This window comes from Narcine bancroftii, chromosome 5, assembly GCF_036971445.1.
Source record: "Narcine bancroftii isolate sNarBan1 chromosome 5, sNarBan1.hap1, whole genome shotgun sequence".
NCBI classification, from domain to species: domain Eukaryota; kingdom Metazoa; phylum Chordata; class Chondrichthyes; order Torpediniformes; family Narcinidae; genus Narcine; species Narcine bancroftii.
In genome coordinates this window covers 153360856-153649213 of record NC_091473.1, presented here as the reverse complement: position 1 = coordinate 153649213, position 288358 = coordinate 153360856, and the positions used below count along the sequence as shown (strand labels likewise).

Sequence of the window (288358 nt, the reverse complement as noted above, 5' to 3'; positions counted from 1 at the left end):
GATATAAACAAAATAGAGAGAGTACAGAGAATGTTCACCAGAATGTTGACAGGATTTCAAGGTTTGAGTTACAGGGAAAGATTGTGCAGACTAGGGCTTTTTTCTCTGGAGCATAGAAGATTGAAAGGGGATTGATCGAGGTGTTTAAGATTTTAAAAGGGACAGACAGAGTAAACGTGGATAGGCTTTTTCAATTAAGAGTGGGGGAGATTCAAACTAGAGGGCATGGTTTAAGATTGAAAGGGGAAATTATAAGGGGAACAAGAGGGGAAATTTCTTTACGCAGAGGGTGGTGGGGATGTGGAATGAGCTTCCAACAGACGTGGTCGAGGCGGGATCATTGGTTACATTTAAGGAAAGACTGGATAGTTACATGGATATGAGAGGACTGGAGGGGTATGGGACTGGGTGCTGGTCAGTGGGACTAGGAGGGTGGGGATTTGTTTTGGCATGGACTAGTAGGGCCGAACTGTTCTGTAAGTGGTTTATATGGTGGTATGTGAGTGGAGAAACAAAAGGTTGAGAACCACTGCAGTTGTCCTCTAGTATTTGCTGCTGTTGTTCTGGGAAAAGTACTGCCTGTCTACCCTTTCTATGCCTCTCATAATCTTGTAGGCCTCTATTAAGTTCTTTCTCGTACTTCTCGCTCCAAAGAGAAAAGTCCCAGTTCTGCTAACCTTGCCTCATAAAACTTATTTTCCCATCCAGGGACATCTGGTAAAACTCTGCACAATCTCCATACCTTCCACATCCTTCCAATAATGAGGTGACCAGAACTGAACACAATATTCTATGTGTGGTAAGACCACAGGTCTTCAATTCAATCCCATGACTAATGAAAGCCAGCATACCTTAAACTTTCTAACTACTCTCAACCTGTGTAGCAATGTTGAGTGATCTATGGATTTTGACCCCAAGGTTCATCCACACTCTTAAGTAACTGACCATTAACCCTGTACTTAGCCTTCTGGTTGTTCTTCCAAAATGCATCACCTCACACTTATCTGGATTGAACTCTATCTGCCTCTTTTTGCCCAACTCTGCATCCTGTTTATATCATTTTATAACCTACGACAACCTTTTGCATAATCCACAACACTGTCAACCTTCATGTCATCGGCAAACTTACTGACCCCTCCCTCTACTTCCTTATCTAGGACATTTATGAAAAATCACAAAGAGCAGAACAGAACAGATCAGATCTCAGCAGAACTCCATGAGAAACTGACCTCCAGGCAGAATACATTCCATTTACTACTACCTCCTTCTTTCTACAGGCAAGCCAATCTGAATCCACACAACCAAGATTCCATGGACCTTGTGACTTTCTGAATGAGTCTACCATGGGGGACCTTGTCAAATGCCATACTAAAATCCACAAAGACCACATTTACTACCGACCTTCAACAATTTCCTTTTGATACTTCTTCCAAATTAGGCTTGTGAGGCACAACCTGCCTTTTAAGCTAGCTCTCCTGAAAAGACTGCTTCTCCAATTTACCATTCAGCCTTTAACCCTGCACCATTCAATGCACCTATTCCTGCTTTCTCTATTTACCATTGATTCCTTTAGCCAGTGGGACCATACCAAAGCCCCTTTTGAATGTATCTAATGAACTGGCCTCAACACTTTCTGTGAATAATCTAAGTGAAGAAATTTCTCCTCAGTCCAGTCTAAATAACTAAGACCTCCTTGCTTTGGGTTTTCCCAACATCAGGATACTTCTTCCTGCATCTTGACCTACCTGAATTTTATGTCTCCATTCTTCTGTGGCAGCCGTAATGCTTTTCTAAAATCAAGGCTCTGGAATGTGTAGGTGCTTCGAACGGGCTGAGAGGGGAAATGATAGAAGAAGATAAGGTAGTGATGTTCAAGAGACAGACGCCAGGAATGAAGGGATAGAGACCACATGCAGACAGATGGGCTTCGTTTCATTTGGCGTCATGGTTAGCACTGACATAATTGACCAAAGGGCCTGATAATGTGTATCTATGAATCTATCTGGATACATTGCAACTTTCTAGATTCTTACCAACTTGTGTTACCAACAATTTCCAACTTCTGTTAACTCACTCCTTTCTGTCTGTACCAGGCCTAGTCATTTTTGTCTAGTTTTGGATATTGCCCAGGACTATACTCAGTGGGCTTAGAGAGATGATGGGACCTCATAGACAAAAAAAATTAAGAAAAGAATAGATAACCTAGAAGCAAGGAAGTTTTTTTCCACTGCCATGTGATCTAGGGGACATAGTTTTAAGATTTGAGGCAAGAGATTCAAGATAGAGATGAGAGGAACTGCTTCTCCCAGAGACTAGTAAATCTGTAGAATTCTTTGCCCAATCAGTAGAGGCTGTCTCATTAAATGCATTGAAAACACAGATATATAAACTTTTGAATACAGGAATTTAAGGTTATGGTGCTCAGACGGTTAAGTGGAGCTGAATCCACAGAGAAATCAACCAGGATCTTATTGAATGGGGGAGCAGGTTTGATGGCTAGATGGCTGACTCCCACATTTCTTCTGTTCTTAAATCTTGTTCTAAGCCCTGCAAAAAAAAAATGTACAATCTTGCAAAAAACTATAAGAACGATATTACATTTTTATTCTTTTTATTCTTACTAAACTAAATACTATTTTGAAAATATATTAGGGAGCACTGAGATTGAGGCAAGTTACAAGTTAACAAAAATAAATTAAAAATAATAAATGGAGTGTAACATGGGAAAGTCATTGGAAGACGGACAAACAGAACAGGTAGACAGTGACAGATGAGATTTATTATGGAGATGTTACAGTGATCCATATTGTCAGAATGAGAGACAGCGAAAGGACATTTCTAAAGGACGTTCAGGAAAAGAGGGATCTATCTGTGTGTATATTCTTTAAAAGAAGTTATTAAAACATGAGATTCACAGATTCACAAACAGCAGAGTGCCAAAGCAAAGCAGTTGCGTTAATTTTTAATAAAGCACTGGCTCACACCAGCACATGTCATTTCTTAGCCTTTGTTCCATATTAATGCTCCCATATAAAAGGTCTAAAGATTACTGCCCTTGATCTCATGGAGTCTGGAATCAAAAGCAAAGGGAATAAACTGTTGCCTGCATGGAGTTCCAGGTTAGATGTCAGCTTGATATCATGTTCTAATCTGGGCTCTGCCCTGGAGCAAGAAGAGATTAACCTTGCAGTGGGTTCAGTGTTGAAGTTTTATCGTTATAAGAACCAAGAGGCACTGAGAGGGTTTTGAAAGTAGACCCGTTAACCATAGAATACAGAAGCAGGACCGTTCTAGTCTGTGCAGAACCATTTTTCTTTGCCTAGTCCCACTGACCTTCACCCAGATCACAGCACTCCATACCTCTTCCATCCATGTACCTGTCCAAATTCTTCTTCAATGTTAAAACTGAGCCTGCATGCACCTCCACAGCTAGCAGCTTGTTCCACACTCCCACCATTCTCTGTGTGAAGAAGGATGGTTTTTTAAGACGCTGCCTCATGTAGATGTTCTGGATGGACTTAAGTCTGGTGCCTGTGATGTCACAGGCCGAGTTAACAACCTTCTGCAGTTTATTCTTGTCCTTAGAGTTGATGCTTCCATACCAGGCAGTGATGTAACAAGCCAGAATGGTCTCCATGGTACAGCTGTAAAGTTTATGAGAGTCTTCGGTAACATACCAAATCTCCTCAGATACCACACAAAGTATAGCCGCTGATGAGCCTTCTTTGAGATTGCATCAATGTGGAGACTCCAGGACAGATCCTCAGAGATGTTGACACCCAAGAATTTGAAGTTCTTGATGAGGACTTGATCGTGTTCCCCTGACTTCCTCCTGAAGTCTACAATCATCTCCTTGGTTTTTCTGATGTTGAGTGCAACGTTGTTGTTACACCATTCAACGACCTGATCTATATCCCTCTTGTACGCTTCCTCATTGCTGTTTGTGATTCTGCCAACAACTGTGGTGTCATCAGTAAACGTAGATGGCATTGGAATGGTGTCTGGCCACACAGTTGTTGGTGTTCCCCCTCACGTTCTCCCTAAAACTTTCCCCTTTCACCCTTTACCCATGTCCTCTGGTTTGTATCTCACCCACCTTCAGTGGAAAAAGCCGACCTACATTTACTCTGTCTATCCCCCTCATAATTTTAAAAACCTTTATCAAACCTCCCCTCACTCTATGCTCCAGGGAATAAACTCCTAACCTATTTATTAACCTTTCCCTGTAACTCTCTTCCTGAAGTCTGGGCAACATTGTAGTAAATCTTCTCTGCACTATCTTGTTGATATCCTTCCTTTCGTTAGGTGACCAAAATGCACACAATATTCCAAATTTGGCCTCACCAAATGCCTTATTCCATAACATCCCAACTCCTATACTCAATTCTTTGATTTATGAAGGCCAATATGCCAAAGCTCTCTTTACAACCCTATCCACCTGTGAAGCCACTTTCAGGGAATTGTGTATCTGTATTCCCAGGCCCCCCTGTTCTTCTACCGGACTCCTCAGTGCTTGACCATTCATCATGTACATCCTTTCTTGGTTTGTCCTTCCAAAATGCAACACCTAACACTTGTCTGCATTAAATTCCATCTGCATTTTTCAGCCCATTTTACCAGCTGGTCCAGATCCTTCTGCAGCTTTGAAAACCTCCTTTACTGTCCATAATGTCTCCAATCACTTTCCCACATTATCATCCAGATCATTGATATAGATGACAAACAGCAATGGTCCCAGCACTGATCTCTGAGGCACACCACTAGTCACAGGCCAACAACCTGAGAAGGTTATCGAATCCATTTCACTACTTCACTATGAATACCAAGTGTCTGAACCTTCCTGACTAATCTCCAATGTGGGACCTTGTCAAAGGCCTTACTAAAGTCCATGTAGAAAACATCCACAGCCTTTCTTTTGTCAAATTTCCTGGTAACCTTGAAAAAGTCTATAAGATTGGTTAAACACCACCTACCTCACACAAAGACATGTTGACTATCCCAAATCAGTTTCTAGCTATACAAATAATTGTATATCTGATCTCTTTGAACCTTCCAATAAGTTACCTGCAAATGATGCCAGGCTCACCGGCCTATAATTTCCAAGGTTACTTTTGGAGTCTTTTTTAAACAACAGAACAATAATCTCCGGCACTTCACATGTAGCAAAGGACATTTTAAATATTCTGCCAGAGCCCCTGCAATTTCTACACCAGCCTCCCTCAAGGTCCAAGAGACTATCTTGTCAGGCCCTCGGGATTTATCCACCTGTATTTGCTTTAAGGCAAAAAGCATTTCCTCCTCTTTAATCTGTATAACTTCCATGACCTCACTCTTTTCCTTACTTCCCACGACTCTGTGCCCGTTCCCTGATGAATACTGATGAAAAAAAAATTAAGATCTTCCCCCATCTATTTTGGCTCTGAACAAAGCCGACCATTGTGATCTTCAAGGGGACCAATTTTCTCCCTAACTATCCTTTTGCTCTTAATATACCTGTAGAAACATCTAGGATTTTCCTTCACATCGTCTGCCAAAGAAACCTCGTGTCTTCTTTTAACCTCCTGAATTCCTTCTTGAGGTTTTTCCTGCATTTTTATACTCTTCAAGTACCTCATTTGCTCTATGTTGCTTATACCTGTTAGACACCTCTCTCTTCTTCTGAACCAGATCCCCAATATCCCTCCAAAACAATAGAGATAGGATTCTCCTTCTATATTATAGAGATAGGATTCTCCTTCTATATTATAGAGATAGGATTCTCTTTCTATATTATAGAGATAGGATTCTCCTATATTATAGAGAATCTAACCTTGCCTTTAATCCTGACAGGAACATACAAACAATGTACTCTCAAAATTTCACCTCTAAAGTCCTCCCCTTACTTTGTACATCCTTGCTGGAAAACAACTTATCCCAATCCACACATTCTAGATAATTCCTCATTTCCTCAAAATTGGCCTTTCTACAATTTAGAATCTCAACCCGAGGCCCAGACTATCCATCTCCACAATTATCTTGAAACTAATGACATCTCATTGTGCTAGAAACTGTGTGGAAGTGCAGAGTTACAGAGAGATACCAATTGGTACAGACAAAGGCAGCATCTTTTTGCCTTCATTATTCTCTTCTCTCGTCCTGTCAGGGAGGTTCATGAGTGTGAGATCAAGGATAGCTGTCCTTGAATCTGGTGATGCGTGATCTCACACTCATGAACCTTTCTGACAGGACGGGAGAAGACAGTAATGAAGGCAGGCTACAAACAATAGGCCCATATTCATGGTGGTAGGGCAGGATAGAAGATTTACATTTGGGTAGGACCTGAGGAAGGCAAAACTTAGAGAGATACAGGCTGAATGAATGGACATGGATTAAATTAGATTGGACACAGTTGGCATCATGGGCAAAAAAATCCTGTTTTTGTGCTGCAGAATCATAGCTCTAAAATATAGAAGAAGAATCCTATCTCTATAATATAGGAGAATCCTATATCTATAATATAGAAGGAGAATCCTCTCTCTATAAAATAGAAGGAGAATCCTATCTCTATAATATAGAAGGAGAATCCTATCTCTATAATATTGAAGGAGAATCCTCTCTCTATAATATAGAAAGAGAATCCTATCTCTATAATCTAGAAGGAGAGTCCTATCTCTATAATCTAGAAGGAGAATCCTCTCTCTATAAAATAGAAGGAGAATCCTATCTCTATAATATAGAAGGAGAATCCTATCTCTATAATATAGAAGGAGAATCCTCTCTCTATAATATAGAAGGAGAATCCTATCTCTATAATCTAGAAGGAGAGTCCTATCTCTATAATCTAGAAGGAGAATCCTATCTCTATAAAATAGAAGGAGAATCCTATCTCTATAATATAGAAGGAGAGTCCTATCTCTATAATATAGAAGGAGAATCCTCTCTCTATAAAATAGAAGGAGAATCCTATCTCTATAATATAGAAGGAGAATCCTATCTCTATAATATAGAAGGAGAATCCTATCTCTATAATATAGAAGGAGAATCCTCTCTATATAAAATAGAAGGAGAATCCTATCTCTATAACATAGAAGGAGAATCCTATCTCTATAATCTAGAAGGAGAATCCTATCTCTATAATATAGAGGAGAATCCTCTCTCTATAAAATAGAAGGAGAATCCTATCTCTATAATCTAGAAGGAGAATCCTATCTCTATAAAATAGAAGGAGAATCCTCTCTCTATAAAATAGAAGGAGAATCCTATCTCTATAATATAGAAGGAGAATCCTATCTCTATAATATAGAAGGACAATCCTATCTCTATAATATAGGAGAATCCTATCTCTATAATATAGAAGGAGAATCCTATCTCTATAATATAGGAGAATCCTATCTCTATAATATAGAAGGAGTGTCCTATCTCTATAATCTAGAAGGAGAATCCTATCTCTATAATCTAGAAGGAGAGTCCTATCTCTATAATCTAGAAGGAGAATCCTCTCTCTATAAAATAGAAGGAGAATCCTATCTCTATAATATAGAAAGAGAATCCTATCTCTATAATATAGAAGGAGAATCCTCTCTCTATAATATAGAAGGAGAATCCTATCTCTATAATCTAGAAGGAGAGTCCTATCTCTATAATCTAGAAGGAGAATCCTATCTCTATAAAATAGAAGGAGAATCCTATCTCTATAATATAGAAGGAGAGTCCTATCTCTATAATATAGAAGGAGAATCCTCTCTCTATAAAATAGAAGGAGAATCCTATCTCTATAATATAGAAGGAGAATCCTATCTCTATAATATAGAAGGAGAATCCTCTCTATATAAAATAGAAGGAGAATCCTATCTCTATAACATAGAAGGAGAATCCTATCTCTATAACATAGAAGGAGAATCCTATCTCTATAATCTAGAAGGAGAATCCTCTCTCTATAATATAGAAGGAGAATCCTATCTCTATAATCTAGAAGGAGAGTCCTATCTCTATAATCTAGAAGGAGAATCCTCTCTCTATAAAATAGAAGGAGAATCCTATCTCTATAATATAGAAAGAGAATCCTATCTCTATAATATAGAAGGAGAATCCTCTCTCTATAATATAGAAGGAGAATCCTATCTCTATAATCTAGAAGGAGAGTCCTATCTCTATAATCTAGAAGGAGAATCCTATCTCTATAAAATAGAAGGAGAATCCTATCTCTATAATATAGAAGGAGAGTCCTATCTCTATAATATAGAAGGAGAATCCTCTCTCTATAAAATAGGAGAATCCTATCTCTATAATATAGAAGGAGAATCCTATCTCTATAATATAGAAGGAGAATCCTCTCTATATAAAATAGAAGGAGAATCCTATCTCTATAACATAGAAGGAGAATCCTATCTCTATAATCTAGAAGGAGAATCCTATCTCTATAAAATAGAAGGAGAATCCTCTCTCTATAAAATAGAAGGAGAATCCTATCTCTATAATATAGAAGGAGAATCCTATCTCTATAATATAGAAGGAGAATCCTATCTCTATAATATAGGAGAATCCTATCTCTATAATATAGAAGGAGAATCCTATCTCTATAATATAGGAGAATCCTCTCTCTGTAATATAGAAGGAGAGTCCTATCTCTATAATATAGAAGGAGAATCCTGTCTCTATAATATAGAAGGAGAATCCTATCTCTATAATATAGGAGAATCCTCTCTCTATAATATAGAAGGAGAATCCTCTCTCTATAAAATAGAAGGAGAATCCTATCTCTATAATATAGGAGAATCCTCTCTCTATAAAATAGAAGGAGAATCCTATCTCTATAACATAGAAGGAGAATCCTATCTCTATAATATAGAAGGAAAATCCTCTCTCTATAATATAGGAGAATCCTATCTCTATAATCTAGAAGGAGAATCCTATCTCTATAATATAGAAGGAGAATCCTCTCTCTATAAAATAGAAGGAGAATCCTATCTCTATAATATAGAAGGAGAATCCTATTTCTATAATATAGGAGAATCCTATCTCTATAATATAGAAGGAGAATCCTATCTCTATAATATAGAAGGAGAATCCTCTCTCTATAAAATAGAAGGAGAATCCTATCTCTATAATATAGAAGGAGAATCCTATTTCTATAATATAGGAGAATCCTATCTCTATAATTTAGAAGGAGAATCCTATCTCTATAACATAGAAGGAGAATCCTATCTCTATAATATAGAAGGAGTGTCCTATCTCTATAATCTAGAAGGAGAGTCCTATCTCTATAATATAGAAGGAGAATCATATCTCTATAATATAGGAGAATCCTCTCTCTGTAATATAGAAGGAGAGTCCTATCTCTATAATATAGAAGGAGAATCCTGTCTCTATAATATAGAAAGAGAATCCTATCTCTAAAATATAGAAGAAGAATCGTATCTCTATAATATAGGAGAATCCTCTCTCTATAATATAGAAGGAGAATCCTCTCTCTATAAAATAGAAGGAGAATCCTATCTCTATAATATAGAAGGAGAATGCTACTGCTGTATCTGCTTCCACCTCTACCCATTCCGGGTACCCACCAATCTTTTTATAAAAACACCTGCCCTGCACATCTCCCTTAATTCTCTTCCACTTTAAAAGTATTTTGACCAGTGTTGATGCTCTTACCCTGGAGAAAGGATTCTGACTGTCCACCCTATCAATGCTTCTCATGATTTTATAAAGCTCTCTCCGAGCTCCCCGCAGTTTCTGACTCTATAGAGAAAGCAACACAAATTTGTCCAATCTCCCCAGAACTTGTGCCGTCTAAACAGGCCACATCCAGGTAAATCTTTTCTGTACCCTTTCCAAAGTCTCCACACTCTTCCTTTAACAGCATTCTAAGTGCAATCTAATCAACATTTATATATCTTCAACATATTATACTCAGTGCCCCACCCAGTGAAGCCAAGCACACCATACACCTTTACCACCCTATCGACATCTGGCCACTTTCAAGGAGCTGTGCACCTGGACCACCAGATCCTTCTGCTCATCAGTGCTTTTAAGAGTCCTGCCACTAACTATACATTCCCTCTATGTTTGATCTCCCAAAATGCAACATCTCGCACTTGTCCAGATTAAATTACATCTGCCATTTCTCTGCCCATATCTGTTACTGATCTATATCTGGCTGTATTTTTTTATCATTCTCTACACTGTCCACAACTCAATCAATCTTTGTATCATCTGCAAACTTACTAACCAACCCCCTACATTTTCATTTAAATCTTTTACAGTACACAGTATATCGTTGGGGGATCAGAGGTGGAGAAGGTGAGCAAATTTAAGATCTAGGAGTCACTATCTCAGAGGATCTTTCCTGGACCCAACACACCAAAAGCACGCCAGTGCCTCTACTTCCTCAGGAGTTTGCCGAGGTTTGGTATGACACCAGAAACCCTGGCAAATTTCTACAGATGTGTGGTGGAAAGTGTGCTGACTGGCTGCATCCTGGTCTGGTATGGGGACACCAATACACTTGAGTGTAAAGCCAAAAGGTAGTGGACACAGCCCCCAGGATATCACAGGCAAAACCCTCCCCACTATTGAGAATATCTACAGGGACCACTGGCGTCGGAGAGCAGCAGCAATTATCAAGGATCCACACCACCCAGCACACGCTCTGTTCTTCTGCCTTCGGGATAGAGATATCGGTGGCACAAGACTCACACCACCAGGTTCTCCACTATCAGACTCCTCAACAACAAACTCAATCAAGGACTCATTCAAGGACTCTTACTTGTGCACTTTATTGATTCTTTATTCTCTCTCTTGCACAGTTTCTTTACATTAGTTATCTGTTTACATTTCTTTATTTGTTTATAAGTGTACGTTGTGTACAGTTTATTTTGCACTACCAATAGGTAGTAATTCTGCCTCACCTGCAGGAGAAAGAATCAAGGTTGTATGTGATGTCATGTATGTACTCTGTCAATAAATCTGAAATATACCATAAACAACAGGGATCCCAAAATGGATCTCTATGAAATACCAGTGGTCACAGGCCTCCAACCAGAATAATGCCTTTCCACCTCTACCCTCTGACCTCCATGGACTAGCCAATTCTGTATCCATAGAAACATAGGAAATAGGAATGCCATTCAGCCCTTTGAGCCTGCTCCACCATTCAATATAATCATAACTGATCATGTATCTTCAGTATCCTATTCCTGCTTTCTCTCCCTTTAGCCATAAGAGCCACATCCAACTCCCTTTTGAAGATATCTAATGAACTATATTCACCAACTTACTGTGGTTGGGTTATCCACAAGTTTACAACTTTGAATGAAGATGTTTCTCTTCATCTCAGTATGAAATAGCTTCTCCCATTTCCTTCAACTGTGGCCTCTTATTCTCGACTTCCTCAACATAGAGTATATTCCTCCTGCATCTAACCTGTCTAGTCCTGTCAGAATTTTATGTCTCATTCAGATCTCGTAGATTCCAAAGAGTATAACCCTGGTCTATCCCGTCCTTTTTCATCCATCAGTCCTGCCATCCCAATGATCAGTCTGGTGAATCTTATCTGCATCCCTCAATAGCAACAACCAATTCAATTCACTGTGGATCAAGTATGGAAGAACAATACTGTCTCGCACTATCAGTACTGTTATGAGCCCAAAGGACCCCAAAACCCAGCAGCAATAGACATTCACCAAGACAAGTGGCTTTCAAAACAAAAGTTATTTTTAATCAACTTCAAACATAAAAATAGAATCAAACTTTAACTTAACTCTATTCTTATACTATACTCTATTACTAACCCAAATTACCCCCGTCTAATTCTAAGCGCACGTGTATGTAATGTGTGTGTAAATACAAGAAAAGTTCTTTGGTTCACTGTTCAATCTCACTTCTCCTTCTTCCAAGTTCTCTGGTTGCAAGCAATCACCATACTGTGCACAGAATTTAACATGTATAAAGTTCACTAGGCTTGGCGCTTGAAAGATAAATGTTTACCACTCAGGATGGTTCTTGTAGGGTTTGCAGAGACAGATTTGTTGCTCCAGGATTTCCACAACTGAGGTACTACCACTAGTCACTTCAGGGTCTCGCTGATGAAACTTGCCCCATCAGGGTCTTCTAGATGGTAACCTCTTTTTTCAAGCTACCACAGAGTTTTCCCTGGAATGCATTTTTCATTTACTTGTCAGTGTCCCACACACTGATTGACTGAGCTGTTAACTCAATTCTATCTCTTCTCCAACTGAAACTCCAAAGAGAGTAGTGACTCATGTCTTGCAAAGCCCCCACCTTCTCCAGCAAACATCAGGAATTCTTTCTTCTGCTCCATCTGTTGTTATCTTAGGTAAACAATCCAGAATTGACCTTTCTGTGAGCAGAAAGGGTACTGATAGACAGCATGACTCCAGCAAGACAATGGTCAAGCATTTTGTCAGTTCAATTAACACCTACTTGTGAAAGGTGCTTACATTCTCCAGAGATTTTGCAATGTGAATTCTTCGGTCTTTCAAATAAGATCTGTTTTAAAATGTGTGTATGTATGTGACCTACTCTAAATCTTATAAATTCTCGCCAAATATTAATATTGTTACAGTACTATATAGTGTTTAATAGTATTGTTCTACATTTAGCAGTCTATGGAATAACTGAACTTCTTACACAAGCGACCACAAGCGTAGTGGTTCGTGCCATGCAATTACAGCACCAACGACCTGGGTTCAAATCTGGCACTCCCTGCAAAGAGTTTATACATTTCGTCTGTGACCACATGGGTTTCCTCTGAGTTCTCCAGTTTTCTCCACCCTCCAAAAACATGGGGTTTGTAGGTTAAGTTGTGCATTTGGGGCAGCACAGGCTCGTGGGTTCAGATGGATAGAGTCGATGTTTTAGGTCAAAATCCTTCATCAGGACTACATGGACTAACCCCCTGCCTCCACAGATGCTGCTGAACCCACTGAGTTCCTCCAGCAGTTTGCTTTTAGCTACAGAATCCAACATCTGCAATCTCTTGTGTCCAACTATTGTCCTAATATTGCATATTCAAAGTTCAGAACCAGAATTTATTGTCATGAACATATGTCATGAAATTCGTTGTTTTGTGGCAGCATTGCTGTGCATTACAGATTTTAAAATTGATATAAATTACATTAATTAGTGAGAAAAAAGTGAGGAAGTGTCTGTGGTTCCTTGTCCATTCAGAAATCTGATAGCGGAGGGGACAAAGCTGTTTTTATACTGTTGGATGATCACCTGGCTCCTGTACCTCCTTCCTAATGGTAGTGCGAAGAGGGCATGGCCTGAGTGGTGATGACAGAGGCTGCTTTCTTGAGACACCGCCTCTTGTAGATGTCCTTGATGGAATGAAGATTAATGCTGGCTCTGGCCAAGTTCACTGTAGCCTTTTCCTATCCTGTGTGCATTGGCAACTCCATACCACACAGTGAGGCAGCCACTCAGAATGCTCTCAACGGTTCTGTAGTGCGCTGTCGGTCAGAAGCAAACACACAAAACCAAAAGACTGTGCAACAGGCTTTATTCGACGTAAACTTCCACAGAGCCAGCTATGATTCTTTGCTTGGCTTCGCGGACGAAGATTTATGGAGGGGGTAAAAGTCCACGTCAGCTGTGAGTAGTACTGCTGTAAACTCTGAGTGAGTCTTCGAAGGGCCGGCTCAGGCTTATATTCCGGAGGATGATTGACACCCAACCGGGTGGGGCTTGGTCCATTCAGGTTGGCTGATTGACAGCCGGCTAGGTGTTGTCCTGTCCCCCTTACACTCCTGCAGGTTCAGAGGTTGCCCCCTGCAGTAGGCCAGTGGTGGACCACCACTGGTACAACCTATATAAATTTGGAAAAGTCTAAGGTGACATACCACATCTTCTTAAACTAATGAAGTACAGGGACTGGCAAACCTTCTTCATGATTGCACTAACATCATGGTCCTATGATAGATCTTTAGAGATGTTGACATTCAGGAATTTGAAGTCCTTTAACCTTTTCACTGCTGACCTCTTGATGAGGACTGGTTCATGTTCTCCTCCTGAAATGCACAATCAGTTCTTTAGTTTTGCTAATGTTGAGTGCAAGATTGTGTGACTAGCTGATCGCATTTGTGGTTCTACCGACAACCGTGGTGTCCTCGGCAAATTTAGAGATGGCATTTGTATTCTGCTTAGCCACACAGTCATGGGTGTGTAGAATGAGCAGAACGGTGGGCTAAATACACATCCTTGAGGTGCCCCTGTGTTGATTGTCAACGAGGAGGAGATATTGTTACCGATCCGCACTGACTGTGGTCTTCCAATTATGAAGATCCATTTGCAGAGAGGGGTTGCAGAGGCCCAGGTTTTGAAGCCTGCTGACCAGTACTAAGGGGAGAATAGTATTGAAACTGAGCCGTAATTGATGAAAAGCAGCCTGATATACGTATTACTGTTGTCTAAGTGATTCAGATCTGAGCGGAGATCCAATGAGATTGCATCTGCTGTGGAGCATTAGTGGTGGTAGGCAAATTGCAGTGGGTCCAGGTTTGTACTTCGGTATGAGTTCATTCTGGCCGTGACCATCACATTAGATATGAGTGCATTGTCGTCAGATGTTTCAGCCCCTTTTGCATTGCAAGATCCCACAAACTGCAATAGCCTGTTTTAGTGACATTGATTAAAGATGAATATCAGCCTAGACAAAATTCTCCTGCTCAACGATGGGCAGGAAGGGTGAGGAGGTCCTGATAGGAGAGCTTAGAGAATTAGGTGCAGTTGAAGAAGAGGACGTCCAGGGTTGCAATCTCAGGACACGTCCCATTGAGGTGAGAAACACAAATATAATCCTTCTTAACACATGGCTGAAGAGTCAGTGCAGGAGGGAGGGCTTCAGGTTTCTGGATCATTGGGCTCTCTTCCAGGGAAGGTGGAACCTGTTCTGACGGGACAATTTGTATCTGAACTGGAAGGTGACTAACATCCTTGCGAGCAGTTTTGCTGCGGGATGTTTAAACTAGAGAGTCAGAGCAGATAGTAAGGTGAGGGCTCGATGAGAGTCATGCAAAGACTGCAGGAAAGACAGGGTTGTCCAGGAAAGAAATGGTCTCGCATCTGCTTCTTTTTTTATATTTGATTTATTCAACATATATAATGTCAAACATTATAACATATTACATAATAGAATATTAACAAGTATATGTTGAAAATTATAAAAACTATAAAAACTACAAAAAACCCCTAGTAACCCACCTCCTCCCCCCCCCCCAAGCTAATGTAATCCCAAAACTAATATATAAGTTATTTCATAATAAAACGATTACAAATAATTAAATTGGATCACATCAGTTGACACGCAAAGACCTCAAAAACATCATAAAATGTGTATATATTTTTAGGGAAATCTTCACTGATCAAGAAAAAAATTAATAAATTCATAATTTTAATTTCATTATTTTTGCTTACAGACCCCAAATTTGCAAAAATAATAAATATTTATCCCCTAAATTATACATCATTTTTTCTAAAAGAATACAACTTTGAATTTCAACATGCCATTTGTCAAATCTTAATGAATATCGAATTCCCATGTTATAGTGACACATTTCCTTGCTATTACTAAGACCAATTTAACAAACTTTAATTGGGAATCTGACAAAAATAATTTAGGAGAAACACTTTCAAAATTTCTTAACAAAAGCAATTCAGTCACTCTTTATTTTGGGGGAGGGGGAGGGTTGGACTAATTTTAAGTTAGACTATTAATATTGTGTTACAATTAACGGGGGGGGGGGTTATTTTGTGTAGTTTTCTGATGTAATATTGTAATCATACCTTTTTTAATTTTTTTTCTATTTTTCTTTAAATGTAATTCTTTATTGTATTCATGTTATAAAATTTTAAATAAAGTCTTCAAAATAAAAAAAAACAAAAGCTATTTAGGATTTAAATGAAAACTCACTCCTGTTATCCGTTGTAGAAATGTACTAATAGAAACCCAGAAAGGGTTAACCTTTGAACAAGACCAGGAAGAATGAAGAAAAGTTCCAGTTTCTGTTCTTCTCGCATCTGTTTCAATGCGAGGAGTATTGTCAATAAGGCAGATGAGCTGAGAGTGAGGATTGTCCCATGGGTTTAAAACACTATTGCTATTAGTAAGACTTGATTTCAGGAGGGGCAGGATTGGCAGCTCAATATTCCAGGGTTCCATTATTTCAGACAGGATGGAGGGCAAGGGAAGAAAGGAGGAGGTGTACCATGGCTAGTCAGGGAAAATATCACATCTGTGCACTGAGGACTCGTCTACGGAGGTCATATGGGTGGAGCTGAGGAAGGGAAGGGCACAAGCAGACTCATAAGCCTGTATTATAGACTGCCCAATAGTCCAAGAGAATTGGAGCAGCAAATCTGTAAGAAGATAGCAGACCAGTGTAAAAAACAGAAAAGTTGTGAATAGTAGGAAATTTTAACCTTCTGCACATAGACTGGGACTCTCATACGGTAAAAGAACTGGATGGGTTGGAGTTTGTCAGATGTGTACAGGAAAGTTTTCTACATCAATATGGAGAGGGACCAACGAAAGAAGGTGCAAAATATGATCTTTTAGGGAACCAGGCAGGCCAGGTGAAAGAAATATATGCAGGTGAGCATTTTGGGTCCAGTGACCATAATATCATTAGTTTCACGTTAATTATAGAGAAGGATGGGTCTGGTCCTCAAGTTGAGGTTCTGAATTGGAGAAAGGCCAATTTTGAGGAAATGAGGAAGGATCTCGGAAGAGTCAATTGGAATGTTATTTTCTGGCAAGGATGCATCCAGCAGGGGGAAGGACTTCAAGGAAGACATTTTGAGAGAGCAGAGATTGCATGTTCCTGCCATGAATAAGGGCAAAGTTAACAGACAATGGGAACCTTGGTTTTCAAGGTTTATTGGAGAGCTGGTTAAGAAAAGGCAGAGACTATATATGTGGTGTAGGCAACAAGGAGCAAATGAGCTACTTGCTGAGTCTAGAAAATGTAAGAGAATGGTTAAGAAGAAAATTGGGAAGGCAAAAAGCAGACATGAAGGTGCTTTGGCAGATAATGTGAAGGAAAAGTATATTAAAAATAAAAGGATAGTAGGGGACAAAACTGGACCCCTAGAAAATTAGAGTGGTCAACTACGTGAGGAGCCTCGTGAATTGGGGGAGAACTTGAACGCAGGAAACTGGCATAGTGAATAAGGATGGAAAGGAAACAAATAGAAATGTTATAGAACATATGGAGTTCAAGGAGAAGGAGGTACTTGCTACCTTGCAACGAATAAAGGTAGACAAATCCCCTGGACTGGATATGATATTCCCCCCCCCCCCCCCCCCCCCCCCACCACCTTGAGGGAGACAAGTGCTGAAATTGCAAGGTCCCTGGTGGATATGTTCAAAATGTCCATCATGGGGAGGGGCTGGAGGATTGGAGGGTGGCTCATGTTGTCCTGCTGCTTAACAAGGGCTCCAAGAGTAAACCAGGCCAAGTAAAATAGGCCAGTGAGTCTGACATCAATGGTATGTAAATTATTTGAAGGATTTGAGATAGGATATATAAATATTTGGACTGTCATTAGCTGACTAAGGAGAATCAGCATGGATTTGTGCGTGGTAGGTCATGTTTAACAGATCTTGTAGAGTTTTTTGAGGACATTACCAAGAAGGTTGATATTGTTTATTTAGACTTTAGTAAGGCCTTTGACAAGGTTCCACATGAGAGGTTGGTTCAGCAGGTTAGGACACTAGGTCTACATAGAGAGGTTGTAAACTGGATTCGAAATTGGCTTGGTGGAAGAGAACAGAGTGGTGGTGGATGGTTGCTTCTCAGATTGGAGGTTTATGTCGAGTGGTGTGTCTCAGGGATCTGTGTTGGGACCATTATTGTTTACTATCTATATAAATGATCTGGATGATAATGTGGTGAATTGGATCAGCAAGTTTGCTGATTACACTAAGATAGGAGGCGTCGTAGACTGAGGAAGATTTTCAAAGCTGGTATTGGGATCTGGACCAGCTGGGAAATTGGGGCAGTAAAAGGCTGATGGAATTTAATGCAGATAAATGAGATGTTGCACTTTGGAAGAAGAAGACAAGACAAAGGAGCAGAATCAGGCCACTAGGCCCATCAAGTCCATTCCGTAAAACTACACTAAGCTACTCTGCACTCATTCCAATTTCCAGCCTTTTCCCCATATCTCTTGTTGCCCTCACTAATGAGATACTTGTCTATTTCTTGTTTAAGTACTCCCAGTGATTTGGCTTCCACTGCTGTATGCGGCAGTGAGTTTCACAGATCCACGACCTTCTGGCTAAAGAAGTTCTTCCTAATCTCTGTTTTAAATGGATAACTTCTAATTTTCATACTATGACTTCTTGTCCTTGATTCACCCACCAAGGGAAATATCTTACTCGCATCCACCCTATCTAATCCTTTCAAAATATGAAATGCCTCTATGAGATCTCCTCTCATTCTCCTATACTCCAATGAATACAACCCAAGTGCTGCCAAATGTTCCTTGTACGATAGCCCTTGCATTCCAGGAATCATCCTAGTAAATCTCCTCTGCACCCTTTCCAACAACATCACATCCTTTCTAAGATAGGGGGCTCAAAACTGCACATAGTTCTCCAAATGGGGTCTCAACCGGGGCCCCATAGAGCCTCATCAACACTTCTACTCTTGTACAATATTCCTCTCGAAATGAAGGCCAACATAGCATTTGCTTTCTTCACTACCAATCCCACCTGGTCATTAACTTTTAGGTTTCCCTGCACGAGGACCCCCAGGTCCCTTTGCACATCCAAGGACTGAATTTTTACCCCATCCAAATAGTATTCTGCCTGTTTATTTCCACTGTCAAAATGTACAACTGTACATTTCTCAATGTTAAATCTCATCTGCCATATTTTTGCCCAGTCTCCCAATCTGTCTATATCCTTCTGCAACTTTACGGTTTCTACTACACTTCCTACTCCGCCACCTATCTTGGTGTCTTCCGCAAATTTGGCCACAAAATCATTTATACCACAATCCAAATCATTAATATAAATTGTAAACAGCAGCGGCCCCAATACCGACCCCTGCAGATCACCACTAGTTACCGACAGCCATCCAGAACGGGAACCCTTAATTTCAACCCTTTGCTTCCTTCCTATCAGTCACTTTTCTATCCAGTTTAATAACTTCCCTGTAATTCCATGGGCCCTAATCTTATTTAGCAGCCTAATATGCGGCATCTTATCGAAAGCCTTTTGAAAATCCAAATAGACAACATTCACAGCCTCCCCTTTGTCTATCCTATTTGAATCAGGGTAGATCTTACACAGTAAATAGTAGGCCATTGAGGAGCGCAGAGGAGCAAAGAGATCTGGGAATACATATACATTATTCCCTGAAGGTAGTGTCGCATGTGGACAGGGTTGTAAAGAAATTTTTTGGCATCTTAGCCTTTATAAATCAAAGTACTGAGTATAGAAGTTGGATGTTATGTTGAAGTTATTCAAGTCATTGGTGAGGCCACAGTTAGAATATTGTGTGCAGTTCTGGTTGGCCAGCAGCAGGAAAGATGTCAAGTTTGAAAGAGTGCAGAGAAGATTTACTAAGAGGTTGCTGGGTCTTCAGGAATTGAGTTACGAGGAAAGATTAAACAGGTTAGGACTATACTCCTTGGAATAAAGAAGAATGAGGGGAGACTTGACAGAGGTTTATAAGATTATAAGGGGTATAGACAGAGTAGATGTTTCCACTTAGATTGGGGGAGGTAAATACGAGAGGTCATAGCTTTAGGCTGAAAGGGGAGAGGTATAAGGGGAACATTAGAGGTCAGTTGTTCACTCAGAGAATGGTAGGAGTGTGGAATGAGCTGCCATATGATATAGTAATTGCAGATTCAGAATAAATTGGATCAATACATGGATAGGAGCGGTCTGGAGGACTATGGAATGAGAGCAGGTCAGTGGGACTAGCTAGTTTTATTGGTTGGCACAGACTGGAAGGGTCAAATGGCCTGTTTTCCGTGCTGTAATGTTCTATGGTTCTATATATATAGAAGAGGTGAGAGAATAAATGCTTCTGGGTTGGGAAGATGGTAGCACTGAATGATGCTGGACTCCTTCAGAGCTCCTGTAGCCTTGATGTGCTTTTTTACAAAAGGAAGTGAAGAAAATGCATTCCATTCCACATTGCTTGGTTCGCCTGGTATTAATTTTTTATTCCTTTCTCCTTAACGCTGATGTGTTTCCCACAGATGCCTGCAGGCCTGAGGCGACTGGTGGACAGCACACTCCTTGTGTCCCCTTCAAAGTCTTTAATCCTGTCCTGTGGAGAGATAGACCATGCGGGCAAGGAGAAGAAACTGGAGGAGCTTGTGGTGGTAAACATGACTGGACACTACCTGATAAACCTGGGCTACTTGACCAACTGCCCTGCCCTGACAATTTGCATTCTGCCCAGGAATTACATCATGAAAATCGATGCTCTCTCCAACTGTCCACATTTAATCAAGTTGGATCTCCATGGCAACCATGTAAGTGAAGCAGGATGTGTGAGCTCTACATAACAGAGCTGTGGAGGTGGAAATCTGAGCACTGACAATCAGTGTCCTGAACGTTTGATGTTTGCAGCAACAATCCAGCTGTGTCCAATCTACAGAGAGGAGGTCTCGATGCATTGCTTGTGAACCTGGGCTGTCGAGCCTCGTTACGTCCTCTGTTCATCCTAAAGTGCTTGATCAGCGTCCGTGCCTTTCTGCAGTCTGTCACTCCAGTGTGAACAGGAGAGAGAGGCTCCCAGAGACTGCTGTTCACCGCAGGTAGATCAGAGTTAGGCACTGTAGAGCTCGTCGAAAGAATCAAAGACTTGTTGATCCAAACCAAGGCTTTTATTAGCAAAAGACAGGAGCTCTTCACAGGTGGCCGACCAGTCCGGAATGATCCGACCTGGCTAGGGACACAACCCTTTAAGGCCCAAACAGTAGGTGTGGCTTAGCTCTCAGCCAATCGCTGCAGTCTAGATACTGTAACTATATACACTATATACATTGGTGATAGATCTGTACTATCACAGGCACTCATAGGGCTTAAGCCTGGGGTTCCTTCCACTGAAATCCATCATTGGGAATGTTTTGAATGTAGTTCATAGATTTAGTGGGAGTGGAATTGACACTAATTAGTTGTCTTGAATAAAGCTAAAGCTCTTAAAATAGGCATATGACCCATAACTATTACATAGTTTAACATGGAACACTACAACACAGTACAGGCCTCTTGGCCCTCAATGCTGTACCAATCTATATAGTCCTACCAAACTCAAATACTAAACCCTTCCTATCCCGCAAGCTCTCTTTTTCTTCCATCCATGTACCCCTGTCTAAGAATCTCTTAAATGCCCCTAATGTTTCAGCCTCCACCACCACCCCTGGCAAGGCATTCCTGGCCCCCATAACTCTCTGTGTAAAAGACTTACCCTTAAATTTCCCTCCCTTCACTTTGGAGAGATGTCCCCTAGTGTTTGTATTCCTGCCCTGGGAAAAAAAGCGCTGGCTGTCCACCTTATCTATGTTATAGGTGACACTTCCCTCCTAATATGTCACACTTTCAAAACATGTCATCTTCAAGAAACATGAGCCTCAATATCCGAATTGCATCTTATTTATCCAAATAAATCAGACTTTGTAATTGCAGCTGTAAATAGCTTTAATATTTTGTTGATAAAAGCGAATAAACATTTTCATAGCTTCATACTTCACAACAGTGAGTAAAACAAAGCAGATTTTAAATGATACTCAACGTCAAACAAATAGAAATGAATTCAAATGATATTAATTGATTAATAAATAATTAATAATGTTCGATAATGATGAATTCAAAGAAAAGTTTCTTGAGTGCTCACGTCTCTTCAATGGTCATTCCAAGAATGAGAATGAGCTCCTCGTCCGCTCGGATATTATGACATATGATGTCATAGTAACTATGGTAACACTACAAAAACAACAATCTTTCTTAATGGGAAAGTCATAAAATTACCACAAATCACAAACATAAGATTTTAACCTTTACGTGCATCTCAGAATCTTGTGGACCTCTATTAAGCCTCTCATCCTTCTTTGCTCCAAAGAGAAAAGACCCAGCTCGGCTAACCTAGCCTCATAAGACTTATTTTCCAATCCATGTAATATCCTGGTAAATCTCCTCTGCACCCTCCATAGTCTCTACATCCTTCTTATAATGAGTTGACCAGAACTGAATGCAATACTTTAAGTGTGGTCTCGCCAGAGATTTGTAGAGTTGCAACATGACCTCTCTACTCCAGAACTCAATCCTCCTATTAATGAAGCCTAGCATTCCATAGTCCTTCTTAACTATCCTATCAACCTGCTCAGCATCCTTTAGAGATATATGGAATTGGACCCCAAGGTCCCTTTGTTCTTCCTCACTGTTAAGTAACTGACCATTAACCCTGTACTCAGCTTTATGGTTTGATCCTCCAATATGCATCATCTCACACTTATCCAGGTTGAACTCCATCTGCCACTTTTCCATCCAACTCTGCATCCTGTCTATATCCTTTTGTAACCTATGATAACCTTCAGCTCCATCCACAACTCCTCCAACCTTTGTATCATCTGGAAACTTACTGACCCATCCTTCTGCCTCTTCATCCAGGTCATTTTTAAAAATCGCAAAGAGAAGGGGGTCTCAGGACAGATTCCTGCGGAATTCTACTAGTAATCACTGACCTCCAGGGAGAAAACTTTCCATCAACTACTTCTCTCTGCTTTCTACATACAAGCCAATTTTTAATCCACACAGCCAAGATTCCACAGATCCCTGCCTCATGACTATCTGACAAGCCTCTCATGGGGAACCTTGTCAAATACCTGGCTAAAATCCATATAGACTACATCTGCTTCCCAACCCTCATCAATTTCTTACTCCAAGAAGGACGTGATTATGACAAAGGGGGTGCAGAAAAAAATGTGAAACAAGTTGCCTAGACTGGATAGAGTTTCTTCAGTACCTTTATGCATAACACAGAGAAGGCTAATTTTCTTTTTCTAGTTGACAAATTTGTATAATTTGTGTGGCACTGAGGCATCAACTTGTATAATTTATGCAAATGATTGGAATGAAATGAAGGTGTGGCTGTTAATTATGTGGAGAAAAGGTATCAGATTCAGTGGGTTCACAGAAAGACAAGTCTGGACACAAGGGTTTGCAATTTATAGAAGAGCATGGGAAAATTGTAATGGGAAACCGTTAAGCAATACAAAATTACCAATTCACACAGGCGGTGCTGACATTCGCACACTATAAGCAGGGGTAATACACACCCTGCCACATCCCTGATTGTCAGTATTGATCTATAGCAATATTACAGCTCAGCTTACCTGTGACCCTTCATGACATCCACAGTAGCGACCTGGTGTGGAGTGATGTCTGGGGCTATCACCATGAGGCAAAGAGAGTGAAATGTGCTCTGTGCTGGTGATAAATACAGGGCTAATGTGTGTGTCTAGCAAATAATGATAGTGAGTGATTTGAATTAGCCAACAGCAAGGTGTGCACTAATTAGGGGCCAGAAACCAACCTTGACTGACAGGTGATGTGACTTCCGAATACTATAGGGAGGACTCATAATCACCTACAATGCACACATTCCAGGCAGGCAGGGGGGAACCACATTTCCTCCACACACAACATGGTTAAATTCATTGTGAAGAGGACATCAGAAGACAAAAGGAAACCGGAAGTTCATTTAGTGGGCACGTTCTTGCAAATGGAAATTGATGAAAGGATAACGAGATAGCTCATGAACTTAATCAAAAAGAAAAGGAGGTCTATGTAAGGTTCCAGAGCCCTGGAGGAATAGAATGAGTGCAGGATAACGCTCAAGCAGTCCACTAGGAAGGCCAAATGGTGCCATGAGTTGTCCTTGGTGAGAAGAATTAAAGAAAATCTCACAGGACTTTATAATTCCAGTAAAAACAAGAGGATTTTAAGTTTAGAAAAGAGTTGATATTCAATTATTAACTCTAGCATAACATTCCAAGTGTTGTGGGGATCATTTTTGAATTATTATCAGAATCTTTAGATATAATTTATAATCTGAGTTTAGTTGGCTTTTTTCATTTCACTTTTAGGAGTGAAGTTTATTGTTTCTTTCTGCCATGCAGTGTTGGGGGAAGGGGTTTTGATTAACTTTTAATTTTTGGGTTTTTTTGTCTTTGTATTATATTTACTTTTGTAATATTATTATGGATGTGATGTAATATGTTGATTTGTGTAATTTCTTACTTACACTTTGCATTCCACATAAACTATGTATTTTTTTTTACTTATGAAGTCGATAAAAATACTTTAAAAAAATGAAAACAAGAGGATGAGTAGGGGGAGGTTAGGACCAATCAGAGGGGATTTTGCCTGGAGTCAAATGAAGTGGGCAAGGTACTAGATGAGTATTTTGCAGAAGGAAAAGGACATGGAGAGTGGTTGCGACCATCATGAGGAGATAAACTTTTGTATTTAAATGCACACAGCATAAGAAATAAAGTGGTAAAGTTGTAGTACAGTTATACATAAATTTAGATATACAGCACAGTAACAGGCAACTCTGGCCCACAAGTCTGTGACGGCCAATTACACCCAATTAACCTACAACCCCTGGTACATTTTGAATGGTGGGAGGAAATGGGAGCCCCCAGGGAAAATCCATGCAGACACGGAGAGAAGGTAGAAACTCCTTACAGACAGAATAGGATTCAAACCCCAGTCCCAATCACTGGAGTTGTAAAGGCTTTGCACTACCACTATGCCAACTGTGCCACCCTATCATACATAGGCAGGTATGATGTTGTGGCCATCACAGAGTCGTGGTTAAAAATTGGATGTCCAAGGATACACAGTGTATCGAAGATAGGCAGGTAAGCAGATAGGATGGGATGGGCCTGTGGTAAGGAATAATATTAAATCATTAGAAAGAGGTTGCAGAGGAACAGAAGATATAGAATCATTGTGGGTTGAGTTAAGAAATAACAAGGATAAAAAATACAGGTAAATATAGATGCCACAGGTAGTTACGTTCTGGTACACTGGCAGGTATATTCAGAGTCCTGGACCCTAATGAATTTATCTGCACCCAACACAGAAAATGATAAATTCATAATAGATTTTTTTTTAATTGGCTGATGGTCATGGAAATGTACTGGTGGGTGGAAACTTTAATTTCCGTCTGGATCCGGTTCTAGATAGATTGGGAAGGAAATATACTAGGACAAAGGCAGCTAAAGCTACCTTGGGGTTAATGGAGGAGGTGAACTTAATGAATATATGAAGAAAACTTCACCCTAGAGAGAGGGACTATTCCTTCTATTCAAGACAACATGACTCCTGTTCGAGGGTAGATTTATTTTTGTTTTCAGCCCATTTACAGGGTAGGATCATGGAATATAAGGTGAGGCTCTTATCAGATCACTCACCACTTGTATTGTCTATTGATATGCCAGGTAAGAAGGAGACACCCTATAGATGGCACCTTAATACATTGCTGTTAAAAGGTCAGATTTTTGTAATTTTATTCAGATCCAAATAACTACGTTCTGTGAGATCAACTGTAATTCCACTGTAGAAAATTTCTTTTATAGGACATGTTAAAAGCATATTTGAGAGCCTCTAGGATTAAAAAGATTATACAATGGAGGTGGAAGATTTAGAAAAGAAGATTACAGTTTTGGAAAAGAAAGGACTCTGAGGATAAACATAGATGGTTAATTAATAAAAAGCTCAAGTATAATATATACATATACATATAAAATGGAAAACAATGATAACCAGATCTAAACAGAAATACTATGAACTTGGGGAAAGCCCATAAAGTCCTCTCCTGGCAGTTGAAAACAGGACATGCCTCCAGAACAATAAAAATGATTAAGCTAGACTCAGACAGGATCTCTTACAAACCAGAGGTTATAAATGAAGCTTTCAAGCAATTTTATGTTAATTTATAGAAATCTCAATCAGCCCATAAACCAAGTTGCGACCCACCTCACAAAATGGCTGGCAAACACGCCGATCGTGAGGGTCCTGCAGGGACCAATGGCTGTCGTCCCATGTGATCTCCTGCATGGTGGGAAACAGCGGGAATTCCAGCCAGTCGGAGGTCAGTGCTGTGATGACATCACTCCTGTTGTCAGAGGCATGGAGTGAATATAAACAGAATTGGCAGAGCAATAAGTCAGTCTTTGACCTCGAGTCAATTGTTTGTGAGTCATTCTTACACCACACTTCGTGTAGCGTGCACGCTACATTGGTGACCCCGACAGGTTCAACCAACAGTCAAATCCGAAGATGATGGATCAAGCATCTCTCCACACGTCTTTTTCAAGCTGCCAACATTCTTGGCATCGCAGCCACTTATATGATTCGAACAGGACGAAGCCCAGTTCCACCTTTGACAGATCACTGCCAACAAGACCTGCTACTATTACGTAGTGAGCTTGCTCGACCAGGACATGGCAATGAGGGTTGTCAGTTTTCTATGGCAGCTGTGATAGAGTATATAGATATGTTTTTGGGAGATAAATTGGGAAAGGTTTGTTAGAATAGGTTACATACAAACACTTTAAAACAGATCTTATTTGAAATATTGGAGCTCTGCTAATGCTAGACATGTAAGCTCCACAACTTCTGTAAGAGCTTTGGAGAGGGCCCAAGAGACTTCATTAATGGATTGTTGACAAAAAGGCAACAGATGAAAGAGCTTTTCAGACCACCTTCTGTCTGGAGATGTTCTAAGAGGGTCATATGATTTTGCAAGCAGAGAGAGAGAGAGAGAGACACACACACACACACACACACACACACACAGATCACTTGTACACTGTTACAGCCAGTAACAGCAGTTGGAACTGGAACAGGACAAGCTGGCAAGCTTGTGGAAAGCCCCATTTAGAAGATGGGTTTGTAAGTGCTTTGTTCAGCCTGGTAAAAGCCCTTGTGGTTCAGGCAAAAGGAGAGGACTGGCTGTCTAATGTTTCACTTGAAATAAGTTAAACAAAAAGGAACTCTGATGACCTGAAAGAAAGAGGTTATCATCTGGAGAACCCTGAAGGGGCAAGTTTTGTCAGCAAGACAGTGAAGGGGCAGGGTGTCCAGCATACAACAAATCTCTCTGAAAACTGACAAGAACCTTTCTGAGCAGTAACCATTTAACTTTCAAACACCAAAGCCTGGTGAACTTTATAAATGTTAAATTCTGTGCACAGTATAAGAATTGCCTGGAACCAGTGAACTTGGAGGAATGAGAAGTGAAATTGGACTGTGAATCAAAGAACTTTTCTGAACTTACACCCACATTTCATGCACGTGAGCTGAGAATTAGAAGGGGGTTAGTTAAGTCAATAGTGATAAGTTAAAATGTGATTTTGTTTTCATGTTTAAATATAATTAAAAGCAGCTTTTGCTTAAATAACCATTTGTCTTGGCAAATATCTATTGCTGCTGGGTTTTGGGGTCCTCTGGGCTCGTAACAGTTCAGTTATTATTTCAAGGAGAAAGATGAATGATCTCAGGGTAGATAAGTCTCCCAGACCAAATGGATTGCACCCTCATGTCCTGAAAGAATTTGTGGTAGAGATTATGGAGGCTTTGGTAATCAGGAATCAATTGATTCTGGCATAGTCCCTGAAGACTGGAAAATCGCAAATGTCAACCACTATTCAAAAAGAGAGTGAGGCAGCAGAAAGGAAATTATAGACCAGTTAGCTGACGTCAGTGGTTGGGAAGATGTTGGAATTGATTGTAAATGACGAGGTTACAGAGTACTTGGAGACACATGACAGGATAGGCCAAAGCCAGCATGGTTTCCTTAAAGGAAAATCTTTCTTGACAAACCTATTGGAATTCTTTGAGGAAATGATAAGCAGGCTGGATAAGGGAAATGCAGTAGATTTTATGTTTTTAAATTTTAACATTTGACAAGATGTTACATGTGAGGCTTGCAGTTAACTGGAATTCACTGTCTATGTATTGTTCTGATGTCTGGCTCCTCTCCGAACTCCACCCTCACCTACCCCAATATAAACCCTGGTTTTCCCACCTTACCGTAGATTCACCTGAGGGCTATTGTGTCTACTGATTAAAAGCATGTTTGTACTCTTCACTTGTCTCTGAGTGCATTCAGTCATGATACAAAGAAACATTCTCGAGTGGGTAGAGCATTGGCTGATTAGCAGGAAGCAGAGATAGAATATTCTGGTTGGCTGACAGTTCTAGTGGTGTTCCACATGGGTTGGTGTTGGGGGGGGGGGCGCTCCTTTGTATGGATATTAAATTTTTTAAAATTTATTTTGTTTTAAAATTTAGACATACAGCATGGTAAAAGGCCCTTTTGGCCCATAAGGCCGATCCACTCAATTACACCCAATTGATCAACAAACCAAGTATGTTTTGGAGGGTGGGAGGAAACTGGAGTACCTGAAGGAAATTGTAGCCATCATGGGGAGAATGTACAAACTCCTTGCAGACAGCGCCGGTTTCGAACCCAGGTCAGTGGCGCTGTATCAGCATTGCACTAATCTTAAACTGTACTGTTGCAGCAATACTTTTGCACTTTGTCTTTAAGCCTGTGTAGTTTCTTGGGTATTGTAATAAGGAAAGCAGCGGCTGTGCACAGTATGGGTGTCTGTTTGATCACACTTATCCAAGGCTTACTGAGTGCAGTTCATGCTGTCATTTGGAAGATTTTGTGTAAAAGTATCAGACAGAAATAAGCTTTTGTTATCAATTCTTTGTATGTGGTATCTGTGACAGAGTTATCTTGCTAGTTCACAGCAACTGCTTGGGAAACTGTCAGTTTTAACGCCTAGTTCAATTTCTCAAAGCCAATTACAGTTGTAAGGGTTAAAATGACTTTCAAACATATTCTGCAATCTAGCCGGAAAATATTGTTTATGAATTCTGTGAATGTCTCCTAGTAACAGCTAACTTCCAGGTTGTGGCTAGTTTTTGCATGTTTAAGATAAACATTCAGTTTTGAGCTTTCCTTTGTACTGTGAGAACCAGGAAAGCATGGAGACAGTCTGGATAATTCTTTTGACTGTTTTATTGACCATTATAATCATCATTTTAAATCTTATTTTAATTGTTTTGTTATAATTTTAATCATATAAAATTTTAATAAACGGAAAAACTCAACGCAACTTTAGAACGGACTTTTCATTGAACAAGTTGAAAGCAATGATGCTGTAATCTTTCAAAGTGATTATAAAGGAAGATACTTACAACAGTCAAAGATAAAACACTGACCCTCAGTCTGTTCCTTGCATTGGTGGTGGATTCACCTGGTGTTGAGATGGCAATGGCTGTTCCTAACCTCATGGCTTCTGATATATAATGTGCAATCTGAACCAAGAGTACCATTTAAATACGATGAGCTTCTGCCTCCATCATCCTTTAGGCAGTGAGTTCCAGACCCCTATCAGCCTCTGGGAGGAACGAACTCCCCATGTCATCTCAAATTGGATCCATTAAATCTGACCCTCTGAGTTTTTAACGCCACTGAAAGGAACTAAGTCCTACTTAGTCTGTCTCCTTCCTTTATAATTTTCAACAAAGAAGATAAACATCAGTGCAGAAGGATTAGATCATAGAACATTACAGCACAGGACAAGCCCTTCGACCCATGATGTTGTGCCAATCTATATAAACCTTCCCTCCCTCACACCCATAACCCTATATTTTTCCTGTGTGTTCCTCAAAACTATCAGAGGGGTACAGCGAGCAGCATCAGTGAGATAAACAGAATGCGAGACAGTGTCAATGTTATGGTGGCACTAATTGTCTCAATAGGGTATGTCCCGAAACTCTGACAATTTCTCCCACAGATGCTGCTCGACCCACCAAGTTTCACCAGCAGAATTTTTGTTGTTTTAAAGTGAATGTCAACAGCATAAGACATGTGGAATAGTCAGTCATCCTTCAACAGATTCATCGGAGGACTTAGTGAATGATTAAGTAAATGCAGGGTCAAAAGAAATCCTGATAACCCTGAGCATAGATTAATTACCCACCCACCTATGAGCGAGTTGAGTCAGACAGGGAAAAATTACTTGCAACTTATAAATCAGTGTACTGGTTGATGCAGGAGCATCTGTCTTATGTGGGAATACACTTTTTACCAATCCTAACAATGCAAATAAGGTATTTTAAGGTCCAATAGGGGAGGGATAAGTACAGTGAATGATTGGGCACGAGACACATTGATGAGCTCTGGGGGGGGGGGGGGGGGGGTGGGGTCGCAGTCCATCTACCCTGAAAATAGCAACATTGATGGATTAGGTGATAAAGAAGGCATATAATCTGTGACTTCATAGATTGGAGCATAAAATATAAGTGGTCATGTTGCAAGTATATAAAACACTGGGCACTCAGCAGTTAAAGTACTGCGTACAGTTCTGGTGCCACACCACAGGAAGAATTAAATGTACTGTTGCGTGGTTAGCTTGAGAGAACACTGTTGTGACAGTAAACTTGAATTAACGACTGACTTTAGAGAGGGCAGAGAGGATGGGCTAATGGCCATAATCGTTTCAACAGAGAATGACTTTGGTGTAGTAATAACACTGTTTCTGCCCTGCCCTCAGATTACTGAGCTCCCAGATGAGGACTTCTGGTTGGACATGAAGTGCTTGCAAATTCTACACCTGCATGACAACATCATCAGTCACATGAGGAATGTCAAATCCCTTTGTGCCTGCCCACAGCTCACTGTTCTGACCCTTTTCGACACCCCCGTGAGCCTCATGCCAAACTATCGCCAGTTCATTGTCAACAGCATCTGGACGCTCAAAGTACTAGACAACTTTGTCATTGCAGACAAGGAACTCATGGAGGACAATTTGAACAGCTATCAGTTCAGAGCCCTGAGTCATCAGTTCTTTGTTCATCCTCCATTACCTCCACAGGTTGGTCCTACTTGTAGAGGGGAAGAAACAGCTTGATTTGGGGCTGTAAAAGAGAAATACATAGGAAAGGGCGAGGGTCAGATGCATTTTATTGGAGAATGAGGCCAGGCAGGTGGACATCCAGAACTATGAGGTGGAGAGGTAAAGCAGCTGTGACTTGAGTAAAGGAATATGTTTCAGGGGTGACTCCCTTTCCTGGATGAAAATTGAACCTGTTCCCACTGGCCTTTCAAGCAGACTTGAGGCTGACCTGATAGAGGCAGTGAGTTTTACAACATGCACAGAGGCTCTTTACCCCAACTTATCCATGCTGACTAAGTTGCTTACCCAAACTAATCCCATTTACCTGTGTTTGGTCCATATCCCTCTCAATCTCTCCTATCCATGTAGCTGTATAAATGTATTTTAAATGTCTCCCATTTCCTCTGAAAGCTGGTGCCACATGCCCACTACCCTCTGTGTGATAAAGGTGCTCCTCAGGTCCATTTTAAGTCTTGGCTCTTTCACCTTGATGCTTTCTGTTTTTAGACACCCCTCCCCTGGGGAAAGGGCTATGGCTATGACCTGCTGCATGTCATCCTCCCTCAGCCTGTCCTGCCTCCTCTTATAATTTAGCACTGATAAAATAGTCATAATCCTTTCCCCATGTTAGGGGTATCAAATCGAGAGGGCATAGGTTTAAGCTGATAGGAAAGAATATTAAAGGGGAACTGAAGCAGTTTTTTTTACAGAGTACTTGATATCTGGCATTTACTGCAGAAAAGGACCTAAAATGAGCAAATCGGATTGGTGTAGATGGTCAGCATGGATGTGGTGAGCCAAAGGAACCATACTTGTGTTGTACAACTCCATGCCTCACGTATCCTGTCTACTTCCCTTTGCAAGTTCATCCATCCTCTTGGTTTGGATCAGAATTAGATTTAGCCACTGTGAAGTCAGTTCTTTTGACCAAGTCTTGGGAATGAATTTTAGATGGTTGAGGCCCCAGCACTGATCCCAGTAGTGCCACATTGGTCCACTCACTGCAGCCTTTCTGCTAACTCTGTATTTCATTCACAATGACACCTCAATCTCTCTGTACGTCGCACATCGCTGCCTCTCTCGCCACCTTTCCTTTCCTTTTTACCAAAGTGCACGACCACACAACTTCCCACATTTGACTACATTTGCCAAGTATTCACCACTCACTCAGTTTATCTAGATCCTGCTGCGAAATGCAAACATCCTCATTGCAACATGCCCCCCCACCCCCCCCCCCAATTATTTTCATGTCATCAGCAAATTTGTTCAAGAACTGAACCCAGGCAACTCCACTGTTTACGCCTTCCCAGTCTGAAATAGTATTTATTCCAAATCTCTGCCTTCCTTGTGATAGGCAGCCTTCAGTTCATGTTAATCTGTACCGTGCAATATTACACCTTGAGGGACCTTGGGCATTATGGAGGCCAGAAAATATCAAAAGAGATTATTCACCCCATTGGTTCTATTCTCAACCTGACCCTTCCTCCAGCCCTGTGGGTGACAGCTCCATAAGTGTTTAAATCTGTGTCCACCACCCTTCCAGGCAGTGGGTTCTAACTCCCCCCCCTTCCTCTTGGTGGAATGACCTCCGCATCTCTGTCTAATCCTTTCACCAATCACACCCCTTGGTTTTTGATAGCTCTGCTGTGGGGACCAGTCATTTTTGTTACCTCTTCTCATTTTATACATCTTAATTAAATCTCTTCTCAGCCTCCAAAGAAAATTAGCCTGTTCTAACTAAACAGACTGCCAATTTTCCAATCCAGGCAACTCCCTTCTATTCAATCTTCTCTGCAACATTTCTACTGTGATCACATCTTTCCTGCACCATGGTGTCCCAGCCTGTGTGCTCAGGAAGTGTAAATAATTCTTCCTTTTTAATTCACTTTTTTGAACAGTTAAAGATCTGGGTCCATTCCCTGTGGTCCTCCACATACTTTGATGGCTTGGCATTCACCATACACGCCCCTGCCCAGAGCATCACCTGGGGAATATTCCATTGGACAATTTCCTAGCAAATTCCCTTTGGTCTAATTCTTCCTCACTTGCATCCACAAAGCCAGGCCAAAGGCTAATGCATTCAGCAAGCCCAATGTGATGGGTGAACACAATGTTCTTCCTTTAAGATGCTCCAAAACAACTTCCCTCTTTGACCAAGATTCCCAATACCACAGTTGTTGGCCGAGTAAGGAGAAATGCTGAGTCGAATATAGGTTTGTGATCTGGCTGAGTGGTACCAAGGAACTGATTGTTGATTTTAGGAAGAGGAGGTTTCCCAAAGCCTCCACATCTTTGCTGTAATGAGGAGACCAGAATTGCACACAGTGTTCCAAGTGTGGCCTAACCAAAGTTTTGTATAGCTGCCACATAAATACTATTCCGAAGTATCTACCCTACCCTCATCATAAACTACTCCAGTGTCACCAAAAGACCAGACTTCATTGTTGAAAAACCACCTTTTTTCTTTTTTGTGCACTGCTGTAACTGGGAGTATTTATAACATAACATAACATAACATAACATAACAATTACAGCACGGAAACAGGCCATTAGGCACTTCTAGTCCGCAACGAACAAAACACCCCTTTCTAGTCCCACCTCCCTGCACAATGCCCATAACCCTCCATCTTCTTCTCATCCATATACCTGTCCAACCTTTTCTTAAATAATACAATTGACTCCGCCGCCACTATTTCTCACGGAAGATCATTCCACACGGCTACCACTCTCTGAGTAAAGAAGTTCCCCCTCATGTTACCTCTAAACCTCTGCCCCTTAATTCTTAAGTCATGTCCTCTTGTCTTAATCTTTCCTCCTCTTAACGGAAATAGTCTATCCACATCCACTCTGTCTATCCCTTTCATAATCTTAAATACTTCTATCAAATCCCCTCTCAACCTTCTACGCTCCAAAGAATAAAGACCTAATCTGTCCAATCTCTCCCTATACTCTAGATGCTTAAACCCAGGTAACATTCTGGTAAACCTTCTCTGCACTCTCTCCACTCTGTTTATATCCTTCCTATAATTAGGCGACCAGAACTGCACACAGAACTCCAAATTAGGCCGCACCAACATCTTATGCAATCTCAACATCACCTCCCAACTCCTATATTCCATGCAATGATTGATAAAGGCCAGCATACTAAAAGCCTTCTTCACCACCCTATTCACGTGAGTTTCTACCTTCAGGGAACGATGTACCGTTACTCCTAAATCTTTCTGCTCTTCTGTATTCCTCAATGCTCTCCCATTTACCACGTATGTCCTATTCTGATTCTTCTTACCAAAATGAAGCACCTCACAATTATCAGCATTAAATTCCATCTGCCATTTTTCAGCCCACTTTTCTAAGCAGCCCAAATCCCTCTGCAATCCTTGAAAACCTTCTTCATTATCCACTATTCCACCTATCTTAGTATCGTCTGCATATTTTCTAATCCAATTCACCACCCCATCATCTAGATCATTAATGTATATAACGAACAACAATGGGCCCAATACAGATCCTTGAGGCACACCACTGGTCACCGGCCTCCAACCTGACAGAAAATTATCCACTACCACTCTCTGGCCTCTCCCTTTCAGCCAATGTTCAATCCATTTGACTATCTTAAAATTTATACCTAAAGACTGCACCTTCCTAACTAACCTTCCATGTGGTACCTTATCGAAGGCCTTACTGAAGTCCATATAGACAACATCCACTGCGCTACCCTCATCCACATTCCTAGTCACCTCTTCAAAAAATTCAATCAGATTGGTCAAACATGACCTTCCTCCCACAAATCCATGTTGAGTGCTCCTGATCAGACCCTGTCTATCCAGATGTTTATAAGTACTATCTCTAAGAATTTTCTCCATTAATTTACCTACCACAGACGTCAAACTTACAGGCCGATAGTTGCCAGGCTTCCTCCTTGAACCCTTTTTAAATAACGGAACCACATGCGCAATGCGCCAATCCTCCGGCACTATCCCCATATCTAATGACATTTGGAAAATTACCGCCAGAGCCTCTGCTATTTCCTCCTTCACTTCTCTCAATGTCCTGGGGAAGATCCCGTCTGGTCCCGGAGACTTATCCACCTTTATATTCTTCAAAAGCCTTAAAACTACACCTTTTGTAATCTCTATATTCCCCATATTTACCCAATTTGCTTTTTTTTATCTCACATCTCCCAATATCCTTCTCCTTAGTGAATACCAAAGAAAAGAAACTGTTCAATATCTCCCCCATTTCTCTAGGCTCCACACACAGTTTTCCGCTCTGATTTTCTAAGGGACCAATTTTGTCTCTAGCTTTCCTCTTACCATTAACATATTTGTACAACTCTTTTGGATTAGTTTTCACCCTGCTTGCCATAGTTTTCTCGTACCTTCTTTTAGCTTTCCTAATTCCTCTCTTAAGATTCCTCTTACATTCAATGTATCTTTCAAACATCTCCTTAACTCCATGCTTCTTATATCTAATGTACGCCTCCCTTTTTCTTCGAACCAAGTTTCCAATATTCCTTGAAAACCACGGCTCTCTCAAACCTTTTGCCCCTCCTTTTAACCTAACAGGAACATAAAGCTTTTGCACTCTCAAAATCTGATCTTTAAAAGACTTCCATCTCTCTACTACATCCTGCCCATAAAATAAATTGTCCCAATGCACACCCTGCAAGTCCTTTCGCATCTCCTCAAATCTAGCTTTTCCCCAATCAAAAACCTCAATCCTTGGCCCTGATTTCTCTCTTTCCATAATGACATTGAAGCTGATGGCATTATGATCACTGGACCCGAAATGCTCGCCAACACTAACCTCCGTCACTTGACCCATCCCATTTGCCAACAGTAGATCTAACACTGCTCCTTCTCTGGTCGGCACCTCTACATATTGTTGTAAAAAACTATCTTGCACACATTTCACAAACTCTAACCCATCCAGTCCTTTCACAGAATGTGTTTCCCAATCTATATGTGGAAAATTAAAATCTCCCATAATTACAACCCTGTGCTTATCACAAATATCTACTATCTCCCTACAGATTTGCTCCTCTAGGTCTCGGTCCCCTCCGGGTGGTCTATAATACACCCCTACAAGTGTAACCTCTCCTTTCCTACTCCTCAGTTCCACCCAAATAGCCTCCGTGGATGTGCCCTCTAATCTATCCTTCCTAGGCACCGCTGTAATATTTTCCCTGACAAGCAATGCAACCCCACCTCCTCTTGCCCCTCCGACTCTATCACACCTAAAACAACGAAACCCAGGGATATTCAGTTGCCAATCACATCCCTCCTGCAACCATGTCTCACTAATCACTACCACATCATACTTCCAAGTATCAATCCACACCTTCAGCTCATCCACCTTTTTTACAATACTCCTGGCATTAAAATATATGAATTTCAGAGATTTCCCAATTTTTAATCCCTGTTTTCCCTCATCTTTAATATCTTTTAATATCTTTTAAATTTATCACTTCTTTAGAACAATCCAGCACAGTACAGGCCCTTCAGCCCACGATGTTGTGTTGACCTCTGGAAACCTATTCCACAATAATCTAATAATTCTCTCCCTCACATCCATCCTTGCATCCATGTGTCTCTTAGAGTCTTTTGAATATCCCTATCGTACCATCCTCCACCATCTCCCCCACCAATGTATTCCAGGCACCCTTTCTGGAGTTTTTTTTTCACAAGGTACCTGTGTGGTTGCAGCAAGTAAGAATTATGGTGCAGATGTACATTGTACAATATGTAACAATAAACATTACCATTGATTGAAGCAGGTATTTGTTGCTGTATGGCCAAGCCCATGGTTCCAGGCTCTATTGCAGTCAGCCACTGACATTTTGACCTCTCTCTCAGTTCTCAACCTGGTGCAGTGAGATGGAGAATATCAGAAATCTGATGGCCACCATTAACAACATCCTTGCCCATCACTCTCCCGTGCACATCATCCAGCGATGGATCCGTGGCCACCTAACCAGGAAGAAGCTGCGGTATGTCTCCATTCCCATGCAGTCTTGTCTTGCGACCTTTGTTCTGTGGTATCCTGCACTGGTAAAAGAAGACACAACAGATTAAAGGAGGGGAGGGAAAAAGAGAGGGGGAGGGGGAGAGAGAGAGAGAAAGGGGGGGGGGGGCGAAAGGGAGATGGAGAGGGTCAGAGAAGGAATTCCAGTTCTCAGGGTTCAAAGACATGGCCACCAAATTGGGAATAATCAAAGCTGAAATTGGAGGAATGCAAAGGTCATGGTGAAATCCTGAGTTTCCAGTAGATCTTCTCATAACATACAGCTCTTTTCCTTTGTTCTCCCTGCACTCTAGCACAAATAATTCTCTTTTAAATATTCTTTTATTGTAACTCTAGACTCTTGAGATGGTATTGTTAGTATTAGTCTTTGGTTAAAATTATAAGAGAATAAGTGGGCTGGAGGGACATAAACATACATTTACATTTCGCAGACACCACAGACCCATACACACAGAAAGTCAAAGTGTCTGCTACTCCATTGTTGGCTGAAGCTGTGTAAGCAGCCATAAAAACTGAAGTGAAACTAAGACAATATTGTGCTGAGAGATGGCATCTATTGAAACAACCAAGCTCTTCTTTCAATGCTCTGTCTGTGCATTGAAGAAACTTCAAAAGACAGCAATGATGTCATGTCACATGATTAAAGATATTGAGAGACATTTTGAAACCAGAAGGAGGTGCTTGACCATCCTGTAAGTCACACAGGATTGAAAGGCAGTGACAATCCTTTGGAGAAGGAAAGTTGCTTGTGTTCCCCTCATGAAGAGGAGGAACACCGGCAAAGTAATTTTGAAGAAAATAGTCACTTCCAACTGTCTCGTTTAAAGAGAGGACAGTTTCGTTGTGTCCATTGAAATGGTCACTGTTCATTAAGAAAGAGAAATTAATCCCGCATTTGAAACATAACCATTTTTAAATGGTTACTTAATTTAATCCTTGGTTGGGTGTGAAATCAACATGTGAAACAGATTACGAAACCTCCATGCAAAAGAGGGGGATTTGTGGAAAATCATTCTTATGAAGTAGCAATTCTCTGAAAATCCTAACTCTAACCCTAAGACCTTTTGGAAAAGTCCAGTCTACTCAAGGATAGTCAGCATAGCTTTGTGAAGGGAAGGTCATGCTTCATGAGCCTAATTGACCTTTCTGAAGAGTTAACAAAAGAAATTGATGAGGGTAGGGAGGTAGATATGGTCGACATGGATTTTAGTAAAGCATTTGATAAGGTTCCCCACAAGAGACTCATCCAGAAAGTCGTGAGGAATGGGATCAGGGAAGGAGTCACGTGATGGAGTAGTGGCCGGTCGGGGAACTCCAGCCCTCTCCAGAAAAGTTTTAAAAAAACACAGAAAACACAAAGGCACAAACACAAAAATTAAAATAAAGTGAAAGTAAAGGTGGGAAGAAAATGGCAGCGAAGAAAGAAAAGTCGAAAGCAATGGGAAGAAGAGAAGAAGAAAAGACATCGGAAGAAGAAGGTGAAGGCCTTACCTGTCCGAGGAGGCCTGCTGTGGAGAGAGAAGCCCGCTCCCTCAGGTCAGTCAAGGTCCCAAGCTCGGGACTACAAAAATGGCTCGCAGAGCCAAGCAAAAGTGTGCAACTGCGCATGCGCGAGGAGTCGCGCATGCGTGATGCGCAAGACAAAAAAAACACTGACAGGGGGGGGGGGACCAGCTGAGGAGTCGATCTCCACAGCTGAGAATGACAGCCACAGCACAGCAGCAAGAAGAGAACATAGAAAACAATGAGAACAAGAAAGAAGAGAGTAAAAAGAAATCAAAGAAACAACAGATGACCAACCCAGAGGAAGAAGAAGAAGAAGAACACAGAGAAATGGAAGAAGAAGGGAAAGGCAAGACAATGGATATATTTTTTTTAAAGAATATATGGAATCAGTAAAAGAATGGCAATTACAAGAAATTATTGAAATAAAAAGAAGAATTAAAAGGACAGAAGAAAAAATGAATAGATTAGAGATGGACATGACAGATATAGGAAAAAGAGTGGACAAGGTGGAAGAACGAGAAACAGCCGTAGAAATGGAAGTAGAGGACTTAAAAAAGAAATTAGAAGAATCTAATAAAAAAGTTGAAGAGACACAAGAGCTGTTAGCTCAGAAGATAGATATAATGGAAAATTATAATAGAAGAAATAATATAAAGATAGTGGGCCTTAAGGAAGATGAAGAAGGCAAGAATATGAGAGAATTTATAAAAGATTGGATCCCCAGGGTCCTAGGAAGACCAGAATTACAGGAAGAAATGGAAATAGAAAGGACACATAGAACTTTAGCTCCTAAACCACAGCCACAACAAAATCCAAGATCCATTTTAGTAAAATTCCTAAGATATAAAACAAGAGAAAATATATTGGAGAAAGCAATGAAGAAAATAAGAGAAGACAAAAAGCCACTGGAATACAAAGGTCAAAAATTTTTTTTCTATCCAGACATAAGTTTTGAACTCCTGAAAAAGAGAAAGGAGTTTAATACAGCAAAAGCGATCCTATGGAAAAAAGGATATAAATTTATGCTAAAGTACCCAGCGGTACTTAAAATAGTTATTCCAGGGCAGCAAAACAGACTATTCTCGGATCCGGAGGAAGCACGAAAATTTGTAGAACAACTACAAGACAGACAGAGAGATGAAGACATGTAACGAGAGCAAAAATGACCACGAACTATATGTATGTGTGTATATGGGTATATATATATATATGTGTGTGTGTGTGTGTGTGTGTGTGTGTGTGTGTGTGTGTGTGTGTGTGTGTGTATGTATATATGTGTGTAAATGAGTGTATGCGTATTTAAAGGAAAATATATAGAGTATAGATAAGAATTAATAAGGGAAAGAAAGGGAAGAGAGGAAGAAAGGAGGGAATTAAGAGAGTGACCTTTGTTGTATATGAAAATTGGAATCTTTTCTGGGGGGGGCTGAGTGGGGAGGAGTTACGGTCACTGCGAAATCAGTTGACGCTTGCCAGTGAATTCACAAATCCAAGTGGAGAGGGGAGATGTGGTTGCCCGACAAGGGATAAAGGGCAACTCAGGTAGGGGATAGTGGGGGTTAAAGAAATTTTAGATAGGAGAATAAGGGAAATGTTTGATGTTTTAGAAATGTTGTCTTACAAAGTGTTCAAAACAAGAATGCTGAAATGGATAAGAAGGAAAGGTGATGATGAGGAAACAGAAAGGAAATATAAACAAAGTATGAAATGGCTATGTTGAACTATATGACTTTAAATATTAATGGAATACATAACCAAATCAAAAGGAAGAAACTGCTAAATTTACTGAAAAAAGAAAAAATTGATATAGCATTCGTGCAAGAAACACATTTAACTGAAATGGAGCACAAGAAATTAAAGAGAGATTGGATAGGACATGTAACAGCAGCGTCATATAATTCGAAAGCTAGAGGAGTAGCTATATTAATCAGTAAAAATGTACCAATTTCCAGCAGGGAAATATGTAATGATAAAATGTCAGATATATTCGGAGTTTTGGAATTTACTCAATGTATATTCACCTAACGAAGAAGATCAAAAATTTATGCAAGATATTTTTTTGAAGATAGCAGACACGCAAGGGAACATACTAATAGGAGGGGATTTCAACCTTAATTTGGATTCAAAAATGGATAAAACTGGGAAAAAAATTAACAGAAAGAACAAAGTAACCAAATTTATAATTAAATCGATGCAAGAAATGCAACTTTTGGATATATGGAGGAAACCACACCCAAAGGAAAAGGAATATTCATATCATTTGGGTAGACATAAAACATACTCAAGAATAGACCTATTCCTGTTATCAGCTCGCATGCAAGACAGAGTTAGGAAAACAGAATATAAAGCTAGAATATTATCGGACCACTCACCCCTGATATTGACAATAGAGTTAGAGGACATCCCTCCAAGAATGTATAGATGGAGATTAAACTCCATGCTACTTAAAAGGCAGGATTTTAGAGAATTAATTGAAAGACAAATTAAAATATACTTTGAAATAAATACGGAATCAGTGAAAGACAAGTTTATACTATGGGACGCAATGAAAGTGTTCCTCAGAGGGCAAATAATAAGTTACATAACCAAGATGAAGAAGGACTACAATCAGGAAAGAGAGCAGTTGGAAAGGGAAATAGCAAATATAGAAAAAGAATTAGCAATGAAGGAAGACACAACTAAAAGAAGAGTATTGGCAGATAAAAAAATAAAATATGAAACACTACAAACATATAAGGTGGAGAAGAACATAATGAAGACAAAACAGAAATATTATGAACTAGGAGAAAAAACACACAAAATTCTAGCATGGCAGCTTAAGACAGAACAAACTAAGAGAATGGTATTGGCATCAAGGAAAAAAGACAAACAAATCACATATAATCCAACGGAGATTAATGAAAACTTCAGAGAATTCTACGAACAATTATACCAAACTGAAAACGAAGGGAAAGAAGACAAAATAGATGAATTTTTAACTAAAATTGAACTACCAAAATTACAAATAGAGGAACAAAAAAAAATTAACAGAACCATTTGAAATAGTAGAAATACAAGAGATAATTTAAAAAACTACCGAATAATAAAGCACCAGGAGAGGATTGATTCCCAACAGAATTCTATAAAACATTTAAAGATTTATTAATTCCTCCCCTCCTGGAAGTAATCAACCAGATTGATAAAACACAAAGTTTACCAGATTCATGCAAAACAGCAATAATTACAGTAATACCAAAGACAGGTAAAGATCCACTCACACCAGTGTCATATAGACCAATATCTTTACTTAACACAGATTATAAGATAATAGCTAAACTATTAGCAAACAGATTAGCCGACTATGTACCAAAAATAGTAAATCTAGACCAAACTGGATTTATTAAAAAAAGACGAACAACAGACAATATTTGTAAATTTATTAACTTAATTCATGCAGTAGAAGGAAATAAAGCTCCAACAGTAGTGGTGGCTTTAGATGCAGAGAAGGCCTTTGACAGAGTAGAATGGAATTATTTATTCAAAGTACTACAAAAATTCAGTTTACCAGAGAAATATATTAATTGGATTAAAGCATTGAATAAGGGGCCATTGGCGAAAGTGACAGTAAATGGATATATATATCAAAACAATTTAAATTAAGCAGATCAACAAGGCAGGGATGCCCACTATCGCCCTTATTGTTCGCGTTAGCCATAGAACCACTAGCAGAACTGATAAGAACAGAAAATAAAATAAAAGGGATAAAAATAAAAGACAAGAAATATAAAATCAGTTTATTTGCAGATGACGTTATAGTATACTTAACAGAACCAGAAATATCAATAAAAGAATTACATAAGAAATTGAAGGAATATGGAGAAGTGTTGGGATACAAGATTAACGCAAATAAAAATGAAGCAATGCCAATGAATAATGCGGATTTATCAAAATTTAAGAAAGAATCACCAATCAGATGGCAAATGCAAGCAATACAATACCTAGGTATACAAATAAATAAAAACCTCGGCCATCTATATAAACTCAATTATTATCCATTAATGAAAAAATTACAGGATGACTTAGAGCATTGGAAAGACTTACCACTAACACTAATAGGAAGGATAAACTGTATTAAAATGAACATTTTCCCAAGGATACAATACCTATTTCAGGCATTGCCAATGCACTTTATTTTTTAAACTTTATTTAAGATTTTATAACATGAATAACATATAGGATTACATTAAAAAAATTAAGAATAAAATAATAAAATTACAATACAGTATCAGTAATCTAAATAAACTATACCCTCCCCAATAATTATTACACATTAATAACCCAACACAAATTAGTCCAACCCCCCCTTTCCCCCTCAAAATAAAGAGTGAAGAATTAATAAAGTTAATAATATATGTAAGAAAAAAAACCTTCTTACAAAAAAAACTAAAACATAACCGATTAAAATACTAACAAAAAGAAAAGTAATTAATACTAAGATATCAGACTTTAAAAACATATTTAAATCAAACTTAAATGCATATATTTAACAAACGGAGTTAAGATTAAACATATATTTAACTCAAACTTAATATAAAAAATTAGTAAAGTTAGTAACATTATCTATCAAAAATTCTTAAACAATAATCAATTCTTAAAAAAAATTGTAGCATGAAAAAAAAGGATGAAAAAAAACTTTCTCTATAGAGATAAACCTTCACCAAATATCAACTAACTTCACATCTATCATCATATTAGTCACATAAACCACCATCTTAAAACAAAATTCAAACCTCATTAAGCATTCTACAATTCAATTTTAGTACTCTTCCACCATTTTTCCCTTTTACTCTTGAATACCGCATTTGGAAAGCTCCAATACCGCATTTAAATATCCCCAATCATTACGTTAAAATTCAGATATCCAAATAATAAAAACACATCTACTACGAAATCTATATCTTCAACAAATGGAGCATAAACCACAAACAAAATTCAAGCCTCATTAAGAATTATACAATTCAATTTATAACTTTCACCATTATTCCCTTCGTTCTATAACTAAAATAGCAAAATAATATACACAAGAATTACCACTCCTTTCACCTTAATGTTAAAGAAAAAATATAAAAAAAACTTATCCATCCCATTCACATTTAAATTTCAAATATTCCTTATCTACTGAATAAACTTTACAAAAAAAAACACATCAATTTTTAGTTTTTTAAACAAATACTTTCTTATGCTTTTTTTTATAAACAAAAAAAAAAACCCTTCACTCTTTAATCTAATAATGCAAAAAAAAGGAATAAAAAATGGGTAGGAGGTTAAAAATACTCCCTCCCGTCTAAACCGCGCAATGCGGTAACTCCCAAAAAAAAATGGGTGTGAGATAACTCACATGTAGCAGATGACTTTCAGGAAATAGTGCATATCCAGTTCTCTCCCCAACTCTCACTTCATCTTAAACTAACATCATCATTATTTAATATCCCTTTTTTAAAAAAAAACATTAGAAAAAAAAGGGACAACTCTTCTTTTAATCAGGTCCAACTGCCGAGTCACCATTACAACCATTTCTTCTTGGAGCACGACTCTTTTCTTCCATCTCTTGTCTCCTTAGAGATCGCGGCGGACTATGTCTCTGTTGAAACTGAGTAATTGGCAGCTCTTGAGCAAATGCTATAGCTTCCTTTGGAGAATCAAAGAACTTTGGTTGGCAACCATCTTGAAAAACCTTCAAAACAGCTGGATATCTAAAGGTTGCCTTATAACCTTTTTTCCACAACAACTCTTTAGCAGGATTGAATTCCCATCGTTGGAACATAACTTCTTGACTCAAATCCGCATAGAAGAAAACTCGATTATTTTGAATCATCAAGGGTGATTTTCTCTGTTGTGCATTTCTAATAGCCACTCGTAAAATTATTTCTCTGTCGTAATAATTCAAGCAACGAACCAAAACAGGTCTTGGACTTTGACCTGAAATAGGTCTTCTACGCAAGGCTCTGTGAGCACGTTCCAGTATTATACCTTCCGGCAAATGTTCTTGAACCAGCATCTGCGGAATCCATTCAGTAAAAAATTTTCTTGGGTCTGGTCCCTCCATACCTTCCGGCAAACCAATAATCTTTATATTGTTCTGTCTGGATTGGTTTTCCAAATAATTAATCTTTTTCACCAAATTTTTATTTTGAGTTTGTAAGTCTTCGACCATTTTGGTCACATCAAAAACGTGTTCCCGTATTTCGTCTATATCTTCTTCACATGAATTAAATTTATCTTTCACTTCAAGCTTAAAAGCTCCAAACTCAGCCATCTGTTGAGAATGTATTTTCACCAGAGTATTAAACCTAGTACCAAGTTCAGTCATAATCTTGGATAATCCCTGCATTGTATAAGATAATTTAGATTCAAGATTCACAAAAATCTTTTCAATTGGAAGAGATTTTGGCTCAACAGATTCCTGCTTCTTCTGCATAACCAAAGTTCCTTCCCTCATTCTGGTTGCCTTCCTTGTAGTATGACTGCGTGTGGAAACCCCAGCCACAGCCTCTCCAGCAGTGACTGGAGGACGCTGGCCGGGGTTTTCCCCAGTCCATAATGTATTAAGTTCTCCCAGTACATCAAGTTGTATAGGTTCTTCTATTTCAAGAGATGCAGTTTGCAGTGCCACCTCTACAGTCGACAAATGCCTTTGAGTAACTCTTTGTTCTAAAGGCTGTTTGGCGCCCTCTTTAGGGGGCTCTACCGATGTAACATAGAGCTCTACATCCGAACACTGTACCTCTCTCCTGGGATCCATTTCACGCTGAGTCCCGGTGTCTTTCCCGTAGGTAGGCTCCAAAACTTGAACTTTTGGAAAATGTAGTTTTTTGATGATCTGTTGTCGTTTTTTTTTTGCTCTTTTCCACCAATTGTACCATCATAAGTTAAATTAACAGAACTGAAATTATCTAAACTTTTAAAGAATTTTAACGGGCATTTCTAGACAAAACAATAAGATAGAGTCAGGAAAGGACTGGAAGGCACGTCTGATCCTTACGCCATCTTACCACACCCCGCATTGCCAATACACTTGACGGAGAAATTCTTCAAGGAGTTAAAGAAAATAATAAGGAAATTTTTATGGAAAGGGGGGAAACCGAGGATAGCACTAGATAAATAAACAAGGAGGCTTACAACTGCCAAACTTTAAAAATTATTATAGAGCCGCACAATTAAGATACCTATCAGATTTTTATCAAACAAGGGAAAAGCCAGATTGGAGTAGATTAGAACTAGATAAAAGAGGGGAGAAGATACCCGAACATATATTATATAAATGGGATGAAAAATTGGTACAACGTAGGAATTCTCCAGTATTACATCATCTGCTCAATATTTGGAAGAAGATTCATGTAGAAAGGAATAAAACAAACTACCAACTACCAAAACTAATACTGACACAAAATCAGCTAATCCCTTTTACAATAGATAACCTTTCCTTTAGAGAATGGGAGAAAAAAAGGATCAAAAGAATAGAAAATTGCTTTTCAGGAAATAAATTATTATCCTTTGAACAAATGAAGGATAAATATAATATAACTCACGATACAGTGTTGGCATACTACCAACTGAAATTCTACTTGAAGGACAAATTAGGAAGCAGTCTGAGGTTACCAGAGGGAAGTAATTTTGAATATGTGATTACAGACACAATGATAATCAAAAAATTTATAACAAATATGTATATTAAACTGCAAGAAAAGGAGAATGAGGAAACAAACCGTAAACCTAAACAAAAATGGGAACAAGATCTAAACATAAAGATAAAGAATGAAACATGGGAGAAGTTATGCTCTGGAACTATGAGAAATACAATAAATACGAGGTTACGTATGATACAATATAACTGGATACACAGGCTATATATTACACCTCAAAAGTTAAATAAATGGGACCCAACAGTATCTGACAGATGTTTTCGCTGTAAAAAGGAAATGGGAACAACAATTCATGCAATCTGGACATGTGAGAAAGTGAAAAAATTTTGGGAAGAACTAATCCAGATATTAAATAAAATCACAAAAAGTAATATACCAAAAAACCCAGAGATCTTCCTCCTAAGTAACATAAAAAACAAAGAATTTGGACTTGATTTGGATGGTGCACAAAAAAGATTTGTTAGGATAGCCCTAGCTGTAGCAAAAAAATGTATTATGTCAGCCTGGAAATTAGAAGATAACTTGAGAATACAACAATGGTATATAGAAATGAATAAATGTATTCCATTAGAAAAAATAACATATAATTTAAGAAATAATATTACAATATTTGAACAAATATGGGAGCCATACATGAAACACAATAGAGAAAACTTACCGGGGACATCTACCACCTAAAATGACAGAAGGAGAAGGGAATGAAAAGAATTGACTCAATGGAAATTCTTGTTTGTTTTTATTGAGTGACAACATTGTTTGACGGGTTTAATGTATCTTACATTCTGAACTTTAAATGAATGGGAGGGGAGGTAGGGAGGGTGGGATGGGAAGAGGGAGGGGGGGGGGAGAAAACGACACTGTATATATTTGAAAAGGAAAATGTATGTATCTTGATCAATGTGGTTTATAGTGTGAAAGATAAAAAATTATAAAAAAAGGATTGGGATCAGAGGAACCTTGGCTGTGGATAAAATATTGGCTTGTAGGAAGAAAGCAGAGAGTAGTAGTGGAAGGAAAGTATTCTGCCTGCAGGTTGGTGACCAGTGGAGGGGCTGCAGGGATCTGTTCAGCGACCCCCCTGCTCTTTGTGATTTTTATAAATGACCTGGATGAAGAGGAAGAAGTCTGGGTCAGTAAGTCTGCAGATGATATGAAGATTGGAGGAGTTGTGGATGGAGCTGAAGGTTGTTGAAGGTTACAACAGGATAAAGACAGGATGCAGAGTTGGGCAGAAAAGTGGCAGATGGAGTTCAATCCAGATAAGTGTGAGGTGATGCATTTTGGAAGGTCAAACCAGAAGGCTGAGTACAGGGTTAATGGTCGGTTACTTAACAGTGTGGATGAACAGAGGGACTTTGGGGTCCAAATCCATACATCCCTCAAGGTCACCACACAGGTTGAGGAGTCACGTGATGGAGTAGTGGCCGGTCGGGGAACTCCAGCCCTCTCTGGAAAAGTTTTTAAAAAGCATAGAAAACACAAAGGCACAAACACAAAAATTAAAATAAAGTGAAAGTAAAGGTGGGAAGAAAATGGCAGCGAAGAAAGAAAAGTCGAAAGCAATGGGAAGAAGAGAAGAAGAAAAGACATTGGAAGAAGAAGGTGAAGGCCTTACCTGTCCGAGGAGGCCCGCCGTGGAGAGAGAAGCCCATTCCCTCAGGTCAGTCGAAGTTCCGAGCTCGGGACTACAAATATGGCTCGCGGAGCCAAGCAAAAGTGCACAACCGCGCATGCCAAAAAAAACACTGATGGGAGGGGGGACCAGCTGAGGAGTCGATCTCCACAGCTAAGAATGACAGCTACAACACAACAACAAGAAGAAAACATAGAAAACAACGAGAACAAGAAAGAAGAGAGTAAAAATAAATCAAAGAAATAACAGATGACCAACCCAGAGGAAGAAGAAGAAGAAGAAGAACATAGAGAAATGGAAGAAGAAGGGAAGGGCAAGACAATGGATGTTTTTTTTTAAAGAATATATGGAATCAGTAAAAGAATGGCAATTACAAGAATTTAGTGAAATAAAAAGAAGAATTAAAAGTACAGAAGAAAAAATGAATAGATTAGAGATGGTCATGTCAGATATAGGAAAAAGAGTGGACAAATGGAAGTAGAGGACTTAAAAAAGAAATTAGAAGAATCTAATAAAAAAGTTAAAGAGACACAAGAGCTGTTAGCTCATAAGATAGATATAATGGAAAATTATAATAGAATAAATAATATAAAGATAGTGGGCCTTAAGGAAGATGAAGAAGGCAAGAATATGAGAGAATTTATAAAAGATTGGATCCCCAGGGTCCTAGGAAGACCAGAATTACAGGAAGAAATGGAAACAGAAAGGACACATAGAACATTAGCTCCTAAACCACAGCCACAACAAAGACCAAGATGCACTTTAGTAAAATTCCTAAGATATAAAACAAGAGAAAATATATTGGAGAAAGCAATGAAGAAAATAAGAGAAGACAAAAAGCCACTGGAATACAAAGGTCAAAAATTTTTTTTCTATCCAGACATAAGTTTTGAACTCCTGAAGAAGAGAAAGGAGTTTAATACAGCAAAAGTGATCCTATGGAAAAAAGGATATAAATTTATGCTAAAGTACCCAGCGGTACTTAAAATAGTTATTCCAGGGCAGCAAAACAGACTATTCTCGGATCCGGAGGAAGCACGAAAATTTGTAGAACAACTACAAGACAGACAGAGAGATGAAGACATGTAACGAGAGCAAAAATGACCACGAACTATATGTATGTGTGTATATGGGTATATAAATATATATATATTTATATATATATATATATATACATATATATATGTGTGTGTGTGTATGTATATATGTGTGTACATGAGTGTATGCGTATTTAAAGGAAAATATATAGAGTATAGATAAGAATTAATAAGGGAAAGAAAGGGAAGAGAGGAAGTAATGAGGGAATTAAGAGAGTGACCTTTGTTATATATGAAAATTAAAATCTTTTCTGGGGGGGCTGGGTGGGGAGGAGTTACGGTCACTGCGAAATCAGTTGACGCTTGCGAGTGAATTCGCAAATCCAAGTGGAGAGGGGAGATGTGGTTGCCCGACAAGGGATAAAGGGCAACTCAGGAAGGGGAGGGGATAGTGGGGTTAAAGAAATTTTAGATAGGTGAATAAGGGAAATGTTTGATGTTTTAGAAATGTTGTCTTATAAAGTGTTCAAAACAAGAAAGCAGAAATGGATAAGAAGGAAAGGTGATGATGAGGAAACAGAAAGGAAATATAAACAAAGTATGAAATGGCTATGTTGAACTATATGACTTTAAATATTAATGGAATACATAACCAAATCAAAAGGAAGAAACTGCTAAATTTACTGAAAAAAGAAAAAATTGATATAGCATTCGTGCAAGAAACACATTTAACTGAATTGGAGCACAAGAAATTAAAGAGAGATTGGATAGGACATGAAACAGCAGCGTCATATAATTCAAAAGCAAGAGGAGTAGCTATATTAATCAATAAAAATGTGCCAATTAAAATAGAAGAGGAAATAATAGATCCAGCAGGGAGATATGTAATGATAAAATGTCAGATATATTCGGAGTTTTGGAATTTGCTCAATGTATATTCACCTAACGAAGAAGATCAAAAATTTATGCAAGATATTTTTTTTGAAGATAGCAGACACGCAAGGGAACATACTAATAGGAGGGGATTTCAACCTTAATTTGGATTCAAAAATGGATAAAACTGGGAAAAAAATTAACAGAAAGAACAAAGTAACCAAATTTATAATTAAATCGATGCAAGAAATGCAACTTTTGGATATATGGAGGAAACCACACCCAAAGGAAAAGGAATATTCATATCATTCGGGTAGACATAAAACATACTCAAGAATAGACCTATTCCTGTTATCAGCTCGCATGCAAGACAGAGTTAGGAAAACAGAATATAAAGCTAGAATATTATCAGACCACTCACCCCTGATATTGACAATAGAGTTAGAGGACATCCCTCCAAGAATGTATAGATGGAGATTAAACTCCATGCTACTTAAAAGGCAGGATTTTAGAGAATTAATTGAAAGACAAATTAAAATGTACTTTGAAATAAATACGGAATCAGTGAAAGACAAATTTATATTATGGGATGCAATGAAAGCGTTCATCAGAGGGCAAATAATAAGTTACGTAACCAAGATGAAGAAGGACTACAAACAGGAAAGAGAGCAGTTGGAAAGGGAAATAGCAAATATAAAAAAAGAATTAGCAATGAAGGAAGACACAACTAAAAGAAGAGTATTGGCAGATAAAAAAATAAAATATGAAACACTACAAACATATAAGGTGGAGAAGAACATAATGAAGAAAAAACAAAAATATTATGAACTAGGAGAAAAAACACACAAAATTCTAGCATGGCAGCTTAAGACAGAACAAACTAAGAGAATGGTATTGGCATCAAGGAAAAAAGACAAACAAATCACATATAATCCAACGGAGATTAATGAAAACTTCAGAGAATTCTATGAACAATTATACCAAACTGAAAACGAAGGGAAGGAAGACAAAATAGATGAATTTTTAACTAAAATTGAACTACCAAAATTACAAATAGAGGAACAAAAAAAAATTAACAGAACCATTTGAAATAGTAGAAATACAAGAGATAATAAAAAAACTACTGAATAATAAAATACCAGGGGAGGATGGATTCCCAATAGAATTCTATAAAACATTTAAAGATTTATTAATTCCTCCCCTCCTGGAAGTAATCAACCAGATTGATAAAACACAAAGCTTACCAGATTCATGTCTTCTTTGGCTTGGCTTCACGGACGAAGATTTATGGAGGGGGTAAAAAGTCCACGTCAGCTGCAGGCTCGTTTGTGGCTGACAAGTCCGATGCGGGACAGGCAGACACGATTGCAGCGGTTGCAAGGGAAAATTGGTTGGTTGGGGTTGGGTGTTGGGTTTTTCCTCCTTTGCCTTTTGTCAGTGAGGTGGGCTCTGCGGTCTTCTTCAAAGGAGGTTGCTGCCCGCCAAACTGTGAGGCGCCAAGATGCACGGTTTGAGGCGTTATCAGCCCACTGGCGGTGGTCAATGTGGCAGGCACCAAGAGATTTCTTTAGGCAGTCCTTGTACCTTTTCTTTGGTGCACCTCTGTCACGGTGGCCAGTGGAGAGCTCGCCATATAACAGGATCTTGGGAAGGCGATGGTCCTCCATTCTGGAGACGTGACCCATCCAGCGCAGCTGGATCTTCAGCAGCGTGGACTCGATGCTGTCGACCTCTGCCATCTCGAGTACTTCGACGTTAGGGGTGTAAGCGCTCCAATGGATGTTGAGGATGGAGCGGAGACAACGCTGGTGGAAGCGTTCTAGGAGCTGTAGGTGGTGCCGGTAGAGGACCCATGATTCGGAGCCGAACAGGAGTGTGGGTATGACAACGGCTCTGTATACGCTTATCTTTGTGAGGTTTTTCAATTGGTTGTTTTTCCAGACTCTTTTGTGTAGTCTTCCAAAGGCGCTATTTGCCTTGGCGAGTCTGTTGTCTATCTCATTGTCGATCCTTGCATCTGATGAAATGGTGCAGCCGAGATAGGTAAACTGGTTGACCGTTTTGAGTTTTGTGTGCCCGATGGAGATGTGGGGGGGCTGGTAGTCATGGTGGGGAGCTGGCTGATGGAGGACCTCAGTTTTTTCATGTAAAACAGCAATAATTACAGTAATACCAAAGACAGGGAAAGATCAACTCGCACCAGTGTCATATAGACCAATATCTTTACTTAACACAGATTATAAGATAATAGCTAAACTATTAGCAAACAGATTAGCCGACTATGTACCAAAAATAGTAAATGTAGACCAAACTGGATTTGTTAAAAAAAGACGAACAACAGACAATATTTGTAAATCTATTAACTTAATTCATGCAGTAGAAGGAAATAGAGCTCCAACAGTAGCAGTTGCTTAGACGCAGAGAAGGCCTTTGACAGAGTAGAATGGAATTATTTATTCAAAATACTACAAAAATTCAGTTTACCAGAGAAATATATTAATTGGATTAAAGCATTATATAAGGGGCATTGGCAAAAGTGACAGTAAATGGATATATATCAAAACAATTTAACTTAAGCAGATCAACAAGGCAGGGATGCCCACTATCGCCCTTATTGTTCGCGTTAGCCATAGAACCACTAGCAGAACTGATAAGAACAGAAAATAAAATAAAAGGGATAAAAATAAAAGACAAGGAATATAAAATCAGTTTATTTGCAGATGACGTAATAGTATACTTAACAGAACCAGAAATATCAATAAAAGAATTACATAAGAAATTGAAGGAATATGGAGAAGTGTCGGAGTACAAGATTAACGTAAATAAAAGTGAAGCAATGCCAATGAATAATGCGGATTTCTCAAAATTTAAGAAAGAATCACCATTCAGATGGCAAATGCAAGCAATACGATACCTAGGTATACAAATAAATAAAAACCTCGGCCATCTATATAAACTCAATTATTATCCACTAATGAAAAAATTACAGGACGACTTAGAGCATTGGAAAGACTTACCACTAACACTAATAGGAAGGATAAACTATTAAAATGAACATTTTCCCAAGGATACAATACCTATTTCAGGCATTGCCAATACACTTGACGGAGAAATTCTTCAAGGTGTTAAAGAAAATAATAAGGAAATTTTTATGGAAAGGGGGGAAACCGAGGATAGCACTAGATAAATTAACAGAATGGTATAAACAAGGAGGCTTACAACGGCCAAACTTTAAAAATTATTATAGAGCCGCACAATTAAGATACCTATCAGATTTTTATCAAACAAGGGAAAAGCCAAATTGGACTAGATTAAAACTAGATAAAATAAGGGAGAAGATATCCGAACATATATTATATAAATGGGATGAAAAATTGGTACAACGTAGGAATTCTCCAGTATTACATCATCTGCTCAATATTTGGAAGAAGATTCATGTAGAAAGGAATAAAACAAACTACCAACTACCAAAACTAATACTGACGCAAAATCAGCTAATCCCTTTTACAATAGATAACCTTTCCTTTAGAGAATGGGAGAAAAAAGGGATCAAAAGAATAGAAAATTGCTTTTCAGGAAATAAATTATTATCCTTTGAACAAATGAAGGATAAATATAATATAACTCACGATACAGTGTTGGCATACTACCAACTGAAATCCTACTTGAAGGACAAACTGGGAAGCAGTCTGAGGTTACCAGAGGGAAGTAACTTTGAATATGTGATTACAGACACAATGATAATCAAAAAATTTGTAACAAACATGTATATTAAACTGCAAGAAAAGGAGAATGAGGAAACAAACCGTAAACCTAAACAAAAATGGGAAAAAGATCTAAACATAAAGATAAAGAATGAAACATGGGAGAAGTTATGCTCTGGAACTATGACAAATACAATAAACACGAGGTTACGTATGATACAATATAATTGGTTACACAGGCTATATATTACACCTCAAAAGTTAAATAAATGGGACCCAACAGTATCTGACAGATGTTTTCGCTGTAAAAAGGAAATGGGAACAACAATTCATGCAATCTGGACATGTGAGAAAGTGAAAAAATTTTGGGAAGATCTAAACCAGATATTAAATAAAATTACAGAAAACAATATACCAAAAAAACCAGAGATCTTCCTCCTAAGTAACATAAAAAACAAAGAATTTGGACTTGATTTGGATGGTGCACAAAAAAGATTTGTTAGGATAGCCCTAGCTGTAGCAAAAAAATGTATTATGTCAGCCTGGAAATTAGAATATAACTTGAGAATACAACAATGGTATATAGAAATGAATAAATGTATTCCATTAAAAAAAATAACATATCATTTAAGAAATAATATTGCAATATTTGAACAAATTGGGAGCCATACATGAAACACAATAGAGAAAACCTACCGGGGACATCTACCACCTAAAATGACAGAAGGAGAAGGGAATGAAAAGAATTGACTCAGTGGAATTTCTTGTTTATTTTTATTGAGTGACAACATTGTTTGACGGGTTTAATGTATCTTAGATTCTGAACTTTAAATGAATGGGAGCGGAGGTAGGGAGGGTGGGATGGGAAGAGGGAGGGGGGGGAGGAAACGACACTGTATATATTTGAAAAGGAAAATGTATATATCTTGATCAATGTGGGTTTATAGTGTAAAAAATAAAAAATTTTAATAAAAAGGTCACCACATAGGTTGATAGGATAGTTAAGAAGGCCTATGGGATGCTGGGCTTCATTAATAGGGGGATTAAATTCAGGGGCAGAGAGGCCATGGTGCAACTCTACAAAGCTCTGATGAGACCATACTTCAGTTCTGGTCACCTCATTACAGAAATGATGTGAAAGCTATGGAGAGGGTGCAGAGGAAATTTGTCAGAAAGTTGCCTGGATTGGGAAACAAATCTCTTGAGGCAAGGTTAGCAGACTTTCCTCTTTGGACTGTAGAAGGATGAGAGAAGATTTGAAAGAAGTCTATAAGATAGATAGGATGGACAGCCAGCACCTGTTTCCCAGGGCAGGAATAGCAAACACCAGAGGACATGTGTACAAAGTGAAGGAAGGGAAGTTTAGGGGAGACATCAGGGGTAAACTATTTACACAGAGAGTTGTGGGTGCCAAGAATGCATTGGTGGAGGCTGGAACATTAGGGGCATTTTTGAAACTCTGTAGAAGGGCGATTTCACTGAGCTGTTTACTATTCTGAGAGGTCCAGATCTCAGCTGAGATGCTGAACTGGGCTACAGGTTTATGTTCGTTGGTAGGAAGAGAAGGGATGAAGGAATAATGAGGGACTGGGAGCTGAGTCTTTGAAAGGATGTTGGTGGCAGAAGTCGTGGCTGTCACGTGACAGCACCTCTCTACCTAGTCGGTGGACACACCAGCTGGCAATCAAGCTCCTGTTCCACCCCACCTATCAGAATACATCTTGCTGTTGGCCCATGTTAATTACCTGCCCTACACCCTCCAGTCTCCCTGTACTTGACCTCAGGTCATTGGCTGCCATAATTAGATTAGCCTGCCTGGCACTGAGACATTGGCCCCCCAGTCAATCACCTGGCTTGGACTCCCCAGCTTTCCAGCACTGTTAAGATGCCATGTGCCCTTTGTTTGCTCTCTTGCCGTCTTCGAGGGATCCCCTGCTCCCCCCTGGGCTGAGAAAAGTAGGGCTGCACTGGAAAAGCTGCTGGTGAGATAAGGGTACCGTTTAATAGGGGTTGGGAGTGCTAATCAGTATCGCTAGATTAGCACAGAGCCATGTTCGCCCAGAGGCAAGGGATGGTGGGACATAAATTTATTTTTCCCTTGATTGTATGCGTATGTGTACCTTTTTCCCCATGTCCGTTTATTAGCTGTGCATGTGTTTCATTGCCGCTATTATTTTCCCATGCTAACAAATTCTTATTGCCCACCAAGTGCGATTCCCACACTAAGTAATAAAGTGGACACATTTATTCACTGTTATTCCGCTCTTCCCACAGTTGTTGTATATACCTTGTGTGAGTGTATGTGTGCTGTGCATCACCTCATTTTCCCACAGCTTTGCCGTTAGCAAATAAAGCTTTTTGCTATCGAAACCTATGTCCAAATCCTTGCCTTTGAGACCTACCAAACCTGTTTCCTCACTCACAGCACCTTCATTCATGTCGTTGGGCAAGTACTTGTGCTGTGGGCAACCAGGTGTGGGGATTAAACTGAACTTGAACAACAAGATCCTGCAGGCTCCTCTGGGCCACAGTTTTCTACAATGACAGGTTAATGGCATGTCTTCTGGTGGTATACATTCCTGCACTGGAATCTGCTTCTAACTGCATTATTATGAATCCACTCTCAACCTCTGTGCAATACAAACAGAGAATGGTGTCACCACTTCGCACGTCAGACAGCATCTGGAGTGAGGAACACAGGATTTATGTTTCAATTCAATGGCCTTTAATTTCTTCGGAGATTTTGCCTCTGCACGATGTTGCAGTGCATCCACTTTTAAGGAGTATGTTTTTGTAAGGTGAGGGAACAAAAACCTTTTGCACGTGGACTGCTGCAGTTGCAGCCTTCACCGTGCTCATCAGTTTGGGATCCACTATGGGCAATGATGCAGGACCGCACAGTGTGGTAACTTCAGCACCCAACCCCAGAACTGTTGGGAGAGTGGTGCCCCGCAACCACTGACATGCAGACTCCCAAAGGAATGTTACCTGTGGGAAGGAACTACTTCCAAGATCACAGGCATAAAGGAAGAGGGACATTCCAGTGGCTCGAGACCCAGTGTTGGAATGTGGGAGATGAGGCAATTGTGGGCACAGCATGATCCCAGTACTGCACTGCAATGATGTCAGATATTTTAGTGATCGCACTCAGCCCTCCCCCTCCCCCTCCCCCCACCAATTCTGCATTCACCACCCTGGCACCATGATCCCAGATCCCACAATCATTCTCGCCAAGGAGCTGAAAATTGGCTGTCACACAGAGTTAGAATAAGTTTTCAGTTTGGAGTGATGTAACTCGTGGAGCTCCCCAGAGATGGGTTCCTATACAACTCTCAATCAGTGAACTGGGGAAGGCAGCTAAATGTCAGGTTTCCAGGTCTGCTGATTAATCAAAACTAGGTTAAAGGGTGTGTGGAGACGAGGGCATCCTGATCCAGCAACAAGATGTGGGAGAACTCCTCCCCTTGCCCCTTCCCCCCACCCCCCCCCCACGACCTCTGACTCGGCAAATGTGGGGAAGTGTGGGTCAGTAAGGAATCAAGAGACAGATTATTATTTAAATGGAGAGAGTCTGCAGGTGAGTGAAGTCCAGAGGGATCCTCGGGTTCCACATTATGAATCGCACATTTAGTATCAGGTACTTATATTGTGAAGAGGTTGGAGTTTAAGAATAGGGACAGATTGTTCCAGATGTACAAGGTTTTGGTGAGGTCACACCTGGAGTACTGTGCACAGATTTGGTCTCCTAACCTGAAAAAAGGATCTAGTTGCATTTGAGGCATTCAAAAGGAAGGATGTAACTCATGGATCAGGCTAATTACTGTCAGGGAGGGTGTCCTATCAGGGAGGCTGACGAGTTTGAGTCTGTATTCCTGGGAACTTGGAAGAACAGGGGATGACATTATTCAAATGTGTAAAATCCTAAGGGTGCTGAACAGGGTTGAGATGTTTGAGACTCACATTTAAGGGGACGTAACTACAAATTAACGGCTGGCCATTTAAAGCTGAGGTGCATGGGGATTTCTTCTCTCACAGGGAGGTGGATCTCTGGAATTCCCTGCCCTGATGGTGGCGGGTCATTGGATATATCTCAGGTGGAGATAGCATAATATTTGAAGTATTGAGCAATCAAGGATTATGGAGAATTGAAGCCAGTATAGAATGATAATGATAATATTGAATGGGGCAGGCTCTGGGGGAATCCCCCATTCTTTTGAGCTCTTGGTCCTTGTACCTTTCCCCGTCATTCTCTATCCTCTGGTCCTCAACTCTCGCATCGCTGGTCACAGTCTGTCCTGAATCCCCGGTCAGGGTTAGCACCACCTCCTTCAGAATTGCATGTGTGATCACTAGCAGTGAATTCCAGGACCAAGATTGATTTTTGTCTTCCTGAACCAGGATTGCTTCAACCCTCTGTTATCAACCGCCCCTTCCCTGTCGGAGGCAGAGCTGGTTGTGCTCAAGGGGCATCCACGTGCTGGCGGATGGCAGGATGTGGGTGAGTCAGGGTTCCTTCATTTTCTGGGATCTGGGCATTGCTGCAATTCCTAACATTTACTGGGTCCCTGACTTCCCCTTGAGAAGGTGGAGGTGAACCGAGCCCTTGAAGCATTGCAGTCCTTCTGGGGAAGGGGCTCGCATGGTGCTGGTAGAGAAGGAACTCCAGGATTTAGACCCAATGCCAATGAAGGACCCATAACATACTTCACAATCAGGATGGTGCATGACATGGAGGGGCACCTGCCGGAGGTGGTTTTTCCCATGCCTGCTGCCCTTGTCCAAGGTGAATGCCGTGGGTTTGGGACGTGCCCTCCTGTGTGGGAGAAGTTGTAGGCTTGAGAGTTTCTAATGGGGTAGGAAGTGGCATGCATTGTGTAAGTTGGGATGTACTGCAGCACTGTGGTTGGTGGTGGGGAGCAGTGGGTAAGGGGTGCCGATCGGGTCATGTGTTGTTGGAGTTCCACATGTCCAAGCAAGTGTGTGTGTGTGTGTGTGTGTGTGTGTGTGTGTGTGTGTGTGTGTGTGTAGGGAGTAGGCAGGACTATGGTTGGGACTGTGTATCAGTACAAGGTGTAGATCATTAGGTGCAGCTGTGTATTGATACATGTTGAGACTGTATAATGTTACACAGGCATTTGGTGGGATTAGTCACCAAATTATCCAGCATGGAAACAGACCCTTCAGCCCAACTTGTTCATGTTGTCTATCTGAGCTAGTGTTATTTGCCTGTGATGGCCCCATATCCCTCCAAACTTTTCCTATTCATGTATTCAAATCGTTTTAAATATTCCAAAGGCCCTACCACCACTACTTCCTGTGGAAACTTGTCCCCAGACCCTCCCCACTCTGTATAAAGAAGGTGCTCCTCAGGTCTCCTTTAGGTCGATGCCTTCTTGATTTAGACTCCCCTACCCTGGGAAAAAGACTGTGACCACCCTCTTTTACCATGACCTTCATAATGTTATCAATCTCTATGAGGCACCACCCCGCCCCGGCCCCCCCCCCCCCCCGCTTCCATCACTCCATGGAAAACAGTCCCAGCCTAATTTTAAGACCCAGAAACATCCCTTTGAATTTTATTTTATACATACAGCATGGTAACAGGCCATTTCAATCCACGAGTCCATGCCACCCAATTAACCCACAACCCGTGATACATTTTGAACAATGGGAGAAAACCCAGACAGACATGAACGTACAAACTCCTTACAGACAGTGCAGGATTTGAACCTTGGTCCTCATCGCTGGCACTGTAACAGCGTTGCACTAAACGTGCCACCCTGCACTCCTTCCAGCTCAATGACCTAGCTATAGCTGCACACAATACACCAAATGTGGACTCGCCAATACCTTGTGCAGATAGAAATCTTCAGCACAGTACAGTCACTTCAGCCCACAGTGTTGTGTTGACCCATTAACCAACTCTAACAACTGCCTATTGTATTTACACACCTAACCCATTCATCCTTCGTTAAGCAGATTCGTAAACTTATTCTTTCACAGTACTGGCTGGGTCTGTGTTTTGGTGCAGGCTGGGTCTTAGTTTTGGTGCAGGTTGGGTCTTAGTTTTGGTGCAGGTTGGGTCTGTATTTTGGTGCAGACTGGGTCTGTGTTTTGGTGTAGGTGGGTCTGTGTTTTGGTGCAGGCTAGGTCCGTGTTTTGGTGCAGGCTGGATCTGTGTTTTGGTGCAGGGTGCGTATGTGTTTTGGTGCAGGCTGGGTCTGTGTTTTGGTGCAGGGTGAATGTTGAATTGATATAAGGTGGGACTGCACATCAGAATTGGCTGGGTATGTGTGTTGGCGCAGGTTGTGGGGTTGTGCGTCCTGCCTATGTTTCTCTTTACATTTTGATGGATTTACACGTTGGTCAGAACTGCCTTCCCATTGCTTTGTGTGCCCAGTGAACTGCAGATGGAGGGGGACCTCCTGGAATCAGGCCCAATTAGCGGCATTGCTGTGGATTGGGCCCCCAGAATACATTGCTCTGAGACACCGCACAAGGGTGAAGATGCCACTGACGCTGCACGCTTACTCACATAGGTGCAAGAGGACAGCAGCAGGGAGATGGGGGAGTGCAAGGCAGTCCACTTGCACATCGACCTCCACAAACTGCAAGCAGGGGCTCTGGAGGTAGGTGGGTGATTGGGGTGGGGGAAGGGCTGGGTGATTGGGGTAGAGGGTGATTGAGGGGGTGGCTGAATGGGGGAGAAGGGTGATGGAAAGAGGGAGATGGAAGGACGGTGATCGGGCTGGTGGGTGGGTGGGTGATTGTAGGTGGGGGCGAGAGAAATCCTGGGTGGGGAGGGTGATTGGGAGGGAGAATTGGATGTGATCAGAGTGATTAAGGGAGTTGTTTGGGAGGGTTGGATGATAGACAGGAGGGTGATCAGCTTTTTCCTCCCTGTGGCCTCATAAAGTTCAGCCCCCACCTCCAATCACCCCAACCCATATCTCCATTTCATAGTTGTTGTCAGCGTCTCCCCCACCCCCCTCGATCTCTATTCCCTTCCTTGATTTGGGGAATGTCCTGTCACCTTGGGAGGGTGTCTCCTCATATCATGGTGGCCCTCTCTCAGGTGTGTTTTGAATGGGACCCCCATGCTTTTGCTCACAGGTCCTGGAGTATCCGTCCATGTTCTTGTACTGATGTCGAGGGTTCATGGTGCCAAGCTGGCCAGAAGAGGTTTTGTGGATCATGTTGAAGATTATCGTAGGTTACTACAGGATATAGGTAGAATGCAGAGTTGGGTGGAGAAGTGACATGTTATTCATTCCAGATAAGTGTGAAGTGATGCACTTTGGAAGGTTAAGCTTGAATACGGTGTACGTAGTTAATGGCAGGATACTTAACTGTGGAAGAACAGAGAGATTTTTGGGTCCAAGTCCCTAGATCTCTCAAGGTTGCTATGCAAGTTGATAGGGTGGTTAAGGCGAATGGTGTGCTGACCTTCATTAGTTGGGTAAATGAGTTCTAGAGCTGTGACATAATGTTGCAGCTCTATAAAACTCTGGTTAGACCACACTTAGAATATTGCGTTAAGTTCTAGTCACTTCATTATAGATGGTTTAGTGAAGGTGCAAAGATTTACCAGAATGTTGCTTCTAGATAGACACATGAATTTGAAGGGATGGATGGATATCTATCAAATGTTGAGCAAGCTAGGGTTTTTCTCTTTGGAGCAACAAAGGATGGGAGATTATGAGGGCCTTAAATAGGGTGGTCAGCCAACACTTTTTCCCCAGGGCAGCAATAGCTAATATAAGAGGACATCTCCTCGTGAATTAACGTTTAGGGAAGAAGTCAGATTTAGAGAGTGGTGGGTGCCTGGAACCCATGGCTGATGGTGGTGGTCAAGGCTGGTATAACAGGGACATTCAGAAGACCCTGAGATCTCCGATGTCAGGCACATGGACATATGAAAAATAGAGGGTTATGAGTAAGAAGGTAGGGAATGGTTCAATTGATGTCGAGGTTTACGTAGGTCAAAACAACATTGCCTGTACTAATTCTGATTTAGAGTCAACCGTGTCCCATGGTTGTATCTAAGGCCACAATCCTTGGTCTGTTGAGGACCCATTCAATTCTCAACCCACTCAACGGCTGGGATTCTGCCCTTTGCGTTTACTTTGTTCTCAGTAAAGGGAGTTGGAAGAATGTCTCTGTCTGTTTAGGATCGATATGAAGCCAGAGAGATAACATCTGGGATTTACCCCGACATTGCCCATTGGAGTCGGTGGAACTCTCCAAATCTACGAGTTCAGGGAAGCAATGCTTTCAAGCATCGAACCTTTCGACCGCCACGGTTTCACCCCAGCACAGGTAACAGATATTCTACCCTTCTCCTTCCCTCGCACACAAGCACCAATGCAGCTGGCAAGAGTTGGACAAGAATGAAGGCACTCAGCCCTTCAACACCCATGCTAGCCCCTGAAAGAAATCACTGATTAGAACTTGGTTAAATACTGGAGGTCCATTTTGGAGGTTCCATTGGGACCCAGGGCTGTCTTGTCAGCAAGGATGGAAAAACAAACAGATCTCAGGCTTTGTGAGCAGAAGATTGTGGGTGGGGGGGGGGGGGGGGGAGGGCTGGTGAAAGACTGTCCACGTACACATTGACCTCCACAAACTGCAAGTAGGGCACAGAGGGTGGGGCCACAGTGGTCCAGTCAAGACTCTCTTGAACACACTGTCCAAGACAGTGGTGACTTCCTAGAACACACTGCTGCAGGGAACGGTGACTTTCTGGAACACACTGTCAGGGACAGTGGTGACTTCCTAGAACACACTGCTGGAGGGAATGATGACTCTCTGGAACACACTGTCCAAGACAGTGGTGACTTCCTAGAACACACTGCTGCAGGGAATGGTGACTCTCTGGAACACACTGTCGGGGACAGTGGTGACTTCCTAGAACACACTGCTGCAGGGAATGGTGACTCTCTCGAACACACTGTCAGGGACAGTGGGGCAAGCAAAGTTGCTGACAATGTTTAAGATGTCTTGAAGTGAGCACTTGATTCCAGGCAGAGGGGGACTACAGAGAGTTTTGGAGGATGGGATCACAATGGACAAGTTGGGCCGAACAGTAGACATCCACACTGTTCGATTCTACCGTTAATAGTTTACTTTCAACACCCCTGGCCTGATGTGTTGGCTAAGATTGTGTGGTCAAGTGTCCGAGTCTGGACTGTGATCCGTGATCTTTCAACTCAATGGTGTGAACTAAAAGTAAATACACAAAGCTGTGGAAATCAACAGGTCGAACAGTGTACTTTATATAGCAAAGATGCATAACCGATGTTTCGGGCTTGAGCCCTTCATCAAGGTATGGAAAAATGTCAGCAGACACCCAAAATGGTGGTGGGGAGGGGCAGGGGTGGAGCATGGTCCCACAGGCAAAGGGGTAAGAGGTGGATAAAGGAGGGAGGGCACAGCAGCAAACAGGGGGAGGGGAGATGGCTCTGTGAGTGGAGAAGGGGGTGGAGACTTGGAGGAAAGAAAGCAGTGGGAAAGGGAAGGGAGGGAGAACGGGGAGTGGGCTAGCAAAAACTGGAGAAGTTGATGTTAATGGGATCCACTTGGAGTGTGGGCAGACAGAAAATTCGGTGTTGCTCCTCCTTGGTTTCCAAGACCACCCATAAATTGGCAGAGTGACATTAATATTCTGCCTGGGCACTCTCCAGCCAGATGGCATTAGCGTTGACTTCTCTGGTTTCTGCCAGCCCACTCCCCATCCTCCTTCACTTCTCCATCCCTCTACCTCCATTCCTCCAGCTCTCCACCCCTTCCCTCTCCATTCACAGAGCCATCCCTCCTCCCCTTTTGCTGCTGTGCCCTCTCTCCCTTCTACACCTAGTACCTCCTGCCTGGGGGACCAAGCTCCCCCCTCCACCATTTTGTTCAGACACCTGCCTACATTCTTCCATACCTTGAAGGGCTCAAGCCCAAAATGTTCGTTCTGTCTCACAAAGGTCTCTGTTTGACCTGCCAAGTTTCTCCAGCATCATGTTTTTACTTCAACCACGGCGTCTGCAGCACTCTCCTGTTTTACTCAATGCCATGATCCATGGCTATGACTCAGTCAGAGACAGGAGTGTAGATTCCCCTCCCACCACATCATGAGCACCCCAATGAACCAAGTGCAATCTGTGTTGCAGAATTCGTACAGCTGGTCTGAGTGATCTTCAGCAGGGGCAGGTTCCAGACATGGTCCACACACTGAACCTGTGGGAAGGACCAAGATTTTCCCATTACAGTTCACAACTGTTGAATGGCACAAGAAATAAATCTTCACAAATTGTTCCTTTATTTTGTTTGTTTTTCCAAACCCCTGCCTCTTTCACAGGAAAATGTCAGTTTGTGCACAAAACCTGCCCAGGGGATTTTAAAAAATACATACAGCATGGTAACACGCCCTTCCAGCCCACAGCGCCCAAATACCCCAATTAACCTACAACCCCCATACATTTTGAAGGGTGGAAGAAACCCACACAGACACGAGGAGAATGTACAAACTCCTTACAGACAGCACTGGATTGGAACTCCACTCTCTGGTGATATAACATTACACGCTAACCACTACGTTTATACCTGTTATTTGCCCCAGGGCTGATTCAGGTCATGTGTTGATGAGCAAGAAGGGCTCAGGCCTGAATTGCTGGTTATAGTCAGTATCTTTCCCTCCTCTGGACACTGCGAGACCTGCTGGGTTTCTCCAGCATCTCTGTGATTTTACCTCATTCACAGCGTCTGCAGACTTTCGTGTTTCAGAAATATGAAGGTAGTCCTGCTCTGTACTGAATGCTGTGACATCTGGTGTCACAGGGTAAGTGGGCGATGGGTTGTCTGGCAGTAGCTTCAACAATGTAGTACCCCTCCCATCAGCAGATTTAGGAGTGAGCTCAGTGCTGAGGATTTGAAACATTGCACCTGTGAAATATAAAGTGTTCACAATCACTACTCTGGAGACAAAGTCTTGGAGAACAGGTTCAGCTTTATTTCGCGTCTGCAGAGCCGGGTGTCTCTTAGAATCATCACTCTTTTGTACAGTCCCGCGCTCAACATCACCACACCTCCTTATGGTTCCTTCCAATTGGGACTTCAATACTTTACAATCTTCCACTTTCTACTCCCATCCCTGCAGATACCGCACAGTCCCTCCCTCATCATACATCACATGTTAATCAGTCAGTCTCATCGTTGTGGATGTCTAAGTTAATATTCATGCCTTCATTAAGCAAGCGCAATGGTTACTATTGGATACCCTAGGTCAGGGGTGTCAAACTCAAATTCACGGAGGGCCAAAATTAAAAACTTGGAATAAGTCGAGGGCCGAACTAAATATTTATTGAAAATTTTCAACAACATCTGCATGTTTTCTCTTCTTTCAACATATGTAATGTTAAACTTTAGGATATAACTTTAGGAGGATAATGTTACAGGTCAGGAGTAGGTAGCTCAAGTTCACCCTTTGCTTGACCTGAGGGAAACCTATTTGGCCCCTGTGGAGATGTAGTCGGCATTCACAGGCTGTGTCCATTTTGGCCTGCATCAGGACTCAGCATTTCCTGCTCACTCCTCAGGCTCTAGGCCTCTATTCACCCTCGACCCACCATCCCTCTACCTGACCAGTCCTTTACCCAACCTCTACTCACCCCTCACTCCACTCGCTCTGCCTCTACCCACCCCATCCTATACACGCCCCTCTACTGCCTCTCCCCTCAACCTGTTCCTCCCTCTACCCGTCTCTCACCCTCTAATCACCCCTCCCCTACTTGCCCTGCCCCTCCCCTTTTACCTCTTCCCTATCCACCCCTCCTTCTACTCATCCCTCCCTCTAACTGCCCCTCGCACCACCATAACTTTCCCTGCCCATTACTCCTCACCTACACCCTCTGCCCACCCCTGCTTACCCACCCACTCAGGCCCAGCGCGCTGCCGATCAGCCTTTGCGGACAGCCACCATCTCTCTCTTCACGTGCAGAGCCGAACCAGCCGTCCCTGGGGTCCGCGCGGGTGCAAGCGCTGAAGGCCGTGGCGACCGGGAGAAGTGCGCTCGCTTTGTGGAAGGGCCGTCCGGTGCCAGTCGCGCGGGGCTCGCGCTGCCCGGGGGCCGTGCGCAGCCTGCCATGCCCATCGCGCCGACAGGAAATCACAGGCACTCGCCCGTCCGCCGCACTGCTCGACAGGTGGGAGAAGTGACTGGTTGTGCGGGGAGCCTTCCAACCGGCTTGCCGGCTGATGACATCGACAGACTTCTCGTGTTACAATTTCTCGTGTTACAATGGGGAAGGATGTGCAATGAAGGGGGAGGATGGTGGGGGTGACATTACCAAAAAACAGCATCGGCTCTCGCTGCAGGGCGGGCCACCTCTAATACATTTTTGAAATGATCTTGCGGGCCAAATATAATTATATTGCGGGCCAGAGTTTGACATGTGTGCCCTAGGTCATCTTGCCAGTTTAAACCAGATTCCGTTATCCTTAAGGCTTTTGATAAGGGGCCGACTAGCTGGTGGCTAACTATTTTCAAGTTCTAATCTACATATTTTGCATTCCATCACCCTTCACAGAATGGTGCTAGTTTAATCACTCCAGCCATTTTTCACACACCTCTCAACCTGAATGTGAGCTGTGCAGTGAAGAGTGAATGACAGAAGAGTGGGTAAGGACCACAGCCTAGAGTCCTTCTGTCACCAAGCATTGAAGGGCTGAGACTGAGGGAAAGCCCCTCAGAGGAGGAGTAACAGGGTGCCACAGTGGTGGTAATGGTATAAATAGAGAGCGTATGTAAGTGAGGGGACATGATTCTAAGGACATGAAGAGTCTTTGAACAGTTTTCTTTTTTGTAAATTTATTGTGAATAAATCTATTTTTGATTAAAAAGTGACCGACAGAAATCGGCCTCCTCAAAAAGCTCAACACTCCACCTCTAATCATTAACCTGTCACTCCTCAGTCTGCGCCAAGAGGAAAGCAGGTAGTTTTCACTGTGGCTGATGGTTATCACGCAACTTCAGTCCTTCGCCTACGCTCAGCACTACTTGCCACTGTACTTAGGGGAGGTGAGGGTGGGGTTAGAACTTTAAATCTGAACTAGCAACCTTGAATACTTGGAAATAACCATATAACAATTACAGTACAGAAACAGGCCATCTCAGCCTCTCTAATCCGCACCGATTTAAGTGAACTCCACTAGTCCCACCTTCCTACTCCCTGTTCATAACCCTCCAATTCTCTCACATCCATATACTCATCTAACCTCCTTTTAAATGACAAAATTGACCCTGCTCGCAACCACCTCTTCTGGAAGGTCATTTCACTCAGCCACCACTGTCTGAGTGAAGAAGCCCCCTCTCATGTTACTTCTAAAGTTACTCCCTAACCCTTGTTCGGGGAAGAGCCTATTCACATCTACTCTGTCTATTCCCCTCATAATTTTAAATACCTCTATCAAATTCCCCCTCAACCTTCTACGCTCCAATGAATAAAGACCCAGTCTACTCAATTTTTTTTGTATTCTAGATACTGCAATTCAGGCAACATTTTTATAAATCTTCTCTGCACCCTCTCTACCTTATTGATATCCTTCCTATAGTTTGGTGTCCAGAACTGCACATGGTATTCCAAATTTGGCCTCACTAATGCCTTGAACAGTCTCAATATCTGCTCCTATATTCTATGCTTTGACTTATAAAGGCCAGCGTACCAAAAGCCTTCTTCACCACCCTATCTACATGAGAATCCACTTTCAAAGAACAATGAACCGTTATTCCAAGATCCCTCTGCATTCCTCAATGCCCTCCCCTTCACTGCATACGTCGATTTTGGTTATTCTTCCCAAAATGAAGCACCTCACACTTACCTACATTAAACTCCATCGGCCATCTTTCAGCCCACTCTTCTAAGCAGTCCAAATCCTTCTGCGGTTCCCAAAAACCCCCCAACTCCCCCTATTTTTGTATCGTCCACAAATTTACTCACCCAATTTACCACTCCATCATCCAAATCATTAATGTAAATGATGAACAAGGGACCCAACACTGATCTCTGAGGCACACCGCTCGTCACCGGCCTCCATCTTGACAGTTATCTTCCATGACTCTCTGGCGTCTATCACCAACCTTCCACATGGAACCTTATCGAAGGTCTTACTGAAATCCATATAGACAACGTCTTCTGCTCTACCCTCATCAACCTTCCTAGTCACCGCCTCAAAAAATTTAACAAGTTTTGTCAAACATGACCTTCCCCGCACAAACCCATGTTGGGTCCCTGATCAATCCCTGCCCCTCTAGATACTTATACATATTATCTTTAAGAATACTTTCCATTAGTTTACCCACCACCGACGTCAAACTTACTGGCCGATAATTGCTGGGCCAACACCTGGAGCCCTTTTTAAACAGAGAAACCACATTTGCACCGCACCTTTCTCCAGTGACGGTTGAAAAATCACTGTCAGACCCTCCACCATTTCCTCCCTGACTTCCCTCAAGGACCTGGGGAAAATCTCGTCGGGTCCCGGAGACTTATCCACCTTTATATACCTCAGAAGTTCCAACACCCCCTCTTTCCTAATCCTTATGTTTTCCATAATTACCCTTTTTCCTCACTTATCCTACACAATTCCATATCCTTCTCCCGAGTGAATACCAGCGAGAAGAACTAATTCAATATCTTCCCCATCTCATTCAGCTCCACACACAGTTATCCGCTCTGATTCTCCAATGGACCACTCTCCTTTTGCTATTCACAAATTTGTAAAAACCCTTCGGATTTACTTTCACCCTGTTTGCTAGAGCCACCACGTACCTTCTTTTCGCTCTCCTAATTTCCTTCTTAAGCTTTTAACAATCCATGCATCTTCCAAGCATGGTCGAGGGTTCTTTGTTTCCATTCACTTTGCTGCAGTTTGTCAGATTCATGGACAGCATCTTTCCACACTGTTGTCAGATTCCAGACTGGTAAAAGTGGTGTTGCTTTTGCTCTCTATTGTCTGAGATGTCTGTACAATGTGCAAGATGTCTAGGTGAACTCCTCGCAAAACAACTCACTGGAGGTGATCAGTTCAGTGACAGATAGACCAAGAGGCCATCAACCCAAAACAGTAATAGTTTCTCTCTGCGGACACCGACTGGCCGGCCAAGAGTTGATGTTCTTCAAGCTTCCAGTATGTGCAGGTGATTTGCTGTTCTCACACATCAGTGTCACACCTGGGACTGTTCATGGTGATTGAAAGTGCTTCCAATATCCTACCCCTCCCCTTTCCTAATTCCCTCCATTTCCTGTGGAATCGAGTCCCACTGCCCCCTCAGGCAGTGGGCCAAGATCTCAGCAACTGGCTAGTGGAAATGTTCTCCTCCCCTCCCCTCTGATACTAAATAAGTGGAGACAGATGGCAGATACTGGAATCTGGAGCAAACTGAACTCCCCCAGCATTCAGCATCTCTGGAGCACCTTGAAATGTGTGTCTTCACATGACATCCCCCTGCTGCTGGTCTCTTACAGAGGCAATAATGAGCGATCTCCAGTTTCAATTGACACAAACACCCATCCCTGGGTTACAAATACCCACCTCGTGGACATCTTTACTTCCAGCAAACTTCCATTATTAAACTCCAAAGACATGCTTATTCTGACAAGGCAGAACCAGTTTCCCCTCTCTATCCATTTTTAATTATTCATTCTTATCAATCTTTATTTGATGCCATTCATTACAAGATTGTGACAGTATAATCAGGGATTTTACAACTTGGGGACAAAACTCAACTGCTGGAAGCCCATTTGTTACCCAGGGGCAGCCTGGATTTGGGTAGCAGTGGTGCACAAGTCAACACTGCTCCCTCACAGCTCTGGAGACCTGGGTTCAATCCCCAGCTCTGGTGCTGTCTGTGTGGAACTTGCATGTTCTCCTTGTGACCGCGTGGTTATCCCCAGGGACTCCTATTTCCTTCCCTGTCCCCAAGATATGCGGGTTGGTGGGTTAATTAGCTGCTGTGAATTGTCCCCAGTGTGTGGGTGAGGGGGAGGGATCGGCTGTGGGTTGAATAAAATGGGATTTGGTGCAAGTGGTGAGCACAGACTCAGGGGGCCAAAGGGACTGTTCCTGTGTCCATAACATCCCCTACAGGGGATATGGGCATCCAACACAGGATTGGCAGACCTGTACAGCAGATCCCCGTCAGCAGCGTAACCACCTCATTGCCTCTCCACCCTAAGCAGATGCCTGTTTCGAGAGCAGGGCAAGAGGAATCTGGCACCAGCATCCAACAGAAACCACATCACTGCCCTCCTCAGTAGAGATCCAGAAAAGCATGTGCCTCCCTGTCACCATGGGCCCACAACAGACTGGAGGATTTCTGCTCAAGTGTCAGACCAACCACCAGGTTCAGGAACAGCTACTCCCCCTCCACCATCAGACTCCAACAACAAACTCAGTCAGGGACTCATTTAAAGACTCTGACTTGGGCACTTTATTGATTTTGTTATTCTCTCTGTGTTGCACAGTCAGCTTGTTTACATTCATTATCTGTTTACAGTTTTTTATTTGTTTACGTGTGTACGTTAGGTACAGTTTTTTTGCACTACCAATAAGTGGTAATTCTGCCGTGAATCTCAGGGTTGCACGTGATGACATTAAATCTGAAATCTCACTATGTGCAGGGGCACAATGGTTAGTGCTCAAACTAAACCCACTTTGCTTCCCCCCCCCCCCCTAAAAAGAGATTGTCACACATGATCTGGTTCACTCTCCTCATAACACTGAAGGATTATATTGTCAGAATCATCTTGCCCATTGCTCCAGACCCCTTAATTATCTCTTCATGGGCCAGCGCTGCCTTTTCCAGTGGGAATTCAGGCCCCACCACTGGTTTCAGCCAACCCAATTCCATTCCTGCAAGGAGGCTAGCGACCGTCTCCTGCAGATCCTCCTGGGAAGGAAGACCAAGTTAGTTGCTTATATATCAGGGTGTGGAAGAAAGATCAACGTAACCAATGTAGCTTCATCCTGGATGAACTTCCAGAGAATCTTTACCACAGCAATACACTTGACAATCCACAATCCCACAATCCCAAAATCCCCATGCTTTGGCATCTACCCTGGGGTTCCTGCTCCCATACTCCCTTACTGTTTCCCAGGGCTCAGGGCACCATGTTCCCTTTCAATTTACTGGCCTCCCTGGAATGTGCCAATAAAATCAACCGATAATACAGAAAATTAGCCAATCTGGCAACACCACAGTTCTTGGTGTGCCAGATTAACAGAGTTTTAATGCAAAAGTGTTCCAGGGAGCAAATCAAATAGTTTTAGTGGGGAGGGAGGGAGAGAATGAGGGGTTGGATGGAAATCCAGGTCCCAGACTGATGAAGCCCAGCTACTGGAGGCCAATGGGGAGCCAGTGGAGGAACGCAGAGGCTCATGCTGTGGAGTACTGGGATTAAGCAAGTGTCCTGAGAGCCAAATTAATTAAAACTTTCTTTGGAATGCCACATTTCTGAGGGTTATTTATAGTGTGGTTAGAGCAGATGGCTTCCCATTCAGTTTCTCTCTGCCCCTCAGGGGGCCATCCTTACCTGGGTTGCAGAGCCCAGAGCAGCACCAATGATGCTGCTCTCCTTGGCCATAGTATCTCTAGGATTTATCTCAATGGAGCCCCTGCAGCCGACAATCTGCAGACAAAAACATGCTAACTGCAATGCTAATCATTAAATCAACAAAGATCCAGATCAGCTGATCAAATCGAACTCAGATCAGTGTGTAGTGTTCTATTTTGCAAAGTTAAAGCAAGGGCAGGACTTCCAGAGGATCCCAGGGCCCTGAGGTAGGTTGTAGACAGGTACACAGTGAATCCCAGAGCCATGGGGTGTGTGGAAGATAGACATGGGTGCAGGTACACAGTGAGTCTCAGGGCTCTGGGATGTATTGAAGACAAATGGGGGTACGGGTACACAGCGAATCCCAGGGCCATGGGATGCTGAAGACAGACGGGGGTACATAGTTCTCCAAATGCAGACACAGGCATACAGGGTGATGAAGGTGGGTCTTGATACCTTTGATTTCATTGGTCAGTGCAATGGAGAACAAGAGCAGGGACGTTTTGTACAACTGTTGAGGCCACCCTCGGCATATTGTGCACAGGTCTGGTCACCCAGCTATCATTAAGCTGGAATAATTACAGAAAAGATTCACAGGGATGTTCCTGTATCTGGAGGGCTCGAGTTACAAGAGAGGCCGGATGAACTGAAACTGTTCTCCCTGCAGTGTCATGGGCAGGTGGGAAGCCTATGGGAGCTTATAAAATCATGAAGGCCACAGGTAAGGAGAATATTTAGTCTTTTCCCCAGGGTACGAAAGTCGAAAACTTGAGGGCTTGGATTCAAGGTGAGAGAGAAAGAGATCACAGAAGCAACATTTTCCACACAGAAGCTCAGGCTGTCAAAGGAAATAGTACAGGCTGGTACAGTGACACTGGTTAAACGACATTACACAGGTACATGCATAGGAAATGTTTAAAGCAGTGGTTCCCAACTCATACCACCTTAAGCAATCTTTACTAACCATTGAGCTCCTATGGCATAGGAGCTCTGTGGTTAGTAAGGGATTAATTAAGGTGGTATTTAAGTGGGGGAAAAAAGGTTGAGAATCACTGGTTTAAAGGAATACAAGCTGAATGCAGGCAAATCAGACTGGAAATGGATCAGCTCATGATTGAATGGCAGGGTAGACTCAATGGGCTGAATGGCCCATTTCTGCTCCTACGGCTTATGGTCTTGAACGCGGCTGCAAACATTTAAAACTGATAAATAGATCTTAGTTGAGCAGGGGTATGATGGAGATGACAAGGTACGAGGTGTGTACGTCAGCATGCTTCGAGGGGTGCAACGAGTTGTCCTGTAACGAACCAGGGACTAAACACAGCACCAACCCCATATACTCACAATCACACGGCCACCATTCGACAGCAGCTTCAGATCATTGCTCAAGTTGACGTTGGACAACATCTCGATGATCACATTAACTCCACGGCCTCCTGTATAATCCTGCCAGGAAATACGCCCGACTGATCAGCTACCTAATGATGCAGCATCGTAAGAGACACGTTGAGGGTGGTGGTGGTGATCTGGAAGGGGCGCCAGGAAGCTGCACGTGTGTGAAGTAGGCAGCACACAAGCAAGACAGAGTGGGGAGCAGCAACTGCAATAATCCATCATCCTTGTCATTTGAGGCAGGTACAATTACAGCGTTCAGACAGTTGGACAGGTGCAAGGGGAGGAAGCATTTGGATGGATGTGGACTGATCGCTGGCAGATGGGACCAACTCAGCAATGACTGAGTTGGGCTGAATCACCTACTGTTAGATGTTACATTTAACTCCCAATCTTTTAGAACATTACAGCATAAAAACAGGCCCCTTTCGCCCTTCTAGTCTGTGCCGAAACATTATTCTGCCTAGTTCCACTGACCTGCACCCAGTCCATATCCCTCCCATCCATGGACCTGTCCAAATTCTTCTTAAATGTTTAAACTGAGTCCACATTCACTTCAGCTGGCAGCTCGTTCCACACTCCCACCACTCTCTGTGTGAAGAAGTTCCCATTAAACATTTTCCCTTTCACCCTTAACCCATGTTCTCTGGTTTGTATCTCACCCACCCTCAGTGGGAAAAAAAAACCATCTACATTTAATCTGTCTGTCCACCTCATAATTTTAAATACCTCTATGAAATCTCCCTCATTCTTCTACGCTCCAGGGAATAAAGTCCTAACCTGTTTAACCTTTCCCTGCAACTCAGTTCCTGAAGTTCGGGCAACATCCTAGTCAATCTTTTCTGCACTCTTTCTATCTTATTGGTATATTTCCTGTAGTTCAGTGACCAAAACTGCACACAATTCTCCAAATGTGGCCTCACCAATGTCTTATACAACTTTACCATAACATCCCAACTCCTGGACTCAATACTGTGATTTATGAAGGCCAAAAATGTGCCAAAAGCTCTCTTTACACCTGTGACGCTACTTTCAGGGAATAATGTATCTGTATTCCCAGATCCCTCTGTTCTCCCGCACTCCTCAGTGCCCAAACGCTTACAGTGTACGTCCTTTCTTGGTTTGTCCTTCCAAAATGCAACACCTCACACTTGTCTTCAGTAAATTCCATCTGCCATTTCTCAGCCCATTTTTCTAGCTGGTCCAGATGCCTCTGCAGCTTTGAAAACCTTCTTCACTGTTCACAATGTCTCCAATCTTCGTGTCAACTGCAAACTTGCTGATTCAATTCACCATCTTATCATCCAGATTTTATTTCATTTGTTTTTGTTTGAAAACATGCTAATGTAAATCTATTAAACTGAGTAAAGAAGGTACACTTCACTCCCATGCTGTTCCATGTCCCCACCCTTGCTCCAGCTATACACCCCATGTTCACTCCTGATCCCTGCTTCATGTACCTAACTGGGAACGAGTTGCTAAACATCAGGATTTCTGAACAGAGGCCAGATTTCTGTAGTTTCCAGAGTGTTATTTCTTGACTGAGAGAGCTAGCGCAGACACAATGTGCCAAATGGTTCTTTCTGTGCTGTAGTAATCCCACAAGGAATGACAGTAAATACTAGGGGACAGAGTTGCAGCATGTGTTGGCTTGCAGGCAGAGTGAGCCTCCCTTCCCCAATGGCCTTGCTTGGAGCAGGTAAAAATCTGCTGGAGAAACTCAGCAGGTCAAGCAGTGTCCTTTATCGAGCAAAGGTAAAAATACAGAACTGACATTTTGGGCTTGAGCCTGCTGAATATATAAAGGACACTGATCGACCTACTGAAGCCTGAAACGTCGGTTCTGTATTTTCACCTTTGCTCTATAAAGGTCACAGTTTGACCTGCATTGTATTTTTACTTCAACCACGGTGTCTGAAGATTGTCATGTTTTACATTTTACTTGCTTGGAGCAGGTGCCTTGGGAACTTGGCAGTACCCAGATTGGGTTTGAACCCTGACAACCATAGCAGAGGGAAACAACACATTTCAATGGCACATTTTTCAGCCTTGAGACATCCCACGGAACTGAACTGCTGAGAAAACACACATGTTCAGATGCAAAACACACCGAGATCACAGTACCAGTGCAGCAGGTACTGTGATCTTGGCATCGACCCCCCCACCCCCCCCCCACCAACCCCTGTGGTGCTTTCCTCAGGCCACCCTTAGCCTCCCCATAACCCCACAGCCCCTCCTGGCACCCTGGACTGTCCAAGCCCCAGTGTGGAGTTTGAACCAGTAAATGTGACTCGTTAATGAGTAACTCAATAAGTCTGGACCCTGAGCCATGGTTTAGCCAGAGCGAGGCGTGAAGCTTGACTTTGACTCCTCCGTCGGTCATTGCCCTGGCACCAGGCTTTGATCTGGTTGCTCAAACAGTTCTCTGACTGTCCCTCAGATGTGGCTTCAAACAGCTCAGAAGGGAAGGGAGCAGAATCCAAGGTGCAGCAAACAGCACACACCTCTGGGTGTGTGCCTTGTGGGGACGATTACACAGATTGTTAAAAGGAGAGCCAGCAAACATCAACTGCTGGCAGCAAAGCAAAATCAGAATGCAAAACATGGAAAGCTGATCTCACAGGTTCTGATGAGGCATTAACTCTCTACCTCACGGCCGAGAATTACCAATGCCTACAGTGTTTTGCTTTTGGATGAGCGATTAATGAATTTGAAAACATTCCTTCAGACATTCACCAGGAAACCAAGTCACCCCGCACAGTAGGAGGCCATTCAGCCCACTGAGTCCGTACTAACAATCACCCACCCAGAGATCACACTGCTGGACGATCTCAGTGGGCTGGGCAACATGTCAACCATCCCTCTATCCCTTAAAATTTCTGGGTCGACGGGGGGAAAAAAATTAAGGTTTTGTGTAACCATTCAGCCCAATTCTACGTTAATCTCATTTATCATTTTCCCCCTCATCCACTCACTGGGGGGGGGAAGGGGGTAATCAATACACAACCCAGCACATCTGTGGGATATGGAGGAAACTGAAGTCCCCATGGGACTCAGGGAGAACATGCAGACTCCATACAAATAGCACCGGAGGTTACTGGAGCTGGAAAGCTGTGGCACTTCCTGCAATGTTCATCACCTCATTCCCACCCCAAATGCCTTTGTTCAAGATCATATTCCTTCTCAACCGCGACCAAGGAAGAACAGAAATAGGCTGAGCATTTTTAGAGAAGGTTCCGGAAACACACAGCAGGTCTGTTGGCATCTTGAACGTTTCAGGTCATAGTCAAAGAGTGAAACCATATATGAACAAGCCAATCAGCATGTTCTCTCATCCATTCATTTATCCCAACACCGTCACGTCAACCAGAGACAGTTACCATTTTCCTCACCACAGATGTTGCTTGACCTGATTTCCTAGTGTTCTGGTTTTATATCAGGTCTCCAACTTTCGCATTGAGCTTTAAATACCTCTGCCATCTCTCTACCCAGTATGGAGAAGAGCACAAGTGATTCATCTTTCAAACCCCAATGTCCGAGGGTCTGAGTGGGGACGGTCAGTCCTACAGCACGGCATCCCCAATGCCCGAGGGTCTGAGTGGGGACGGTCAGTCCTACAGCACGGCATCCCCAATGCCCGAGGGTCTGAGTGGGGACGGTCAGTCCTACAGCACGGCATCCCCAATGCCCGAGGGTCTGAGTGGGAACGGTCAGTCCTACAGCACGGCATCCCCAATGCCCGAGGGTCTGAGTGGGGACGGTCAGTCCCAAAGCACGGTGCACCCAATGCCCGAGGGTCTGAGTGGGGATGGTCAGTCTACAGGATGGTGTCCCCAGTGTCCGAGGGTCTGAGTGGGGGGAGTCAGTCCCAAAGCACGGCGTCCCCAATGTCCGAGGGTCTGAGTGGGGATGGTCAGTCCTACAGCACGGCATCCCCAATGCCTGAGGGTCTGAGTGGGGATGGTCAGTCCTACAGCACAGCATCCCCAATGTCCGAGGGTCTGAGTGGGGACGGTCAGTCCTACAGCACAGCATCCCCAATGTCCGAGGGTCTGAGTGGGGACGGTCAGTCCTACAGCACAGCGTCCCCAATGTCCGAGGGTCTGAGTGGGGATGGTCAGTCCTACAGCACGGCATCCCCAATGCCCGAGGGTCTGAGTGGGGACGGTCAGTCCTACAGCACAGCATCCCCAATGCCCGAGGGTCTGAGTGGGGACGGTCAGTCCTACAGCACAGCATCCCCAATGTCCGAGGGTCTGAGTGGGGACGGTCAGTCCTACAGCACAGCGTCCCCAATGTCCGAGGGTCTGAGTGGGGATGGTCAGTCCTACAGCACGGCATCCCCAATGCCCGAGGGTCTGAGTGGGGATGGTCAGTCCTACAGCACAGCATCCCCAATGCCCAAGGGTCTGAGTGGGGACGGTCAGACCTACAGCACGGCATCCCCAATGCCCGAGGGTCTGAGTGGGGACGGTCAGTCCCAAAGCACGGTGCACCCAATGCCCGAGGGTCTGAGTGGGGATGGTCAGTCTACAGGATGGTGTCCCCAGTGTCCGAGGGTCTGAGTGGGGAGAGTCAGTCCTACACCACGGCATCCCCAATGCCAAAGCGTCTGAGTGGGGATGGTCAGTCCTACAGAACGGCGTCCTCAATGCCCGAGGTTCTGAGTGGGGACGGTCAGTCCCAAAGCACGGTGCACCCAATGCCCGAGGGTCTGAGTGGGGATGGTCAGTCCCACAGCACGGCGTCCCAGCACGATGATCAGTGCTGCCCAATTTTCCATAGGAAGGAAGCGTCCTATTCAGCCATCACTCTCTGCATGGTTGTGTGTGGGATCTGCACAATTTGCTGCCACATTTTAACAACTGTAGCCACACCTGAACATTATTTGCTCCTGCTTCTCCAACACCTTCAAGGGTCAAGCAGTTTGTATGGTTATTTCTAAGGCATTAAAACTGACTGAAGTCCAGCATTGGATGAGGAAAATACAAATACAGAGAATTATATAGGAGAGGGAAAATTTGTTGAGAAAGATTTGGAAAATTTTTTTAGAGGATAGATCTGTTGAGTTCCAATTGGAATTGGAGAAACTGAGAGTGGAAGAAAGAAAGAAAAACAGAAGGTGGAAGAAGAAAGATAAACAGACAATATGAGGCACACCAAATTGAAAAACAAAGAGAAGAGGCTGAAAATCTGCATATACAAGGCAGAGGAAGTTGAAAAACGGAGGAAATAGGAGTAGCTGAAAAACAGAGGGAGGGTGATGAAAAACAAAGAAAATATGACGGAAAAGAGTGAAAGGGACAGACGGTTTCAGTTAGACAAGTAAAAACTGAGATGGAGAGAAGTAAGAGAATTGAGGCTCTAACTCCTGGGGAGAGGATTTTGCCTAGTAGAGGTAAATCTAGTTCCTCCTTTTGGTGAGGGAGATATAGATACATATTTTCAGCTTTTTGAAAAGATTGCTGAGAGATCAAGATGGCCAAAAGAAAAATGGTTAATGTGGAGCAGACTAGTAAGCCTGAAATTAAGTCTGGGGAGGATGTTAAGAGAAAAGATGAAGGTAAGTTGGGAAAGGACAGAACTTCTAGATTTGTATGTCATTTTTGTAAGAAACTTGGTCACATTATTGCAAATTGAATAGGATTGAAAAAGAGACGAGAAAAGAAGGTTTTACCAGAAGAATGTATTCAGACAGTTAAATTTAAGGAGAGCAGATGTTCCAAACCTGGTAAGGGTGTCATGGGTGTTTTCAATCCCTTTGTGTCAGAGGGCTTGGTTTCAGTAAAGGAGGGAAAATCACTGGTTCCAGTTAAAATTTTTAGAGATACTGGGGCTGTTCAGTCACTGTTGTTGTTAAGTGTTTTAACTCTTGATCAGAGGACTGACACAGGCGAGACAACTTTGATTAAAGGTGAGGTAGAGTCAATATCTCTTCACAACATTGAGCTAAATTCAGAATTAGTTAAAGGACCCGTTGTGGTAGGAGTAATTTCAAAGTGACCCATGCAGGGTGTCTCATTTTTATTAGGGAATGATTTGGCAGAGGATAAAGTTGGATCAGTTTTGAGATTAACTAATCGGCCTAGTAAGGATGAGGTTGAAGAGGATTGTGAGATACATCCTGCATCTACTGTAACAAGGTCTTTGTCTAAGAAAATGATGAGAGCTAAAGAAGATCCAGGTGATAGAGACTTGCCCGGTACTTCTGAAATAGTTTTGAAAGAGCAGGGTAATTGTGAGAGTGAGGATTTCTCTTTGTCAAGGAAAGAGTTAATTCAACAACTGAAAACAGATCCAGATCTTATTGACTTAAGGGGCAAAGCAGTAAGTGAACAGGAGATTAAAGAAAAAGCTTGTGGATTGTTAATGAAACCTTATTATGAGGATAAAGGTAGTGGAGAACAACTTGTATCAGAGGTGTTGGTTGTTGACAGGGTTGAGGAAGTTATGGATCAGAATCTTGTGAGGGTAACCTTAAAGAAACCATGGTTCCTGTGTGTCTGTCCAATGCAGCAATTTTGGAAAATTAGGAGGAAAAGTTAGACCATCTTAAATCACAAAAACAGATGCAGTTGAAAGAATTAATTTTGAAATATATAAATTTTTTTCCTGATGTGCCAAAGGGACATCAGTGATTTACCATGATGTGGATGTGGGAGAAGCAAGTCCCATAAAACATCACCCATACAGAATAAAGAGCCAGAGGATCATGGATCAGGAGGTGGAAAATATGTTGAGGAATGACATTATTAGACCTTCAAACTCAGATTGGTGTTCTCCTTGTATTCTGGGACCGAAACCAGATGGAACTGTTAGGTTCTGTACAGATTACAGGAAGGTTAATTCAGTAACTAAAACAGATGCTTATCCTATTCCAAGAATAGATGACTGTATTGATAAAATTGGAAAAGCTAAATTTCTTACTAAGTTGGATTTGTTGAAGGGTTACTGGTGTGTGCCTTTAACTGAGAGACAGGAATATTTCAGCTTTTGTAACTCCATCCAGTTTATGTTACCTTTTGGTAAAATGCCCCTGCAACATTTCAAAGGATGATTAATTCGGTAATCCAAGGGTTAACACATACAGATGCTTATATTGATGACTTGGTCACAAAGAGTGACATAGGGAGAACATCTAAGGGAACTGGACAAATTGTTTGGAAGATTATCCAAAGCAAACCTAACTGTTAAATTAACAAAAAGTCAATTTGCAAATGCCACTGTAACATACTTGGGTCATGTAGTTGGCCAGGGCAAAGTTGCACCTATTCAAGCTAAGGTGAATGCAATTTCTGAGTTTCCTATTCCCAATGGCAAGAAAGAAGTGAGAAGTTTTTTAGGAATGGCAGGATATTATAGGAAATTTTGCTGAGGTTTCTCTTCCTTTAACCAACCTTTTGAAAAAAGGGGAGAAATTTGTGTGGCTAAAGTTTGTCAGACAGCTTTGGAAAATTTAAAGAGGATGCTATGTTAAAATCTCCTGATTTTGACAGACCATTTTCTTTAGCAGTGGATGCCAGTGAGGGAGCAGCAGGTGCAGTTTTATTATATTCTTGGCAGATAGAAGACAGAGAGTTGGGATAAATGGCTCGTTTTCTGAGTGGCAGGCGGTGACCAGTGGGGTGCCACAGGGATCTGTACTGGGACCCCAGCTGTTCACAATTTTCATTAATGATCTGGATGAAGGGATTGGATGTAATATCTCCAAATTTGCAGATGACACTAAGCGAGGAGGGGTTGTGTGCACGGAAGAGGGGGTCAGGAAGCTCCAGTGTGATTTGGATCAATTGAGGGACTGGGCAGATGCATGGCAAATGCACTACAATGTGGATAAATGTGAGGTTATCCACTTTGGTAATACAAACCGGAGGGCAGATTACTATTTGAATGGCAATAGATTGGGAGATGGGGAAGTGCAGAGAGACCTAGGGGTACTTGTACATCTGTCTCTGAAGGCGAGCATGCAGGTACAGCAGGCGGTTAAAAAGGCAAATAGTATGTTGGCCTTCATATCAAGAGGGTTTGAGTCTAGGAACAAGGATACCTTACTGCAACTGTACAGGGCCTTGGTGAGACCCCACCTGGAGTATTGTGTGCAGTTTTGGTCACCTTATCTCAGGAAGGATGTTCTTGCAATGGAGGGAGTGCAGAGGCAATTCACCAGGCTGATATCTGGAATAGCAGGAATGACTTATGAGGAAAGATTGGGCAAATTGGGATTGTACTCACTGGAGTTGAGAAGATTGAGAGGGGATCTCATAGAGACATAAAATTCTGGCAGGACTGGACAGAATGGATACAGATGGGATGTTTCCAAGGATGGGAAAATCCAGAACCCGGGGCCATGGTTTGAGGATAATAGGCAAACCATTTAGGACCGAGATGAGGAGGAATTTCTTTACCCAGAGGGTGGTGAATCTGTGGAATTCATTGCCACAGAGAGCAGTAGAGGCAGGTTCATTAAATATATTTAAGAGGGAATTAGATCTATTTCTTCAGTATAAGGGTATTAAAGGTTACGGAGAGAAGGGGGGGACAGGGTACTGAACTTTAAGATCAGCCATGATCTCGTTGAATGGCGGAGCAGGCTCGAAGGGTCGAATGACCTACTCCTGCTCCTATCTTCTATGTTTCTATTACAAAAACATAATGAAATTAACCATCCAGTTGCCTATTTTTCAAAAAAAAAAATTCAACGTTCATCAAAGGAACTATTCCACTATTGAGAAAGAACTGTTGTCTATAATATTTGCTCTGCAGAATTTTGATGTACATCTCAGTACCTCTCATGAACCAATTATAATATATACTGACCACAATCCTCTGGTGTTTTTAAATAAAATGAAGAATAAAAACAGAAGATTTTTAAACTGGAGTTTAATATTACAAGAATATAATCTGTAAATTAATATCAGACAGAGGTACAAATAATGTGATAGCAGATTTTCAAGATGTTAAATTGATCAGGTATAGAAATACTCTCAACATTGGGTTACTTTATTGTAATGTAATATATTGTATATATTATATATTGTGTATTGTTATCTCTTTAGTGATTTTAAAGACAGTTTAGTTATAACTGAATTTTAACTCAAATTCCTTAAAAGGGGGAAAAGTGTGACGGAGTATATAGATATGTTTTGGGGAGATAAATTGGGAAGGGTTTGTTAGAGTAGGTCACATACAAACACTAAAACAGATCTTACTTAAAATACTGAAGCTCTTTCCCAAGCTAGGCTTATCAACTCCACAGCTCTTGCAAGAGCTTTGAAGAGTGCTCATGAGACTTCACTAATGAATTGTTGTTTACAAAAGGCAACAGATGAAAGATCTTGTTAGAGCTGCAGACTGTCTGGAAGAGAACTTGTTGTTCTAAGAGGGTCATGTGGTTTTGCAAGCAGAGAGACTCAAATTGGCTTTCTCTCAGAGAAAGCGACAGCGAGAGATCAGTTCTGTAGTGTTACAGTTGGCAACAGTAGCTGGGACAGGAACAGGACAAGCTGACAAGCTTGTGGAAAGCTCCATTTGGAAGACGGCCTAGTCAAAGCCCTTGTGGTTCATGCAAGAGTAGGACTGGCTGTCTAATATTTCACTTGGAATAAGTGAAACAAAAAGGAACTCTGTGGTGACATGAAAGAAAGGTTATCATCTGGAGAACCCTGAAGGGGCAAGTTTCATCAGTAAGACACTGAGGTGGCTGATGGAAGTACATCAGTTGTGGATGTCCTGGAACAACACATCTCTCTCTGAAAACCGACAAGAATCTTCCTGAGTGGTAACCATTTACCTTTCAAGCACCAAAGCCTGGTGAACTTTATCAATGTTAAATTCTCTGCACAGTATAAGAATTGCCTGCAACCAGTGAACTTGGAGGAATGAGAAGTGAGATTGGACTGTGAACCAAAGAACCTTTCTGAACTTACACACACATTACATATACGTGCACTTAGAATTAAAAGGGGGTTAACTTAGGTTAGTTAAATTAAGTTAAAGTTTGATTCTGTTTTCATGTTTAAATATAATTAAAAGCAACTTTTGTTTATGTAACCATTTGTCTTGGTGAATATCTATTGCTGCCTCCCCCGCTGATCCAGAAAAATCAGATAATTTTTAGGCCTGAGAGAGTGGTGAAGGGGCCTGGCAGATTTTTCCCTTCTTATTGCTATCCAACTCTTGAACATATCTTTCTTTTGTTTTCTCTCTTTTTCTAAGGGTTGGGGGGGAGGGAGGTTATTTACAATTATAGTCAACAAGAAGGATCATTAAATACATTGGTTAAATGTTGGATTTATTTTACTGGTTTCACTTGTAAATTTTATAAATAAAATATTCAAACAATAAAGCAAGTTTGCAGATGACACTAAGATTGGAGGCATTGTGGATAGTGAGGAGGGTTTTCAAAGCTTGCAGAGGGATCTGGACCAGGTGGTAAAATGGGCTGAAAAATGGGAGATGGAATTTAATGCAGACAAGTGTGAGGTGTTGCATTTTGGAAGGACAAACCAAGAAAGAAAGTACACTGTAAGCATTCGGGCACTGAGGAGTGTGGGAGAACAGAGGGATCTGGGAATACAGATACATTATTCCCTGAAAGTAGCGTCACAGGTGGATAGGGTTTGGCATATTGGCCTTCATAAATCATAGTATTGAGTACAGGAGTTGGGATGTTATGGTAAAGTTGTATAAGACATTGGTGAGGCCACAGTTGGAGAATTGTGTGCAGTTCTGATCACTGAACTACAGGAAAGATATCAATAAGATAGAAAGAGTGCAGAGAAGATTTATTATGATGTTGCCCGGACTTCAGGAACTGAGTTATAGGGACAGGTTAAACAGGTATGGACTTTATTCCCTGGAGTGTAGAAAAATGAGGGGAGATTTGATCGAGGTATTTAAAATTATGAGGGGGACAGAGAGAGAGTAAATGTAGGTTGGCTTTTTCCACTGAGGGTGGGTGAGATACAAACCAGAGAATATGGGTTAAGGGTGAAAGGGGGAGAGTGGTGGGGGCTCACTTTTAACACTTAAGAAAAATTTGGATGGGTACATGGATGAGAGAGGAATGGAGGGCTATGGACTGGATGCAGGTCAGTGGACTAGGCAAAAAAAAAAGGTTCAGCACAGACTAGTGGGACCAAGGTGCCCTGTTTCTGTGCTGTAATTGTTCTATAGTTGTAAATGTGCTCCCCCTATGAAAAGACAGGCATTTCACTACAACCATGAACCTCTACAAAGCTTCTCCCTCGGTCTCCTATGCTCTAGGGTAGTGATTCTCAACCTTCTGCCCCCCACCCCCCCCTCCCTCACACACCACCTTAAGTAATCCTTGACTCTAGGATCCCATAGGTGCTCTGTGGTTAGGGATTATTTCAGGTGGTAGTTCATGAAATGAACAAAGTTGAGAACCACTGCTTTGGGGAGAAAAGCCCCAGCCTAAACTTGTAACTCAAGTCCCCCAGCCCTGGAAATATCCCAGGAATTGGGGCAGCCTGGGTAGCATTGTGGCAAGTGCAACACTGTTACGGCTCCAGCGATCTGGACCGGGTTTGAATCCCTCATTCTCTGTAAGGAGTTGTACCTTCTCCCAGTGTCTGTGGGGATTTTCCCCAGGGGCTCCGGATTCCTCTCACCGTTCGAAACATATCAGGGGTTGTAGGTTAATTGGGGAGCACAGACTTGTGGGTCGAAATGGCCGGTTACCATGCTGTTTGGCAAAATTTTAAAAATTCTAAATTTAATTATTTTCTAAACTATTTCCAGTTTTATAACATCTTTTCTCCAGATGAAAACTGTTCACAGAACTCCAAGTGCAGTCTCACCGGCATCTTTCAACTGTATTATGATATCCTAACTCCTGTGTGCGATTACCTGATTGATGAGGGCCAGTATGCGTGCAGTGGAGGTTTAGAAGTACTGGGTCGGTACCTTGATTTGATCGGTGTAACCAGCCTCCCTGTGGTTGAAAGCCTTGTGAGCACCATTCTTTTCGACAAGACACATTCCTTCTGCAGTCCCAGCTGTGCCGAGCACCTTCAAGCCTTGAGCTCTGGCGATCTGGCAGGCAGCAATCCCCACCTGCAAGTCAACACATTCATTATCCCTACTCCCATCTTCGTCACTGGCCCACAACCCTGGCTTCCGGCAAGTGCAGAATCCCACACTCATTGCCCCTGTCCCACATTCTCCACTGACCCACGACTCTAGTTCCCGGCAAGCGCAGAATCCCACATTTACTGTTCCAGACTGATTTGACTGGCATTGTTCATGTTTTACTTGTAGATTCAAGTTCAGGAATGCAGCACACAATGACCCCGATAACTAGGGTAGACTGGAGGCATTTTGTCCACCCCTACACCGAACTGGGTGAGAGAATGGTGGAGGCACAAGCCCTTGCAGGCAAGCCAAAACCTTCAGTGGTATCTTTAAATGGCTCCTATCAGCCAGCAAAGGCCTGATGGGTCAAATGGCCTCCAGCTGTGAGGCAACAGAAACCACTTACCCCACCACTGGCTCCGTGAACCAGAACCATCTCCGAAGGCCTCGAACGGGCTCTGGAAACAGAACAAAGTGCAGATGAGAGCCATTGTTATGACTGGATGTGGAGCGAGTGCCTGGAACTGCACTCCCCTGCTGCTCATTCCCCCAGAGTTGACTTCCATCAAAACCACAATAGCAGACATTGGTGAGGTCAAATTGGAGGGGAGATTTGATAAAGGTATTTAAAATTATGAAGGGAATAGACAGAGTAAATGCAGGTCGGCTTTTTCTATTAAGGGTAGGTGAGATACAGACCAGAGGACATGGGTTAAGGGCAAAGGGGGAAAAAAGTTTAGGGGGAGCATGAGGGGGAACTTCCTTCAGAGTGGTGAGAGTGTGGAACAAGCTGAAGTGGTAAATGTGGGCTCAATGTTGACATTTAAGAAAAATTTGGACAGGTATGGTCCCAGAGCAGGTCAGTGGGATAAGATAGAAAAATGTTTCAGCACATACTAGAAGGGCCAAAGGTGCCTGTTTCTGAGTTGCAGTGTTCTCTGGTTCTAAATCAAATTTGGCACTCAAAGTCCGGCACAACTCCTGCAGTGCAGTAGGCCAGATCCATACACAATATTCCAGATGCCATCTGTACAGTTGCAATGTGTTGGGTTCACTCTTGAATTGTTTGCTGTGCCTGCATGTTTACCTCAGTGACGTGAACAAGGACCCCAGGTCTCTGAACACCAGCATCTTTCAAACAATTTCATCTCCCCTGTTTCCCCCACCAGTGACATTTTACTCAAATTTCAGGCTTTTGTCGGAACCCCCCCCAGATTATTTTTCCACCCATTGGCACTGGGTAGTTTTCTCATTGCCAAGAGCTCTGGGGTAGGTTGAGAGAGGCTGGCCATTCCTTGACTGCCAGCACAAAGGAACCGAGTTGGGGACTGCCCACACACCTGGACTTCCTCAAGGTGAAAACAATTCACTTCAGGTTTATGGGTGCTTACTTGTGCAGGAGGGCTCGGTAGGCAGTGAAGTAAGGAGATCCAATGGCTGATCCTTCCTTGTAGGTCAGATTATCCAGCAAAGGGTGGACAGAGTCATCGGAAGCAACTGTATATTCAGCATATCCACCTGTAATCGTTTTGTTTGTAAAAACTCGATCTCCTTTCTCTCAGAAGATAAAAAGGCAATCTATTAATGTTTCACTTCAACCAAATGCTTGTGAACAATTCAACGTGTTGATTATAGAGCTCATCAAAATCATTCGATAGCTTTCATTTCTGTTGACCTTTATGATGGAACAGACTATTTCAACTTGTTGCACCATTTTGTTCTCACAGCTGGTGTTCTGCCCAGTCTCCAACCTAAATAACACCTTCGCACTTATTTTTAAAAAAAATTAAATCAAGGGGATAAACAGTGGATCGACATATATTTGAGTCTCGTCCCGTCAGTCTTCAAAAAGCTTAAATTATATCAGAGAGATAGGACTTCTAGGCACGAGGCCATGTGGACCATCCCCGATCAGTCCTTGTCTCTCCAGATGGATGCAGTCCTATCTCTCAGAATGCCGTCCAAAGTCCTCTTGGCAGTTTGCTATTTTTGCAGAAAAGGGCAGTTATTTGACAAGGAGAAATTAGACAGACGGAGTTCAGAGAAAACAAAACAATGTACCTTCATGTGAACGAGTCCAGTACAAGGGGCCATAGTTTAAAAACATGGAGGACACCCATGTGACACTGAGACCTGCTGAAATTATTTCTGTCAAAGGGTCTTTGGACAGAAGTCAAAGAGAACCAAGAGAGGATTATTGTTAAGGCAAAGCAAAGAGTGTGACAGATTCACGTGAGTGAGAGATATGAGGGGGGAGGCTACCTCCACATCAGCTATGAGCACTGAAAGGAGGAACGGGTCCTCAGGCACAGAGCAGAGAAGGTAACGAGTCTCTCAGTGCCTAAAAATCGGAATCTAATTGGGTAGTGGAACAACATTTGAGGAGTGCAAACAGATGCCACATAAAATCCCTTACATCTGGGAAAGGGATTAAAATCTGAACAAACCTTTTGGCCATTCTAAAATTTGTATTCTCATTTCCATTGCCTTCAGTACCTACACCCCTCCCATCTATCACCCTCTCTGGGCCCATACACTCCTTCCTGTCTCTGTCACCCTTTCCAGTCCCCTACTCCCCTCCCGTTCCCCACATCCCTCACTGTCTCTGTCAGCCTACTCTGGTCCCCACCACTCCCCATGTCTGTCACCTCCTCCAATACCCTACATCTCTTCTTGTCTCTGTAACCCCTCAGGTCCCCCTTCTAGGCTCCTACACCCCTCCCCATCTGTCACCCCCTCCAGTTACCTACACTCCTCCATGTCTCCATCACCCGCTTCAGTCCTCCAATCCCCTGCATCCCTTCCTATCTGCATAACCCACTCCTGTTCCTGCACCCGACCCTGTCGCTGGCTCTGGTCCCCGACACCCCTTCTTATTTGTGTAACCCCCTCTGGTCCCTGACACCCCTGCCCTTCTCTGTAACCCCCTCACACCCCTCCCTATCTCTACTAATGGGTGGGGCTCTGGAAATCTCTCCAAATCTCCCCTTTTCCTACTCTCTTCTCTATTAAGTCTTTAGGCATTTATCCAAACTGGGTTTGATATCAAAATTTAATCTTAACTTGCTGCTTGGAGTCTGTTCTCTCAGCTAAATCAAGTTTTTTTAGACAACTAAATGCTTCCTGCAGAACCTGCATTCTAGAATTGAACTGCCTTTGAGAAGAATTCCCACTGGTGTTTGGATTGTTGAGCAGGGTAGAACCACAGTACACTACAGCACCGAAGAACACCCTTTGGTCCATCAACTGGACTGAGGGTCCATCAACTGGACTGAGGGTCCATCAACTGGACTGAGGGTCCATCAACTGGACTGAGGGTCCATCAACTGGACTGAGGGTCCATCAACTGGACTGAGGGTCCATCAACTGGACTGAGGGTCCATCAACTGGACTGAGGGTCCATCAACTGGACTGAGGGTCCATCAACTGGACTGAGGGTCCATCAACTGGACTGAGGGTCCATCAACTGGACTGAGGGTCCATCAACTGGACTGAGGGTCCATCAACTGGACTGAGGGTCCATCAACTGGACTGAGGGTCCATCAACTGGACTGAGGGTCCATCAACTGGACTGAGGGTCCATCAACTGGACTGAGGGTCCATCAACTGGACTGAGGGTCCATCAACTGGACTGAGGGTCCATCAACTGGACTGAGGGTCCATCAACTGGACTGAGGGTCCATCAACTGGACTGAGGGTCCATCAACTGGACTGAACTATTACTCTGTCCAGTGCCACTGACCTAGACCCAGTCCTCAGCCCTCCATATCTCTCCCTTCCATTTATCTGCCCAATTTTTCTTAAATGTTAAAATTGAGCCTGCATTCATCACACTAGAGCACAGATAACAAGCCATTTGGCCCTTCTAGTCTGTGCTGAAACATTATTCCGCTAGTCCCACTGACCTGTTCCCATTCCATAATCCTCCAGACCTCTCCGATCCATGTATCTATCCAATTTATTCTTAAAACAAGAGTGATCCTGCATTTACCACATCAGATGGCAGCTCGTTCCACACTCCCATCACTGAGCGAAGAAGTTCCCCCTCATGTTCCCCCTAAACTTTTCCCCTTTCACCCTAAAGCCATGTCCTCTTATACAACTTCACCATAACATCCTTTGGCAGGGGGGTGGGGTCGGGGGGGGGAGTGGAAGGGTCAGATGGACGGGGCAGGAGGGTCGGATCGACAGGGCGGGGGGTGGTACGATTTTGGGGGGAGTGTTGGATCGACAGGGGCGGGCAGGATACCATGACTGTCACACATCCACAAAGTACCTTGAGCTTGGTGACACCATTTCCCACTTCTTCCACGACACCGGCCACATCGTTGCCTGGAGTCCATGGCAGCGTGGGCCTCCATGCAAATGTTCCCGAACGCATGTAGGTTTCCACAGGATTCACCCCACACGCATGCACACGGATCAGCACCTATGAGGGCAGATGGTCAGGTTCACAATACTGGCCGTTCTGGATCTGCCACAACAGATCACAGGTTTCCCCATGAAATGACATGTAGACGTGCAGATCCTGTGGGCAGAGCCTCATTGGCTCCGTGGTTCTTCAGCTCACTCTGCCTGTGCTAGCTCTCCAAAGCAATCAGGTGTTCAATGTTCTTACCTGTTTTTAGATTCATCAACTGAATGGTTATTTATAATGCATTGTCTCGTCACCATTGAAGAGCAAGTCCAAACTATCTATCCCACTCTTGATCATGAAATGATAAATCATGAGGAAATCAGACAAGTGAATCCCACAAAGCCAATGGAGAGATGCATGTTCATCACAGGGCAGCAGAGCAGTGCAGCAGGTAGTGCTACTGCTCAGAGCCCCAGAAACCCAGGTTCAATCCTGACCTGCAACGCTGTCTAAATGGAGTTGCCATATTCTCCCTGTGGGGTTCCCCTGGGTGCTCCGGTTTCCTCCCATGTCCCGTGTAGGTCAGTCGGTTTATATACTGCTGCGGATCATCCCCGGGTGGAATGAAGGTGAGACAGAGAGGAAGGCCAGTGGCGAGAGCACGGTGGAGGCTGGTGGGGAACATGGAGTGTGTGGGGGATGGGGAGACCAGCGGGAGGGGTGGAGGTGCGTCGGTGAGGGGTTAAAAAGTACTTCAGTGTATTACCACAGATAGAGGATTGAAATGTTTAGTTAAATCCATGAGATGTAGAAACAGAATTAGGCCACACCTGGAGTGTTGAGAACACCTCATTTTTTGCTCACAAGATTTAGAAGATGACCATTCAGCCCATCAGGTCCAGTCTCCACACCCCTCCTCTTTAAATCCCCAGTGATCCACAACCCTTAGGGTAGAGAATTCCCTTTTTCAGATGTCTGTCCCTATTTTTGTACCTGTCTCCTCATTCAAGTCCCCCCCCCACCCCATTGTGGAAAGGTTTTCACATTGCCCCAGTCATGTCACCTCAGGATCTGATGCTTCCATAAACTCACCCATCATTCTTCCAAACGAGAAAAGAATACAAACCAAATGAAAACCTCTCATGCCATGAATTTGCTTGATTAGTTTCTGTTGGATTTTTTCTGAGGGCTACATATCTAAAACTGAACATAGTCCGTAGTCCACCAGTGCCAGTGTATTGCTTCCACAAGTAGATGTGATCTGTGCACTGATTACCAGGAGTTCAGTGCAAAAACAGGGTCGTCAGCCCACCAAGACATCTGCACCCAAAATGTCTCAGCACTGAATCTGTCCCTTCTCTGCCTCAAGAGCTCGTCCAGACCCTCGTTAAACATTTGGAGCCACCTCTACCTGCCCCTCTGGCAGTGCAGTCCAGACCCTAATCTCCTTTGGAGGAGCAATTCTTTCTCCGATCCACTTTAAATTCCTTTCCTTAAACCTGCACTCATGTCTACGACACACCATCATGGGGGACTCATTTAATCTCCTCTAAGAATTATTTATTACTGAGTTTGCACCTACAACTACATTTGCAGTTTGTTTATTTTTCCATAAGTGCAGAAACAGGGCGCGTAGCCCAGTGTCTGTACTGACCATCAGCCTCATTCACACTGGGGCTACTCCTGTCCCCCCCAGTTTAGTTTACAGTTTCTGGCATAGAGATGAAGCTGGCCCACAGGAAAAGAATTTCAGGTTTGTATGTGATGTTATGTGTGTACTCTTGATGATAAATCTGAATTTTGAAAGATTCTTACCGTCTAGCCTCACACTAACTTTGGTTGCTCACAGTACAAGGATGGAGTGAGTTCAGGCCCAAATTTTACTCACTTCTAATGTTGTCAGCAAGCATAAACTAGAGTACAGTGGCACCCTCCCTTCCATGTTACAACCAGAGATCTCAGCTGAACAGAGGTATCATTTAGTCAAAACGAAACCTTGGCAAACACATCAGCAGTACTGAAGAAATGAACCAACTCACCTGCTTGTCGCTAGGTTTAGGTACAGGAACATCTGATTGCAGTTGGAGGACTGATGGCCCACCGAACTCTGTCACTCGCACAGCTCGCATGAGGGAGGCAGCAGATCTTCCAGAGGCCATGTGCACCTAGCACAGAACAAAGGTGGAAGCACACAGAAGCTAGTCACATTCTCACACGTGCTGAATAGAAGTGTTGGATAGTTGGAGTTAGTCTCACACAGAGGGACACGGGCACACGATTCTGTACCCAACATCAGGCAGACATCGACTCCCAGCCTCCTCGCCGTGAGGAATGTGAATGTATCACGAAGCCGCATGGGGTCCCTCTTATTCTCCACACACATGGCTTAAATGTCCCCAGTGTGTGGGAGAGTGGACAGGAGTGGGTGGGGGGGGGAGGAGAGTGAGCGGGAGCAGGTGGGCAGGAGCGGGAGAGTGGGCGGGATCGGGAGAGTGGGCGGGATCAGGAAGCCATCAGTGGTCACAGACACAGTGGGGGGGGGCCGACGGTCACAGACACAGTGGGGGGGCCGACGGTCACAGACACAGTGGGGGGGCCGACGGTCACAGACACAGTGGGGGGGCCGACGGTCACAGACACAGTGGGGGGGCCGACGGTCACAGACACAGTGGGGGGGCCGACGGTCACAGACACAGTGGGGGGTCATGGATACAGGGGTACCATGTCCCTATTTCATTGCCACATCTCCAGGGTAGTGACGTTCCCTCCAGCAGGAGGTGAAACACAGGATTCTGTGGACACCGACCAGGTGAAGTAAAAAAAACCACAAATGCTGGAGAAACTCAGCAGGTCAAACAGTGCCTTTATGTAGCAAAGGTGAAGATACAGAACCAACTTTTCGGGCTGGAGCCCTTCATCAAGATGTGGGGGAACATGGGAGATGTCAAAACAAAAGGGGGGAGGGGGTGGTGAGGGTGGGAGATGATACGTGAGGGGAGGGGAGGACTGTGGGAGGGGAGTAAGGAGTCTAAGCTAGGTGGAGAGAGAAAGAAAGTAGGAAGTGGAATGACTAGTTAAAAGTTTTGGGGGGGTAGGTGGGGGGAGACAAGCTGATTAGTGGATTGCACTGAACTCAATTTTCAATGTTCAATGCCCTGGGGCTGGAGGGGGCCCTAACAATAAATGAGGTGTTGTTCCTCCAATCTGCAGGTGGTCAGGGTGGGGTAGTGGGAAAGGCTATGGACAGACACGTGAGCTTGAGAGGGTGACTCAGGATTGAAACATTTGGCTACAGGGAAATCGCTTTTGTTGCAGACGGAGAGGAGGTGCTGGGTGAAGCGATCTCCTAATCTGCGACCAGTCTCTTTTTTTTAAATTTTTTATTTTTCACACCATAAACCACATTAACCATGATACATACTTTTTCCTTTTCAAATATATACAGTGCCATTTTCTCCCCCCCCCCCTCCCTCCTCCAATCCCACCCTCCCTACCTCCCCCCTCTCGTCCATTTAAAGTACAAAATCTAGGATATATTAAACCAGTCAAACAATGTTGTCACTCAATAAAAATAAACAAGAAATTCCACTGAGTCAATTCTTTTCATTCCCTTCTCCTTCTGTCATTTTAGGTGGTAGATGTCCCCGGTAGGTTTTCTCTATTGTGTTTCATGTATGGCTCCCATATTTGTTCAAATATTGCAATATTATTTCTTAAATGATATGTTATTTTTTCTAATGGAATACATTTATTCATTTCTATATACCATTGTTGTATTTTCAAATTATCTTCCAATTTCCAGGTTGACATAATACATATTTTTGCTACGGCTAGAGCTATCTTAACAAATCTTTTTTGTGCACCATCCAAATCAAGTCCAAATTCTTTGTCTTTTATGTTACTTAGGAGGAAGATCTCTGGATTCTTTGGTATATTGTTTTCTGTTATTTTAATTAATATCTGGTTTAGATCTTCCCAAAATTTTTCTACTTTCTCACATGTCCAGATTCCATGAATTGTTGTTCCCATTTCTTTTTTACATCGAAAACATCTGTCAGATACTGTTGGGTCCCATTTATTTAACTTTTGAGGTGTAATGTATAGCCTGTGTATCCAGTTATATTGTATCATACGTAACCTCGTATTTATTGTATTTGTCATCGTTCCAGAACATAACTTCTACCATGTTTCCTTTTTTATCTTTATATTTAAATCTTGTTCCCATTTTTGTTTAGTTTTACCATTTGTTTCCTCATTCTCCTTTTCTTGCAGTTTAATATACATATTTGTTATAAATCTTTTGATTATCATTGGATCTGTAATCACATATTCAAAATTAGTTCCCTCTGGTAAACTCAGACTGCTTCCTAATTTGTCCATCAAGTAGGATCTCAGTTGGTAATATGCCAGCTCTGTATCGTGAGTTATATTGTATTTATCTTTCATTTGTTCAAAAGATAATAATCTATTTCCTGAAAAACAAATTTCTATTCTTTTGATCCCTTTTTTCTCCCATTCTCTAAAGGAAAGGTTATCTATTGTAAAAGGGAGTAACTTATTTTGCATCAATATTAGTTTTGGTAATTGATAATTTGTTTTATTTCTTTCTACATGAATCTTCTTCCAAATATTGAGTAGATGATGTAATACTGGAGAACTTCTATATTGTACCAATTTTTCATCCCATTTATATAATATGTGTTCAGGTATCTTTTCCCCTATTTTATCTAGTTCTAATCTAATCCAATCTGGCTTTTCCCTTGTTTGATAAAAATCTGATAGGTATCTTAATTGTGCGGCTCTATAATAATTTTTAAAGTTTGGCAGTTGTAAGCCTCCTTGTTTATACCATTCTGTTAATTTATCTAGTGCTATCCTCGGTTTCCCCCCTTTCCATAAAAATTTCCTTATTATTTTCTTTAACTCCTTGAAGAATTTCTCTGTTAAGCGTAATGGCAATGCCTGAAATAGGTATAATATCCTTGGGAAAATGTTCATTTTAATACAGTTTATCCTTCCTATTAGTGTTAGTGGTAAATCTTTCCAATGCTCTAAATCGTCCTGTAATTTTTTCATTAGTGGATAATAATTGAGTTTATATAGTTGGTCAAGGTTTTTATTTATTTGTATACCTAGGTATCTTATTGCTTGCATTTGCCATCTGAATGGTGATATCTTCTTAAATTTTGAGAAATCCGCATTATTCATTGGCATTGCTTCACTTTTATTTACATTATGCGACCAGTCTCTTCGATGTAGAGAAGGCCACGGAGGGTGAACTGGATGCAGTAAAATTAGCTCTTTGGAGGTACAGGTGAAGAGTTGCTTTTCTGGATTTCTCCATCTCCATCTCAGGAGACAGACTCTCCAATGACATTCATTACAAACCCTCTAACTTCCACAATTACCTGGACTACTTGTCCTCACACCCTGTCCCCTGCAAGGACTCCATCTTTTTCTCTCAATTTCTCCGTCTCCACCGCATCTGCTCCCAAGATCTTCTCGCCCAGAGCCTCTGAAATGTCTGCCTTCTTTCACAAATGTGGCTTCCCCTCCACCACTATTAACTCGGCCCTTACCCCGCATCTCCTTCATTCCCCCACTCATCTGCCCTAGACCCCTGCCCCTAGAAACAATAAATACAGAATCCCCCTCATCCTCACCTACCACCCCACATTATCCACTGGAATTTCTGGAACTTACTACAGGATCCCACCCACATTTTTCCTCCTCTTCCTCCCCTCTCGGCCTTCCGTAGGGACCGCTTCCTCGTGACTCCCTTGTGTACTCTTCCCTCCCCACCCCCTGACACTTATCACTGTGATCGGAGAAGATGTAATACCTGCACCCATACCTCCTCCCTCACCACAGTCTGAGGTCCCAAATATTTCACCTGTACCTCCAAAGAGCTCATTTACTGCATCCAGTCCACCCTTTGTGGCCTTCTCTACATCAGAGAGAGCAGTCACAGATTAGGAGATCACTTCACCCAGCACCTCCTCTCCATCCACAACAAAGGCAACCTCCCTGTAGCCAATCACTTCAATCCTGAGTCACCCTCTCAAGCTCATGTGTCTGTCCATAGCCTTTTCCACTACCCCACCCTGACCACCCGCAGATTGGAGGAACAGCACCTCATTTATCGTCTGGGCCCCCTCCAACCCCAGGGGATGAACATAGAGTTCAGTGCAATCCACTAATCAGCTTGTTTCTCCAACCCCAGGGGATGAACATAGAGTTCAGTGCAATCCACTAATCAGCTTGTTTCTCCTCCCCCCCACCCCTAAAATGGCCATTCCATTTCCTTTCTCTCTCCACCTATTCCCCCGCCCACAGTCCCCCCAATCTATCATCTCCAGCCCTAACTAGTCATTTCACTTCCTACTTCGTTTCTCTGCCCAACCTATCCTCGCCCCCCCATGCTCTCCCACCCTCGCCCCCCATCCTCTCCCACCCTCGCCCCCCCATCCTCTCCCACCCTCGCCCCCCCCATCCTCTCCCCCCCCTCGCCCCCCCATCCTCTCCCCCCCTCGCCCCCCCATCCTCTCCCCCCCTCGCCCCCCCATCCTCTCCCCCCCTCGCCCCCTCCTCTCCCCCCTCGCCCCCCACCCTCGCCCCCCCATCCTCTCCCCCCCTCGCCCCCCCTCCTCTCCCCCCCTCGCCCCCCCTCCTCTCCCCCCCTCGCCCCCCCATCCTCTCCCCCCCTCGCCCCCCCCCATCCTCTCCCCCCCCTCGCCCCCCCATCCTCTCCCCCCCTCGCCTCCCCCCCTCGCCCCCCCCTCGCCTCCCCCCCTCGCCCCCCCATCCTCTCCCCCCCTCGCCCCCCCATCCTCTCCCCCCCTCGCCCCCCCATCCTCTCCCCCCCTCGCCCCCTCCTCTCCCCCCCTCGCCCCCCCTCCTCTCCCCCCCTCGCCCCCCCTCCTCTCCCCCCCTCGCCCCCCTCCGCTCCCCCCTCGCCCCCCCTCCTCTCCCACCCTCGCCCCCCACCCTCGCCCCCCTCCTCACCCACCCTCGCCCCCCTCTCCTCTCCCACCCTCGCCCCCCCTCCTCTCCCACCCTCGCCCCCCTCCTCTCCCACCCTCGCCCCCCTCCGCTCCCACCCTCGCCCCCCCCTCCTCTCCCACCCTCGCCCCCCCTCCTCTCCCACCCTCGCCCCCCCTCCTCTCCCACCCTCGCCCCCCCACCCTCGCCCCCCCTCCTCTCCCACCCTCGCCCCCCCTCCTCTCCCACCCCCCCACCCTCACCCTTGATGAGCCCTTCGGCCCGACTCCGTGCTGTGTGTTCGGTAGCAACTCACCCGTTGCCGCCGCAGCTCAATCTCCCCGGACCCGGCAGCGGTGCCTCAGTCACCTCAAGGCGGGTGGGTCTCCCCGCCAATCATCGCGCCCCGTCCCTGTCCCCGCCAATCATCGCGCCCCGTCCCTGTCCCCGCCAATCATCGCGCCCCGTCCCTGTCCCCGCCAATCATCGCGCCCCGTCCCTGTCCCCGCCAATCATCAAGCCCCGTCCCTGTCCCCGCCAATCATCAAGCCCCGTCCCTCTCTCGGCCAATCATCAAGCCCCACCCTCACTCACACCCCCTTCGCTGCCAATCCCTAGCCCCGCCCATTGGCCATGACCTGACCCTCTCGGTCCGTCATCGCTCCGCCCCGTCTCGGGTGGTTCCACTCTCCCACCAATCACCTCTCTCTGTGTCTCCCTGGGTCCGCCCCTCATCTTCATTCGCTCTCTCCTCCTGCCAATCAGCTCGCCGCTCTACACCTCCTCCAATGACATCTTGCTCCCTGTCACTCCCGCCAATCACTATTGAGCCGCCCAGCTCCGCTTCGCCAATCACAACAAAGTTGAGGGTCACACAGGGTTATTTCCACCAATCGGCACAAGGATCGGGCGAGCCCCGCTCCTCTCTAACCAATCATCGTGCTGTCTGACTCAAGGGTCCCGCCACCGGAACAATGGCCGCTTTTGCCCTGTGGAAGGAACGGCGACTGCGTCTCGGGGACGACCCGAGCAGGAAGGGCCGAGTGGACGAACCCATAGCAGAGCTGTTGCACCTGCTGAACAGCTCGGAGCGGTTCTGTACGACCAGCTCCTGCTCAGGCCGCCTGCTGTTACTAGGGGTGAGAGTAGGGGAGGGGGAGGGTGAGGGTAGGGGAGCGGGGAGGGGGAGGGGATGGTGGGGAGAAAGGGGGGGTTGGGGAGGGGGAGGGGATTACAGGGAGGGGAGGGGGTGGTTGTGGGGCATAGTGGAGGGGGGTTTTGCAGAGGGGTTGGGGTGAGGGAGAGGTTGGAATGGAGGGGAGGGAAGGGGGAGGAGATGAGAGGGGGTAAGAGAAAAGGGGAGATCAATGGGAGGGCTGGTTGGGAGAAGTTTGAGGAAGAGGTTTTGGTGAGAGGAGAGGGTGATGCATAAGGGAATGAGAGGGGAGTGGGCATTGGAGAGTAGAGGGAGAAGGGGAGGGATGGATGGGAGGAGGTGAGGGGGACAGGAGAATAGTGGGGAGGGATGGATGTGAGGGGAAGGAGACCTGTCGAGATTGAAACAGGAAGAATGGAGAGGAAATGTTATGTGGAGAAGAGATGAGAGGGAAGGAAGGTGATTGAGGAGGAGGAGAGGGGTGAAGGACAGATACACAGACTGTCACACCATTGAAGTGTTTCGATGAGCACTGAAACAGCAAGGTGGGGAAGCTTGCGTGCCATGTGCTGGGAGTGTTTTGTGGATGTTTACGCAGTGGGTGGTGTCGATGAGATCATGTTGTTTTGTGCTGCTTGTACTTGACCTTAAGAAAAACTTCTCAACGGAAATTCAAGAGTTGAATCATAAATAGAAAACAGTCTGAGATGGGGGTGGGGAAGAGTCTCTGCCTCCATCACCCACTCAAGCAGTGCATTCCAGATTCTCTCTTTGGTGGGGGGTGGTGGGGGGGAAACTTCCTCAGATCCCCTCTAAATCTTGTGCTCATCATCTACTTACCCATCTCTTCCGCCCCCGTCCCTGCTCTGATTTTTCATTGAGCAGAACAAGGCTGTTTGGCCCACAAAGTCACCGCTGACCATCATTCACTCAACTCCATTGATTCTCCCCACACCCATTTTATTTTCACATTCCCATCAGCTGCCCCCCGCTCCCCCCAGATTCTACCCTTCTCCCTTGGACTAAGGGGGCAGTTTATAGCAGTTCATTAACTGGAAGATTGGGGGAGGTATCTGAAGCATCTGGGGGAAGCCCACAAGGAAAACATGCAAACTCCACAGCAACAGCACCAAGGGTGGGGATTGATCCCAGGTCTCTGTGAGGCAGTCTCTCCACCTGCTGATGCACTCATGATAAATTATGATAATTAGTTTCACGTGTACTGTGATACACTGAAAAGTTTTGTGCTATCCAAGCACGTCAACCAATTCTTAAGTACAGCAAATTGTGGAAAAATAAAACCCAAGTTCAAGACCTAGTGCGAGGCCTGTTCCAGGCTCGGGTTTCATGAGATCAGGCAATCATCCTTAATCTATTTTTGTGACTTCCCTAGGGTTCTGACCAGACTGAAGGACAGAAACAGAATTGCCCCTGGTTGTTTGTGACCCATGACAAGTGTCGGAAGGAAGATGTGGTATGATAACCTTCCCTGTCCTCGCGTGGCCTGGATCCACTTAATTCAAAGGTTCCAAATTCTGAGTTTGTTTGGGGCTATCCTGGGTCACTATTGTAGCTAACCACTACAAATAAACACACACTCAGTGTGGCAGGTTAAGCTTACTCACTTTATTAGGGCTGGAAAGGCTGCTTTTATACTGTTTAAGTTCTCGCGGGTTTTTTGCTGATTGACTGAGTCATCAATATGAATGACCATAGCGGGTGGGAACATCCATGCATATGAATGCCCTTCTTCCCCAGCCTGTTTCTGCTGAGTTAGCTGGGCAGCTTGACCAACACCATTTTAGGGCTGTTGGTCTAATGCTGCCCCAGCTTCTACCCCCGTCGGTTCGTTGTCCTAGGAGTCACTTTAGCGATCTCTGCATCTACTGCTGTGTGATGTGCTGGCCCGATCTCCGCAATTGTGGGCCGCCACATGACCCCGCCGACCCCCAGAACAGGCGTTACTGTCTATAGTGTCCGTAGGTATAGTCCCCAAAGTCTTCTGTGGTCTGCCTCTGCGTCAAGGTGTTGGTGTCTCCACGGGATCTGCTGGGTCTGTTTGGGCAGGCTTGAATCTATCTGTAGTGAAGACCTTTGGTTTACCACCGATTTCCAGCTCGAAGGTGGCTCCATTGTTCCGGATGATTTGAAAGGGACCTTCTGCAGTGGGAAATGGTGGGGTCCTCTGCGTACAAACATGTACTCACAGTCCTTGAGTTCTTTGGGGATGTTGGACTTGGCTTGTCCATGTCTGGAGGGTGGGATCGGAGCCAGGTTACCGACCTTTTCACGCAGCCTGTCCAGGAAGGTGGTTGTCTCCTCCTGCTGTCCTCTGGTCTTTGGAACAAAATCCCTGGGAACCGTGAGTGGGGCTCCATAGACGAGTTCAGCGGAGGAAGAAAGTAGAGAGTAGTAGTGGAAGGAAAGTATTCTGCCTGGAGGTCGGTGGCTAGTGGAGGGGCCGCAGGGATCTGTTCTGGGACCCCTGCTCTTTGTGATTTTTATAAATGACCTGGATGAAGAGGTGGAAGGATTGGTCAGAAAAGTTTGCAGATGATACGAAGATTGGAGGAGTTGTGGATGGAGCTGAAGGTTGTTGAAGGTTATAACAGGATGCAGATTTGGATGGAAAAGTGGCAGATGGATTTCAATCTGGATAAGTGTGGCGTGATGCATTTTGGAAGGACAAACCAGAAGCTGAGTACAGGGTTAATGGTCAATTACTTAAGACTGTGGATGAATAGGGGGACCTTGGGGTCCAAATTCATACATCCCTCAAGTTTGCCGCACAGGTTGATAGGATAGTTAAGAAGGCCTATGGGATGTTGGGTTTCATTAATAGGGAGATTGAGTTCAAGAGTTGAGAGGTCATGTTGCAACTCTACAAATCTCTGGTGAGACCACACTTAGAGTATTGTGTTCATTTCTGGTCACCTCATTATAGGAAAGATGTGGAAGCTATGGAGAGGGTGCAGAGGAGATTTACCAGGATGTTGGCTGGATTGGGAAAGAAGTCTTATGAGGCAAGGTTAGCAGAGCTGGGACTTTTTCTCTTTGGACTGAGAAGGATGAGAGGAGACTTAATGGAGGTCCACAAGATTATGAGAGGCATAGATAGGGTGGACGCCATCACCTGTTTCCTAGGGCAGGATCAATAAACATCAGAGTACAATCCCCTTCCATCTGTTGTCTGGTCATTGTGTCTCCTGCCATTTGAATGGTTTCTTATATAATAAAATTTGACCCCTCTATCGCAGCATCTGTTGTAAAGACAGCTTCAGCTTCGCACATCTCCATGTGATAGGCGTCCCCCACTGCTCCCTCCTCTTCACTGTGTGATGGATATTGGAGGGAAACACGTGTCCAGACATGTTGTTTTGGCACGTGACCTCTGCTTCTCTTTTAGAAAAGCAAAATCCTGCAAATGCTGAAGCACTTGGGGACAGATCAGGGAACATCTGTGGCCTGGGGAAGAGTTCCCATCTCGGTCGACCTCCTTCACTGTCTGGTTTCTGACACTTTACGCTTTTGTGGCCCATAGGTTGCAGGGTTGCAGAAATCTCAAGACAACGCAGTGTTTAAATTTGAACCTTTTGTTCTGCATGTCCAGTGCAGGGAGGTGGAAGGTGCACAACTCCTGGTAAGGAGACATTGGATTGCATTTCCGTCATGCCTCGTGTTTTGGTGTTTCATCGTCTGAGGTGAATAGCAGCTTATCATTGTGTAATGTGGAAATTCCCACGGAAATCTCATAAACTTAATCTTCATTGCTAATTTAGATGACTGATAAATATTGGCCACGAGAATTAGAGAAGCAAATGCTTTGGGAGATAGTTGCAGCATTGAAATTCCTTTATTGTCATGTCATAAAACAGGTGTAATATTACACCAAATCAACTTTAGGCTCCTGCAAGGCAGACAGATTTTCCCCTTTGTCAGAGAAAGAGAAGCAAAAGAGAGTCCCTTCAGAGTCACCGAGTATCTGTGGATTCACCTCCAGCGCTCCTGCAGCTACAGAAACACCTCTTCAAACCATTGGCAACCCGAGCTCCAGATCCGGATTGGTGGTTTTAACTTAACAAATATCGACTTGACTGTGTCAGTGCCAAGGACTGATGCTGTGGAGCCGTGCTCAGGAAACCTTTCACAATGCGTGTAGATGGTCTGACGAGAGAGGGGGCAACATTTGATCTCACCTCGGATCACAAGGCAGGGCAAGAGGGGAGCACTGTGGGGCCACTTCCCAAAATTCTATTAGCTTTAAGTAGTTGTGATCCATGTGGATGACTTTTTCCCCCAAGACCTAAATGGTTAACCCGATTTACATTGGTTGGGAGTTAGTGCAGGGGATAGAAGAGTTGAGAGTGGTGGGTGCATGGATAGCACTGCAAGCAATGCAGGTGGAGGCAGGTTCAGTGGGATCTTTTACAAGACTATTAGATCGAGAACTGAGAAAAATTGAGTTCATTTGTTCACACTTAAATTGGTGATGTAGTGCACAGTGAGGAAGTATAATTAAGTTCACAACAGGATCTGGATTAGATGATGGGCCAAGGTATGGCCATGGAATTTAACTGACCATTGTAATAAGTCAAAAGAGGGAGGTGAATGGTTGGGTCTTGGAGGGTATTGTAGAACAGGAACGTCAAGAGGTACTGGTGCCTCGTTCTTTGAAAGTGGCAACTCAGCTGGACATGGTGATGAGGAGGTGTTTGACACATTGCCCTTCATTGAGGGGGATATAGAATGCAAAAGTTTGGACCTCATGATTCAGCCATGCAAGGTGTTGGTTCTGGTCACCCAGCTGTTGGGAATTGTAAGGGGTGCTGAGGAGATTCACCAGGATGTTGCTGAGACAGGGGGTTGAGTTGTAGGGAGAGGTTGGATAGGCTGGGTCTTTATTTCCTGGAGTGAAGGATGCTGAGGGGTGATCTTGTAGAGGTTTATTATAGGGGAATTGATAAAGTGAATGCTCCCAGTCTTTATCCCAGGGCAGAGTATTCCAGAACTCAGTTTAAGGTAGTGGTTCTCAACCTTCCCTTCCCAGTCATTTCCCACTTTAAGTATTCCCTATGCCATCGGTGCTCTGTGTAAGGGATTGCTTAAGGTGGGATGTGGGTGAAAAGAAAAAGTTTGAAAACCACTGTTTTTATCGTCCCTCATTGACTCGTTATGTGCAGGGTTTCATAACTCCAAAGGAAATGGGCCAATGACAATTTTTCTCAAGCCAAATATTTCAGTAACAATTGGGTCTAGAGCAGTGATTCTCACATCCCACCTTAAGCAATCCCTTACTAATCTCTGAGCACCGATGGTCTAGGGATTACTTAAAGTGGGGTGTGAGTGGAAAGAAAAAGGTTGAGAAACCACTGGTTTAAGGTGAGAGGGGAAATGTTTAAGGAGGACCTGAGGGCCACTTTTTACACTCGGAGAGTGGTCCATATCTGGAATGAGTGGTCAGAGGATGCTACAGAAAGTGGCACAATTTTTATGTTCAAAGGGTGTATTTAAGGCAGAGACTGACAGGTTCTTGATTAGCCAGGGCATCAAAGGTTATGGGGAGAAGGACGGGCAGTGGGGCTGAGTGGGGAAATGGATCAGCTCATGATTGAATGGTGGGGCAGTCTTGATGGGCTGAATGGCCTATTTCTGCTCCAATGTCTTGTGGGCAGATTTCTGGTTAGGAGGGCTTAGAAGGATATGGACCAAATTGTACTAGCCCTGAATGCCAATTTGGTCAGCATGGATGAATTGGGCTGAGGGTCTGTTCTTGCTGTGTGACTCTGGGATGACTCGAGATTCAATTTATTGTCATATAATTAAAAATAATGACATATCACATGAAATTACTTTTGTCTGCTGTAAGGCAGAAAGATTTGCCATCGGCAGAAAAAATCCCCGGCGTCTCTTACAATTAGAGAAAGAGGCAAAAGAAAGTTCCGTCAGAGTCTCTGAGTGTCTGTGGATTTGCCTCCAGCGCTCGCATAGCTGCACAAACTCCTGTTCGATCCATTGGCAACCCGAGCACCAGACCAAACCTCTGATACAATCAGGAGTCCTTCAGCACCTCAACACCCTCTCGCATCCCGGTTCAAAGACCTGGTACCTCTTCAGACAGTCTCAGCAGACCACAGTCTGGTGCGAGTCCCTTAACCCCAGTCTCCAGTAGCCCACAGCCTGCATGACTTCCTCGCCTTGAGTTGCCAACAGCCCACTACCTTGTGGGTCCTTTAGCTACAGAACCTCTCACTGGTCCGCTGCCATGGTCACCATCCCATGGGCTATCTCCTCTGCTTCTCCTTCTCAGATGGGGGTTTTCTCCCTGTTTTCTGGTGCCTTGGGTCAGTCCTCCACTTTCCCAGAGTCTGCAACCCTTCATCGCCACTACCGACCATAGCCACCACCATCTTGAGTCTAAATCGCGCAGTCGTAGGATTTTAAATCAAAATACTGGGGAGGCAGAAGGTACAAACTTTGCACAGACATCAGCAGAGGTTGGTATTGAACCCTGCAAGGGCAGGGTGGTGTCGTTTACACTGTGATTATACTGCTCCAAGAGTAGGTGAAGTCAGTGTGGGGCAGAGATGATTTCTAACTCGTGTGGTATTGGGTTCCAGCATTCTATCGCCATAAACTCTGGCTTCAGGAACTCGGGTATTACAATTGGAAAGAAGGGGAAAATAATGATGGTAAGTTGATCTTGTCTTGGTTCAAGAGTTAATGCTTGATTTTTATACCGCGTTCTCTACAGTTAAAGTTCAACCGATTGGTAACAGGGTGTGCCCAAACTCGTCTTCCCCGATGGGTTCCACGTTAACAATCAGCTGTTGCCTTCACGATTATCACTGTGTGTCTGCACTGCCTGCTTGAACCCCAAGCCACAGCTGCCCCTTCCCCAGGCTTGATGTAGCCCTGAGGGGTTGGGTCCCATCTTGCTGCAGCAGATCCTTTAGTTCAAGACCATTTATTAGCATCTGCAATGGTGTTTCTCTGGACCATGGTGTGCATACATACACTGAACTCACTTGTCAGACGGACAGATAGGAGGTTTGTGGGACGAGATTGGGGATCCAGGTTGGTCTGTTGCCTCCCTGGTGCTAGGGTCCGGGATGTCTCTGATCGAGTTCACAGAATTCTGCAAGGGGAAGGTGAGCAGCCATAAGTCGTGGTCCATGTGGGGACCAATGACTTAGTTAGAAGTGGGGATGAGGACCTGAAACAGGAATACATAGAATTAGGCAGGAAGTTAAAAAAACAAGACCTCTAAGGTAGTAATCTCTGGATTGCTGCCCGTGCCACGCGCTAGAGAGGGTAGAAATAGGAGGATGTGGAGGATGAATGTGTGGCTAAAGAGCTGGTGCAGGGGGCAGGGGATAAGATTTTTGGATCATTGGGATCTCTTCTGGGGAAGGTCGGACCTGTACAAAAGGGACGGACTCCACTTGAACTGGAGGGAGAGCAATATTCTGGCAAGCAGATTTGCTAGAGCTGTGGGGGAGGGTTTAAACTAGTTTGGCAGGGGGGTGGGGAGCAGAGTTTGCGAGCAGTGTCTAGGGTGCATGGCCACCTAGTGAAGAATGATAAAGATAACAAAGGAAGGAAGGAGGTTAAGGTAAAAGGTAGAATAGGGAATATATATGTGAGGGTCATTCTCTGAAATGCATGTATTTTAATGCAAGAAGCATAGTGAACAAGGTAGATGAGCTTAGAGCATGCATTGGCACTGGAATCATAATGTTGTGGCAATTAGTGAGACCTGGTTACAGGACGGGCAGGACTGGCAACTTAATATTCCAGGATACATTTGTTTTAGATGTGATAGAACAGGGGGTAAAAAAGAGGGAGGAGTTGCTCTGCTTGTTAGGGAGAACATTACTGCCATGAGGTGGCAGGATGGTATGGAGGGATCGACCAGTGAGGCTGCTTGGGTGGAATTGAGGGGTGGAGGAGGCATGAGGGTACTAATAGGGGTGTATTATAGACCACCAAATGGGCCAAGGGAATTAGAGGAACAAATTTGTAGGGAGATAACGTATATGTGTGAGAATCATAGGGTAGTGATCATGGGAGATTTTAACTTCCCACACATTGATTGGGATACCCATACAGTAAGAGGGCTGGATGGGCTAGAGTTCGTTAAATGTGTGTGCAAGATAGTTTTCTTAATCAATACGTAGAGGAACCGACTCAGGATGGTGTAATTCTGGATCTCCTGTTAGGGAACGAGATAGGTCAGGAGTCTGAGGTTAATGTTGGAGAACCAATTGGGTCTAGTGATCACAACTCTATTAGTTTTAGGGTAGCTTTAGGGAAGAGCAAAGAAGGGCCTAAAGTTGAGGTTCTGGATTGGAGAAAAGCAAATTTCGAAGGAATGAGAATGGCTTTGGGGAGTATTGAGTGGGACATGATTTTTTCAAGAAAGGATGTAAATGAAAAATGGAGAATATTCAAAGAAGAAATTTTGAGAGTACAGAGTAGATATGTCCCAGTGAGGATCAAAGGAAAGGCTTTAGTAAAGCTTTTGACAAAGTTCCCCACAGAAGGTTAGGAAAAAAAGTGGAGGCATTAGGTATAAATAAGGAGGTAATGCAATGGATTCAGCAATGGTTGGATGGGAGGTGTCAGAGAGTAGTGGTGGAAAATTGTTTGTCCAATTGGAGGCTGGTGATTAGTGGAGTTCCTCAGGGATTGGTCCTGGGTCCACTTTTGTTCGTGAAATATATTAACGATCTGGATGTAGGGGTGGAGAATCTTCATGGATATTTTCTAAAATTGATTTGGTGCGTAGATACCACCAAATACCTGTAAACCTGGAGGATGTGCCCAAGATCGCCATCATAACACCATTCAGCCTCTTCGAATTTCTGAGAATGCCTTCTGGGCTCAAAAATGCTGCTCAAACATTCTAGCAACGGATGGATGCAGTGGGGCATGGCATGGACTTCCTTATCGTATACTTGGAAGACTCCCACAAAGAGCACCTGCAGCATCTGCATTTACTCTGCCGTTATCAACAGGAGTTCAGGCTGTGAACCTTGCCAAGTGCAAATGTGGACAGTCCTCTATCGAGTTCTTGGGACATCAGATCAGCAGCCAGGGTGGAAGCCATCCTCAAATTTGCGAGCCCCAATACCATCAAAGACTCCAGGAATTTGTAGGGATGGTCAATTTCTATTGCTGCTTTCTACCCTCTGCAGCTCATATTATGAAACCTTTCTCTGACCTCATGTCCAACAATGTCAAAGAACTTGAGTGGACAAAGGAGACAATTGTAACATTCCAGCAGACCAAAGACACCCCAGCAAAGGCAACATTGCTTGTCCATCCACCAATGAATGCACCAACTGCCTTGACGATAGACGCATCCAACGCGGTAATAGGCGGGGTCTTGGAACAGTACACCAATGGACAGTCGAAGCCTCTAGCATTTTTTAGTAGGCCTCTCCACCCTCTGGAAACAAAATACAGCACATTCAAAAGGGAACTGAACTGCTGGCGCTGTACCTAGCAGTCAGACAATTCCACTATTTTTTGGAAGGCAGTTTTTACTGACCACGAACCACTAACGTTCACCTTCGTGAAGGCATCAGATCCCTGGTCAGCCTGCCAGCAATGCCACCTATCTTGCATATCTGAGTTTTCAACCAGGATTAAACATATCTCCAATAATAGTAACGTGGTGGCTGATGCCCTGACCTGGTCCTTCGTTCAAGCAGTACGTGCCTTCTCTCCGGGTGTAGACTACATGGTGCTCACCAAAGCTCAGTGACAGAACAACAAATTCCCAGCTTATAAAACTGTTGTCACAAGCTTGCAATTTGAAGATGTAGCCTTTGGGCCACAAGATACCCCTCTTCTGTGTGTTGTTTCTACAGGTCAGCCTTGCCCTATCATCCCTGCTGCGTGGGATCCTACACATGTCAAATGTCTGGATAGTACTGCAGTTTGCAGCGTTCGATGATGGCCTGGGTTTTCTGTTACATGTTTCACGTCCCGATGGGGGAAGCACACGGATCCACCAAGAAACACCGGCCGGAATGTCTATCCCAGACATATAAAAGGCTGTCTCGGTGGCCAGTCGCAGCAGCCATTAGCGATGGCTGGCCTTGGTTTTTCCCTGAAACAGGGAGGTTGGCAGCGGCAAGCTTCTGTACCCCATCGTTGATGGTAGAAACTCCTGGCCGACTGGCAGTCAGACAACGGATTTGATCGACCCTGCTGCCAGTCTAATGTTGGAGTTGCACAGTCCTGCTGTTGTGAGCGGGATCTGGGGACCTGTCCTACGAGTGTCACGCTTTCTTGCTTAGCTCGCCATAATGTCAGTACAAGCTGCGACTCTCTGTGGGCCACTAAAATCCTCATCGTCCAGCAACATGTGGATATCTTCTGGCAACTGCACCAAGAAAGCCTGCTCGAATATGAGGCAGGGCCTATGCCCTTCTGCTAGTGGCAGCATTTCATTCGAGCGTAGAAGGGGTCCTGTCTCCCAAACCATCCAAGTGAAATAAAAGGGCCGCTCGCAGACTCTTGAGTGCCATATACTTGCCCACCTCCAGAAACTCGGCATGCCAGCTCTTGATCCAGGGCCCTTACTACATAGTAGAACTGTGAGGAATTGGATGTTATCTGCCTCAACTGGAATGGGGCTTCTGCATGGTCAAACCATACACGTGGTCGAAGAGTCATGGCATCGAAGAAAAACTTTCAATGTTGGGGTCCAAATATTGTTCGGACCATTGGGGTCATCAATGTAGTGAAGTATTCTATACTGAGCTAACATAGACCATGGTGTACATGTTGTGGAATCCCTGTACACGTTGTCCAGTTGATGTATACACTGGGAAGTTGATTTACACAGTGTGGAGATTAGTGCAAGACTGACACCTCCAGGATTGCATGCAGGGCTTATATACATCACTGCTTCTGTCACATGGACAGGAAGTAACATCATCAGATTAAAAACCTGTGTTGGATGCAGGTCAATCTCCCACGTTTTTCCACAGCATGTCCGCCATTTCAGGAGCCGGTTCGCTTGCTGGTAAGTGGGTCGCCACGTGATAATAATTTACAGAATTTATATAAGCTTAATTATACCCCTCTAATATAAAAAAAGAAAGATTTACAGAATTGGAAAGATCTGCCGATTACATTAGTGGGAAAAGTAAATTGTATAAAAGTGAAGGTAATGGCAAGATTACAATATATTTTTCAATCATTGCCTATTGTACTAACTACAAATTTCTTTAAATTATTATGTGATTGTATAAGACAATTTCTATGGAATAACAAAGTACCAAAAATTGCACTGGAAAAGTAAACATGGGACTATAAATTGGGAGGACTTAGACTCCTCGATTTTAAGAAGTTTTATCTATCAGCACAAACAAGATTTCTATCATCTTTCTTTGAAGAAAACGCCCCCCCCCCCCCTCGTGGATTCGATTAGGACTGAATTTAATAAAAGAGGAGACAACGAAGGACTTGATTTATAAGTGGAATGTCAAGTCAATAACAAAAAAATCGGACAATCCTATATTAATACATATGGCAAGAAATACATGAATGTATCAGGAAAAATGCAGGTGCATTACTGAGGATACTTGTGTAAAAATGCACTACTGCCTATGAATCTGGGCAACAAAATATTGAATTCATGGTTCAACAAAGGAATAAGATATGTTGACTATTGTTATATGGAAGGATCTTATGTCTTTGAAGAGATAATTATGGAGTAGTTAATGGGACTTCTGCTTTCTCTGGTTAGATCGTTCAAATGACCCCAGCTGAAATTAGTGAGATGGAACGGACGATTTGGCTGGGGAACACTCCTAAATTCCTAACAAGGATAGCGGGTGGCCTTCACTGGCTTTATCTTGTGGGCAGTTTCATTGAAATAAGTAATAAACTAACTAAATTCCCAATTTAGTTTGTTAAAATAGCTTTAGCTGTTGCTAGGAAATGTATTGCGATGACTTGGAACTCTGACTCCCGATGGAAGACGGAGATGAACAGTTGTAAGCATCTGGAAAAGAAATCACATACAATCTAAAGAACAAATATATATACTTATCAAAATGTGACAACCATATCTAGACTATGTAGGGGCCCAAATACAAATTTAAAAATTATAAAGATGGTTTTTAAAAAATAATAATAAATGCTATGTTATAAAAATAAGTGACCTCCCCAATGAGGACGTTTTTAACAACCCAACTAAGCCCTGACGATGTATGGTTTTATACTGTAAGGGGGTTTAGTGGTGGTGTGTGGGAAGGGGTTGTTTTGTTTTGTAAGAAAAAGTTATATAATATACTGTGGCGGTCCCTCGCGGTGCCTCACAAAATGAAGGACGAACATGGCGATCCAGCAGGCTGCATGAGGCCCGCAGTGCTGCCCTCCAATTGGCCACAACTAAAGGAGCTGAACTGGCCTATCAAGGAAAACAGATCGCAAATGCACCCATCAGCACTGAGGGGGCTTTGACCACGGCCCTCAGCTTGAGAATAAAAACAGGGCTGTGAGCCCAATAAAGCTCAGTGTTAACTATACTGTGTCGTTCTTTCTGGGAACAGGGTGATCTTTCTGCGCCAACCTGCATACAGCTAGAACCCCTCCTGTGCTACAGGCTCCGCAGAGCCGTAGCTTGTAGCAGCCAGATACAGTATGTAAATTTTAATGTTGATCTGTATATTTTAAAAAAAAAACGAAAATAAAATATTCAACAAAAAGTACATGTATTGCTTGTGAGGTTCAACCACAGTGATCCAAGCTGGCTCTGAAGGACCATTGGTTGTCATCAGGGAAAGGAGTCCTCATGGATCATGTCGTTTTCCCACCCTGGCTCTATTAGTGATTTGTGTGCATTCCACAACGACTGCCTGACTGTCTTTGTTGTTTTCTCTCAATCCCATCTCTAGGCTGTTCGCAGCACCCACTGCCTGGAGGTCCCTCTATGCCATCAAGGGGCAGTGTTGGTGAGTGAAGAGTACATTGATTATCTTGTACAAGTAGCCAATCGCAAAATGGAGGAAAACCAGAGGAGGATAGAAAGGTAGGTCCACAACCCCTTCCAACAATGCGTTTCTCCTGGGTATGCAGGAATGTGATGTGATGTATTTTGGGAGCACCTGGGGCTCAGACATGCACCATGAATGGTGAGGTCCAGGGACTAGAGAGGGGCGGGCAGCTAACTACGAATCCGAAGACCATTGAAGGTGGTAACACGAATAACAGGGTTGAGAAGGTGTGTGGGGTGCTGGTCTATGTACTTTAAAAATTCAGGGAAATGATGCTCCCATTTTCTCTGACATTGACCTGATGTGAGCTTGGTGGGGGACAGTGCAGTTCTACTCGGCACACCGTCGGCAAGATGCGAACGTGCTGGAAAGGGCAGAATTTCTACTTACTGGTCATGTGAACTGGACTCAAGGAAAGATGCATATACAAAAGAGAAATGCAAACAAACTGCAATACAGAAAATAAATATTTAATAATAATGCATAGAGACCTTAAATGAGTCCCTGGTTGAGTTTGTCATTGAGGAGTCTGAGGGTGGAGGGTAGCAGCTGTTCCTGAACTTGGTGGTGCGAGTCTCGTGGCACCGAGACCTCTTTCCTGAGAATAGAGCGTGTGCTGAGTGGTGTGGATCCTTGATGATTGTTGCTGCTCTCTGACAGCAACGTTCCCTATGCATGTTTTCGGTGGTGGGGAGGGTTTTGTGATGGACTGGGCTGTGTTTTTCAATTTTGAGGATAGACTGGGTCTGTTTTCCAGGGGTGGAGGAAGGTAAGAGTGTGATGCAGTAAAATCCCTGGTGTGCAGTCCCTATGGGGATTGTTAGATGCTGGATAAGTATTTTCTGGTTACTTGAGACTTGCTCTTACAATACCTAATTAAAATCAAGGATCAGTTGGCAACTGTTCTCCAAAGGGACCAGAGACATAAGTAATGTATCTTTACTTCATACGGATGCTGCGAGACTGGCTGAGTTCCTCCAGCATCTCTGTGTGCTTTTTGCTCTGCAATGTCGACAGGAATCTTGAGTATTTAAATGCATGAACAGCATTGTAGAAACGAGAGTGTGTCTGGCCATTCGAGCATGCGGGTTCAGAGCGGGTCTGAAATTTGTCCCATTCCCTTCTCTTTCCTCAGCCCTTTTGGCTCTCCCTTGCCCAGTGTCTCCTCTGCTATTGAACCTGTCCAACGTTCAGGCCCTACACCAACGGTGTGCCGGTGCCAACTCCCCTCCTCTCCACCTTCTGATATGTATCTTCATTCTTCTCTCTGACTCAGCATCTCACCCAACCTTGCCACTTGAAGCAGCCCTTCATTTGCATCTTGGCTTCCAGGTTTCACACTCTCCTTCAATCCATCATGGACTCTGCTGACCCTCCTGAGGAGCCTACCGGGAAGACCGTTGAGGATGCGGCCGTCTACATTCGCAGGAGGCGACAGGGAGCTGCCAAGAGGCAGCAGAGACGCCACCAGCCAATGACTCCCAGTGATGGTGACGGTAAAGGAGACCTGCTGCTCTTGATGGATCCTTCGTGATCTCAGCTTGTACCTACGGATTCCGATAGCCCTGGTCTGCTATCGGAATCTCCACTGCATGGCAACCAATAGCCAGATGTAACCTTCCTGCCGCAGCTGGATAACGATCACCACTTCACTGCTGGACTGGGAGTGGGGGTATGGGGAGAGGGTCTGCAAGGGGCCGGATGGGGAGCATGCAGCTGGATGGGGGTTGTCTGGATGGGGGTTGTCTGGATGGGGGTTGTCTGGATGGGGGTTGTCTGGATGGGGGTTGTCTGGATGGGGTGTTGTCTGGATGGGGGTAGGTGTGGGTGGGGGGGAGTGAGTGCAGATGGTTCTGGGTGGGGGGAAAGAGCAGGACGGGGGTGCTGGGGGTTCCTTCCACAGCTGGATAATGATCACCACTTCACTGCTGGGCAGGGAGGAGGCATCTGTGAATACTTTGATACAGTGGGTTTTATCTCTGGCTTCATAATGTTAGCTGGATTATAACGAGCATATTTATTTTGCGAATTGTCTGAAAATGTGGTGAAGGGAATACAAGGTGTAAAGTTCAAACACCGCCTGCGCTGCCTTTGTCTTGTGTTTTTATTTGTCATGAGTGCTACGGAGCTGACAGCGGAGAAAATTAGCAGCTCAAGGAAAGGTCCATAAAACGATCTTCAGGGCTTTCAAAGAGCTGGAACATGTTCAGTGGGCTGAAGGGCCTCCTCTGGTTCAACACCGTTAACTGGTGTGTCTCAACATTAGAGACAAGAGCAGGAGTCGGCTGTCGAGCCTGATCAGCCATTCAGTAAGATCGCGGCTGATCTGCCCTTGGACTCACCTCCACTTCCCTGGCCATTCCCCAACTAGACAAAACTGTCTTAAATATATTTAATGAAGCAGCTTCTGATTCCTTGGCCAGGGATTCCCACAGATTCACTACCCTCTGGGAGAAGCAGTTCCTCCTAATCTCCACCCTAAATCTACCCCCCTGAACCTTCAGGCTATGTCCCCTAGTTCTAGTCTGTGGAACAGATTTCCTGCTTCTATCTATCCCTTTCATAATTTTACATTTCTATAAGATCCCCTCTCATTCTTTGGAACTCCAATGAGTACAGACTATTCTCCTCATAGGCTAGCCCCCTCACTTAAATTTAATTTAAGTCTCTCATCTCTGAAATCAACCTGGTGAACCTCCTCTGCACCACCTCCAAAGCCAGTATATCCTCCAAGGAGACCAGAACTGGACGTAGTTCTCCAGATGTGGCCTGACCTGGGCCTTGAACAGTCGCAGCAGAACCTTCCCGCTCCTAAATTCCATCCCTCCAGAAAGGGCAACATTCCATTTGCCTTCTTGATTACCTGTCGTATCTGCAAGGCAGCCTTTTGTAATTCATGCACAAGCACTCCCAGGTCTCTACATAACAGCATGCTGTGATCTGTCTTCATTGAAACAATAACCTGATCTATTATTTATTTCTCCCAAGCTGGGTGACCTCACACTGTAGTCCATCGGCCAGACCCTTATCCAGTCACTTAACATCTCCATATTTCTCTGCAGAGTCTGCACAATTTGCTTTTCCACTCCATTTAGTGTCTTCTGCAAACTTAGATATGTTACACTCTGTCTCCTCTTCCAGATCGTGAATCTAAATGGTGAACAGTTGCGGGTCCAGCACTGACCCATGCCGCACCCCGCTCACCATTGATTGCCAACCAAAGAAACACCCATTTATCCCAGCTCTCTGCCTTCCATCGATTAACCAATCTTCTATCGTTCCCTATTACCCCCAGCCCCATGCATCTGGCACCTTATCAAACACCTTCTGAAAATCGAAGTACGCAGCATCCACCTCTTCCTCTCTATACACTGCACCCATTATGTCAGCACCATTTGTTTAACAGGACCTTCCCTTCCTGAATCCCTACTGCATCTGTCAGATGGAACCATTTCTATCCAGATGACTTGCTATTCTTTAATGATGGCTGCAATCATTTTCCTGATGACAGATGCCAATTGGCCTATAGTTTCCTGAGGTCTGCCAACCCCCACCACCACCTTTTTTAAAACAGTGCTGTGACATTTGCTGTCTTCCAATCTGCCGGGACCTGTCCAGAGAATTTTGGTAAATTACTACAAATGGATTTGCTATCCTCTGCCATTTCTTTCAGTCCCCTGGGACACATTCCATGGGGCCATGGCACTTGTCTACTTTCAGACCCATCAGTTTTCCCTGCAGTTCCTTTGGGGTGGTAGTGATTGTATCGAGGTTCTCGCCTCCCATTGCATCTCTCTTTGACAGGTTAGACACGTCCTCCACCATGAAGACTGACACAAAAATGTTGTTCAAAGGCTTGGCTGTTTCTGCATTACCCAATATAAGAACATTATAGCACAGTACAGGCCTTTCGGCCCACAATGTTGTGCTGACCTATATAACCCTTCTCAACAATCTAACCCTTTCCCAACCTCATTCCCATAACCCTCTATTTTTTTTCCATCCATGGGCCTGTCTAAGAGTCTCTTCAGTCCCCCCTAATGTTCCAGCCTCCACCACCATCTCTGGCAAGACATTCCAGACCCCCAAAACTCTGTGTTTAAAATACTTACTCCTGATGTCTCCCCTAAACTTCCCTCCCTTCACTTTGTACACGTCCTCTGGTGTTTGCTACTCCTGCCCTGTTCGATCCTGGTCTCCGGTGCTATCTGCGGGGAGTTTGCATGTTCTTCCAGTGACTGTGCCTCCCGTGTCCCAAAGGATGGCAGGTTAGACACACACACTTCCTACGTTTCAGGATACCTTGGCCAACTATGCCACCCAAATCAGATGGAGTAAGTCAGAGCATGTGTGCAGAGGGTAGTGGGGAGTGCTTCACCTCTGACCTCTGCTTGGACATTAGAGGTTCAGTGAGTTCTACATTGCACAGGGGGGAGAGGGTGGACAGAACGAAGGGAATATCTCTGATGGGACGAAGCCAAAGGAAGCTGAATGACTACAGGGGAGAGGTGCTGTTAGAGAGAGCTGGTGAAGGATGTCGTGCCTGGGGAAGCTGTAAAGGAGCTGGAAGGCAGGGGTGGAAATGTCCAGGTGATCAGAAAGCATCAGCACAGGGCCAGGCCCTTCGCCCCACTGTGTCTGTGCAGAACACGGTGCATGGTGTATATCCCTCCGTTCCTCGAATGTTCATGTGTCTCTGTAAGTGCGATTAAACTTTGCTACCGTACCTGCTTCCTCCACTTTCCCAGTAGATCTCCTTTAAACTCCCCTCCCCCCACCTCACCTTAAACCCAACACCCTCCACATCTCCACCCTGAGAAAAAGATTTATAAAACTTTATAAAACCAGCCCCTTGCTGGTCTGCCTTCACCACTCCAGAGGAAACAATCGAAGTGTGTGCCACCTCTCCTTTAAATATAGCTTAGACGGCCTCAGCCAGACAAAGAGAACATGTGGTTCCGACAGTGTAGATCCAAAACTTGTACAGTTTACAAAATGCAATTTAACTAAACTTTTATACACCTGCAACATGACTTGCCAACTGTCAATGACCCCACGATGAAGGTCAGCTTAGTTTATACCCTTTCTCCCACCCTTCCTAGCTGTGAGACTACTATCTGGAATCTACAGACCTGCGCCTCGAGATCTCTCTGCGCATCATTGGTTTTACAGGTCCTGCCGTTAACAGTACAATTGTCTCTCAAACTGCATCCACTCACTATCTTCCTGCGCCTCGAGACCTCTCTGCACGTCATTGGTTTTACAGGCCCTGCTGTTAACAGTACACTTGTCTCTCAAACTGCATCCACTCACTATCGTCATCAACCTCTGGGACATGGGAGGACACCAAAGCCCCCGGGGAAGCCCACGCAATCACAGGGAGAATGTGAAAACTCCACATAGACAGTTCCGGAGGGTGAGATCAAACTGGGGTCTATGGAGCCATGAGTTAGCGGCACTAACCACTGTGCCATATGTGCAGACTGGTCAGTCAGATGTTATTGAAGTTATAAGGCCAAGAGGAAGTGTTAAGAGGAGAGTGCTGCGGCAAGAATCACTCAGTAACCTGACGTTGCAGAATGGATATGCAGAGACGCTGCAAAGGACAAGGCTCTGTGGACGGTTGGGGTGGCCCTCAGTACTGTGCCAGCAATGGCGAGGAGTGGAAGCCTTTTGTAACCACGTTGTCTGGCAACTGTGGGCTTCTCAGGCAGTTTCAGTTGGATTCAGTCAAGATCATCTGATATGTCTGCCTTCTTCCACAAACAGGCTTCCCCTCTACCACCATCAACTTAACCCTCTCCCACATCTCCATTTTCCACACATCTGCCCTGGTCCCCCTCTGCCCCCAGATGTAACAAATACAGGATTCCCCTTATCCTCACCTACCACCCTACCAGCCTTTGTATCCAACACATTATTCTGCAAAATTTCTGCCACCTACAACAGGATCCCACTACCAGATACATCCTTCCCTCTCTGCCTTCTGTAGGGTCCACTCCCTCTGTGACTCCCTGGTCTTTCAAGTGGAGCAACATTTCACTTTGAGTATCCGAGAGAGTGACAGGGATCTCCCAGTGGCTGACTATTTCACTTCTTTGTCACACTCCCATACTCACATGTCTGTTGATGGACTCGTGTATGATCCCACTAAGACCACCCATAAACTGGAACAACACCATTTGATTTTCCGCCTTGGCCCTCTCCAGCCGAATGGCATTAACATCGACCTCCAGTTTCTGCTAACCATTCTCCCTCCCTTCCCTTTCCCCTGTCTCCTTTCCTCCAGCTCTCCCTCTCCACCCCCTTCCCTCTCCATTCACAGACCCATCCCTCCTCCCCGTGTTTGCTGCTGTGCCCTCCCTCCCTTCTCCACCTATTACCTCCTGCCTTTGTGACCAAGCTCCTCCCCCACCCCCCCTTACCCTTTTGTTCGGATGCCTGCCGACACTTTTCCAGACCTTGATGAAGGGCTCAAGCCAGAAATCTTGGTTCTGTACCATTATCTTTGCTACATATTTTCTATTTGACCTGTTGAGTTTCTCCAGCATTGTGGTTTCAGCTTCTCTTACAGACTGGATCCTGCCTTTGCTCACCGCTGACCTGGCAGGTGTGGCTTCTCAAGTCATCTGCAGTGTGAGACTGATGTCCCGGCTGCCAACCCAACCAATTAGGAGCCATGTTTGTTTCTTTCTTCCTGAGAATGGATGTTTTTTCAATGCAAACTTGAGATTTGATGGTCCAGTAACATTCAACAATCCCACCTCTCTTCCCATATCTGTCACAGGAGAGTTGGTGCAGATGATTAGTATCAGAAACGCCTTTCGCTGCATTCACTTTGGTTCCATGGTGTATACACCGCAGAGGCTGCTGGCCGTACACTGCGAACTTTGTTACAGTCGCCCTCTTTAATCTCATTGTTCTTTCTGGCAAAGTCTCCGGAACGAACACAGAAGCAGGCCCTTCGGCCCATCATAGGAACATAGGAAGTAGGAACAGTAGTCGGCCAAAAATGGCCCATCGAGCCTGCTCCGCCACTCAATACGATCATGGACGATCTAATTTATGACCTAACTCCACCTACCTGCCTTCTCCCCATATCCCCTAATTCCTCTATCATGTAAAAATGTATCTACCCGAATTTTAAATATGTTTAATGAGGCAGCCTCCACCACTTCCCTGGATAGAGAATTCCAAACATTCACTACTCTCTGGGAAAAACTATTTTTCCTCATCTCTGTCCTAAATCTACTCCCCCGAATCTTGAGACTGTCCTCTCGTTTTAGTTTCCCCGGCCAGCTCAAAAAACCTTCCTACATCTATCCTATCCATACCTTTCATAATCCTATATGTTTCTATAAGATCTCCTCTCATTCTTCTGAACTCGAGCAAATACAATCCTAGACGATTTAATCTTTCATCGTAAGTCAACCCCTTCATCCCAGGGATCAACCTAGTAAACCTCCTCTGGATTGTCTCCAAAGCCAGTATATCCTTCCTCAAATATGGAGACCAGAACTGGACCCAGTACTCCAGGTGCGGTCTCACCAGTACCTTATACAGTTGCAACATGACCTCCCTGTCCTGAATTCAATTCCTCTAGCGATGAAGGCCAACCCTTTTGCCCATCCACACTGACCTAGTTAGGCTGCACGAGGCCCGTGTCCCATGCCTATAGATGCTCCCTAACCTGCTGAGTCCCTCAGTGTGTGCTCAGGATTCCGGTGTCCGGACTTATTTGTGTTTCCCTGCCTGCCTGAATATCTCTTAAATGTAGGGATTGTCCCTACCACGTCTGACAACGTGTTCCAGATTGGAATTTTGTTCCATCTTCTCTATAGTCGCAGAGCATGGAAACAGGCCTTTCAGCCCAGAGTCCGTGCTCTCCATCACCCATCCATTCATATTGGTCCCGACACTGATCCCACTCTATTCTCCCCACATTCCTATCACCCACATACTGGGGGAGTCATTTACGGTGACCAATTAACCTGGGGGTGAACCCACACAGTCACAGGGAGAATGTGCAGACTTCACACTGACAGCGCTGGAGGAAATGATTGAACCCGGGGCTGTGAGGGCAGCAGTTCTATAACTAGAAGAATCTCCTCCCAGACCCTGGTATGGTGTAGAAGGGAACTTGCCATTAATGGTGACAACAAAGAGTATAAAGGAGGAGGTTTCGGAACACTGGCTGGTCCATAGCTGGGGAACTGAGTGCAGTTCTGGTCACCGCATTACAGGAAGGATGTGACTTCGCTGGGTAGGGTGCAGAGGAGATTCCCCAGAATGCTGCCAGATGTGGAATGTTTCAGTGATGAGGAGAGGGTGGGTTAGTCGTGCTTGGAGTAGATGATGTTGGGATCTGGAACACACTGCTGGAGGGGGAAGGGGGTTGGGATCTGGAACGCGCTGGCGGTGGGGGAAGGGGGTTGGGATCTGGAATGCACACCACAGATTCATCTCCCTCTGGCTGAAGAAACTCCTTATCTCTGTTCCAAAGGGAATTCCTTTTTGTCAAAGGCTGTGCCCTCTGGCTCTGGGCTCTGCCTCCACTGAAAAAGTCTCCACATCCTCTCTCTCCAGCCCTTTCAATATCTGGTATGTTTTCCCCATCATCCTTCTAAACTCCAGCGAGTACAGGCCCAGAGCTGTCTTAAACACGCCTCATACTTTAACCTCTCATCCCCAGGATTATTCTCGTAAACCTCCTCTGGACCCTCTCCAACACCAGCACATCCTTCCTTAGATATGGGGCCCAAAACTGCTCACAATATTCCAACGGTGGTCTGACCAATGCCTTGTAAAACCTCAGCTTTACATCCTTGCTTTTATTTTCTAGTTCTCTTGAAATGAATGCTAATATAGCTTTGTCTCCTATGAATGCCGTGACCAGCTGAGTTCCTCCAGCATTTCTGTGTGTTTTTACTAACATTACATTTATCTTCCTTACTACCGATCAGACTGCCATTTAGCCTTTAGGGAATCTTGCATGAGAACTCCCAATTCCCTTTGGACCTACGCTTTCCGAACTCATTTCTCATTTAGAAATAGGCTATTTCTTTATTCCTTCTGCCAAACTGCATTATCACACAGTTCCCAATGCTGTATTCCATCTGCCATTTCATTCCCCATTACCCCAACTTGTCCGTCCCCCTGCAGACTCGCTGCTTCCTCAACATTCCACGTCCCTCCACCTGTCTTTGTATCATCCACAGACTTGGCCACAAAACCATCAATTCCGTCATCTAAATCATTTACACACATTGGGGAAAGTAGCGGACCCGGCACTGACCCCTGCAGAACATCACTGGCCACCAGCAGCCAGAAAAGGCCCCATTTATTCCCACTCTTCACCTTCCCCCAGTCAGTCCATCTTCTATAGCATATTTAACTGCCTCGTACAGCAAAGGACTTCAGCACAGTTAGTGCAACACCATTACAGCGCTAGCTATTGGGACCAGGATTCGAATCCTGCGCCGTCTGTAAGGAGTTTGTACCTTCTCCCCGTTTCTACATGGGTTTCCTTGGGGGCTTCAGTTTCCTCCCACCATTTGTAACATACTGGGGGTTGTAGGTTAATTAGGTTCAATTGGGCAGCATGGACTTATGGGCTAAAATGGCCCATATTATTGTGCTGTACGTCTGAATTTAACATTTAAATTTTCCTTTGTCTGTCCTGCTCGTTACTTCCTCAAATAACTCCCAAGATATTTGTCAGGCAAGATCTCCCCTGAAGGAAACCATGCTGACCCGTCTATTTTATCTTGTACTTTCAGATGCTCTGAAACCTCATCCTGAACACTGGAGTTTAGAATCGTGCCCAACCACTGAAGTTAGGTGTATAAATTCCTGGCTCTTGCCTCTCTCCCTTCTTAAGGACTGGAGTGACATTTGCAATTTTCCAGTCCTCTGATACCATTCCCGACTCTAGTATTTCCTGAATGATCACCACTAATGTGTTCATTCAGACCCTAGAGAGTGGTTCAACCAGTCTAGGTGACTTACCCACCCTCAGCTTCCCACGCACCTTGTCCTTGAAGCAACGACTCACATTTCTGCCCCAGACTCACCAGTTTCTGGCAGGTTACTGGTGTCTTCCCCAGTGAAGACTGATGCAGAATAGCCATCAGTTCATCTGCCACTTCTTTTACCCCATTTACCACTTCTCCAGCATCATTTTCCAGAGGTCCCATGTCCACTTTTTCCTCGCTTTCACTTTTTATACATTGATAAAACTTTAGGTGCCCCCTTTTATGTTACTGGCTAGCTTACTTTAATATTTCATCTTTTCTGCCCTTATTGCTTTTATAAAGCCTTTTGTTGGCTTTTTAAAGCTTCCCAATCCTCTGGTCTCCCACGAGCTTTTGCAGAACCATGTGGCCTCTCTTTTGATACCATGCTGTCTTTGACTTCCCTTGTCAGCCACAGTTGCCTCGTCCTCATCTTCATTCAGATGAAATGATCTTACAAATTATTCCCCAAACTCCGACCATCTTCGTGGTGTCCCCTTCCCATTGGTGTTGGCCAGCTCCTCTCTCATACCTCTGTAGTTACCCTTACTTAACCACCATACCCACACATCCGATTTTAGCTTCTCCCTTTCAATCTGCAGAGTGAATTCTGTCGTGTGATCACCGCCTCCTGAGGGTTCCTTTACCTTCAGCTCCCGGATCAGATCTGGTTCGTCGCACAGCAGCAGATCCAGAATTGATGTTTCCCTCATGGGCTCGACCACAAGCGGCTCTAAACATTCCACAAATTTCTTCGCTTGGGATCCAGCCAACCTGATTTTCCATGTACATTGAAGCCATCCATGACCATGCTTTCTTATGTTTTCTCAAACTCCTGTTGTAACATCCACCCCACATCCTGACTTCTGTAAGGAGGCCTGCATGTAACTTCCATCAGAATCTTTTTAATCCAGTAACAATGTTACTTCAAACATATGTTTGTCATCCAAAAAAATAATATTTGAAAACATTTGCTTTGCATGATTAAGTCTATGGACCAGGTGCTGGTGACTGGGGTAGTTACAGTGACCATCAGGGATACAATGAGCTGAGGGGCCTGTTTCCCTGGGGATGGCGTTGCCATTACTGAGGCAGTCCTGCCCTGGTGAACCTGTGTGCTGGGAACTGCCTTCCCCTCCTCGGCCAATAGATGGGGCACCTCTCCAACACAGTACAGAGGTGAGACGGTTCCTGGAATTAAACAGTCTACGCATCTGGACAGATGTTCAGGAGCCACAGCTGATAAAACTCCCTCCACATTAGTTCCCATCTTCTTCCCCAGTGATGTGTGAGAAAAGTGCACGTAAACTGGTTTACTGGAGGGGAAACAGGAATTAGGAGCAGGAGTTGGACCAGACCCTCAAAGCTACTCAGTTGTCTAAAATAATCAAGGTTCAAGATACAAATTCCTTTATTGTCATGTAATGCTACAGAACGTGTAATATTACACAAAATTGCCTTCTCACCATTAGTGTCGCCCGGCGCCCCTGTCTGTATGAGAGCAAGAGAGAGTCCCTTCAGAGTCACTGAGTGTCCGTGGCCGTCTCTGTGGATTCACCTCCTGTAGCCGCACAGACTCCTGTTTGATCCATTGACGACCGAGCTCTAGGACCTGAGACCCTTGATAAGCCCTCTTTTGCCCTCAGTACCCTCTCAACTCCTGGCTCCAATACCTGGTTCCCATGAGCTAATCTCCAGCAGCCCAAAGCCCGTGTGGGTCCCCCAACCGCAATTTGACCCTCAGCCGTTGAGCCCCTCACTGGTCCGCCACCCTGGACACCATCCTGTAGGGTTGACTCTGCTTCTCCTTCTCAATGAGGGGTGTTCTCCTTGTTTCTGGTCTGCAGTTCTAACTTTCCTGATCTCCACTTTCCTGCCCTAAATGACGTAATTCTCGATTCCCAAACTGATTGAAAATCAACCTGTCTCAACTCTAACAAGTTCAAAGACTCACCATGTGGGGATGGGGGCCGCTCTGGTCAAGATGGGAAGAAGTTGCAGCAGGTAGTGACTGCAGCTCAGAACATCACCCAAACTTTTCTCTCCTCTACGGACTCTCCATCGACGTCTCCTGCTGCCTGGAAAAGGCAGCCGACGCACTGAGGGATCCATCACACCTCGGATACACTCTCTTCCCCCTCCTCCCATCAGGGAAAAGGTTCAAGAGCGTGAAAGCATGCACCAACAGACTTAAAATACACTTTCTTCCCCACAGCCATCAGGCTCATGAATGAGCCCCACATCAGTGTTCTCCTGCTGCCCTTGCTCGGTGCTGACTAATCTTCCCTTTTATTGTAACCCTGCACTCTAAATTGTGCTCTCTACATGGCTGTATGAATGTGACAGATTTACCTGCTCACAGAAAAACCCTTCTCACTGCACTCTGTACAACGTGACATTAGAAATTAAACTAACCAGCTCTGTGGGAGCCAGGTCTTCCTTTAATAAGCATATGTCCTTATTGAAGCCGGACTTTTTAAATGTGCACGTTATATTAACTTCCATCTCGCAGCCGAGAACATTTATTGTCATAAACAGTGGACAACGCAGAGATACACTGAAATTCTTACTTGCTGCTGAACAGAGAGTCTGTAAAAGAAAAACCAGACTACAATAGAATTCATCATTTGAATTAAAAAGAGACAATAACACAAAAGAGTGAGATACCTGTTTCTAAACAGGGGTCAGGCCCCTCTGTTCCCCTGACTACATCGGAACATAGGAAGTAGGAACAGGAGTAGGCCAAAAATGGCCCATCGAGCCTGCTCTGCCATTCAATAAGATCATGGCTGATCTAATTTATGACCTAACTCCACCTACCTGCCTTCTCCCCATATCCCCTAATTCCTCTATCATGTAAAAATTTATCTAACCAAATTTTAAATATGTTTAATGAGGCACCCTCAACCACTTCCCTGGATAGAGAATTCCAAACATTCACTACTCTCTGGGAAAAACTATTTTTCCTCATCTCTGTCCTAAATCTACTCCCCCGAATCTTGAGACTGTGTCCTCTGGTTTTAGTTTCCCCGGCCAGCTCAAAAAACCTTCCTACATCTATCCTATCCATACCCTTCATAATCCTATATGTTTCTATAAGATCTCCTCTCATTCTTCTGAACTCGAGCGAATACAATCCTAGACGATTTAATCTTTCATCATAAGTCAACCCCTTCATCCCAGGGATCAACCTAGTAAACCTCCTCTGGATTGTCTCCAAAGCCAATATATCCTTCCTAAAATATGGAGACCAGAACTGGACACAGTACTCCAGGTGCGGTCTCACCAGTACCTTATACAGTTGCAACATTACCTCCCTACTCCTGAATTCAATTCCTCTAGCGATGAAGGCCAACATTCCATTTGCCTTCTTAATAACCTGCTGCATCTACAACCTAACTTTTTGCGATTCATGCACAAGCCCTCCCAAGTCCCTCTGCACTACAGCTTGCTGTAGTTTTTCACCCTTTAAATAATATTCAGCTCTTTTATTTTTCTTGCCAAAGTGGATAACTTCACACTTACTAACATTGTACTCCATCTGCCAGACCTTTGCCCACTCATCCAGCTTAACTCTATCCCTCTGCAGACTCTCCACATCCTCATTACAATTTGCTCTTCTACTCAATTTGGTGTCATCGGCAAACTTGGCTCCACCACATTTTGTTCCCTCCTCCAAGTCATCAATGTAAATGATGAACAGTTGTGGGCCTAGCACTGACCCCTGCAGCACCCACTTACCACTCTCTGCCAACCTGAAAAACTCCCATTTATCCCGACTCTCTGCCTCCTGTCAGACAACCAATTTTCGATCTAGGCCAATAGACTTCCACGGACACCACTTCCCTGTAACTTACTGAGAAGTCTCTTGTGCGGCACCTTATCAAACGCTTTCTGGAAATCCAAATACACAATATCAAACTGTTCCCCTCTATCCACCGCACCCATTATATCCTCAAAGAAGCCTAACAAGTTTGTCAAACAAGATCTTCCCTTTCTAAAACCATGCTGCGTCTGCCTATTTCATCTTTAATGACAGCTTCAAGCATTTTTCCAACTACAGACGTCAAGCTAATTGGCCGATAATTTCCAGTCTTCTGCCTACATCCCTTCTTAAAAAGTGGCGTGACATTTGCTGTCTTCCAGTTTGCTGGGACCTGCCCAGAATCCAAGGAATTTTGGTCTATGACCACCAATGCATCAACTATAACTTCTGCCATTTCCTTCAGAACCCTTGGATGCATATCATCAGGACCAGGTGATTTGTCTGGCTTTAGTCCCATTAGTTTCTCCATCACTACTTCCTTTGTAACAACTATTTTATCAAGGCCCTCCCCAACATTCGCATCCTTAACTCCGCACTTGGGCATGCTGGACGTGTCTTCCACCGTGAAGACTGACACAAAATATTTGTTTAATGCCTTGGCTATTTCCTCACTTTTTGCTGCCAGTTTTCCTTTCTCATCCTCCAAGGGTCCTATGTTAACTTTGGCCACCCTCTTCTAGTATTATATATTTATAAAATTTTTTGCTTTCTGTTTTTATATTTTGTGCCAATTGACTTTCATAATCCTTTTTCCCATTTCTTATTACCTACTTTGTAACCCCTTGTTGTCTCTTAAAGTTTTCCCAATCTTCCAGTTTCCCTCTGCTCTTTGCAGCTTTGTACACCTGCGCCTTCAATTTTATGCTCTCCTTTATTTCCTTTGTTAACCACGGTTGATTTTTCCCTCCCTTGCTGCCCTTTTTCCTGACCAGAATATATTTTTGTTGAGCATTACAAAATATTTCTTTGAAAATTTTCCACTGTTCCTCAACTGTTTCATCAATGAGCCTGTGCTCCCAGTCCACTCTGCCCAATTCCTCCCTCATCCTATGGTAGTCACCCCTGTTGAAGCATAATATATTAGTTTTAGATCTAACTATTTCCCCTTCCATCTGAATGAGAAATTCAATCGCTATTTCCCAGATGGTCTCTGAATATTACATCATTTATTCTACCTATCTCATTGCACAACACGAGATCCAGGAGAGCATTTTCTCTTGTGGGTTCCTTAACCTGCTGCTCAAGAAAGCTATCGCGGATGCATTCTATGAAGTCCTCTTCCAGACTCCCACGACCTAGTGGTTCCACCTGTGTCTAAGAGGGGGGCCAGGCCCCTCTGTTCCCTGACTACAAGTGGTTCCACCTGTATCCAAGGAGGGCCAGGCCCCTCTGTTCCCTGACTACAAGTGGTTCCACCTGTATCCAAGGAGGGCCAGGCCCCTCTGTTCCCTGACTACAAGTGGTTCCACCTGTATCCAAGGAGGGCCAGGCCCCTCTGTTCCCTGACTACTAGTAGTTCCACCTGTATCTAAGAGGGGGGCCAGGCTCCTCTGTTCCCTGACTACTAGTGGTTCCTTTTCCACACACTTTGCTACTTTTGTTGTTACTTTTAGTTGGATCCCACGGTGCAGATATAATAGAAGCTACAATTATCACAGCAGGTAGTACCGCTGCCTCCCAATGCCATTGACCCTGGTTCGATCCCAACCTCTGCCGGTCTGGTTTCGTTCCACATCCCACAGATGTGTGGGTTAGTGCCTTAATTGCCCCGGTGTGTGGGTGAAGGGGAGATCCTTTAAATGTAAATGTTTATAATTTAGCCATACAGCATGGTAACAGGCACTTTCGGCCCACGAGTCCGTGCTGCCCAATTACACCCCATTAACCTACACCCCCGGTACATTTCGAATGGTGGGAGGAAACCCAAGCAGACACAGGGAGAACATACAAACTCTTTACAGACAGCGCGGGATTCGAACCCCAATCTTCGAACCCCAATCCTGAATGCTAATGCTGCAAAGGTGTTGCACTAACCGCTACGCCAACTGTACTGCCCTATCTGAGGGAGTTAATAGGAATGTGGAGGTGAGGGCAGAAAGGGGGGGGGGGGGTGAAATAAACTGGGTTCAGTGTGAATGGGCGGTTGATGGTCGGTGCAGACTCGATGAGCTGAAGGGCCTGTATTCGTGCCAGGTGATTTTATTGTCTGGTCGTCATTAAACAGAAGACATTCAAGAACAGACTACATGCATTGAATGTTCTGTTACACATCATATGGTCTGTCCCGCAGCCTCCAGTTTGCTTGAGGTGACATATTTCACCACATTGCCTGTGGGGATATTTGGCCAACATGTGTTTTTTATGATGTATCTGACATTGCTGTGCAAAGCAAATAATTTTTTAGTGTTACATTACCTCTCCACTCACAGCACAAAAACTGCTAAACCCAGTGGTTCTCAACCTTTTCCTTTCCACTCACATCCCACTTTAAGTAATCCCTCTGTCATCGGTGCTCCGTGATTAGTAAGGGATTGCTTAAAGTGGGATGTGAGTGGGGAGGGAAGGTTGAGAATCACTGCTCTAGACCCAATTGTTACCGAAATATTTTGCTTGAGAAAAATTTTCATTGGCCCATTTCCTTTGGAGTTATGAAACCCTGCACATAACAAGTCAATTAGGTACGATGAAAACAGTGGGTCTCAAACTTTTTCTTTCCACCCACATCCCACCTTAAGCAATTCCTTACTAATCACAGAGCACCTATGGCATAGGAATTACTTAAAGTGGGATGTGAGTGGAAAGAAAAGCTTGAAAACCACTGTGCTAAACCTTCCCAGAAAATCCCTAATGGTTGGGGAAGGATCATCTCCTTCCACTCTGGGAACATGCTCTGCACAGATCCTATCCACACTCTCTGCTATCCCGCACTAGAGGTCCACGTACCACCTCCCTTCCCCTCTCCCCGTACTCTCCCAGTACTCTCCCCAGTACATCCCTTCTAGGATAAGGGGCGCAAAACTCCACATAGTTCTCCAAATGAGGTCTCACGCATGCTCCATGAAGCCTCATCAACACCTCTTTACTCTTATACAAGGTTCCTCTTGAAATGAAGGCCAACATAGCATTCACTTTCTCTATCGTTGATCCACCCTGGTGGTTAACCTTTAGGTTTTCCTGTACGAGGACCCCCAGGTCCCTTTGCACTTCTGAATTTTCTCCCCATCCAAATAATAATCTTCCTGTTTTTTTCCTCTTCCAAAATGTCCAACCGTACGTTTCTCCACATTGGATCTCATCTGCCATTTCTTTGCCCACTCTCCTAAGCTGTCCAAGTCTCCCTCAACCTTTAAGTTTCTTCAACACTTCCTACTCCACCACCTATCTTGGTGTCATCTGCAAACTTCGCCACAAAACCATTCAATCCATTATCTAAATCATTAATATACATTGACAAAAGAAGTGGCCCCAACCCCAAGCCCGACCCCGACCCCTGTGAACACCACTAGTATCTGGAAACCAACCAGAACAGGGTCCCTTTATTCCCACCCTTTACTTCCTGCCTATCAGCCAATGCTCCACCCAGTCTAATATCTTTCCTGTAATTCCATGGGCTCTCATCTTGTTAAACAGCCTCTATGTGGCACCTTATCCAAGGCCTTTTGAAAATCCAAATGCACAACATCCACAGCCTCTCCCTTGTCCATCCTATCTGAGATTTTCTCAATAGGTTGGTCCGGCAAGATCTTCCCTTCATGAACCCATGCCGGCCTGGACCTATCACATAGTGCACCTCAAGGTATTTCATAATCTTGTCATTGAGGATCCATCTACTGACATTAGACGACTAGGCCTGTAATTTCTTTATTTCTGCCTCCCTCCTTTCTTAAGCAGCGGAACTACGTTTGTGACCTTCCAATCCTCTGGAATCGATGACATTGATGATGTTGAATGGAACCACAAGAATTCAAGATCATTCAGCCCAATTTGCGCTGATTATTTACCCTGGAAAACCTTGCTTCTGGGCGGACACATGAAATGGCAAGCAAAACTGCGAAAAAACCTCCCCGACTGGAATGTGTCAAGGCAAAGAATGGCTGAGCAATGGTTAGGAAAAATGGCAAGAGTAAGACCCTTGTTTAGCCCTCCCCTCCCACTGGCACCATCCCTCAATAGGTCGGGGGACAAAGAGAGCGATCTGAGGCTCACAATAAGACTCGAAGCCCTAAAAGAGCAGTACTCACAAGGGTACTAAATAATAGTCAGGGAACTAAAATTACTGTCATCAAAGGGAAAGCAGCTGTATTTAACTTGTCTGTCCGAAAATCCAGGCATCCTAATTGGGACTGAATCTTGGCTCGATCCCTCCTCTCCTCCAAATGTTTAGAAAGGAGAGAAACTCGCAAGGAGGTGGTGTTTTTATTGGCAAGAACAATTCTATCCCATGTTTCAAAAGAACCAAGCTGGGCAGTGACTCAAAGCTAATTTGGTGCAAATTTACACTTCATGGACAGGAGGAGCAGATCGGGTGCTTTAACTGCCCATTGGATGCACAGTCCGGGCCTCTCCTACACCTTGACTCAAGCCTCTCCAAAATAATGCCTCATCAAGCTCTCCATTTATCATCTTGGGGGGGGGGGGGTGATTTAGATTGGTCTGACGGCAAACAAAACAAACAAAAAGGTGCTCTCCAAGAAGCTCTGGTTGATCCAATCCAGAATAATCACCTGTTCCAGAAAATCACTTTCCCGACCAGACATGATGATGCAAATGGCACGGAAAACTCCTTAGACTTAATACTAACACATTACTAACATTTAATACATCCAGACTTAATTTTAGAGGTCTCGTCTGGAATTAGTGATCACTTTATCTTCCAAGCAAAGCTGCACAAAGACTAACGATCAGATGTATCATACAACGGTGAAGGCAACAGGAGTCCGAAATTTTCTGAGACGCAACTTCCTTCATTGTTCAACTTCTGTCAAGGAGAAGCTGTTCCTCACCCTCGTCAGACCACTTTTGGAATACACAGTAGCTGCAAGGGACCCAGACACAAACAAACACACTCCTCCTATCGAACAAGTCCAGAGACAGGCAACCTGATTTGTCACAAATACATATGGACGAGAAGCAAGTGTTACAAAGCTCTCAGATTCATTAAAGTGGAGCTCTCTCCAAGACAGATGTGAAGTACACCATCTGACCTGTTTTAAAAAATGCTAAACTGCCAGCTCGATAGAGACAACCAATCCTACACCGAACCCAAGCCGGCTCAGAGCAGACGAGGGCACACAACCCGACTTGTAGCGCCATCTTCCCCCATACAATTAAAACATAGAAACATAGAAGATAGGAGCAGGAGTAGGTCATTCAGCCCTTCAAGCCTGCTCCGCCATTCAATTCGATCATGGCTGATCTTAAAGTTCAGTACCCCGTCCCCGCCTTCTCTCCGTAACCTTTAATACCCTTATACTGAAGAAATAGATCTAATTCCCTCTTAAATATATTTAATGAACCTGCCTCTACTGCCCTCTGTGGCAATGAATTCCACAGATTCACCACCCTCTGGGTAAAGAAATTCCTCCTCATCTCGGTTCTAAATCCTATTATCCTCGAACCATGGCCCCGGGTTCTGGACTCCCCCACCATTGGAAACATCCCTTCTGCATCCATTCTGTCCAGTCCTGCCAGAATTTTATATGTCTCTATGAGATCCCCTCTCAATCTTCTAAACTCCAGGGAGTACAATCCCAATTTGCGCAATCTTTCCTCATAAGTCATTCCTGCCATTCCAGGTATCAGCCTGGTGAATCGCCTCTGCACTCCCTCCATTGCAAGAACTTCCTTCCTTAGATAAGGCGACCAAAACTGCACACAATACTCCAGGTGGGGTCTCACCAAGGCCCTGTACAGCTGCAGTAAGGTATCCTTATTCCAAGACTCAAACCCTCTTAATATGAAGGCCAACATACCATTTGCCTTTTTAACAGCCTGCTGTACCTGCATGCTCGCCTTCAGTGACTGGTGTACAAGAACCCCTAGGTCTCTCTGCACTTCCCCATCTCCCAATCTATTGCCATTCAAATAGTAGTCTGCCCTCCAGTTTGTATTACCAAAGTGGATAACCTTACGTTTATCCACATTGTAGTGCATTTTCCATGTATCTGCCCAGTCCCCCAATTGATCCAAATCACACTGGAGCTTCCTGACCCCCTCTTCAGTGCACACAACCCCTCTGAGCTTAGTGTCATCTGCAAATTTGGAGATATTACATCCAATCCCCTCATCCAGATCATTAATGTAAATTGTGAACAGCTGGGGTCCCAGTACAGATCCCTGTGGCACCCCACTGGTTACCGCCTGCCATTCAGAAAACGAGCCATTTAACCCAACTCTCTGTCTTCTATCTGCCAGCCAGTTCTCAATCCACATCAATACCTTGCCCCCAATCTCATGAGCCTTGATTTTGCATGCCAGTCGTTTATGTGGGACCTTATCGAAGGCCTTTTGGAAGTCCAGGTACACCACATCCACTGGCTCTCCCCATCTATTTTACCCGTCACCATCTCAAAGAATTCCAATAGATTTGTCAAGCACGATTTACCTTTCGTAAATCCATGTTGACTCTGTACGATCCGATTAAAGCATGGAATAATCTTCAGCCAATCACACTCACACAACTGGACCCAGTTACATTTAAGGCAGGTCTTCTTCAAAAATCACCTCCTTAAGCACAACCTCCCCCACCTCCAGTTTAAATTCCATACGGAATATTTAGGAGGGACAAATAACCAAGAACCATGCCAGAGTCTGTTGATTCCTCAAAAATCATTTCCAAAGCCTCCACAATCTCCAAGCACCTCCTGCAGAACTCGTGGGTGCACCTCATTGGGTCAGGGAGACCTTACCTATCTTTAATCCATTCAGCTTATTAACCACTATCTCTCTAGTAATCCTGACTGTACTTAATTCTATTCCCTGAGTCCTCTGACTATCGGGTACATGGCTTTTGTCTTCCTCTTTGAAGACTGACACAAAATACTCATTTAGTTCCTCTGCCATCTCTTTGTCACCCATTATAATTTCTCCAGCATCATTTTCAATCGGCCCTAGATCTACCCATGTCTCTTTTACTCTTCACATATTTAAAAAACTCTTAGTATCCTTTTGTATATTTTATTTCCCAACTTTCTTTCATAATTCAACTTTTATTTTCCTAATGACTTTCTTTGTCCCTTTCTGTAATTTTTTAAAAGTTTCCCACTCCTCTGTTTTCCACTAATTTTTCTTCCTTGTCTGCCCTCCCTTTTGCTTTTATTTTTGCCGTTACCTCTCTTGTAGGAATATCATCCAATTCTGCTCTACTGTCCCTCCATCAAGCTTACTTCTCCTTTACAAATTTGAAACTGAACTGATCGTGTTATGATCACTACTCCCTAAGGCCTCCATTACCTTTAATTCCCAAATCACTTCAGGTTCATTACACATCACCCAATTTAAAACTGCTGATCCCCTAGTGGGCTTATCGACAAGCTGCCCCAAAAACCATCCCGTAGGCATTCTACAAACTCTCTCTCCTGAGATCCCATCCCTTCCTGATTTTCCCAACCCCCTGACGTTTTCTTTCTGACACACACTTTCTATTTCCAGCTGGAACTTGTAGTCCAGCTCCTAGCTGCTGTTTGGGGGTCTGTAAATAGCTGCCAATAGGGTTCTTTTACCCTGGCCATTTCTTAACTAAACCCATACGGATTCTTCCCAATCTGACCCCATGTCCCTCCTTTCTAGTGATTTAATATCATTGCTTCCCATCAGGGCCACCCCACCCCCTCTACCTACTGGCCTATGTTTCCTATACATTGTGTCCCCTTGGGCATTTCACTCCCAATCACATCCATCATTGATCTCGGTGATGGCCAACAATGTCATATCTTTCAATCTGTAGCTGTACAACAAGATCCTCTACTTTATTTACCACCCTATCATCTTCCACCATCACAATCATTTTGTTAAAGTCCTTGATGAAACTGCGCCTAGTGATGCACAAGCCAGAGGCACCCAGTAGGGAAACAGGGTCTTCAGCCCACCAGTTTGTGCTCACCACAGCCACTGGTCCCATTTTGTTCTCACATCCACGTAGAATCTCCACCAATTCTACCCCTCACCTGCACACCAGAGGCAGCTTCTAGCAACTTTGGGATGTGGGAGGAAACCAGACCCCCCTGAGGGAAACCCACACGGTCACAGGGAAGATGTGCAAACTCCACACAGACAGCACTGGAGTTTGGGATTGAACCTGGATCTCCAGCGTGGTTAACATTTTAAGGAAAGATTTTGCTATGAACTTTCATATCTGATATGACCTTTCATATCTCAGGAAGTTCAAGACAGCTTTGTCGTCAATTGTAAATTGTAATTTGTCGTCAATTGTAAATTGGCATAGTGGTTTAGTGCAATGCTGATACAGCACCATTTCATCTGATGCAAGGATCGACAAAGAGATAGACAACAGACTCGCCAAGGCAAATAGCGCCTTTGGAAGACTACACAAAAGAGTCTGGAAAAACAACCACCTGAAGAAACACACAAAGATCAGCGTGGACAGAGCCGTGGTCATACCCACGCTCCTATTCGGCTCCGAATCATGGGTCCTCTACCGTCATCACCTACAGCTCCTAGAATGCTTCCATCAGCGCTGTCTCCGCTCCATCCTCAACATTCATTGGAGTGACTTCATCACCAATATCGAAGTGCTCGAGCTGGCAGAGTCTGCAAGCATTGAATCCACGCTGCTGAAGACCCAACTGCGTTGGGTGGGTCACGTCTCCAGAATGGAGGACCATCGCCTTCCCAAGATCGTGTTCTATGGCGAGCTCTCCACTGGCCACCGTGTCAGAGGTGCACCAAAGAAGAGGTACAAGGACTGCCTAAAGAAATCTCTTGGTGCCTGCCACATTGACCACCGCCAGTGGGCTGATATCGCCTCAAACCGTGCATCTTGGCGCCTCACAGTTTGGTGGGCAGCAACCTCCTTTGAAGAAGACCGCAGAGCCCACCTCACTGACAAAAGACAAAGGAGGAAAAACCCAACACCCAACCCCAACCAACCAATTTTCCCTTGCAACCACTGCAATCGTGTCTGCCTGTCCCGCATCGGACTTGTCAGTCACCAACGAGCCTGCAGCAGACGTGGACATTACCCCTCCATAAATCTTCGTCCGCGAAGCCAAGCCAAAGATACAGCACTAGCAATCGGGACGGGGGTTTGAATCCTGCGCTGTCTGTAAGGGGTTTGTTCTCCCCTTATCTGCGTGGGTTTTCCCAGGGAACCGGTTTCCTCCCACCGTTCAAATTGTGCTGGGGTTATAATTGGCCTGTTACCATGTCTAAATTTAAAAAAAAATTATTTTAATGTTTAAATTGAGATATACAGCACTATAACAGGCCATTTCAGCCTAAGACCCCTTGCCACCCAATTAACCTACAACTCTGGTACGGTTTGAACAGTGGGAGGAAATCAGAGCCCTCAGGGAAAACCCATGCTGACAGGGTAAGAACCTACAAACCCCTTACAGACAGCGCAGGATTCGAACTCTGGTCCCAATCGCTGGTGCTGTAGCAGAGTTGCGCTAACCGCTGCACTAACTGCACTACCCTAGTTTGAAGTTTAGTCCCCATCACAATGTCTGGAATTGGTTTGTGTTCAGCCAGCTCCCACAACCACCATATGATCGGTTCATATAACCATATAACAATATACAGCACAGAACAGGCCAGTTTGGCCCTACGAGTCCATGCCGGAACAAATCCCCACCCTCCTCATCCCACTGACCAGCACCCGGTCCATACCCCTCCAATCCTCTCCCCTCCATGTAATTATCCAGTCTTTCCTTAAATGTAAATAACATCCTTGCTTCAACCACCTCTGCTGGAAGCTTACTCCACATCCCAATCACCCTTTCCGTGAAGAAATTTCCAGTCCCATGAGGTTTTTAAACCCCAGCTGAAGCAGCAGGCAGGCTTTTTTATTTAAAATTAAGATTTATTTAAGATGTTTAAAGGATCTTTATTTAAGATCTCACCGGGAAGCTAACATCTCTGATGGAGCACTTCTCTGATCTCCACTGTGCCCATGAAGGCTTTGTTCTTGACTAAGCCTGGAACCAGGAGAGTTTGACCCACTAAAGGACTAATGTTTTTCTGTCCTGCTCCTACTTCTTATGTCCTTATCCTATACACGTGCGGGTCAGCGAGTTAATTAGCCCCAGTGTGTGGGTGAGGGGGAAAATCTGGGGGTAAGGTGTTGGGAATGTTCAGAGAATAGATTGGGATCAGTGTGACAGCAGTAGCTGATGGTCAGCATAGACTGGCTGGGCTGAAGGGCCTATTTTGTGCTGTATCTCTGTGACTCTTCACCTCCGTGTCATCTTCCCTTCACCTCTCAGCTTCAGGAAGAACAGCCTTGACTTCCTGTGTCTCCCTGCGACTGTCCCAATGCTCCTGGGCAGCCCTTCACGGCCACCAAGCCGAAGCAGAGTTCAACCCTCCAAGAAGCCATAGGGATAGACCAGGGCTGTTCTTCCTTGCCTGACAGAACCCATCAGTCTCCTAACGCCCACCAGCACTGAGTTCACAAGCCCCTCTACAAATCCAGTCATATCCCAAGGAAGAGCTGCTTCATTAATTGAGGCATTTTACTGCAGAGTGCTCCTGTAGATGTGGTGTAGTGTGGGAATATGGGAGACTCCACATGCAGAACCGTGGGCGTGACCTTCACCCACACAGCTCAAGGGCGAGACAGACAGCAAGCACAAGAACTGTTGGTGTGTTTGCTGTGATTGCCTGAATCAATCACAAAGAATTAATTAATCCAGCCACTACTCATGTTTGATTGCATTTATGCACAAGGACCCGAAACAAGAGCAGGAGGCTCTTCGAGTTTGTCCATCCGTTCGTTCACTGTGATCATGGCAGCTCTGTCCCAGGCCTCATCTCCCCTTCTGTGAAAAATCCCCATCATCCACAATCCCCCCAATATCTCAAATATTTATCTCTGACCTCTTTAAATCCCCAGTGATCCACACCCCACACCCCTCTTTAAATCCCCAGTGATCCACTCCCCACAACCCTCCTCTTTAAATCCCCAGTGATCCAGTCTCCACACCCATCCTCTTTAAATCCCCAGTGATCCAGTCTCCACACCCCTCTTCTTTAAATCCACAGTGAATCTTTAGCTGACTGACCACCAGATTTGTTTCGCCAAAATCCTGGAGATGTGTATTGTGACCTCCCTGCTCCTATACTCTGTGTCCTGACTGACACCTTCTTTACCACCCTGTCTACCTGTGTCGCCACTTTCATGGACGAGGTACCTGTACCCCTTTGCCTTTCTGTTCTGTAATGCTCCCCCGGGTCTCACCATTCACTGTATCAGTCCTGCCCGGGTTTAATTCCACAAAATGCAACAGCTGTCGCATGTCTGAGATATTCCTTGGCCCACTTCCCCAGGTGATCGAGATCCTGTAGTAACTTCAAACAACCTTCCTCACTGTCCACCACACCACAGCTTTTGATATCATCCACTGACTCACTGATCACACCATCATATTGTCCTGAATGAGAAAGGAACCACAGACACTGCCTTCCATTGACTTTATCCTGCACTATTTTTTAACTTTATTTTTGTAGTGGTTTATATAAATGTGTGGACTGTGAAGCTGCCGCAAAACAACCAATTTGGTGACTTGGTCATGACAATAAATTCTGAAACTGGTTCTTATCCAAGTTATGAATATAGGTGGCAAACAACAGTGAAGCCAACCCTGAGCCCAGCAGCCAGCACACCGCAGACCAGCAGCCTGAGTAACAGCTGTCCACCACCACCCTGTGGACTGGAACTTTCTCCCATTCGAATCCTTCCTCCACAGAGTATTGTTTCTTTCACAGCTATGGAAGAGGGCAGGTGGGACCAGGAAGATGGGGTTCCTCCGTTCTTCATCCTCTCTGCTCCTAAAGGTGCTGATGACTGGGTGCCAGTCTCTGTGGCCACCCCATTGTTGCACTGTGACCATTCTGGGAGCTTATGCTAGCCTCATTGCACTTGTGAACACCACATGGGAACAAGAGGGCTCTCCCTCCACACGCTGGAACGTAGGAACAGGGAGGCTCTCCCACGCGCTGGAACATGGGAATCGGGGGCTCTCCCTCCATGCACTGGAATGTGGGAATAGGGAGGCTCTCTCTCCACATGCTGGAACATGGGAACAGGGTTAAGAACTTTTCCTCCACAATCTCCATCAGTACCGGAGCACCATAGGGCTGTGTTCTTAGTCCACTGATCCACTCACTTTACACCTTTTGGTTCTTTAGCTCGGTATGACAATAACACCATGTACAAATTTGCCGACGATACCACGGTAGTGGGTTGTATAAAGGAAGGGGCTGAGTCAGCCAACAGGAGGGAGATTGGAAACTTGGCTGAATGGTGTCACCAAACAACAACCTCACACTCAATGTCACCAAAACTAAGGAGCTGATTGTTGATGTCAGGAAGGGAAAACCAGAGGTTTACGATCCAGTGATCATTGGGGATCAGAGGTGGGGAGGGTGAGCACATTTAAGTTCTTGGGAGTCACTATCTCAGACAATCTTTCCTGGCCCAACACAGTAATGGCATCTTGAAGAAAGCTCGTCAGCGCCTCTACTTCCTCAGGAGTTTGTGGAGGTTTGGTATGACACCAGAAACCCTGGCAAATTTCTACAGAGGTGTGGTGGAAAGTGGTGCTGACTGGATGCATCACAGTCTGGTACAGGGACACCAATACCCTTGAGTGTAAAGCCCTGCAAAAGGTAGTGGTCACAGCCCAGGAAATCACAGACAAAAGTCTCCCCACTATTGAGAATATCTACAGGGAACACTGCCGTCATTGGGCAGCAGCAATCAAGGATCCACACCACCCAGCACACACTCTGTTCTCGCTGCTACCATCAGGAAAGGTTTCAGTACCACAAGACTCGCCCCACCAGGTTCAGGAACAGCGGCTCCCCCTCCACCATCAGACTCCTCAACAACAAACTCAATCAGGGACTCATTTAAGGACTCTGACTTTATTATTACACAGTCAATTTGTTTACATTCATTATCTGTTTACAGTTCTTTATTTGTCTACGTGTGTATGTTGCGTACAGTTTTTTTTTGCACTACCAATTAGAGATCATTTTGGCGGGCCCACAGGAAAAAGGAATCTCAGGGTTGTATGTGATGTCATGTATGTACTGACAATAAATTGGAAACTGGCCAGTGAACTTCCCTCTCTTTTGTGCACAAGAACAGGGTGTTCAAGTAAAATACCACAGAGGCTGAAACCTTGAAATAAAAACAGAATTGCTGCAATATTCAGGAACAGCAGGATGTGTAAAGGCCCCTTATCCCTTCCACATTCTCATAGACCATTCAATGTGGTCCGAGTGGATCTGACTGTGACCTGAACTCCATAATCCTGACCAACCCAGTGATCGTATACCCACTTGCTGATCAAGAATCCCTCTCCCTGGCTTTACAAATGCACAAAGACACCCACCGCCCTTCAGAAGGACAAAGCAACTGGATACATTTCTTACACAGAAAGGAGTGGGTAACTGGAATGCATTGCCAGGGATGGTGGTGGAGGCTGATACAAAACGGGCATTGAAAAGACTCTTAGATCAGCAGATGGATGTAAGAAAAATAGAGGGTTATGGGTGTGAGGGAGGGAAGGGTTAGAGCAGTGGTTCTCCACCTTTTTCTTTCCACTCACATCCCACTTTAAGTAATCCCTATGCCACAGGTGCTCTGTGATTAGTAAGGTGGGATGTGAGTGGAAATAAAAAGTTTGAGAACCACTGTTTTCATCGTCCCTCATTGACTCGTTATGTGCACGGTTTCAGAACTCCAAAGGAAATGGGCCAATGACCATTTTTCTCAAGCCAAATATTTCAGTAACAATTGGGTCTAGAGCAGTGATTCTCAACCTTCCCTTCCCACTCACATCCCAGCTTAAACAATCCCTTACTCATCACAGAGCACCGATGACAGAGGGATTGCTTAAAGTGGGATGTGAGTGGAAAGAAAAAGGTTAGATTGTTGTGGGGTAGATTAATATTGATAGGGCACAGCATTGTGGGCTGAAGGACCTGTTCTGTGCTGTACTGTTCTATTCCATTCAGTGAGCATCACATCAGCAGCAGGGAAACTCGTAAACATTCCTTCAGGAAGGATTTATGATCATGTGGTAGGGCAGTGACTGATCGGGGAAGTCACCAAGGTTTAGTGCAGAAGAAGTCCCGCTTCACAACTCTGATGGAGAGTTTTCAGAGATGATCTTTGACGCATCAGTGGGGCCAGGAGAGGTTCTGGAGGATTGGAGGGTTGCGGATATTGTTCCTTTATTCAAGAAAGGGAGTAGAGATAGTCCGTGGAATTATAGACCAGTGAGTCTTATTTCAGTGGTTGTAAAACACAGGATTCTGTGGACACTGTGGTGAAGTGAAAAAACACACAAATGCTGGAGAAACTCAGCACGTCCAACAGGGCCTTTATGTAGCAAAGGTGAAGATACACAAACAACATTTCGGGCTGGAGCCCTTCATCAAGGTGGTTGGTAAGTTGATGGAGAAGATCCTGAGAGACAGGGTATATGAACATTTGGAGAAGTAAAATATGATTAGGAATAGTTAGCATGGCTGTGTTAAGGGCAGGATGTGCCTGACGAGCTTGATTGAATGTTATGAGGATGTGTCTAAACACGTTGATGAAGGAGGAGCAGTAGATGTTGTGTCGATGGATTTCATTGAGGCATTTGATAAGCTACCCCATGCAAGGCTTACTGAGAAAGTAAGGAGCCACGGGATCCATGGGGACATTGCTTCGTGGATCCAGAACTGGCTGCCCACAGAAGGCAAAATGGTAGGTGCATAGAATGGGCTGCTGGCAATTATGTGGAGGTGGATGTGGTTTACATGGACTATAGCACGGTGGTGGACATGGTTTACGTGGACTGTAGCATGAAGGTGGACGTGGTTTACGTGGACTGTGGCACGGGGTGGACATGGTTTACATGGACTATAGCACGGTGGTGGACATGGTTTACGTGGACTGTAGCACGGTGGTGGACGTGGTTTACGTGGACTGTAGCATGAAGGTGGACGTGGTTTACGTGGACTGTGGCACGGGGTGGACGTGGTTTACATGGACTGTGGCACGGTGGTGGACATGGTTTACGTGGACTATAGCACGGTGGTGGACATGGTTTACGTGGACTGTAGCATGAAGGTGGACGTGGTTTACGTGGACTGTGGCACGAGGTGGACATGGTTTACATGGACTGTAGCATGGTGGTGGACGTGGTTTACATGGACTGTGGCACGAGGTGGATGTGGTTTACATGGACTGTAGCACGGTGGTGGATGTGGTTTACGTGGACTGTGGCATGGGATGGACGTGGTTTACATGGACTGTAGCACAGTGGTGGATGTGGTTTATGTGGACTGTGGCACGAGGTGGACATGGTTTACATGGACTGTAGCATGGTGGTGGACGTGGTTTACGTGGACTGTAGCACGGTGATGGACGTGGTTTACGTGGACTGTGGCATGAGGTGGACATGGTTTACATGGACTGTAGCATGGTGGTAGACGTGGTTTACATGGACTGTGGCACGAGGTGGACGTGGTTTACATGGTCTGTAGCACGGTGGTGGATGTGGTTTACGTGGACTGTAGCACGGTGGTGGACGTGGTTTACATGGACTGTGGCACAGGGTGGACATGGTTTACATGGACTGTAACATGGTGGTGGATGTGGTTTACATGGACTGTGGCACGAGGTGGATGTGGTTTACATGGACTGTAGCACGGTGGTGGACGTGGTTTACGCGGACGGATGTGGTTTACGCAGACTGTAGCACGGTGGTGGATGTGGTTTACGTGGACTGTGGCACGGGGTGGACGTGGTTTACATGGACTGTAGCACGGTGGTGGATGTGGTTTATGTGGACTGTGGCACGAGGTGGACATGGTTTACATTGACTGTAGCATGGTGGTGGGCGTGGTTTACGTGGACTGTAGCACGGTGGTGGACGTGGTTTACGTGGACTGTGGCATGAGGTGGACATGGTTTACATGGACTGTAGCATGGTGGTGGACGTGGTTTACGTGGACTGTAGCACGGTGGTGGACGTGGTTTACGTGGACTGTGGCACAGGGTGGACATGGTTTACATGGACTGTAGCATGGTGGTGGATGTGGTTTACATGGACTGTGGCACGAGGTGGATGTGGTTTACATGGACTGTAGCATGGTGGTGGATGTGGTTTACGTGCACTGTAGCACGGTGGTGGATGTGGTTTACGCGGACGGATGTGGTTTACACAGACTGTAGCACGGTGGTGGGTGTGGTTTACACGTACTGTAGCACAGTAGTGGATGTTGTTTATGTGGTCTTTAGCATGGTGGTAGATTTGGTTTACATGGACTGTAACATGGTGGTGGATTTGGTTTACATTAACTGTAGCATGGTGATGGGTGTGGTTCACACGGTCTGTAGCACGGTGGTGGGCGTAGTTTACACGGACTGTGGCATAGTGGTGGGTGTGGTTTACACAGACTGTGGCACGGTGATGGATGTAGTTTACACGGACTGTAGCATGGTGGTAGGTGTTGTTTACATGGACTTTAGCATGGTGTTGGGTGGTTTACCTGGACTGTAACAGAGGTGTGGACGTGGTTTACACGGACTGTAGCACGATGGTGGACCTGGTGTATGTGGACTGTAGCACATTGGTGGACATGGTTTACACAGACTGTATTACAGTGTACATGGACTGTTTCATGGTGATGGACGTGGTTTACACAGACTGTAGCACAGTGGTGGGTGTTGTTTACACGGAGTGTAACATGGTGGTGGATGTGGTTTACATGGACTGTAACACGGGGGTGCATGTGGTGTACGGACTGTAATACGGTGGTGGATGTTGTTTACATGGACTGTAGAACAGTGGTGGATGTGGTTTACATGGACTGTAGAACGGTGGTTGATGTGGTTTACATGGACTGTAACATGGGGGTGGGTGTGGTTTTCCCGGGGTCTCTGACTTCCTCGTACCCTATAAAATAAGCCTTGGATTATAGGTTCATTGGTGTAATTGGATGTACGGGCTCCTATGCTGGAACCATCTGTTTCCGTGCTGTAAGTTTGAACATAGGCTTTGAGAAGATCCCTGAATTGGCTGGTTCAGTGTGTTTGGCTACAAGGAAGGATCTGAGTTAATTCATAAGCTGAATTCCAGGCAGGATTCGTGACAGGAGGCAGAGTGGTGGGGAGGAGGGGGTGTCTCTGACTGGCAGTCTGTGACGAGTGATATACAACAGGGATCGGTGCTGGACGTCCGACTGTGGTGATGTATCGAAGCGACTGTGTTGAGATTGAGCCGGCATGAGTGAGCTGCTGACATCAGCAATGCTGGAGCGGAGCAGAGTCCAGAGGTGAGGGTGCAAGGTGAGAGAAAGAAAAGGGCAATCTGTGTCTGGGAGGAACAGTGGCTCATGCTGTAACCATCCACCCATAGAACACTACTGCACATAAATAGGCTCTTCGGCCCATTAAATCTGTGCAAGCTTTTATTTGGCCTCGTCCCATTGACCTGCACCTCGATCATATCCATCCATACCTTTTCTATCTGAATCCTCCTTCGATATCAAAATGGAGACGGCAGTGTTTCCAGATGTAACCAGTCTGGAAATGCTGATGGTTCGAGATAGTTGAATTAAATATTGAGTCTAGAGGAGTGTAACTTCCCTAAACAAGCTGACGTCAGTCCTTGTAGGGAGAGAGAGGTTAGAGTGGGAGGTGGGTCGGGGGCTTCAGGCAGAGCTCTCCTGCAGGCTGGTTGCAGGTTCTCGGTGAAGCACTTGCATGTCAGCACTCTCTCACCTAGTTTGCCACATAGACCCTCACCAAGAACAGCAGCTGCTCTGAATGGAAGAGATGCTGGGTGGTGGGAAGGGAAGAGGTGGAAGAGCAGTTTCAGTAGTCTTACACCATTGACCTTGACCCCAACGTCCCACCATGTTCGTCAACTACCCACCTATGCACACCCTGGGTCTGCCTTTGCACAATTCTCTCCCCACCTCCCCCATCCCCCCCCCCCAAACCTTGTCACTCTCATCAAAAGCAGACCTCAGTGGGTCAAGCAGCGTCAATGGGGACACGAATAGTTTGTATCTCACTTTTAGCATCCCAATGTCCCTCTGGAGCGAGTTTGCAGTATGTGATGTCTGTGGTTTATGTGGTTTATGCTCCTTTGTTGCAGGGACAGAAAGGCTCCCCCTTTAAGGATCTCCACTGAGCTCACTCCCCCTCCTCTGCCTCAGTTCAAATTAAGACTTCAACAGTTACATCATTGCAATAATCACATCAAATACCTCATGAACGTCTGGCAAACTCCAATCCCCAACCCCCATTCAAAATAAGTATAATTAGTCTTAAAATGGTTATCAAAATTATTATAATGTTTTGTTAAATGAATACTTGTTTAAAAGATCAGAATACGCCAGGTCCTTTAGCAATCAGTGCAAATGCTCAGGTTGCAGAGTGGAGAGCACTTGTACAGCTCCCTCTGATTTCGGTGAAAGGCTGGGGGGAGGAGCAGGTGGAAGAACATTCAATGTATTCTCCAGAGAAATCAAACTCCTTCCTGGAGCTGGGCTTGTTCCATCCCAGCGTATTTGGGAAGGGAAGTTCATTCCAACCTGGAAACATCTATTGAAATGCAGAAAGGGGTCGCTGATATCATAGGAGCAGAAATAGGCCATTCTGCCCATCAAGTCTACCCCTCTATTTAATCATCAGCTGATCCATTTCCCCACTCAGCCCCACTGCCCGGCCTTCTCCCCATAACCTTTGATGCCCTGGCTAATCAAGAACTTATCAATCTCTGCCTTAAATACACCCAAAGACCCAGCCTCCACAATCGCCTGTGGCAACAAATTCCACAGATTCACCCCCCTCCCTGGCTGAAGAAATCCCTCCGTATCTGTTCTATGTGGATGCCCTTCAATCCTGTTGTGCCCTCTTGTCCTCGACTCTCCCACCGTGGCAAACAGCCTTTCTACATCTACTCAGTCCATGCCTTTCAACATTCAAAATGTTTCAGTGAGACCCCCCTCATTCTCCTAAATTCCAACAAGTCCAGGCCAAGAGCTCCTCATGTGATAACCCTTTCATTCCCAGAATCATCCTTGTGAACCTCCTCTGAACCCTCCCCAACGTCAGCATATCCTTTCTTAAATGAGGAGCCCAAACCTGCTCTCAATCCTCCTCATGAGGTCTCTCCAGGGCCTTATAAAGCCTCAACATCACATCCCTGCTCTTAGATTCCATTCCTCTTGAAGTGAACCCCAGTATTGCATTTGCCTTCTTCACCACTGACTCAACCTGCAAGTTTACCTTCAGGCCGTCCTGCACGAGGGCTCCCAGGTCCCTTTGCATCTGGGTATTTTCAATTTTCTCCCTATTTAGTAAACAGTCTGCCTGTTTATTTTATCTACCAAACTGCATGACCATCCACTTTCCGACATTATATTTCATTTGCCACTTCCATGCCCATTCTCCTCATCTGTCCAAGTCCTGCAGCCTCCATGTTTCCTCAACACTTCATGCTCCTCCATCTCCCTTTGTATCATCCATAAATTTGGCCACAAAGCCGTTCAATCCACAATCCAAATCATTAATGTACAACATAAAAAGTGGCCCCAACCTTGACCCCTGTGGACACCACCAGCAAATGGTATTGCAAAGTTTACCCTCTCTGAGGCAGCGCAACTCACCCATGCTGAACCAAAACTGGTGGAAAAATTTTCTTCCAAATTATTGCAGTCACCTAAAAACAGCTTCTCCTCTGATGTTTCTGGGGCACAATTTTGAAGGAGGGTAACTCTGTGGGAGGGGCAGTGCTGTGGGACTGTCACACTGTGGGAGGAGTCACCTTGTGGGAGGGGCGGTGCAGAAGTCCCGGTCTCCACAGCTGGGAAGATGGAGAAAAGTAAATGATTTAACGGCTGAACTGGGATTTGAATGGAAGGAGGTTTTGTGTGTGAGGTGTGGGAGTACTCGGCCAAACCTATTGTTCAGAAGTCCGCTGCTTGTGGGTAAAACTCTGCTCTCTCCAACTACACGGTTCCAGCAATCAGCTGGCAGTTTGCCAGGGTGGGTTTACTCCACTGTGGAACTACTATTTTTCACCTAATTTGCTCGTTGAAGGTTGAACATAGGTGACTCCATGGCCGGTTCATCACTGATTAGCTCAGCAGTCGGTTGATGACTTTTCGACGGTGTCTTGAAGGCCAGGGAGCCTCGGCCTCACCTTCGAGGAGTTCGGGAGGTTTTGGTGTGTTGCCAGAGAGCCAGTTCACAAAGCGGCTGGGGATTTCTGTTAATTGCTCTGTTATCTCACTGTCCAGATAAAGGACTCACATCCAGACTCTCGTTTCTACATAGGGAATACGAGATGTTGGGCTCTGAGGAGTTTGAAGTGGTTTCTACTCAAGTTCTGGCTGCATTTCAGCCCCTACTGATATTTGGGCATCAGGTGCAGAGGAGGGAGGGTCAGTTAAGGGTTGTCCTCATGGGCCTGGTTCTGGGCCTGGCCAGGATGGCCATCCAGGGGTCCAGGCCTCGGGCAGTCAAGGGTTTTGCTCAGGCTGACTGCCTGCCCCTCTGCTGAGGACATCTATGTGGCCGAGTATCCCTGGAGAAGGAGCACTCAGTGCTCACGGGCAATGTGGAGGGTCTCCGGGAATGTTTGGCCCCCCACAAGGATTTGACGGTATTGACAGAGATCGTATAACCATAAAACAATTACAGTACAGAAACAGGCCATATCGGCCCCTCTAGTCTGTATCAATCTAAGTGATCTCCTCTAGTCCCACCTCCATGCACTTTGCCTATAATCCTCCAATCCCCTCCCATCCATATACCTATCCAATTTTTCCTTAAATGACAAAATTGACTTTGCTGCGACTACCCCTTCTGGAAGCTCATTCCACACGGCCACCACTCTCTGAATGAAGATGTTACTTCTAAACTTTTGCCCCCTAACTTATGACCTCTTGTTTGAATCTCACCTACCTCAAAGGAAAGAGCCTGTTCATGTCTACTCTGTCAATCCCCTTTCATAATTTTCTAGTTTGTAACTTCTGTTTTGTGTGAAAAGCCTGAATTTAAATGAATGTAGTACCTGAAACGTTTGGATAAAGAATAGAGAGAGTGCAGAGAAGGTTCACGAGAATGTTGACAGGATTTCAGGGTCTGAGTTCCAGGGAAAGGTTGTGCAGACTGGGGCTTTTTTCTCTGGAGCGTAGAAGATTGAGAGGGGACTTGATAGAGGTGTTTAAGATTTTAAAAGGGACAGACAGAGTAAACGTGGATAGGCTTTTTCAATTAAGAAAGGGGGAGATTCAAACTAGAGAACATGGTTTAAGATTGAAGGGGGAAAATTATAAGGGGAACATGAGGGGAAATTTCTTTATGCAGAGGGTGGTGGGGATGTGGAATGAGCTTCCGGCAGACGTGGTCGAGGCGGGATCATTGGTTACATTTAAGGAAAGACTGGATCGTTACATGGATAGGAGGGGATTAGAGGGGTATGGACCGGGTGCTGGTCAGTGGGACTAGGAGGGTGGGGATTTGCTACGGCATGAACTAGTAGGGCCGAACTGGCCTGTTCTGTGCTGTAAGTGGTTATATGGTTATATGGTTATAATAATAAAGGGGAGATACTGACTTACTGCCAAGAGGGCAAAAACAAGGGGGAGGCACTGAGGGAGGGGGCAATGAGGGAGGGATACTGGGAGGGGGAGGTACTGAGGGAAGGTGTACTGAGGGAATGGGGTACTAGGAGGGGGAGGTACTGAGGAAGGGGGTACTGAGGGGGGTGTCACACTGTGGGAGAGGCAGGACTCGGGGGGTCACACTGTAGGAGGGGCAGAACTGCGTGAACTCTATGGTCGACTAAGAATTTATGGTTTTAAAAATTGGTAAGTGTAAGTGCAGGGGTCACTGAAAAGTCTTGGACCTCATTCTCAGCCCAGCGGTGGTCATTTCTGGAGGGATAAAGAAGAGTTTGCCCTGCAAGGTCTTTGACTGGGCCTGAGGGCTGTGGGAGCCGCAGTGGCTGGCAGATTGCCAAAGCCGTTTCTGGACTTCAGTGGGAGTTGGGTCGTTATCATCGGTAACCCTACTCCCAAACGAGAACTCTCACTCAGGACGACTGGGGGACAGAGATTCCCGACAGCTCCTGGGACACGTGAGGCCAGAGAAGAATCGGGCTGACCCGGAGGCAGACATTCTCCCTGCACTCGAGAAGAACAGCGCTGCAGTTGTCAGTGCACAGACATTCCTTTTTTTTCAAACTTTATTTAAAATATAATAAAAGCATAACATACAGTCTAATAACAATCAAAAATTAATTTTACAGAAATATATATATAAAAAAATAACAACCCAACAACAACAAAAAACCCATCCCACCCATCCACCCCATCAGCCAGCTCCCTTAAGGGAGCCAAAAATGTGAATTATAAAAAAATATTATGTATTAATAGCAATTCAAAGTAGATCTAAATGCAAATATGGAGACCATTTATCAACAAAAGAAGAATAATTATCATGTAAATTCTAAGTAATTTATTCCATAGCAATACAAGGTTTCGATTCATTTTGCCAACGTGCTATATTAATCTCTGCACTATCAGTGAGCTCACCTCACTGACAAAAGGCAAAGGAGGAAAAACCCAACACCCAACCCCAACCAACCAATTTTCCCCTGCAGCCGCTGCAACCGTGTCTGCCTGTCCCGCATCGGACTTGTCAGCCACAAACGAGCCTGCAGCTGACGTGGACATTTACCCCCTCCATAAATCTTCGTCCGCGAAGCCAAGCCAAAGAAGATCTTTCCAGGTTCGAGCTACACATTAACGCGCTACTGAGAGCACTAAACGTACAAAAGCAATTTGAATTTTATCCAGCCCCTTCCCCTCAAAGAAACCATATCACCCAACAAAAAAAATCGTTGGATCTAATGGTAATTTAAAGTTATATAATTTTTCCAACACTATCTTAATTCCTTGCCAAAATGGTCGAACTTTAACACAAGACCAAACAGCATGTAAAAAAGTTCCAGTACATAAAACCACATCTAAAACAAGAATCCAAATTACTAAACCCATATTTTTTCAATTTCTCCGGGGTCAAATATAATTGATGTAGAAAATTATAATTCACCATTAGTCAATCGTACATTAGTCTATTTAATTACATTATCCTGACACATACCCACCCAATCTTCTTCAGGGAAAATAAACACTAAGTCACTTTCCCATTTAAGTTTAGATTTTTCCCAATCTGGTTTATCCATATTATCCTGTAACAAATTGTCCATAACCGAAAAATAACCCTTCTTTGGTACAGAGGAAATCAAAGATTCAAATCTCGTCAGAGTAGATAAATTCATCTCTCTACCATAATTATCTTTTACTAAAGCTCTGAGTTGATAATACACAAACAGAGAATTTACAGATATACCAAATCTTTCCCTCAATTGATTAAAAGAAAGAAATTGTCCCTCTTCAAAACAATCCTGTATTGTCTTTATACCCTTAAAATCCCAACCCTTTAAATGATTGTTAAACATTGAAAAAGGAATAAGCTGATTATTATATAATGGAGTTAAAATTGATAATTTACCTTTTGATCCCCAAACCATGTTTCTTTTAATCCAAATCTTTAACAAATGTTTCAATACTGGCATATTATGTTCCTGTAACAAATTCGAATTCCAACAAAATATAAATTTATGTACCTCAGCCTCAGAAATACATGCTATTTCCACCTGGCCCAGCTAGGGGGTTGATTTAAATCCATCAATCTACTAATAAATTTAAACTGGGCTGCTTCGTAATAATTTTGAAAATGTGGTAACTGAAGTCCACCCAACGTGTATTTCCATGTAAGTTTATGCAATGCCACTTGAGCTAATTTACCCTTCCATAAAATCTCCTGCACTGCCTTATTCAGATCCTGAAAAAAAGCCCTTTGAAAGTAAACAAGGTATTGACTGAAATAAATATTGAATTCAGGGGGAAAATATTCATTTTAATACAATTGACCTGGCCAATCAAAGTTAATGGAAGATCTTTCCATTTAATCAAATCCATTTTAGTATAGGCACATAATTTAACTGATACAATGACTGATAGTTAGCATCTACAAACACACCCAAATATTTAATTTTATTTGTCCACTTTAATTTTGTAATAGTTTTAAATTCAGAATAATCTCCTATTCTGACTGGTAAAAATTCACTCTTATCCCAATTAACTTTATATCCGGATAATTCTCCAAATTTTGACAAACACTCTTGTAACTGCTTCAACAACCGTTTCAATTCTGTCAAATATATCAAAACATCATCTGCAAATAAATTGATCTTATATTCTTCATTCATAACCTTCATTCCTCTAATTTCATCGTTTTGCCTAATAGTCTGAGCCAACGGTTCAATAGCCAACGCAAGTAAGGCTGGTGACAATGGGCAGCCCTGCCGAGTTGAATGAGTCAAGTGCACAGACATTCCTGTGGAAACTCCCACCACACTCCTGGCCTTCATTGCTAGAGGAATTGAATTCAAGAATAGGGAGGTTGTGCTGCAACTGTACAAAGTCCTGGTGAGGCCGCAAGTGGAGAACTGTGTACAGTTCTGGTCTCCATACTTGAGGATAGAGATACTGGCCTTGGAGGCCATCCAGAAGAGGTTCACCAGGTTGATCCCTGAGATGAGGGGGTTGACCTACAAGGAGAGACTAAATCGTCTGGGATTATACTCAGTCAAATTCAGAAGAATGAGAGGAGATCTTATCGAAAGATATAAAATTATGAAAGGGAGAGATAAGGTAGTGGCAGGAAAATTGTTTTCACTGGTAGGTGACACCAGAACTAGGGGACATAGCCTCAAGATTCAGGGAAGTAGATTTAAGACGGAGATGAGGAAAAACTGTTTTTCCCAGAGAGTCGTGAATCTGTAGATTTCTCTACCCAGGGAAGTGGTTAAGGCTTCTTCATTAAATGTATTGAAGGTTCAGTTAGATTTTTACATTAATAAATGAATTGAGGGATATGGGGAAAAGGCAGGTGGGTGGAATTGAGTCAATGATCAAATCAGCCATGATCATATTGAATGGTGGAACAGGCTCGATGGGCTGGAAGGTCTACTTCTGCTCCTATTTCTTATGTTCTGCACTGCTCTTTTGGAGAATGATTGATTGTGGGCTCTGTTGGCGGAAGGATCAGCAGGTGCGATAATTACTGACTGTGAAGGACTTTCATCACAGCTCTACGATGGTGCCCCTTGGACAGTTGCAGCTCCTGGGGCCAACTCCTGCAGAAGCATCTCCCTTCAGATGAATGACTTTGGACAATGACGAACCATGTAATAAATCTCCATCCATCAGTCTGGAAGGTGGTTTAAAAGCTCTGTCTCAGACTCTGGGTTGGGGTTGGGGGGGTAATGTTGCAGTAGATAAAATTCACGAGAAGATTATGTTCTTCTTGCCATCCACTAAAGAGGTGTCCCTGGCCCTGAATAAGGGTCTGTTGGTGAGAGAGCTCTTCATCCCGGTGGAGCCAGTGACAGCTCCTGTGCAGAAGTGGGTCCTGTCTGCCGTATACCCCACGTTCCTTATTTTTTTGAAAACAAAGTATTTCCAAATTCATATACTCTAAATAAGGAGACCAAATTTTAACAAAAAAACAAGTAATTATCATGTAAATTACATGTAATTTTTTCCATAATGATACAAGTTCTCAGTTCATTATGCCAACGTGTTATGTTAATCTCCACATTATCTTTCCAAGTACTAGCTACACATTTTCGTGCTACGGATAACACTAGACGTACAAATGCAATTTGAAATTTATCCAACCCTAGTCCTTTCAAATAAACCATATATCCCAACAAAAAAATCAATGGGTCTAATGGCAATTTAATGTTAAATAATTTTTCCAAAACCAATCTAATTCCTTCCCAAAATGGTTGTACTTTAACACAATACCAGACAGCATGCAAAAAAGTTCCAATACATAATCCAGATCTAAAACAAGAATCCGAATTACTAAACCCATATTTTTTAAATTTCTCTGGAGTCAAATCTAACTGATGCAAAAAATTATAATTAACCATTCCATATTGTACATTTGTCACTTTAGTTACACTACAAGGCACATAGCCTCCCAATTATCTTCAGGAACAAAATAAGTTAAATCACTTTCCCATTTAAGTCTAGATTTCTCCCAATCCGGTTTATCGATTGCATCTTCTAATAATTGGTACGTACCCGAAATATAACCTTTCTTAGGTACAGAAGAAATTAAAGACTCAAATTTCATTGACGTGGGTAAATTCATCTCTTTACCATAATTCTCTTTTATCAAAGAGAATTTACAGAGAATTCACAAACAGAGAATTTACAGATAAATCAAATTTCTCCCTCAGTCGGTTAAAGGAAAGAAACTGTCCCTATTCAAAACAGCCTTGAACTATCTTCTTTCTTTGGCTTGGCTTCGCGGACGAATATTTATGGAGGGGGTAAAATTCCACGTCAGCTGCAGGCTCGTTTGTGGCTGACCAGTCCGATGCGGGACAGGCAGACACGGTTGCAGCGGCTGCAGGGGAAAATTGGTTGGTTGGGGTTGGGTGTTGGGTTTTTCCTCCTTTGCCTTTTGTCAGTGAGGTGGGCTCTGCGGTCTTCTTCAAAGGAGGTTGCTGCCCGCCAAACTGTGAGGCGCCAAGATGCACGGTTTGAGGCGATATCAGCCCACTGGCGGTGGTCAATGTGGCAGGCACCAAGAGATTTCTTTAGGCAGTCCTTGTACCTCTTCTTTGGTTCACCTCTGTCACGGTGGCCAGTGGAGAGCTCGCCATATAACACGATCTTGGGAAGGTGATGGTCCTCCATTCTGGAGACGTGACCCACCCAGCGCAGCTGGATCTTCAGCAGCGTGGACTCGATGCTGTCGACCTCTGCCATCTCGAGTACTTCGACGTTAGGGATGAAAACGCTCCAATGGATGTTGAGGATGGAGCAGAGACAACGCTGGTGGAAGCGTTCTAGGAGCCGTAGGTGATGCCGGTAGAGGACCCATGATTCGGAGCCGAACAGGAGTGTGGGTATGACAATGGCTCTGTATACGCTTATCTTTGTGAGGTTTTTCAGTTGGTTGTTTTTCCAGACTCTTTTGTGTAGTCTTCCAAAGGCGCTATTTGCCTTGGCGAGTCTGTTGTCTATCTCATTGTCGATCCTTGCATCTGATGAAATGGTGCAGCCGAGATAGGTAAACTGGTTGACCGTTTTGAGTTTTGTGTGCCCGATGGAGATGTGGGGGGGCTGGTAGTCATGGTGGGGAGCTGGCTGATGGAGGACCTCAGTTTTCTTCAGGCTGACTTCCAGGCCAAACATTTTGGCAGTTTCCGCAAAGCAGATACCCTTAGAATTCCATCTCTTTAAATGATTATTAAACATTGAACAAGGAATAAGCTGATTATTATTAACAGGGTTTGGATTGATCATTTACCCCTTGATCCTAAAACCATATTTCATTTAGCCCATATCTTTAACAAATGTTTTAGTACTGGCATATTACATTCCCGCAATAAATTCCCATTCCACTCAAATATAAACTGGTGTATTTCAACTTCAGGTATACAAGCCATTTCCACCTTTGCCCAACTCGGAGGTTGGTCCATATTCATCAATCTACTAACAAATTTCAACTGAGCTGCTTCATAATAATTTTGAAAATGAGATAACTGCAATCCACCTAATGCATATTTCCATTTAAGTTTATGCAAAGCTACTCGTGCTAATTTTCCCTTCCATAAAAACTCCCGCACTGCTCTATTCAGATCCCAGAAAAGACCCTTTGAAAGTAAATATGGTATCGACTGAAACAAATATTGAATTTAAGGAAAAATATTCATTTTAATGCAATTTACTCAACCAATTAATGTTAATGGCAGATCTTTCCATTTAGTCAAATCCATTTTAATCCTTTTTAATAAAGGAACATAATTTAATTTATATTGATAATCTGCATTTACTACCACCCCTAAATATTTAATTCTATCTGACCACTTTAATTTTTAATACTTTTATATTCTGAATAATCTCTATCCCCAACTGGCAGCATTTCAATCTTATCCCAATTTACTTTATATCCAGACAACTCCCCAAATTTTAACAAACAATCTTGTAAATATTTCAAAGATTGTTCCGGTTCTGTCAAATATACCAACACATCATCTGCAAACAAATTAATCTTATATTCATCATCCACAATTTTCATTCCTTTAATCTTATTATTCTGTCTTATTGTCTGAGCTAACGGTAGCCAATGCAAATAAGGCTGGTGACAGTGGACAACCTTGTCGAGTTGATTGCATTAATTTAAATGGTAAAGAAATTTGGCCATTTATCACCACCCTAGCAATTGGATTAACCCAACCAATAAAATAAGGGCCAAAATTAAACTTCTCTAGCACCTTAAATAAAAAAATTCCACTCAACCCTATCAAAGGTTTTTTCCGCATCCAGCACAACCACCACTGTCTAAATGCATTGACCAATGTTATCAATCTGAGGATATTATCAGACACATTTCTATTTTTAATAAAACCTGTTTGATCTGTATGTATCAATTGAGGTAAATATTTGGCAAGTCTATTCGCTAACACCTTCACTATAATTTAATAATCTACATTTAATAAGGAAATAGGCCTATACGAAGACACTTTCAACAGGTCCCTATCTTTCTTAGGAACCACAGTAATTATAACACTCAAACAAAATTCTGGTAACAACTGCTTGTCAGTTACTTGCTGCAATACATCTCCAAATACAGAAGATAAATCTTCATAAAATACTTTATAGAATTCAACTGAAAATCCATCATCTCCGGGCGACTTTCCATTCGGCATCTCCTGTATAGCCTCTTTAATCTCAAAATCCGTGAATGGAGCTTCCAATTCTTTAACTTTCTCCTCCCCTAAAACAGGTAAATTTAATTTAGATAAATAAGATTCAATAGAACCAGCGTCCTGCTTTCCCTCAGAAGTATATAATTTCTGGCAAAATGAATAAAACTGGTCATTAATTTCCTGAGGTTTATAGGTAACTGTTTAATTCTTTTTCGCAGCATTAATAGTTCGGGATGTCTGTTCTGTTTTTAACTGCCAAACTAGTACCTTATGAACTCTCTCACCCAATTCATAATAATGTTGCTTAAATTCCTGATGCAGCCCTTCTCCCTCCCCTGCGATCTCTGGGGGAGGTGAAGTCGGTATCACCCTGATGCTGTGTAAGCTCGCACCTGACTATAAGTCACTGTATGGCTTTAAAAGGCTGGTCTTTATGCAGTTGGCGCAGGGTGGGGATGCAGAGGGGCAGTTCCAGGTGGTCTTACAGGGGAATACTTATCCCGTGTACTGGGCCACTAGGTGACCGAGATGCCGTGAATGGAAAGGGTATGGGCACATTCGGGGAGAGTGCCCTAACCAGCGAGCTTCTGCCTCCACCTCGATGGTGTGGGGTGGCACAGCTGGCCCTTCTTCTGCTATATCCCCTCCAGCTGTTCCTCCCCCCGGGGCAGATACCCTTCCTGAGGTGGAGGTGACGGGTATTGGGGAAGAGTGTGGGGCAACGGTGGGGAGGGGTGGACTCCTGCTAAGGGGAGGAAAACACAGGAAAACAAAACACCTCTAGACCCCTCCTCTAGAGGAGCAGGTGCTGATGGTTTCCTCCAGGCCCAACCCAGAGGACCTGATAGTCTCTGGGGGTCAACAGGGGCCTGGGGGAGTTGGGGAGAATGATAGGGTGTCTGAGGCCGAGGATTCCTCAGAGATGGAACTCTCTGTGCCTCAGAAAGTAAGTGGGACAAAGCACAGGAGACACATGTCTGTGGAAGTGGGAACGGGGGAGCATGAGTAAGGGGATTTACCCCCGGTAAAGGCTGCATGCTCAAAGAGTGTCTTTCCAGAGCTAGAGGGTGGCCCTGTGGGGCTGATCTTCCTTCCTTCGGGGCTGCACTTCCCCAGCAAAAATATCCAGAGTCGGTGGGGGATTCTGCTAAGTGGGAGGGAGGGGACCTACCCTCTGGTGTGGCTGCGTACCCAGAGTGCAGGTCGCCCGGTGAAGTAGATAGCCCAGAATCCAGGGGTTACCCGAGGATGGAGGGTCGCCTGGTGGGGTGGTTTCCCATATGGTGGCCTCCATCAAGGTAAGGGGTCCTGTGGTGGGACAGACGGCCCCTGAGTCACCTGTCAGCTCAGTTCATGAGTCACCGACTCATCCTGTGAAGAAGGGGGACCAGAGCATGAAGGCAGGCATGACTCAGACAACACATGTCCTTCATTTGGACTCCAAGAGGGTGTGTGAGTCACCTCTACTGGGAAGTAGTGGTATAGAGGGGGGCACAAGTCCTGCCGTGCCTGGGGTCCTGGATCAAGGGTCATAAAGGCTTACATTGGTCCCTGCATTGTGAACTGGGGTGGACACATCAGCCTGTGGGGCACCTACCTGGAGGAGGACAAGGGCGTCAGGAGCAGTGACGAGGATTCCTTTGACGCAGAGCTGGTGGACCTCTTTGGCCCCAGGTCTGGGTCCATGGCCGTCACTGTGGGGGGAGATGAGGGAGTTCCTGGAGGACACCCAGGGGAGATGGAATAAAAACCAGCTGGTTGCCACCCCCTGGTCGGATCTCCCTGGGATTGCTCGTCCCTCCATAACATCCTCAAAAAGACGGGGAAGGGGTCGGAATTGACGAGGAATCAGCTGTGCAAATTCAAGTCACTCCTGCAGGCCTTGCTGCCTGCAGTTATGGTGATGGGAGACTCTGCAAGGAGCTCTTCTCCCTCTACCTAGGGCTCTGGCGATGCAGGTTCCCCCACCTCAAAGTCCTTAGGGATGGGAGTTTCCTGAAGGAGACCTGCACTGTTCCAGGAGATGAATCTATCTGGCTCCTGGAATGGTGCCGGTGGGTGGGGGGGGGGGGGGGGGGGTTGGGGTGGTGTCTACATGAGTCATCTCAGCTTCACTTGGAGTGGGGAGGCTCTGACCTCCATCCTGAGATCCTGACGGTTCAGGAGCTGGTGCCCAGCCGTCTGCTCCAGCTGGCCGTGTACAAGGACGGCATATGGTTGCACCTGGTCAATGTTTATGCCCCTGAGCCTGGCCTGATGCAGGTGCGCCTTTTCCAAGATGTGTCTGCGCTGCTGGCTTCTATGGGCTAGGGACCATGTTTTTATCCTCAGGGGTGATTTTAACTCGGTCTTGCCGAGCCTCAGTGAGACTGATGAGGGTGCTCGTGGGCTCCTTTGATCTGGTCAATGTTTGATGGAACCACCACCTGGACTCCTGTGCTTACTGGAGGAGGGGAAGACTTGCAGATCGACTGTCCGTATATCTCCAGGGACATGTCTCCCGGGTGTCGGCTGCCTCCACGTGGCCGGAGGCATGCTCGGACCACCGTCTCATCTGGGCGGAGTTCACTGGGTGGGGTCCCTGTATCGGCACTTTAACAACCGGCTGCTGGAGGGCGACTGATTCTGGGATTCGTTCAGCCAGCTGGAGGAGGCAGTGGGAGGAATTCTGCTCCCTGCGGCTGTGGTGGGATGTGGACAAGACCTACATTCGTCTGTTCTCTCAGGAGGGCACCAGGGGCATCAACCTAGGGCTGGAACTCAGAGATTGGGCAGCTAATAACCATACAACCATATTACAATTACAGCATAGAAACACTTTCTTCCATCTAACCTCACTGACCTACACTCAACCCTCCATTCCTTTCCAGTCCTTAAATGCTAATATCGAGCCTGCCTCCACCATCTGGAAGCTGTTCCACACACCCACCACTCTCTGAGTAAAGAAGTCCCCCCTCATGTTTCCTCTAAAACTTTGCCCCCTCGAGAGATGCTTGACTTGGAGTCTCATCTCAGTCTGACCCCTGGGGACCCACCCTCTCCTGTGGCAGAAGCACCGGAGGAAGAAGGACGCATTGGTGCATATGTGAGGTCCCGGATCCAACTACTCCACGATTTGGGCCGCACCTCCCCTTTCTTCTTCTCGCTGGAGAAGAGCTGGGGAATACGGAATCAGATGGTGGAGTTGTTGGCTCCTCCATCACAACTCCGGCAGAAATCCTCCTGGCTGGCTGATCGCTCTTCTTACGGAGACTTGTTCTCACCAGACCCATCAGATGGGGAAGCGTGCAAAGTCCTGTGGGAGGGTCTGCCAGAGGTTGATCTGGAGGCAGTTGGGCAATTGGATGCTCCCCTGACACCGGGTGAACTGTCCTTGGCCCTGAACCAGCACTAGAGCAGCAAGCCCCCTGGCTTGGACGCCATGACTGTAGAGTTCCTCCAGGCTTTTTGGGATGTCCTGGGTGAGGATAATGCACATGCTGTCGTGGACCTGCTGCCGAAGAAGGGAGACCTCTGCCTGTTGAAGAACTGGCGGTCGGTCTCTCCCTGGGCAAGAACTATATGGTCTTCACCCAGGCACTGGCCAACCATCTGGGCTCTGTGCTGGGGCAGATTGTCCTCCCTGTCCAGTCGTGTCCCAGGAGACCGGTACATCAGCAACCTTTCTTCATCACCCTGTTTACATGTGACTCCACTTTCAGGGAATTATGTACCAGAATTCCTAAATCCCTTTGTTCCACTGCACTCCTCGATTGTCAGCCATTTAACGTGTCTGATCTTTGCTGATTAGTCCGACCAAAATGTAGCCCCTCATATTTATCAGTATTAAACTCCATCTGCCATCTTCCAGCCCACCCTTCTAACTGGCCTATGTCCCACTGTATGGTTTGATCACCTTCCTCACTGTCCACAACACCATCAATTCTAGTATCATCTGCATATTTACTAATCCAATTTACCACCCTATCATCCAGAATCAACTCCCAACTGGCTCCAATTAAACAATATCTTTTCTTGGAAAGGTGACGTAAAGCTACAGAGGTTTACAGTGCAAAGTCAGGCCCTTCGGCCCAACTAGTCTGTGTTGACCCAGATGCCATCCTGTGCTTGTCCCATTTACCATATTCCTCCCATGTCCCCTGAAACGTTCATCCATGGACCTTCCCAATCTCTGTTTAACGGTGCGATGGTCGCCACCTCTGCCACCTCCTCTGACAACTCATTCTACACACCAAACTTTGTGTGATAAAGGTGTCCCTCAGCACCCTTCTCCTGAAACATTCATGCTCTCCAGGCATGGTCTCACCCATGCCTTGTACAGTGGCAGTAAGTTTCCCTGCTTCCATGTTCCTACCCTGCACTCACCATGTGTATAATCTGTCCGTGTCTGACATAGGGAGCTGCGTCTCAACAACACTCGACATCCTTCATCCCCAACATGGCAGCTCTGTCAATGGGGGTGTGGGGAGGGTGAGGGTCAAAGGAGGAGGTAGAAGGAGAGAGGTGGAGGAGAGAAAGAGAGGGGAGAAGGGGAGGGGAGAGGAAGTAACGGTTGTGGAGATAAAGGGAGGGTGAAGGGTGAGTGGAGGTGGGAGAGGGGAGGTGTAGGAGAGGGATGGGGAGGGAAAGTGAGGGTTACAGAGGTGACGGGGTCAGGGCAGGAATGGGAGAGGTATGGAGGGAAAGAGGAGAGGAGGTGGTGGAGAAGGGTATTGGAGCAGAAGGAAGGGGGGAAGGGAAGGAGGGGACAGGGAGCAGGGACGGCAGGGATGGGTGGGGAGGAGATGAGGGAAGAGAGAGGATGGGAGAGTTGGGGAGAGGGGAGGGAATGTCTCACTTAAGGAGATCCCACCAGCACCAAGGTGGCAGTGAGGAAAGTTTACCGCAAAGTTTGAGCCAGCCTTCCATCGATTATCTAAATGGAGTTGCAATGGAACAATTTGTCTGCGCGGTGGGAAGCGATGGCTCTGGTGATTGTCGAAAATGACTCCCAATTGCGAGAGAGTCTCACTGGCTGATTGCGAGACAGGGACAGAGGAAGGAGAGAGTGCTGAGAGCTCCTGATTTCACATCCAATCCATTAGCCAACTCAGTGTGACACCAGCCCTCCCTTCCATCTGTGTCAGGTGCCATCAGGCCATGGGCTCAGACCGGGGGGGGCTGTCAGCTCTGTCTTCATGTTATTCAGCTGGATTGTATGCAGAAAAAGATTCAACCTCTCTGCTCCGAGGAGAAACGTCCCAGCCTCTCTTCATTCACACCCACCAGTCCCAGATCTATCTCCCTCTGATAGCACTGGACATTGAAGGTTTTGCTTCCTGAACACTTTTGGGTGTATTTTATGGATTTTGGGCAGCTGATCACGAAAATCACCTTAAAGATTTCTTATCACCTACCATTTTTTAGATATAACCTATTTTTGTGATTTCCTGTCATACTTTAAGTCCTCTTCAACCATTCAAAACCATGAAGTCCAACATATCAGTGAAAATTCCTTTTCTCCATTCGCATTTGGACGTCCCTCCCCTCTGATCCTGGTGCCGTCGGTGACGGACACGGTGACAGGTTTCGCCAGGACATGGCGACCATGGAAAAGCGATTTCGGGGCAACTGGGATCCATCCATACCGGCAACTATTGTTGGACACTGACACAAGAGGCATCAGATGCTGAGTCCAAATGAAAATCAGTGGCAAATACTTTTAGGCCAGTTGAACTAACGCGATGTGTCAGCATCATTTTGTAATTAAACAGACTAAATCCACTAAAGGTTAATGTGATGTTTCTCCATCTTCCTACATGATATGGTAAATCTAAATTATCTTTGTGTCAGCTTAAAATTGTCTATCATAATCCCCATTTTTTTTTAGGAAGCAAACCTTTTGAAACAAATTTGATGTCCGATGAGGAGGAAAGTTTCCGGCAGTCTAGAACCCTCTCTCGATTCTAACTTCTTTTGCTCTCAGAGAATCAACCCCAGCCACTCCACAGAACTCAGAAGCCCTGTTCCTGGTGAGTCCACTCTGGATCCTCTCCAACACCACCATTTCCTTCAGGTAGACCTGGTTGAATCGCCCAACATTATGTGGACTGCATCTCCCACTGCTGCCTTGTCAAGCGATTTAAAATGTTTTTTTAAATTTTGACATACAGCACGGTAACAGGCTATTTCGGCCCATGAACTCATGCCACCCAATTAACCTACATCCCCTGTAGATTTTGAATGGTGGGAGGAAACTGGAGCCCCCAGGGAATACCTACACAGACTCGTGGAGAACATACAGACTTCTCACAGACAGCGCGAGATTCTAACCCCAGTCCCGATCACTGGCGCTGTAACCGCGTTGTGCTAACCGCTACGTTAACTGTGCCACTTACAATGGTGAATGAACAGCAGCTTGGTACACACCCTCAAAGTGATACAGGAATTAAATATCAGATTCAGAATCAGGTTTATTGTCATGAACATGTTCAGATTCAGATTCCAGATTTATTGTCAGAGGACAATACATCAGATATAACCCTGAGATTCTTTTTCCTGTGGGCACAACAGAATTACCATTAATTGGTAGTGCAAAATAAAACTGTACACAACATATACACATAAACAAATGAAAAACTGTAAACAGATAATGAACGTACACAAACTGACTGCAATAGAGAGAATTTAAAAAATTAATAAAATGCCCAAGTAAGAGTCCTTAAACAAGTCCCTGATTGAGTTTGTGGTTGAGGGTTGAGGAATCTGATGGTGGAGGGGGAGCAGCTGTTCCTGGACCTGGTGGGGTGAGTCTTGTGGCACCTACACCTCTTTTCTGATGGCAGCAGCGAGAACAGAGTGTGTGCTGGGTAGTGTGGGTCCTTGATGATCTCTGCTGCTGCTTTGACGACAGTGATCCCTCTCAATGGTGGCGAGAGTTTTGCCTGGGACGTACTGGGCCGTGACCACTAGCTTTTGCAGAGCTTTCCACTCAATGGTATTGGTGTCTCCGTACCAGACCATGATGCAGCCAGTCAACACCTCTGTAGAAATTTGCCAGGGTTTCTGGTGTCACACCAAACCTCTGCAAACTCCTGAGGAAGTAGAGGCGTTGACGTGTTTTCTTTATGATGCCATTAGTGTATTGGGTCCAGGAAAGATCCTCCAAGATAATAGTCAAAAGTATTATGTGTGTAATAGTTGACCCCCTAAATTTTACCCTAAAAATTGGTTCATACAATTCAGCTATTACATGCCTATATGTGCTAGCTGCTGTCAAGCACACTTTGAGATTGCAGTGAAATGGAGACCCCAGGATAGATCTTCTGAAATAACTATATAACAATTACAGTACAGAAACAGGCCATCTCGATCCCTCTGGTCCGAACTGATTTAAGTGATCTCCTCTAGTCCCACCTCCCTCCACTTTTCCCATAACCCTCCAATCCCCTCCCATCCATGTACTCATCCAACTTTTCATTAAATGACAAAATTGACCCTGCTGTAACCACCTCTTCCGGAAGGTCATTCCACTCAGCCACCACTCTCTGAGTGAAGAAGTTCTCTCTGAACGTATGCCCTCTAACTCTTAACTTGTGACCCCTCATTCCAATCTCACCTACCCTCAAGGGGAAGAGCCTATTCACATCTACTCTGTCTATTCCCCTCATAATTTTAAATACTTCTATCAAATCCCCCCTCAACCTTCTACGCTCCAATGAATAAAGACCCAGTCAACTCAATCTTTCTTTGAAATCCAGGCAACATTTTAGTAAATCTTCTCTGCACCCTCTCTACCTTATTGATATCCTTCCTACAATATGGAGACCAGAACTGCACACATAATTCCAAACGGTCTCACCAATGCCTTGAACAGTCTCAACATCACTTCCCAGCTACTATATTCTAAGCTTTGATTTATAAAGGCCAGCCGACTAAAAGCCACCTTCACCACCCTATCCACATGAGATTCCACCGTTGATGAACTGTTTGTTATTCCTAGTGTGGAGTTTGAATGTACTGTGACTGCATGGTTTTCCCCCAGAGGCTCTGGTTTCCTCCCACATCCCACAGACGTGTGGGTCAGTGGGTTAACTGGTTGCTGTAAAAATGACCCCATTGTTGGGTGAGGGATCAAATCTGGGGGGGGAATTGATGGGAATGTGGGTGGAATAAAGAGAACATAGAAATCTACAGCACAGTTCAGGCCCTTCGACCCACAGTGATGTGCCAACCCAATAAACTATCTAACAACTTTCCCACTAAAGAACCCTCCATTTTTCTCAGTTCATATACCTGCCTAATAATCTCTTAAAAGACCCTATGATACCTGCCTTTATCACCGTTGCCTCCACCATTCCATGCCTCCACCACTTTCTGTGTCAAGAACTTTACTTATTCCCAAGATCCTTCAATCTATGCCCCCTCGTGTTAGCGATTTCAACCCAGGGAGAAAGCCTCAGGCCGTCCACGCAATTACTGCCTCTCATCATCTTGTGCACCTCTATCAGGACCCCCCTCACTCTCCGTCACTCCAAGAAAATAAGACAGTTCTCTCAACCAAATGAGATCATTGTCAATGGGTAGTTAAGGGTTGGCACAGGCACACTGGGCCGAAGGGCCTGTGTTTATTCTGTATAACTTTAGACTTTGTATCCATAGTAACGTTCAGTTGTTTGGGGGGGATACCTCCCTTTCCTTATCAATTTCTAGACTCACTTTCACTGAAATCTGAGTCCACTTGGGACCTCACAGTTCTGGCATCGCCTCACTGCATTTCCTTCGATCTAAAACTCTCTGAAACTTCACCCATTAGCCACAGCCAAGACCCCTTTCCTTCTTCAGAGTCTGTGTCCATGGGGTTGGGATCTATTTGTTGAATTGGTTGACTGTCTGTCTTGTAATGTCGCTTCCAACCTACCATCCCCAACTCAATCCTCAGGCCTTAAGAGTTTGTTTTGTTAAAGATGCTGCATTCAGATTGGATGAAACCAGTTCCAATCTTGGTGTAACCTGCTCTGATATTACAACTGTTGGGAGGTGCAACGGGACAAGAGGATGGTCAGGAGTTGTCAGGACATTGACTGGTGTGAAAAAACAGAGGGACTTCAGTGAGGATCTGACCCTTCCTATTTGTGGCCCCAAAAAATCTACTATTTTCCATATATCATGTGTAAAAGTAGATCCTTCCCCCTCCCCTCCATTTTTGGCCCCGGCTGCCCTACTTCTGAGCTCCCAACACCTTTTCCAGGCTCTCACCCTGGCTGCTTGCCTATCTGAACTCCCGACAACCTGACCACACTCTCAGACCTGGGCTCTGTCCTTTGAATGCTACCATTGTACCTGCTTCCACCATCATTCCTCGCAGCCTGTTCTAGGCACCCTCCACTCTCTGGGTGAAATCTTTGTCATTTTAAATGTAGACAAACATCACAGTAACAGGCCCTTTCAGCCCACCAGTCCGTGCCACCCAATATAAGGGTGGGAGGAAACCAGAGCCCCCGAGAAAACCCACGCAGACACGTACAAACTCCTTACAGACAGTGCAGGGTCATTGGTGCTATAATAGCATTGCACTAACTGCTACACTAGCCGCTGCACTAACCACTACACTAACCGCTACACTAACCGTGCTGCCAGTAATAAAGATAATATTTATCACCTCACCTCATTATGGGAAGCTGTGGAGAGGGGGCAGAGGAGATTCACCAGGATGTTGCCCAGATTGGGAAACCAGTCTTATAAGGCAAGGTTAGCAGAGCTGGGGTTTTCTCTTTGGAGCGGAGAAGGATGAGAAGAGACTTGATTGAGGTCCACAAGATTCTGAGAGGCAGAGGAAGGGTGGACGGCCATCACCTGTTTCCCAGGGCAGGATCAGCAAACTCCAGAGGATGTCTGTACAAAGTGAAGGGGGGGAAGTTTAGGGGAGACGTCAGGGGTAAGTTTTTCACACAAGGAGTTGTGGGGGCCTGGAATGCCTTGCCAGGGACAGTGGTGGAGGCTGGAACATTGGGGGCATTTAAGAGACTCTTAGACAGGCACATGGATGGAAGAAAAATAGAGGGTTACGGGGTAGGGAGGATTTAGTACTTTTTTAAAGGAATATATGGGTCAGTGCAACATCGAGGACCTGTACTGTACTGCAGTGTTCTATGTATTAATGGTGGGTGAATTGCCCCCAGAGAGTGGGTGAGGGGGAGAATCCGGGGATGGGTGTAAAGGTGTGGTTGATGGTCACCCCAGACAGAATGGGCGGAAGGCCGTCTGAGACTGCAGGTTGGATCAATGGATGCAGCGTGCCAGGAACTCAGCTGCCTGCTCCCCCGGCATGGTGAAGGGTTAACGGGGAGTTGAGAGGGCTGGAGCCTGCAGTTGTGGCTTGCACTGACACGAAGTGTCTCTCTCCCTGCAGCCTTTCACAGAATCATGCCTCCCACATCAAGCAGCATGTCGTGCCGGGGTAACTGTGTGTCCTGTTCCAGCCACTGCCACTGAATGGGTTTATCAGATTCCCTTCCCTCGCTGTGCAAACAACGTCAAGGAGACAAAAGCTGCTCGGGCGAACCTACGGCAGAAATGTCTGCGAACGCTCAGCTCGGCAGGCAGCATCTGTGGCTGGTGGAGTCAGAGCCGGGAGGGGGGGGTGGGGGGGAGGTACAGGCTGGATAGCAGGGGCACATTGGTTGATGTGTCAAGGGGGGAGGGTGTTGAGCGAGAGGTTGTGAGTCCAGAGGTGGAAGCTAGGGCTCATTAGAGGGACAACACCTCATCTTCCAACTAGATGGCAATAACTTCGACTTCTGTGGCTTTTGTTAAACACCCCCTCTCACTTCTCCCCCCCACTGCCCCGTCACCTTCCCCACCTCTGTCTGCCTTGCCCTCCTTTCCCCTGTCTCCTTTCGCACAGACATGAGAAATTCTCACCTCTCACCAACACCTTTTGTTGGTCTGGACCAGCATCGTCTCTGTTCCTGTTTTACCTGATTTTTGTTCATTCTGCTTCTCCATTGAAGACGGTCTCAGGCCCGAAACGTGTCTCCTATGAACACTGAGAGACCAGCTGGGCTCCTCCAGCACTTCCGTGTGTTTCACTACAATCACAGCGTCTGCAGACTGAGTTCTCACTGAGCCTTGTACCGACTGGGCTGAAGGGCACACGTCCCCACAGCCTGTCTGCTCAGCACAGGCACCAGCTGCTGAATGTCCTGGCACTGGGTTCGCCAGCTGTTTGGAAGGGCACAAACATCTGTCCCCTCCTGTGACCCCCCTCTCACTTGGGATCGAGGGAGGCGCCGGCACCCTGGTTCTGTGGGATCCCCCTCCTCGGGATTCTGGGGGGAGCTGACTGGAGGGAAGAGGGATCTGACCAAAATCCCCCTCTCAGGATGGTACTGACAAGAGGGGCAGGTGGGATCTGAGCCAGGATCTCTTTCTCAGGACCACGGGGATCTGACTGGAGGAGAGGTGAGGAGTCTGGTTACACAAAGCATGCATCTGCTCCCGGTACACGGGCTCACTGGGTAGTCATTAACCATCTTATGTAGTTAATGTCTTCTTTAGTAAGGTTGTTTACTATTGTAGCTGCTGCAAATCAGAATTTTGTACAATGTGTGGGACAATCTACCTCTCACCCACTCCCCACGTTCCAACTCTGGCCAGGATGGGTTGCTGTGTGAGAGCCATCTCCCCAGCTCCCCCTGCGTCCCACCTTCCATCGACAGCACTCCTACCTGGAGGAGGCTGAGTGTTCAGCCAGCTCCTCAGCTGGTGTCTGAGGCCGGGACAGAGTGACCACTCCCTCTGTCCAGCGCTGAGGCTGGCACTGGAAGGAAGTTGCACTTTAAAGGGTGTGAATTGATGGGATATTTTGCCAGGAAGAGAGTCACAGCGGACATCCATTTGCAAGGGTTCGTGTCTGGTTGTGAAAATATTTAGTCTGGGACTGTGTGATGGGACGAAGCCTCTGATCAATGGCAACCGACACTTTCAAGTTCCAAACAATGCCATTATGCTGTCACAGTATCAGAAACCAACCGGATACTGTCTCGGTCAAGGCCCCCCTCGCCATTCCATTCACCCACCCCAGGGTCAATCTGCCAGCATGGAGTCAGAACTGAGGGGGTGTCAACCTGTGGTAGGAGAGTGTCCCCAGGATCTGCAGATGTTGTGCAGATGTAGACAGCCAGCATCTGTTTCCCAGGGCAGGAACAGCCAACACAAGTGGAGGGAGGGAAGTTTAGGGGAGACGTCAGGGGTAAGTTTTTTACACAGGGAGTTGTGGGGGCCTGGAATGCCTTGCCAGGGTGGTGGTGGAGGATGGAACATTAGGGGCATTTAAGAGACTTTTAGACAGACACATGGATAAAGATAAATAGAGGGTTACAGGGTAGGGAGGGTTTAGCCTTTTTATGGGTTAATACAGTATCAAGGGCCGAAGGGTCTGTACTGAGCTGTAGTGTCTATGTTCTGTAACTAAATGTCTTACTGGAGCTTCCTTCATCCACATCCATGACCCAGTCCCTCTCTCATTCTCCTCCTCCTGTCCTCCATTGCCTCAGACTCTCGTTCCAGAGCTCATTCGACTCAGGAGGAGTCTCTCTCCCCCTCCCCCCACCTCCTGCTCTGCCAACCCATTATTCAGGGCACTGATGGAACCCACAGCAGCCCCGCTGACAGAACTGGGCCACTGCCAGCTCAGGTTACGTAAAACACTCAGAGCTGCTGGAGAACTCAGCTGGTCTCGCAGCATCCACAGGAGGTCAAGATTTATCACCAACGTTTCGGGCCTGATCCCGTCCTCAAGAGTTTGAGAGCAGCAGGGAGAGCGGATGGGGAGCAGTGGGAGAGACTCTTACAGAAATCCTTCGAAGAGAGGAGAACTTCTTCAGGGCAGGCATCCCTCGAAGAGATTTGACAGCGGATCAACTGAATGGAGTGAAATATGAAAGTCTGCGATTATAGTAGAAACACAGTCCCTGGTCTTGCATGTGGAAAGGACCCATTGCCTGTACACAGTCCGGTACTACACAGTAAGCATGGACCATCCTGCACCGCAGTGTGACCTTCTGTGGAAGACCACAGTAGGCCAACCTTTATCGCTAGCCTTATCCTCTGCACTCACTGTCGGAACCTTTGGGCACTTATAATAGATAATCCTTTCTGCATCCAGATATCCATTTTCTGGACTCTTAGTTAATCTGTTGTGGCTCTGCTCCCGTCCCACAACTACACCTCCCCATAGCCCAACATTATCCTGCAGTCACTCACCTTCAATAAAAAATCATTGCCCAGATGACACTGGGTTCTGGGATGGAACATCAGCCTCGTCACTGCAACCAGCTGCCTGCAGTTCACTTGTGGAACTGGTCCCCAAACAAAGTCTGTACTTGCATTCAGAAACATGTTCCTCCCACCCCACCCCCCCCACCCCCCACTCCCCATCTGATATCTTTACACTTGGCCACCCTCTGAGCTGGAGAAAGAGATCTGCCTCAGAACTGAGACCAAGCAACTGTTCTAATCAAACCCTCTCTGCTTTGCAATCAATAATGTATTCCCTCTTTTCATTTCCAGTTTCTTTCCCTGAATAAAGGCCCCAGTTGTTTTCTGATTTGTTTGAAGTGTTCCAATCCACCTGAATGAAAGTCATTGCCATTACCAGCAGGATTCTGTTCTGTACAGATGGTTTGGGCACTGTGGTCATGTCACTCACCCTGTATCCCTGTATACCAAAGATCTGGATGATAGAGTTACACAGCAGGGAAACAGACCCTTCAGCCTATCGAATCCGTGCTGACCATCACCCACCCATTTACACAAATCCTACACTGATCCTGTTTTATTCCCATCACCTCCCCCAGATACTCCCCCTCACCCAAACCATATAGGAGGAAGCCAGACCCCCTGAGGGAAATCCACATGGTCACAGGGAGAACATGCACACTCCACACAGATAGCGTTAGATTCGAACTCAGTTCGCTAGTGCTGTAACAGCATTGCACTAACCGCTGTACTAACCATACCACCCTGATACTAATGTGTTGACAACTGAGTTTTTAACTTAAAAGCAAGTTGCCACCAACTGAACCCTTCGACTTAACTAAAAGGATTTGACGAACTCAGGATCTACGACACAACTGTTGACATTGGCCCAAATCCCAAATCTGGCCTGAGTTACAACCGTGGGCAAGTTTCACAGATTGAAGGGGTCACTCGCATACTGCCGTCACACAGTTAACCTTCCTCTTCATGGACAGCCTGTCCAAATTAAAGGTGACTTGTTCCGTGACATTCTCAACAGATGACACTGATACACTCTAAGAGACACACAGTGCGGAGACAGACCCTTCAGCATAACATTCCCACATAGACCATAATGCCAACAACACTTGTCCCACCTGCCTGCGTCCAGCCCATTTCCCTCCAAACCCATCCTAGCCATGGATGCATCTAAATGTTTCCTGAACGTTGCAGTAGTCCCTGCCTCAACCTCCTCTTCTGGCAGCCCGTTCCACACACCCACCACCCTCTGTGTAAAAATGTTACCCTTCAGCTTCCTGTTAAATCTCTCACCCTCACCTTAAACCCACATCCTCTGGCTACTGAACCCCTACGCTAAGCAAAAGTCTCTCTGCCTTCACCCGATCTGTACCTCTCGTGATGTGGTCCACCTCTGTGAGATCACCCCTCATCCTCCTGCACTCCAGGGAATAAAGCCCCGGCCTGCTCCACCTCTCCCTGCAGCTCAGACCCTCGAGTCCTGGCAACATCCTCGTCAACCTTCTCTGCCCCGTCTCTGGCTCTATGACATCTTTCCTGTAGCACAGTGACCAAAACTGACCATGATTCTCCAAATGGGGCTTCACCAGCACCTTATACGCCTGCAACGGGACCTCCCAACTACTGTACTCAGTGATCTGACTGATGAAGGCCAGTACTGAAAGCCTTTTTCACCTCATGGTCAGAATAATCATATCAAAGAAATTACAAAGTCATAAACAAGGTAATTTACAAAAGTATTTAAAGAAAAGAGGTTTCAAGCACGCAGCAGAAGCACACAAGCAGCAAGTGTCCCATCCACCAGCAGAGGAGGTTCCAAAGGACTGACCAAGAACTCGGAAACTCCAGACCCATCTAATCCCCGAGCAGTCCAGGATTTCACATTTCTACAGCACTATGTACTAGTGCTCCTTCATCCCTCTGCTCTACAGCACTCCCCCAGATCCCTCTGCTCCACAACACTCCCCCAGATCCCTCTGCTCCACAACACTCCCCCAGATCCCTCTGCTCCACAACACTCCCCCAGATCCCTCTGCTCCACAACACTCCCCCAGATCCCTCTGCTCCACAACACTCCCCCAGATCCCTCTACTCCAGAACACTCCCCCAGATACCTCTGTTCTACAAGACTACCCCAGATCCCTCTGCTCCACAACACTCCCCCAGATCCCTCTACTCCACAACACTCCCCCAGATCACTCTACTCCACAACACTCCTCCAGATTCCTCTGTTCTACAACACTACCCCAGATCCCTCTGCTCCACAACACTCCCCCAGATCCCTCTACTCCACAACACTCCCCCAGATCCCTCTACTCCACAAAACTCCCCCAGATCCCTCTGATCCACAACACTCCCCCAGATCCCTCTGCTCCACAACACTCCCCCAGATCCCTCTGCTCCACAACACTCCCCCAGATCCCTCTGCTCCACAACACTCCCCCAGATCCCTCTACTCCACAACACTCCCCGAGATCCCTCTACTCCAGAACACTCCCCCAGATACCTCTGTTCTACAAGACTACCCCAGATCCCTCTGCTCCACAACACTCCCCCAGATCCCTCTACTCCACAACACTCCCCCAGATTCCTCTGTTCTACAACACTACCCCAGATCCCTCTGCTCCACAACACTCCCCCAGATCCCTCTACTCCACAACACTCCCCCAGATCACTCTACTCCACAACACTCCTCCAGATTCCTCTGTTCTACAACACTACCCCAGATCCCTCTGCTCCACAACACTCCCCCAGATCCCTCTACTCCACAACACTCCCCCAGATCCCTCTGCTCCACAACACTCCCCCAGATCCCTCTGTTCTACAATACTACCCCAGATCCCTCTGCTCCACAACATTCCCCCAGATCCCTCTGCTCCACAACACTCCCCCAATTCCTCTACTCCACAACACTCCCCCAGGTCACTCTACTCCACAACACTCCCCCAGATCCCTCTGCTCCACAACACTCCCCCAGATCCCTCTGCTCCACAACACTCCCCCAGATCCCTCTACTCCACAACACTCCCCGAGATCACTTTACTCCACAACACTCCCCCAGATCACTCTACTCCACAACACTCCCCCATATCCCTCTGCTCCACAACACTCCCCCAGATCCCTCTGCTCCACAACACTCCCCCAGATCCCTCTACTCCACAACACTCCCCCAGATTCCTCTGTTCTACAACACTACCCCAGATCCCTCTGCTCCACAACACTCCCCCAGATCCCTCTACTCCACAAAACTCCCCCAGATCCCTCTACTCCACAACACTCCCCCAGATTCCTCTGTTCTACAACACTACCCCAGATCCCTCTGCTCCACAACACTCCCCCAGATCCCTCTACTCCACAACACTCCCCCAGATCCCTCTACTCCACAACACCCCCCCAGATTCCTCTGTTCTACAACACTACCCCACATCTCTCTGCTCCTCAACACTCCCCCAGATCCCTCTGATCCACAACCTTCTCCCAGATCCCTCTGCTCCACAACACTCCCCAGATCACTCTACTCCACAACACTACCCAGATCCCTCTGCTCCACAACACTCCCCCAGATCCCTCTACTCCACAACACTCCCCCAGATTCCTCTGTTCTACAACACTACCCCAGATCCCTCTGCTCCACAACACTCCCCCAGATCCCTCTGCTCCACAACACTCCCCCAGATCCCTCTGCTCCACAACACTCCCCCAGATCCCTCTGCTCCACAACACTTCCCCAGATCCCTCTACTCCACAACACTCCCCCAGATCCCTCTACTCCAGAACACTCCCCCAGATACCTCTGTTCTACAACACTACCCCAGATCCCTCTGCTCCACAACACTCCCCCAGATCCCTCTACTCCACAACACTCCCCCAGATCCCTCTACTCCACAACACTCCCCCAGATTCCTCTGTTCTACAACACTACCCCAGATCCCTGTGCTCCACAACACTCCCCCAGATCCCTCTACTCCACAACACTCCCCCAGATCACTCTACTCCACAACACTCCTCCAGATTCCTCTGTTCTACAACACTATCCCAGATCCCTCTGCTCCACAACACTCCCCCAGATCCCTCTACTCCACAACACTCCCCCAGATTCCTCTACTCCACAACAGTCCCCCAGATCCCTCTGCTCCACAACACTCCCCCAGATCCCTCTACTCCACAACACTCCCCCAGATTCCTCTGTTCTACAACACTACCCCAGATCCCTCTGCTCCACAACACTCCCCCGATTCCTCTACTCCACAACACTCCCCCAGATCACTCTACTCCACAACACTCCCCCAGATTCCTCTGCTCCACAACACTCCCCCAGATCCCTCTGCTCCACAACACTCCCCCAGATCCCTCTACTCCACAACACTCCCCCAGATCACTTTACTCCACAACACTCCCCCAGATCACTCTACTCCACAACACTCCCCCATATCCCTCTACTCCACAACACTCCCCCAGATCCCTCTACTCCACAACACTCCCCCAGATTCCTCTGTTCTACAATACTACCCCAGATCCCTCTGCTCCACAACATTCCCCCAGATCCCTCTACTCCACAACACTCCTCCAGATCCCTCTGATCTACATTCCCCCAGATCCCTCTGTTCTACAACACTCCTCCAGATCCCTCTGCTCCACTACACTGCCCCAGATCCTTCTGCTCAATAACACTCCCCCTGATCCTTCTGCTCCACAGCCCTCCCTCAAATCTCTCTGTTCTACAACCCTCCTCAGATCCCCACTGTTTACTTTGTATGTCCTGCCCACATTAGACCCCCAGTAGGCAACACCTCACATTTATCTGTGTTAAATCTCATTAAGGACTCCTCTACCCACCTGCCTGATTAAGATCCTTCTCTAATCTTTGGCAACCCTCTTCATTCTCTACACTTTAGTGACAACCCATGAACTTGCTAATATGCCTTCTACGTTTTAATCTAAATCATTGATATAGATCATTCATATGGGTCCACCACCAAACCCTGCTACAAAAATGCATTTGACTCTTAACTATTCTGGTATCAGTAAATCCCTCCCCCCCCCCCCCCCCCCCCATGACCCGACACCTCGAGATATCGGAGCACTGATGCTTCAAGTGACAAACTAGGATCTGGACACTGGTGCACCTCAGGGCTTGTGTGCTCAGCCTGTTCCTGTTCACGCTACTGACCCACGACTACATCAGCAGATCCAGCTCCAACAGGGTCATTAGGTTTGCAGACGACACGACAGTCATTGGACTCACAAGCAACAACGATGAGTCTCATGACAGAGTAGAGGTGGAAAATCTCATGACATGGTGTGAGAGGAACAGCCTGAGACTCAATGTGGAAGGAGATAGTCGTGGACGTCAGGGGGACCAGGAACAACCATCCTCCACTACACATCAAAAACTCTGTCATGGAGAAAGTGGAGACACCAAATTCCTTGGAGTTCACTTAACCAGTGACCCATCGTGGACATTCAACATCTCCTCACTTGTCAGGAAGGTCCAACAGTGACTTCACTTCCTGAGAAGACTGAAGTGGCCAAGGCAACCGACCTCCAACATTTCAACCTTCTACAGGAGTTCTATTGAGAGCATCCTGACTCGCTGTGTTATAGTGTGAGTATGGTTGCAGAAAAATGGATCGGAGGTCAATCCACAGGGCCATTAGAGTGGCAGAGAGAATCACTTGGGTTTCCCACCATCCCCATCAACATGATCCACCCGGATCATTGTTGGGAGAGCGTGCAAAATCATTGAGGACCCCTTCCACCCTGCACACAGCACCTTTCAGCTGCTCCCATCGGGGAAGGGATACAGGAGGATTAGAGCCAGCCCCACCAGGCTGAGGAACAGCTTCTTCTCACGGGCAGTGAGAATGGTGAATGACCAGAGGAACTGCTCCCACTCACCCTCCGAGACTCTCCTATTCATGAAACAATATTGATTTGTGTAGATGAAATGCTTGTTCTGTTTATATATTGTTTGTCTGTGTGCGTGTGTTATGTCTGGGTGTGTGTCTACATGTTTTTACACCAACTGATGCTGCTCCACACTCTGGAATGCGGTAAGCACTGAGTGGCGATTCAGTTCAGGCAAGATAGGCTGAAAGGTGGCACATATGCACATGTGCACACACCTACCTACCCACCCACCCACACACTCACTCTCACACCCACCCACACACACACTCACTCTCACACCCACCCACACACACACTCACCCACCCACACACTCACCCACCCACCCAAACACACCCACCCAGCCACATACATACACACACACCCACCCACCCAAATACACACCCCCCACCCACCCAAATACACACCCCGCACCCACCCACTGTGTGCTGCGCAGACCCCGCAGTCCTGTCCCCAGCCCACACGTGCCCGTGAACCCCTTTACTGGTCGCCTTGTTCCCTGCCTCACAATGGCCCATGGTGTCAGCAGGGACAGAGAGGAAGCTGCCATGTCCTCCGCCTGGACGTACTTGTGGCAGCAGGTGTTTCTCTGTCGACACAGGATGCCAGGGTGACACCCAGGGCCATTACCGTTCGGACCACGGGCCAAGCGCTGCCTTCAGCAGGGACTGTATCAGCGGATTTCAAAGAGTTTTGTTATTCTCTTCCTTCCCTTCAATGATGCTCAGATCATGAGTTAAACATAAACTAAAAGGGGGAAAGAATTGGGTAAATTGAACTTACTGTCCTGATTAATTCCTGCTCATTGAATCAAAGCCTGTCCTTAGAACCAGAACAAATTTCCCTGTGGCTTTCAACATCCTCACACATTTCCGTACATTGAACGGTAACATTCCCAGGGAGTGATGCGAGGGACACAGAGGGAGAAAGGGAGAGAGAGAGAGAGAGAGAGAGAGAGAGAGAGAGAGAGAGAGAGAAGGGGAGTGGGAGAGGGAGAGAGAGAAAGAAAAGGTGGGAGAAAGGGAGAGAGAAAAAGAGGGAGAGTGGGGGAGGGAGAGAGAGAAAGGGAGGGAGAGTGGGGAGAGAAAGAGAGAAGGAGGGAGAGAGAGAAAGGGAGGGAGAGTGGGGAGGGAAAGAGAGAAGGAGGGAGTGGGAGAGGGAGAGAGAGAAAGAAAAGGTGGGAGAAAGGGAGAGAGAAAAAGAGGGAGAGTGGGGGAGGGAGAGAGAGAGAAAGGGAGGGAGAGTGGGGAGGGAAAGAGAGAAGGAGGGAGTGGGAGAGGGAGAGAGAGAGAAGGGGAGTGGGAGAGGGAGAGAGAGAAAGAAAAGGTGGGAGAAAGGGAGAGAGAAAAAGAGGGAGAGTGGGGGAGGGAGAGAGAGAAAGGGAGGGAGAGTGGGGAGGGAAAGAGAGAAGGAGGGAGTGGGAGAGGGAGAGAGAGAAAAAAAGGTGGGAGAAAGGGAGAGAGAGAGAAAAGGAGGGAGTGGGAGGGAGAGAGAGAGAGAAGGAGGGAGAGAGAGACAGAGAAAAGGAGGGAGAGTGGGGGATAAGGAGGAAGGGCAAAAAAGGGAAAGGGGAGAGAGGGAAAGAGAAGAGAGAATATATATACTGTAGAAATAAGAGAGGTGGAGAGAGAAAGAGAAAAGAGGGGTCAGATAGAGAGAGAGAGAGAGGAGGGAGGGAATGAGAGGGTGGGAGAGAGGAGGGACAGACAGAGGGGGAGAGAGGAGGGGAGGAAAGGGGTCGGACAGAGAAGAGAAGGAGAGGGGCGAGGGCAGCAACATCTGTGCTACACTTGCACTGTTTAAACTGGAGTTTCACAAGCCATCCTGCCCAATTCGCCCACGGCAACCACATGGCAACAGAAAATCCCAATTGCCTGATAAAAATGGCACCATAAAAAAAAGCAAAGGGGGAATTTAAGCAAGAATGGGATCATTCCGGAAATGCTCACAGACTTTAGCCCACGGCAGATGATTCTAGGGCAAGAGCTGAAGGAGAGATTTCGGAGAGAGCTGAGGGGCACTTTTCTCACTCAGAGGGGGTGCCGTATCTGGAAAAGACGAGCAAAGAATGCCAGCTTGGCTAGCAGGGATGAGATGGGCTGAAGGCCCTGTTCTGTGTGAATATCCAGCCCAACATTCGTGCTCTGGGCTGGGGGAGCAGTATTTGGAGAGAGGTGATACTGCGGCGGGGGGCAGTGTTTGCCACCATCCAGGGCGCCCCGTTGACCCCTGTTCCCGTGTGCAGCAACCTCTGGGTCCAACCCTGCTCCCTCTGGTCGGGGCGGTCTTGGTGAAGGGAGGAGAGCAGATCGTGCTGGTTGTCGTGGTCGGTGGTCCCTTCGCCCCTGCAGGGAGGTGTCTCCCCTCGTCCTCTCTCTGCAGCACATCCCATTCCTGCTCCGTCCATTTGCAAAACACAGGAGGAAACAAAGCAAAACCTGCTCCAGGCTGCATCCTGTGTGTGGGAAGCGGACCCAGGGTGCAGGCATCGCGTGTGCCATCAGCCCATGTTCAGGTGGAACGCACGCAAGGCCAGGGACGTGTCCGCACAGTCGATGACAGCCATGGAGTCAAGGCAATTACCCAATGAATGACACCCAGTATCAAACAGGAAACAGCACGCATAACATCGACTTGACCTGCCACTAATGCTCAAAACATCGTTTGTGGCGTTGTTATCTCTTGAATTTGAATGGGTGTTGTTTTGTTTTCTTAATGGAGAGTCCTAATGTCCGGGCTAGTTCACCAGCCGCGGTGGAAGGACTGTTTCCAACGAGCAGGCAGACGTTTCCTTGCAAGCCAGAGAGGGATGTGAAGGAGACTTGAACCAGTGTCAATCCATCCAGTACTCTGCCACAAAAGAACAGAGGTGCCGCAACCATAGAACTGTAGAACACTATAACACAGAAACAGACCTTTCAGCCCATCTCGTATTCTACTGTTCTGCCTGGTCCCACTGACCTGCACCCAGTCCACAGCCCTCCATATCTCTCCCATCCAATTTTTTCTTAAGTAGAACACGACAGCACAGAAAACACGCCGTTTGCCCCCTCTAGTCGGTGCTGGTCATCCTCTTGCTAGTCCCACTGACCTGCTCCCATTCCATAACCCTCCAGACCTCTCCCATCCACGTATCTATCCAATTTATTCTTAAAACTCAAGATCGAGCTCACATTCACCACATTTGAGTTGACAGCTCATTCCACACTCCCACCACTCTCTGAGTGAAGAACTTTCCCCTAATGTTTCCCTAAACCTTTCCCTTTTCCGCTTAAAACTATGACCCCTTGTATTGATCTCCCCCGATCTAAATGTAAAAAGCCTACCCACATCCACTCTGTCTATATCTCTCATAATCATGTAAACCTCTATCAAATCTCCCCTCATACTTCTATGCTCCAAGGAATAAAGTCCTAACCTGTTTAATCTTTTCCTGTAACTCAACTCCTGAAGTCCGGGCAACATCCTAGTAAATCTTCTCTGCACTCTTTCAATCTTCTAGATATCTTTCCTGTAGTTCATTGACCAGAACTGCAGACAATACACATAATATTATTGCGAAGTGTGGAATGAAGACACCCATATGAACAGTCGGTCAAAGACCGATTTATTGCACTGGCCGCTCTCCTCGCTGTTGACGGTGAGAGTGATGTCACAGCAGCACCGATCTCCAACTGGGTGGCATTCCTGCCATTGCTCACTTTCCCGCTGTGTGGGTGGTCACCTGGGATGAAGGCCGCTGACCCCTATGGGGTCTGCATGGTCGCCGCATTTGTCAGCCAGTTAACGGGACCCCACCTACCCCGATCCAGCGATCAAAGTGCTGTTCGCCACTTTCTGTAGCCTACTTCTGCATCGCGGGGGCTGAATGGAGACCGGTTGGCTAATATCCAGATGTGCTGGCTTGAGGCAGTCAATCATGGAGCTGGGTTCCCAGCAAGTTGGCCAGCACTGCCCAGAGTCCCAAAGTGAACTGTGTACCTCTATCAGAGGTCGTATACACCAGGATTCCAAATCTCAACACCCAAATATAAATCAGTGCCATGGAGCAAGTCTCAGTGGTTGTGTCCAGCCAAAGGGACCACTTCTGGCCACCTCATGGAGCAGTCAATCATGGGTGAGGAGATATCTCACCTCGCAGGAGACAGGTAGCGTTCCTACAATATCAATATGGATGTGGCTGAACCTACATCATGCTGGCTGAAACGACTGGGAGGCACCTTGATGTGCGTCTGCACTTTGGACGTCTGGCAGAGCATGCAGGTCTTGGCCCACTGACTGACCTGTTTCCAGAGGTCGTGCAAGACAAACTTACTGGCCACTATTTTAACAGAAGTCTTGTACCACATTGAAGACCTGCTGTCTCCACGCTGCCAGCACAATGGGGCGGGGTTTGCCGGTGGAGACATCGCCGAGGAGTCTCTGGTTGCCAGGATCAATGGTGACATCCTCCAGCCTGAGGATGGACACTGCTGTTCTGTATGCCGGGATCTCAGGGTCTTCCTGCTGTGCCTTGGCTAGGACTGTATAAACTATTCCCTGGGACAGGGCCTGGATGGACATGATCGCGGGGTGGGACAGTGCATCGGCCACCATGATGCGTTGAATGTCCATGGTGAACTCAGACACATGAGAGGCGTCGCTGCTGCCTAGACCATGGGCCCGACACTTTGTGGAAGGTAAAGGTTAACAGTTCATGATCTGTAAAGACCTTGAATTGTCTACCTTCCAGGAAATACCTGAAGTGCCTGACTGTCAGGTTCAGTGCCAATAGTTCACGGTTAAAGGTGCTGTATTTGAGTTTGAGTGGCCGGAGGTACCTGCTAAAGAGGGCCAGGGGCTGCCATTGCCCTTTGATGAATTGTTCCAGTACATCCTGTTACCACTGTGCTGGAGGTGTCCACTGTGAGAGCAGTTGGCACCTCTGGCCTGGGGTGTACCAGAAGGGTGACGTTGGCCAGCGTGTCCGTAGCCGAAGCCTCATTGTCCCAGGTATTATCTTCTCCTTTCACCACCATGAGTGTGAACAGGGGGTGCATGATGTGAACCACTGCTGGTATAAAATGGTGGTAAAAAATTAATCAAACCAGTGAATTCCTTCAACTCCTTCACTGTGCGGGGCTTGGAGAAGCACCAAACAGCCTCTACCTCTTCAACCGCGCCTGTTGATTCTGTGCCCCAGGAAGTCGATCATTTCCAACCCAAAACTGACACTTGGAAGGGTTTATAGTGAGTCCAAATTCCTTTAGCTGGGTGTACAGTCACCTTAGTGGGCCACATGCTCCATGTGATTGGGGCTGGCGATATAAAGTGGGATTTGTTTTGTTTTTTCCTTTCCTGCTTGTGTTTTTTTAGCAAAACCAGCAGTGCAAAAGACAAAAGAATCTGCCAGGAGGCATGTGCACTCCTGTGGAAAAATACATACCAGAAACAGATAAGTATAAATTTAGACATCAATGAAAAAGATATTAAAGTTTGTCAGTATTAATATAAATGGATTGAATGAAAATATTAAAAGAAAACGACCCTTGGCACACCTCAAGGAATTACAGACAGATATAGTGTTTGCAGAGGAAACACATCTCACAAAACAAGAACATGTCACATTGAAGAGAGATTAGGTGGGACAATTAATTTTGTCTTTGAATAACCCCAAGGCAAGGGGTAGCCATTTTAATAGATAAAAATGCTCCAGTGGTGGTGAAGGATGTAGAGATGGATCAGAATGGATGATATATAATAGCACATTGTCAGAATTATTCTGAGGCTTGGACACTGATGAATCGTTATGCACCAAATACAGACGATGAATTATTTATACAAAAGGTCTTCTCAAAATAGCTGGAGGATAAAACAAGATTTTAATTGGAGGAGACTTCAATTTTTGTCCAGACCCCATATTAGATAAATCTACACAGATAGTGACAAAAGCTAAAGTGTCAAAAGCTACATTAGCATTGATGAAAGATTTAAATCTAATAGATGCCTGGAGGTGGTTCTGTCCCCAAGCTAGAGATTACTCCTTTTACTCAAACCCCCATGATTCTTTCACCAGAATTGATTATTTCTTAATGTCAGCACAGTTGGAAAGCAGAATGGTCGATTTGGAATATCTGGCTAGGTTACTATTGGATCATTTGTGTTGGCGATAATGATGCCTAAACTCTAAAGCTGTTGAGAAGTATGGACTTTTGGACGTTTATAAGAGTTGTGTTCGTGGGGGATTTTAATTTTCAAAATATAGATGGGAAACACATTCTGTGAAGGGGCTGGATGGATTAGAATTTGTAAAATGTGTGCAGGATAGTTTTTTGCAGCAATACGTAGAGAAGGAGTAGTGTTGGACCTACTGTTGGGGAATGAAATTGGGCAGGTGACTGAGGTGTGTGTTGGGGAGCACTTCGGATTCAGTGATCATGGATCCATTAGTTTCAACATAATTATGGAAAGGGATATATCTGGTCCAAAGATTAGGATTTTTGAGTGGGGAGGAAGCCAAATATGAAGAAATGAGGAATGGTTTGGACTGATTTGTTTTATGGGAAGGGGGTAGAGGAGAATTGGAAGGCATTTAAAGGTGAGATTTTGAGGGTACAGAAGACTGTTAGGATAAAAGGCAGAACCAAAAGTTCGAGGGAGCTGTTGTTTTCAAGGGATATTTTAAATTTGGTTCAAATAGAAAGGGAGGCCTTCATTAAATATAAGAAACAAGGAGTAAAAGAGGTGATTGGAAAATACATAGATTGTAAAAGGAAGCTTAGGAAAGTGAAAAGAAGGTACACGGTGGCTATAGCAAACAGGGTGAAAATAAATCTGAAGGGTTTTTACAAATTTGTGAATAGCAAAAGGAGAGTGGTCCATTGGAGAATCAGAGCGGATAACTGTGTGTGGAGCTGAATGAGATGGGGAAGATATTGAATGAGTTCTTCTCGTTGGTATTCACTCGGGAGAAGGATATGGAATTGTGTAGGATAAGTGAGGAAGAAGGGTAATTATGGAAAACATAAGGATTAGGAAAGAGGGGGTGTTGGAACTTCTGAGGTATATAAAGGTGGATAAGTCTCCGGGACCCGACGAGATTTTCCCCAGGTCCTTGAGGGAAGTCAGGGAGGAAATGGTGGAGGGTCTGACAGTGATTTTTCAACCGTCACTGGAGAAAGGTGCGGTGCAAATGTGGTTCCTCTGTTTAAAAAGGGCTCCAGGTGTAGGCCCAGCAATTATCGGCCAGTAAGTTTGACGTCGGTGGTGGGTAAACTAATGGAAAGTATTCTTAAAGATAATATGTATAAGTATCTAGAGGGGCAGGGATTGATCAGTGACATCCAACATGGGTTTGTGAGGAGAAGGTCATGTTTGACAAATCTTGTTGAATTTTTTTAAGAGGTGACTAGAAAGGTTGATGAAGGTAGAGCAGTAGATGTGGTCTATTTGGATTTCAGTAAGGCCTTCGATAAGGTTCCACGTGGAAGGTTGGTGAAGGTTCAGGTGCTAAGTATTAATGGTGAGATAGTCAGATGGGTTCAACGGTGGCTAGAAGGTAGATGCCAGAGAGTCATAGTGGATAACTGTCTGTCAGGATGGAGGCCAGTGACGAGCGGTGTGTCTCAGGCATCGGTGTTGGGTCCCTTGTTGTTCATTATTTACATTAATGATTTGAATGATGGAGTGGTAAATTGGGTCAGTAAATATGCGGACGATACAAAAATATGGGGATAGTGAAGATGGTTTTTAGAGACTGCAGGGGGATTTTGTATGCTTAGAAGAGTGGGCTGAAAGGTGGCAAATGCAATTTAATACCGATAAGTATGAAGTTCTTCATTTTGGGAAGAATAATCAAAATGGGACATGTGCAGTGAAGGGGAGGCCATTGATGAATGCAAAGGAACAGCGAGATCTTAGAATTACGGTTCATTGTTCTTTGAAAGTAGAATCTCATGTGGATAGACTGGTGAAGAAGGCTTTTGGTATGCTGGCCTTTATAGAACAAAGCATAGAATATAGGAGTTGGGAAGTGATGTTGAGACTATTCAATACATTGATGAGGCCAAATTTGGGATATTATGTGCAGTTCTGGTCCCCAAATTATAGGAAGGTAGAGAGGGTGCAGAGAAGATTTGCTAAAATGTTGCCTGGATTGCAGTATCTAGATGACAAAAAAAGATTGAGTACACAGTTAAGATCCTTTCTGAGGGAAAAATGGGGCCTGAGGTGGAAGGGTGACTTCAACTGGGAGGTGCTCCCAAATTTATATCTAGAATGTACTTTTTACTTCAAAATGAGAGCCCAAAACCAGGCCTGCAAAGATAAAGGGAGAGGTGAGAGTCGGGACTCTGGAATAACGATCGATGAAAAGTGTTGGTCAGATTTTTGTAGGGAAAGAGTAACGTTGGTGATCAACGCCAGACAATACAATTTCTTCCACCAATTATACCTAACTCCACAAAAATTACATAAAAGAAAACCAAGGATATCAGAAATGTACTTCAGGTGGGGGTCAGAAATTGGTACCTATATACACTCCACATGGACCTGTGTGAAGGTGAGACCTTTTTGGCTTGAATTATCTAACATATTAACTACAATTATGGGAACAGACTTCCCACTGACCTGGAGCTGTGTTTATTGGGAAACCTGGAGGACATGGGCAGAACATTAATAAAATTCTAAATTAAATTTGTAACTATATAACCATACAACCGTTTACAGGCCTTCGAGTCCGCGCCGGTTCATTTGAACAACTCCACTAGTTCCCCCCTCCCACTCTCTGTTCATAACCCTCCAACCCCCTCATATCCATGTACACATACAACCTTCTCTTAAATGACAGAAAGTACCCTGACGCAACTATCTCCTCTGGAAGATCATTCCATTCTGCCACCACTCTCTGAGTGAAGAAGCATCCTCTAAAATTTCTCCTAAAGTTTTGCCCTCTTACCCTTAACTTATGCCCTCTTGTTCCAACCTCTCCTGCCCTCAGGGGAAAGAGTCTATTTACGTCTAGTCTATCTATTCCCTTCATAATTTTAAATATCTCTATCAAATCCTCTCTCAACCGTCTACGTTCAAATGAATAAAGTCCCAGTCTCCTTAATCTTTTTCTGTACTCTAGATGTGTAAGCCAGGCAACATCCTGATAAATCTCTGCACCCTCTCCACCTTATCTATATCCTTCCCATAATTTGGAGACCAGAACAGAACACAATTCTCCAAACCTGGCCTCACCAATGCCTTAAACAGTCACAGCATCACCTCCCAGCTCCCATACCGTATGCCTACTTAACCACCCTGTCTACATGGGAATCCACTTTCAATGTAGATATTGTCTTGTCAGTGGCAAAAAAAAATGTATTGCAATCACCTGGAAGTCTGACGCCACCCCCCCCCCCCCTCATCTCGCGATGGTTCACAGAGATGCACAACTGCGTGTCCATTGAAAGAATAACATACAATTCAAGAAATAATTAGACACTTTTGCCAAAATATAGCAACCTTGGTGCACAGTTATAAGAATAACACACAGCTTTAAAAAGCTAATAAAATGTCGAGACGACAGCAGTGCAGCACCTCAAAGAGTAAAGCAAGATCAGAACACCTGGCGCTGAATTTTCTTTAGTTTTCCTTTTACCAATTTTGTTTTTGGTTCTGTTTTGATTAATTTTGAGATGGGGGAGGAGGGAAATTGTAAGTAAACTGACTATCTGTATTTTTTAACATGAATTTTACTGAAAGAATGTGTAAATATGTTGAAAATTATTGTGTTTTCAAACATGAGATTATGTTAATTTTGAAAAAAATGAAAAATAAAATTTAAAAAGAGGTAATAGAAATAATCCTGGGAATTATAGACCAGTGAGTCTTATGCCAGTGGTGTGAAAACTATTGGAGAGGTAAAACACAGGATTCTGTGGACACCGTGGTTAAGTGAAAAAACACACAAATGCTGGAGAAACTCAGCAGGTCAAACAGTGTCTTTATTTAGCAAAGGTGAAGATACAGAACCAACGTTTCAGGCTGGAGCCCTTCATCAAGGTGTGGAGAGGATTCTTAAGGACAGGATCTATGAGCATTTGGAGAAGTCCAGTCGACTCAAGGACAGTCAGCATGGCTTTGTGAAGGGAAGGTCATGCCACACAAATTTAATTGAGTTTTTCTGAGGAGGTTACAAAATAAATTGATGAGGGTAGGGCAGTAGATGTGGTCTACATGAATTTTAGTAAGGCATTCAAATGTACTGAGGGTGCAGGTTAATGGGTTGTAAATTGGGTGGCACAGGTCCTACATGAGAAACTTGTTCAGAAAGTCATGAGTAATGGGATCAGTGGAACCTTGGCTGTGTGTATAAAAATTGGCTTGTAGGAAGAAAGCAGAGAATAGTAGTGGAAGGAAAATATTCTGCATGGAGGTTGGTGACTAGTGGAGTGTAGCAGGGATCTGGAGTGTTCTGGGACCCCTGCTCTTTGTGATTTTTATAAATGACCTGGATGAAGAGGTGGAAGGATGGGTCAGTAAGTTTGCGGATGACACCAAGATTGGAGGAGTTGTGGACAGAGCTGAAGGTTGTTGAAGGTAACAAGAGGATATAGACAGGATGCAGAGTTGGGCAGAAAAGAGGCAGATGGAGTTCAATCCAAATAAGTTTGAGGTGATGTATTTTGGAAGAACAAACCAGAAGATTGGTTACTTAGGAGTGTGGATGAATAGAGAGACCTTAGGGTCCAAATCCTTACACCCCTTAAAATCACCACACAGGTTGATAGGATAGTTAAAAAGGTCTATGGGATGCTGGGCTTCATTAATAGGGGGATTGAGTTCAGGAGTAGAGAGATCATGGTGGCAACTTTACAAATCTCTGGTGAGACCATACTTAGAGTATTGTGTTCAGTTCTGGTCACCTCATTATAGCGAGATAGAAGGTGCAGAGGAGATTTACCAGGATGTTGCCTGGATTGGAAATAAATCTTATTAGGCAAGGTTAGTAGAGCTGAGACTTTTTTCTTTGGAATGTAGAAGGATGAGGAGAGACTTAATAGGGGTCTACAAGATTATAAGAGGCATAGATAGGATGGACAGTCAGCACCTGTTTAGCAGGGCAGGAATAGCCAACACCAGAGGAAATATGTACAAAGTGAAGGGAAGGAAGTTTAGGGGAGACATTAAGAGTAGGTTTTTATGAAGAGTTGTGGGGGCCTGGAATGCCTTGCCAGGGGTGGTGGTGGAGGCTGGAATATTAGGGGCATTTAAGAGACTCTTAGACAGATGCATGGTTGGAAGAAAAATAGAGGTTTATGGGGTAGGGAGGGTTTTGTACTTTTTTTAAAAGGAATATATGGGTCAGCACAAGATTGAGGGCCAAATAGCCTGAAGTGTGCTATGTTCTATGTTCAATTTGCCATTCCCCAATCCTCTGGTACCTTCTCTGTGGGCAAGGAGGATGCCAAGATCATTGCCAATTCCCCAGCAATCTCTTCCCTTGCTTCCTTAGTAACCTGGGGTAGATCTCGTCTGGTCCTGGGGACTTATCAATCCAAATGTTTTTAAGAAGATGCCAGCATTTCCTCCTTCTAACTTCAACATGGTCCAGCACAAGAAGCCTGTTCTGTACTGACCTCACATTGACCAATGTGGTGAATCCTGAAGCAAAGTGTTCATTTAGGACCTCGTCCATCTCCAGGCTCATGTTGCCTCCTTTATCCTTTAGTGGCCCCACTTCACTCTCGTCATCCTTCTCCAGGTAAGCATGAAAAGCCTTAGGGTTTTCCATAATCCTATTTGCCAAGGCCTTCTCATGTCCCTTCTAGCTCTCCTTAGTCCTTAGGTTCCTGCCAGGCTACCATCTCCTTCTCATGAGTACTAAGCTCGTACCTTCATCGGTGCTTAAAAGGCTCCCACTCTCACTTTGTCTCACTGCTGCTAAGACAGAAACTGGCAAGCACCTTCTGCCTAATAGTGAGTGGACAGAAACTGTCTGCATGGTTAGGTGACTGGATGAGTAATTTGTAGACCCCGACTCATGATAAGGAAAAAGGTGTTCAGATCCCACCACTCCTGCTAGGAATTTAAACCAGTTAATTTGATGCATTCAATAAAATAATCCAGTACACAGTATCAGTAAATCCTGAAAAATTAAAGGCCATCTGATGAATTTGTACATTCTCCCTGTGATCATGTGGGTTTGATCCCGACCTCCGGCGCTCTCTGTATGGAGTTTACCTGTAACTGTGTGAGTTTCCCTGGGGTCTCCGGTTTCCTCCCACATTAATTGGCTGCTGTAAATTGGGACTGTGGGGCAATTAGAATGAGGTCAGAGTAGGGTTCGGGTGAATTGACACCAACTCGATGAACTTATGGGCCTCTTTCTGTCAAAACACAGAGATGCTGGAGGAAGTCAATAGTCTCACAGTGTGCACAGGATATAGAACACACGACTTAGTGCTGCAAGTCAGAAACTCGCAGACACCTACATTGAAAGGCTTTGTAGCGGACACCAGTTCAGTGCGTAACCAATGAGTCTGCCGGGACAATTGTATTTGCGGACCTTGGGTAGGAGGTCGAACAGGCAGAGCAGGGTTGGGAAACAAGCCTTTCCTTTTTCTGTGCTGTCTTACTGTATTTCACAGAATTGGGCTTTGTTAGGAAGCCTATGGTTCTCTGCCTTCCTGATGGGGTGGGGGTAGGGGGTAGGGGGGGGGGGCTCTCAGAGAGGATGGCCACTTGAGCACCCAGGATGGAGTCAGGATTCAACTTTGAACAAACCTTCAATGCTCAGTTCTGCTCTTGAAGCTTCAGTGGAATGGTATGCAACAAGATGTACTATCGTCCCATCTTCCAGGCACCCAAGCACTTCCTGATATTACAAATTCCGTATGGTTTCTCAGTGAGAACACTGCATGACTTTGCCTTATGTCTACAGTCCTGCAACCTTAATCCACAACACAGACATCAGATAAAGCTTGAAAACAGGAAATCTCTTCCAAAATTTTACACAAAATGGAAAAGGTTGGCACAATCGATATGTAGCCACTAAATTTAAGCTCTTGCACTGTGTATTCGAGGCAGATATCTTAACCCTTTAGCACTAGCTTTTGACCCAGTCTTCAATTTAATGTAATTGAAAAGTAAAACAATATCTCATCTTGCATTTGGTAATAAGACAATATGACATAGGTGCAGAAATAGGCCATTCAACCCATCGAGTCTGTCCTGCCATTCAATTGTGAGCTGATCCATTTCCCCACTCTGCCCTACTGCCAAAGCTAATCAAGAACCTATCAATCTCTGCCTTAAATACGCTCAATGACCCAGCCTTCACAACTGCCTGTGATAACAAATTCCACAGATTCACCTCCCTCTGGCTGCAGAAATTCCTCCCCATCTCTGTTCTAAGGGGATCCTTCAATCCTGAAGTTGTGCCCTCTTGTCCTAGACTCTCTCACCGTGGGAAACAACCTTTCTACATTGACTCTGTCAACGCCTTTCAACATTCAAAATGTTTCAGTGAGATCCCCCCTCATTCTTCTAAAATCCCAACTAATGTTGTAGCCACCCTAACATCAATTCAATCATTTCTGATAGCTATTTTACAACCATGTTCCAACACACCAGTTCTCCTGTAGATTATCTATCAATAATATTAATCCCATTTTTCTCTCTGTAACAGGTGAGACTGACCGAACATGCAATCTTTTTCAATGCTTCCCTCTCCCCCCCCACCTCCTGATTCTCTCTGCTTATCATCCCCCTCCTCACCTGGATCCACCAGTCACCTCCCACCCTTCATCACCCATTGCCCCGCTCCTGACAATCCTGTTTCTCCCATGGATGCTGCTCGCCCGGTATACTGGTTATCTCCCCTCTTCACTCCCCAATCTTGATTTAGGATTCATGCCTCAAATGTTGACGGTTCTTCCCCCCCTCTCCCCATCCCCATGGATACTGCGATCCTCCAGCAGCTTGTGTTTTGCTCCAAATTCCATCCTCTTACATTCTCTCGTGAGCCCCTCCTCTTTACCTCCCCTTTATATACTCCCTCCTGATAAATGCTTCTGCCTGATGCACCGACTTCCCCCCCACAGTCTGTTTTCACACTCCAACAAGTGTCCTGCTTCAGTAGCAGCAGATTGCCGATATTTCGGATCGAGGCCGTGCATCAGCTCCTCTGTTATTTCCACCTCCCATTACGGGCTTGCCCCTGACGTGGATGTGGGCATCACGTGACTCTCCAGCCATGACTCCATCTGCCCTCATCAGTCCGTACACCAGACGCCTTTGTGAAATTGTCTTGCCCAAGCAGGGACATTCCCTTTCCCAGTCCCAAGGAAGGGTCTTTGACTTAAAACGCTCATCTTTTTTCTGTCTTCACAGACACTGCCCGACCTGCTGAACACTTTCAGCATCTTCTGTGCTTATTTTGAATTTCCATGCGTAGAAGTCTCTGACTCTGTCACAGTCGTACAATCTGATAATTGCAAACCTTCCAACATGGAACCAGAGAACATTACAGCCACAGAAACAGGGCCTTCAGTCCTTCTAGTCTGTGCCAAACTTATTCTGCTTTGTCCCACTGACGTGTAACCAGTCCATAGCCCTTCACACACCTCCCATCCATGTACCTGTCCAAATTTTTATTGAATGTTAAAATTGAGCCCCCATTCACCAATTCATCTTGTTCCACACTCCCACCACTCTCTGTGTGAAGAAGTTCCCTCTAATGTTCCCTTTAACAGCGACTAATGGTGTGGCTCAGGGATCGATGCTGGGACCATTGCTGTTTGCCATCCGTATCAATGATCTGGATGACAATGTGGGAAAGTGGATCAGTAAGTTTGCAGATGACACTGAGATTGGAGACATTATGGACAGTAAAGGAGATTTTCAAAGCTGCAGAGGGATCTGGACCAGCTGAAAAAATGGGCTGAAAAAAAGGCAGAAATGGAATTTAATGCAGACAAGTGTGAGGTGTTGCATTTTGGAAGGACAAACCAAGAAAAGAAGTACACAGTGAATGGTCGGGCACTGAGGAGTGCAGGAGAAGTGAAGGATCTGGGAATACAGATACATAATTTCCTGAAAGTGGTGTCACAGGTGAACAGGGTTGTAAAGAGACCTTTTGGCACATTGGCCTTCATAAATCAAAGTATTGAGTCCAGGACTTGGGATGTTATGGTAAAGTTGTATAAGACATTCATGAGGCCAAATTTGGAGAATTGTGTGCAGTTTTGGTGACTGAACTACAGGAAAGATATCAATAAGATAGGAAGAGTGCAGAGAAGATTGACTAGGATGTTGCCCGGACTTCAAGAATTGAGTTACAGGGAAAGGTTAAACAGGTTAGGGCTTTATTCCCTGGAGCTTAGAAGAATGAAGGAGATTTGATAGAGGTATTTAAAATTATGAGGGGGATAGATAGGCCTTTTCCACTGTGGGTAGGTGAGATACCTCAGTTTTCTTCAGGCTGACTTCCAGGCCAAAGAGAGCTCATTGCTGTATCTGACCTGACCTTGTTGGTTTTCATGCAGTTGGATAACCATGTTGAGGAACTTTGGGGGGCATCCAAGGAACTCTAGTATTTGCCAAAGCCCTTTCCTGCTCACGGTGTCGAAGGCTTTGGTGAGGTCAATAGAGGTGATGTAGAGTCCTTTGTTTTGTTCTCTGCACTTTTCTTGGAGCTGTCTGAGGGCAAAGACCATGTCAGTAGTTCCTCTGTTTGCGTGAAAGCCGCACTGTGATTCTGGGAGAACATTCTCGGCAACACTAGATATTATTCTATTTAGGAGAATCCTAGCAAAGATTTTGCCTGCAATGGAGAGCAGCGTGATTCCCCTGTAGTTTAAGCAGTCTGATTTATTGCCTTTGTTTTTGTACAGGGTCCTGAGGCAGTTTTCCTTGGTCCCAACAAAGCTTGAAAAACTCATGCATCATCATCATCCTCCATCAGCCAGCTCCCCACCATGACTACCAGCCCCCCCACATCTCCATCGGGCGCACAAAACTCAAAACGGTCAACCAGTTTACCTATCTCAGCTGCACCATTTCATCGGATGCAAGGATCGACAACGAGATAGACAACAGACTCGCCAAGGCAAATAGCGCCTTTGGAAGACTACACAAAAGAGTCTGGAAAAAAAATCAACTGAAAAACCTCACAAAGATAAGTGTATACAGAGCCGTTGTCATACCCACACTCCTGTTCGGCTCCGAATCATGGGTCTTCTACCGGCATCACCTACGGCTCCTAGAACGCTTCCACCAGCGTTGTCTCCGCTCTATCCTCAACATTCATTGGAGCAACTTCATCCCTAACATCGAAGTACTCGAGATGGCAGAGGCCAACAGCATCAAATCCACGCTGCTGAAGATCCAACTGCGCTGGGTAGGTCACGTCTCCAGAATGGATGATCATCGCCTTCCCAAGATCGTGTTATATGGCGAGCTCTCCACTGGCCACCGTGTCAGAGGTGCACCAAAGAAGAGGTACAAGGACTGCCTAAAGAAATCTCTTGGTGCCTGCCACATTGACCACCGCCAGTGGGCTGATATTGCCTCAAACCGTGCATCTTGGCGCCTCACAGTTCGGCGGGCAGCAACCTCCTTTCAAGAAGACCGCAGAGCCCACCTCACTGACAAAAGACAAAGGAGGAAAAACCCAACACCCAACCCCAACCAACAAATTTTCCCCTGCAACCCCTGCAACCGTGTCTGCCTGTCCCGCATCGGACTTGTCAGCCACAAACGAGCCTGCAGCTGACGTGGACATTTACCCCTCCATAAATCTTCGTCCGCGAAGCCAAGCCAAAGAGGTGAGATACAAATCAGAGGATATGGGTTAAAGTTGAAAGGGGAAAGGTTTAGGGAGAACATGAGGGGGAACTTCACAAAGAGAGTGGTGAGAGTGTGGAACGAGCTGCCAGCTGAAGTGGTGAATGCAGGCTTAATTTTAACATTTAAGGGCAATTTGGACAGGTACATGGATGGGAGAGGGATGGAGGGATATGTACTGGGTGCAGGTCAGTGGGACTAGGCAAAAAGAATGTACCTGTTTCTGTGCTGTAATGTTCTATGGTACCATGGTTCTAAACTTTTCCCCTTTCACCCTTAACCCACATCCTCTGGTTTGTATCTACATTTACTCTGTCTGTCCCCCTTCATAATTCAAATCTCCCCTCATTATTCGACGCTCCAGGGAATAAAGTCCGTACCTGTTTATCCTTTCCCTGTAACTCAGTTCCTGGAGTTCAGGCAACATCCTAGTCAATCTTCTCTGCACTTTTCCTATCTTATTGATATCTTTCCTGTAGTGACCAGAACTGAAGACATGCTCTAAATGTTGGGCTCACCAATGTCTTATACAACTTCACCATAACATCCCAACTCCTGGATTCAATACTCTGATTTATGAAGGGCAACTGGAGATATCCCAGGCCCAAAGCCAAGGACGTTTCTCTAATGTCAGGCACCAGCTACAGGGCTCTCTAAACCATCTGGGAACTTTCAAACAATGCACATTCCCATCCAGGAACAGAGGGAGGTACCATGTGAAAATCCTGCTGCAATGAATGCGATGATTGGGATGATGGCCAGGATATGACCAGGTTCAGACACAGCCCCTTCCCCCTCATCACGGACATTGTCGGTGCAGTAATGGACTTCCATGGCCCCTTCCCAACCCACCACCCCTCCCACCCAGAGAGATGGATGTGCAACAGGTGTCAGGGAACACCACCACCATCCGCAGGTTCCCCTCAAGACCACACATCCCCCAGCCTGGGATCAGCTGCACCCTCTGCAGATCTGGGGAGGCGTTGGGTTGGGGGGTGGTAGTGATCACTGGCCTCACCATCAGTGCCAAGATTCCAAAATATACGGTGCATAAATCACCATGAAGGGAAGGGCAGCAGGTTGGTGTTTGTGTTTAGAGGAAATTCACAAGGATGATTCTGGAAATGAAAGGGTTATCTGTCCTATGAGAAACATTTGACTGCAGCACAGTTACAGGCCATTTCGGCCCATGGGCCCGTGCCACCCAGTTGACCTACAACCTCTGGCACATTTTGAAGGGTAGGAGGAAACCGGAGCCCCCAGGGAAACCCATGCAGACACAGGACAACATGCAAATTCCTTACAGGCAGTGTGGGATTCAAACCCCAGTCCCAATCACTGGCGCTGTAACAGCGTTGCACTAACTGATACGCCATCTGTGCTGACCTTTTGGCCTGTACTCATTGGGATTGAGGAGAATGAGGGGGGATTTCATTGAAACATTTTGAATGTTGGACAGAGTAGATGTAAAAAGGTTGTTTCCCATGGTGGGAGAGTCTCAGACAAGAGGGCACAACTTCAGAATGGAAGGGTGTCCGGTTAGAACATAGATGCAGAGGAATTTCTTTCGCCAGAGAGGGATGAATCTGTGGAATTTATTGCCACAGGTGGCTGTGGAGGCCGGGTCATTGGGGTGTATTTAAGGCAGAGATTAATAGGTTCCTGATTAGCCAGGGCAACAAAGGTTATGGGGAGAAGGCTGGGCAGTGGGGCTGGGTGGGAAAATGGATCAGCTCTCAATTAAATAGCCAGGCAAACTCAATGGGCTGAATGGCATTTTTCTGCTCCTATGTCTTATGGTCTTCTCGTTATGGTGTTATCTTCACCTGTCAGGAGGCTGGCCTGATACTATCTCACAGCCAAGCTCACCCTGCCGTGCACACCAGATAACAACATGCCTATATGTATCAGCATGGCCCACAACTTGAATCGGATACTTTCCAGAGATAGGACTGAAAATCCAGATCTAATCTCGCTCTCTGGAGTGGAGCTGAAATTCCTCTCGCTGAAAAGAAAAAAAACATTTAAACAATAAAGATTCTCTGCCACTCACTTCCGAGGGGCTGGAGACAGGGTCAGCTGAGATGGGGTAGAGGGACGGGCACCTACCGACCACTCGCTGATCACTAGCCAATGGCAGGGAGAACAAGCAATGGGCAATCATGTTGAATTCTACATCCTCCAGAGATGAGAAAAAATAGGGATGGGCAGAGGCAAAGTTGGCTGCCCACATTCCAGCACGCAGCTGGGGAACAGCTGGATGATAGCTGCAGGGGCTGCGGGAGAAGGGGTTGTGGGAATGGCCTGGGGTCCGGGTGTTGTGGAGATCCCCCGGGTACGGGTGTGGCGGGGACGTCCTGGGTCCGGGTATGGCAGGTCATCCCGGGTCTGGGTGTGGGGGGGAGTCCGGGGTCCGGGTGTGGCGGGGAAGTCCGGGGTCCGGGTGTGGCGGGGACGTCCCGGGTCCGGGTGTGGCGGGACGTCCCGGGTCCGGGTGTGGCGGGGGACGTCCCGGGTCCGGGTTGTGGCGGGGGACGTCCCGGGTCCGGGTGTGGCGGGGGACGTCCCGGGTCCCGGGTGTGGCGGGGACGTCCCGGGTCCGGGTGTGGCGGGACGTCCCGGGTCCGGGTGTGGCGGGGACGTCCCGGGTCCGGGTGTGGCGGGACGTCCCGGGTCCGGGTGTGGCGGGGACGTCCCGGGTCCGGGTGTGGCGGGACGTCCCGGGTCCGGGTGTGGCGGGACGTCCCGGGTCCGGGTGTGGCGGGGACGTCCCGGGTCCGGGTGTGGCGGGGACGTCCCGGGTCCGGGTGTGGCGGGGACGTCCCGGGTCCGGGTGTGGCGGGGACGTCCCGGGTCCGGGTGTGGCGGGGGGGGACGTCCCGGGTCCGGGTGTGGCGGGGGACGTCCCGGGTCCGGGTGTGGCGGGGACGTCCCGGGTCCGGGTGTGGCGGGGACGTGCGTTCGGAGACCCTGCACCAATGACGGGGGGCCGGTGCCGGTGACGCCCCGCAAGGTGTGGACCCGCGCGCCTCCCGCCAGGTGCTGATCGACCTCTGAATGACCGTCGGGATGCGCGTGCGCGTCGTTTCCCGGCTCAGAAGGCGCACGAGGAGAGCGCGAGTGAGAAGGTGGGGGAACGGGGGGTGGGATTGGGCATAAGAGGCTGCATGGGTGGAGTGAGGGGGCGGGGGAGAGTCAGCGTTGGTAGGGGGTAATGGTGGGGGTGTGGGGTGGGGTGTTTGTGGGGTGGGGAGGGGTGTTTGTGGGGCGGGGAGGGGTGTATGGGGGGCGGGGAGGGGTGTATGTGGGCGGGGAGGGGGTGTTTGTGGGGCGGGGAGGGGTGTTTGTGGGGCGGGGAGGGGTGTTTGTGGGGCGGGGAGGGGTGTTTGTGGGGCGGGGAGGGGTGCTTGTGGGGTGGGGAGGGGTGCATGTGGGGTGGGGAGGGGTGCATGTGGGGTGGGGAGGGGTGCTTGTGGGGTGGGGAGGGGTGCTTGTGGGTGGGGAGGGGTGCATGTGGGGTGGGGTGGGGAGGCGTGTTTGTGGGGTGGGGAGGGGTGTTTGTGGGGTGTGGGGTGTTTGTGGGGTGGGGAGGGGTGTATGTGGGGTGGGGTGGGGAGGGGTGCATGAGGGGTGGGGAGGGGTGTATGTGGGGTGGGGAGGGGTGTATGTGGGGTGGGGAGGGGTGTATGTGGGGTGTATGTGGGGTGGGGAGGGGTGTATGTGGGGTGGGGAGGGGTGTTTGTGGGGTGGGGAGGGGTGTTTGTGGGGTGGGGAGGGGTGTTTGTGGGGTGGGGAGGGGTGCTTGTGGGGTGGGGAGGGGTGCATGTGGGGTGGGGTGGGGAGGCGTGTTTGTGGGGTGGGGAGGGGTGTTTGTGGGGTGGGGAGGGGTGTTTGTGGGGTGGGGAGGGGTGTATGTGGGGTGGGGTGGGGTGGGGAGGGGTGCATGAGGGGTGGGGAGGGGTGTATGTGGGGTGGGGAGGGGTGTATGTGGGGTGGGGAGGGGTGTATGTGGGGTGGGGAGGGGTGTATGTGGGGTGTATGTGGGGTGGGGAGGGGTGTATGTGGGGTGGGGAGGGGTGTTTGTGGGGTGGGGAGGGGTGTTTGTGGGGTGGGGAGGGGTGTATGTGGGGTGGGGAGGGGTGCTTGAGGGGTGGGGAGGGGTGCGTGGGGTGGGGTGGGAGGGGAGGGGTGTTTGTGGGGTGGGGAGGGGTGTTTGTGGGTGGGGAGGGGTGTTTGTGGGGTGGGGAGGGGTGCTTGTGGGGTGGGGAGGGGTGCATGTGGGGTGGGGAGGGGTGTTTGTGGGGTGGGGAGGGGTGTTTGTGGGGTGGGGAGGGGTGCTTGAGGGGTGGGGAGGGGTGCATGTGGGGTGGGGAGGGGTGTTTGTGGGGTGGGGTGGGGAGGGGTGTATGTGGGGGAGAGTCAGCGTTGGTAGGGGGTTATGGTGGGGGGGGGGGTGTGGGGAGAGTGCCTTGGAGGGGGAGTCAGCACCGCTCCAACGCTTGCAAGTCCGGAGTCGAGGTGGTGAAAGCCCAGGGCACGGGTGCCCAGCCCCAGCCGGAGATGCGGTGCAGTGCGGGGTCTGCAGGGAGCCGCCAGCTGGTCTCATGTGGAGAAGTGTGTTACAGACTCACACTGCAGCTCCAGACCACTCTTTCTGTCCAATATCCCCACCGACCCGCAGGTCTGTGGACGTGAGAGGAAGCTGGAATCCCCGGGGGAAACCCACGCGGGCAGAATATGCAAACTCCACACAGACAGCGCCGGGCTCTCGGGGGTCTCTGGGGCAGCGGGATGACCCGCTGTTCCACTTTATTCTCACTGAAGGAATGGGTGAAGGACGTGACCATCAACTGAGCCACTCAGGACGAGGAGGTTGAACCTATGGCCGGCAGTCAGGGAGCGAGTCCAGGCAGGGAGAACCAAACACCAACATCTTTCAGGACCAAGGTCGTTCCTCACGAAGAGGAACGAAAAACCAAGTCCGTTTAAATTTGCCGAAGGAGTCGTCTCTGTGGCGCGGGGTGGGTGGGGGGTGGGGGGATCTTCCTCAGTGAGAGGCCAAGCCTGCACCTCTCTCCACTCGACTTCATCCCACTGCCTCAGGAAAGAACTCTTCTCCCACTCTGCAAATTAAAATGAACCCGTGTCTTTCTCCCTCTCCCAGTTCTGGCGGGGTGTGGGGGGGGGGGGGTCTTTGTCCTGAGGCTTTAACCCCCTTTCCCTGTCTCCCAATAAACCATCTCCTTTTTCCATCCCCTGAGATGTGACACCTTAACCTGTCAACTGAGTCTCTCCAGCATTTTTAAGTACAGGTTTCAAGTTTATTTTAAATCTCTGCGGGGAAGAATATTGTTACCGTTCACTGAAACTCCAGGCAATTCCAAACCAGGCAGCTGTCCAGACTGGAGTGACTCAAATCTTAGGAACAGAGTCCTGCCTAAAGAGTGGCGAAGCCTTTCTGTGCAGACCAGGGCACATTTCGAGTGAAGATTGGGGGTGGGCTGGAAATCTTTAGACTGAACCCTCAACCAAGTGTGTGTGTGATCCCAGCACCAGCGGAGATTTGATATGACACCAGAAACCCTGGCAAATTTCCACAGAGGTGTGTTGGAAAGTGCCCTGATCGGTTGCATCAAGTCTGCTATTTGGGACACTAAACCCCCTGAGCATCAAGCCCTGCAAAAGGCAGGACATCACAGGCAAACCCCCCCCCCCCCCACCCCCCCCCCCCCCCCCCCCCCCCCCCCCCCCCCCCCCCCCCCACTCAGTGTCGCGATCATCCACGGGAAAACTGCCGTCGGAGAGCAGCAATCACCAAAGACCCAGCACACGCTCTATTCTCGCTGCTGCCATCAGGAAAGAGGTCTCGGTGCCACAGGACTCGCACCACCAGGTTCAAGAACAGCGGCTCCCCCTCCACCCTCAGACTCCTCAATGACAAACTCAATCAGGGACTCGTTTTTAAGGACTCTGACTTTGAACTTACCGATATTTTTTCTTTTCTCTATGTTACAGTTAGTTTACATTCGTTATCTGTTTACAGTTCTTTATTTGTGTACATGTGGTCATCCTGCGGGGCCGGAGACCAAACAAATCTCGGGGTTGTATGTGATGTATGCGGTCTGACAATAAATCTGAAATCTCTCATCTCTGACACTAAGTCCATCTGGTTCTCTAATTCCATGTTTACAGTTAAATCGCACACACAGAAACAATTGGAAGACAAAGTCGGCAGGTTGAGGATCGAGTGGATGCAGTCAAGGAGCTCCAGGAACGTCGCTGGATGGGAGGTGAGGTTTCCACAAGAATTTCTAATAAGGGCAGGTGACACGGGCGCTAGAGGCAGGCGGGCAAGTCGATCGTCACTTCATCTCGCCTCCCCGCCACAGACAAATTAATAAAAGTGTTCACTATCGAGTCACACAGCGGGGAAATAGCCCATTCGGCCCATCTTTCCTATGTCAGTCCACCCACAGGAGTCCCGCCTGCCTATCCATTATACATCCTTGTTTTTTTTCTCGGGCCGGGGGTTCGAATCCCGCGCTGCCTGTAAGGGGTTCGTTCTCCCCGTGTCTGCGTGGGTTTTCCCTAGGGCTTCGGTTTCCTCCCACCCTTCGAAACGTGCAGGTTATTGGGGTGCAATTGGGCGGCACGGGTTTAAATCGGCTTCGACTGTGTTGTAAATAAAATGTGAAACTAAAAAGAAAATAATGATAAGAAATGAGGAGCGTGGGAGCGCCGTGTCCGAATCTCAATTACATTTTAAGAGAATGTCATTTAAAACATAACTGGTCGCTGCTGAGAGAGGGACGGACCAGGGCAACAGGAAATTTCCCCGATGACAAATTAGCAGCCCTTAAACTGCAATGGTCCGAATATGTGTTTATTTATAAATTAATCTTTCAAGTAATAGCTTTTCAACTATCGTAAAATTGAACCGTTTTTCTCGCAAACCAAGATCTAAAATCACCCGCTCTTGCCCAGTTACAAAGCCACATCATAGTCTGATAAGCACCGAGATACTGGGGAATTCAGCCCGTCTCAGAGCATTCACGGGACGCCGCAAAACCGGCTCAGTTCCTCTGGCATTTCGGTGGTGACTGTCTCACCGAGAACGAGATGGGACGCGACAGAATTCGCAAATGGTGACACTCGCCTTTCCAAAGTTACCGTCGGATCGATTTACAAAAACTCTCCCTGATCACGCGCATCCCTCCGTGGGGTTTAATACACAACCTCTCTGGAGGCAGAGAAGCACGAAAGTCTGCAGACGCTGAGATTGCAGTCAAAACACAGAGACCCTGGAGGAACTCGGCCGGTCTCTCCGCGTCAGTTCGAGGTAAAGACATATCGCCGACATTTCCTGCCTGGAAGAGGGCTCAGGGCCGAAACGTCCCTTCCCACCCCCACCCCCACAACAGTGGTCTTCGCTTTTATTTCCTACTCCTATTCCACTTTAAGTAACCCCTGACTAATCACAGAGCAATTTAAAGGAAAGTAAAACACGAAAGTCTGTGGACCCTGTGGTTGAAGTCGACTCACGACGCTGGAGAACCCAGCAGGTCAAATAGTGTTCTTTATATAGCAAAGGTAAAGATACATAAAACACGACAGCCCAGTACAGGCCCTTCGGCCCTCGATGTTCTGCTGACCCTCCCTGCCCTGTAACCAACGATTCGGGCAACACTTTCCGGTCGGCGGTTCTCAACCTTTATCTTTCCACTCACATCCCACCTTAAGTAATCCCTTTGCCATCGGTGCTGTGAGATTAGTAAGGGATTGCTTAAGGTGGGATGTGAGTGGGAAGGGAAGGTTGAGAATCACTGCTCTAAACCCAATTGTTACCGAAATATTTTGCTTGAGAAAAATTGTCATTGGAGTTCTGAAACCGTGCACATAACAAGTCAACGAGGGACGATTAAAACAGTGGTTCTCAAACTTTTTCTTCCCACCCACATCCCACCTTAAGCAACCCCTTACTAATCACAGAGCACCGATGGCAGAGGGATTACTTAAAGTCCGTTGTGAGTGGAAAGAAAAAGGTTGAGAACCATTGGGTTAGATGTTTCTTAAATGAAGGTGGACCCGAATCAGTCCTGATGTAGACTTCAGTATGCGGTGTCGGTGGGGAGCTCTGGGGAATATTCCGGGTTGTTAATTCTGGGTTCAAGGTTCCAGAGGACACACCTTTGAAGAAGATGATGGCAAAAGGCCAATCTCACCTGCCCGTTGCAAACCGGGTGAGGCGGAACGAGGAGCCGGCGGCAGTTGAATAACTGGCCCAGGGAGGGGATAGAACAGGCGGATGGTACGGCCGTTTGAAGAGTCCATTTACGGAGATGTTTTTTACATGTTCTGCAGGAGCCTCATCGGCTGAGGGTAGCAAACTGGCGGGGGTTGTCTATCCCAGCACCGCTGAACATTTTGCACGAATTTGTTTATTTGTTAATGTATTTATTTTAGCGAGTTTGCACCCTGTAAAGTTGCCGCAAAACAAGGAATTTCGTCCCACGTGTTCGGACATTCAGAGCAAGGGTTCGATGTTGTGCTTTTTCAGCCCCTTGAACAGAGTGTGGTTCCATGTGGGGCTCAGCTCGGTAATCTCCACGCCGGCTGATCCACCGGGATTTCGTCGACAATTTCCCCAAATAGTTCCGTGAAATAAATCGGGCTCGTTTCACCAGGATACCACGCAACTCCCTATTCATGTTATTGGAGGACTAGAACACCACAGCACAGAAACAGGCCCTTCTGGTTTGTGCTGAACTATTATTCTGTCCAGTCCCACTGTCCTGGCCCTGCACCACAGCCCTCCATATCCTTCCCATTCATGTACCTGGTCCAAATTTTTCTTAAGAAAGTTGTTTGCACTGGTGGGCGAGAGTAGAACTGGGGGACACGCCTCAAGATTCAGGGGAGTAGATTTAGGACGGAGGAGCTGCTTTTCCCAGAGACTGGTACATCTGTGGGAATCTCTACAAAAGGACGCAGTGGAAGCTGCCCCGTGAACTGTATTAAGACACAGTTCGATAAACTTCTGGCGAGCAGCTCAGGTAGGATCTCATTGAACGGCGAGCAGGCTCGACGAGCCGGATGGCCGACTCCTGCTCCATTCGCCGCGTTCCCCGGAAGCTTGTTTCGATTCAGATTCCAGCACCCGGACAATTCCAGAGCCCAGAAGCGGCGAGATGAGCGCTCCAAAACTACTCCTCAGTCAGGGCTGCGTTCAATCAACGATGACCAGACGCCCGATGCTTGTTCATCTGTGGAGGGAGGGCTGCCACTTTCTGCAGTTAATCAAGGTGTTTATAGATTGTAGATCACCTAGAACGTCCTGTGCTGCGGCCGCCACCCTCCGAATTCCCCACCGTCAGGAACACGTCCTAACATTTACAAAAAAAAATCATGAATTGTTTCTTTAGATATACATTTTATGTTTAGACGGAGGGTTCTGTTGATAAGGCAGGGGTCTCCATCAGTGTTTGCAAAGCGCCTATTCAACAGGAATATTGCCAGACACAACACAGCGCTCGCCGACAGTTTCCCGCAGATATCCCTCCTTCCTACTTCATTCAGTCTCGATCAAGGGGCCCGACCGAATGGTTGTCTCTCCATGGATGTGCCCAACAGCGTAGAAACGGGCCATTCTTCCCAACATACTCTCGCCGACCAAAATTTCCCATCCTATCCATGGATGGATCCGAATATTTCGGAAATGTTGTAATGGCACCATTCTAAACCCCCTCCTCTGGCAGCCCGTACTGGGCACCACCATCCTGTGTCCAAAAAAGTCACCTTTCAATTTTCTGTTACCACCCCCTTTTAATCTTATGTCCCCGGTTCCCCTTCTCTGAGCAAAGTTTTGCTCAAGATTCCACCAGCTGCAGTTCTCGGGCATTCACGTTACCAGGAGGTGAACAGGGGACCCTCCACTTCAGAAGCAGGCCCTTCGGTCCGTCTACACGAATCCCGTTGACCAAATCCTTGGTATTCGTGCTTTGTCTTCAAGACACAGGTATCCGTTCGGGCAATGTGCTCCAATTAGATCTACCCGGTAAACCAATAGTGAGGCGTAAGTCTGGCTAAAACTCCACTATAAATCCCAGGAACCAAGAGAAGTAATGAATGTGTTGTTAAACCCTCCCGCGCTCAGTACTTGGAGAGAGGGGAGTGATCACCTTTATCAGAGTTTGCAGTCGTTGGGAGAGGTGCCCACTCATTTGTACTGATTAACAACCTCGTGGACCTGAAAAAGCCTGCATTGAAATGATATTAATATGATTCAGATGCCGGCGATTATTGATGGGAAGTTAATAACGCGCCAGCCTGGCCAGGCTCTACCAGTGCCCCCTCAATATGGGACAACGCGCCCGGGCTCCCAGGGAATGTGGGGCTGCCGTGGCCATGCCGTGCCGAGACTACACATGTTTTTATTTGCCTGAGCCCTTCAAAGGCTGCAAGGATTGTAACCTGAGCCGGTTTTCAGATTTCATCTGAGTCCTCTAACCGATCAGAGAGATTTTTAAAAAAATGGCCTGATCAATTGGCTGAGCACAGCAGAAGAAGGAAAAACTAACGTTTTGTTATGAATAAAACTTGTCCCAAGACCAGGGCCTGCTACGTGGGAGAGGTGTGGTCAGCGATCTGTGGGAAGAGCCAGTCCTCCCCGTCAAGGTAACTTTTTAAAAAGTAACATCGTGGCTCGCTGGGGTGCGGAAGGAACGGGCCGTTTGGATTCGAACTGAGCATTTTGATTCTTTTTCCTGGGAATTCCCTTCCTTCCGCAGCCCTCTATTTATTTGACTGCCTGTCTTGGCGCAGGGCGAGGTGTGGAGAGCGGGATGTATTGGAAGAACATGGAGGCGTTGATATGTCGCACGGAGAGCAGCGAGAAGCGCACGGGGAGTGCGTGTTCCGGAGAGGTAAGAGGGGCGGACACACCGCTGCCTCGGCTGGTCTTCTGAAGGAGAACGCCGGCGGCCAAAGTAAGGCAATACAAAGCCGGCAGCCAGTCTCCGGCCGAGTGCCTACCCTTCGCCCTCAGTTGCCCCAGTCAGGGTGAGTCCAGAGCGGAGAGAGGGGTCCACGTTAGTTTTAGTCCATTGGTTGTGATTCGAGGTTTGTTACTGGTTGACATGGGAATAAGGCGTTTGAACCGGTTCGTGTGTTTAAGAAATTTACAGACGAAGACATTTTATTTTTTCAATTTCCATTTTTATTTGACACACAGAACAGTAACAGGCTATTCGGCCCATGAATCAGTGCCGCCCAATTAATTCACATTCAATTAATCTCCAAGTCCCGGGACGTTTCGAACGGTAGGAGGAAACCGGAGCCCCCGGGGGAAACTCCTTACAGATAGATAGCGCGGGATTCGAAGCCGTCCCGATCGCTGGCGCTGTTAAGGTGTTGAACTAACCGTTACGTCCTAAATTAGTTGCCATCAACGATTCATTTTGATCTGCCCAAAAATATATTGGGTTCAGGTGGTGGGTGTGTGGTGGTGGGGGGGGAAATAATCCCGTGCGCTCCACTGTGCTGCTTTAACCCGGCTAAATTCCGCGGAGGAGAGTTGATTTGTGCCAGTTAACGCGAATCACCTGCGCCGTGAATTGGTTGGAGCAATTATCTGTCAAGTGTTCCCCATTAAACCTCTTCACCTCCGAATTACCTCTCGAAAGAAGTGGGAAAAAAATCCACCAGTTAATTGTTGGAAAGAAGCGCCAATTTCTCCACCCCTCCCTCTACTCGACTCTCACTGACCTTTGATAACTATAAATTGAGAGGCTGGCGGGGATCTGGCCCAGTGGCCCCGGCGCTCCCTCGGGGACTTGTCCCGGTTCCACGGTATTCGCTTTCCAGGCGGCGCGTAGTTTGGGGGCTGGCGGCCGGGGAGTCGGATTTTCAGGGGAGGTAGACGGTGGTGACCGGCGCCGAATGCCTGGTGAACTCTTCCTTATTGTTGTCTTCCAGCGAACAGTGATGTCGGGTCCGGCTGAGTCTCTCTGCGGGAGAAATCGGAAGCCCAGGAACGCTTGTAACTTGGTACCCAGTCCCAACCGCTCTCGGTGCTCGCTCTGTCTCTATTCACTGTTTACACCGAATTAACCACGCGGTCTTAACTTTCCCTCTTCTCCCCCACCCCCTCACTTTTTCCAGCCTAAACTTGACCACGTTGCGAAGGACGGCTGCGGTTCTCCCGCTTCGCCTCCCCTCTCTCCTCAGCCGGCAGTGTCCGCCGCACCTGGGAAAAACATCTGCAACAGCTGCGGGCTGGAAATCCTGGACCGCTACCTTCTGAAGGTGAGGCGATGCGCGGGTTCAAAGCGCGCTTGTTAGGGGCCGAATCCCTCTTCTTTCCCCCCCCCCCCCCACCGGTAAGGTGTTGTCCACCTGTCTTGTAGGTCCCGATTGTAGTCGCCAGATCCGCGGACGGCGCAGATACTGGAACACGGGCTGCGGAGGAGATGGGCTCGTCACTTTGCCCCGAAACGTCCACCTTTGTCCCATACATGCTGAATTCTTCCAGCTCCTCGCTGCCTGCTTCGTAACGATCAGGCCCTTCGGCCCACTGAGCCGTGGGCATCCACCCGGTTCCATTGATCCCACTTCTCTCCATATGCCCATCAACCCCTTCCCCAGAATCTCACCCACCCCCCCCCCACACGACGTAATGAACACACCGACCCGCACGTCTGTGGGACGTGGAATGAAACCGGAGCCCCTAGGGGAGCACCCTCGAGGTCAGAGGGGAACGTACAAACTCCACAGAGACAGCGCGGGAGGTGGGGATTGAACTCGTGTCTCTGGAGGTCTCTCTCCTGTCAGGTCTGTGTCCGAGTCTCTGTGCAGAAAATGAGGCATGATGTATCCGTCCGAATCTCAGACACGATGCCGGCACTGGCTGCCAGAAGCCAACGCTGCCAGTTTGACCATTAACTAATCTTTCTCGCGTTGATGGATGGATGGATGTGTGCGGTACATTTAACCCGTCTTGTCTTGATGTTTTAAATGCACCCGGTCCCTCGCCAACCTAGACCCCACCTCTGGCCTTTGTGTCCGGCACCTTGAACTGGGACTGATCCAGGGAAAGTCTGTGCAACATGCCAACACGCCCGGGGAGCAGTCCCATCAGCGGGTCGCCACCCTTCCACTCACTCCCTTGCTGGTTACCATCTCCATGGTTAACATCAGGGCCCCAATTTGAATGGTCACTGCATCCCCTCCAGTACCACACCGCCAAGAGCGTGCAAAATCATGGAGGACCCCTTCCACCCTGCACACAGCATCTTTCAGCTGCTCCCGTCGGGGAAGAGATACAGGAGGATCAGAGGCAGCTCCACCAGGTTGAGGATCAGCTTCTTCCTACAGGCAGCGAGAACGATGAACGACCAAAGGAACTGCTCCCACTCACCCTCTGACTCTCGTTTGTACAAAACCATATTTATGTGTATGGATGAAATGCTTGTCCTGCACATGTATTGTCTGTATGTGTTATGTCTGGTTGTGTGTGCATGTTTTGCACCGAGGACCGGAGAACAATGTTTCGTCAGGTTGTACTTGTACAATCAGATGGAAATAAACTTGACTTAAGGTGACCAGACCTCTGCCCAGTGTTCCAGTGGTGGCCGATCCCCGATCCATGCTGTAGAAAGTTCCTGCTCGTATCCAATACCCCTGCCAGTACGGGAACACCCTTAATCTCCACCTTGACCTGTGCCAGTCTACTGAAGGGTCCTGCTATTCAGTCCAAGACTGAGATTCTAAAGTGGAGAAAGGCCAATTTTGTGGAAATGAGAAAGGATCTAGGAAGACTGGATTGGGATAAGTTGTCTGATGAGGATGTGTTCAGGAAGTGGATGGCCTTCAAAGGGGAAACTTTGAGTGCAGAATTGATATGTTCCTGTCAGGGTTAAAGGCAAAGTTAACAGGCATAGGGAACCTTGGTTTTCAATGGATATTGATGATCTGGTTAAGAAGGTGTATATCAGGCAGAGGCAACAAGGAGCTTGAAGTGTATAGAAAAAGAAAATATTAAAGCAGGAAATCAGGAAGGCAAAAAGAAGGCAGATAATGTGAAGGTAAAACTGAAGGGTTTCTACAAGTATTAAGAGTACCCCTCCATAAATCTTCATCCGCGAAGCCAAGCCAAAGAAAGAGAGTAAAAGGATAGTAAGGGACAAAATAGGTCCCCTCGAGGGTCAGTTTGGTCTAAGTGTGAAGCTTTGCATAATGGAGGAGATGTTAAAGTTTTTTGCATTTACTCAGGAAACCAGATCATTGATACAAACAAACAACAATGGTCCCAGCACTGATCCCTGAGGCACCACTGGACACAGGCCTCCAGTCTGAGAAGCATCATCCACCACTACTCTGAATTCTCCCATCCAGCCAATTTTGAATCCAGTTTACAACCACTCCATGGATACTTAGTGTCTGAGCTTTCTAAACTAGCCTCCCATGTGGGACCTTATTAAAGGCCTTACTAAATTCCATAAAGACAACATCTACACCCTTTCCTTCATCTACCTTCTTGGTAACCTCCTCGAAAAACTACAAGATTTGTAAACAAGGCCTACCACACACAAAGCCACATCCTTAATCAGCCCTTGGCTTTCCAAAAACTTGAATACCTGTATTTCTGATCTCTCAGAACACCCTCCAATAGAGGGAATACCTTGCTGTCTTACAGTGAATAAAGGTAGATAAATCTCCTGGGCTGGATGATATTCCTTTGAATCTTGAGAGGCAGTGTAGAAATTGCAGGGGCCCTTATCTATTGGTGAGGTGCCAGAGGATTGGCAGGTAGCTCAGAAGCTCTGATAGCTCAGTGGTTAGAGCACTGGCCTTGCAAGGGAGTCATAAGTTCATTCCTTCCTGGGGCTTCATTTCTGTGAGAGGTGCTGGACAAAGTGGTGACTATCTGCCTTATGGCAGACAGAAAGTTAAAGAATTTCAATAATGAAACCTTTACCTTTATCCTGTTTTGTTTTTATAAAAAGGCTCCAGAAATAATCCAGGAAATTGCAGGCTGCTGAGCCTGACATCAGTAGTAGTGTAGCGAGGTGCTATTGCAGAGTGAGAGAAGAATAGGTGTAAGTGAAGTTGAGACTGATTCATTGATCTCTGCAGCCTTGTTACTGTGTCCAGTATAGACCCAGCTTCCTGTCACTGGGCCCAGTATTCCTGCCGCTGCAGGTGGATCTAATGTCATTGGCAAGCTGGCCTTTGATTGGCCATGGTTCCTGCCACGCAGGCTCCTGGCCAGCGCGGGCTTTTCTCCACATTAGTCTGCCATTTTGAGTGCTGGTTCATCACTACACAACCCCTCTCCACCCCGCCCCCAAAGAACTGGTGATGTGGACGCTGTCGTCTTCGGTTGTGGCCTGCCTCTGCAACGTGGCGTCTGTGTTGATTGGTTTCTGTCCAGGTGTGCTGGTTTGAGCCAGTCAACAGTGAATGTCTTCTTTCCTGTCTATGTCCAGCACACATGTTGACCCATTGTGCCTGATCACCTTGTTGAGTCCTTTATATGGCAGTTGTAATGGTGCCTGGTGTCATCCCTGCAGACAAAAATGTACTTTCAGGTCCTTGGGGATGAAAGTTTTTGATTGCCCATGTTGTGTGGGTGGCACCGGGGCCAGGGAACCCATTCTTTCCCTGAGCTTCTCCAGGGTTGCTGCGGGTGGCTTGACCAGGTCTTTAGCCATACACTAGCTCTGCAGCTGAGGTATTTAGGTCTTTGGGAGTTGTTCAGATCCCCAGCAGGACCCACAGAAGCTCATCTGTCTATTTGGGTCCCTTGAGCCAAGCCATCAGTGCTGCTTTTGGGTGTCTGTGGAACCGCTCCACCAGCTTGTTTGCCTGGGGGTGGTATGGTGGAGCTGCGTCCCCAGTAGGTTTGCCACCACTGTCCACAGGCTTGAGGAACTGTGCTCCTCTGTCCAAAGTTATGTGTTCTAGGACTCTGAACCTTGCCACCCAAGTGTTTATCAGGGCTCTGGTGCAGGCACCCATCATTGTCTCTGTCAGTGGGATTGTTTCCAACCATCTTGTGAAGCAATTGACCATTGTCAGTAGGTACTGTGCCCCCAGGATACTGGCAGTGATACCACAATGTTTGTCTGTCGCTGAACCTTCGTGCCGGCTTGAATGAATGAGGGGGGAGTATGTTCAAGTATTTGGACAGCCAAGGGCTGATTAAAGGATAGTCGGCAGGGCTTTGTGCAGGGTAGGTCGTGTTTAACCAATCTTGTAGAGTTTTTCGAGGAAAGTTGATGAAGCAAAGGCTGTGGATGTTGTCTACACAAACTTTAGTAAGGCCTTTGACCAGATCCACATGGGAGTTTAGTTCAGGAGGTTCAGACACTAGGTATTCATGGAGAGATTGTAAACTGGATTCAAAATTGGCTGTGGGAGAGAAAATAGGGGTAGTGGATGATTGGTTCTCAGACTGGAGGCCTGTGACTAGTGATGCCTCAGGGATCGGTGCTGGGACCATTGTTGGTTGTTATCTTTCTCAATGATCTGGATGATAATGTGGGAACTTGGATCAGCAAGTTTGCGAATGACACTAAGATTGGACGTGCTGTGAGCAGTAAGGAAGATTTTCAAAGCTTGCAGAGGGATCTGGACCAGGTGGGAAATTGGGCTGGCAGATGGAGTTTAATGCAGACAAGTGTGAGGTGTTGTATTTTGGAAGGACAAACCAAGAAAGGATGTATATGGTGAATGGTCGGGCACTGAGGAAAGTGGTAGAACAGATGGATCTGGGAATACAGATACACAATTCCCTGAAAGTGGAGTCTCAGGTGGATAGGGTTGTAAAGAGAGCTTTTGGCATATTGGCCTTCATAAATCAAAGAACTGAGTACAGGAGTTGGGATGTTATGGTAAAGTTGTATAAGACATTGGTGAGGCCAAATTTGGAGAATTATGTGCAGTTTTGGTCACCGAACTGCAGGAAAGATATCAATAAGATAGAAAGAGTGCAGAGAAGATTTACTAGGTTGTTGCCTGGAATTCAGGAACTAAGTTGCAGGGAAAGGTTAAACAGATTAGGACTTTATTCCCTGGAGTGTAGAAGAATGAGGGGAGATTTGATGTATTTAAAATTGAGGGATTATAGAAAGAGTAAATGTAGATGGGCTTTTTCCACTGAGGGTGAGTGAGATACAAACCAGAGAACATGGGTTAAGGATGAAAGGGGAAAAGTTTAGGGGGAACATGTGGGGGAACTTCTTCACCCAGAGTGGTGGGAGTGTGGAATGAGCTGTCAGCTGAAGTGGTGAATGCGGGCTCATTTTTAATTAAGAAGAATTTGGACAGGACCATGGATGGGAGAAGGATGGAGGGAGATGGACTGGGTACAAGTCAGTGGGACCAGTGCATGATATTTTTGGTACAAACTAGATGGGTTGAATTGCCTGCTTTCTGTGCTGTAGTGTTCAATGGTTCTATAATCTGGCTGTGGACTCCACTCCCTTCACCTGCCTCTTTCCCCACAACCCTTAATTCCCCTACTATGCAAAAAAAACTAATGGAATCTTAAATGCATTGAATGAGGCAGCTTCTCCTGCTTCCCTGGGGATAGAATTCCACAGATTCCCTGTTCTTTTGGGTGGGGGATGGTGGAGGAAGCAGTTGGTTCTGGGGGAATGGGGAGAAGTGTCATCATTAATTTGAAAATGTTGGTCACACCATCAACATGTTCTGGCTGTATTCCCATGGATTCCCCCAGATTCTCATCCAAACACACTGACCTGTACATCTGTGGGACATGGGAGGAAGCTAAAGCCCCTGGAGGAAACTCAAGTGGTCACAGGGAGAACCCAGAGATAGTGCCGGAGATCGAGATCGAACCTGGGTCACTGGAGCTGGGAGGCAGCAGCACTTATCTGCTGTGTTATCAAAATATTTATTTTGATTTTTCTTTACAATCCTTCAGAATTGTGACTATTTGTTTCCATCGCTCTCCTGTGCCATGAGTTTTCCCCTGTTCCAGTCTCTGGGAGACTGACTGCTGAATACACCTGGTCATCTCTCCTCTGTCCTCTAAGTATTTGCCTTCCTCCCACAGGTGAATGAGTTGTGCTGGCATGTCCAATGTCTGGCCTGTTGCGTGTGCAGAGCATCCTTGGGCAGTCACTCAAGTTGCTACATCAAGGATCAAGAGATATTTTGCCGACTGGATTATTTCAGGTACCACCTGTAGTTGCTGAGTTGGTTTGTGAGAATATGGAGTAGTTGGGGTCCCACTGGGCAACTCTCATGGTCTGGGGTCATTGGTACTGCCCAGTGGTTGGAACTGGCTCTGATCTCTGCTGAGTTGGAAGGGTGATCCAGCCTGCAGTGAACTTCCACTGAGGTGGATTTTGGCTGAAGCCCAAAGATGATTTAATCAGGGCTTATTCTTTTCTCTCTGGGGAACGTCTAGAATAAGAAGCTGAAATATACAAGATGCATGCTAGTGCTTGCAGTGTGTAAATGGAGTTGTTTCACACAGTCCTCAGTCATTCATTTTTTACTTGATCTGAAAAGATTAACCGGTCCCTGCATTTCCGCCATCTGGCTTTCCACCCTTCCTCAAACTCGAGGTACTCTGTGCAAGCAGCACCTCAAAGGCACACCCACTGATGGAAAGAAGGGTTCCCGAACCCCCTGCCATGGGGCAGGGAGGAGGGAAAGTGACTGCAGCATTGTTGTTGCCCACCCCCCCTGACATCACCCAGATCCTTGTTAAATGTTCAGGTCACCCTCCACTATGCCCTCAGTGGGGAAATCTTCCTCAAATTTCCTGTACACCACCTACTCAAGATGCACCAAAGAAGGACAAAGGGATTAATCAAGAGGGCAAAAATAAATTACGAAAGGAAGCTTGCGGCAAATATAAAAACCGACTGCAAAAGCTTTTATAAATATGTCAAGAGGAAAAGATTGGTGAAATCCAGAGTAGGTCCTTTGCAGTCGGAATCAGGGGAATATATAATGGGGAATAAGGAAATGGCAGACCAATTAAATTTTTACTTTAGTTCTGTTTTTACAAGAGACGATACAAATAACCTCCCAAGGATGTTGGGAAACATAGAGACTAATGCAAGGGAGGAACTGAAAGAAATCAGTATCTCTTAGGACATGGTCTTGGGGAAATTGATGGGATTGAAGGCTGATAAATCCCAAGGGCCTGATAATCTACATCCCAGGGTACTTAAGGAAGTGGCCATTCAGATAGCAGATGCTTTAAGAATTATTTTCCAGAACTCGATAGACTCAGGATCAGTACCCATGGATTGGAGGGTAGCTAATGTTTCCCCACTATTTAAAAAGGGGGTAGAGAAAAAGTGGGGAATTATAGGCCGGTGAGCCTTACATCAGTAGTGGGCAAAATGATGGAATCCATTATTAAGGATGTAATAGCGGAGCATATGACTAGCAGAGAAGGGATCGGACGGAGTCAACATGGATTTACAAAAGGTAAATCGTGCTTGACAAATCTATTGGAATTCTTTGAGATGGTGACAGGTAAAATAGATGGGGGAGAGCCAGTGGATGTGGTGCACCTGGACTTCCAAAAGGCCTTCGATAAGGTCCCGCATAAACGACTGGCTTCCAAAATCAAGGCTCATGGGATTGGGGGCAAAGTATTGATGTGGATTGAGAAATGGCTGGCAGGTAGAAGACAGAGAGTTGGGATAAATGGCTCGTTTTCTGAGTGGCAGGCGGTGACCAGTGGGGTGCCACAGGGATCTGTACTGGGACCCCAGCTGTTCACAATTTACATTAATGATCTGGATGAGGGGATTGGATGTCATATCTCCAAATTTGCAGATGACACTAAGCTAGGAGGGGTTGTGTGCACGGAAGAGGGGGTCAGGAAGCTCCAGTGTGATTTGGATCAATTGAGGGACTGGGCAGGTACATGGCAAATGCACTACAGTGTGGATAAATGTGAGATTATCCACTTGGTAATACAAACCGGAGGACAGATTACTATTTGAATGGCAACAGATTAAGAGATGGGGAAGTGCAGAGAGATCTAGGGGTACTTGTACACCAGTCTCTGAAGGCGAGCATGCAGGTACAGCAGGCGGTTAAAAAGGCAAATGGTCTGTTGGCCTTCATATCAAGAGGGTTTGAGTATAGGAACAAGGATACCTTATTGCAGCTGTACAGGGCCTTGGTGAGACCCCACCTGGAGTATTGTGTGCAGTTTTGGTCACCTTATCTAAGGAAGGAAGTTCTTGCAATGGAGGGAGTGCAGAGGCGATTCACCAGGCTGATACCTGGAATGGCAGGAATGACTTATGAGGAAAGATTACGCAAATTGGGATTGTACTCGCTGGAGTTGAGAAGATTGAGAGGGGATCTCATAGAGACATATAAAATTCTGGCAGGACTGGACAGAATGGATGCAGATGGGATGTTTCCAAGGATGGGAAAATCCAGAACCCGGGGCCATGGTTTGAGGATAATAGGCAAACCATTTAGGACTGAGATGAGGAGGAATTTCTTGACCCAGAGGGTGGTGAATCTGTGGAATTCATTGCCACAGAGGGCAGTAGAGGCAGGTTCATTAAATCTATTTAAGAGGGAATTAGATCTATTTCTTCAGTATAAGGGTATTAAAGGTTACGGAGAGAAGGCAGGGTACTGAACTTTAAGATCAGCCATGATCTCGTTGAATGGCGGAGCAGGCTCGAAGGGTCGAATGACCTACTCTTGCTCCTATCTTCTATGTTTACTACTTGCCCTAAACCCATACCTCTGGTTATATGGACAATACATTTTTACAAAAGGTTTGGTTCCTGAAAAAAAATTGGGGATTGTGACAGACAACTTTATGCTGAACACAAAGATAACTTCATATTTTCTGTATCACGTAGGAAGTTGGAGAAACATGAACTTTTAGTGAATTTTGCATGTTTAATTGTCTAATGGTGCTAACACATCGCGTTAGTTCAACTGACTTAAATGTTTTGCCACTGATTTTCATTTGTACTCAGCATCTGATGCCTCTCATGTCAGTGTTCAACAATAGTCGGCCGGCATGGATGGATTCCAATTGCCCTGATACCACTTTTCCATGATTGCAATGTCCTGGTGAAAGATTTCACTATGTTCCTTACTGACGGCACCAGGATCAGCAGGGAAGAGGTTGAATTGCGAATGGAGAAAAGGAATTTTTAATGATATGTCGTACTTCATGGTTATTTATGCTTGAAGTCAACTTAAAATAGAACAGGAAATCACTAAAGTAGTTTTTCTTAAAAAGGTACATGATAGGAAAATTTTAAGGTGATTTTCATCACCAGTCTAAAATCCATAAAATACTCCCAAACGTGTTCGGGAAGCAATATTTTTGTTGTCCAGTGTTGCAGAGAGAGTACGGCCATAGAAACCTCTGTTCCTGGAAACGGTCTTTGCTGGTGACTGGTCTTCCTTCACCAATACATTTTGTTTCCTTCTGAGTTCTTCCTCAAATCTGCCTTCCTCAGTAGACCAGGAATTTGAAGTCATTCAGCTCTCCCTTAACGTGAGCCTAGTGTGGACCCCAGATTCTCTGGTCTATTGGAAATCCCATGATAGAAATGCCCCATACCCTGGGGAAATGACACACCCTTTCTGGTGGATGTAACTGAGCTCTAATTGTGCTCTGGGTCAGTATTTCCCCAATATCACTGAAGTAAACTATCAAAGGTTGTGGTGCCTTAGTATGGCAATTGTGAATAATCCACGTCTGAGTGGCATGGCTCAGTAAGAGGCCCTTTGGCCCATTGTGTCCATCCTGATGACCAACTTCCATCCATGTGAGTCCCATTTCCCAGCACTTGGTATGTGAAATGGCCCAAGTCTCTAGATGAGCACTTGAATGTTGAGTTTAATTGGTTAATTGGCCACTGAAAAAAATGCCCCTAGTGCATGAATGAATGTAAATTTTGGCGGGGGTTGGTGGGGGTAGCTTAAATGATGACAATGAAGGGGGAACACAGTGGATTAGAGTGGGCTTGGTGAAATGATGTGAGCTGGAGAGCTGCATGTCTCTAACTTACTCACCTTGCAACACTGAGGTGGTGAAATTAGTGCTGCAATGACCCTTGGCTTTATTGAATCTTGGAGTTATACAACTTTAAATCAGGCCCTTCAGCCCATCCAGTCCAGGTTTCCCAGTGGGCACCCACCACATTAATCTGCCAGCTCTTTTCCACTAACCCTCTGCCCCTGGGCCATTTGAGTTCTGGTCTACATTTGTCTTAAATGCTGTCAACAAATCTGTTTCCACTGCTCACTATGTTCCAAGTCCTCACCCCTCTGGGTGTAAAAGCCCCCCCCCACAAAAATCCCGTCTAAATCTCTTTTTGCCCCCCAAAATCTGATCTATAGTTTTAAGCACCCCCTAAATAAGAGAATTTTCCAGCAGTCTAATCTACATGGTTTATATATGTTTAATCATGACCCCTCTTGACCTCGAGGGAGAACAGACCCAGCCTCTCCTGTAACTAAAGTTCTCCATCTCAGGTAAGGTCCTGGGGAATGTCCTTGTCACCCTCTTCAATGCATCACTGCCTTCTGCAGTATGATGACCAGAATTATATGCAGGACTCCAGCTGAGGTCTGACCAAGGTTTTAAGTTGGGGCAGAACTTTTCTGTTGTATTTAATGGCCCTACTAATAGAACAGCAGAGGAACAGGCCCTTTGGCCCATCAGTCTGTGCTGGCCATGATGTTTAGTTCTACAGCATTGAAATGAGCCCATCACATGGCCGGAGGTGGGTGTCCATCCTCCAGCCTGGTTGACCCTGGTTGTTTTTTTTCCAGGCGTTACGGTACACGGTGTGCTCGCTGTGGCAGACACATCCACGCAACCGACTGGGTGCGGCGGGCCAAGGGGAATGTCTACCATCTGGCGTGCTTTGCCTGCTTCTCCTGCAAGCGGCAGCTGTCCACAGGCGAGGAGTTTGCTCTGGTGGAAGAGAAAGTGGTTTGTCGGATACACTATGACTGTATGCTGGACAAACTCCACAGTGGTAATGCTTTACTGGGGGGATGTTGGGGAGGGGAAGCTTTGAATCTTTTCACACCCCTGGTTCATGAGGTTGCCACCCTGGAGTCCACAACTCTAAGTGAATTTTATGGAACTCTCCAAGATTAATGCACCTTGGACACTGTCCCTGTCACCAGTGGTGCTTGACTGAGGTCTGTCCAAACTAGGCAGGTCCTGGCTCTGAACAAACTGCCACTGTTGAGCTGGATAATTCTTGGCTAGAAATATTTTCCACTTGATAGTTGACATCTACTTTTAATCATTCATAGACACAGTGTGGAAATAAGCCTTTTGTCCCAAGCTATCCACACCGACCACCATGTCCCACCCACCTACATTTGGCCCATATCCCTCTGAACGCATCCTATCAATCCATCTGTCCAAATGTTTCTCAAACATTCCAGCAAGTACCTGCCACAGCCACCTGGTCATTGGGTTAGGCTTTCATGACCGATCCAAATTTTTCTTGGTGCAGGTGAATTGCACCACTGCAGTCCAAACTTTGGGGGGGGGGGGAAGGGGTGGTGTGGGTTGGAGTGCTCTGGGGGCACCGCTGCAGTCCAGGCTGGTGGGGAGTACTCTGGGGGCACCACTGCAGTCCAGGCTGGTGAGGGAGTGCTCTGGGGGCACAACTGCAGTCCAGGCTGGTGGGGGAGTGCTCTGCGGGCACCACTGCAGTCCAGGCTGGTGGGGGAGTGATCTAGGGGCACCGCTGCAGTCTAGGTGGGGGGGGGGAGTGCCCTGGGGGCGCTGCTGCAGTCCAGGTGGGGGGGGGAGTGTCTCTGGGCACGTTGCTGCAGTCCAGGTGGGGGGAGTGGCTCTGGGGGTGCTGCTGCAGTTCAGGTGGGGGGAGTGGCTCTGGGTGCGTTGCTGCAGTCCATGTGGGGGGAGTGGCTCTGGGGGTGCTGCTGCAGTTCAGGTGGGGGGAGTGCTCTGGGTGCGTTGCTGCAGTCCATGTGGGTGGAGTGGCTCTGGGGGTGCTGCTGCAGTCCATGTGGGGGGAGTGGCTCTGGGGGTGCTGCTGCAGTCCAGGTGGGGGGGGAGTGGCTCTGGGCGCATTGCTGCAGTCCAGGTGGGGGGGGAGTGGCTCTGGGCGCATTGCTGCAGTCCAGGTGGGGGGGGGGAGAGGCTCTGGGGGCGCTGCTGCAGTCCAGGTGGGGGGGGAGTGGCTCTGGGCGCATTGCTGCAGTCCAGGTGGGGGGGGGAGTGGCTCTGGGGGCATTGCTGCAGTCCAGGTGGGGGGGGGGGGAGAGGCTCTGGGGGCGCTGCTGCAGTCCAGGTGGGGGGAGTGGCTCTGGGCGCATTGCTGCAGTCCAGGTGGGGGGGGGGGGAGAGGCTCTGGGGGCGCTGCTGCAGTCCAGGTGGGGGGAGTGGCTCTGGGGGTGCTGCTGCAGTCCAGGTAGGGGGAATGGCTCTGGGGGCACTGCTGGAATCCAGGCTGGTTGGTGGGGGGGGGGGAAGTGATCTCTGGGGACCATTGTTGATGCAGAGAGTTGGAGGGGGGAAGCCCAGGTCTGGGGTGATCGGGCGCCAGCAATTTCATGCCATTGCTTTTCTAAGGTAGGTATGCAAACTGGGGACAACTGCAGGCTCACTTTGTGCTGTGTAATTTGCTACTGGGATTGTGAGATATTTGAGGCATCGAGGGTATGAATGGATACAGAGATGCAGGAGAGGGCAGGGGGCATGAATGGCCTTCTAAGTTTAATGAAGCAAAATGTATAACTGACGGGGCAAATTTTGAAATGAATCTTAATGTGATGGAGGAAAAGATGCTGGTACCTGTACTGGGAAAACTCTGTTCGTTTCGGTTTCACTGTGGAGCTGGTTCAGACTTTCTGTTCTGTTTGCTTCTTCTTTGCACTGCCCCTTGGTCCAGGCGCAATTTCCATGGGGAACAAATTCAAGTACATTCTGCCACTAGTCTGGGGTTGGTTATGTCCTTCAGAGAAGGAGATTTGCTTTGCGTGTCTGATCTGATCAGCAGGCTCCGACCAATGAAGCTCTCCTCCAAAATAGCCCAGTGAGCCTTAGAGTTCAGTGGATAATGGGGATGGAAAATTTTGGGTGTCCTGTAATGTCCACCCTCTGAATAAAGAGGTATTGGCAGGGGACTGTGGAAATGTACCTTTTCATCAGAGATCTATATATTTTTTTCTGAATGTAATTTGAATGAAATCTACTCCAATCTGGGTTTTGTGGAACCATGGAAACTTTAAGTTGAATTTGTAGTCTCCAACTTTACATTTGTTTGGCTTGGCAGAATGTTTATTCGAAAAAGTGTTTTTAATTTCCAGAACTTGGATGGGAAATAGGAACCTGAAGCAGCAAAAATGTGCGCTAAAGCTTCTCTGAACAAGTGAATACTTTTTGATGGCTCCCGACTAGAAATGAGGGCATTTTCTTGTCCAGTGCAACCCAGGCTGCAAGGGTTTGCTGACCCTCAGTGAGTGAATGGAACTGGTTGCAGAGCTGAAGAGATCTGCGCAAGATTCACTCAGTCTGATTTTCGGGCCGAGGTTAAATGGGGAAGTTTGCAGACGTTGAGGTCGAGGGCCATACACAGGTGCTGACGAAAACTCGGCAGGTCGCGCAGTGTCCAAGGGAAGGAAAGGGTGACTAAAATTTTGGGCCTGTTGGATAGGCCAAGGGGACCAGGCATGAAATGTCTGTTCCCATCTGCTTCCTATGGATGCCCCACAGCCTGCTGAGTTTCTTCCACATGTTTGTGCATGAGAATTAGCAAAATTTTTGAGTTTGAATAAGTGGTGAAAGGGCAGGCTGAACCTCTTCAGAGAAGAGCAGCAGTTGACATTTTGGGCTGATGGCTTCAGATTGCAGCATTGTAGGAGAACATCTTGTGTAGTCTACAGGAGGTCCAGGACATTGGAAGGACGGTACAAGGGCACCAGGGTTGCATATTGTGACGAGGGAATCTTGCGATGGACTCGTTACTTGGAATAGAATGGCAAAGGTTTTTCAAATGCTCGGTTTGAGATAACTGAATTCTTGCAGGACGTGGAATCAGTATGGAAGGAACGATTCCTGCAGAACAAGACATGAATCAACCCAAGCCAACAAAACGTGCACGAACTAGTTTCACAGCTGACCAGCTCCAGGTAATCACTTGACAAGAATTTATTTGTGTTCTACCTTGTCTACTTTAAGAGCATGTGCTTTTCTGTGGCACTATATTAACACATTTCAAGTGTAATTAGTTATGTCAGAAGTTCAGCAGGTGGTCGTGACAAGATCATCTGGTTTGTGTGAACCTCAAAGCTGCTGACTGGCGTTTGCGATTTAAAATTTGGAAATTCGGGAGTTCAGATGAAATTGAGGAGAGAACGAGTTGATGTTTCAGGAGTAGAGTTGGACATAGTAGCGATCGGAGTGCCATGGGGAGGACTTCCTGCCAGTGTGAGTCTGGAAGGCCTTTTGACTTCGGGGCCAGTTTGACAGCCTTCCAGACCATTCTGTTCTCCTTTTCAACCTGCCCTTTCCCCCAGGGGTGGTAGCTAGTAGTCCTGCTGGAGGTGATGCCCCTCATCAGCAGGTACTGACGTAGCTCATCATTCATAAAGGATGAGCCCTGGTCTCTATGAATATAGTTGGGATACCTGAACAGGGTGAAAATGGAGTCTAGGCCCTTTATGACTGACGAAGTGGATGTTTCTGGACATGGAATGGTGAACGGGAAGCGGGAGAACTCATCAATGACAGAGAGGAAGAAGGTGTTCCTGTTTGTGGAGGGGAGAGGACCCTTAAAATCAACAGCAGTTTGAAGGGCCTGGATGACTTGATCAGGTGCACCTTTGTGGGACGGTAGAAGAGTGGCTTGCACTCTGCACAGACCTGGCAAAACCTGGTCATTTCCCTGAAGTCTTCCATGGAGTAGGGCAGATTGCACGCCTTGATAAAATGAGCCATGCGGGTGACCCCTGGATGGCGGAGCCAGTTATGTAGAGACTGAAGTTGGCCGGTGTGTACGGAGCCACAGCTTCCTCTGGATAAGACATCTGAAGGGTCATGAAAGGCTCCTGGCCAATCGACAATGTCATAATTGTAGGTGAAGAACTCAATCCTCCACCTAGCAATCTTTTTATTCTTGATTTTTCTCCTCTTGATATTATTGAACATGAATGCGACTGAGCTCTGGTCAGTGAGGAGCGTAAATATTCTACCAGCCAGGTAGTGTCTCCAGTGCCTTATGGCTTCTACAATGGCTTGAGCCTCCTTTTCCACAGATGGGTTTCAGAGCTCGTGGCCTTGTAATGTCTGAGAAAACAATGCAACCGGCTTGCCTGCCTGGTTGAGGGTAGCAGCCAGGGCTACATCCAGAGCGTCGCTTTCTGCTTGGAAAGATACATTCTTTTCCACTGTGTGCATGGCAGCTTTTGCAGTGTTGTTCAGGAGGTGATTACAAGCCGTTTGGGCTTCAGCTGAGAGGGGGAAATTGGTGGCTTTTAAGAGAGGACGAACCTTATCAGTGTATTGAGGGATCCACTGGGCATAATGTAAGAAAAACCTTGGGCATCTCCTTAAAGCCCTTGTGATCCTGGGGAGGGGGAGCTCTAATGGGGTGCATCCTATCGGGATCAGGCCCAATGATGCGATTCTTCACCACGTAGCCAACGATAGCCAGGCTTTTAGTCCTGAATACCCTTGCTAGAGTTATAAGTGAGTTTCAGGGCTTTTGCTGTGTGGAGAAAACTCTGGAGGTTGGCATCGTGGTCTTCCAAGGTATGGCCACAGATGGGGACATTATCGAGGTAGGGGAAGATAGCCTTCAACCTATACCCATCCACCATTCTATCCATCTATCTCTGGAAGACAGAAACCCCGTTAGTGATACTGAAAGGGACCTTTTGGAATTGGAGACGACCGTTAGCCTCAAATGTCGTTGGAATGGATCGGCAGCTGGTGATGAGCAGCTTTCAGGTCAATGGTCGAATAGACTTGATACTACATGTCCGAAATTTGAGGGAGAGGATATGCAACCAGGAGTGTGTACCGATTAATAGTTTGGATATAGTCAATTACTATCCTGGACTTATTTTCCCCTTTTACCACCACTACTTGCGCTCTCTACGGGCTGGTGCTAGGTTCGATGATACCTTTGAAACAGACGTTGTGTCTCAGACTTTAAGAAATCTCAATCTGCTGTGCTGAACCTCCTGCTCTTGGTAGCAATAGGTTTGCAGTCTGGGGACAGATTCAGAAAGAGAGGTGGGGGGGCGGGGTTGGGGTCGATATTCAGTGTGGAGAGGCTGCATGTGGGTTCTGATTTTAGGGGCCCTCCGTTCCGAACTGTTACGGGAGGACGGGACCAGAATACTCCAAGGTCACACTTTTAAGGTGATACAGGAAGTCCAGACCCAACAACACCAGAGTGCAAAATTCATCCATAATATACAGGCGAAATTTACAGAATTCCCCTCCCACCCCCTTCAAACAACAGATGTACTATACAATGTTGTTGAACTCATAGAATGTGAATGAGACACGAGGAATATGTGATAATTAGAAGGATCCATCTTCAGGTTGTATTTTTGTACAGTCCATGGGTCTATGAAGTTTTCAGTAGAGCCCGTGTCGATTAGGCATTTAGTGGAACGTCCGTTTACCTTCACTGCCACTATGGAGTTGCTGAGCTGGTGAGGTCTGTCCTGATCTAGGACCATCGAGGCTAGGACCCGGAAGACTCCAAACTCCTCACTCGAATGGCCCCCATCATCCTGGGCTGCCCTATGTGGGTAAGTTGGCATCAACCTCGTGGCGCAGAAAGATGGCCGCCCTCCTTCCACTGACGATGATGGTGTCGAGTTTGAATTGGAGTCACGGTAAGATGTCCGCCGAGCCTTTTGTGCCATTTCCTCACTGTAGCACAGCAAGTGGGTTCGGGTGAATTCAGAACAGATGGTTTGGGGCTGGAATCTGATCTGGGAGCGTTGCAGGCCATGCTTTTCCCAATGCCCTTTCTTACCACAGCTGGAACATGCTGAGTTTTACCTGAGCAATAAGATCAGGGATGCTGGCTCTTGCCACAGACAAAGCCCTCCCTAGCACGGGAAGTGGCAGCTGTTAAGGCAGGGGCAGTGGGAGCAGCTGGTCCTTGGAAGGGGTCACCTGGGTGAGCGAGCTCGCTGGCTTCAAGGTAATGTACTTTGAGCAGTCGCTGCTTCATGTACCTAGAGCAGACCCCCACAACTAGTGTCCCTGATCAGTGCTTCCTCACGGACGCGGCATGTAGCTGCTTTGTACCTGAACTTCTTGGCAAGTGTCCACAGATCCAGCAGGTAGTCATCGATGGTCTCTCCTGGCCGTTGATGTAGAGCAAGTCGGTGTCTCGCTAGTACCTCGTTCTGCGACTTCAGGTACCGAGTCTTCAATGCCTCGATAGCAACGTCATACGTAGAGCAGTCCCGGATGAATGCATACCCTTTTGATCCTACTCTCGAAACGAGTGCGGACTTCCTGAGTTCATCGGTGAGGAAGAAGTCTCTGGTTGTGTTCAGCTAGGCCTGGAAGCAGTGCAGCCAATAGGTGAATTCCTCGGTTGTGTCTGGGGACAAAGGGTCCATCAGCAGCGTACCTGGCTTGAGCAGCGCTTCCATCATTTAGGGAATAAGCTCATAAAATTGTTGCGTGAATAAAAGCTCTCATGATTAGAGGGAGAACAAATGGTTTTATTAGCTTATAACTATGGGTAGGATCTCACAGTCATCTTCAGAAGGGTTCTGGGTTTAGGCGGGAAACCAGAGTCGTATGTGGGCAGATGGGGGTGGGGCCGGCCATCACCACAACATGCTACCAGTGAATGCCAGTTCACTGCAGTGGGGATGGGCTGCCACCTTGAATCAGTGCAGTCCTCGTGAAGGTGTTGGAGAGTTCCAGCATTGGTGCCTAGTGATGAAGGAACAGGGAGATATGTCCAAATCAGGGTGGTCCTTGATGGGGGTTGCGGCTTAGGAGGGGGGAGGGTGCTAAAGTTTCCCAGCTTGGTGCAGAACATCATCAGATGGTGCGTACCAGTGGACCACAGGTCCTTTGGCCCATGATGTTAAGCCACCCCATACAAACCTACCCCACAACAATCTAATCTTTTCCTACTTTGCACTCTTAACTTTTTCTTCCATCCACGAGCCTTTTCAATATCCCTATTGTATCAGTCAGCACCAGAACTACTGACAGTGCATTCCATCCACCCATCACCCCATGACCTTAAATAGATGTCCTCTGGTATTGGGCATTGCCACCCTAGGAGAAAGATGCCAGCTGTTCACCTGATCTATGCCCTTCATAATCTTGCACACACATGTTGGGGCACCACTAATCCTTTGTCAATCCAAATAGAAGCCTTTCCTCATGTGCTCCAAACTGAGCAACCTTGAATCTGAGGTTTTTCTTCAGGCTCGTAACCTCCTGCCTGACCCAGGGAAGAGAGATTGAATGGGTGCAATGGGCCCTTTAATGTGTTGTTAGTCGCTGTGCTGCAGGTGGCTTGAGTGAAAGTTTAGGCTGGCAGACAAGGTCTGGATGAGGTGGGCTGGGTTGTCCAGGATGGTGTCAAGATTCATGGGTGTTTCCTGACAAGTGGATGAGTGTGGTGCTATCAAAAGCAAAAGGCTAGGGTACTGAAAGATGAGACAGCATTCCAGAAATATTCAATAGGTCAGGCAGCATCTGTGATAAGAGTTGGCACTTGGAATGACCAGCAGAGGAAAGCTGGAAATGGGTTGCACTTGAGGGAGGGAGAGCGGGTATTGTGCAGGAGAGTTCAAGGAACAAATTTAAGGTGAGAAGTAAGGGGTTTGAGAAAGACTCATGGGAATAATTTCAATTGAGGTATCTGCATCTGGAGTGAACTACGAGAGGAAGCTCTGGAAAAGGGTAGAATTTATCACATACAAAGGACATTTGGACGGCAATAGAGGGATTAGAGATGGGTTTGGTCAGCTGGGGGGGGGCCTGCCCAGAATGCGGGCTTGCTCAGCTGGGGGGGGGGCCCTGCCCAGAATGCGGGCTTGGTCAGCTGGGGGGGGCCCCTGCCCAGAATGCGGGCTTGGTCAGCTGGGGGGGGCCCCTGCCCAGAATGCGGGCTTGGTCAGCTGGGGGGGGCCCCTGCCCAGAATGCGGGCTTGGTCAGCAGGGGGGGGGGGCCCGGCCCAGAATGCGGGCTTGGTCAGCTGGGGGGGGGCCCTGCCCAGAATGCGGGCTTGGTCAGCTGGGGGGGGCCCTGCCCAGAATGCGGGCTTGGTCAGCTGGGGGGGGTGCCCTGCCCAGAATGTGAGCTTGGTCAGCTGGGGGGGGGTGCCCTGCCCAGAATGTGGGCTTGGTCAGCTGGGGGGGGGTGCTCTGCCCAGAATGTGGGCTTGGTCAGCTGGGGGGGGTGCTCTGCCCAGAATGTGGGCTTGGTCAGCTGGGGGGGGTGCTCTGCCCAGAATGTGGGCTTGGTCAGCTGGGGGGGGGGTGCTCTGCCCAGAATGTGGGCTTGGTCAGCTGGGGGGGGGTGTGCCCTGCCCAGAATGTGGGCTTGTTCAGCTGGGGGGAGCCCTGCCCAGAATGTGGGTTTGGTCAGCTGGGGGGAGCCCTGCCCAGAATGTGGGTTTGGTCAGCTGGGGGGAGCCCTGCCCAGAATGTGGGTTTGGTCAGCTGGGGGGAGCCCTGCCCAGAATGTGGGTTTGGTCAGCTGGGGGGAGCCCTGCCCAGAATGTGGGTTTGGTCAGCTGGGGGGAGCCCTGCCCAGAATGTGGGTTTGGTCAGCTGGGGGGAGCCCTGCCCAGAATGTGGGTTTGGTCAGCTGGGGGGAGCCCTGCCCAGAATGTGGGTTTGGTCAGCTGGGGGGAGCCCTGCCCAGAATGTGGGTTTGGTCAGCTGGGGGGAGCCCTGCCCAGAATGTGGGTTTGGTCAGCTGGGGGGAGCCCTGCCCAGAATGTGGGTTTGGTCAGCTGGGGGGAGCCCTGCCCAGAATGCGGGTTTGGTCAGCTGGGGGGAGCCCTGCCCAGAATGCGGGTTTGTTCAGCTGGGGGGGGGGGGGGCTCTGCCCAGAATGTGGGCTTGGTCAGCTGGGGGAAGGTGTCCTGCCCAGAATGCGGGCTTGGTCAGCTGGGGGGAGGGGGCCCTGCACAGAATGCGGGCTTGGTCAGCTGGGGGAAGGTGTCCTGCCCAGAATGTGGGCTTGGTCAGCTGGGGGGGGGGGCCCTGCCCAGAATGTGGGCTTGGTCAGCTGGGGGGGGCCCTGCCCAGAATGTGGGCTTGGTCAGCTGGGGGGGGGGCCTGCCCAGAATGCGGGCTTGGTCAGCTGGGGGGTGGGGCCCTGCCCAGAATGCGGGCTTGGTCAGCTGGGGGGGGGGGCCCTGCCCAGAATGCGGGCTTGGTCAGCTGGGGGGGGCCCCTGCCCAGAATGCGGGCTTGGTCAGCTGGGGGGGGGCCCTGCCCAGAATGCGGGCTTGGTCAGCTGGGGGGGGCCCCTGCCCAGAATGCTGGCTTGGTCAGTTGGGGGGGCCCCTGCCCAGAATGCTGGCTTGGTCAGTTGGGGGGGCCCCTGCCCAGAATGCTGGCTTGGTGGGCTGGGGGAGGGCCCTGGCCAGAAAGCGGGCTTGGTGGGCTGGGGGGGGGGGCCTGCCCAGAATGCGGGCTTGGTCAGCTGGGGGGGGAGCCCTGCCCAGAATGTGGGTTTGGTCAGCTGGGGGGTCCCTGCCCAGAATGCAGGTTTGTTCAGCTGGGGGGAGGGGGCTCTGCCCAGAATGTAGGCTTGGTCAGTTGGGGGAGGGGCCCTGCCCAGAATGCAGGCTTGGTCAGCTGGGGGGGGCCCCTGCCCAGAATGCGGGCTTGGTCAGCTGGGGGGGGGCCCTGCCCAGAATGCGGGCTTGGTCAGCTGGGGGGGGGGCCCTGCCCAGAATGCGGGCTTGGTCAGCTGGGGGGGCCCCTGCCCAGAATGCGGGCTTGGTCAGCTGGGGGGCCCCTGCCCAGAATGCGGGCTTGGTCAGCTGGGGGGGCCCCTGCCCAGAATGCGGGCTTGGTCAGCTGGGGGGGGGCCCTGCCCAGAATGCGGGCTTGGTCAGCTGGGGGGGGGCCCTGCCCAGAATGCGGGCTTGGTCAGCTGGGGGGCGGCCCCTGCCCAGAATGCGGGCTTGGTCAGCTGGGGGGCGGCCCCTGCCCAGAATGCGGGCTTGGTCAGCTGGGGGGCGGCCCCTGCCCAGAATGGGGGCTTGGTCAGCTGGGGGGGTGCTCTGCCCAGAATGGGTGCTTGGTCAGCTGGGGGGGTGCTCTGCCCAGAATGGGTGCTTGGTCAGCTGGGGGGGGGTGCTCTGCCCAGAATGTGGGCTTGGTCAGCTGGGGGGGGGGTGCTCTGCCCAGAATGTGGGCTTGGTCAGCTGGGGGGGGTGTGCCCTGCCCAGAATGTGGGCTTGGTCAGCTGGGGGAAGGTGTCCTGCCCAGAATGCGGGCTTGGTCAGCTGGGGGGGGGCCTGCCCAGAATGCGGGCTTGGTCAGCTATGGGAAGGTGTCCTGCCCAGAATGCGGGCTTGGTCAGCTGGGGGGGGGCCATGCCCAGAATGCGGGCTTGGTCAGCTGGGGGGGGGGCCATGCCCAGAATGCGGGCTTGGTCAGCTGGGGGGGGCCATGCCCAGAATGCGGGCTTGATCAGCTGGTGGGGGGCCCTGCCCAGAATGTGGGCTTGGTCAGCTGGGGGGGTCCCTGCTCAGAATGTAGGTTTGTTCAGCTGGGGGGAGGGCTCTGCCCAGAATGCGGGCTTGGTCAGCTGGGGGGGGCCATGCCCAGAATGCGGGCTTGATCAGCTGGTGGGGGGCCCTGCCCAGAATGTGGGCTTGGTCAGCTGGGGGGGTCCCTGCTCAGAATGTAGGTTTGTTCAGCTGGGGGGAGGGCTCTGCCCAGAATGTGGGCTTGGTCAGCTGGGGGGGCCCATGCCCAGAATGCGGGCTTGGTCATCGTGGACCACATAACTACTTACAGCACAGAACAGGCCAGTTCGTCCCTACTAGTCCATGCCATAACAAATTCCCACCCTCCTAGTCCCATTGACCAGCACCCGGTCCATACCCCTCCAGTCCTCTCCTATCCATGTAACGATCCAGTCTTTCCCTAAATGTAACCAATGATCCCGCCTCAACTACATCTGTCGGAAGCTCATTTTACATCTCCACCACCCTTTGTGTAAAGAAATTTCCCCTCATTTTCCCCTTATAATTTTCCCCCTTCAATCTTAAACCATGGCCTCTAGCTTGAATCTCCCCCACTCTTAATTGAAAAAGCCTATCCACGTTTACTGTCTGTCCCTTTTAATATCTTAAACACCTCTATCAAGTCCCCTCTCAATCTTCTACGCTCCAGAGAAAAAAGCCCCAGTCTGCACAACCTTTCCCTGTAACTCAGACCCTGAAATCCTGTCTACATTCTCGTGAACCTTCTCTGTACTCTCTCTATTTTGTTTATATCTTTCCTATAATTTGGTGACCAAAACTGTACGCAGTACTCCAGATTTGGCCTCACTAATGCCTTGTACAATTTCATCATAACTTCCCTACTCTTGAATTCAATACTCCGATTTATGAAGGCCAACATTCCAAATGCCTTCTTCACCACACCATCTACCTGAGTATCAGCCTTGAGGGTACTATTTACCACAACTCCTAAATCCCTTTGTTGCTCTGCACTCCTCAATTGTCTACCATTCAATGTATATGACCTATTTAAATTTGCCTTTCCAAAATGTAACACCTCACATTTATCTGTATTAAATTCCATCAGCCATTTCTCAGCCCACACCTCCAGCCTTCCTAAATCACCTTTTAATCTACTGTAATCTACCTCACGGTCCACAACACCACCAATCTTTGTATCATCCGCAAACTTGCTTATCCAATTCTCCACCCTTACTTCCAGATCGTTAATATATATAACAAACAATAGTGGACCCAGGACCGATCCCTGAGGAACTCCACTAGTCACTGGCCTCCAATTGGACAAACAATTTTCTACCACTACTCTCTGACACCTCCCATCCAACCACTGCTGAATCCATTTCACTACCACTCTTTGACAAGTTCAGCATAGCTAGATCTCCATAACTGAATTTGGTGAGTTCTGATAATGGGAATATGTGGAGTGGACTCTCATCCCCTGAAAGGCTGCACATCTGACTACCTGAGAGTCACCCTGACCTGCCCGTGTAGAGGTTTGTGCTCCCTGTACACTTGCTAAGTGTTTCCCTTTCCTACTTTTCCCAAGGTTCCCTGAAATGTAGGATGTGTGTGTATCTAACATGCCATCACTGGAAGAACATGCAAACTCCTCACAAACAGTTCTGCAGATCAGGATCGAACAGTGTGGGAATAGCAAACAGATGAAGATGTGTAGAAAGTGAAGGGAGGGAAGTTTAGGGGAGACATCAGGGGTAAGTTTTTTTTTTTACACAGTTGTGGGTGCCTAAAATGCCTTGCTGGGGATGGTGGTGGAGGCTGGAATATTGGGGGCATTTAAGAGACCCTTAGACAAGCACATGGATGGAAGAATAGAGGGTTATAGGGTGAGAGATTTTTTGTGTAGGAATATATAGGTTAGCACAATGTTGAGTTCTGAAGGCCTGTATTGTGCTGTAGTTTTGTATATTCTATGAATCCTGAGCTGGAAGGTAGCAGCACTAACTTTTGCTTCATCTATTTGTACCAGAGATGAAGACTTGTGAGGGTTTGTGAAACCTTGGATTTGTCGACCCCAGAGAATTTTGGAGGCAGAAATGGCTGGGTTTAAGGCGGAAATGGCTGGGTTTAAGGCGGAAATGGCTGGGTTTAAGGCGGAAATGGCTGGGTTTAAGGCGGAAATGGCTGGGTTTAAGGCGGAAATGGCTGGGTTTAAGGCGGAAATGGCTGGGTTTAAGGCGGAAATGGCTGGGTTTAAGGCGGAAATACAAATTGGGGGCTGGGAGGAAAGGTTGGGTAGGTCAGCTTCACTTGGCTCTTTGTGGGGGAGCAGGTGTGGGGATGGACCTACCCATCCATCCTGCAATCACAGAGCTTGTACTCAGTTAATAATGGAGAGAGTAAGTTCCAATCTTGTCATAGGGTTTAAATATAGTTAGTGGCATGACATTTATCATTGGGCGTATTGATTGAGAGCTGCTAGATTGCAATTAAAGTCCATGGGATTTAATTATGTCCTGCAGTGTAGGAATCTCTCATCCTTGCCTTCTGTGTTCATGTGGCTTCCCGCCCACTGCCATGGTTGGCCTGGTGAGGCATCCCACCCACTGCCCCCCCACCCATTCGAGGGTGATTCGGGATGAAGAATGTGTGCTACCTTGTCAGGGGAGGAGCAGCTCCTTCTGCTCCAGTTGCCCAGGTTCCATCCCCACTTCTGTGTGTAGTTCGCATGTTCGCCCTGTGATCACTTGGGTTCCTTCGGGCGCAGGGGGACTCTGGATTCCTCTCACACCTCCTAGGCGTGTGGGTTGGTGGGTTAATTGGCTCCAGTATGTGGATGGGATTGTGTGGGGAATAGAATGGGATCAATATATGGATATGGTTGGTAACCATCATAAACTCTGGTCTAAGATTCTGGTGCTGTAAGTCTTTGAATGATCAGATGAAATTGGAGCATTAATGGTGAAGGTATCTTCCAGAGGAGCTGGTACATGTTGGAGAGGGGCTTGGGGGGCTGTGTGGTGAGGTTCTTAAAGGACATGGGGTATCCTGCAAGTTGAGTCATGAACAAAAACATGTAGACTCTAGGTTCGGAGAACTTTGGATTTGGAGAATTTGATTGGGTTGTTTTGGAGAATGGCCAGGCACAGATTGAGGATTTGTCACTCTTTCTTGGGAAAGACAGAGGTGGAAGGGTAAGGCGATATCTTGTTGGTTGATGTGTTTTCAGTGTGCTCACGGCTGGGCCACGTTACTGCAATTTCCAGAGAGAGGAGGTCATCGTCGACACAGCTGGAAGGCAAAATATTTGTCAAAGTTTAAATTTATTGCCAGCACATGACATCACATACACCCCTAAGATTCTTTTTTCCTATGAGCCAGGCAGAATTTCTAATTACTGGTAACTAAACTGTATTCAGGAAGAAAGATGGGTAAACAAAAGAAATGTGAACAACTGTGGAAATGAAGAAAATAAATATTCAATAAATCAATAAAGTGCAGTGTTCTTAAATGACTGAGTGTCATTGAGTCTGATGGTGGAGGGGTAGATGCTGTTCCTGAACCTGGTGGTGTGAGTCTTGTGGCACCTGCACCTCTTTCCTGATGGCAGCAGCAAGAACAGAGCATGTGCCGGGTGGTGAGGCTCTCCATGACACTGTGGTTAGGATCCAGAAAGGGTTAGCACCACCAGGCTGAGGAAAAGCTTCTTCCCAGGGGCAGTGCGAACACTGAATGAACTGCTAAAATATCTCCATATGATTCTACTACTTAGATCTTCCCTCAGACCTTGAGGGAGGCTGGTGTAGAAATTGCAGGGGTTCTGGCAGAAATATTTATAATGCCTTTAGCCACGGGTGTGGGGTTGGAAGATTGGAGGGTAGCTCATGTTGTTCTGTTTTTAAAAAAAAAAGGCTCCAAATGTAACCCTGGAAATTATCAGCTGATGAGCCTGATGTTAGTAGTATGTAAATTATTAGGTATTCTAAGAGATCGGATATGCAATTATTTGGATAGCCAGGGACTAATTGGGGATAGTCAATATGGCTTTGTGCCCGGTAGGTCATGTTTAACCAATCTTGGAATTTTTCGAGGAGGTTACCAGGAAAGTTGATGAAGGAAAAGCTGTGGATATTGTCTGCATGGACTTTAGTAAGGCCTTTGACAAAATCTCAGATGGGATGTTAGTCAGGAAGGTTCAGACACTCTGTATTCATAGTGAAGTAGTGAAGTGGATTCGACAATAGCTGGACAGGAGAAGCCAGAGAGTAATGGTGGATAATGCTTCTCAGACTGGAGGCCTGTGACTAGTGGTGCCTCAGGGATTGATGCTGGGACCATTGTTGTTTGTTGTCTATATAACAGTTCATGGCATGGAAACAGGCCATCTCGGCCCGACAAGTGCACACCGGTTCACTCAAACAACTCTGCTAGATCCCCATGCCTATTCTCCACCCATAACCCTCCAACCCTCTCCTATCCATGTATATATCCAGCCTCCTCTTAATTGAAAGAATTGACTCTGCCTCAACTATTTCCTCTGGAAGATTATTCCACTCGCTGAGTGAAGAAGCATCCTCTGTTTCTTCTAAAATTTTGCCCCCTTATTCTCAACTTGTGTCCTCTTGTTTCCACCTCACCTGCTCTCAGGGGGAAGAGTCTACTTGCATCTAGTCTATCTATTCCCTTCATAATTTTAAACACCTCTATCAAATCCCCTCTCAACCATCTACGTTCCAAGGAATAAAAGTCCTAACCTCTTCAATCTTTCTCTGTATTCTAGGTATTTTAAGCCAGACAACATCCTTGTAAATTTTTTCTGCACCCTCCCCACCTTATCTACATCCTTCCTATAATTTGGAGACTAGAACTGAATGCAATACTCCAAACCTGGCCTCACCAATGTCTTAAACAGTTGCAACATCACTTCCCAGCTCCTATACTCTATGCTATGAATTATGAAGGCTAACACTCCAAATGCCTTCTTAACCACCCTGTCAACATGGGAATCCACCTTCAAGGAACCCTGCACCATAACTCCAAGATCTTTGTCCTTGTCCATTCCCCAAAGTCCTCCCCTTCACTACATATGTTCTATTTTGATTATTTTTACTGAAATGAAGCACCTCACACTTCTCTACATAGGAACAGGAGGAGGCCAAAAATGGCCCATCGAGCCTGCTCCGCCATTCAATTCGATCATGGCTGATCTAATTTATGACCTAACTCCACCTACCTGCCTTCTCCCTATATCCCCTAATTCCTCTATCATGTAAACATTTATCTAACCAAATTTTAAATATGTTTAATGAGGCAGCCTCAACCACTTACCTGGTTAGAGAATTCCAAACATTCACCACTCTCTGGGGAAAAACTATTTTTCCTCATCTCTGTCCTAAATCTTCTCCCCTGAATCTTGAGACTGTGTCCTCTTGTTTTAGTTTCCCCGGCCAGCTCAAAAAACCTTCCTACATCTATCCTATCCATACCCTTCATAATCCTATGTTTCTATAAGATCTCCTCTCATTCTTCTGAACTCGAGCGAATACAATCCTAGACAATTTAATCTTTCATCGCAAGTCAACCCCTTCATCCCAGGGATCAACCTAATAAACCTCCTCTGGACCACAATCATTATGGAGTACAATGTTAGTTAGTGTGAGGTGATCCACTTTGGCAAGAAAAATAAGAGCTGAATATTATTTAAAGGGTGAAAAACTACAGCTGGACTTGGGAGGGCTTGTGCATGAATCGCAAGAAGTTAGGTTGCAGGTGCAGCAGGTTATTAAGAAGGCAAATGGAATGTTGGCCTTCATCGCTAGAGGAATTGAATTCAGGAGTAGGGAGGTCATGTTGCAACTGTACAAGGTACTGGTGAGACTGCACCTGGAGTACTGAGTCCAGTTCTGGTCTCCATATTTGAGGAAGGATATACTGGCTTTGGAGACGGTCCAGAGGAGGTTTACTAGGTTGATCCCTGGGATGAAGGAGTTGACTTGTGATGACTTACTAGGATGTTGCCCAGACTTCAGGAACTGAGTTACAGGGAAAGGTTAAACAGGTTAGGACTTTATTCCCTGGAGCTTAGAAGAACGAGGGGAGATTTGATCAAGGTATTTAAAATTATGAGGGGGATAGATGGTAAATGTAGGCAGGCTTTTTCCACTGAGGGTGGGTGAGATACAAACCAGAGGTTAAGGGTGAATGGTGAAAAGTTTAGAGGGAACATGAGGGGGAATTTCTTCATACAGAGAGTAGTGGGAGCGTGGAACAAGCTGCCAGCTGAAGTGGTGAATGTGGGCTCAATTTTAACATTGAAGAGGAATTTGGGGAGGTCCATGGATTGGAGGGCTATGGACTGGGTGCAGGTCAGTGCGTCTAGGCAGAAAAGGGTTCAGCAGAGACTAGGAGGGCTGAAGGGCCTGTTTCTGTACTTTAATGTTCTATTTATTAATATTTAATGTGTACTAGACATGTAGGCTCTGTTGTTGAGTCTGTATGTGTGCTTGCACGGCTTTTGCGCCATGGGCCAGAGAATAGGGTTCTTTCGGGTGGTACTGTTACCACTGGGTGATAATAAACTCTATCTACCCTTCTGCTCCCTGTTGATTCTCTCCCCTCACCTTAAACCAATGTCCCATGGTTACCCACTCCAAAACACTCCTAAGATTTCTTCTTGGGCGCAGATTTAATTTTGAGGCGAATGGAGGAGAGATTTTTCACACTGAGGAGCAGCCCAGGCAAAGCTGGATGGTGATGGGGGCATGGAATAAAGGTGTGAGATGGGGAGGGCACTAATTCCACATCATTGACTCCTGGATATCTGCTGTTGGACGCACGAAGTACAGCAGTGACACTGGTGGGTATCCTCGTCTCACTTCACCCTACCATTGGAGGAATGACCCCTTGTATACAATCCCAGCAATCTCCACCCAAGGCAACACCAATATCAAACTCTAATTTCCAGTTACCACCTCCATGCCCATTTCCTCACTTTCACTCAATCCTCTGGCTCCTTCCCTCCCCCTGACTGTCACCTACACCTCCATCCTCCAGCTCCCACCACGTTCCTCCTATCACAGCATCTCAGCCCCTGCCCTCCTCACCTCTCAGCTTCTTCCCCTACCCGTCAACCACTGGCTTGTCCCTTTCCCCCTACCTGGAAGTTTGCGTCATTTTCTTTGGCAACCTGGTGAGGAGCTCAACTCACTATTGCTTTCCATGGATGCTGTCTGACTCGCTGAGGTCCCCAGCACATTTGGGTGTTTACACCATGTAACTGGGTGTTACATTCACAGTGCAGGTGACCTGCAAAATGTGCTCCCTTAGGTGAGAGGTCTTGGTACAGCCTTGTGAACTGGACACAGCTAGAACATTGTGTACTGTTCTGGTCTCCACACTACGGATGTGATCTCTGAGCAGGTTCAACATGAGGCTTCCTGGAATGGAGTGTTTCAGATTGGGGAGGGACTGGGTAAGATGGACGTTTCTCTTGGAGTAGGAGAGGCTGAGGGAGGATCCAAGAGCTCTAGGATGGATTTGGAGTGAGGGTCATATTTAGAGGGGCTCTTTGGAAGCTTCCTTTGCCCCAAAGGACATTGGAATGAGCCTGAGTGGGGAAGTAGAGGGAGAGATTCTGGAGTTGAGGCAGTGGCACCACCTGGTGTTTCTCTGAGAATGATTTGCAAGATTCCAGCATCAGTCAGACAGGGACATTACACAGTTAGAGCTCTATAAAAGATTAACTTGTAGAACACGACATCAGTTGTTGACAGCGTGGACAACTGGGTGTGGTGAAAACAGAGTCCAGACATGTCCGGGATTTTTGGCATTCTCTTCAACCCCGACAGTCTCTCTCTTCTCGCAGAGACATTGGACGTGATGTTTTAGCTCCGCTCCTCTCTCCACAGATGCTGCTTGACCTGAATGCTCCAGCATTCATCAGTGAATTTGATCCCTGGTTAATGGGTGTCCTTTCTCATCTTGACCAAAGTCTAAAACAAGTGCTGAGGGAGCTTGAACACTAATTTGTTCTTGTTCCTGCAGATAATGCAAACACAGTTTTCCCAAGACAACAATCCTGATGCACAGACACTCCAGAGGCTAGCAGACAAGACCGGACTGAGCCGTCGTGTTATACAAGTGAGCCCTTTTTGCAAAAATTCCCCCATTTAGAGTTTGTTGGGGTTAATAACTTGAATGTTGCTCAAGTTCATCCTTCTGGAACCCAAGAGTTTCTGTGAGTTGTCCACACATTAGTGGTGCAGGAATCGGCTATGTATTGGTTTGTCCTTCCAGAAATGAGATGACGCACAGGATCCAGATGCAGGAGGTCTGCACTGTTTGGGTGAGATGTTCATCTGGGGCTTGTCTGCTCCAGGCAGTGAATGCATGTTCTTGTAGAGCCAATTCTCCTGTTTCCTTGACTTCTCTTTCTTCCCCCCCACCCATCTGAGTAAATAGACATAGTCATAGTCCCCAGTCTCAATAAAAGTGACCCAACCTGAAATATTGACCATTTGCAATCAAATGAGAGGATCTCTGAGCATGACCTCCTGCATTCTACAGTCCAGGTCCAGATTCCCGTCCCACCAAGCTGGAGTTGTCCATGCTACTGAACCGCCCTCGTTCCTTCAGAACACAATATCTTGGAAGGTTGGAGTCCTGTGAATGGGGTAACTCTAAGTTGGGACAGCTTAGTGTTCTGTGCACAGGGTCCATTTGGCCCTCCCTGGCTAGAAGACTATAATCTTCCACACACATTCTATATTGTTGCTTCCTAGATATTCCCCATGCTGATAAGTTGGTCAGCTCACCTCCCAGATGAGAACCAGCCAGGACTGACCTCTTCAACTTGCTGATTGCGCTGAATCCTACCACTTTCCAGAAACACTTTCTGCTCATTTTCCTCAGTTCCTGCTGTCCCAGTGGGAGTTCAGTGAGTGAAGCCTCTTTTACCACCATCCTTGCAACATCCTGTTGGTTAATGCCTCTAGAATAGTCCCAATTGTATATTAAGACCTCTCAGATTCCCTGTCCTGAACAGTTGTGTATTTGCTCCCCTGTGCACCTCTGCCCTTACTGTCACACCACCTCCTCTTTGGTATCGGCACAACAACTTTGAGGGTACAGGTTTAAAGTGAGGGGTTTGGAGGGATGTGAAGAATTTCATAGTGGGACAAGGATCTGGTGGGTGGTGGAGACAGACACTTGGACAATTTGTGTCTGGCTGATCCAAGGACACGGTAATGGGCTGGATTGTTGCTGTGGGCCAAATGGCTTTTAGTGCTGTCTAAAAATTTTTTTAATTAATATAAATTCAGACAAACAGCACGGTAACAGGCCCTTCCAGCCCATAAGCAAGCCCGTGCCGCCCAATAACATCCAATTGACCTACACCCCTGGTACATTTCGAATGGTGGGAGGAAACGACCCCCTGGGGAAAACCCATGCAGACACGGAGAATGTGCAAACTCCTTACAGCGTGGGATTCGAACTCTGGTTGCTGGTGTTGTAACAGTTTTGTGTTAGCCACTATGGTAACTGTGCTGCCCTTAAAAAAAAAAGTGATGGAATGAGCTGGTTCCAGACCTTGCTGAGGCTAAATGTACTTCTGTATGCATCCACGTTTTCTGAAAATCCAACATGATATTCCAGGTTTGGTTTCAGAACTGCAGGGCTCGTCACAAGAAGCATGTGAGCCCTGGTCACCTGTCGGGAACCCCGGTGGCAGGAGCTCACCAGGAGAACCTCTCGTCGCCCATGCTGGACGAAATGGCTTACCTGGCCAGTGTCACGCCTGATGGACAGATGTTGAGCAGCCTGCACACCTACATGGATTGTAAGTTTACTGAGGCTAAGCTGCCATTATGCACCCACTCTCAGCTGGCAGGTGTGGGCTTCTAGTCACTTTCCTGGAGATGATCCTGAGACCTGTACTAGATATTCTACAGTGTGACAGACCTGCCTATTGATGTGTTGAGCAGGACAGTCTGCAGATGGTAGGGTTGAGTGCAGTACCTAAAATTGTTGGAAATGTATACCTGATGATGGACCCAAACTGGAAATGCTGGTTACTCTCCTTCCTGTGGATGCTGTGTGACCTGCTGAGTCTCTCCAGCATGTTTTTGTACTAAGCTGAGGTGTTATTTATTTAGGACCAGAAGAGACAGGAGCAGAAATGGGCTATTCGGCGAATCGAGTATGCCCCACCATTTAGTCATGAGCCGATCCATTTTCCCAGTCAGCCTCACTGCCTGGCCTTCTTGCCATAAACCTTTGATGCCCTGGTTAATTAAGAACCTATCAATCTCTGGCTGATTGGTCAGCATTTATTAATTTGGGGAGTGATTTATTCTACTTGCCAAAATATTTGCAATGTTTTTGTAATCCACATTTAATAAAGGTATTGGTCAATATGATACAGGTTTTAAGGAATCTCTTTTATTGGTATCAGTGATTATTGCTATTGGAAAAGATTCAGGTGGCATATGTGTTGCATATGATTTAACATTTCCATAAAGATTGGGGTAAATAAAATCTTTAAATTCTTTGTAAAATTCAGATGGAAAACCATCTTCCCCCAGAGATTTATTACTTTGCAATGTACTCATTGGTTCTTTTACTTCCAATCATTTAGTATTTAGTTCCATCTGTGCTTCCAAACATTAGGTTGGTAAATTTATGTGATAAATACTTATCAATTTTATAATCTTTTAAAGATTCTGAACTAATTCAGAATATTTTTAAAAGATTCCTTTATATCTTAAGGTTTATAACTGATAGTATTAGATTCTTTCCAAATAGCATTTATTGTTCTTGAAGTTTGTTCTGTTTTTTATTTTTCCAGACTTACGAAATCCAATAAACAAAGTACATGTGCATCCCCAAAGTCTGTACTTGTCCTAACCCCCTGTCCCACCCACCCACAGTGAATGCATTCCAAAAATCCATCTCGATCCCACTCATCATGGGGCCATGACCCCTATCGAGACCTGTAATAGAAAAAAAAACAAAATCACAATGGCAACACCTTTCAAAGAAAACACTAAGAAATGAAATAAAAGAAAAGTAAACCTAGGGACCTGAAAAAGCTTGTTCTGTTTTTAATTGCCTCACTAATATTCTGTGATCTTTCACCCAATTCATAATATCTTTGTTTAGTTCTTGTTATTGCTTTTTCTGTTCTACTGGTCTGCAAAGTATTGGAGTTCCTTATTAACTAATTCTCTACATCTATTTTTCAAACTTCTTGTTTGTAAACTTTTTCCATAACTTTTTTTTAATTGATCTATTTCCCTCTTTTTATTTTGGAAGTAAAACTTATTTGTCCTCTTAAATAAGCTTTCAATGCATCCCATATCACAAACTTTTACCTAATTTAAATTAGTGTCACAGTATAATTGAATTTGTGTTCTTACAAAATCACGGAAATTTGATCTCTTTAGCAGTAGTGTTTAACCTCCATCGGTACACCGATCTTTTTCAGGCATTTCGATCTGCATTAATAATGGTGAATGATCTGACAAAATTCTTGCTTTATATTCCACATTAATTATTCTACCTTGAAGTTCTGCTGAAAGTAAGAAAAAAATCATATGTAGAATAGGAATTGTGCCTGTTTGAATAAAGAGTCGTCTTTCTCTGTGGGTGCAACTCTCCTCCACATATGTATTAACTGCTGATAATGTAGCAAGACTCGAAATGTACTTTTTTTGCTACTTTCAAATGAAAGGATACTTATGAGATGAATTAGGATCTGAAAGATTATTAACCCCATGTATTCTTCTTTGGCTTGGCTTCACGGACGAAGATTTATGGAGGGGTAATGTCCACGTCAGCTGCGGCTCCTTTGTGGCTGACAAGTCCGATGCGGGACAGGCAGACACGGCTGCAGCGGTTGCAGGGGAAAATTGGTTGGTTGGGGTTGGGTGTTGGGTTTTTCCTCCTTTGTCTTTTGTCAGTGAGGTGGGCTCTGCGGTCTTCTTCAAAGGAGGTTGCTGCCCGCCGAACTGTGAGGCGCCAAGATGCATGGTTTGAGGCGATATCAGCCCACTGGCGGTGGTCAATGTGGCAGGCACCAAGAGATTTCTTTAGGCAGTCCTTGTACCTCTTTGGTGCACCTCTGACACGATGGCCAGTGGAGAGCATGCCATATAACACGATCTTGGGAAGGCGATGGTCCTCCATTCTGGAGACGTGACCTACCCAGCGCAGTTGGATCTTCAACAGCGTGGATTCGATGCTGTTGGCCTCTGCCATCTCGAGTACTTCGATGTTGGAGATGAAGTCGCTCCAATGAATGTTGAGGATGGAGCGGAGGCAACGCTGGTGGAAGCGTTCTAGGAGCCGTAGGTGATGCCGGTAGAGGACCCATGATTCGGAGCCGAACATTTAGTGAAGTGGAAATTCTCATTAGATGAGGAAATGTACAAAAATTTACTTCTGTGCTGTACCTAAATCTGGGCTTTACAGAGCAAAAATGGGAACATGATTTGAATATAATCAGATATTTGTCGAGACTGAATGACTAATATATAGATTGATACAATATAATTTTGTGCATCAATTGTACATGAGACTCTGAAAGTTGCATAAAATAAAATCAGATTTATCAAATGAGTGTTTGGGGTACGGTGAAGAGAAGGTACTTCTCTGCACTCCACATGGTTGTGTCCAAAGGTGAGATTTTTTTGGATAGAAGTACGGAAGCTTTTGAATCAAATTACTGGTATATATCTACAAAATCCTGATTTTTGTTTTAATTTTTATTAGGGAATATCGAAGGAATGAGGCCTAAACTGAAATTGTCATCAAGTCAAAAGGAATTTGTTAAAACTGTGTTGGCAGCAGCAAGAAAATGCACTACAGTTACTGGGAAATCAGATTCCCATTTAGAAATCGATAGACCTTAGACAGAAAAATTACATAGTTTGAGAAATAGTGTGTACTTCTGCAAATTTAGCACTCATAGATGCAAAAGAGAGGTGTAAACATTTAATATTGTCCATTCGTTGAAACCTGCAGTAACACTCTCAACGAATAAGGATGCTAAATATCGGATGAATCCTGCTGCAATCTCTCCAAGAACAATCCGTGAACTTTTCAATGTTACCGTATAATCTGAGAATACGTAAACAAGGTTTCTCATTGTTTTAGGGGGTCGGGGTTAGGGTGGGATTGTTGAGGAGAGGGGAATATAATCGACATCTTGTAGTTAGAATCAATATACTTGAATATGGCGAATGCACAAAGATGAAAAGTTCAAAAATAAAGTATTTTTTAAAAAATCCATCTCTGCCTTAAATACACTCAATGATCTGGCCTCCACAGGTTCACAGCCCTCTGGCTGAAGAAATTCCTCAACATCTCTGTTCTAAGGGCCCTCTTGTCTGAGACTCTCCCACTGTGGCCGTGGGTGCTTTGAAGGTAGTTCCTTTTGGATAGAGGAGCCATCTTCTGTGAACCAGGAAGCAATCTCCTGCTTCAAGGGATGCCTACCCTGAAGAAGTCCTCTCTTTGAAAGGTTCTGTGCAAGTCTCTCCATTTTCCCAGTCAGCAATCCCTGCTGCTCTCAAGCTCACCACCTGCCCCTTCCTCCCCCCTCCCCTCCCCTTTTTGTTCAGTGCCTGTCTGCTTTTTGCTCATGCCTTGAGAAAGTGCTCAGGCCTGAAATGCTGGCTAACCTGTACTTTCGATAGATGCAGCTGTGGAGGCCAGGTTGTCGGGTGTATTTGAGGCAGAGATTGATGGGCATCTGAATAACTGAGGGTAATGGAGAGAAGGCAGGGGAGATGGGCTAATGGGAGAGCGGACTGGCTCATGATTAAATGGCATAGTGGACTCAATGGACCGAAGGGCCTGATGCTCTTGTAATGGTCTTGTCCCCTGTGATCAGCAAAGTTTCTTCAGCATGCTTGTGTTGCGCTTCAGAATCTTTCTGGTAGATTTGCTTCCAATCACAAGATTTCAAAAGCAAATGACTGGAAATGATCTGCAGGCTGGGTGGTATGTGTGGGGAGGGATATGGTGAATGTCTGTGTCAAACAGCCATGGGCAAAGGGTCTTCAGACTGAACCACATCACATGGATTGTAAGGAGTAAAACCAGAAAGTCTGCAGACACCGTGCTTGAAGTAAAAACAACGCTGGAGAAACTCGGCAGGTCAAACAGAGACCTTTTCTGCAGCAGGTAAAGATACAGAACCAATGTTGATGAAGGGCTCAAGCCCGGAACGTTAGTTATGTGTAAAGGACACTGTTTGACCTGCTGAGTTTCTCCAGCATTATTTTCTCCTGGATCGTGTCTATGGAGAAGTAATGGTTTTCACGCTGTTTTGCTTATGGAGATGCTGTTGATTCTTTAGTGAGTTTAGTGACATTGTTTTAATTGTTTTTGATGGTTCAGTGTTGTCAGTTGAAGCAGGAGAGAGAGGAGCAGACAAAACCTTGGCTGCCCTCATTGAGGGGTTTTATTTAAAGACCATCTTTGAGCAAAGTTTCACCAGTAGTTGCAAATGGCGTGGCTCCTTGTACACAATTCCCTTGTGGTCTAGTAAGCAAGCCTGCTTTGACTGACTGAAGATGAGCCTGCTGCTGTCTGAAAGGATTAAATCCTGTTTGCGTGACACTCTGTCAGCTCCTGTCTCTCTGGGGGTGGATGACTCAGTCCTTTTGTGTTCTTTCATTCAGTCGTGTTACCGGATCAGCTGAGAGCTGAGTAGCTTACACCTGTTTACCTGCCTGAATTGCTGTGGGACATGATGCAATTGGAACGTGCTGAAATATTCTGCTTCAGTTCTGGCCTGGTCAGTGAGTGATAGACCAGTAAGCTTGATGAGCAAATCCCCAGCCTTGTTTACCTTCATTGAAGAGAGGCCTTTCGACTGTCTAGTCATGGAAGGACTTTGCGATTGGCCGCTGTCTTTTTTCTGTAATGGGTTTGCAGAGGAAGTTCGCACAAACTGACCTGGTCATCTGTTTGTGAGGGAGAAACTTCCCATTCTCTGAAACAGTGACCTGGAGTCCATAATTGAAGTGAGCCAGTGAATCCAAGTTCTGACTCGCGCCGTTTCCTGGACGCACACCCTCCCACTCAAACTGGTAGCAGGCATGGGGAGGCCCACCTCACACAAGTTCCCCTTCATGTCACACACCATCCTGACTTGAAAATGTTCCACTGTTCTTTCAGCATTGCGGGATCTAAATCCTGCAACGTCTAACAGCAACACCAATAGTGGTTCAAGTTTACTGTCATTTGATTGTACAACCCGACGAAACAGTGTTCTCCGGTCCTCGGTGCAAGACACACAACCCAACATAACACACATACAGACAAACGTTACATATGCAGAAGAATGTACATAAAAATAAATAGTTTAATAAATCACATCGGAGGGTTAGTGTTAAAGGTTCCATTATTGGAATGTAATACTACAATTAGAATGTAACATGCATAAAATTCTTTAACTTTGTCCACCATTTTGACCAGTGCCCCTCCCAAAAATAAGGCCCGAGTGAGGAACAAACTCACAACCCCTGGTTTATTAAAACCAATGTACTAACCGCTGAGCTATCAGAGCCTCTGTGCTTCAATAAGGTAGGCTTGTCACTACCTGAGTGAAGTTGAGAGTAATGAGCACTGGCCTTTCCCCCTCTTGAAGTCTCAACAATTTAAAAATTGTATTTGCATTTGAGCATTACCAAGTTGTTCTCATTTCTCCTACAGCTCACTCACCATCTCTGGGGCTCCAAACTCTCCCCTCCTGTGTGATGACAGAGGTGCCTACAAGACCTGTTTGAATCCTATTGAACTTTCAGCTTGGAAGATTGCGACATTTTGGACAACTTCCTCCAGCGAGCCGGAGATGAGGAAATCACCAGTCTCCGAATGTTTATTTATTGGTGTTTAGTACAGCACTTTGATTAATACTTGGTTACAAGCATGCCAAATGTTTACAGTCTTGACTGTTTCACTTGCTAATATTACTAAGTTATTGTTGTGGAATGCATAATCTGTTTTTGTACGGTTGAACAAAATGAGCTTCTGCCGGAAGTTCTGCTTTATGCCTGCTTCAGAATTTCATTTGGCATCTTTTGCATTCTGGACCTTAGAGAAAATAAACATTTGCTATGGTTGTTTCTAGTTGAGTCTTGTTCAATAGAATTTGTGTTGCACAGATTCTACTTGTCCTTGATGTCAAAACAGCTCTCCACCCGGGGTGGAGGGGAGAGGTGCAGGGATTGAAGGAACAGGAGAGTATTTTGTGGTTGGTGTGGAGATTCTGCAGTAAAGCTACATCTGGGTGTCTGAGAGTTGATAGAATCTCTCTCAGCCCCCTCCATTATGATTTTGAGGATGGTGATTTATTGAACCCTTGCCTCCCTCTGCTTGGCTTTGGGTCACTTACCTGTCGCTCTGGACTTTTTACTGACACTGGGCATTTTTTGACTCTTGTTTCCTTCCACCTCGTCCTGTAGCCTTGAGCTGGGCAGTTGAGCCATTAAAAGAAACCCTTTGGAAATGGTTCTGCACATTCAGATAAAACAGGCCCTTCCCTTCAGCCCACCATGAACCTCCTAACTACACTAAACACGTGCATTGATTTCACACCCTGCCCTGCACATTGCCCGTCAGTCCCACTTCAATCTTGTTCCTGCCCTCCTCCACTGACTTCTCATTCCAGACCCCAACTACTGTGGGGGGGGAGAAGATGTACCCCCTCAGATCCCACTTCAACCTCCTCATCTTAAACTAATGCCTGCTGGTTTTAGACAATAATACTATGAAAAACACACCAGCTATATTCCCTTTCTGTATTCCATAATGTTTGGATACCTAGAAAGTTACAATACAGTGCAGGCCCTTCAGCCCACGATAGTGTTGCCCCATATAAACCTACTCCACAATAATCCAACCCTTCCCTTGCTCCCATAACCCTCTTTCATCCATGTGCCTGTCTTTCTTCAGACAGCTTCCACCATCACCCTGGCAATGTGTTCCAGGTGCCCACCACTCTGAATGATTTTTTTTCTAAACTTGCCCCTGACATTTCCCCTGAATTTCCCTCCTCTCACCTTAAACTGAAGTTCTCTTGTTTTGACCATTGCCACCCTGGACACAAGGTACTGGCTGTCCGCCCTATCTAAACCTCTTGTAGTTTTGTATACATCGTGGTCCTCCATTAGTGAACTTGACCCTAGGTTGGAGACTGGATCTGTTTTCCTGGAGTAGTCACCACACTGTTCAGACCACTATTTGGGGCAAATCCCAACCGGTGTGGAGATTGAATTCTGGTTGTTGCAGAGACCCACCTGGCTGACTGATGTCCTTTGGGTCAGGAAGTCTGGTGCAGGATGACTCCAGGCCTCACAGTGTGGTTGGTTCCTGTGACCCAAATCCCTCAATATTACCTGCCACTACTTAAAGCATTGAATTAAACTGGTCACAGAGGAATTAGGGGATATGGGGAGAAGGCAGGTAGGTGGAGTTAGGTCATAAATTAGATCAGCCATGATCGTATTGAATGGCGGAGCAGGCTCGATGGGCTATTTTTGGCCTACTCCTCTTCCTACTTCCTATGTTCCACAGGAGGAAACAGGCCTTTTGGCCCAACTTGTCCATGTAGACTAAAATAACCCACACTCATTTGCCCCAAATCCTGTCTAAACCCATCTCATCCATGTAACCATTGAAATGTTTCTTAAACATTGTAATAATGTCTGCCTCAACCACTTTCTCTCATAGCCTGCTCCACACACTTGCCACACTTTTATCACCTTCAGGTTCCTTTTAAGTTTTTTTCCCCACCTTCACCTTAAACCTATGCCCTCTGGTTAAAAGACTCTGCATTTACCTGATCTATTCCTCTCATGGTTTTGTACACCACCATGAGATCATCCCTTATTGTCCAGCGCTCCAAAGAGTAAACCCCCAGCCTGCTCAACCTCTCCCTGTAGCTCAGGCCCCTGAGTCCTGGCAATATTCTTGTAATCAGGTGGTTCTCAACCTTTTTCTTTCCACTCACATCCCACTTTAAGTAATCCCTATGTCATCGGTGCCCTGTCATTAGTAAGGGATTGCTTAAGGTGGGATGTGGGTGGGAAGGGAAGGTTGAGAATCACTGCTCTAGACCCAATTGTTACTGAAATATTTTACTTGAGAAAAGCGGTCATTGGCCCATTTCCTTTGGAGTTCTGAAACCGTGCACATGACGAGTCAATGAGGGATGATTAAAACAGCGGTTTTCAAATTTTCTTTCCACCCGTATCCCACCTTACTAGTCACAGAGCCCCGATAGCAGAGGGATTACTTAAAGTGGGATGTGAGTGGGAAGATAAAGGTTGAGAACCGCTGGGCTAAACCTGCTCTGCACTGTCTCCAGTTCGATGACATGTTTGCTGAAGCGCAATGACCAAAACAGATTGCAAATCTCCGAATGGGACCTCTGTAATGTCTGTGTGTGTACATCGACAGCTTCTGTCAGATGATACAGTGTGGACAACCTCACTGGAGACAGGGAATGTGGTTTAGCAGGCTGGTTACTAAGGTATGACAAGAGGTGGGTCACCACCACTAAGGAGTATGTACAGGTGGGCATCCCCAGGGGTCAGGTACAATGATGGGAGAATGGCCTTCCAATAGTGGCCAAATACAAGCATTAGTGGGGGGAGCAGATAGACAATTTTGTGGCTCAGATTGAGACTCCAACGTGGTCTGTTGCCTCCCTGATGCCAAAGTCAGGGAAGTCTTGGATTGCAAACTGAACTTTGTGAAGGGGAGTGAGATACCACACCAGGCAGGAGCCTCAGACAAGCCTGGCATATACCAACCTGCCAAACGGAAGGGACAGGAATGCAGGCATCCATGCATTCTGCACACTGAACAAAGGTCACCCAAACCCATAGTTACCCCCAATGACATCAGATCTGCTGCCTCCAAACTGAACTCTTGGAAAGTTGGTGGCCTAGAAGCACCCTGGACATGTCTAGGGAGCCTGCATGGAGCAGCTGGTGGAGTTATTCAAATTGGTTGGCCCATAGAAGACCGAGTCATGGCGGAAGGCTGTAACCAGCAGTGTTCTGCAGGGATTGGAGTCAGAACCCCCGATGTTTGTGATTAATGTAAAATATTGGATGAAAAGATCGGTTTGTTGGTTAGTTTGTACGCAGATGATATAAATATTGAAGTTGTGGACAGTGTAGAAGGTTATCAAAGAATGTGACAGGATATAGATCAGTTCTAGATATGGGCAGAAAAATGGCATGGCAGGTGGACTTTAATCCAGACAAATGTAAGGGGTTGCACTTGTAATTTAATTTATACATACATCTCAGTAACGGGCCCTTTTAGCCCACAAGCCCATGCTGCCCACAAATAAACCCAATTAACCTTCACCCCCATACTTTGGAGGTCAAATGTGCAGTGAACTGGAATTCACTGTCTGTGTGTTGTCCAGAAGGCTGGCCCCTCCCCGACTCCACCCTCCCCCACCCCAATACAAACCTTGGTTTTCCCTCCTTACCTCAGATTCACCTGAGACTATTGTATCTACCAGCCATTGATTGTAAGCTATTAAAAGCATTTTTGTACTCCTCACATCTCTCAGTGCATTCAGTTACGTTACAATTTTAATAGCTTAACTTTGAAGTGGGGTGGAAGCCCTGCTGAAGCCAGGGATGTTCCAGATCGACCCTCTGTCCCCCAGAGGTCCCGGAGGAATTCGCCTACTGGCTGAGGGCTTCCAGTCCTACCTGACGGTCACACAAGACGTCTTCAACTGAGATGGTCTCCGGAGATCGGCACTTCTCTCTCTCTCGAGCCAGCCCCAAGGGATTCTCTGTCATCAGAGACTGTGCTACTTACGAGTCGGCCATAGAAGGCTTGAAGACCCACTACACGAGGCCCCAGAATGATGTCCTGGTGAGGCATTGACTCCTTCAATGTTGGCAGCATCCGGGTGAGTGGCTAGATGATTTGTGTCCTTGAACTGTGGGCCTGACCAGGAAATGTCGCTATGAAGCGGTCACGGCCCAGGTGAGAGAGGAGGATCAAATCCAGGACACCCTCGTGGCAGGAGTGAGGTCGATGTATGTGAGGCAGCAACTGCTGGAATTGGGGAAGAAAGACTTGGCCAGCACCCTGGAGCTGGCAAAAACACCCAAACAGGCCCAACTGGGAACTGACGACCTAACGGACGAAAACAATGCCTTTTCAGAGTACCTGGTCATTTGGGCGCTGGTGACTCCACAGCCCCAGCACTGACCACTGCAGTTATGTGCGACCGGGGAAGCTACTTCTGTTGACAGGCACAGCACCCCCGCGCCCGATGCCCCACGAAGGACTCCGTGTGCGGTGGATGTGGTAAGCAGTGGCACTGGGTGAAGGTCTGCCAGGCTAAAGGGAACCCAAAGAGGGTGACTGCTTGTGCAACCCCCAAATCACTGCTTGACCCGTGCCTGAGTCCCGAAGTGCGGGCCTCAGCCTCTCCATGCTGTTTGCTGCCAGCGTCTTGCTGCGCATCATTGCGGGGCTTGCCACTGGAAGTAAAGCATTGTGGGAAGCCACAGTGGCCATCTTTGCATGCCTCGTGGTTGGCGCCATTTTGTATACCTGCAGGCCAAGAGGAGAGAGTCGACATCAGCATGGGGAATGATGGGGTTTTCTGGAACACTGGCATTGGCCGTCCTGGAATATCACCAATTGAATAACTCAACAACGGAGGTGAAGGTAAATGGACATTTGACTGATTGCTTGGTGGACACTGGCTCCACGGGGAGCTTTATAAACTCTGTGATGGCTCTGCGGTACAACTTGAGTGTACCCAACGGACTATCGTATTTTCCTCGCATCGCACTCGCACTCTGCGATGATCCAGGGGTATTGTTTAGTACATCGAACTGTAAAAGGACGGGAATTCTGTAAGTTCCGATTGTATGTACTGAAGGATTTGTGTTCTCCTGTGTTGCTGGGCCTGGACTTTCTGTGTCACCTTAAAAGCATAACCATGGAGTACTCTGGCCCACTCTCTCCAATCACAGTGTGGAACAGAGGGTCCCAAAAGACGGACGCCACATGTGGTCTCTCCATCCTAAATATTGACTCCCCCCACTGTTTCCGAACCTGACTCCTGATTGCAAACCAAAAGCCGCAAAGAGCAGGTGGATTGGGAATTTATCAGATTCAAGACACAGCAGCTGCTCAAAGAAAAGATCATTGAGGCCAGCAAAGCAACAGGCCATGGAGAGCCCAGGTAGGAGCCGTGAAAGGGAAAAAAAGTCCAGGCTACTGATTGACTAGAGCCAAACAATTAATTCCTTCACACCCCCTCCCTCAAATTTTGAACATGGTAAACAAAATTGCGCAGTATCAGGTCTATTCGCCCATCGGCCTGAAAGCTGCAAACCATCAGTTACCGATCCGATCCAAGGACCACCCTGACACAGCATTTGAGGCAGATGGACAGCTCTATCAGTTCCAGAGGGTCCCTTTTGGTATCACTAACGGGGTCTTAGTCTTCCAGAGAAAGATGGACAAAATAGTCAATGAGTATGGGTTGAAGGCCCCCTTCTCTTATCTCGACAACGTCACCATTTGTGGACACTCTCTCGAAGACCATGACGCCAACCTCGAGGTTTCTCCACACAGCCAAAGCCCTGAATCTCATGTACAACTCCAGTAAGTGCGGGTTGGGGGCGTGGCATGATGGCCTCAGGAGAAGATGTGGAATACACCCCCTCCTGGCAGAACTTTAAAAAAAAAACACATTAAAGTGCTTAAATTGTCTTAAAAAATTACAGATTATATTGTCTTAAAAATTACAGATTATATTGTCTTAAAAATTACAAATTATATTGTCTTAAAAATTACAGATTATATTGTCTTAAAAATTACAGATTATATTGTCTTAAAAATTACAGATTATATTGTCTTAAAAATTACAGATTATATTGTCTTAAAAATTACAGATTATATTGTCTTAAAAATTACAGATTATATTGTCTTAAAAATTACAGATTATATTGTCTTAAAAATTACAGATTATATTGTCTTAAAAATTACAGATTATATTGCTGAAATACCAAACTCTCAATAATGAGGAAAACTAAAGCTACTGCTACAATATCAGAGGAAACTCGATCTACCTTAACAGTGCAACCTGGGGACTTGATTTCTTCTCAGCCCTGACCTCAGCAGCAATCCATCGGTAAGGTCTTTTCCACACCGGCACTGACCTTGTGTACAGTTGCACAAGATGGCACCGATGGGCAGCGTCGATCGACTTCAGAACAAGAAGACCAACTGTGCATGCATTAACTTTCACATACGCGCACAACACCCAAAAAGGCCCAGGCTGCGGGGGGACCCAATCTCCACCGGCCCAGTGGACCTGGGCTGGGGGGGGGGGGGGTCGTTCGTACCCACAGTCGGGGCAAATCAGCTGTTTTCCCGACAGAGGAGGAGGAGGATGTTGTCGAAGTGGAAAAAGAAGAGGACCAATTTCTAACAGAAATAATGGTTTATTTAAAATTTTAATAATTTATTTAATAATTTAATATTAAATAACAGAAATAACTGCTGCTACAGTGTGGGGTGGGCCTGTGGTGAGCCAGGCTTCTTTGCTAAGTCTGATTCTCACCAGTTAGACTTACCTTCTAATGCTGATCTGGCTTTGCAAATAAGTCAAGGTTTCTCTACTATGAATGGTCAATTTGCAGAGAAAGGGGATATAGCAACAATTAAAATGGATGCGGCCAAATGTCTGAAAGCTGTGGATAAAGTTCAGGACAAGTTTAAAAACTTTGAAGAAGAGTTTATTAACTGTAAAGATGATGTTGACTTTTGTAGAGAGTAGATAGGACAGATGGAAGATTCATTTACTGGTTGGGAAATACAAAAGACATTTGATAAAGAAGATTGATGCTTTGGAGAACCAGAGTTGGAGGAACAATGTTAAGATAGTCGGTCTTCTGGAGGATTTTGAGGGACCAGATCCAGTCCAGGTTTTTCAAAAATGGATTCCGGAGGTTTTGGGACCAGTACATTTTCCGACTGGACCGGAGCTGGACAGGGCTCATCGAGCGATACGGAGGAAGCCGTTTCCTGGTCAGGCACCATGGTCTATTATGATGCGTTGTTTGTGTTATCAAGATAGAGATCTGATTTTGAGACTTACGGTGCAGAATGCGAGAAATAATCAGGGGTCTCTGCTTGTTAAAAATAACGATCTTTTTTATGCTGATTTGAGTTAAGCAGTGATTAAATATCGTAAAGGATTTAATTCGGCTAAATTGTCCCTTGGAGGAAAAGTTATAAATTTGCTTTACGTTAAAAATCTTTTATGGAGATTATCAGTCTCAATTTTTTTCGGATGATCCAGAAGCTTTGGAGTTTGCTAATTCTTTACATGACAATAAGCAGGGTCAAATTTCAAATAAAGTTTCTCAGCAGCTTGTTGTTATTCTGAAGGCGGAAGAATGGTAAACGAGAGATGGAATCTCAGCAGTTGATTGATATTGGTATTGATGATGATCAAGTGAACTGTGTTTTGGAAGAAGCGTTTCACACTTGAGATGATTTTCTGTATTATTTTTGATTGGTCTGTTTGTGGGGGGAGGGAGGTGGTCCAACTACAGATCCTTCCAAAGTCATCGGCCACTTTATGGCATCTGTCACTCCTGCATGATTGTTGGAGGTAATACCATTGGGTATTCTTTCTTTTTGTATTGGGGTATTTTTAACGGGGTTTTTCTTTTCTTTCTATCTTTTCTAGAGGAGAACTTTATTTTCTTTGTGTATTATTGTCATGGGGAGGCACTTTGCCATTTATGGTGGGATGATTCTTTGGCTTGGTTTTGCGGACGAAGATTTATGGAGGGGGTAAAAGAATTATTAAATGGCTAATTTTTTACTTTTAATGTTAATGGGCTAAATAACCCTATTAAGAGAAAGAGGATATTGGCTTCTCTTAAAAAATTGAAGGTTGATGTAGCATTTTTGCAGGAAGCTCACTTGACTGATAAAGAGCATCAGAAACTGAAAAGAGATTGGGTTGGGCAGGTTATATCATCTTTTAATTCTAAAGCAAGAGGGGTCGCTATTTCTGATTAATAAGAAGTGAGGACGTTGAACCCGCCTTCCCCCCTTCACCAGTTCAGTGGGATAAACCATATGATTCACTCACTCCAGCAGAACAAGAGGATGCCTGGTTTACTGATGGTAGCAGTGGAAGGCGGTCACTCATTTATCGGAGGAGGGGGTTGGTGGCTCCAGTCAGTTGCTGAGTTGAAGGCGGTCACTTTACCACTAGACTCCCATGATCACCCTCTTCGCCAGTTTACTGATTCCTGGGCTGTGGCTAATGGACTTGTGGTATGGATGCTTGATTGGCAAAAGAACGACTGGCTGATACATGACCGCCCAGTATGGGGAAAACAGTTGTGGCAGCTGTTGTGGAATGCTTCCCATCATCGTGAGATAACCATATATCACGTTGACGCCCATATCAATGTGACGACTAACATGGCACAACATAATGCAGTAGCAGATCAGCTTGTCTCTATCAGCCGCGCCGATACCGTCCCCCTGGCTTGATGGGCACATGAACAGAGTGGCCATTTGGGGGAGAAGGGATCAGCTATGTGGGCCCGTACACATGCTTTACCCGTCCATCAGGATGATGTCCGTAAGGTCATGCGTACATGCCCAGCATGCCAGCTTGTGAAGTTCCGGACCGTTCCTCCTGGTCCGCATGGCCAAATAAGACGGTGTGCTCGCTCAGCTGCAGTCTGGCAAATTGATTACATGCCAGACTGTATGGGTAAATGTTACGTCCTAGTAATGGTTGACACCTTTTCAGGCCTGGTTTTTGCTTTTCCCACCAAGATGGCTGACCAAGCTAGCACTATCCAAGGACTAAACCATTTAATTTCTCGTTATGATGTACCAGAAGAAATTCAGTCTGATAATGGCTCGCACTTCTCCGGGAAGGCAATCTGTGATTGGGCAAATGACAATGGTATCTCATGGGTTCACCATATTCCTTATTACCCGCAGGCTGCCGGGTTAGTTGAACTAATGAATGGCTTACTGAAGGAACAAATTCGTTTATTAACACCACTGGGGACCCAGAAGGGATGGTGCCATGTGCTGCAGCAGGCATTCGACAATTTGAATCATTGCCCTTTGAAGGGAGGTACACCTTTCCACCGACTTCTTCACACTTATGAACTACAGCCTATTCCAGAGGAAAAACAGTCATTGACCCCATTCCTGAGCTAGAGAATGTCGGACAAAAGGTATGGGTGGCACCAGCAGGTAGTGGCCCTCCTGTAAAAGGGGAAATAGTGACACCTGCCCAGGGTAACGCTCGGTGGGTAGCTATTGAGGGACAGGATGATTTAGTCTGGTTAAACACTGAACGCTTACGGTATCGTGAGTGACATGTGTCAGGCTTCTTTGTTCCAGGTTCTCCGTTTTACTCTCCTGGTGATCTGGCTTAACAGCTGCTTTGGTGCCAGCAATTGGATTTGTAATGTCGAGGATGTTCTGAGGGAGTTGCCCATGGCAGAAACGGCCCGATGCATTACACCAAGGAAGTCCTCGCTCACCCGCCTCAAGAGCAGCTTATATGTTATTGCCAGTCTTGGTTCCTATATTTAGTTTGTGGATGGACCAACTGATGGAGTCACCCCCTACTTCTGTGATGGTCGTTTTTGTACCCGCTTTGTATCTTGTAATAACTCTGCACCTCCTGTCACTAAGTGGTGGGAGGATTCCGGTTCTGTGGAGGGTTGGTTGCCTACTTCACCATCAAACATTCCTTCAGGTTTGTCCAATAATTCCTTTCTCCATGTTTCCTATGCGTACGCTCACCGATTGAATATATCTGATTGTTGGATTTGTACCATAGGCCCTTTGCATTCCCATGATCCCCTTTCCTTTCACCTGAAAGGTGGTTGCTACCTGGAAATATTTTGATCCCTCCAAAGGCAGGGTTCACATTGATGTTAATAAGTCTGTGCCTGAGGAGGCGCAGTTCTTTAGTCTAAGTGATATTTTGGGTATTTTTCGAGGATGGCATATTCCTACCCCCCCCCCCCTTATAATATGACTCCCCCCCACTATTTTATTGTTTCCCAACATGTGAAGGGCTCTGTCTGCTTTTGTAAGTTCCCCGACAAGCCTGCCGATGCACTGGGATTCAGTGATTGTCTGGCATATTCCCCTTTTATTTCCAAGCACCCTGTGAACAGGACCTATTGGGTTTGTGGATCTCGCGCCTTTGCCTGGCTACCACTTACCTGGGGTGGTTGCTGCTATTTGGCATACGCTGTCCCCTACCTACACCATATTTCCCATTTACAGGACCATCCCTCGCTTATGCGTATGTCCTCTGTCCTTTGGCATAGACGTGCCCTCTCCGGTGCTGAGATTTTCTTTGCCGCCTTGATCCCAGGTTATGGCGTTATTCGCAATTCCCTGGAGGTTTACAAGTTATATGATCTGATGAGCTCTATTGCCAATGAGACATCCTTTGCCCTTTTGTCTCTCAGCCTTAATGACCTTAATCATGAACTCTCTGCTGTCAGGACAGTGGCTTTACAGAATCGTATGGCCCTGGATTTTCTGTTAGCAAAACAGGGTGGCACGTGTGCTGTTGTCGGTTCTGAATGTTGGTCGTATGTTCCCGATGTATCCACTAATATTTCTGTTATTGTTCAGCATGTTTCAAAATCTGTTCGTATGCTCCAGTGTCTGGGTTTTGTGGCCCACAAGGATAATTTGAGCCTTGGTTGGAATCCTTTTTCATGGTTAACTGGTACATTTGGGGGGTTGGCCACACTATTCTCCGTTGGTAGCTCGCATTATTGTTTATATTTGGGATTCTTGTAGTTTTGTTTTCTCTTTTGTACTCGAATGCTTGTTAGGTCTCGTAAGTAACCAATGTTTATGTCCCGAATACTGATGATGAACGATTTATGGTGGATTCTTTTCTTAATTTGAATCAGGCTTACGATAAAATTATGATAGGAGGTGATTTTAATTGTTGTTTAGATCCATTAATGGATAAATCTCCAAAAATGGTAATGAGAACTAAAATGTCTAAACAGTTGATGGTGTTAATGAAGGAATTGAATTTAGTAAATATATGGAGGAAATTGAATCCAAAAGAAATGAATTTTTCATTTTATTCATTCCGACGTGACTCCTTCTCGAGAATAGATTTGTTTTTAATGTCAGCATAATTGCAAGGTTGAATTATATAACCATATAACCACTTACAGCACAGAACAGGCCAGTTCGGCCCTACTAGTCCATGCCGTAGCAAATCCCCACCCTCCTAGTCACACTGACCAGCACCCGGTCCATACCCCTCTAGTCCCCTCCTATCCATGTAACGATCCAGTCTTTCCTTAAATGTAACCAATGATCCCGCCTCGACCACGTCTGTCGGAAGCTCATTCCACATCCCCACCACCCTCTGCATAAAGAAATTTCCCCTCATGTTCCCCTTATAATTTTCCCCCTTCAATCTTAAACCATGTCCTCTAGTTTCACTCTCCCCCTTAATTGAAAAAGCCTATCCACATTTACTCTGTCTGTCCCTTTTAAAATCTTAAAAACCTCTATCAAGTCCCCTCTCAATCTTCTACGCTCCAGAGAAAAAAGCCCCAGTCTGCACAACCTTTCCCTGTAACTCAGACCCTGAAATCCTGTCAACATTCTCGTGAACATTCTCTGCACTCTCTCTATTTTGTTTATATCTTTCCTATAATTTGGTGACCAAAACTGTACACAGTACTCCAAATTTGGACTCACAAATGCCTTGTACAATTTCATCATAACCTACCTACTCTTGAATTCAATACTCCGATTTATGAAGGCCAACATTCCAAATGCCTTCTTCACCACACCATCTACCTGAGTATCAGCCTTGAGGGTACTATTTGCCATAACTCCTAAATCCCTTTGTTGCTCTGCACTCCTCAATTGTCTATCATTCAATGTATATGACCTATTTAAATTTGCCTTTCCAAAATGTAGCACCTCACATTTATCTGTATTAAATTCCATCAGCCATTTCTCAGCCCACTCCTCCAGCCTTCCTAAATCACCTTTTAATCTATGGTAATCTACCTCACTGTCCACAACACCACCAATCTTTGTGTCATCTGCAAACTTGCTTATCCAATTCTCCACCCCTACATCCAGATCGTTAATATATATAACAAATAACAGTGGACCCAGGACCGAACCCTGAGGAACTCCACTAGTCACTGGCCTCCAATTGGACAAACAATTGTCTACCACTACTCTCTGACACCTTCCATCCAACCACTGCTGAATCCATTTCACTACCTCTTTATTTATACCTAATGCCTCCACCTTTTTTCCTAACCTTCTTTGGGGAACTTTGTCAAAAGCTTTACTAAAGTCCAAATAGACAACATCCATAGCTTTCCCTTCATCAACCTTTTTTGTAACCCCCTCGAAGAACTCAATCAGGTTTGTCAAGCATGATCTACCCCTGACAAAACCATGCTGATTACTCCCTATCAATCCCTGTACCTCCAAAAATTTGTAAATAGCATCCCTCAGAACACTTTCCATCAACTTGCCCACCACAGACGTCAGACTTACAGGCCTATAATTCCCAGGTTTGCATTTGGACCCTTTCTTAAACAGAGGAACCACATGCGCAACCCTCCAATCCTTTGGCACCACCCCCGTGGCCAGTGACATCATAAATATCTCTGTTAATGGCCCCACTATCTGTCCACAAGCCTTCCTGAGTGTCCTAGGGAATATTTTGTCCGGTCCGGGAGATTTATCCACCTTTATCTTTTTTAACGCAGCCATCACTACCTCCTCGGTTATCCTTATATGCTTCATGACCTCCCCACTATTTTTATTTACTTCAACTGGTTCAACATTTTTTTTCCCTAGTGAATACCGAGGCAGAGAAATCATTCAAAATTTCCCCCATTTCCTCAGACATCTCACTCAGCCTACCCTCGCTATCTACAAGGGGTCCAATTTTATCCCTCACTCATCTTTTACTTTTAATGTACTTATAGAAACCCTTTGGATTTATTTTTACTCTGTCTGCCAAAGTCTCTTCATGCCTTTTTTTGCCCTTTCTAATTTATTTCTTAAGATTCCTTCTACACTCCTTGTAGTCCTCCTTCAACTTCTCAGCTCCCTGCTCTTGTACACCTCCCTTTTTCTCCTAACCAAATTTCCAATATTCCTCGAAAACCAAGTCTCCCTATGACTTCCAGCCTTTCCTTTGATCCTCACTGGGACATATCTACTCTGTACCCGCAAAATTTCTTTTTTGAATATCCTCCATTTTTCATTAACATCCTTACCTGAAAAATATCCTGTCCCACTCAATACTCCCCAAATCCTTTCTTATTCCTTCAAAATTTGCTCTTTTCCAATCCAGAACCTCAACTTTAGGCCCCTCCTTGCTCTTCCCTAAAACTACCCTAAAACTAACAGAATTATGATCACTAGACCCAATTGGTTCTCCAACATTAATGTCCGCTATCTGACCTAGCTTGTTCCCTAACAGGAGATCCAGTATTACGCCGTCCCGAGTCGGTTCTTCTACTAACTGATTTAGAAAACAATCCTAAACACATTTAATGAACTCCAGCCCATCCAGCCCTCTAACCGTATGGGTATCCCAATCAATGTGTGGGAAGTTAAATTTCTGAGCTGCAGACAAACCTAGGATTTTGTCTGATCATTCCTTGTTTTTTGATACTTGCAGGTGCTTCGGAGAGGATGGAGAATGTGTACTGGTGGTGTTTTAATTCCTTCTTACTTAAAGATCTGGAGTTTTTAAAATTTATACGAGATCATAGTTAAAGTTTTTGAGATAAATTTAGGTTCAGTTGATTCTAAATTTGTTTTGTGGGATGCTTTGAAAGCTTATTTACAGGGACAACTCATTAGCTATATGGTTAAAATAAAGAAACGACAATTGGCTGAGGCTGATAAGTTGAAGAAGGAGATAGAGATTTTGGAGAAAGATTTATAACATGGTTCAATGGAAGATAAAAAATACAATTAGTAAATTTAAAATTACAGTATAATTTGTTACAAACATAAATTTGAAAGGCTTTTACAGAGGACTAAACAACGGTATTATGAGATAGGGGAGAGAGCTCATCAAGTCTTTGCATGACAGTTACAAACAGAACAAACATCTAGAACAATAAATGCTATTCAGTATCAATCAAAAATTATTTATAAACCTCAGGAAATTAATGATGAGTTTCGGTTTTATGAGACGTTGTATACATCTGAGGAGAGCAGGACAAGGGTGCTACTGAAGATTTTTTAATCTGGTTTAATCTTGCCTTCTTTAAATGATAAGGACGTTAAGGAGTTGGAGGCTTGTTTTACTGTCAATTAATTAACAGTGGCACTTCGAAATATGCCGAGTGGTAAATCTTTAGGCGACGATGGGTTCACTTCGGAATTTTATAAGGAGTTTCAAGATTTACTAGTTCCTTTTGTTGATGGACATTTTAGATCAAGTGGGTAAAATTGAGTCCTTACTGGGCACTTTTTCTAAAGCAATTACTGATATTCTTAAGAAGGACAGGGATCCTTTGAATGCAGGATCATATAAACCTATTTCTTCGTTAAATGTGGATTATAAGATAATAGCCAAGGTTCTGGCTAATAGATTGGAAAAATGTTTACTTGATTTGGTTCATGTGGATCAGGCAGGTTTTATTAAGAATCATTATTTAGCAGATAATGTGGTAAAATTGATTTCTTTAATTAATATTTCTTGGCAACAATCTGACCTACTAATCGTAATTACTTTGGATGCTGAAAAGGCCTTTGATAGAGTTGAATGGAGTTTTTATTTAAGGTCCTGGAAAAGTTTAATTTTGGGCCTCTTTTTTATTGGTTGAGTTAAGGCTTTATATAAAAATCCCACTGTGAGAGTGGTGCCAAATGGTCAGATATCTTCACCTTTTACATTGACTAGATCAGCTAGATAGGGTTGTCCTTTGTTGCCAGCTCTGTTTGCATTGGTTATTGGACCTTTGGCGCAGATGATTAGGCAAGATAGTGTTATTAAAAGTATTGAGGTGAATTCTGATGAATAGAAGATAAACTTGTGTGATAGTACAGATCTATCACCAATGTACATAGTGTATATAGTTACTGTATCTAGACTGTGCTTACAGCGATTGGCTGAGAGCTAAGCCACACCTATTGTTTGGGCCTTAAAGGGTTGTGTCCCTAGCCAGGTCGGATCATTCCGGACTGGTCGGCCACCTGTGAAGAGCTCCGGTCTTTTGCTAATAAAAGCCTTGGTTTGGATCAACAAGTCTTTGGTTCTTTCGACGAGCTCTACAATTTTATTAGCAAAAGGAATTTTTTTTGAAAGGGATAGAGCGTTTAACTCGGCCAGAAAAACTTGATATCGACCCACAGTCAGCTACAGCCTTCAAAGCCTTTAACTTCTGGCTGCTGAACTTTGAAAACTTCCTGAGATTCATTCAGGTAGAGGAGGATAACCAGCGTCTAACAGCATTGCTGTCTATGGTGTCCTTGAGAGTCTACGAGAACATCCAGGATGAGACCACTTACACCGCAGCCATAAAGGTACTGAAAGGACTGTATGATCAACCGGTGAACAGAGTTCATGCCCGGCTCGTGCTTGCGTCGAGGAAGCAACAGCCCGGTGAGTCCAGCAGAGCATATTTACAAGTATTAAAGGCATTGGGCAAGGACTGTAACTGTGTGGACAAAACTGCTGCCGAGATCACAAACGATCTCGTCCGGGATGCCTATGTGGCCGGGCTCAGATCGAATGAAGTGAGGCTGCGCTTGCTCGAACAAGGGGTAGAAAAACTAGAGGACGTGGCCCGGATTGCAATCACAATGGAGGATGCAGCCTTAAAATCCACCGAGCTCTCTTGGGACTGGACCCCTCGTTCTGATGTGAGTAGAGTGCCCTTCTACCCTACCCCTGACGGCCTGTCGGCTGCTGCTACCCTGCCCCGTGCGGAACCGAAATGTTATTTCTGCGGGAGGGACAAGCACAGCAGGTCCCAGTGCCCAGCAAGAAAAGCCAGGTGCCAGAAGTGCCTTAAAAAGGGCCACTTTGCTGCAGTCTGTAGGTCTAAAATGGCCGCCAGCAAACACAGTGCCTCGTGTGAAGCCCAATCGCCGCTTTCCCATTCAAACTCTTCTTCCCCAGAGCTCTCGTCCAATGAGAGCGAGGGCTCCCCTGCACGGCAACGCCTGACGTCACGGAGACGCCGAACCCGGAAGGGGCAGCCCACCGTCGCAACCATGGTGATGGCCTGCCTCTCGCCCCCGTGCGGAACACTTGACACTACAGCCGCTGCTGCCGCCGCCACAGCCACCCCCGGGGCCGACGCTACCGCCGCTGCTGCCGCCGCCACGGACACCCCCGGGGCCGACGCTACCGCCGCTGCTGCCGCCGCCACAGCCACCCCCGGGGCCGACGCTACCGCCGCTGCTGCCACCGCCACAGCCACCCCCGGGGCCGACGCTACCGCCGCTGCTGCCGCCGCCACGGACACCCCCGGGGCCGACGCTACCGCCGCTGCTGCCGCCGCCACGGACACCCCCGGGGCCGACGCTACCGCCGCTGCTGCCGCCGCCACAGCCACCCCCGGGGCCGACGCTACCGCCGCTGCTGCCGCCGCCACGGACACCCCCGGGGCCGACGCTACCGCCGCTGCTGCCACCGCCACAGCCACCCCCGGGGCCGACGCTACCGCCGCTGCTGCCGCCGCCACGGACACCCCCGGGGCCGACGCTACCGCCGCTGCTGCTGCCGCCACAGACACCCCCGGGGCCGACGCTACCGCCGCCGCAGCCACCCCCGCGGCCAACCAGGTGCTCACCCTAGCGTCCATCGCTGACGACCGCCAGGGCCCGACCACCGATCACGAGCAACTACAAACCCCACTACTTACCATTCACCTGCCACAACAGCACTTCCGGGAGGTTCTCCAACCTTCTCCTCGAGCGTTGACTACGTCATCCCGTTGTGTGACGTCATCCCGTTGCGTGACGTCATCGCGCAAAACTCGCCTGTCAACTGCTTCAATAACATTAAACCAGCAATGCTCTCATCCCCTCACCAGAGCAATGGAACTGATTAAAGTGCATGGACACTACACCAATTGCTTATTTGACTCTGGGTCAACTGACAGTTTTATCCAGCCAGATCTGGCCCTCCGTTGGGGACTTGACATTATCCCCACTACCCAGAGGATCTCATTAGCGACGAGGTCGCACTCGACTGGGATAAAGGGGTATTGCATCGCCACGCTGGAAGTACAGGGCGTGACGGTCACCCACTTTAAATTATTCGTCCTTCCCCAATTGTGCGCCCCAGTGTTGCTGGGATTAGACTTCCAGTGTCAGTTCCAAACGGTGTCCCTACACTTTGGGGGACCCCACGCCCCCCTCTCGGTCTGCCATCGCCCCACTCCCGAAGCACCCGAGCAACCCGCCCCCGTGCCCCGGGGCCAATCCTGTGGCCTTTCCACACTCCGGATTGCCCCGCCAGCACTCTTCGCAAACCTCACCCCTGGCTGGAAGCCTGTGGCCACCAAAAGTCGGCAATATAGTTACGAAAACAGGCAATTCATTAGGAGTGAGGTGCGTAGATTGCTGGATGAGGGCATCATCGAACCCAGTTCAAGCCCCTGGAGAGCCCAGGTGGTGGTTGTCAAGAATGGGGAAAAACTACGGATGGTGGTCGACTATAGCCAGACCATTAACCGCTTCACACTCCTGGATGCGTACCCCCTGCCACGCATCACGGATGTGGTGAACCAGATCGCCCAGTACCGCATTTTCTCCACTATTGACCTACGTTCGGCCTACCACCAGCTCCCGATCCGCTGCGAGGACCGACCATTCACGGCCTTTGAAGCGAATGGGCGGCTATATCAATTTCTCAGGGTACCATTCGGGGTCACAAATGGTGTCGCGGTCTTCCAGCGGGAAATGGACAGGATGGTGGACCAGAACGGGCTAACCGCTACCTTCCCGTATCTGGACAATATCACCATCTGTGGCCACGACATGCAGGACCATGACGCCAACCTAGACAAATTTCTTCAAACTGCCCGTCAGCTAAACCTGACTTACAATTTGGACAAGTGTGTTTTCCGGACCACACGACTCGCTATTCTAGGTTGTGTGGTGGAAAACGGGATAGTCATGCCAGATCCTGACCGCATGCGTCCCTTAATGGACTTACCCCCCCCACATACCCAGAAAGCTCTCAAACGCTGCCTGGGCCTTTTCTCTTATTACGCCCAATGGGTTCCAAACTACGCCGACAAGGCACGTCCTCTTATCAAGACCACCTCTTTTCCCCTCTCGACCGAAGCCACAGCGGCTTTCGATCGAATCAAATCTGACATCGCTGCTGCGACGCTGCACGCGATCGATGAGTCTGTCCCGTTTCAAGTCGAGAGCGATGCATCCGACTTCGCCCTGGCAGCCACCTTGAACCAGGCCGGTCGGCCTGTAGCCTTCTTCTCCAGAACCCTCCAGGGTCCGGAGAGTAGACACTCCTCGATCGAGAAGGAGGCCCAGGCCATAGTTGAAGCGGTACGTCGTTGGAGACATTACCTCGCTGGGAGGCGCTTTACACTGTTGACTGATCAACGCGCGGTCTCCTTCATGTTCAGCAACACCCAGCGTGGTAAGATAAAAAACGACAAAATCGCCAGATGGAGAATCGAACTCTCCACCTTTAACTATGACATCCTGTACCGGCCTGGTAAGCTCAACGACCCGCCTGACGCGCTCTCCAGGGGGACGTGCGCCAGCATACAGATGGACAGACTACGGAAACTCCATGAGGCGCTCTGTCATCCAGGGGTCACTAGGTTTGCTCACTTTGTCAAGGCGCGCAACTTACCCTACACAGTTGAGGAGATCCGCTCCATGACCCGAGCCTGTTCGGTGTGCGCCGAATGCAAGCCCCACTTCTTCCGTCCGGATAACTCCCACGTCATCAAAGCCACCCGCCCCTTCGAGCGTCTTAGCGTAGACTTTAAGGGACCCCTACCGTCGACCAACCGTAATACCTACATCCTTACGGCCATCGACGAATACTCCCGCTTCCCATTCGCTGTGGCCTGCCCAGACACCACTGCCACCTCAGTGATACAGGCCCTTCACAGTATTTTCACCATCTTCGGGTACCCCAATTCCATCCACAGTGATAGGGGGTCCTCATTCATGAGTGCAGAGCTGCAACAGTACCTTCTGGAGTGTGGTATTGCTTCAAGCAGGACCACGAGCTATAACCCACGCGGTAATGGCCAGGTCGAGAGGGAGAATGCCACCATATGGAGAGCGGTTACACTGGCTCTCCGGTCTAAAGGTCTCCCCACCTCTCACTGGCAGGAGGTTCTCACTAGTGCCTTACACTCCATCCGCTCCCTCCTATGTACTGCAACAAATGCCACCCCCCACGAAAGGATGTTCCTTTTCCCGAGGAAATCCGAATCGGGAACCACTGTACCGGCATGGCTCACCGTCCCTGGCCCCGTCCTTTTGCGACGCCACGTCCGGCACTCAAAGAACGACCCCTTGGTCGACCGAGTGACTCTACTCCACGCGAACCCACATTACGCATACGTGGAGTTCCCAGACGGGCGGGAGGACACTGTTTCGGTGCGGGACCTAGCTCAGGACGCGGTAGACCCAGCAAACCCCCCAACTCCTTATGCTCCAGGCCCCGTGCCGCAACAGAAGGACCAACAGCACCCCAATGACTCGGGCCACCCTGCCGACAAAACGACTGGGGAATTGAGTGACGGAGCAGTCGCACCCGATGAGCCCGCTGGTGACACCACTCCAGCGACCCCAATCCCGGCACCACGGCGGTCACGCCGGATGGTCAGACCCCCTGACCGCTACAGTCCTTGACCTACCCCTTCCTTTTCATTCTCTCCCTCGTTTTTGTTTTTTTTTTTTCCCGGGTCAATTCTCCAAGAAGGGGTGAATGTGATAGTACAGATCTATCACCAATGTACATAGTGTATATAGTTACTGTATCTAGACTGTGCTTACAGCGATTGGCTGAGAGCTAAGCCACACCTATTGTTTGGGCCTTAAAGGGTTGTGTCCCTAGCCAGGTCGGATCATTCCGGACTGGTCGGCCACCTGTGAAGAGCTCCGGTCTTTTGCTAATAAAAGCCTTGGTTTGGATCAACAAGTCTTTGGTTCTTTCGACGAGCTCTACAACTTGTTTGCAGATGATGTTTTGATATATTTAACACACCCTTTACAATCTTTGGAGACTTTACATAAATGTTTGGAACAGTATGGAGTGTTATCTGGTTATAAAGTAAATTGGGAGAAGAGTAAAATTATGCCTTTGGCTGAGATGGACTATTCATCATGTAGACAGATTGTGAAGTTCAAATTAAATATTTGGGTATTATTTTTTGATAATAATTATGAACATTTATTTGCATTGAATTATTTACCCTTGTTGGCTAGAATTAAAAGTGATTTAAATAGGTGGAAGGATTTACCTATAACATTGATAGGATGGGTGAATTGTATTAAAATGAATATCTTCCCCCGAATTCAATAGTTATTTCAATCTATTCCATGTAAGATACCTCATAAATCTTTTAAGGATTTTAGTTCTTTGGTAAGAAAGTTTCTGTGGAAAGATAAAATGGCAAGAGTTTCATTACAAAAATTAATTTGGAAATATGCATTAGGAGGTTTGGAACTTTCTAACTTTCAAAATTATTATGAATCAGCTCAGTTGAAATTTATAAATAGGATGTTTCAAGTGGACAGCCCCTTGGTATGGACTAATATTGAGTGATATCAGATTGGAGAAAAGAAACATAGAAACATAGAATATAGGAGCAGGAGTAGGTCATTCGGCCCTTCGAGCCTGCTCTGCCATTCAATGAGATCATGGCTGATCTTAAAGTTCAGTACCCCGTCCCCGCCTTCTCTCCGTAACCTTTAATACCCTTATACTGAAGAAATAGATCTAATTCCCTCTTAAATAGATTTTATGAACCTGCCTCTACTACCCTCTGTGGCAATGAATTCCACAGATTCACCACCCTCTGGGTCAAGAAATTCCTCCTCCTCTCGGTTCTAAATGGTTTGCCTATTATCCTCGAACCATGGCCCCGGGTTCTGGATTTTCCCACCATTGGAAACATCCCATCTGCATCCATTCTGTCCAGTCCTGCCAGAATTTTATATGTCTCTATGAGATCCCCTCTCAATCTTCTAAACTCCAGCGAGAACAATCCCAATTTGCCCAATCTTTCCTCATAAGTCATTCCTGCCATTCCAGGTATCAGCCTGGTGAATCGCCTCTGCACTCCCTCCATTGCAAGAACTTCCTTCCTTAGATAAGGTGACTAAAACTGCACACAATACTCCAGGTGGGGTCTCTTCAAGGCTCTGTACAGCTGCAGTAAGGTATCCTTATTCCTATATTCAAACCCTCTTGATATGAAGGCCAACATACCATTTGCCTTTTTAACTGCCTGCTGTACCTGCATGCTCGCCTTCAGTGACTGGTGCACAAGAATCCCTAGGTCTCTCTGCACTTCCCCATCTCCCAATCTATTGCCATTCAAATAGTAATCTGCCCTCCGGTTTGTATTACCAAAGTGGATAACCTCACATTTATCCACATTGTAGTGCATTTGCCATGGATCTGCCCAGTCCCCCAATTTATCCAAATTACACTGGAGCTTCCTGACCCCCTCTTCAGTGCACACAACCCTCCTCGCTTAGTGTCATCTGCAAATTTGGAGATATTACATCCAATCCCCTCATCCAGATCATTAATGTAAATTGTGAACAGCTGGGGTCCCAGTACAGATCCCTGTGGCACCCCACTGGTCACCGCCTGCCACTCATAAAACGAGCCATTTATCCCAACTCTCTGTCTTCTACCTGCCAGCCATTTCTCAATCCACATCAATACCTTGCACCCAATCCCATGAGCCTTGATTTTGCATGCCAGTCGTTTATATGGGACCTTTTGGAAATCCAGGATGTCAATTTATTTATCGATGGATTTTTCAGTTATTACATAGTTATAATTTACCAATATTGAAACATTTGCTTGAGTTATGGATTAATAAGAATGAATTTTTAGGTACAGAGGGTAAAATTTTGGCCAAAGCACCTTTGTTTCAAAATAATCTTTTACCATTTACGATCAATAATCAACTCTTGAAGTTATGGGAACAAAAAAGGAGTGAAATTGGTAGAAGATTGTTATTTTATTTCTTTTCAAAGAATGAGAGAGAAATATGATGTACTCTTTTTACTTATTATCAAGTTAAAGCTTTATTGTTAGATAATTTGGGCGTACTCTGTGCCTTTCTAGAAGATCTAAATTTGAGAGTTTGCTTACCGATGGTGGTAAGAAAGGTTTTATATTTATTTTAGGTTAAAATGCCTAAGCCAGATATAGATAAAACTAGAGTGAAATGGGAAAAGGACTTAGGAATATCCATCTCCCCAGATGACTGGATGTCGATGTGAGGGCAGTGTGACTAAAATTGTGAACGTGCGATACAGATTGGTTCATTATAACTTTATTCATCAATTATTCTTAACTCCGGATAAATTTAAATATGTCACTTCAGATTTATGTTTTAGATGTCATAAGGAAGTGGGAACTTTTTTACATTCAGTTTGGTTATGTGAAATGGTTAAACCTTTTTGGAATAAAATTAAAGAATTTTTGGAAGTTATGTTTAAATTTAAAATTCCATTTGAGCGTATGATATTTCTGTTGGGTTATATTAAACCATTGTGCTTAGAGTTAAAATTAGATAAGTCTCAGATTGCTTTTATGAGGTTGGCGTTAGCAGTAGCTAGGAAATGTCTTGCAGTTACGTGGAAGAACGAGATTAAATTGAATATTCAATGATGGCGCGCAGAGATGAGGTCATATATTCCTTTACAGAAGATAACATATAATTTACAAAATAATTATCCCTTTTTTTGCTAAAGTTTGGAGCCCATACATGGATTGGATACGTTCTAATTGTTAAAATATTTTCCCATACATTGGTGGTGTGGCCCCAAACTGCGACACATACCTGAATGTACTGTTTTCATTACCTCTCCTCCACTTTCATTTCTTTGGGATAAGTTTCGTGGTGGGTTGGGTGGGGTGGGAGGGATAGGGATGGGGGGCGGGGTTTATGGGATAAAATATGTATTGCATTGTACTTTGTATGTATCATTTATTATTGATTATAAATAAAGTTTTCAGTAAGTGTGTGTTCCGGACGAAATGTCTGGTGATCCTGGGCTGCGGTGGAGGATGGTGTCATTGCGCCTGACCCCAATTAAATGCACCCCTCTTAGACCTCCCGATCCTGAAGACCATGAAAGACTTAAGGACGTGCCTCTCCTACTACGCCCAGTGGATCCCTCACTACGTGGATGAAGTCTGCCCTCTCTTAAAATCCACTTCCTTCCCATTATTGACCAAAGCCCAGGTGGCTATCGACTATGTTCGGAGCTACATCACAATGGTCACCACGAATATGGTGGACAAGAACACATCCTTCCAGGTGGAAAGTGATGCCTCTGACATAGCTCTGACCATGACCCTTCACCAGGCGGGCAGGAAGGTTGCCTTTTTCTCCCGCACCCTACAAGGTCACAAGCTTCGGAACCCATCAGTGAAGAAAGAGGCTCAAGCCATTGTAGAGGCCATCAGGGACTGGAGGCATTACCTGGCTGGCAGAAAATTTACACTGCTCACCGACCAGCGATTGGTGTCATTCATGTTTAATAACACAAAAAGGGGTAAAGTAAAGAATGATAAGATCACCAGGGGGAGGATGAACTCTCCACCTATAATTATGACATAGCATACAGGCCACATACTCTCAATGAGCCTCCAGATGCCCTGACAAAGGAAGTTGTGCATCTGCACACACCAGCCAGTTGCAATCACTGCACGATGAGCTTTGCAACCCGGGCATCACCCACATGGCTCATTTCATCAAGGCACGTAACCTGCCCCACTCCATTGTGGACATCAGGGAGTGCAAGCCGCACTTCTACCACCCCGACAAAGCACACCTGATAAAGGCATCCTGCCCCTTCAAATGATTTCAAGGGTCTCCTCCCTTCCACCAACAGAAACATGTACTATCTCAACGTCATCAACGAGTATTCACGTTTTCTGATCGCCATCCCCTGTCCAGACATGACCACTACCATGGTCATCAAGGCCTTGCACTCTATTTCACCCTGTTCGAGTATCCCAGCTATATCCATAGTGACAGGGGCTCATCATTTATGAGCGAAGAGCTACACCAGTATCTGCTCGTAAGGGGCATTGCCTCAAGCAGGATGACTAGCTACAACCCCTGGGGGAATGGACAAGTTGATAAAGAGAACATGACTGTATGGAAGGCCGTGAAATTGGCTCTCCGGTCCAAAGGCCTTCCAGACTCACACTGGCAAGAAGTCCTATCCACGGCGCTCCACTCCATAAGGTAGCTCGTCTGCACGGAGACCAACAGCAACTCCTCACGAGCTCATCTGGAACCACTCTCCCGGCTTGGCTAATGGCACCAGGGCCAGTCCTGCTGAGAAAGGACGTGAGGAGGAGCAGGACAGACCCCCTGATCGAGAGGATGCACCTGGCACAAGCCAACTGTGGTGGTCCACCACCGACCTACTGCAGGGGGCAACACCTGTATCTGCAGGAGTGTAAGGAAACAGGACAACACCTGGCTGGCTGTCAATCACCCTCCGGGATATAAGCTTGCGCCGGCCTCCCAAGGCCTCACTCAGAGTTGTTGCAGCTACAGCCAACCTGGCTCTGTGGAAGTCTTTGTGGATGAAAGCCTGTTGTTCAGTCTTTACCTTGTGTGTGTCTGATTCTGGCTAACAGTGCACCACAATTTAATCCACAAAATTTTCCCATGGTTGCCAGGGAGGGAGCCTCAAAGTCGACCCACGCTACCCGGAAGCCCAGACACGTTTCCAAATCTGGCAGCATGCGGTCGAGGCAATCATCGAGGCACATGAGGGCGACATCCTGGACTCAGATCGGAAGAGGTTGGTCCTACTCTGGTCAAAGCTTGGTCCCCGTGCCTTCCAGGCAACCAAAGGCTGCTCCACGTACAAGAGCACAATGGACACTCTTGAGAACTTGTACAAGCCCCCCATGAATGCGGTCTGTGCAAGGTACGTCCTCAACACCCAAGCCCAGCAACCCGGGGAGACGGCTGAGTCTTACCTGGGACACCTGCGAGAATTGGCCCGACCGTGTCTGGCTGAACCTGGGGTAGGTGCAGAGGAGGTCAAGAGGCTGATCCGGGACACCTTCATCGGAGGGCTATGCTCGAAGGCCATCCAGCCGAAGCTGCTGGAAGATAATATCTACGCCCTGACCAAGACAGTGGAAGTGGTCCGAACCCTGGAAGCTGCATCGAAGCTTTCGATTCCAGGTTCCCCCAGGCTACCTCATGGCCCTCTCACACTGCAGCTGCAGCCCCAGACTGAGCCGGGGAGGAAAATATCGCTGCGGCAGGTGCCTGGCACTCCTGTAAGTACTGTGGGTCCTGGTGTGGGTCAGACCAACGATCGCGCCAAAACTGCCCAGCTAGGAACTGATCCCGATGAGGCAAGAGAGGCCACTTTGCTAAAGTGTGCCTCTCAAGACCAGCCGGTAGCTCAGCGGCCCTCTGTGACCTCCCCACCTACCCCATGGACCCCTCCAAATGCGCGTGCCGGGTGGTGCCATTGTCCACGCTACAATTTCCACCTTCCCCCAACTCTGGTGCAGCGTCTAGCTCTGCCAGTGACGATCACAGCGTGTGCCCCGAGCACCTGGACCGGACCCCGCCCTCGCCAGCGTCGCTCACCAAGAACTACAGTGACGTCATTTCCGGCTCACGGCGTGACATCTCTTCCGGCAGACATAATGATGCCACTGCTACCGGCCATGACGACGTCACTTCCCCCGGCACAACGAACACGACTGGGGAAGGAGGCCAGCCACGCAGTGGGACCCAATGTGCCACCACCATCTTGGGCCTGGCAGCGGCTGACACGGAGGGTCCCCGATGACGATGAGAATGAAGTGGTGAACTCGGACGATGACCAGGCCGCCCTACCGATACTTCACATGCTTCTGAATGCTATCGGCTGCCGCATGCCACACCCCACAACCAATGTCAACGTGATCAACACGGGCGATGACCAGGCTGCCCTACTGACACTCCCCATGCCTCCGGACACCATCGGCTGCCGCACGCCGCACCCCACGTCGACATGGTCAACACGGGCGATGACCAGGCCGCCCTATGATGCTCCCCATGCCTCTGGATGCCATAAATCACTGAGCACAACAGGAGAGCAACAACTCTGACCCCAAGATGATCCTGGCTGCCACCATGCTGACCACGGACATCCCTCACGATCTCGGGCCGCTGATGGATGTGCAAGTCAACAGGCAGGTAACAAAATGCCCGTTCGAGAGTGGCAGCACCGAGAGCTTCATTCACCTGAGTGTAGCCCACTCCCTGAGATTAAAAGTCCACCCCACCACCTGCTCGATCGCCCTCGCTGCCAAGGATAAGACTGTTGGTATCCTTGGGCACTGCTTGCCGATATAACTGTGGGAGGGGAGACTTATACAGTGTTCAGGCTCCTGGTCATGCCCAAACTCTGCGCCCCAGTCCTTCTGGGCCTAGATTTCCAGTGCCACCTGCAGACTGTCACCCTTGCCTTCGGGGGGCCCCAACCTCCACTCACGTTACACAGCACGCCAACCTACCAGCCCCGGCCAACCTTTGACCTCTCCACACTGCACATCACCCTGCTCTTCCCACATCTTGCGCTAGGCTGGAAGCCAATCACTACCAGAAGTAAGCACTATTGCGCCGCGGACAGAGACTTCATCAAGGCGGAGGTGCGGCAACTCCCGGCGAAAGGTGTCATTGAGCCCAGTAACAGCCCTTGGAGAGCCAAAGACCTGGTGGTCAAAGGGGGAAGTAAGCCGAAGATGGTCGTGGATTACACCCAGACCATTAACCGGTACACCCAACTGGATGCCTACCCCCTGCTGAGGATCGCCGACATGGTCAAAGAGATAGCTCGCTACTGGGTTTTCTCCATGATTGACCTAGTCGGCATATCTCCAAATCCCCATCCACCTGAAGGACAAGCCCTACACCACCTTCGAGGCAGACGGGTGCCTGTACCAGTTCCGCCGAGTTCCCTTTGGGGTCATGAATGGGGTTTCTGTCTTCCAGCGGGAGATGGATCGCATGGTAAACCGGCACAAGCTAAAGGCGACGTTCCCGTATCTGGATAACATCACTATCTGCGGCCGTGACCAGCAGGACCACAATGCCAACCTGGAAAAATTCCTCCAGATGGCTGGGGAGCTGAACCTCACTTACAACAAGAAGAAGTGTGTGTTTAGCACCACCTGCCTCGCCATCCTGGGGTACATCGTGGCCCATGGAGTCATCAGCCCAGATCCAGAAGGATGCGCCCATTAATGGAGCTACCACTCCCCACCACGCTAAAGGCCCTCCACAGGTGCCTTGGCCTATTCTTCTATTACTCGCAGTGGGTCCCTCACTTCTCGGACAAGCTCCAAGCTATAACTTTTCCCCTCCCACCTGAGGTGCAGGCAGCCATCATCTGCATCAGGCAAGACATCAAGGACACCATGATGCAGGCTGTGGATGAGGATTACCCCTTCCAGGTGGAGAGCGATGCCTCCAAGGTAGCTCTCGCCGCTACCCTCAACTAAGGGGGGTGCCCCGTCACTTTCTTCTCGAGGACCCTCCACAGCTCAGAGCTAGGGCATTCCACCATTCTCTTCTGGGGAAGGTCGGACCTGTACAAGAGGGACGGACTCCACTTGAACTGGAGGGGGACCAATGTGCTGGCAAGCAGATTTGCTAGAGCTGTGGGGGAAGGATTAAACTAGTTTGGCAGGGGGGTGGGGAACAGAGTGTGAGAGCAGTGTCCAGGGAGTATGGCCACCTAGCTAGGAATAAAAAAGATAATAAAGGTAGGATGAAGATTAGGGTAGAAGGTAAAAAAGAGAATATATGTGAGGGTCATTCTCTGAGATGCATATATTTTAATGCAAGAAGCATAGTGAACAAGGTAGATGAGCTGAGAGCATGGATAGATACTTGGGGTCACGATATTGTGCCAATTAGTGAGACCTGGCTACAGGAGGGGCAGGACTGGCAACTTAATGTTCCGGGATACATTTTTTTTAGATGTGATAGATCAGGGGGTAAAAAAGGAGGAGTTTCTCTGCTTGTTAGGGAGGACATTACTGCCGCGAGGTGGCAGGATGGTATGGAGGGATCAACCAGTGAGGCTGTTTTGGTGGAATTGAGGGGTGGAGTAGGCAAGAGGGTGCTAATAGGGGTGTATTACAGACCACCAAATGGGCCAAGGGAATTAGAGGAACAAATTTGTAGGGAGATAACGGATATGTGTGAAAATCATAAGGTAGTGATCATGGGAGATTTTAACTTCCCACACATTGATTGGGATACCCATACAGTTAGAGGACTGGATGGGCTAGAGTTCGTTAAATGTGTTCAAGATTGTTTTCTAAATCAGTTAGTAGAAGAACCGACTCGGAATGGTGTAATACTGGATCTCCTGTTAGGGAACGAGCTAAGTCAGGTAGCGGACATTAATGTTGGAGAACCAATTGGGTCTAGTGATCATAATTCTGTTAGTTTTAGGGTAGTTTTAGGGAAGAGCAAGGAGGGGCCTAAAGTTGAGGTTCTGGATTGGAGAAGAGCAAATTTCAAAGGAATAAGAAGGGATTTGGGGAGTATTGAGTGGGACAGGATATTTTCAGGTAAGGATGTTAATGAAAAATGGAGGATATTCAAAAAAGAAATTTTGCGGGTACAGAGTAGTTATGTCCCAGTCTGGATCAAAGGAAAGGCTGGAAGTCATAGGGAGGCTTGGTTTTCGAGGAATATTGGAAATTTGGTTAGGAGAAAAAGGGAGGTGTACAAGAGGTATAAAGAGCAGGGAGCTGAGAAGTTGAAGGAGGACTACAAGGAGTGTAGAAAGAATCTTAAGAAAGAAATTAGAAAAGCCAAAAAAAGGCATGAAGAGGCTTTGGCAGACAGAGTAGAAATAAATCCAAAGGGTTTCTATAAGTACATTAAAAGTAAAAGATTAGTGAGGGATAAAATTGGACCCCTTATAGATAGCGAGGGTAGGCTGAGTGAGAAGTCTGAGGAAATGGGGGAAATTTTGAATGATTTCTTTGCCTCGGTATTCACTAGGGAAAAAAATGTTGAACCAATTGAAGTAAATAAAAATAGTGGGGAGGTCATGAAGCATAAAAGGATAACCGAGGAGGTAGTGATGGCTGTGTTGAAAAAGATAAAGGTGGATAAATCTCCCGGACAAAATATTCCCTAGGACACTCAGGAAGGCTAGTGGACGGTTAGTGGGGCCATTAACAGAGATATTTAGGATGTCACTGGCCACTGGGATGGTGCCAAAGGATTGGAGGGTGGCGCATGTAGTTCCGCTGTTTAAGAAAGGGTCCAAATGCAAACCTGGGAATTATAGGCCTATAAGTCTGACATCTGTGGTGGGCAAGTTGATGGAAAGTGTTCTGAGGGATGCTATTTACAAATTTTTGGAGGTACAGGGATTGATAGGGAGTAATCAGCATGGTTTTGTCAGGGGTAGATCATGCTTGACAAACCTGATTGAGTTCTTCGAGGGGGTTACAAAAAAGGTTGATGAAGGGAAAGCTGTGGATGTTGTCTATTTGGACTTTAGTAAAGCTTTTGACAAAGTTCCCCACAGGAGGTTAGGAAAAAAGGTGGAGGCATTAGGTATAAATAAGGAGGTAGTGAAATGGATTCAGCAGTGGTTGGATGGGAGGTGTCAGAGAGCAGTGGTAGAAAATTGTTTGTCCAATTGGAGGCCGGTGACTAGTGGAGTTCTTCAGGGATCGGTCCTGGGTCCACTATTATTTGTTATATATATTAACGATCTGGATGTAGGGGTGGAGAATTGGATAAGCAAGTTTGCGGATGACACAAAGATTGGTGGTGTTGTGGACAGAGGTAGATTACCGTAGATTAAAAGGTGATTTAGGAAGGCTGGAGGTGTGGGCTGAGAAATGGCTGATGGAATTTAATACGGATAAGTGTGAGATGCTACATTTTGGAAAGGCAAATCTAAATAGATCATATACATTGAATGTTAGACAATTGAGGAGTGCAGAGCAACAAAGGGATTTAGGAGTTATGGTAAATTGTACCCTCAAGGCTGATACTCAGGTAGATGGTGTGGTGAAGAAGGCATTTGGAATGTTGGCCTTCATAAATCGGAGTATTGAATTCAAGAGTAGGGAGGTTATGATGAAATTGTACAAGGCATTGGTGAGGCCAAATTTGGAGTACTGTGTACAGTTTTGGTCACCAAATTATAGGAAAGATATAAACAAAATAGAGAGAGTGAAGAGAAGGTTCACGAGAATGTTGACAGGATTTCAGGGTCTGAGTTCCAGGGAAAGGTTGTGCAGACTGGGGCTTTTTTCTCTGGAGCGTAGAAGATTGAGAGGGGACTTGATAGAGGTGTTTAAGATTTTAAAAGGGACAGACAGAGTAAATGTGGATAGGCTTTTTCAATTAAGGGGGAGATTGAAACTAGAGGACATGGTTTAAGATTGAAGGGGGAAAATTATAAGGGGAACATGAGGGGAAATTTCTTTAAGCAAAGGGTGGTGGGGATGTGGAATGAGTTTCCGGCAGACGTGGTCGAGGCGGGATCATTGGTTACATTTAAGGAAAGACTGGATCGTTACATGGATAGGAGGGGACTAGAGGGGTATGGACCGGGTGCTGGTCAGTGGGACTAGGAGGGTGGGGTTTGCTACGGCATGGACTAGTAGGGCCGAACTGGCCTGTTCTGTGCTGTAAGTGGTTATATGGTTATATGAAAAAGAGGCCCAGGCGATTGTGGAAGCAGTCTGCCACTGGCGCCACTACCTGGCCGGCAGGACATTCACCCTCCTCATGGACCAGCGGGCCGTGGCATTCATGTTTAACACTACCCACAAGAGCAAGATCAAGAACCACAAGATCCTGTGCTGGAGAGTCGACCTGGCAACCTACAGCTTGACATCCAGTACCGCTCCGAGAAGTTTAATGACTCCCCTGATGCCCTCTCTCGCACCTGTGTGTTTATGCATGATGACAGGCTGCAGGCATTGCATGAGTCCCTCTGCCATCCGGGTGTCACCAGGTTGTACCACTTCATTAAGTCCCGGAGCCTGCTGTATACCATCAGGGACATCAAGGACATGACCAAGGCCTGCCGGGTCTGTGTGGAATGTAAACCCCATTTCTTCTGCTCACCCCAGGCCAATGTTGTAAAGGCCACTTGGCCCTTCGAGCGCCTTGACATGGACTTCAAAGGACCCCTGCCTTCCACAAACTGAAACGTCTACTTCCTCACAGTAGTGGACAAGTGGGGGGGGGGGGGGCTACCAGCCCCCCCACATCTCCATCGGGCACACAAAACTCAAAATGGTCAACCAGTTTACCTATCTCAGCTGCACCATTTCATCGGATGCAAGGATCGACAACGAGATAGACAACAGACTCGCCAAGGCAAATTGCGCCTTTGGAAGACTACACAAAAGAGTCTGGAAAAACAACCAACTGAAAAACCTCACAAAGATTATCGTATACAGAGCCGTTATCATACCCACACTCCTGTTCAGCTCTGAATCATGGGTCCTCTACCGGCATCACCTACGTCTCCTAGAACGCTTCCACCAGCGTTGTCTCCGCTCCATCCTCAACATTCATTGGAACAACTTCATCACCAACATCGAAGTACTCGAGATGGCAGAGGCCGACAGCATCGAATCCACGCTGCTGAAGATCCAACTGCGCTGGGTGGGTCACGTCTCCTGAATGGAGGACCATCGCCTTCCCAAGATCGTGTTATATGGCGAGCTCTCCACTGGCCACCGAGACAGAGGTGCACCAAAGAAGAGGTACAAGGACTGCCTAAATAAATCTCTTGGTGCCTGCCACATTGACCACCGCCAGTGGGCTGATATCGCCTCAAACCATGCATCTTGGCGCCTCACAGTTTGGCAGGCAGCAACCTCCTTTGAAGAAGACCGCAGAGCCCACCTCACTGACAAAAGACAAAGGAGGAAAAACCCAACACCCAACCCCAACCAACCAATTTTCCCTTGCAACCGCTGCAACCGTGTCTGCCTGTCCCGCATCGGACTTGTCAGCCACAAACGAGCCTGCAGCTGATGTGGACATTACCCCTCCATAAATCTTCGTCCGCGAAGCCAAGCCAAAGAGTGCTTCCCTTTCGTTATCCCTTGCCTGGACACCTCCATGGCCACCGTCATCAGGGCCTTGGGGCAGATCTTCACCATGTTTGGCTACCCCACTTTCATTCACAGCGACCGGAGGTCTAGTTTCATAAGTGACGAGCTGTGCCAGTACCTGATGGCGAGGGGCATCGCGACCAGTCACACGACGAACTATAACCCGAGAAGCAATGGGCAACTGGAACGCGAAAATGGGGTTGTCAGGAAGGCAGTCCTCCTGGCTCTCAAGTCGAAAGGGTGGGCCATTAAGTACTGGCAGGACGCCCTGCCTGAGGTGCTCGATGCCATTCGGTCGCTGCTATGTATGGCTACCAACTTCCCAGGAAGTTGGCGACTGGAATGTCCCTCCCAGCATGGCTCACGTCCCCGGGACTGGTGCTCCTGTGTAGCACGTACGGGCACACAAGGCCAAACCCCTGGTTGAGCAGGTCTTCCTCCTACACGTGAACCACAACTATGCCTATGTTAGGTTTGGCAGTGGCAGGGAGGACACTGTCTCAACCAGGGACCTGGCACCAGCAGGAGCACCCACCACTCTACAGCATCTTTCAGCCCAGGACGATGCTAACCGGGCATACATCCCCATCCCCAGGCAGCTATGGGGCATGCAGGACCTCTTTGACCACCAGGGGCCCGCTTCAGCCCTAGGGACAAACCTACCCCCACCCATCCAATACGACTCTCACACGTCGATCTTGGCCCCTTTGGCCACCCCTCCATGTGGCACCAGTCACACAGACCCCTGCCGCCAGCTCCCCCACTTCCCCTCCAACCGGTGACCAAGAGCCAGTCCTACAACGGTCACAGAGACCCCGGCAGCCGCCGCATCGTCTCAATCTGTAAATATTGTATTTTGTATAGTGGGTACGATTCCTTGTTTCTGCCCCCCGGGACAATTTTAAAGAAGGGGGTGAATGTGATGGTACACCGCCGGCCTACTGCAGGGGGAAACCTCTGTACCTGCAGGAGTGTAAGGGGACAGGACAACATCTGGCCGGCTGTCAATCAGTTGGTCTGAATGGATCAAGTCCCACCCGGTCGGGTGTCAATCAGCCTCCAGGATATAAACCTGCACCGGCCTCCCAAAGCCTCACTCAGAGTTACTGCAGCTACAGCCAGCCTGGCTCTGTGGAAGTCTTTGTGGATTAAAGTCTGTGTAAAGTCTTGTGTGTGTCTGATTCTGGCTAACAGCGCACCACACCAAACCAACGTATGGCCACATGGCATATCCTGACGGCAGAGAGGACACTGTCTCAATCAGACACCTGGCATCCGCCGGAACGGAGGGTCTGATGCCTTAAATGAGCCAGAAACCTTTGAGTACCCCACTCAGGGTCCTGGACAATTCTGCTCGGGAAGTGGACCCATCCCCTCCGGGACCTGAGTTGGGGCCCTCGAGACCCACTGACCCTGTACCACTGAGGGTGCAGGAAGTTCAGGAAGCCCAAAGCCCTCCAGTACTGCGGCACTTGACCAGAATTACTAGACCCACAACAGGCTCAATTCTGAAGGAAGGGGTAAATGCAGAGAACTGGAATTCGCTGCCGCTGAATTGTTGGGGGATATGGGGGATGTACGGTCAGTTACTTAAGGGTGTGGATGAACAGAGGGACCTTAGGGTCCAAACCCATCCATCCCTCAAGGTCACTGTGCAGGTTGATAAGATAGTTAAGAAGGCCTATAGGATGTTGGGCTTAGAGTATTGTGTTCAGTTCTGGTCACCTCATCACAGGAAGGATGTGGAAGCTACGGAGAGGGGGCAGAGGAGATTTACCAGGAAGTTGCCTGGATTGGGAAATATGTCTTATGAGGCAAGGTTGGCAGATTTGGGTCTTTTCTCTTTGGAGCGTAGAAGGATGAGATCGAGGTCTACAAAATTCTGAGAGGCATAGATAGGGTGGATGGCCAGCACCAGTTTCCCAGGGCAGGATCAGCAAACACCAGAGGAAATATGTAGAAAGTGAAGGGAGGGAAGTTTAGGGGAGATGTCAAGAATAAGTTTTTTTAAAACATAGAGAGTTGTGGAGGGTCTGGAATGCCTTGTGGGGGATGGTGGTGGAGGCTGAAACATTGGGGGCATTTAAGAGATTCCTAGACATGGATGGAAAAAAATAGAAGTTTATGCGGTCAGGAGGGTTTAATGCTTTTTTAAGGAATATAGGAGTTGGCACAATATTGAGGGCCAAATGGCCTGTACTGTGCTGTAGTATTCTAGATTCTAAGGTGATCATTATCAAAAACGGTGACACCAGGTCTGCTCCTGTCGATCAGCATGGGTTTGAATGTTGTCTCGGAGAGGTAAGGAGAAGCTGAGTAAATAGATGAGGGGAAGGAGAAAGTGGGGAAGGCAGGTGACAGCAAGGGCTCAGAGAGGGAAAATACGTTTCATCTAATTTAGAGATACAGCATGGTAACAGGCCCTTCCTGGCCACGAGCCCATGCTGCCCAAGTACACCCATGTGACCCATTAACATACTATGTCTCTGGGATGAGGGAACGCCTAGAGTCAACCCATGCAGACATGGGGAGAACATGCAAACCCCATACAGACAGCACCGGATTTGAAGATGGAATGAGAATTGTAGAGGGTTATGCAGGCACGAAATTCCAGAGAGTTGTTTGAGTATGCTATTATATCAGCACCACACCGTGGGCAGAAGGGCCTGTGAGTGTAGGCCTGTCTATGCCTTTGTTCATAACTCACAAGGATGATTGTCTGGCTGTGAAAACGGGAGATTCTGTGAGATTTTCTGGTTTGCTCCCCTGTGAGGGTGCTGTACTCTGGAGCAGACTCCAAGCCTAGTCAGAATCAGAATTTATTGTCATTAACATGTCACAACATTCGTTATTTTGCAGCAACGTCACAGGGCAAATGTTGCATAAAATTACCTTTAAAAATAAATAAATTCACGCAAGAGAGTGAGGTCGTGTCTGTGGTTCATTGTCTGTTCAGAAACATGACGGATATGGGGAAGAAGCTGTCCTTGTGCCATCAGGTGTTCGTCTTCAGGCTTCTGTGATGTTTCTTCTATTACAATAAAGAAACTTGGGTTCGTTTTAAAACACTTAGATTTATTAACTAAGCAAACAGCACAAAGGACGGAACACACACTGTGGTGATATGTAATTACACCACTAGGTCACCAGGGGTCATCCCGGTGACCTTGTCTATAAAGCAGTCCAGAGATACAGTCTAGCCTTCCAGGTTCATCTTGCAGAGAGACAAGACCTTAGTGTACATATTAGTTTATTAAAGCTGTCTTATACTTGCACTGCTGGTGTGGTTATTGTCAGTACAATTTAATAAACAAATATCATAGCTACTAGGATGGAAGCTGCTTCTGCTCCAACGCACGTTCCCGACCACTTGGAGACTCATCCTGAGGAATGGAATCCAGGGACGACCAGCACATACGTGCATCCGAGGAGAGACGGTGTGGGATCATTGTACTGGAATCGTGGTGGAATGCGGGGAAGACTACAGAAGTACGATAGGGCAAGTAAGAAATGGTCAAGAGCCCTGCCTGCCTGTGGGTTCGCTGGTACAGGTGCGCCGACCCTAAACTCTGGTCCAATCAGAAAGGGGCCACTACCAGTGCAGGTGGAAGGATCTCCACAAGTCATGCTCCCAATCGCCACTTATGTGCAGAATTCCCGACCACTCCAGAGCCAAGGAAAGCACACACCACTACCATCATTCTCCCAGCAGCAGTTTCCCTAGTACCACGGAGACCTGACGCTACTGCTGGGATCCCCCCTAAGCCCGCTGCAAACGTCCCAAAGCTAGAGACTCAGCCAACAGCCCCAAGCACCCAGGTTACTCCTCCAGCAGACACAATCCCCACAGAGGCTCTACCATCAGCTCCCAGTACCCAAGAGTCCACCCTTGCTCCACCTAGACCCAGAGACCACATGGAGACCAGGAACGACCCCCAGTGTGTCCCCACATTACCTAAGGGACCAGAGACTGCGGCTTAACCATGTGCTGCAACCAGACAGGCTGGAACTCGACCCCAGAAATCCCGGAGCCGGCACATATTTCGGCCGCTGGCAGAGATGCTTTCTGAATTACGTGGAGGGTGCTGAGGCATCGGATAAAGAGCTATTAATGCTGCTGTTAGCCCAGCTGGGAGACTACCCTTACTCCCTTATATAGGATGCCAGGTCCTACCAAGAGGCAGTGAGCACTTTACAGAGGCAGTACAGTGAGGGACATAGCGAACCCAACTCCCGGTACAGACTCATGACCAGGTCACAACAAGTAATGGAGTCTGCCAGAGACTTTATACTCTCTCTGAAAGACCTGGCGAGAGGCTGCAACTTTAAAGCAATATCAGCTCAGGAGTATGCGGTGGACCTAATTGGGGACAGAATTGTTGCGGGCATACGGTTCACTGAGACGAGAGATCGATTGGTGGAGAAAGGAATGGTGGGACACAAAATACGAAGGGTTCAAATTACTAGTACTCCCTCACCTCTGTGCCCCGGTACTATTGGGGTTAGACTTTCAGTGCCAGTTAGAAAGCATTACAATAGGGCACAACGGGCCTCACACCCACCCCCCACCCCCCCACTAGACCTTACGAAGAAACAACACTGCAGCCTGTCTGTCCTGAACATGGAACCCCCTCCGCTGTTCACACACCCGACCCCAGAATGCACACCAATAGCCACAAAGTGTAGGAGGTACAGCCTGAGGGACAGAGCCTTCATTAGGACAGAGGTCCGCAGGCTACTACAGGAGGGCATCATAGAGCAGAGCACCAGCCCCTGGAGAGCCCAGGTGGTTATAGTAAAGTCAGGAGAAAAACTGCGCTTGGTAGTGGATCACAGTCAGACAATCAACAAATTTACACAACTAGATGCCTACCCCCTGCCACGCATAGCAAACATGGTCAACAACATTGCACAGTATAAGGTGTTCTCCACCATAGACCTGAAGGCAGCATACCTCCAACTGCCCAGTAGAAACAGCGATCGCATTTACACGGCATTTGAGGCAGACGGGAGGCTGTATCAATTTCTGCGACTCCCCTTCGATGGAGTGTCCCTGTTTCAGAGAGAAATGGACCGAATAGTAGATGAGTTCCAACTGAAAGTGGTGTTCCCCTACTTAGACAATGTGACAATCTGTGGCCACAATCAGGAGGATCATGACATGAATTTAAAATGCTTCTTCCAGGCAGCCGAGGAAAGGAACGTAACATACAACAGGGACAAATGCGTCTTTAGCGCCAGGAAGTTGCCAATCCTGGGCAACATAGTGCAGAATGGGGAAATCAGCCCAGACCCTGCCCGTATGCGCCCTCTCCTAAACCTCCCAGTGCCACACATGCTGAAAGCACTAAAAAGGTGTTTGGGGCTGTTCGCTTACTACACCCAATGGGTCCCCAACTACGCCGACAGGCCCGCTCACTTATAAAAGCCTCAGTTTTCCCACTGTACCCAGCAGCCACCAGAGCATTCAGGGACATTAGGGACCATATCGCTAAAGCTACCATGCAGTCCAAAGATGAGTCGATCCCATTTCAAGTAGAAACGGATGCATCCGATGTGGCTCTGGCAGCCACCCTAACCAAGATGGATAACCGGTGGCCTTTTTCTCGCGAAACCTACAGGGGTCAGAGGTAAGACACTCAGCAGTAGAGAAGGAGGCCCTAGCCATTGTGGAAGCAGTAAGGAACTGGCGACATTATCTGGCGTGCAAACACTTCACCCTCGTCACAGACCAACGGTCTGTAGCTTTTATGTTCAATAACCAGAACAGGGGGAGAATTAAGAATGACAAAATCCTGCGCTGGCGGATAGAATTCTCTACACTTAACTATGACATTCTATACCACCCTGGGAGACTCAACGAGCCCCCTGACGCGCTGTCCAGAGGCACTTAGAAACATAGAAACATAGAAGATAGGAGCAGGAGTAGGTCATTCGACCCTTCGAGCCTGCTCCGCCATTCAACGAGATCATGGCTGATCTTAAAGTTCAGTACCCCATCCCCGCCTTCTCTCCGTAACCTTTAATACCCTTATACTGAAGAAATAGATCTAATTCCCTCTTAAATATATTTAATGAACCTGCCTCCACTGCCCTCTGTGGCAATGAATTCCACAGATTCACCACCCTCTTGGTAAAGAAATTCCTCCTCATCTCGGTCCTAAATGGTTTGCCTATTATCCTCAAACTATGGCCCCGGGTTCTGGATTTTCCCATCCTTGGAAACATCCCATCTGCATCCATTCTGTCCAGTCCTGCCAGAATTTTATAGGTCTCTATGAGATCCCCTCTCAATCTTCTAAACTCCAGCGAGTACAATCCCAATTTGCGCAATCTTTCCTCATAAGTCATTCCTGCCATTCCAGGTATCAGCCTGGTGAATCACCTCTGCACTCCCTCCATTGCTATCCTTTACCACAAGTCCCAGTTGTAGAACTTACACATTGAGCTGGACCACCCGGGGGTCGCGAGACTCTTTCACTTCATTAAAACCCAAAATCTCCCATTTTCGGTCGAGGAAGTGAGGTCAGTGAACAAGAGCTGCCCCATCTGTGTGGAATGCAAACCGCAATTTTACCGGCCAGACAAAGACACCCTGATAAAAGCGACCAAACCTTTTGAGTGCCTCAGCCTCGATTTTAAAGGCCTGCTTCCATCCAATAATAGAAATGTCTATTTCCTAAATGTAATAGATGAATATTCCCGTTTCCCCTTCGCAATCCCATGTTCTGATGTATCAGCACCCACTGTTATAAAATGCCTCCAACCCATCTTCACCATATTTGGGTACCCGAACTACATACACACAGACAAGGGTGCTGCATTCATGAGCGCAGAAGTACAGCAGTACCTGCACGAGAGAGGGATTTTTACCAGCCGCACTACAAGTTACAATCCCAGGGGGAATGGACAAGTCGAAAGGGAAAATGCCACTATCTGGAAAACGGTCCTCTTGACCTTAAAAGGAAAAGACCTGCCTGTTACTAGATGGCAAGAAGTGTTGCCAGAGGCCCTACACTCTATACATTCTTTGTTGTGTACTGCCACTAACATGACCCCACATGACTGTATCTTTTCTTTCACAAGGAAAGCCACGTCGGGCACAGTACTGCCTAAATAGATGATGACACCAGGACCTGTTCTCCTCCGGAAGCACTGAAGACCCCACAAAACAGACCCACTGGTGGATCAAGTGGAGTTGAGACACGCAAACCCTCAGTATGCCTTCTCACATTCCCAGATGGAAGAGAAGACTCGGTGGCCACCAGGGATCTCGCGCCGGCCGGATGTGTGAACAACGCGGAGGAAACACAGATGTCTACGGATCAACAAGGAGGGAGCACCAGTCACTAGAACAGTCGTCCATCGAGTCACCCCAGAGAACTATACCACCCACCCCGGAAATCAGGACCCTGGGTACGCCCGCCCCACAAAATATCACCACCCTAGACTTGATGGCAGGACCTAATCCCATCCAAGAGGATCTCCAGCCCACACGGCCACATGACCAACCAGTACTTCCCACTCCCACACCTCCACCAAGAAAGGCTGAAAGGCAGACCACACTCCCCACCCCTATACCACTAGTAAGGAGGTTCAGAAGGCAACAGAAGCCACCAAAAATTTTGGACATGAACTTACAAACAAGGGAAGGAGGTGATATGTAATTACACCACTAGGTCATCAGGGGTCACCCCAGTGACCTTGTATATAAGTTAGTCCAGAGCTACAGTCTAGCCTTCCAGGTTCTTCTTGCAGAGAGACAAGACCTCTTAGTGTACATATTAGTTTATTAAAGCTGTCTTATACTCGCACTGCTGGTGTGGTTATTGTCAGTACACACACATGCCAGACCTCATGTGGAGAGGCATCCATCTTGAATCTATCCAAGATGCCACATTCTCCAGATGCTACACACTCTGTTTGACATCACGGTTTTTGTTTGGGTCTGCAGATTCGGGAAGTGGTGTGTAGTCTACGTCCCATCAGAAGCTCAGCGGGTGACATGCCATGTTCAAGTGGCAAAGCTCTGTAACTCAATAGAGTGAGATACAGATCTGAGCCACTGTCTTGTCCTTTCTTGAGCAACTGTTTTAACTGTATGAACTCCTTTCTCTGCTTTACCATTTGACTGTGGATGCAGAAGACGAAGTCATGTCAGAAATCAAACTCTTCTGCAAAGTTCTGGAATTCTGTACAGCTGTAGCATGGTCCATTATCACTACAGACAATTTGAGGAATTCCATGTCTTGCAAAGATCAGTTTTATATATTTGATCACACAAGCAGCAGACATGTTAGGAAGCAGCTCAATCTCTGGATAGTTCAATAGTTAATCAATAACCAGCAAGTAATTCTTTCCATCCACGTGGAACAGATCCATCCCAACTTTCTGTCATGGTTCTGTTGGTTCGTCATTTATATCATGGGTTCCTTTGCCTGTTTTGCCTGATGATTCAAACAGGTCTCAGAGCTGGAAACATCCTGTCAAGGTCAGCATTTATCCCTGGCCAATAAACAGCAGTTCAGGCCCTCCTTCCTCTTGCATTTTTCCATTCCCAGGTGCCCCTCGTGCACCCTTTTCAGCATCTCTTCTTGTAGTGATTGGGGAATGACAATTCTACTCTGTCTGAGTAGAGGCCCATTGACATCACCCAGCTCAGCTCTGATGTTGTCGTACGGCTGACATTCACCTCTTGGCCATTCTTCATTCACATTCTTGATGACCCTCTGTAGAATTGTGTCCTTTTCTGCTTCAGCTGTGATCTACTTGGATTTCATATCAGATATGGGAAGAGATTCAGTGACCAGATTCACATGGAGATTCTCATCTGCCTCTGTGGAACTCTCATTGTGTACTTCACTCTGCGTCGTGGCCCTGAATAACGCATCAGCCAACACAATAGGTTTCCCCGGTGTGTTCACCAATTCAAAGTCACAACGTCATAGCTTCATCGTCAATCTTTGGATTCTCACTGGCATTTCACTGAGATTTTTCTTGATTACCGCTACTAATGGCTTGTAGTCCGTCTCTGCCATGAATGTTGGTTGGCCATACACATAACTATGGAATTTCTCAAGTCCATAGACCAGACCTGGACACTTTCTTGATCTGTGCATTTTGACATTCAGATGTTGTCATGATCCATGATGTGTATGCTACTGGCCTCCAATCTCCTCCTGCAGCCTGGAGTATGGCACCTATTCCATCTTTTCAAGTGTCCATGGATATTTTCGTCCTTCTGGATGTGTCAAAGAACATCAGAAGTATTGTTCTGTAGTTAGAATGGTCTTCAATCATCCTCAGTCTTCCTCGTGGTTGTCTGTCCATTTGAATTCATATTTGTCTTGTAACAACTTCCTTATGTACATTGTTTGGGAAGACAGACTTGGTATGAATTTACCAATGAAATTGATCATTCACAGCACTCTCCATACATCTTTTTGTCAGTGGGTCTGGGCATCTCTAAAATTGCTTTCGCCTTGCTCTTGTCAGTCTCCACACCTGCCTCTGACCATTTATCTCCCAGAAGGGTGATTTCCTTAGGATCCTATTCCATAGGATCATGTCATCTATGTACACATGTACCCCATCTATGATGTGCTCCATTGTTCTGTGAAACACGTCCAGAGCCGAGGAAATTCCAAAAGGCATCCTCAGACAGGAGTATTAAATCCAAATGGTGGATTAAATGTACAATATCTTGTGCTATCTTCATGCAGTTTTATTTGCCAGAAGCCCTGGGATGCATCTAATTTAGTGAAAAACTGCACTGGCCATCTCACTTGTAATTTCATCCCTGCTTGGAACCTGACAATATTCCCTCTTTATATTGGCGTTCAAGTCTTTTGGGTCCATGCACACACGTAGGTGACCGATCTTTTTCACACACCATTGAATCCACCCATTCTGTGGGCTCCTCCACTTTCTTTATGATCCCTCGTGCCGTCATTCAGTCGAGTTCCTGCTTGAGCTTGTCTTTTAGCGGCGCTGGAACCCGCCTCGGGGCATTACTACTGGTTGTACGTCCTCTTTTATCTGTATCTTATAGGTGAATGGTAGAATTCCAACCCCCTTTAAGATGTCAGAACATTGATCCAGTATTTCCTCTACGCTGTCCCATGCAAGGTCACCTAATGTAGTCCATCCTCTTGACTAGGCTTAAGTTTTCACATGCTTTGTCTCCAAGCAGTAAATAATGTCCATCTGAGTACCTGAGGTGCTGTTCTTTATCTTTAACTTTCACCTTGAGTTTACATGTACCTTTTGTGTCAATGCTCTGTCCATTGTAGGCTTTGAGCTGTGCAGCATTTGCATGGATGTATTGCTTTATCTTCATTGCCCTGATGTCACGCTTAGAGATCAAATTGACCTTTGCCCCTGTGTCTAACTTGAAAGGAATGTTTGCTCCAATTGTATGGAATGACACAGTCTATTTGTCCAGCTTGACGCTGTTCACGCTTGGCTGTTCAGTGTCTTTGGTTTAGAATCTTCTTGCACTACAATGCCAATGAGAAGTGTATCTCTGAGGGCAGTTTCTCTATAGTGTGTACACCTTCATTTCTGTTTTGTTTCCCTTTAGAAAAACATTGCTTTGCCTAGTGATTCCGACCTTTGCACTTATTACAGACGTTTCCATAGTCGGGGCATCATTTTGGTGAATGTCAACAAAAAGTGTATCACTGAGGGCAGTGTATCACATTGTTCCATTGTTTAAAAAAAGCTCCAAAAGTAACCCTGGAAATTATAGGCCAATAGGCCTGATGTCAGTAGTAAGTAAATTATTGGAAGGTTTTGTAAGAGATTGGATATACAATTATTTGGATAGCCAGAAACTGATTAGGGTTAGTCAACGTGTCTTTGTGAGTGGTAGACAGTATTTAACCAATCTCAGAGTTTTTTGAGGAGGTAACCAGGAAAGTTGATGAAGGAAAGGCTGTGGATGTTGTCTACATGGACTTTAAAAAGGCCTTTGACAAGGTCTCATGTGGGAGGTTAGTCATGAAGGTTCAGACGCTGGGTATTCATGGTGAAGTAGTGAACTGGATTCAACAATGGCTGGATGGAAGAAGCCAGAGAGTAATGGTGGATGATGCTTCTTAGATTGGAGGCTTGTGACTAGTGGTGCCTCATGGATTGGTGCTGGGACCATTGCTGTTTGTCATCTGTATCAATGATCTGGATGATAATGTGGTAAATTAGATCAGCAAGTTTGCAGATGACACTAAGATTGTTGTGGACAGTGAGGAAGGTTTTCAAAGCTTGCGGAGGGATCTGGACCAGCTAGAAAAATGGGAGATGGAATTTAATGCAGAAAAGTGTGAGGTGTTGCATTTTGGAAGGACAAACCAAGAAAGGATGTACACGGTGAATGATCGGGCACTGAGGAGTGTGGTAGAACAGAGGGATACAGATACATAATGCCCTGAAAGTGGTGTCAATGGTGGATAGGGCTGTGAAGAGAGCTTTTGGCATCTTGGCCTTCATAAATCAAAGTATTGAGTACAGGAGTTGGGATGTGATGGCAACATTGTACAACATTGGTGAGGCCAAATTTTAAAAAAATTTTTTAAATTTTTCACACTATAACCCACACTGACCAAGATACATAAAGACATTTTTTCTCTTGAATGTATACAGTGTCATTTTCTCCCCCTTTTCCCCCTCCCTTCCCTCTCCCACACCCCCCTTCCCATTTATTTGAAGTTCAATCTATAAGATACATTAAACCGTTAAACAATGTTCTCACTTAATAAAAATAACGAAGACATTTTACTGAGTCAGTTCTTTTCATTATCTTCTCCTTCTGTCATTTTAGGTGGTGGAAGTCCATGGTAGGATTTCTCTATTGTGTTTCATGTATGGTTCCCATATTTGTTTGAATATTGTGATGTTGTTTCTTAAATTATATGTTATTTTTTTCTAATGGAATACATTTATTCATTTCTACATACCATTGTTGTATTCTCAAGTTATATTCTAATTTCCAGGTTGACATAATACATTTTTTTGCTACAGCTAGGGCTATCGTAACAAATCTTTTTTGTGCACCATCCAAATCAAGTCCAAATTCTTTGTTTTTTATGTTACTTAGGAGGAAGATCTCTGGGTTTTTTGGTATATTGCTTTTTGTGATTTTATTTAATATCTGGTTTAGATCTTCCCAAAATTTTTTCACTTTCTCACATGTCCAGATTGCATGAATTGTTGTTTCCATTTCCTTTTTACAGCGAAAACATCTGTCAGATACTGTTGGGTCCCATTTATTTAACTTTTGAGGTGTAATATATAGCCTGTGTAACCAATTATATTGTATCATATGTAACCTCGTGTTTATTGTATTTGTCATAGTTCCAGAGCATAACTTCTCCCATGTTTCCTTCTTTATCTTTATGTTTAGATCTTTTTCCCATTTTTGTTTAGGTTTACGGTTTGTTTCCTCATTCTCCTTTTCTTGCAGTTTAATATACATGTTTGTTACAAATTTTTTGATTATCATTGTGTCTGTAATCACATATTCAAAGTTACTTCCCTCTGGTAACCTCAGACTGCTTCCTAATTTGTCCTTCAAGTAGGATTTCAGTTGGTAGTATGCCAACACTGTATCGTGAGTTATATTATATTTATCCTTCATTTGTTCAAAGGATAATAATTTATTTCCCGAAAAACAATTTTCTATTCTTTTGATCCCTTTTTTCTCCCATTCTCTGAAGGAAAGGTTATCTATTGTGAAAGGGATTAGTTGGTTTTGCGTCAATATTAGTTTTGGTAGTTGGTAATTTGTTTTATTCCTTTCTATGTGAATCTTCTTCCAAATATTGAGCAGATGATGCAATACTGGATAATTCCTACGTTGTACCAATTTTTCATCCCATTTATATAATATATGTTCAGGTATTTTATCTAGTTCTAATCTGGTCCAATCTGGTTTTTCCCTTGTTTGATAAAAATCTGATAGGTATCTTAATTGTGCGGCTCTATAATAATTCTTAAAGTTTGGTAGTTGTAAGCCTCCTTGTTTGAACCATTCTGTTAATTTATCTAGTGCTATCCTCGGTTTCCCCCTTTCCATAAGAATTTCCTTATTATTTTCTTTAGCTCCTTGAAGAATTTCTCTGTTAGGCGTATTGGCAATGCCTGAAATAGGTATTGTATCCTTGGGAAAATGTTCATTTTAATACAGTTTATCCTTCCTATCAATGTTAGTGGTAAGTCTATCCAATGCTCTAAGTCGTCTTGTAATTTTTTCATTAATGGATGATAATTTAGTTTATATAGATGGCTGAGGTTTTTATTTATTTGTATACCTAGGTATCGCATTGCTTGCGTTTGCCATCTGAATGGTGATTCTTTCTTAAATTTTGAGAAATCCGCATTATTCATTGGCATTGCTTCACTTTTATTTGCGTAGATCTTGTATCCCGACACTTCTCCATATTCCTTCAATTTCCTATGTAATTCTTTTATTGATATTTCTGGTTCTGTTAAGTATATTATAATGTCATCTGCAAATAGACTGATTTTATATTCCTTCTCTTTTATTTTTATCCCTTTTATTTTATTTTCTGTTCTTATCAGTTCTGCTAGTGGTTCTATAGCTAACGCGAAGAGTGAGGGAGACAGTGGACATCCCTGCCTTGTTAATCTGCTTAAGTTAAATTGTTTTGATATATATCCATTTACTGTCACTTTCGCCAATGGCCCCTTATATAATGCTTTAATCCAAGCAATATATTTCTCTGGTAGGCTGAATTTTTGTAGTACTTTGAATAAATAAATCCATTCTACTCTGTCAAAGGCTTTCTCTGCGTCTAAAGCAACCGCTACTGTTGGAGTTTTATTTCCTTCTACTGCATGAATTAAGTTAATAAATTTACAGATATTGTTTGTTGTTCGCCTTTTTTTAATAAATCCAGTTTGGTCTAGATTTACTATCTTTGGTACATAGTCGGCTAATCTGTTTGCTAATAGTTTAGCTATTATCTTATAATCTGTGTTAAGTAGAGACATTGGTCTATATGACGCTGGTGTGAGTGGATCTTTCCCTGTCTTTGGTATTACTGTAATTATTGCTGTTTTGCATGAATCTGGTATGTTTTGTGTTTTTTCAATCTGGTTGATTACTTCCAGGAGGGGAGGAATTAATAAATCTTTAAATGTTTTATAGAATTCTATTGGGAATCCATCCACTCCTGGTGTTTTATTGTTTAGTAGTTTTTTAAATATCTCCTGTAATTCTTCTATTTCAAATGGTTTTATTAATTTATTTTGCTCCTCTGTTTGTAATTTCGGTAGTTCAATTTTAGTTAAAAATTCATCTATTTTGTCTTCTTTCCCTTCGTTTTCAGTTTGATATAGATGTTCATAGAATTCCCTGAAGTTTTCATTGATCTCTGTTGGATTATATGTAATTTGTTTGTCCTTTTTCTTTAATGCCAATACCATTCTTTTAGTTTGTTTTGTCTTAAGCTGCCACGCTAGAATTTTGTACGTTTTTTTTCCTAGTTCATAATATTTCTGTTTTGTCTTCATTATGTTCTTCTCCACCTTATATGTTTGTAGTGTTTCATATTTTATTTTTTTGTCTGCCAATTCTCTTCTTTTAGTTGTATCTTCCTTTATTGCTAATTCTTTTTCTATATTTACTATTTCCCTTTCCAATTGTTCTGTTTCCCGATTGTAGTCCTTCTTCATCTTAGTTACATAACTTATTATTTGCCCTCTGATGAACGCTTTCATTGCGTACCATAGTATAAACTTATCTTTCACTGATTCCGTATTTATTTCAAAGTACATTTTAATTTGTCATTCAATGAATTCTCTAAAATCCTGTCTTTTAAATAGCATGGAGTTTAATCTTCATCTATACATTCTTGGTGGGATGTCCTCTAACTCTATTGCCAATAACAGGAGTGAGTGATCCGATAATAGTCTAGCTTTATATTCCGTTTTCCTAACTCTCCCTTGAATGTGGGCTGACAACAGGAATAGGTCTATCCTTGAGTATGTTTTGTGTCTATCCGAATAATATGAATATTCCTTTTCCTTTGGGTGTTGTTTCCTCCATATATCCAAAAGTTGCATTTCTTGCATTGATTTAATTATAAATTTGGTTACTTTGTTCTTTCTGTTAGTTTTTTTTCCAGTTTTATCCATGTTTGAGTCCAAATTAAGGTTAAAATCCCCTCCTATTAGTATGTTCCCTTGCATATCTGCTATCTTCAAAAAGATATCTTGCATAAATTTTTGATCTTCTTCATTAGGTGAGTATACATTGAGTAAATTCCAAAATTCTGAACATATCTGACATTTTATCATTACATATCTACCTGCTGGATCTATTATTTCCTCTTCTATTTTAATTGGTACATTTTTATTGATTAATATAGCTACTCCTCTGGCTTTTGAATTATATGATGCTGCTGTTACATGTCCTACCCAATCTCTCCTTAATTTCTTGTGTTCCACTTCAGTTAGATGCGTTTCTTGTACGAATGCTATATCAATTTTTTCTTTTTTCAGTAAATTTAACAGTTTCTTCCTTTTGATTTGGTTATGTATTCCATTAATATTTAAAGTCATATAGTTCAACATAGTTATTTCATACTTTGTTTATCTTTCCTTTCCATTTCCTCATCACCACCTTCCCTTCTTATCCATTTCTGCTTTCTTTTTTTGAACACATTATAAGACATTTCTAAAACATCAAATATTTCCACTATTCTCCTATCTAAAATTCCTTTAACCCCAATAGTCCCTCCCCTTCCTGAGTTGCCCTTTGTCCCTTGTCGGGCAACCACATCTCCCCTCTCCATTTGGATTTGCGAATCCGCTTGCAAGCATCAACTGATTTCGCAGTGACTGTTATTCTTCCCCACCCAGTCCCCCCAGAAAAGATTTTAATCTTCATATATAACAAAGGTCACTCTCTTAATACCCTCCTTACTTCCTTTCTTCCCTTTCTTTCCCTTCTTAGTTCTTACTTATACTCTATTTTTTTAATATATAGTTTTTTGTCATTTTTGTTCTTGATCCATCTCTTCATCTCTCTGTTTGTTTTGTAGTTGTTCTGCAAATTTTCATGCTTTTTCCGGATCCGAGAATAGTTTGTTTTGCTGCCCCAGGATAACTATTTTAAGTACTGCTGGGTATTTTAACATAAATTTATAACCTTTTTTCCATAGGGTCGTTTTTGCTGCATTAAACTCCTTCCTCTTCTTCAGGAGTTCAAAATTTATATCTGGATAGAAATTTTTTTTTGACCCTTGTATTCCAGTGGTTTTTTGTCTTCTCGCGTTATTTTCTATGTTTTCCTGTTGAGAGTCTTGCTGTCATGTTATACTTGTCTGTTTCAGCTGTGGAGATTTACTCCTCAGCTGGTCCCCCCTCCCGTCGCTGTTGTTTTTGTCTTGTGCATCGTGCATGCGCGAGGATTCACGCACGTGCAGTTGCGCACTTTTGTTTGGCTCCGTGAGCCATCTTTGTAGTCCTGAGTTTGGGGTTTCCACTGACCTCAGAGAACGGGCCTCTCTCTCCATGGCAGGGCTCCCCGTACCGGTAAGGCCTTCACCTTCCTCTTCCAACGTCCTTCCTTCTTCTTTTCTTTCCGTTGTTTTTGGTTTTTCTTTCTTTGCTGCCATTTTCTCCACACTTTCACTTTCAATTTGTTATGGTTTCTGTGTTAGTGACTTTGTTTTTTCTCTACCTTTTTAAAACTTTTCTGGAGAGGGCTGGTATTCCTATCGGTCACTACTCCATCACGTGACTTCCTCTGGTGAGGCTAAATTTGAAGTATTGTGTGCAGTTCTAGTCACCGAACAAAAGGAAAGATACCAATAAGATAGAAAGAGTTCAGAGAAGATTTACTAGGATGTTGCCCAGTCTTCAGGAACTGAGTTACAGGGAAAGGTTAAACAGGTTAGGATTTTAAACCCTGGAGTGTTGGAGATTGAGAAGAGATTTGATAGAGGTATTTAAAATTATGAGGGGGACAGACAGAATAAATGTAGACAAGTTTTTTTCCACTAAGGGTGAGTGAGATACAAACCAGAGGACATGGGTTAAGAGTGAAAAGAAAAAGGTTTAGGGGGAACATGAGGGGGAACTTCTTTACACAGAGAGTGGTGGGAGTGTGGAATGAGCTGCCAACTGAGGTGGTGAATGTGGGCTCACTTTTAACATTTAAGGTACATGGATGGGAGAGGTATGGGGGGACTATGGACTGGGTGAAGGTCAATGGCAGAATAATAGTCTGGCACAGACTAGAAGGGCTGATAGGCCTGTTTCTGTGCTGTTATGGTCTCAGGTTCTAATTATCCCCGG

General features: G+C 45.9%; 3 protein-coding genes and 1 long non-coding RNA gene across 20 annotated transcripts; 2 read left to right on the top strand and 2 right to left on the bottom strand.

The window, feature by feature from the left end:
- Positions 1 to 69860: 69860 nt before the first annotated feature.
- cryz (crystallin, zeta (quinone reductase)) lies at positions 69861 to 96236 on the bottom strand. 3 transcript variants are annotated; one of them, XM_069939429.1, is made up of 9 exons: positions 96150 to 96236; positions 90892 to 91017; positions 88772 to 88924; positions 85887 to 86050; positions 84902 to 84953; positions 84328 to 84477; positions 72352 to 72453; positions 70987 to 71082; positions 69861 to 70343 (listed from the first exon to the last, which is right to left on the bottom strand). In XM_069939429.1, exons 2-9 carry the CDS (start codon positions 91009 to 91011, stop codon positions 70182 to 70184), a joined length of 999 nt encoding a protein of 332 aa, XP_069795530.1. In that variant the 5' UTR covers positions 91012 to 91017; positions 96150 to 96236; the 3' UTR covers positions 69861 to 70181. The 3 variants fall into 3 exon arrangements, with proteins under 3 accessions (XP_069795530.1, XP_069795531.1, XP_069795532.1); XM_069939430.1 differs by having other exon boundaries at positions 96097 to 96176; XM_069939431.1 differs by lacking the exons at positions 84902 to 84953; positions 85887 to 86050.
- A 271-nt stretch (positions 96237 to 96507) lies between these two features.
- On the top strand, positions 96508 to 189278 carry tyw3 (tRNA-yW synthesizing protein 3 homolog (S. cerevisiae)). 5 transcript variants are annotated; one of them, XM_069939424.1, is made up of 6 exons: positions 96508 to 96972; positions 98383 to 98463; positions 100531 to 100629; positions 103607 to 103678; positions 109907 to 110040; positions 187935 to 189278. In XM_069939424.1, the coding sequence occupies exons 1-6, from the start codon at positions 96808 to 96810 to the stop codon at positions 188020 to 188022; spliced, it is 639 nt and encodes a 212-aa protein (XP_069795525.1). In that variant the 5' UTR covers positions 96508 to 96807; the 3' UTR covers positions 188023 to 189278. The 5 variants fall into 5 exon arrangements, with proteins under 5 accessions (XP_069795525.1, XP_069795528.1, XP_069795526.1 ...); XM_069939427.1 differs by lacking the exon at positions 187935 to 189278 and adding an exon at positions 119785 to 119886 and having other exon boundaries at positions 96511 to 96972; XM_069939425.1 differs by lacking the exon at positions 187935 to 189278 and adding an exon at positions 111282 to 111369 and having other exon boundaries at positions 96511 to 96972.
- On the bottom strand, positions 159342 to 164843 carry LOC138762842 (uncharacterized). Its single transcript, XR_011357197.1, has 3 exons — positions 163810 to 164843; positions 162553 to 162780; positions 159342 to 159444 (listed from the first exon to the last, which is right to left on the bottom strand). It is a non-coding gene; the product is annotated as an uncharacterized lncRNA (long non-coding RNA).
- On the top strand, positions 188779 to 242181 carry lhx8a (LIM homeobox 8a). 11 transcript variants are annotated; one of them, XM_069939418.1, is made up of 11 exons: positions 188779 to 188867; positions 195079 to 195176; positions 199708 to 199808; positions 200860 to 200931; positions 201046 to 201189; positions 206966 to 207087; positions 211702 to 211832; positions 214943 to 215046; positions 230632 to 230727; positions 232243 to 232426; positions 238312 to 242181. In XM_069939418.1, the coding sequence occupies exons 2-11, from the start codon at positions 195170 to 195172 to the stop codon at positions 238383 to 238385; spliced, it is 1035 nt and encodes a 344-aa protein (XP_069795519.1). In that variant the 5' UTR covers positions 188779 to 188867; positions 195079 to 195169; the 3' UTR covers positions 238386 to 242181. The 11 variants fall into 11 exon arrangements, with proteins under 11 accessions (XP_069795519.1, XP_069795513.1, XP_069795512.1 ...); XM_069939412.1 differs by having other exon boundaries at positions 211702 to 211910; positions 232255 to 232426; XM_069939411.1 differs by having other exon boundaries at positions 211702 to 211910.
- The last annotated feature ends 46177 nt before the right edge of the window (positions 242182 to 288358 follow it).

Excerpts from the sequence above, each read along its gene's own strand:
- cryz (XM_069939429.1), bottom strand. The coding sequence starts at position 91,011 with ATGGCCTCTGGAAGATCTGCTGCCTCCCTCATGCGAGCTGTGCGAGTG. Across the intron at positions 84,478-84,901 it reads TTCACGGAGCCAGTGGTGGG|GTGGGGATTGCTGCCTGCCA; the intron begins GTAAGTGGTTTC and ends GTTGACTTGCAG. Across the intron at positions 70,344-70,986 it reads CTCTGGGCTCTGCAACCCAG|GAGGATCTGCAGGAGACGGT; the intron begins GTAAGGATGGCC and ends CTTCCTTCCCAG.
- tyw3 (XM_069939423.1), top strand. The coding sequence starts at position 96,808 with ATGGCCGCTTTTGCCCTGTGGAAGGAACGGCGACTGCGTCTCGGGGAC. Across the intron at positions 96,973-98,382 it reads GCCGCCTGCTGTTACTAGGG|GGTTCTGACCAGACTGAAGG; the intron begins GTGAGAGTAGGG and ends TGACTTCCCTAG. Across the intron at positions 98,464-100,530 it reads AGTGTCGGAAGGAAGATGTG|GTTGCAGGGTTGCAGAAATC; the intron begins GTATGATAACCT and ends TGTGGCCCATAG.
- lhx8a (XM_069939411.1), top strand. Across the intron at positions 200,932-201,045 it reads CCAGGAACGCTTGTAACTTG|CCTAAACTTGACCACGTTGC; the intron begins GTACCCAGTCCC and ends CACTTTTTCCAG. Across the intron at positions 232,427-238,311 it reads CCTGCACACCTACATGGATT|CTCACTCACCATCTCTGGGG; the intron begins GTAAGTTTACTG and ends TTTCTCCTACAG.